Source organism: Lasioglossum baleicum, chromosome 11 (genome assembly GCF_051020765.1).
Source record: "Lasioglossum baleicum chromosome 11, iyLasBale1, whole genome shotgun sequence".
Classification (NCBI taxonomy): domain Eukaryota; kingdom Metazoa; phylum Arthropoda; class Insecta; order Hymenoptera; family Halictidae; genus Lasioglossum; species Lasioglossum baleicum.
Genome location: NC_134939.1, coordinates 9,738,583 through 9,997,416, shown reverse-complemented (window position 1 = coordinate 9,997,416; position 258,834 = coordinate 9,738,583). Strand labels below are relative to the sequence as shown.

Sequence of the window (258,834 nt, the reverse complement as noted above, 5' to 3'; positions counted from 1 at the left end):
AAGGTAGAGTCTAACAGGTCAATACGTGAAAAAAGCGTTCCAATTTCTTCGAATTGATGCATCCAAGCAATGCGGCAGCTCGAGGAATGCCACAAGCACCTGTCCCCGGAGGGTGGTCGTTCGAAATTGGCGAGAATGGAATCTCGAGCAGTTCCAGAAGTCACCATCCTTGCAGAGGGTGTCGATCGTTGGTGGAACGGTGCTTGCTCGCTTAATCGGGCGACCCAGCGCGACCGCGCGCCGTTCCAGCCCTGAAAACCCTTTCCACTCTTCCTGTCACGGTACAGGGAATGACTATCGGAAAGTGATATCGAGGATTTCCAGGGCTACACTTTGGTATTGCACGATTCCGTGGCACTTGCTTTGTTTCGTGCCAGCCGAAATCGAGGCTGTGCTGCACACACCTCCGGCTCGATTTTCTCTCTTGTCCGTGTGTATGTGTCTGTGTCCGGGGGCTGCCGGGACTGAGGAATGGGGCTCTGGCGAAGAGATCGGGACGAGGCCGACGACACACTGCCGCTCATCCGTAAGGGTAATAGAATTGCACGGCCGAGGAGTGCCAATATCCGGCGCGGGGCTTGTCGGCGGCGTTTAATTGCATTAGTATTTCATCGCGGAACTCGAACGGACCCGAGACTTTTCGGCTCGGCCCCTCCACACGTTGCTTACCTCCTCCTTTCGGGCCTGCGAATTTTCATCGGGGGAGACGTTTGATCATCCACCATGCTGACAGTGATTTATTAGACATGGAAGTACCAGATCATTGCAAATTTCACTTCCCATTTCATAATAAAAAACATTGGTTGCATTCCTCTATTCTGTAAAACAGTAAATCTGTAATAGATTCATGCTGAAAAAATTTTTTGATGCTCTTATAGACGATTCAATTTTTAATATTTTCCACCAGAAACGTATCCCCAGTTATTCACCTGTTATATCGTACACAAACATCCTAGAAATAAATGAACAATGGTCTTCGAAATTATAGGATTCTAGCTTTAAAACGTGTCCAAATTTGTTACTGTACTATTGTTTTTAACGAAGTTATCATAGTTCAAACATTGACGATTTTAAACGAATTTAAAGCAGTGGACATGTTAAAAATATTTAAGGATATCAATGTATTAGTTTCAGCTTGATAGGATAATTAAAAGAAGAACACAATTTTTAGTTGGCTCCTGTCATTCTTTATTTTGCATAAAGATCTGAAATCTAGTAATGATCTAACAGAACCGTGCTTCCGGAACAGCTATTGAAAAATGGTGGTCCATCTTGCGCGAACGTTTCGAAAGTTGTGGGACATCAGAAGAGATTCGAGGCAGAGTAGAAAGCATCGGCCGGGGAGGGTTACTGTCCGGAGAAAATGATGTGAGAGCTTATGGAATGGCGGTCTAGTCCGGCGAGATACCTATGTACAGTGTGCTTTCACCTAGCAACGAGAGATAATACGACAGGGTAGTAACAGCCAGAGGTTTATCTTTGCAGAACCATAAAACTAACCCGTTCTACACTTGACGATGGGAGCGCCGTGGATGCCAGTCTACAGCTCGTTCCAAAACTCGTTCAGAATTTCATCGCGTGATGGGGATTTTAATGTTCTACTCTGATTATACTATACTTTTACGTGGTCAGCGCGCATTCGAACTGGGGCGAGCACTATACTTTCAGATGAACTCACTTTGCACGTAAACACCAACATTGAACATTGATGATCGTGTTGCTCATATCCTTTTAATGCCATGCGTTATATCATTGTTAAATATTCGACTAATGTCTACGTTTCTTTTCAGAGCAGTACATTTAGTCTAAATGGCGATGGAAAGTTGTGAATGCAAAAACAGAATAAAGTTTCATGTTGAATATGTGGTTTTATTGGAATCATCCTTCTATATCCTGTCACCTGTGATGCACGAGATATGTTAATTATTGTCCCATTTTGTTTGTTTAATTCTGGGCGCTACCATTAACAATTTAGTTCGTGTGAAAGAGGATTATTATTGTTAATAATATCATGTAATTAATATCGTTAATCGTAAATGTTCATGTCCAAAAATATGGAGGTAAGCTGCATATCAATGCAGAAATTAATTTTAGCTTTTATAAACTGTAATAAAAGTGATACAAAACCTCGGATAAGTTTAGAACCTTCTATTTCCATCCTTATTTGCTCCTCAGGTGAGAATTGACTCTTTGTTTTGGATACAGTGAGTCCTCGACTTACGCGGTTAATTCGTTCCAACGCTATCCGCGTAAGTAGAATAGCTGCTTTGTACATTTGAAAGGAAAATTCAAATAAACCAATTATGTTCATGGAAAATTTATCACTCATAAATAGCTGACTGCCTACGCTGCACACAATCAGAATCGGTTTTCCGAGTCGCTTCAAAGAATCCGCGTAAGTCTTACTCTGTACTGTAAAATCATTTATTTAATGAAAATTACAATCGCATTAAATAACGTTTCGACTTACACCAAAGTACAATAGAGACGGAACACTCGTAGAAATGACCGATTTGCTTATTTTATTTCCAAGTGGATGAAGTCGGTATTAGATGTAGAAATGTTCTGTTTATTCTTGAACTCGACAGATTGGTCTGTAAAATTTGAGCTTGCATAAATATTGGTCTAGTCCGAGGCGTGTATTTGCGTTTGAATAGTTACCAGAGCAAACGATCGTCGGATCAACTTGTCGGCTACGATGTGAATAAAATGAGAATCGCTTTGAGGTGAATGCTGCGCGTTTCACGATTAGGGTTCCGCGTCTCAGTACTATGTGAAGATGATGTTGTGCGTCCTTGGACGAGTGAGCGTATCCTTTCGCGGGCAAGTTGATATTTCAGAGGCGTGTGTACACGGCGATCGTAAATTGTAAAATCTATCAAGACCAACGCGGTCGACATAACTCAGGGGGTTGCTATCCTGGTGGTATGAAGCATGGCGGCCAGACTCGGCATAAATACCCGGTAGCAGAACAGTGCAGGAGCAGAGAGCAAGCCCAGACCCGTTGTGGCGTGGCAACATCATCTATCTCGAATAATTTATTATCACGCGACTACCGCGTCCTCGAAATCCGGACAAGAACGCAACTATAGGAACTGCGAACAGGAAACGAGTGTCGTCCATCGAGATCCTATATACGGATCTCGAGATCCATGAACGAGATCTCCAAAACGGCCTCCCTTCTCCTGCTTGTTCAGCATGGCTACTTGGAACTGGACTATGTGGAATTAGTTAATTATTTTATTTATTTAAATTATTTGCTCAATTTTTCGGTCTGTTTGTTTCAGATTGTATTCACGAACAGCCTATATTTTATTTGTCATTTTTCTTTATTATTTTAAACGATGACATACTAACTCAATAAACTGGAAGTGATTTATCGATTCGTGATTTTATGAAGATGTTGATTTTGTAGGATAGTTTCTAACACCAGGAAATTTGAGGTACAAGAATTAGAAACTTTCAATTATTAGTTAAATAAAATTGATGTTTTTGAAAATGACGATAATTTTATATTTCATATTTGATGGACTGAGAATGTCTTTTTAGTAAATTTGTTCGATTAGATATTTCTCTGATATTTCTCTGGAGAGTTAAGAATGATTTATGTCGAGCCAACATATTCAACGATTCGAAAAATTAGCATCCCTCTCTGCGAACTACAAAATTGGGTATTAAATGGTGTTACGAGCTGAGCAAGACCAAAATTTAGTAGGATTATAACCTGCGAGGAAGATTGTGCAATGGCTGGTTACATAGGCAGCGAGCTTCCTAGACGTTCATTGAATGTAAATTAGTCGAAAAGGTTGTAGAGCTCTCCGTGCAGCTAATCAGGTAAAAAATGATGCACCGAAACTTATTTTAATAATTATAAACCTCATTAAAATAAAGCTTCCCCTTTGAACCATAAAAATATATTTATAAATTTATAATATAATCCTAAACAATTCCTCAGAACGTTTGTTAACAAATATTGTCTACTCTATTTCAAGTTGTAATAAACTTGCATATTAATTTCTGATTAATTTTATAATTATCATTAGTTAAAAAACAAGTAGTAATAAAAAATCTTGAAAATTGAATTTAGTAACAACTATTTTATTTGACTATGTAAATTGTTTTGTTGGTGAAGTGTTTATCTGTCAAATAGAAAAATTAAGAAATTAATTTTATTTTAATCTTATATTCTTGATATTGATGATTGTTCAAACTTCGTTACTATGCAGATGAAATTATACCTAATGCTTAAAAAACGATTTTCATTCCTTAAAAACGTATATCTGGCTTGATGTAATGCTTTTGAGAATATTTTTCAGTCTTGAAAGCACTTTAAACTTTATTGATTCGATTTTAATGACTCGGTATCCAGAAGTCTGACCATTTACCATCCTATACCACTGCCCTTTAATACCGCATGGCATTGGAACAGGACCATCTAGGAAACTCGCAAAAGAGCACGGGACGCTGAAGTGCATCGTTACACGTTTATCGTAAAAGTTAGCTAAATGCCTTTCTCATTAAAACTTTGTTAATTTCGTTTAGCATCGGAGCACCGGGCAGCAGTTCCGAAAGAATGATCTACAACTTTGAACGGAAAAATTATTTAGCCCCCTCAAACCAAATACACACTAAAACTCTTCTTCTAAAATCCAAAAAGCTCAAAAACCCAAAAATCAAAAATCTACATTGACAATTTTCCATTTAAATAATTCTTTCACACATTGCATCGCGTGCTGACATCTAACGGAAGAATCCTGAACATCCACACCCATTCGAGGATCGAAGAATGTCTCGTCTGAAAAAATGACGATAGATGGCGCTAGCTGCCTCTCCCGGACTCAAAAGTCACATTTTTTTCCCTTTTTGGGAGCCATGCTTTTTCAGCGGGCGGGCACGTTCAAGTTTTCAAACTCGCCGCCATTCCCGCGTTTTTCTTTCTGATTTTTTTAAGACGATGGGAGTTCTTTAGATTTTTGAATGATTCTTTTTAGGTTTTATTTAAGCCATGAGAGGGAGGTTTTTGCTGTTTTTGGGATTCGGGTGGATGTCATGGATGTCAGTGGGGGTGAGTTCGAGTTACCCAGCAGTCATCGATTCGGGGAAAATGGCGTAGCCGGGGCTGGATCGAACGAATCCCCATACGGCATCGTTTCCCCATCTTGGTATGCGGTTCAGGTGTAGACGCGGCGGAGGGAGCAAACAAGGGGCAGTGCTATGTTGGCGGGCAGATTTTCAAAAAACTGGAGGGTCTGCGCGCGCTTCGCCTTCATTGATCGGAGGGTTGTGTCCGGTGGCCACCCTCTCCGCTCTCTGCGCCACGAACGAGAACTACCCTCGTCGTCGTCAGCCCGAAGAGGGACTCGTTCGCCCTCGACTTTCAGGGCGGAGCCCAGGAATCTCCGAGGACCTTCCGTTCGGCAAAAAAATTTCGAAAAATCGGCTTCGAAAAAAACACAAAAAACCGGAAAAATGAAAAAAACAGAAAAATCCAGGAAATTTTAAAAAATTCCGCCGCTCCCGGGCCGCGCAACTTTTTCCAGACAGCGTTTGCCAGAGGGAATTCCAACATGCGAGGATTAAGGAGCATAATTTTTTAATCAGGAAATTGTATTTATTCATCAACTATCCAACAACATCTGTTATACACAGTGCATACCATTTTTATTCGAAGACAGGTTCGAATCGCGCATGCCTGAAAAATCGGAGAGAAAAATTTCAAACCTGGAATGATCTGCGCAAGAGTTTGCCGCCTTTTGTGTCGAGCACACGGGCGTTTAGATGGTGGTGAAGTTTCGTATTTGATTTTTCTGTGTATTTCGTTCGTTTCTAATCAGGATTCTAAGGGAAATCTACGGTTCATAACGTAAGCACGTAGTTGTTGAAATGGAATTACAGCGAGCCCCGCAGGGTCCGGGTTAGGTCCGTCGTTCTCGGGGGTTCCCGGTCGCTGGTTGGTGGAAAATCGGCCGGCGAGTTTCTCATTACAGTTTCGAGGGGATTTCGAAAAGGCCCCCTTCTCTCTCCCGCCTTCTAGTAACGGACCGGTATACCGCAGCATTTTTCAGTCTACGGGACCAAAACCCTGGCAGGTTCTCTGGGCTGGCTCTCGAGGGGGGACTGGGGGAGAGGGAGAGGATCGGTGGGTAGGATGGATACACCAAGGATCAGTTAAGAGGGAGCGGGAGGGTGCCGGGTAGACGAACGGCACGATGAAAGGAAGAGGAGGAAACGATCGGAGCAGCGGGAGGAACGAGAGGAATATCATCCGTGTTTGAGACAAAGTCCGGCTAGGGTACGAGAAAGGGAAAGAGGGAATATACCAATGTGGGGGAAAGGGAAAGAGGGAGGAAAATCTGCGGGTGGAAGCGAGACGGGGCGAGTTTAACCTAACCTCAAAATTCCAGCATCAATTCTGGAGCCCCTCTAGTGTCCCACCCAGCCGGTGCAATTAGGAACTACCCCTTCTATCCTATTCTGGCTCTATCCTCACTTCCCTTCGACCTCCCACCGTGGAGAGCGGCCGGGACCACGTGATCCGGCAACTACACTCTTGTTTTTAGGGTGGCGGCCTGGGTGTCGGTGGTGGCGGGCGAGGGAGCAAACCGAGGTGGAGGAGGAGGTTGGAAGAGGTGGAGGAGGTTGGAGGTTGGAGGTGGAGGAAGGGGACGAGTTGCCGGGTAGGAATACCATGTCCGCGTCGCCATGGCTACCGTGGGGGGTGGTTTATACTTGAAGGGTTACCCCCGAGGTACAGTCTCTGCAAAATCGTGAAAACTACCAGGGCCGTGTTACATCGCCAGCCGGAAAAACTGCCGGCTGCGGTCGACGTACTTTTGGCCATGCTTTCACCCAGGGGCTTTCCCTTTCGCGACCTCCACTGTTTACATCGCTTAAACGTCTAAGACAATTAATGACCGGGTTTTTGGGGGTTTCCCCTGGTTTTTCGAGGCTCTTCTCTTTACCCGCCCGCCGGACCTTCTCTCTTGCTACCCTGCCTTTGTCGTCTGAGATCCCGCGTTGCGCTAATATCTACTTGAATTCATTGCAATTTTGCGTCTGGCGAAAATCGTATTTTCAGTTTCTTCACTGCACTGGGATCGAATACTTCGACGAGCGCTACACACGTTTCTGATAGACCTACAAAAGTGCTCATCAAACGTTTGTTGTCATTTGCGTCTTGTAAAAACCACGATTCTCAATTTCTTCACTGTGTTAGGATTGAGTACTTGGGTCGTCTCGAGGCACATTTGAGTTGGATACACAGGAATGCCCGTTGTACCTCGGCTTTAATTGTATTTATCTTTAATTCGCGAGTCGCAGACGTCTTCAACCCCTATTTCGCTGGACTGCTGTTCGATAAGAAAGTCTTATTATTCTTAACCCTTGGAAATTCATTCGAATTTCGATTCTAATTTTCTTGCTTCCAGATATAGGTGTATTATTTTTTTAGAAAAATGTTCGACTTAATTTTTAGTGAGAATCATTGTTACTATTTCGTTCAGCTGAATCAGCTCTTGAGATTTCCCAAGTGAAGCCTGCTTGAGGTACGCCAGAGGATTTCGTAATGGACAGTTTTATTTCTTCGGTGCATGTTTTTGGCGGGGCACGATTCCGGGATGATAGTTATGAAAACGATTATGTTTATTACCGAGGAAAGTACTAAAAACGAACGATATTGTTCAGAGTGACGACATTTGGGGATCGCCGGTGTCGTTTGGTTCGCGCAATTTTCCAACTGCAACGTGGACTGCACATACACCGAGCACCGCTCGAGATAAGAAGCAGAGGTAGCATCTACCGTGATTAAGCTGACAATGGAGCGTTCACTTTTTCGCTTCATTACTTTTTTGCTGTAATAACCTCGGACAGTTCGATATTATTAAGCGGTAAACAAAACATTTAGACTTTTTGCTTTGTAAATATTTTTCGAAGAATTTCTCGTATTCATTACCAGACTGCGGATTTTATGCATTTATGACAAAAATGGGTAAGCACAATTTAAAGCAGTGGACACATTAAAAAGATTTAAAGACGTCAGCGTATTCGTTTCAGCTTAATCAAATAATTAAAAGAAGAAAGAACTTTTTATTTCGCTCCTGTGTCTTGCAATCAATGCGAACATTTTTTATTTTGCTATTCATCACCGTTCGAAAATTGTGAATTTTGTTGTATCACACTCTATCCCTAATTTAATGACGAGACGACACGCCCTGAGATAACAAGTCGTTCAAGCAGGTTAGTTTCGTGGCCCGAAAATTTCAATTTCCCATTCCCTCGCCTTCAAAAAGGATTATCGATCCAGAGTCACGGTGAAGTGACATCAACGATTCATGCTCCCTTTTAGAAAGGTATTTTCATTAATCCTACCCATTCATAGTCACCCACAGTTATAAATGTCTACATCCGAAATTTTCAATCTTCTGGCACCTAACACAAAGGAAATTCTTTTCTCGAGAAAACGTGCACACTTGCGTGTCACTTTGTCCAGTCCGATCGGTTTTCGCCTAACTTTTGGATAGTGTTTTTTCTGTGTCCGCCGCCGATTACGCTCAGGTTACCTGCTTAACTGAATTATCGATCCAGGCAGCAGGTCCTGCGACTCTTCCGCCTCGTTCGTCGCGCTTTATCCCGTGCCGGACATCAAATTTCATCGTTCGAGCCGATCGATCCCGGACGGAACGGTTCCGCTCGATCGAAACGTCGACGATCGCCGAACAATTTTTCCGCTCGATCCGCCTTCGTCGACGAAGGGTGGATGACGGAAAATCCATCGATGGGTACGAAGGAGGGGCAGTAATAGGCCGGAATCACAGCCAATAATTCAAGCCCGTCTCCCGAGCTCTATCGCAAAATTCTAAACCGCCCCGCGGTCGGCGTATCGTTTACGCGTAGCAGGTGCGCCAAATGGAAATCTATCGATGTTCTACTTGTTCTACCTGGCCGTTCCAGGGGTACATCGGGCTTCCAATTGGCGGGCGGTCCGCTGCAGAGTAGAAACGTATCCGGCTCTGGCCAAGAACACCTCGCGGTTTCAGATAATGCAGCCGTGCGGAGATCCAGCGTACCCTAAGCTCGTTACAGTTACACGGCCGGCGCTAAAGGCGGCGGGAGAGGAGGATGCGGACTTGTCAACACTCAACGGACCGAATTCGCTAACGTGCTGAACCTAGTCGGACGCCTCGAGCACAAGCCACAATCTAATCATGGCTCGCCGCATTCGCATCTCTCATTTTGCTGGACCTACAAAACATCCGGCGCCTTGTATCGGTTATTCCTTTTGAGTTTTATCGCGAAAACATCAGCCAAACATCATTCTCCGCAGTGAGAATCATTCCTTTGATCGGCGCTGATGCTACTCTTTATGATTTCTTTGAACCTGTCTCTTAAGGACCTCATCATAGCTGCTCGCTGTTATCTCCATACTTCCAAAAGTGGAGATCCGAGACATGTTCTTACTTTGACAGTGCTGATGCCGATTTCTTAGGATCTTCCGTTTTAAGAACTTCATCATAGCTATCTATCACGGAAATTGAATTCTCGAGGCCCGTTTTTGCAAAAAGGAATGCATAATCAATAGTCAACATAAATACCGTATCCTGTTCCGAGATCAAAGTCCCTTTTCGAACCGGTTAATTAAAAGGACAATTTGCGACGAGACGCATTTTAATTGAATCTGAAAAATTAAGCGAACTTCCGTTCACCGATGAACACCGTTGCCAGAGCGCGTCGCCTTTCAGGCAAGCGGGAATGATGCACCCTGGGCGTGCTGGCCGGCGAGGAGTCATCTACAGATGATCATCTGATTTGGCCGGTGTAGTATCTAGGCGGCGATCAGCCACCACTATAGCTACTAGATGAAGGCGGAGTCTACCCCCGTAGTAACATAGCATTAGGCAAGCTTTTCATTTTATTGATTTTTCGAAAAAGCGCGTGCGCGGCCGGAGCTGCCCTCCGCACTATCGCCTACGAGCTGCACCGTGGTCGTGAAAAGCACTCGCATCCCCTCTTTCGTACTCGAAGAGTCCTATCAGGTTGCGCAGCTCTCCCTTCTCCCTTCTGTTCCCGCGCTTGTCGTCCTCTACTGTTCCCGCCGCGCGTCTACGATTTTTGAATTCTCTCTGAGAAAAACTCGCCGGGAAAATTTTACCCCCCACCGCTCGTGTTTTTCCGTGACGCGGAGACGCAACAGTTTTTAGCTATCGGTAATCGTACGCACGAGTACAGCGTTTCTGCTATTTATTTTCTGGCGAAAAACAAACTCACCTACTGGTCTGCATCGATTGGACGTTTATTGAACGACAGGTCTGTAAAAATTGATACGTAACCTCGATCTTGGGGGTGTTTCATCTCTCGCGTGGCGGATGCTTTTGTGATATGGCTAGATTTATTCAAATCTTTACGAATCAGTTTCTTTTGTACCTACTTTTTCGACGTCAATATTGAACTTCTCATCAGATCTAATACAATTGGCTAGTAATTTGAACTTTCTACTACAGAATTGAAATTTAAACGTAATTTTTTTAGTAACAATAGTTTTTCATAGGTAACCATACGGGTTTACACAGAGTTCCTTTCCTACGATCTATTCTGTACAATGACAAGATTGAGCCTCAGACTTGGGGGTGTGTTTCAGTAGTACAATGAATTTCTCATTAGACCAGGGCAGTATTCCTTTCGTATAAGAACAGTCGTTTTTCTGTAGCTGTATACAATTTGTTTTCTGCTAAGCAAGAAATCTCTTTACCAGTTAGAAAGGTAAATGTTTCTCAGCCATTATGCGATAGTCAACCGCCCTGAAAATAAATTGCCTAAAAATAAGAAGTATTTACTGAGAAACTTGTACAATTGAATGATCCCATTCTTCAGTTTCAACGTTTAGCTTGATGTTCCCATATGAAACATTGAAAAAATAGAATATCAACAATAATATTGCTATGGAAGATCAGACTTTCATGTAAAAGAATTGGTACACGTTGGGTCAGCCTTGGGGATATCTCAGGCGATGATCTCCACATTAAGATCGGAACATGAAGACCTCTAACATATGCTTCAGCAGCATTGCTGTATCAGTGATCTGCTCGCACACTGTCTACATGTACAGAGGCACTAATTCGAAGTAGCGGCTCTGTCCGGGCGTATCGTCATCGAAAAAGTCGTGGGGCGTGCGGGTCGCCGCGTAGCCCAGATAAATATCGTATTAGCGAGATTAGGGTGGATAATATCGGGTAGGGGGTACAGTCAGTCAGGCGATTGGGGGCCTGTGTGTAGACGAAGATCCGTCCGCAGGTCGGCGGCAGGGAAAATGAAGGCTTAGCCGTCGGCAACAAACATTCATTATTACTCGACGCAAACCCTGTTCGTTCTCTTCCACCTCGTCATCCCACCCGGTCATTCTCTTCCTTGTTTTGTCTCTGTCGCTCCGAGGGCGTCATTGCGTATTGCTGGTTGCCCGGCCGGCGAGTCGGCGTGCTGCCATTGGTCGACGCGGGGCTGCCGTGTTTTCCGAAATCATCGGGTCTCGGGCGCGCCTACTCAGACAGGCGAAAACCGGGCACGCATAAGCGTACATACGTGTGCCCACCTACGATGAGTATGCATAAGGCGTTGTTCCACGGACATGGGGCCAACCAACACACGGGAAAACGCGCGGAGCAGAGAGAGCCCCGTTCTCTCGAATGCTTACACGCTCTCTCCCACGCGTACACACGGACACGCACAGAGACCGGCGCGCTTGGCCGTAGTTTGCCGTCGTCATCAATCATCGAATGCCACCGGCAGCGCTGACATTTCCCGCAAAAAGCACACGCACGCACGCAGCCACCGTACGCACATCGTGTTCACTCTCTGCGTCGCCACGGCCACCACCGGGAGGCTTTTCTCCGGGTCGCGCTCTCTCTGTCTCTCTCTCTCTCTCATTCTACCTCTTTCTCCTTCTCCCTCTTTCTCTCCGTGTGTCTCTTGCCCCCGGGAAAAGGGTTCGCGGCGTGTTTCCCTTGACGGGGTTCTGCGACCCTCTCCTCTCCCTTCCTCCGTCTTTCGTCTTCCGTCGCGTCGTCGACGACGTCACACCAGGAGACCTTCGGTCACGCACACATACCTAGATACGCGCACGGGTAACGACGTGCCGAGGAGCCGCGAGCGCTCATTCAGCATTTCGTCGCGATTTCCACGGGATATCCGCGAAATCACGAGACCTGGGGACGAAAGAACGGGAGCGGTTGCCGCGCCGCGTAAAAACGCAGAACTGAATCCGCGGCCAGGCCACGGGCACAGAGGGGTACGCCGTGGCAACGTATGATTGGCAACAATCGGCACTCTGATCGAACGTTTGTTTCAGAACACATATGCATTCGTCTCGCTCTCTTCGCCGTCCGCGCCAGCTCGTTCTCTCCCTGTCTGTTACCCTCTCTTTTTCTCCTTTCCTTTCCTCCATCCCTTTCTCTACCACCCCGTTCTCCCTTTCGCCGTATAGCCCCGTCTCTCTTCATCGTACCTCGGTCAGCAATCGTTCTCTCCTTTCCTACCCAACGAGCTCGTTTTCCGTTTCTCTTCCACTCTGGTCCTCCTTCTCGCTCGACCAGATCCTCTTTCCTCCTCTTTCCTCTGTTGTTCTTTGTCCAACCTACCGACCGGTCAGCCTCTCGCTACGTGCATCCCCGAGCTCTTCGTCTCTCTTTAATTTTCCTCTTTTATTCGTCGCCTCTCGTCTCGTCGATAATCCACCCTCTCTCTCCCTCTACTAGTACGCTACCACCCCCCGTGTAACGTTTTCTCGCTTCCTCCGGCGCATTCTCTTTCACCAATGTTTATATATCACGACAGGTTGGTATGCAGGGGCGTACATCATACCCGGCTAGGTGTGCGTATACACATGCACGGCCTCACGCGAGACCACATCGTTGCCGGATGCTTCTGTGTTCCCTGGCTGCGTGTCCTTCTCTAACTTGCCCTCCTGGGGCTGCACGCGAGGTATACACCGTGTGTACGTGTTGTATATCGGCGACTGTGTACGTGGGAAATGCGAAAAAATTGGCGGATGTATCGCCCGGAGCTGTCAGTGTGCAGAGGATCGGCCACGTGCATCACACCGTGTACCGTCGATGTATCAAACCCTGCGCACGCGTGTACAACGGCGGACTGGGTCAGTGGAGGATCTTCCCTCCTTTCTTCGTAGTTTCTTTTCGTATCGGTCAGCGTTAAAATATGGATGATCGATTTTTAGTGGACGCCTCCGAACGCTGCCCCTCTCTCTGACGCTGTTGCGTTGGTCATTGATGAAGCACGATCCGCCTCCGTACGCGCGTAACCACCGAGTCTTGGTGAAAGTGATCCACGGTTCCGACTTTCCTTTTATGTCTCCGCTTCTCTGAATGATTTGCTTCCTCCGACGGAATATCGTTCCCGGGCTTTTTTGCTGTACCCAGTTTGTTTTGCTCGTACACCCGGCCTTTTTAACCCCGCCTTGTATTTATAGCTTTCGTCGGACACCTTTCGCATCGGAGGAATAGGATTGTACTTATTAATATTAATGCCAACCTGAATATGCAAAATGAAATTATGGCGCACGAGAATAGATTATGTGTTCAAGTCCTCCGGTGCTTTATTAGGAGTCAATCTTTTATTATGCCGGCCGCTCGACGAAATGGTGAAAACAACTTGGCTGGGAAAAATGGTGCTTTTTTTGAGGTGGTGTGCGATGGAATTTTCTCTGGAGCTAAATTTTTAAACAACATTGTTCTCCCTCCATTTTTTAATAATTACCAATTATCAATTAACAATTATTTCTTTAACAAAATGGGGATTTAACTGGATCAAACGATATCGTAGAATCATATTTCATTACTCCACGATTAATTAAATTACCGAAGAATTGCCGTTCTTTGAAATCCCGCAACTTCGTGTAACAAACTCTTACAATTTTTACGTGAAATTCAATAAAACCGCGGGGAAAATGGCAGATTAACATTTGAGGGGTTATCGCAAAGCGAAGACTTCTCTTTATAAAGTCACACAAAAACGAATGTGGAAAAAAATTTTCAATTTCGCACAGTCGTTTGAATTTGTAAAATTTCAAAAAGCAGCTTCAGTTTCGTATCCTCCGTTTCCCCTTTCTTATAACTAAAAAAGGGATGATTCACGAATGATAGTACAATATTGAAATATTGTTCGTGGTTATGAAATATTGTAAATCATGTCAATTATTTTGTGCATCAATTTTGCAAATTTCACGGAAGTGCCAAATTTTTTAGAGTCTCTAAATTTTTTAAAATTTTTCAACAAAAATCGTTTTTCTCTTTTTCTGAATTATTTTTTCCGAGTGGAAATTTGATCGCCGCCGGTGGCGACCCTTGCGAAGTCGCAGTGAATTCGTTGCAGCCACCCTTAGGAAGCCCGGTAAGTCAGTTCTCTTCAATGGTGGAAACGGTCGGTAAGGATGTCGCTCCTGAGGGGCAGGACATCGTATTTTGGTATCGCCGGTCAGGGGATTTGCGGTCATCAGAAAACGAGATTTATCGCGGACACGAATTTATTGGAGTTTAAACGTTTAATTGTTCGATCGTAACTCGCCGCGGTCGGTTCCTCGGGCTCCGAGCTCCCATGTAATGCCGCAGAAATATCGGGTGTTGGCCGGAAACAAGGACGGCTAATATAACGTGGATAGGATCCTTTTTCCGTGACCGGGGACCCCTGGCGTAGGCACAAGCGCCGAGACAAACCGCACGTCGATTATAAAATCGTTCAACATCGTTCCCGCTGGCTGAATTTCCAGGGCAAACGGTTTTTATCCACGGGGTTACCGGAAACCGTAGAGTCAGCCACCGCGGGCCATCATCATCAAATTTCACTTCTCCCGCATTTTATGATTATGCGCCGCGGCCAGTGCATTAGCATCTTCCTCGATCGTTGAAACAGCGATTTCGACGACGGCCTCTCTTGTTTCGATCAAACCACGCCACAGCTCCAGCCCCGATTTTCCCTCTGCAGCAACTCGCGGCAAGGAAAAACGAGAAAATACCCCGGCTTTCAAATAGGGGAAGGAAGCGTATCGGCTGGAGGAAATAGATGTCCTGGCCTTATTGCCTCGATGTGACACCGTCGTCGAGGATCTGCCGCTCTTTTTTCTTTTTCTTTCGCGTTTTTCACGACACCATTCGCTGCTTTTCATTTCACAGTCCATTTTCCGATCAACAGATTTCTACGTATGCTTCCAAAATTGTTGGTGTGAAATACTTATACATATTGCGAAAGACACTTTTGTGTTCACAACCTGGTAATAATTTGCCTCCGCAGCGGACTTGTTAATGCAAAGGTAGATTTTCGTAGGAGTTGCTTTGCGAAAAAAATTGCATTTAATTTTCCGAGGCATTTCCTGACCTTTTAATATCGATCGATAGAGCACGGGCTCGTTCTCAATCGGTTCATTAAGAACTCGCCGCGCATTCTGCCCACTTTTCACGACTGTTCGCCGTTAACAGAGCCCCGAGGCGGAATTCTAAGCCTCGGCAACGGTAAAGTTCCAATGAGCTCTTCCCAGCGAAATGAGCACTCAGCCATCTCACTGTATGCCCCATAAAGTCGCACGGAAAATCATCTCTTAGGATGAAACGATGCGTGGGTAAAACGTAAAATGTTAGGACGTAAAATCGTCTCCCCTTTTTTTTCTACCCTCTCCCCTCCTCCCTCTCATTCTCTTTCTCTCTCGTACCACTCGCGGGACCAGCACCATCTCCGTGGGCACCAGCATTTCGGGTTGAATGAGGCACGCTGGGAAATCGTTCTTTTGGTACCCCCGGCCAGGAATACCACTAGGGACCTTCATGTTCTTCGGCCGCGGAAGGTCGTTGCCGTTCCGTGAGACCATTCAGAGGGTGCCGCGGCATTTTTTGTTTCTGCAAGTTTAATCATGAATAGGGATCGTTATACTTTTACCTTCTGCCGTATTATTCAACGAAATATTTAATGATTCTGACGAGGACGGAATTGGTGGGACGCCGGGCGCCGCCATTACCGCCATTTGCGACTTTACGACTTATTGTCGGAAAAGGAGAGAGTCAGGGAAAATCTAGAAAAATGCTTCTTGATGAATAAAAGGATCTTCAACTAAAATGCAAATTTTAAATAATATCTTCACATTTATTTCACAAAACAGTTCGCTGTACTTCGTAAAAATGGTAATTTTCCAGTTAGGAACGATTCCATCATTAAATAAAAAGTAGCATACTTAACATTCATAATTGCCGTTTCATTTCACCAATTGGAAGATGCGGTTTAGCTATTAATAATTAATAGGAAGTTAATCAGTAACGATATCTATTTATACATATGGATAATCATTGCGCCTAAATCTCTTCTACAAAACACAAATCGAAAGATATTATTTTAAATAGTGTCCGACAGATTCCACTAAAGTATATAATTAGACTAAATTTGATACAGACTCATTAACGGGACATATTAATCTATAATTGATGAGTCACTAGCATCATAGACGTGATTAAAATTGGACCATTAAATTTCGTCCGTAGTAGTGATAAAGAATTGTTGTATACATATATACAATGAACATATACATATACATATATGTATATAAACTGAAGCAAACTGGGATAAAGAGAGTGAACGAGGACCAGTAATTATTGAATCTATTTATAATCTATTTTATCGTATATTCGCAGCTGTAATAAATGCATATGATTTAACATGATTATGATATATAAAAAAAGAGTTCGAAAATCTTCTTTGAAATAATACTATACGCTGATGAAATTAAAAGAGCGAATTATAAATTTTGAAAAATTACGAAAGTAGGTAAATTAATGTTAACGTGTAAGAAAAAATCAGAATAAAGTTAGAATGAGATTAATCTTAGGGCAGCCCGGTTAAACGAGGTATTTGTCGGCGGAGACATCCTCTAATTTCGCATATGAGGAGAATTCGATTGACTCGATATCGGCGCGTAGCTGTTTGTACGCTCTCGCGCGCCACATCGGCCCGTCACTAATCGATTTTCCCGATGTAGTCGCGTGCAACACAGAATTGCACTTTTTAGATTGTGTGTCGCGCGTGGCCGCGAACGTTACCCTTTTTTTTCCTCTCGTCGATCGGTGGCAAACAAAAAAAGAAACAAGAGCGATAGGTGAGCGAGAGGGAAAGGTGGGGGGGAGAGAGAGAGAGTTGATGCCCATTGTAGACGGGCGCGATCAAGCACTTTCTGAAATTATTAAAAAACCGGTCTGTTTCGGGTAACACAATGCTTTGAACGGATCTAGCCACGACGCCGTTGCCGATCCTCGATATTTCAGCATCGGGAGGCCGGGGCATTGGAAGGACACAATCCTCTCGCCTGATTAAACAGCCACGCTAATTCGGCAAACTCATACATCCTGAAGCGAACGCACGGTAAACTGACATCGTGTAAACAGGACACCCGTTGAATCCTACGAAAATATTGATTGGCGGTAGAGTTCCGCAGATATGACTTCGATTCCTTTGTACGTGTGACAAATACACGTCTGGTCCCGCCTATTTAGGATCGTTCCCTAGATTAATCGAAAATGCACGCGGAGGCGAGAGCCGGCGAGCGAACGAGCGAACGCTCGGCTACACGGGCACACACTGGGATACCCTGATGGCCGATTGAAAATTTTCCCATCGATTCAGCATCGGCGAGAAAAAGCCGTCGAATCGGCCCCGCTTTAATCACCTGATGTACGCCTGAAATCGTAATATAAGATTAAATTAATGCGCGTCCGCACGCGAAAGCTTTTCATGCGGCTCTCTCTCTCTCTCTCCTCTCCTCTCTTCTCTTTTTACCGGACCGAGTGCATCATCTATGCGAGATTATTTTCGGATCGGTAATGGCTAGTTTCGAGCCCCGCCGGCGGTTTTTGCAAACGAATTTGCTCATCGGCGAGATAGAAATTCGTTGTATGGAAACAGGCGATTCGATCCTAATGAAAACAAGAGATCGATCATTTGCGGAACGGTCCGACACCAAACCGACCGTTTTATATGTTCGTAGCAATTCAATTGTAGGAGAAGCCCCATCCATTTTTTGGTGCTCGTGTCCTTTTTTCTTTAAGTGCTACATGGATTTTACTTGAAGGTGGGCAAGGTCATATCCTGAAGGTCACCTTCATTTTTATTCAAGAACGTGTTACATGGATTTTATTTGACATTGGCCTAGATGCATCGGTATCTAACTGTCGATTTTCATTTTTATTTAAGAATGTTCTGCATGGATTCATTAAAAAAATTTATTTGCATCGATTCTGGATCGATATTGCAGTCCATGTTGATTTCACAAATCTATTTTTATGTTTTTAAGATGATCTGTTAAAAATATGTCTGTCCTCCATGAATTCTCGTCTTCTTTATTCTGTCCACATATGTATGCATGCAAAGAACGTTTACAATGCAGCAGAAATGAAGAGTTTTATAAACGTAGAACCCTAGGAGGAATGCAGAACGTCCAAGCCGTGCCTTAAACTTAATGTTCTACTAATTAAGACTGTATTTATTTTCTGGCTTCCACGTATTCTTTTCCAGGATTCCTATTTCTGTGGTGTATCATTCTAGAAGAGTTCCTATCATGAACCTTATATTAGCATGAAAGAAAATTATATATAAATGAAGTCTGTAAAAATGAATTGAAAGTTTTGTAGTGTTTTTCGAGGGATGATCGCAGAAGGCAACTTACTAATGTTAGTAATCAGAATCGTTACTCAAGCTGATATAAACGTCATTTGGACTACAATTATCTGATGTATGGGCCATTCTGTGGTTTACAACGTCCGAGAACTATACGCTATTCCTATCCGTTGACAAAGCGGAACTTACACGTTCCATCTTCTGTCCTCCTGCGCGAGAATTCCATCTCCCCATCTGCGTCACTTACACGTCGCTTCACCCCTGATCCATGATTCCCTCATTCATGTGTGTACACATTAGCGCGGTGACGATCCGTTGTCCTGGTATGTTAAGATATTTGGCAACCGAACGACTACGAAGTTCCCCAACTGCAAATCCAGCTAATTGCACCAAAACGACGACATTAATCAACGCAAATCTCCGAAAGGTTAAAAACACAAATGCTCAAAATCCAATCAAAATGCTTCACGATCGAGAGATATCATCGGTTATTTTAAAAATCAAGGGTCAAAGGGCCCCCTTCGCGGTAAAAAAAGTAAAATTTAAAATTAAAGCAATTTAAATTAAAAATTTAAGAAAAAATAAATTATACGAAAATTAATTTGGTAACCCAAACAGTGTTAGCCCAAGGCCACAAAATTAATGGTCCTTTGCTGATTGTCACACCACGTGAAGGTACCATAATTTTTGCCACGCTCGCACGTCTGCCGCCATTACTAGACTTGTTTCCCATGTGCTTAAGTCTATACAAATATTTGCTAACGTTCGATTATTCGGTATATGGCCGTGTTTCATACAACGTCCGACGTAATTTCTATGAAAATATTATCACATCATCCTAACGTCAAAAGTTTAATAAAGCCGTTGTTCATATGGATTGCTTGGCGAGTCGAGTGCTGCTTTGTTTGATAGCGCGCACTTTAGTTTCGGCATAATTAAAATTTTGGAGACCGTTGCTTTAGCTGTGTTTCAATTTCATAATTTATGTGTAAGATTTCGCGTTCATTTATGCCATATGCAAATGGCAATATTAATAGACACCGGCTGAAACGAAACAATTGTGTACAATTTATTAAAAATTGAAGAATGTCCCATTCTGCCATTTTTTGTTGGGGAGAAATATTCTTTTCCTTAGTGAAGAGTAAGGAATCGACTCGCTTATTTCTAACAATTAATACTGAGTTAGTCCAATAGCATAACATATTTCGAGACCATTTCAATTTCTCGTATATTGTCCAAGAAAAATGTCCCTTCCCTAACTGAAGAATAAGAAATCGATTATCTCCGACTTTGATGGTCGATTGTAGCTAACTACATTTTTAATGTAATAGTTGAGGAATAATTAAGAGTAAATTTTATATAAATTAAAAAATTAAAATAATTTAAGTGTTTCTTGCGAATGTTCTTAGAAAAACACGGTCTCGGCAGCGGAGTTCTGACGCGGTCCGTCCGCGATCATTCCGCCGTGCAAACATTTCCAAAAAGGACCGTTCTCAAGTATTGACTGGAGCCGGGCAGGCCGAACAAGCTTTGACGTTTTCGTCAGGCCGGCCGGGTGCAAAGTAAAACTTGCTCGTCCCACTTCGAAAGTCCTCACGTACTGACGTTTCGACTTTCTCTCTTTTTCCCCGTCTGTTCGCCGCTTTCCGCATACAGGTTTCAGCAAACTGCAAACTGTCGGGACATTCTGCGGGAAAAGCTCCGGCGCGCTCTCGCACTCGCGCTCTCGCTCGCTGCCGAGTGTGTTCATGGCGGACGTTCTTCAGCTTTGACTTTGCATGGGAATGTTTTTCATTTCCGTATAACGTAGAAGAACGCGGGAACGTACCGCGCATACGTAAAACTTCGCCCGCAATGTGAACAGTCGTAACGGTTCTGTTATGTAAAATAGCCGTGGCCCTGGTGTAGCCGGTAATCACACCCACAACCCACCCCCTTTCAAGACTCGTGCGCGTTCGCCAAATTAAAAATTGCAATTTCCTATTCGTTACCGGTCCCGGCGAAATGCGCGCATTTATTAGCAAAGAAAAGGAAAAACGAACATGTTCACCGGCTGAACGAAATAAAAACAAAATGGAAACTCGACACGAGAGGAACACACGAACAGTGAAAGAGGAATTCGGAAGGTCGACGGTTTCGCTCGATTTCAAAGTGTACCCATGCGGCCCACGTACTCCGTGACCTACAAGTGCCAGGTTCTCGATGTATCAATGGACAAAACAGAGCGTCTCGCATCGCTCATCCCTCACACCCTTCACCCCCGCATCTCCCACGCTGCCAACACGGCTGAATCCTCTCCCTCGAACCTGTGGATGCGTGCGCCAGCTGAAAGGTCGGCCCGGCGCTGTTCCAGCGGGGAAAAAAATTCCATTGTGACACGCCGAAACATCTCACAAATTCCGCCTTGTTGCGGGGGAGGGGAGCGACCGCCATCTTTCCTTCCATGATGTCGAACCGTAGGGGTGGCTGGTAGAAGGGGAGGAAATGAGGAGGAACACCTGATACTCGTGAAGAGGGTGAAACGGACTCCAGGAATAGACGAGAGCACGAATTACAAAACTACGAGAAAGTAGGATGTGAAAGAGGGTGGCTAAAAATGGGACATTGACGATTAGATTGAGGATATTTATGCGAAGTAAAAATCGTTAGCACTGATTACGAGAGGCGCGAGTCCACAGAGGTGGGAACAAACATAACAGCCGACCGGGTGGCTAGAAAATTGTAGATTGTTGATAAGTAGGCAATGGGGTAGAAACGGAAATACAAGCACACAAATAGCAGCAGAAATGGAGGAACGCAGGATACGAAAGGGGGTAGCTAGAAAAGAAACATCGGTAATGAATAAAAGAAGGAGTGGTACGGAACAGCCTCCGATGTAGAAGAACGAACACACGACACTTAAAAGGAAAGGTGAGTAACAGAAGAAGAGTGCAGAATACGAGAGAGGTTGTCTACAAACGAAATATCAATAATACATACAAAGAGAGTGGTAACAAGCCCCTGGTATAAAAGTACCAGGAAGTCCCTGAGAAGAAAAGGTAAACAGAAGTAACATAAAGAATGCAGAATTCCAAAAGGTAGACCATTGGCGATAAGCAAAAAAGGGAGAGTAAGAAAAAGAAGTGTTCCGTACAAAAGGAGCAACACAAGTCATCGAAAAGGAAAGGAGGTAAGTACAGGCCGAGGCTGAACGAGAGTGAAAAACTTAGGAGATCAAAAGACAATCAGCTCGGTGGGTGGGGGTCAAAGGAGGAGTACAATGACGGAGAGTACTCGAGAGAGAAAGAGAGAGAGAGAGAGAGAGAGAGGGGGAAAGAGAGAGAGGCTTCACGGGAGGCTTAGGGGAGGAAGCGGATCGAGCGAGAGGGACGGCGAATTAGGGGTTGTCTCCCCTGGAGAGCAGTGGCGGTTTCCTCCGAATTCGGTCGGAGCAGGATCGAGTCGGTTTTCCCTAGCGCGCGTATATTCGTGATGCGTAACCTAGCATAATACCGACGCGCTGGCTCTCTCTGTCGGGTTTGGGAGCGGCAGCGTCGGCTGTGTCGGCGGCAGCGTCGGTGTCAGCAGGCGACGGGGGTGCGGCAGGCGTCGTCGTCGACGGGCTACGTTGGCCCAGGCCTGTGTCTCTCATTGATTACGCGAGAAAGAGGGAAAATTCCGGCCGTTGTGTGCCTAGAAAGGTGGCGTAGGCGTGGCAACGCGTCGGCGTCACGGCGCCTTATTCGTTGAAAACTTCGCGCAAAAGCACCGCCCAAAGCTCGCGCGGACGCCGTGTCCTCGGCACGTGTGCGTGGCCCCAGCTGGGCTTTTCGAGGGCCTCCGTCTATTGTACGTACGGGCTCGCACGCGTATACGTATTGGAGGAAAGAAGAACAGAGGGAGGACGGATAGCCAGCCACCCCAACAACACCCTCCTCTGCGTCGCGCGACCCTTCTTCCACCCCTAAACCGTCGAGGCTCTCTCGTCGCCGACGCCGACGGCGCCATCATTCCCCGCCAATTTTTTTTCAGATTTTGGCTCCCTCTGCGCGGCCGGCCCTCGAAACTTTCTCGCTTACACCCCTCGTCTTTCTACCCTTTCTCTACCCCCGTCGTTTCTCTCTCCTCTGTATTCTCTCCTGTCCTCCTCTTCTCTGCTCCTCTCCTCGCGTCTGGTCCGCTTTCTCGCTTCCACCCCTCGTCTTTCTACCCCCTCTCTCTCCCTCTCCACCCCCGGTGTTTTCTCTCTTCTCTTCTCCTCCTCTTCTCTTGTTCGCTTCTCTTCTCTTCTCTTCTCTTCTGCTCCTCTCCACGCGTCTGGTCCGCGCGTTCTCCGTTCAGGTTCGCTACCTCCTGAAGAATGGAACGGCCAGGGAGGGATCCGTCGGGGTTGGAGCAGGACGGGGGATAAGCGGAGGGTGCAATAAAGAGGGAAGAACTCTCGAACGACACGATAAACGACGAGAGGAGCCTCCGTGTCGAGACGCGGGGTCGATTTCCGTTGGTGGGAGAGAATTTTTTTCGGTGGGGACGCAAAGAGGGGGGCGGGAGGTTGTTGGGAAAAGCGCGCGCGGCACTGCGGGGGATGCCATCGCGTCGTCTCTGCCTTTGCCCGGGGTTTTTCTTTTTGCCACTCTGCAATTGACGACTCTATTACTTCTGCAAAAGAGAGCGGCGCGTCGAGAGGAACGAAGAGAGAGGACGAATACGAGGAAGGGGAGGATTGGAGAGATAAAGCGGCTTCGTCTTGCTGGTAACTGAGGACAGGGGTGAATGCCGAGGATGGAGGGAAATATTTTTCTTTGTTGTAAACGAGAGTCGTAACGCAGAGACGATTACTGTTGGCTTTCCAAGTGTTTCTCTTGCTGGCGCTTTTAAATACGATTGATAAGCTTTGGACGTTTAATAATATTTCGCACGCACGCTCGCGAGCTCGACCGTCCAACAGCGATATTATTTCTGGCTTGCTCAAGTTCTGGTACCGATATTTTCTACAATCACGTTTGTCGTTCATTTTATTTCAACTGGATTGTTCGACCGGTTTCTTCGGACGTTATCAACATAATTTCACAGGGATCTTATTCTACATTTTTATTCACATGAGAAGTTCCACAATGTGATGGAATAAAATTAATTGTGATTGTTTAATATTATTCTCGTTTTAGATCTAGTTCATTAAAATCGTTAATAATTGTTTATGTTTTTAGGGTTTTTATAGCTGCGTGAAACCATTTCTTCACCAAACTTTAAATCAATTTTTACTAGTTTATTAAACAAACCAAATTTTATTAGGATCTACGAGATACGAAAAGGTACAAAAATCATTGTTATCTGCGTGACCATGATGGGCATTGGTGGGGCACTCAACACGTTACGGACGCTTAAACAAATACTATAACAATGAAAATAAATATACGAAGTATTGATATAGTATTATTTATATCTTCTACATGACGCCAAGCTAGGGTAAAAAGTGAAATTTCAGCGTATATCAGTAAATTTTTTTAAAAATCTGTATCCAACCTACATGGTTTTATATGGGTTGAAATGAGTCCAGGTTGATGAACGACTCTTATTAACACAAACGTCCCAAGTTATTTATTTCAGAATTGAAATAATGGAAATAATGAAATCCCTCATGGGGAATGATTGAAGAAAAACAATAGCAAAAAGTATATGCAAGCTTAACCTTGTAGTTTTATACATACATGCCAATACATGCCAATCACTTTTGATACGCGGTAGGGTTAGAGTTAATCGGCAATTTCTGGAAAATGGAAATTCGGAGCAGAACAACGTTTCGCATGGAGCGCGTCACACCAGTGACCTAACGGGCGCGGATCGTCTTGGCGGGATCGAGTTATCGGTGGCACGCACGTGCTCGAATTCCATAGAACGCGTGCGCGTATTGACACGCGGGTATCGAACACACTGACACTGTCCATCACCGGGGCAAGGTACCAATACTCGTGAGCGACCGGAGGCGGTGGTGCTCGATCGCACGACCACGTGCCCGAGAGAACATTCACGGACGACGAGCATGCCGCGCGGGGGTGGATGGACGGGGGTTAATAAGTGGTCGTGGTCGCCGTGCGTGGTCCGTTCGTGCCCGGAGCGTTGAAAAATTAGGCTCCTTACAAAAAGCACGACGAAAAGGGGGATTTTCCAGGGGCTCTCCGGGCCGGAACGAGAGACACAACCATTGTACCGGTATATGTATACGTCGGAGTGGCGGAGGTCGGTGTGCAGGGGGGTGTGGTTCGAGGGGGGTAGTGGCAAACGAAATGAAAAAGTTACGGGGACGAGGCGGGAAATCGAGCAACGTAAATACGAAGCACGTTGCTATGCGCCGTAAGCATCCCGCCCAGGCGGCCTTTTTACAAAGGGTGCCCCGAAAGTACGGTACGTGTTAGCCAAGCGGAGTAGAAAGGAACGAATGAATAAATTAGCCTCCGTCCGTGTGACAACGGTCAGCGAAGAAGCGGAGGGAGAGAGCGAAGGGTCGCAAACCCGTGTGGGCTCTCTGCTCCCTGGCCTGACGGCGTGTGGCAGCGCCATTTTGGAGAACCGGGCCTCCCCACGAGGGAAAAACGACCAGGCCAGTGAAAGGTTTTTCTGGCCGTGTGTCGCATTTTACGTAGGTCACCCGTGTTTTTAATCGTTTTACATATCTTCGTTGGAATTATTGCGTGCGAGCGCCACCTCCGTCCCGCTCCCTCTGTCCCCAGGCCTCTTTAATTTCCGGAGCGGAGCAACCGCCGCGCCGACGGAACCGGAAGGCCACCCTGAATCTTGAGATTAATTTGAAAACCGGCCGAGATTAATTATAGATTCGGCGCAGAATGCGTGCGACGATAGCATGCTTTAAAACCGGCCAGCCGCGCCGCGGCCAAACGTACCAATTTGCATCTTTTTTACAAAATCTTCTGCTGTTGTCTGATCTTATCGAGTCTCTATAATTTTACTTTGTGACCTTCTGATGGCCTTTAACCCTCGATCTTCGGATGATCTTTACGTTACGTTATAAATTTGGTCTTATTTCTGGTCTCTGGTTTTTCTTGCTGGATAATTGTCTAACATCTGTGTCAGACATCTCGATCGATACATCTCGGGGATGATGAACGATGAGCGAGTCCGTCGAGGATCCCGGAATTCAAATAAGCGACTCGTTTGGAGCGTGAACGAATATATCCGTAATCTTCGCGTACCCGCAGACTGTTAAATATTACTGATTTGATCGGCAGTAATGGCTCATCGCGAATTCGAAATGGTAAATAGCAATAATTAAATCGGAAGTCGAGCGAATTCTGCACGTTGCGCCGATGAATTCGACATAATCGCCGACAGATTAACCAATAGCGTGGCTAATCACTGCCGGACACGACGAGCTCGCGTTAGTTGCGTTTTAGTAATAAATCGTGTCCCTCGCCGGCGGCCATTGATTATATGGCCCCCCCCGCTATTCTAAGGAACTTTGCATTCCTAGAAAATGGTGCACGCGAGATCGATCGATTATTCGATACTCTGCGGCTGCGTCGCGTCGCGATACGCGCGTATCGCAACTGTTTACGCGCGTTTCGAATAATCGATGAGTTTTGCACGTTGCGAATTACGAGACACTTTTCTCTGGTTACTCTTTTTTTTCAATCTGTTTGACTATTTTGTAAATATTGGTCAATATCTTGAAATTAATATGGTATAAACAAAAACAGAAGGTACGTATACAATTTTGATGTGACTCGCTGATACATTCTTTGGAAATCGCATAAAGTCGCGGCAAAGTTTGAAAAAACTGATGCAAGCGACAAGCATCGACAGCGTCGCAGAAAGTCATTACTATTTATAATACGTTCCGTAATTAACATAATCGATCCCTCATCGAACGCCATTAAATAATTGCGCAGAACGTGGCCACGGTTTGATTAATGCGAGCGCGCGGGCGTCGACGGACAATTTTGATTACGCGAGTGAGGCAATCGACACGGTCGATTATTGGTGTTCCGGGTCTTAAGTCGTTCATAAATCCGTTTTTTATCGGTGAACACCGGAGAGCCACCGAATCAGTGCCGGTAATTGCTCGCACACGGGGGATGGAACTACAGCAATACATGGGAGAGGACTACGAGAGGGGGAGGAAGAAGAAGGCTTTGTTTAATATCCAATTTCCGAGACGTCAATCCCTTAACAAATTACCGGTCATCTCTAGTGTGTTCCAGCGGAGCTCATCTCATTTCCCGTTTTCTCCGCACACAATCGTAAGGAAGCGCGTGTGTGCGGCAATTGCGTGCACGCATCACGAAATATGGCTGTGCAAAAGCGCGTGCAAATAAAATTGGTCAGACTTTGATATTTTCTCTCTAGCGGACCAATCCGATTACGGAGCACGCGATGCATTCAAATGTTAGTGCCTAAGAAGGATAAACTGTTTTATCGTGTTTGGACGTGCGGTTTCGGAGTTTTTTCTTGACAAAAGATTGATGAGCTGCGTGCACGGTTTAAAAGAAGAAATACGTTCGAAAATCAAAGACACCCTGTAAAAATTGAAATAAAAATGGTGACTGCAAAGCTGCATTAACAGGAAATTATTCAATAAATACACATTTGTTTGGTTATACAGGGTCATAAGTCGAAATAGGTTAGTGACAGTTGTCTGCATTTGCCAGCCACAACTACATCGAATTAAGTACAGAATAAGAAAGGTTGCATAATTTTAATTTTTATAGCCAGCGAGAGAAATCGTTTGGACGTGCTACTTGTAGCCAATAAATTTTAATAAGTTCTCAAACGGCACAATAAATTCGCCCATCATTTTCCTTTGATATTTCGCGTCCACTTTTTCTGATACACCGTATTTCAGCGATTTCATTAATTTTTATTGGAAGTACGTTTTCCGGCATCGAATAGTATTTCTCCGTGGCGGTCTCCACAAAGGACAAACCGGCTCGGCGAATATCTGACAAATATTCCGTGACACGCGTATAATGGCGATGGCTGGCGGCCCGGGGACACGTCAGACATTCGCGCTCGCGAAACTTTAGCGAGGCGCGCGGCTCGGCGCGTCGTTTCGAGTTTCGCTTGTAATCACGACCGGTGACCGGTATATTTTTCGTTCGTTATTTTCATTTGCATCGCGCACGGCCGGGAGAGAGGTCATTATGTGTCACGCCGAAGGCTGAATTACGCGCGCCGGCCCTTCGTCGCAATTAGAAACGGAAAATCGGCACGGGCCAATTTTGTCAGGTGGCCGCCGCGTGCCCGGAATACGTCGATACGATCGAATCGGGATTTTTTGTTGGTCGCGAACTTGACGAGGCCCTCTGCCAGCCTTTTCCCCTCTAGCCCCCGCAAATGCCCTCCCTTCCCGGAAAATCGAAAGTCCGGGCGTTCCAGCGCGTCGCGCGATCGTCGCCAAAATGCTCGGACACCCTTTTCTACAAAAAGAATCCATTAAAATTAAATTATGTCTCATCCCTGATTTTCAGAAAAATTTTTCAATCGCAGTTTTTCAACCGTTTGGATTATTTTTTGATAAGAGGGTAAAGGTGAGTTGAGGTTCATCGATAATATTATTGAAAAATTAATATACTTTAACAATCATGTTCGCGTGTGGACCGTTCGTAAAATTATCCAGACTGCGGATTTTGATGCAAAATAAAAATTGTATGCTTTAATTTCAGGATACTTAGATTTAATAAGGTGAAAATAGAGATAAAAAGTAGTTGCTTCTGAATCTGTTTAATGTGGGGCTACCATGAGGAGCCTAGGACTTCTCTTTGCGATTAAAGGGCGGTCAGCTGTTTCATAGTGGTCGAGATCGCGGATTTCGAGCACTGTGCGTGGATTGACTTTCCGTTTGGCGAGCAGGTCGCCTGGATGGAAATTGCTTACCTAATGGAGGCCCGGGCTCTGCCTTTATGGACTCCCTTCGACCCCAATGAAAATGATTTAATGAATCATTAATGCAAAATCGATATTATAATAACCGTGCGTGATGGATGCTTCACGTTTAATAGAATTTCTTTCCACATAATTATCCGGTTGGTCGTATCGACCGTTCGCCACCGTTTTCCTTTGAACTTCTACTTGAGCGGGCCCGCGTTTTTCCGGGGCTCGCGATAATCAGCAGCTTTGTAACTAAAACCATCGTCCCCCTTCCCCTCCCAACCCCCTCTCTCTTACTCCACTCCTCTCAGCCCCTCTCTTTGTGTTTTTGAAAAACGCGCGATTCCCTTCAGCCGGTTGATCGCCTGGAACGCCCGTTGTAAAAGGTGTCCGAAGATAATTTAGAGCTCGTCTATATTAGAGACGCACTCGCGAAATAACACTGTAAAAAGATCATGTTAGAACGTTTGTAGCCTCGGCTATCCCACGTTCCTCTATGTATACCGAGTCCATGCTTCTCTTTCCAATAAATTAATTACCCTCTTTATTCGAAATAAAAATTGTTTCAATCTATTGCAATTAATTCTTCTACTGTTTGAAATTTCAGTGACGACTACTGGAGCTTAGAACTTCGAATAAAAATGGGCTCTGGTAATATCGCAGGGGAAACGTGTTTAGCACGTGACATCATACGCGACACGACCATTGTGTTACTCGTTAACTTCGTGGAATTTCTTTATTTGATCGGCGCACTTTCATTTTATCGGCAAATGAAGAATGTTAATGAACGCTTCAGTAGGGATTCGTGGAAAGGGTTCCTATTGGAATTTGGTGACAGCACTCTTGGCCGAAGTATTCTTTCTTGTTTCCTCGTAATAATTACCCGCGTTTTAAATAATCAGTCGTGAAAATAAGTTGAAAGCTTAGTCGAGTAAATTTTAGTTAATCATCGGAGTACTTTCGGTGAAGAATAATAAGCTTTGTTCATTGCTTTAAGAGAGTCTTTGTTTCAGGCTCGAACTCTTTGAATGTAAATTCCACTCTACCTTGGTCCACCAATCGCTCTTCATTGAGAAAGTTGTCTAAACTTCTAAACGAATGGTAATCTGTGTAAGGCGAGACAGCAAGACTGCTGGCTTGATTGTAGTAGCTACCTTTCAGCACTGTTCTCGATAAGTTGTCGGACAATTTGCTATTAGAGTCAAGGGTAGACTCTTCGTTAATTCAGTAGATGTAGATTGTTGTATTTTGTTCATAGATTCACAAAGAATTTTCATTAAGACAAATCCACAGCATTTCAGAATTTTTTAACAGCCTTCTAAAGACAAAAAATAAATAATTGGTAGCTATTTTATGACTAATAAAACCTTTTTGAGAGTATTACTTGAAGGAAGAAAATTAAACTCCTTTTAGATATAAATAGCCATTAAAACGTCTATTTGGTAGGTCGCGGTAACCAAAGTGTTAAGTTCGCGTCACCGCGTCAATAAAATTTCATTATGTAAATTCTCAAGTGTAAATTAATTTAACACTGCCCATTTCTAAATAACTCAATGGAGTTTCCACTCCTAGCCGGAAGTCAAGTTTAACCCAACATTATATACAAAATATCAGTGCAACGATTACCTGAATAATGCAGAAGGGCTAAGTGAACTTCATAATGTAAAAAGTCTGAACGCTACCCCAGAGGCAAAGAAATTGAATAAAATATTCACAGCGTTTAGAGGCGTTTTTCATTTCCAGCCAAATATAATTCATTTGAAACTTTCGGCCGAAAGTATACAAAACATGTAAAAGAACCAACAGAGAATTATTCGTGCAGATTTAAAAATGAATTTCTACGCTAATGTATTCGATGTACCAAAGATTTGTAAAATCAAATGTACGATGAGCTTCGAAGTTTGATGACATCTTCATGAAGTACATTAACATATCTCCGTACTGTATAGTGTTCCTACAAAAATGTGGGTGTAGCGGGGTTGAATAGATGATCGGGGTTGAAGGAGAGGTAAAAGGAGAAGAGGCTCGGCTAATCAATCGAATATGGCCGATAAATCGAGTAAGCGTAATCCCTCCGCAAAAATAAACTATAGCCGATTGCCGGGTTTGGTTGACACGGCTGGCGCGATGCAAACTCCACACCTGTGCGCCGGCAAACACACCTATACACACCTGTACGCGAGGGGGAGGGTTGGTGTTTCTCGCAACCCTGCTCGCAAAAGCTTCCTCCACCCAGCGTTTCCTCGGTCCGTCCATCTCTCCGTCGTTCTCCGCCGCCCTTCGCCGTCCACCCCCCCTCGCAAAACAAATTCGCGGCCATTTTTCTGTTCCGTGGGCCGCATATATATTCCGCGCGCCTCTATCCCGCGGAGGCGCGTGTTCCGCGCCGCGGAAAAGGCGCAGCGGTCGGTTGGCTTGAACCAGTCCTGGTCTGGTTTTCTGGAAAGGCCGTCGCAGGGTGTGTGGGTGGTTGTCGGAGAGGACCCGGTAGAGGGTACAGGGCTAGGAAACAGGCGGGTACACGGGGGTAGGGCGACCGGTAGCACGGGTTCGTTGGATGTAGCACAGCTCTCTCTCTCTCTCTCTCTTGCCGGGTCCAGGGTTCGTCCTGGTCATTTTTTTTCCTCGAGTTTAGCAAGGGAAATGACCTACGATATATTTCTAAGGGGTTTTTGCTCGCTGGTAAGCGGGTGAGACGCCGTTATCCACCCACTCAAGAGCCACCCGCTCCCTACAGGGGTTACCGAACAATTTGCATTTCTCAACCATTAATCTAAGCCTTCGTACAGCTCTTTTTGCGCTGGGCGCCGCTAGTTTTACTGTGGGACGCTCTCTGGCTACTTCTTTGAGCCTGAAGGGGTGCGTTTTGAGACGTTTTTTGGGGCACTGTCGCGTTGTTGTCTGACTGCTAGAGTATGACATTATTAAATGAAACATATTTTCTTGATTTAAAGATGGGTTAAAATATTATCGTAAAAATTCCAAAACAATCGATGGTTGATAACGCAGTAATATTTTTTTATTGAAAACGTTCTTACAGATATTTCGTCGACTGTAAGAGGCACGGAATACCAGCCGCGCACACGGTCGATTAAACGATGATCTCGATCTCCCGGCCGGATAAAACTCGCGGCTATGATACCGCGGGTAATGAGAGCAATTTAAATTCCGCGGCGATCTGTTTGACACGTTTTATTTGTTGCGCCGCCGTAACCGGGCCCCGGATTATTCGCGGATCCGCGACGCGCGAGTGTTTATGCTTGTACCAATTTATTTTGGGATTTAATTAATGCCGTTCCGGTATTTCCTTGGCGGACGGGTGACGTTGAATTTCAATGATTTCGAAATCGATTTCTCGCCGGACGCCGCAGCCGCCCTCAACTCTTGGCTGATGTTTGCCCATGAACGTTCGCTGATGATTTGGTTTCTCGCGTGCACGATTTTCGGTGTTTTCTAACCGTTTCGAACCGTTTTATGTCGCATTAAAGTGTTTATGAATCAAACAGGGTAATATTATGTGGATAAATAAATGCGGGTTGACGCGCATGTATTTGGTTTTTAACGGGACGTTTATTAACGTTACGGAGTACATTTGTCAATTCCGTGGGATTGAATTGTTCATCTATCGCAGTAGACTGTTGTGTAGGGTGTACAGTGATTGTTTGTTTTATTAATCGTTTCTCAATTACAACTGGGTTTTATTAGGTGTAATAGGTGTTCGCTAAATCATACGTTCAATGAGTTCTTAAGTGTACAATTACATACATTACGTTGATGAAACAGTTCATAGCAGGCCTGCATTTGTTCATAACTCAATGTATAATCTTTAAGTTTCAAATGAAAGAAATGAACAGTTGTTCGTTATTCAATTTTCAAGATTGAAGTTGTCGATGTAAAATTGGTGTATATAATATGTAGCTTTTGGACCATGAATTTTATTGATATTTTTCAATGCAACTTCCACTAATCACAGGCCTGCTTTACAATACAAATACAAGTCTCAAGAATTCACAAGTTCGGAAAAATAACCGATTCATCGTCTCTTCGCCTAAACCCTGTACACTTTTATTTTTCAACGCGGTGACTTCCGACAAAATTGGTAAACAGACCGAAAAACGCTTCTCGTATTTACTGTACAAGCATCGGATCTCTTAATATTTGTAACAACAATGGTGGAAATTAATACTCTGAAATCCCTGGGAAGCGTGGAATTTTGCCGCGGCCAGGTTCGGAGCCGATGAAAAGAGAAATTATCATAATTGAATAATTTAATACGAATTACTACGATCGCTCGGATCCTATAAATCGCGTGGAAATCCGTGTCTGGGGCAACGCCGGGGTCGCAGAGAGAGAGACAGAGAGAGCGCGCTTTGGCGGTGCTGCGACCGATTTTCCCGGCGTCAACCTGTGGCATTCTTTTACAGGACCCGTCGACACAAATTCATTCCTCTCGATAGTTCGGTTGTTGCATCAATCGCATCGGCAACACGCGGTGTACACGCGCAACCCGCCCGTTCGCTCGTTTTCTTTCTTTTATGGTTGTACACGCGGCGCGCATGCACACCAGAGCGAAACGCGCCGCCGGCACACGTTTTCGTCCAATCAACAAAATCCGTGGCGGCTCCCCCCGTCCACCAGCCCCGGCGTTTCCGCATAATAATGAAAAAGTCGCTACAGTATTTTCCGGTTAATAGGCTTCTTAATCCAAGGTTATAATCGAGAAAATATTCCCTGACCTCTCGCCGACGATGCGGTCTTCCCGCGATCTACGCGATTCCTCTTTTACGGGCCACGGCTTCTGCTCCCGGCAATTAAGTGGTCGGATATTCTACACGTTCGCCAGCCTAAATTCTGCTCTTTATGGTCGCCCAGTCTTTCTGCGGGAAACACTAATGTTATTTAGTACGGTTTCTAGGTTTTTCCTTGTTGCGACTTTCTTCGTGGACTGCGGATGTTCATGCACTCTTTTATTCCCATTTAGGGAGAAATGTGACTAACTTGGTGTCATAGTAATTTGTTTTACTATTTCAAATGTATTCGAGTTTTTTATAGAGGAAGTAAAGTTTTATTCAAAATTAATTTTTGGAAATTGAACAGTGCATGAACGTCTGCAATTCCCCCGTTTACAGTCGGTGATTCTCGCACGGCGGATTTTTTCGAAAAATAATTATCACCTTTTTTGACAGGCCCAACAGCTTGAGAACAGTCTCAACAAATTTTGAGTATTTTCTATTCCTTCTACTCATTGTTTATATGAACTCGTAAAATCCGCAGTCTGATTACATTTATAAAATTTAGACATGTTTGCTTACTCTGATTCTTTTATAATTAAATGTTAAGCTAAAACATTAATTTCTACTTTGTGTACAAGTTTCTCAAGACCAGTTCGTGTTAAACTGCATACATTTTATCAGTTCCTATCGGCTATGAAATACTTCGATAATATTAGAATGATACAAATATATTGAATTTGAAGAGTAAGATGTCAAGACATTCTGCCTCCGAACCGGAAATGGCGGTCTTACAGGAGCGATCCGCGGCGCGGAGTCCCGCGCGAATAATTCGCAAACATTTGACTAGGCAGGTCTCAATTAATCAAGGATCAGATTAAAGGATTGGCCTTGAGCGATTAAACGGACGGGCGCGGTCGGCAGGGTTCTACTACGGTGGCCACGTGAAAATTACATTTCCGCTTAATAGACCGAAGCAGTAGTATTTTGTAATTAAAGCGTTCCTTAATCCCGGACTAACTGCTAAATATTTCCGCATTTCCAGGACGCGCTGGTGTCGGAGAAAGAGACCCGTGTTCTCAGCCCGGCTAACAATACGCTCTCGGTTCAACGCTCAGAGAACTGCTCGGCGAAAGTTCTTCGCGCGTCTCGCACACGCTCCGCTACTTTGGTGCTAAATCTTCGTCGGATTTTCTCTCTTTACGGTCGCGCTCTTCCTCGTGAGGGGTGAGTCGAGGCTCCGGTTAAAAAACCGAGTCAACCAGGAAGAAGGTTGCAGCCGGGGGGGAGGGGGGTAGGTTGAAGGGGGTATGAAAGAGGCTTGGAGAGGTATGGGAATAATGCGGTGGCGGAAGCTGAAAAGGGAGAGAGACCCGGGGCCCCGAAGAAGTGGAGCGAAATGGGAGGGTCACAGCGCGGAGGAAATGAAGAAAAAAGCTGGAGGAGTGAGCGAGGTACACTTATTTTCATTCCGGCCACCTCAGTCGGAAAAGAGTCCTACGGGAGGACCGGGCAGCCTCATTTGTTACCCTTAATGTCCAGCAGCCTGGTCCTCTGGCGCGCCCCTACCCCTTCGGATCTTACCGGCCACCATATACGTGTGCCAGGCTCGTAACCGCCACGCTCCTCTTCAGGAATAATTCACGAATTACGGGGAATTCTATCGGGACGATGGCCCGACCGTGATTTATGGTGCGAAAGTCATAATGGAGAACGTATCGCTTCCTTCGCCGGCCGACCGGTCAGCCTGGACAGTGGAAATTATCACGACCATTCCTTTTCCTTCACCCTTCTCCGTTTCTTTCTCTCCTCTTTTTTTTCTCGTTTCTTTCTGTCTTTTTCTTTTTCATCGGACACCTCCCACCACTTCAGCGGTTCTTACGGCAGACTATTATCGGCAATTCCGCTCGCTTCCGTGAGCGATGGCTGACGGAAGAGGGTCGGTTGATCTATGGAGAACGGCATCGCGTTCCTTTTGTCCTCGATTTCCGCCATTTCCTTTACCTCCGACGTTTCCTCGTTATTCCACGGACTCGTTTCGTTTATGGTATCAAGCACCGGCCAGATTGTTGATGTTTTAGTCCCCCGGTTAATCGAATCTTATTGGAACAGGAAGACCGGGAGAAATATTGAATCTGTTTTGTCCCGCTTTATGTCCACGTTGTTGAGATGTTTCATTAGCATCTACTTTCATATTGCCGTTCGGTGATAATGTTATTCGTCTTTTCTGATTTCTCGTCTTCTATGGTTCGTATTGGGCTGTTTATAATTTTTCATTAATTTGTTAATTTTATTAATTTGAGATGTCAATTTTCTGCCTAAAAAGAGTCGGTTTTATACAGATTTCAACTGACAAGTGAATTTTGTGCCATAAAAGCTCTGTCTTATTTTAATTTTTGTTAATTCGGATTTCAACTGAGGGATAAATTTTTTCCCATAAAAAGTCTGTCTTGTTTGAATTTTTATTAATTCGTGTTTCAACGGAGAATTATTGTTTCGAAAGAATCTGTTTTGTATTTTTTTTTGTATTTTAACCCAGAAACAAATTCTCTGGTTCAGTCAATTGTAATTCAGGCAAATGGGGTTGTCCTAAAATATACGACAATAATTTTGGAACAAATGGTCAAAGCGATTAAATTACCCGCACACCGACCGTAGATTGTCAGTGTAGTGTTTCCCTGTAAACCTCCGCCGCCATTTTTACGCCTGAGTCACCCTCCGGAACTCCCATTGGCTCCCTTCCACTTTCACTTTCTTAGGAATCAATGAAACGATGTCGAAAACAAGAAGGGTCGGCTGATTAAAATGAGGAATTTCTACTTAATTCATTTGACAGTCCCATGAAATACCATTTTTATTCAGATTGCAATCTCTGATACGAATCATCTAATAAATTGTATAAGTATCATCCAGCGATTAGTACCGTTTCAAATCCAATTCTGCCGTATGCAAATGCGACATTAGATAATCCAAACTATTTCTGCCCATCAAAAATAGTACAATTACGCACGGGAAATTCTATAATAATTTTCAGCTTCTCTTCAGAACATTTAGCAAATTCCTCTTCTAAACTTCCCCATTGACTCTTCCCAATGAATTTTTCCGGGAATAATTTTTGTACGTACGGGAAAACCGTAATGAAAAAGTAAAATCGTCGAAAATTCATTATGGAAGCGCGGCACGCGGGCTGCAAATAATTCGGACACGATAAAACGCCGGGGATCCCCGCTGGCGTAGCGGGACTCAGGCTGATCCTCCAGTCGCCATTCTTGTTCTAAATTCACCCTCGAAATCTCTCATTGGCTCCCTTCGGCATTGGGAGATTGAGGTTGCTCTCTCGGGGGGCCGAAGACTCTAACACGATCAATACGTTCTTGTTCGCGGGGGCCTCCTCTTTCCTGTGGCACCACTTTCTCCCTTGGATTCGCGTCCCCTCTTGTCTCCCCGAAAGTGCCGATATTTTTCAAACTGTTCGAATAGGAGCTCCTCTGGAAGGAAGTTGCCGGAGTAATTAACGATTACCAATCAGCAGCTTCCACTCGGCCAGGCTCAAGGACGGGAGGGTCCGTACACCTCGTTTCTATCGTGGAAAAACGAGGAGAAAGAGGTGAGCAAAGCGAGAAAGAGAAAGAGTGGACGGCGTATGGTCGTTCGCTAATATGAATACCCTGTCAGTAGCAGCGTCTCCTCACCAAGAACGTACCGTTTGTTAATATGCCCGCTTCGGGGGAATATTTACGAGGGTGAAAAAAATATCGCCGACCGTTCACTCTCGCCAAGTCCCTCTTCCTTGTCCCGCCATCTCCAGTTTCATTAAGGGTTGGCCCATCCGCCACCAAGACGAAAATTCATTTTTCTCCCCTTCGTCCCCGCTGCTGGTCCTACAATCTCTCCTTCCGAATCCTCCGCACGGAAGGAAGCCCTTCATTATTGATCCTTTTCTGTTCTTCGGCTCGCTGAATCTGTAAGGGCACCTGCAAAAAGAGAAATAATCTGTCATAATTTTATTCTTGTTCTCATTTTATAAAGAAATTGAATATTTATATTCGAAGTACCTGTGGAAAAAAATGTAGCAACGATTGTTTAATAATTCTGCTGTTTAATGTTTCTTGAGTGTGATGTTCTCCTATCACCTTTTATTATTATTCACCTTGTACATGTTTCCTAAGACATTCTATATTTATTTCGTACATCTGCTTTGCTATTATTTATTTAATTGTCAGTTATATTTGCATTCATATTTTTCTTGTCTTCTTGTTGATCAATATTGTTTTTAATGTTCTCATTATATTCTTGATTTCTCTTAAAATAAAATATGAAATGTTGTTTATTTTAATCTAATTTTTTTCACTCTATAATTAATAAAAATTATTAATACCTTGCTGGTGTCTTGCAGGACCAATATCTTGCAGCCTCAGAATTTCAATTGAAAAATTAATTACCTCTTCTTTCAATACAATAATATTCCCTTTTCTTATCATTAATTTGGCGTTAAATAATTTCTATAAATGATCTAGAGAAATTGACTAATATTTCATAATGATGTACATAACATCAATTTTTAATGCCTTCTTGTTTCGATAATATGTTCAACATTATTTTCCATACGGTGAAGTGAATATAAATGTGATCTTGAAATATATGTATGTATGTTTACATATGTATAACCACATGAATGTGCGAGTATAGCGAAGCATAAAATGGCGACTTAAATGTCAGTGGTACAAAAAGTAATCAATATGTCTGCCCCGCCACTTCAGAATAGTCCGCACAACATGCTGTACCAGCGATGTTTACATGAGGGTTACGCATTAAAATTTCAAATTTTCCTTTTCGGGGCCGTAGTACAAAAGCATTCAAATTACACCTCTGTTTGTATTAATTTCAATTACCTTAAATGGTGCGACCTGTTAGCATGTCATTGTAATCGGCATTAATTTTTACAAAGAAATTACATCCCGCGGATCCTCGTCGCTCGTGTTTTTTCACGTAACTCTGTGGACGATGCGCTGCTAATCAACGGATTAATATTTAAAAACACAATTATCAATACTTTTCTCTGCACACGGTAATAATAAATGTTGAGTGCGGCCAGTTCGTTAACAAACATACGCGAAATTACGGTTTTGTTAAACGAATTAGTTCTACATGTTTAAAATAATGCATGGTGTTCGCCTGAAACACTCGAATGCGGTTAAAAAACATACATGTTCAAACATTTTATACGATGAATAAAAGAATTGTGTTAACACATTTCTTACTGACATCTCAGTAGTGATTAAATAACCGTTTGAAATCTGTTTAAAATCTGGTGAATGAACGAGCAGGGCCAGAAGAGGAAGCAAACAATTTTCCATGTTGAATTTCACGTTTATCTGTTGAAAGGGTGAACGGTAGAATCTTCGGTAATCAAGATTCCGCAAGTGTATTGGCTGGCAGGACAAATACATTCCCTGCTGATAATGCCCGGGGTCGGTATTTTACGATGGATATTAAGATTCTAATCGTTTTTAAAGTCTGCCAGGCCGGGTGACCTTTCCGCCATGTTTTGTTCTTCCCATTTCCTACACATAAATTACAGGTATTTCCCCAGAGCGGTGCCGGGTGAGTCCCTTCGATTTACCCCATAAAAAAGGCCGCATTGTCGAAGCTTCGTTTTCCCGAAAGCCGCTGGGCGTTCCTTTTTTTTCATGTAAATTTTACTGCGCAGCGGAAGGAGGCCTAATTTTTTTCGCAAGGGCGGTTCCCGCCGCCATTTTGCGCGGCTGGAAGGGTCGGCCCGCGCGCGGGGTAGCCCCTGAATTTACTCTAATTACTTTCCCGGGATATTACGGCTCTGCAAAAATGTTATTGATAACAACGGCTTGTCGAGCCTGAATTATACTTCACTGGTTTCTCTCCTCTCCTCTCCTCTCCTCCTCCTCCTCCTCCTCTCACCCTCGTCACCTGCTCGACCTGCTGCCCTTGGATTATCCTTAAATCAGTTATTATTTCTGATTTTACAGACATTAGATAAATTACAGGGCTTGCCATGGCAACGCCTAACGAGCCTCAGCAATTTTGTTCGATTCAAAAATACTGCCCCACCATACAAGTTTGATTGCGATGTATATCATTTTCGCGCAGCTTCGAATCTGCATGAACATTATCCCTCGCTCGCTCGCTCGAACGTTAGATAATTATTAAACACGTTTATTCGGAACGTCGACGAATAGAGCAACAGAGCGAGAGCGCGCCTCACAGAAATTTCAATTTCAATTTCGATTCTTTGTAATGCGTCTAATCAATGTCTGTTAACAGCTCATTGATTTGAATAATTAACAACAAGTGATGCACTCGTGTTTCGTATTTACGAATAATTTGATTGCCAAACGCGAAATTAAAACCTGGATCCCGCGGTAATTGGCGATTAAGAGAAATTAATTGTGGTCAGAGAGTGTTAAGAAGCTGAGCTTTAGAAAACTATGAGTAAGTATGAATTTTTCCTGCGGATTTATCTAGGTTTTGTGAGTCGGCAATGTTTAAACTTCACACACAATATTAAGTTGTCTATTGAGAATTTATCATCATTATTTTTTTACTGTGAATTGCTGTCTTGACGAACAAAATTTTCATTTCTGAACGATCACAGAGTACTATTAGAATTTGTGAACTAATGAAAGATATTTATATTTTTTATGTTTTTTATTCCCATGCAATGAACTAAATAAAGCATTAAGCAGGCCGGTGGAAAAACGCGTTCCGTCGGATCGCCATTGCTGTCAACATTTTTACGTGTCTCTGTAGATATATGGATTAAAACAATTTCATACAATTTTCTCGTTCGAACAATGTCATCAAATACACTTCCATCAGATTCTAACATTAGAGATCTAAAAATTTTTTTTGTACATTTTCCATAAGTATAACTCAAAGACTACAAGAAGCTATATTATTTTTATACTTCATTATCGCTCTAGTAACAATAATAAAACTCACTTGGACTTTTCGTGCTAAAATTTAGGAAAGGAAGATATTTCGATATAATTTCTCTAATTAGTTTCCAGTCAAGATTAAAAATTATCAAAGAGGCAAAATGTACAGGGACGATTCAGAGAATTTCAGATAAGCCGGTAAATAATTTTTTTTTGGTAATTATCAATCATATAAATGTGACGAGTATGTGTCCTGCTTTTCATTATTTCGTGTAAGTGTTCTAGTTTCGTTATCTCGGTGTTCGCGTTTCAATCGCGCTTCGTAAATTCATCGCGAAATTCGAAAGTCGAAAAAAGCATGGGGGAAAAAACGGAAAAAGAAGATTGAGAGAAAAAAGGTTCACAGAGATATTTTACCGACAGATTAATACTCCATCCCGGAGATTGTGTGTCGCACTCATCCCTTCGAAGTTATAGCGGGCACGATCCATTGACTGTTCGACCGGCTGCACGAATTCAAGGTCCCCGGTTATGATTTCATAGATCTACTAGAAATTGCTAGGGACTAGTTACATCTTCATTAGGCCATTGATTGGTTGGTACATTAATATCGTCGCGCGTATCCCGGCTCGTGTAAATTTGGTCTTGTCGTCTAGGGCTACGTTTTGCCAATCGATTCTAGCAAATTTCGCGTGTTTTAGAATACTGCTGCACTATGCAATACCTGTAGAGAAATCGTTCTGCTTCGAACCCGAGCTATCGTCACTCGTATAGCCTAATGGTCAAACATTCTGTTAGATATCCAAAAACTGTCTTTTATTTTTTGTGGTTCATTTCCCTCTTTCTTGCTTCGGCGAATTTTAATCACAATTTGTAGATGTTCCAATGAGTGGCCGTAGATAATATTTTTCTGAGCTGGATAGTGGATAATTGTGCAGAATTTATTAAAATTTGTAGAATTTAATAGACATCCAGTGTTTTTAATAAAATCAAAATTCTCTTGGCCCAAACTTGAACGAATTGTTAACATCTCCATGATGAATTTTCGATTTTCCAATAAGTGGCTGTAGATAAAAGTTTTCTGACCTAGATAGTGGATAATGTTGCAGAATTTATTAATGTTTATATAATTTAGCAGATATTCAGAGTTTTTAACAAAATAAAAATTTTCTTGGACCCAATTTGAACGAATTGTTAACATCTCCATGATGAATTTTCGATTTTCCAATAAGTGGCTGTAGATAAAAGTTTTCTGACCTAGATAGTGGATAATTTTGCAGAATTTATTAATGTTTGTATAATTTAGCAGATATCCAGAGTTTTTAATAAAATAAAAATTTTCTTGGACCCAATTTGAACGAATTGTTAACATCTCAATTTTGGATTTTCCCATGAGTGGCTGTAGATAAAATTTTTCTGACCTAGATAGTGGATAATTTTGCAGAATTTATTAATGTTTGTATAATTTAGCAGACATCCAGAGTTTTTAAAAAAATAAAAATTTTCTTGGACCCAATTTGAACGAATTGTTAACATCTCCATGATCAATTTTCGATTTTCCAATGAGTGGCTGTACATAAAATTTTTCTGACCTAAGTAGTGGATAATTGTGCACAATTTATTAAAATTTGTAGAATTTAATAGACATCCAGTGTTTTTATTAATAAAATCAAAATTCTCTTGGCGCCAATTTGAACGAATTGTTAACATCTCCATGATCAATTTTCGATTTTCCAATGAGTGGCTGTACATAAAATTTTTCTGACCTAAGTAGTGGATAATTGTGCACAATTTATTAAAATTTGTAGAATTTAATAGACATCCAAAGTTTTTAACAAAATCAAAATACTCTTCGCCCTAATTTGAATGAATTGTTAAGATCTCCATGTTCAATTTTGGATTTTCCAATGAGTGGCTGTACATAAAATTTTCTGACCTAAATAGTGGAAAAATTTTCAAAATTTATTATTGTTTGTATAATTTAGCAGACATCCAGACATCCTTCGACAACTGCAAAATTTTCTTGGTCCCAATTTAAATGAATCTGTAACATCTCTCAAGGAATTTCACATAATTTATAAATTAATGAAGTTTAGAACTAAGGAGACAATTATTCGCAAATATTTTTATCCCAAGACTTCTCACATTTAGTTCGGATACCAGTGGCTCTGTATTATACATACTGACATAATTTGGCCAATTTGTCAATTGATAAATAACAGAAGATGAGTGGCATAGATTGATCGGACGGAAGAAAATTTTTTCAAAATATTTGGTTCGATCATTTAACGCGGAAGAGACGTAGCAAGTAATCAATTTGAATAGGAATCGTAAATTTAGAGTCGACACAATTACGTGCTTAAACACCGAATGGCTAAATGAGAGATATTAGATTTTGTAATACTTTGTTATTAAAAATTGATAATTTGGAAAAATTACACTATTAGACTATGAAAAGCTGAACGTTCTAGAGATTTTAAAATGAATTCGAATGTTCAACACGAAAGGAATAATCTAAGGATTTAATTCAGGGACTCATTACGAAGAGCTCAAAATATTATTAATTACGTGCAACTTTGAACATTTCTGTTCGCGAACTGCGGTATATAATTGGAGACGTCCTATAGAAGTTTCTTGGAGTCTCCGAACAGGAAATAAAAAATTGTGCCGCTCTGGGAAATGTTTGTTTCGCGGAATGAACGTGTTAAGAGTAGTTTTGGATTACGCACAGAGGAATTCATTATTTTTTACTTGACAGTGCTTCATTAATATTTTCCCGTTGTAACCAGTAATTAATATTTTCCTTTACATAAATTCGATTTTGTGTTTCATTTAATCAATACTGCAAATTAAGAAACAGTATGCGAACAAGTAACAAAGATCCATCATTAACATTATCCATTGTTGCGTTTTTAGTAAGAGCTGAATGAAGTCCAGAACAGAAATAATTGGTGCAACCCCAAAGGTGGTGGTTCCTCTCGAAAAAAGTATATTGGAAATGTATGATGAAAACTTTTTTGGAGTTTACCTGCTTTCAGAAATATTACTTCGAAATTTTCGAGGAACAACGGATAGTGATGCAATCAAATAAAATTTAGTTGAAACATTTTTTTTAAATGTCATAGATTCGTGTGTCCAGCTTTGAAAACATTATATGTATTATACATGGCTGGCAGAAAGAAATGAAGATACGTTTTAAAAATATTTTACAGTAAGATTTTGCAAATGTTCTTGCATTGAGAAGTTTGTATTATTTTGGTGAGAATATTTAATTTCGGAATTTAGATAGTTTAAAATAGTTATAGGTATATCATTTTCCCATAGTTTTTTTTCGTGCGAAATGATTGAATATGCGTTACAATATAAGCGAGCAAAGAAACGAGAGAAATCGGCTTGTTGGTTGTAACTTTAATACTCGGCACGTATCGAATAAACGCCCGAGTCTGCGGATAGCTCGGAAATAACTCGAAAATAGCAATCGTTAGTAAAAGGAAATTATTCATCGAGCATATTTCCACGAACGCAAAATGTGCGAATAACAAGACCGTTAAAAGAAATCGATATTATCTTGCGTTTGTTTTGCTCTTCCGGTAATTACTTTATCAACAATATTTATCATCCGTTCCTCAACATTTCCTCTGCAATTATTGTAAAGAACAAACAGGAAACAATTTATTCAAAGACATTGAAACACTGTACATAAAGTTAATAAAACTGTCTTTCAAATAAATTTATTTTCTATTGTTAATGAAATTATTTTTTAAATCAATTTATTTTCTATTCTTAATAAAATCACCTTTCGAATAAATTTATTTTCTGTTGTTAATAAAATAGTGTTTAAAATAAATTAATTTTCTGATGAATTATTTAATAAATTTTCTATGTCGTGTGGCAAAGGTTCCGAAAACAATTTTCTTGCGAGCGGACGCAGGTACGAATGGCGGATTAACATTGTAACTGTTTTCTCGTCTTTTTCCCCTTTTTTAATTCGGTCAATGTACCATGGAATTCGAGGACACAAAGCGTCTGACACCAAAAGATCCAAAAAAGTTTCCGATCGATTGAACCCGTGTGTCGAACACGTGTCACGTATGTAACGGGTTGAGTTAATCCGTGCCATTGTTCGTAACCAGAGTTCTCCAATCATACAGCGTTGTGTCCGCGGGTAACGCTGCACCGTGAAAGAATCGCTCCGAAAATACAGGTAATCTTCATTTTTTTCAGACGATCTAAATCACAAAAATTAGTTCCATTAATTTTGCAAATTTTACCATAAATTCTAAAATACCTCCTTGTTCACTAAAAATAGTCTCAAACCTTAAGTAGACCATTGAAATTTAACTCAAATTAATTATTCAATTTTGCTGTTTCATTTATGTCGGTCTGGACTATGGTTGTCTTATTTCACTATGACCCTCTTAAGTCTCTTCCTTAGTCTGTGTTCACTGTGGAATAATTTAGTCAAATATTTGTCAATTTTCGTTGTTTGCAGATCATCTATATCTCGAAAATTAGTTTCATTAATTTTGCATCATAACAAATCTTGCCCCAAATTGTCAAATACCTTTGTGTATACCAAAAATGTCTTCAAACATAATTCAAATTTACTATCCAATTTTTCACTGTGTTTCAATTATTATCCAATTTTTCACTTAATGATTAAAAATTATTTATAACGTCTTTTTTATAACGTTTATAACGTTTATAAAGTAATTTTGAACTTTCAGCACATAAGGTGAACATTCTTTTTTTCTGAGAGTACCTAAAAGTATCTTTATTATGTTGTATTAAATGATACATGCCTCTTATGTTTCCTTCATATATGTCTACATAAAAAATAATAAGTATTATAATTAACATAAGTCGTGAAAAGAAATTGTTCAGGATTCCTGACACACTAAAGGAAAGTGAAATTAGCATACGCCTCCGCACCGAGCCCCACAAGGATTGTAAAAATGCCGTAAATCAGGTTTTCCATCTCAAGGTCAAATAGTGGTAATTCTGCTCTTAGGAATGATGGATAGCGTAAGTCAATTTTCGGGAAAAATCTGCAGAACCGCGTTTCCCCAGCGTCCCGTTAATCGATCGTCGTCCAATATTTCGAAAGTGATCAGACTGAATACGGTGTTAATTGAAAAAAGGGAAGAAAAGGGAGCATAATAATCGGTTTATACTCGAGGAGGCTATGCATTGTTCCTCGAGAGTATTCATTGCCGGAAGTACCGGAACCGTTTAAACTGCATCGTCGCATAATACACATTATCCGTCCCGCTGTAATCATACGATCGGCTGGTTATCTGAGTCAGGGTTGTCATGAACATCGGTTCTTTGTTCCCTGGAGATTCCCATTCCTCGAGGAGAAATAGGCGATCGCGTTCGTTTGCGAAGCGAAGCGGGTCGTCGTCGGTGGGAACGGTTGTCGATCTTGAAACAAGGAGCACGCTTTCTCGTTATCGTCCAATTATTCGGGACAATGCGCGGCAAGAATTCAATTTACTGTTTTATTCATTCACCTCCATCCCCTCCGGTCCCATAATGCTCTGGCCTTGCGCGATTTTCGGGAACCAAGCTGCGTACATATTTGATTCGCGAACTCCTCGCGAAATATTATATTTTCTTAGCCCAAATAAATTCAAACCAGTAAATTTGTATATTTCTGCCAAAAACTGCAATTTCTGAACCTTTCCGATATTGGCACATATTCGTACATTTAATTTGGTTTTTATAAAATTTTTATCGTCACACACATGGATGGTACCATTTTTCAACACGGTTACAATTATTTTCAATTCTTTTTTGTATTGATATCTATTTAAATTTTTTAGAGTATAAGTAGGTAATTATGGAGGCATTAAAATGATCTAATTTTTTTTCATAAAGATTTCTTTTGATTGTATTTTTTCCTACCGTGCCATTTCGGATATGGTGTCAGTTACCAAATTTTGACAGACTTTCCTAGGCATATTTTATTGTTGGCGATTAAACGGATTGAGAATTAAATGGATTATGATTTTTTTATATTTGCATCGCGAATTGCTAATTTAGTCTACTTTCGCGAGAAGTTCGTAAGACTTTATTCACTGTGAGTACCCAGCTTGGTCCATGCTGTACAACAGCAATCGCAAATAAATATTCATGATGAGATGTTTTATTCCTGAAACATTAAATTTTGAAAAGTTTTATGCAGATTTTAAACGCGCGGTTGCTCGGAAATAAAAAGATTCTATAAAAGTTTCCCAGGCTTTCGAGACTACGGAAACGTTCTCACGCATTAACATCCTTTTCTTAGACCCGGATGGTGAAAATTTTCACAGCATTTAGGAGTTAACTCCGCAGTATTTGTATTACGTATTTTATTGAAGTATATGCTTGGTTAACCGCGAAACATGTTAAGAACTCGGTGTAACCTTCGTACCACTGCTGTACTTGAAATTACAGAATAAACCTTAGACAGGGATCCTGGAGGCGAACGTATACTTTTCAAGTATACCTCAATGAGTGCAATCTTGTACTTTTTAAGGGATATCACAAGCCTATTGCTTTTAGAGCTAAGTATGCCGGGTGGTAAAAATAATGAACCATTCACAGACCAAATCGATTAACCACCATTCCAGCTTTTGAAATTTTCGAGCCCCAAAGCACTTGATTATTGCTTAACATTTTATATTTATGACAAGGGTTTCTAGAACGTTTAAAAATTAATATATTCTATTTCGTCAATTTCTATAGTTTTTATTTTGTGGAGTTAATCGATTCGACAAATGTGCAGCTCAGATACCGCCACTTGGTATCAACTGGAAAAATGATTAAACTGCGGATTTCATGCATTTATGACAAAAACGAAGTGTAATTTAAAACAGTAAGAACATTTAAAGAATCTGAAGATACTACCATATTATTTTTAAGCTATTAAACATAGAAAGTTTTATTTTGCTTAGATCCGCAGTCTACAAATTCCAAGTCACAAAAATGCGAGACAGTGTGGTATAAGCAAATGCTTATTATTCTGTGATCTCACGAATATTATAATTCATAAAAATTCCAAAGTTGAGTTTATACACTCGGCTAAATGTCTGAATGTTTGAATAAAAATCGCTTCCAGTGGAACTTCATAATCAAACAGAATTTTGCCCGAAAAACACTGCCCCATTTCCAACTGGGTCACCCATGCGCCCAGAACAAAGTATTAAAAATGATTGGCCATGTGCAACCAAGAGGTAGCAGGCCTTACACACGTTACGATAAAGCTTTCGGTTAGCTTCTTTCGAAGGATTTCTCTGGGGCCCGCAGCGGATCGGCTGTGGACCGTCAATAACGCGGTTTGGGAACGCTGGGATCGGTTCTCGGGCGGTAAAAAGGCTGCCTGGCCATTAGTGTAAAATAGAAACGGTCGCAGGCCGTTGTAAAACCCGAAAAATTCCGGTGAAGGGAGATCGCGGTGGCCGGTTAATCCTTGAGGAAGCCGGTTTGCGGGGCGCGTAGCGTTGTTCTCCGGGAGGATTCGTTGTGGCACGGGGGTCTGGAACGGTAGAGGCTGTGCTGCGGCGCATAATAAGCATTATCCCTGCCGTTATAATCGCGCGATCGGCCGCTTATCCAGGCCAGGGCTATCTGGCACGGCTTGGCGGCCCTTTGTTTGCGGAGACTTGCTTTTTCCAAGTGAAACAGGGAAACATTGGTGGCCGTTTCGGCGGCGTAGAGAGGCGAGAAGGGGGATCTAGAGAGAGAGTGAGAGAATGAGAGAAAACGCGGGGGACACATCGGTCGAAAGGGATCGAGAGAGGACAGAGAGAGAGAGAGAGGGGGGGAGCTCTTGCCGAAGGGAGAGAAAGAATTCGAGGGCGAGGTACATCATCGTCCACCCTTTTCCCTGTCGGTCTCTCTTTATTCCTCACGTGTCGCCTCTCTTTCTGTTCCCGCGCAACCCCCCTTCGGAGAAACGAAAACGACGACGAATGCTAAACGATCCCTCAACCTCAGGCCAACCCTCGGCAATCCTCTTGTCCTCGTGTTTCTCCGCGTTGTACGGCCTCGCCTGATAGGGTGGCCCACGGGGTGCTCTCTCTCCGCGTTGATGCGAACCTCGCAGAAGATGGCTGCCCTCCATTGTCCCGCCCGTTTCGGTTAGGCACTTTGAAATATTATACCGGGCCGTATCGCAGCCCTTGCTTGCTAGCCACTCTCGCAATCGCCACCAGCAGTGGAATCTACCGACGTAGGCCTGGCCAACAATGAACGGTATCGCAGCCAGTCGCCGAAAACGACAAGAACGCATCGGCGACCATTCGCGGTGACCGTGAACCTATCTCTCTTCTATTTCTTCTTCTTCTTCTTCGCCTTCGATAGCTTTCTCCCTCTCCCCTTTCTCTCTCGCTTCTACTCCGTCGTCCCCTTTGTCACTGAATTTTGTTTCCAGATAATTTTTAATTAATTTCCCAAGCGCACCACCGGCTCGTCCGCTTCCCGACAATGTCTCCGCCTCTTCCTGACTTCTTTCTCTCTTTTGCCACCCTTTTTCGGCGTCCGCGCCGGGTCCTTTTGCCCGTAACGACCCTTTCCTCCACCCACGCAACCCACCCACATCGTCCACCTGTCTTCGTGACGGTCCGTAAAGTTCATCAGAACAGAAATGGCTCCTTCCGCGGCTTGATAGGATCCCCTTTGCCCGTGCGGATGGAGGCTCCTGCCGTTGATGGCCACGAATTGTACTTTGATGATGACGAAATGCGATCAGCCAGGCAGAATGCCTCGACCGACGCCCCCTCGGACAAGGTCTCTCTCCCTTCTTGGTTACCAAGCCTCCGCCTCCTCCTTCTCCTCTCCCGTTGTCCAGAATTTCTGATTAACTTTCGCCAGGGTCCCGATGTGGGCGTTCAATTACGTGGCTACGGGGAGGGAGACCCTAAGAAACTGATTGTACCCGGAATCTAAAATGGCACTGGCCGCCACACCGTGTTTAGAAAACCCTCGTGACTGCGTGTCTGTGTCCAGGGAAATTGAATTTCGCAGGACATACATACAACCGCGCTTCTATTTTCATTTTCTCGAGGATCGTTTGATTCGTAAACGTGTTATAATAATGCGAGTTAGCCTCCCGAGCTCGGTGGCTGACTATGGCTGTCACTTTCTACTTTGGTTCTCGTCGAGAGTCGTTTCTTCGGTCTGTGTTCTGATATGAAATTATTCAGTGAAACAAACTTCTTCATAGTACGATGTACCTTTCCAGATGTGTTAACATTGTACACATTGGAACCCTATTAATGGCGTTTTTAATTAGTGTACTTTGTCTGAAACAAGCTTGATCATTTTCTTCTAAATATCTATTCCGAGGGAAAATATTTGCTCATGCCACTCCGGATAAATTATTGTTCCATGAACAAAATCATTGTGATTATTGAAAAACTTATTTAAAAATCCGTGTATTATTTATATTTAATTTCTATAGAATTATATCTGTGTCTCCTGTGATAATTATGGTTGTCGTACGAGGAACAAAAAACTTTTATCCAAATAATTATCTGTAAATATGTAAAAATTATTGTTATTGTATCTTTTGTTGTAAATAAAATATGCCCGAATGAATCGTCTATAGCAATGAATTTCTTTGCTTGACTGATAATGAGGACAAGATACCGTATTTATCCCCAGAATTTAGGTTAACATGTTGACTACCATGTCCAAAAAATTAAATAGTATACTGGTATATTCGAATAGATGAAATTCTATTAGAATTTCCTTTCTTGACTGAGAACACTGAATTTAGGTTAACATATGAAATGCCACTTCCAATAAATTAATCTATGTATATTAAATTGAATTAGAATTTGAAGGATGTTGAGAAATTGGAAAAGTAACCAATATGATAAATATTATCTCTCGAGAGGGTTTCGGTTTCACTAATCAAATTACTTTATGGAAAATCTTTATTCAGTCAAGAATCTCCTTTGTGCAAAAAAGATGTTTTATTTGTTGGCTAATAGTCGATCGAACACTTTTGAAATTTTGTGTAACTAATGCGCCGCCAGCACGGTCGATACATTAATCGGCAAAGGTGAGCGAGGATCGCAAACACGTGCGTTTCCGTTCGCTGCAGGGTGAAATTTCATTAAGCCTGCCCGTAGGTGAGTTGATTGGTTAAAATGAAATACCGAGAAAAAGTTTGCGAGCCAACTTCTCCAAATACGAGTGTTAATAATTTTTACTCCGATAGCGATCGCACCGCATCGGTACCACGTCCAGTTTTTACCTCTGATCGCGATTCCCGTTCCTGCTGCGTTACATTGTTAACACCATCGGTATCCGAACTTTCTCGCTATCTTGGATTTAAATGATCAGCCTCGTTTCTTCTTCTACGATCGGAAATGAAGCGTAATCTTCCCTTTTTCCGTTTGATTCAAACTCGAGATGTGCGAATGTATCTTACGATTTTCTCAATCAAGTCCAATTCGAATAATTTTCTGTTCATATGCTTCTTTGATAAATGTTTGAAGGAATTTGAAATGCATGGGATTTTCATTTTTCTTTCGTTTGATTCAAACTCGAGATGTGCGAATGTATCTTACGATTTTCTCAATCGAGTCCAATTCGAATACTTTTCTGTTCATATGCTTCTTTGATAAATGTTTGAAGGAATTTGAAATGCATGGGATTGTCATTTTTTTTCGTTTGATTCAAACTCGAGATGTGCGAATGTATCTTACGATTTTCTCAATCGAGTCCAATTCGAATAATTTTCTGTTCATATGCTTCTTTGATAAATGTTTGAAGGAATTTGAAATGCATGGGATTTTCATTTTTTTTCGTTTGATTCAAACTCGAGATGTACGAATGTATCTTACGATTTTCTCAATCGAGTCCAATTCGAATACTTTTCTGTTCATATGCTTCTTTGATAAATGTTTGAAGGAATTTGAAATGCATGGGATTTTCATTTTTTTTTTTTTTGATCCAGCCGAATAATTTGTATATTTGCAAATACATGTTTCTCTAACAAAATTTGTTAAAAAATTTCGAAATGCATGGGATTTTTCATTTATCATTTGTGAAGTGTGCAAATATGTCTTACAATTTTCTTAACCAAGTCTGGAACGCAATATTTTTAATTTCGTATACATATAAGTTTCTTCGAGGAAAGATTAATTTCAATCCAGAATAATTCAAATGTTTGTATGTGTTTCTTTAACAAAAGGTTAAGGAACTCTGAAAGGGATGGGAGTATATGCATTTTTTTTCATTTCGATTACCGATGGTCAAAGAGGAACTTATAATTTCGATGCTTATATAACGGGTCGCGACGAAAATAAACAGAGGGAGATCGTTTAAATACCGCCACATCGTACGGGCACGTTCGAATGGCAATCGGTTATTTGCAAAGAAGAAATATTAGCTGCTATTCGGTAGTAATTGAACGTAGGTTAATGTACCACATACTTTATTGGTAATACGTTCATTAATATTTCCGCCAGGAGCATTGCACCTGGCCTCGTCGCAGAAATTTTGCATAATTTTTTCATTGATTCAATAATAAATTGTTCTTGTGTTAAATTCGTTTAATAAACACGATATCGGCACATTGTCGATGTTCTTCCGTTCCTGTTAGCAATTAACCTTTGGTATTATATTTAGTAATGAATTTTTTCGTATCTTGACATTTGAATAGCGAATGAGCTTACAATTTTGCTTAAACAAATCTTCGAAATATTATTTTGTAATTCATTTTTATCGGAATGGAGTCATTTCGCAGTGGCTGTTACAAAATTCCAGAAATTGTAATATTTTCATGTTTACTAAATTATTTCTTTGTATCTATAGTTAGTCTGTATCTTTCTGAAAAATGCATAATTTGGAAAAATGAGCGAAAAATATGTCTTTGCATATACGTTCAGAATTAATGATTAAAATTGGCCATTGAATGTTAGTAATTTTAATGTCAATTTCGTTCTACTATCGATCTTTAAAAAATTCATAATTTCAAGGGAATTATCGAAAATAATTTACATTTGCATTAAATTATTCAGATCGTGTATTTAAATTTCGGACTGTTCGAACTGTATGTATAAAATTATGCCAATAATTTTGATCAGAATGCGTACAGATACAAAAAATTTTGAAGTCAATTTCGTTGTGGATATTCGAAAAATGTAAATTTTTAATTAAGAATGAATTATTGAAATCACGAAATCAAATGTCTGATTATTTGGACCGTGTGTTTAAAATTACGATAACAAGTTTTGTTGAGAGACATATGTACAGATTTAAATGTTTACTGTGAAAGAATATTCGACGACACAGATTCGCAGCGTGAGAGCATAATCAAATTACGCCCCGCAATGGTCAAGAAAATAAACAACCGGTTCCTTTATGTGATTTTAAAGAAATATGGAAATTGGAAATCGATTGATACCGGGGCATCGTCTCCTCTAGGTGACAATATGCCGTCGATCGATCCATTTCCGGTTTCACTCTCACTTGCTATCAAACAGTCGGTACATACGCTGCACCAGTCGCTTTATGTAGTTAATCTATGTATATACACAAGCGAATGTACATGAATATGCAATCCTGTGGTCGTGTAGCGATATTCTCCAGAAATTGTAAGCGAACTAAGGAGACGAGCCGAGGAAACACACGTGCGCGCGTAGGGAATCGCGTTAAAACGCGTTCGCCCGAAAAAAAGTTTATCCTTTATTTTTTGCCCGATTTTTCCAAACGGAACGTTCTCCCTCTATTTTTTTTTTAATTCGATAACTTTCACTTACGCGAACGAAAAAAATGTACGCGAACAAAATTTTTTGATATCGTTTCGCTATTGATTTATATGCCTCCACCATTTTGTCGCCGGAGTAAAGGTTATACTGGGTGCCCGACGAATTCCCTGCTTGCTGAGAATACAGTCGCTAGTGGAACGGAGAAAAAAAATTAATTCTTATCTTTATTATAATTTATATCGATACCGATGGCAGAATTTGTTTATCGTTAAGCCAGTGTCGGGAACTTCAATAAATATTCTGCAGATTTAAAAATTCTTTTAAAATGTTATTAACACTAGACTGCGGATCTTTACCGGAAAATAGAAATGGTTTGTATAATTTTTAAACAACAGAAGCCAAATAAAATTTTGATGCACTGTTAACAGGTTTAATCAGTTAACAGTAATTTCACAATATTTGTAAATTCTTCCAAATAATAAATAATAAAAATGAAGTCCACAGTCTACCTCTCCAGATAATATTCAATAATACATAAACGAACAAATATATTGTGTGTGTAATATTGTCACCACAGATTTCGTTGTTCATGAACGTTAAGGAACACAACTATGTTGTTTTTGTGTTTTAAAAATATTGCCATGATTTTTTGCTCTGACCAATTGATTTTTTAGCGCACACCAGTCAAACAGATACAAATAATTTCACGTTCGCCGCAGTGTTTGTGAAAACCTGGTAGCCAATAAGGGCTTTGATTTTTCCGTGCTTTTTACGTGCTTTTTTCTTCGGTGTTTTTTTTCGATAGAAATCAATTCAAATCGTGGCTCGATTTTAAAGTACACAGTGTATATTCCGCGGTATTGTTACACGCATTACTTGTAATTGGTCAGATTTCTAAATTATCGGGGACCAGCGTGGAAAAATATATAGAAGAGCAACTTTTTATAGATAAACCGATTGCCGACCATAACGCATTCGTATCCATTCGATGGGTCGCGCAGTCGATACGTCATTTCGATTAATATAAGTTTGCATCAACGACCCGTTGTGCCAATATATTCTTCGCCGCACAATATTTACGCGAGAAAAAACTGACCTAAGTAATGTGCTCGCCGATGTTCATTACGTGCGATTCTCTCTATTTCTGCAATCTGTTTCGTTTCAATCGCAAAAAAAAAATTCGGGAACGAGTTCGCGAATCGTCCATTACAGATTTTTCATCATCAAAATTATGCTTCGCCTTTCCTATTATTTAGTCAGATATAATAGTATTTTTGTCCAAGCAGTACATTACATAAATGATGTTCAATTAGAAACAAATTTGATAATTAGAACCGAATATAATTCTAACAATTTTGAGTCTCTACAAATGCATAACTTTCTAGTAGGATGAGTATTTTGCGGTCTATTTCTTAAATGTTAAAATGTAATAATTGTATATAGAAGAAATTAAATAAAATTAATAAAATTAATATAGAAGTACAAGCTAAGTTTTAAATTCAACAGATTCTATTCGAACTTTGAATATTATAATTGTGTATCTATCGTAAATGAATAAGTGGATTAATCCTATTTTATAACTAGTAATAATAATAAATTCATTAAAAAGAAAATGGTTACGTGACTATTTACGAAGATGTACCCAATATCTGAAATTTTGTTTCCGGTTTCGATCGGATAGCCAGTCTGCTAGATAAAACTATATTCGCGTTGTGAAAATCGAATAGTGGTGGTCCGGGTAAATTATTATATTTGTTAGAATGAGGTCGATGTTCTCTTCGGCTTACTTCGAATAAATTTTTCGGAATTTTGAATCGACTGGCCGGATAGTCGGTGACACGTGCGTGCGCGGCCACGTAAATTAATCAAACGGTAGAAAAATTGGAAGAGGAAGCTATTGACAGCCGACGCGGTATAAAAAATAAATGAAATTCAATACTCAAGCCAGCGGTGGACGGTTAATAAGCAAAATCTGACAGTTGGAACAACGGACACACTTAATTACCGTCTTCTATTATGGTCACAACTCTATCAGCGAAACTTGCACTTCTGATTCACGTAAATCATTACATGTATAGTCCCCTAATTTGTTTACTATTATAAAATTTAATCATCCGCAAAATATGAACATTTTCTGCATTTATGACAAAAAGGTGTAGGTAAAATTTAGAATAACATAAGGAATGTATCAATACTTTGTTTTTAGCTCACTAAATTATTCAGTACAGAAATAAATTTGTATTTCCTCCTGTCTTACGTAATTGATGCAGGTCATTTTTATTTTCCATGGAAATCCATTGTCATTATATGTATTTAATTTAAATTAGATGTAAAAAAACCTCCAGCTGTCTGTACCGAAAAATTAGTAGATCATAATGAAGGTAAACGTATTAACCAATATACCATATTTCCGTTGCAAACCAACGAATTTGGAATGTGTAACAGATTGAAGTTATTGGCAAAGTGTCTTAGATCAACGCAAATTTAGACGATGAAAGCGGAAGTTCTGCATGATTCATGTAGCGGAATGGTTTGTTCGATGTCAGACATAATTTGTCGCTTGAATCTTTTCGCTAGTAAATTGAATTACAGCTTCTTTAATGGTGTCATGCATGTTTACACAAATAACTTTATTTGCCACCGTTCAAAAACTGAATCTGATTGTACCAGACACCTCATGAAGATATTGGGTTTGTGACAACGGTGATTTCATTACGCTTGAAATTATTTTGCAGTTCTACTTTTTCTTCTAATAATATCGACGTCCAATAACGTTTACTCTTCATTTTGCCAATAAGAAGAAATGGTTTGTTTAACTATGGGACATTGTAAATTTCGTAGCAAAATCATCGAGTAAAGAAATATTGATATTATTTTCTGATTATTTCATCATGTTGCGGAAGTAAATTGTTATCAAATTTATAAAATTTTTGCATTTTCAGATTTACAACGAAAGAAGAATAATGCAGGACCAATAAAATGTCGGATTATTTCCAATCACCTAATTTTTGGCTCTTTCATTTCAAACTTCAGGGGAAACAGTTCGTAGTCACACGTTCCAGCATAAAATTCGCATATCCGGCCAGCCAAAAATGTAATGAACACTGACGACGAACCGAAAATTCGCGACTGCAATTTTCATGTTGATCAAGATCGGGATTAAAGTCGAATTAAAATTCAGTGTAGGTATATTAGCGATTTAACACGAATCGCGCGACACACGGGAGCACATTGTTCGTAACGATTACTGTACTGTAGAAGATTTCCGTGGAACGAGCCCGCCATTTTGTCCGATTTTTCGTGGAATTACTATGATTAAAAGAACGTCTGTTTCTATAAGTTCATTTCTCTAGTTAATATCTGCTCGAGAAGAGAACGTTTAAGTTCGTTAGCGAAAATTATGCTAGCTACTGTCAGACGAAAGTCAGCGATGAATTTCGATAACGTTTCGTGTGAAACATGTCCTTTTTCGCGAACGTGTTCTGAAGAAACGAGCTGAAAGTTCTACGCGTTGGAGACGTTAAAATTTTTGGGGAATTTGCAAATTTTTACTCGAGACTGAATTCTCGGAATAAAGTAATTACGTGCATCGCAATATTCTTCCTTTTTTTATAACAAATAATCGAGTTTTTGGTGTTATATCGAGCTGAGTGTTCGCAGTTTTTTGCCGACGGCTCGCAAAAATATTGACGGACGAAAATGCTCTTGCAGTTTTCTTTTCGATATATAGCAAATTGGTGATCATGTAATTCCTCGAAGAAAAATGGTTCGAGTATTTTACACATTTCGAAAGTTGTTGAAAATGTTGAAACTACTTTCACGCTGTTGGGAATCAGTCTCGGTTTTCGAATTTCGAATGGCATTTTCCATCGGGGAATGCCAATGCGAAACATTGGGTTATTAAACGCGTTGGAAATGCGCGCTTATCGCGTATTCATTTGCAAATTTTTAAGGTCACGGTTAATGTTTAAATTTGGAGCGCGCCGCTCGCTTTTACTTTCTGCGAATTAACCCATAATTTTCCATCGGTTTTGCTTCGAAAAATGTTAATAATTCGAACGGTACGCTCGCGATTAAAATTCATTTGCTTAACGAATTAAATAATCGTCGATAATAATATCTCATAAATTATAACGAACCGGCGACGACTGAATTTATTTGTTCCACCGTATTTATCCCAGCTGCAAAAATCGATTGCCAGATATGGATACGTCGATTTATTGTTGTTTCGCGGTTTCTTTTCGTAGAAATTATCAGAACAACGCGCTCACAAAATGGTGGCGTAAGTAGAAAGCGTACGGACTCCATTTTTACGCCGTCCGACGGCAAGCGTCGCCTCCATTACGCGACCGACGCCATCTCTGCACACGTTTTTGCTTTTTTCTTCACCAAATAACCATTTTTACTAACTTGAACACTCACAACCATTTCTCGACCACTTTCTGCACGTTAAATACGTATGATTTAATCGTTTTTGCCAGAATTTTTCACTAAAAATACACAAAAACACTTTCCGTAATTTCACTTTTTTTCCTGAAAAAATTTTGGAAATTTGAAGAAGAATTTTTAAAAATGATTAGTATTGGGAATGATATTTGTATAACGTATTTGAATAGATTCTTTTGACGATGGTTTTTTAAAGATTTTTATGGGGTTTAAGTGACTTTGTTTAATGATTTTGGAATTTTCGGATGTGGAGAATTTGAAAATGTGTAATGGAACTGGGTAATCGTGCTTTTGAAGTCGTAAAGGAGTTTAGATTGTCGTAGCTGCTGTAAAAATCCGGTGATTTCAACCGACGGCAAGCAGATGGACTGCGCGCGTTTCCTTATTTTTTCTATATCTTGTAACTATTTCAAAATTTTTCAATTTTGATGATCACCTCTTCTTTGTTACAGTTCTCTTTAGCACCAACGTCAGTAAACAATTGTAGAAATAATTTTGATATTAACATATTAATTAATTTCTTCAACCACCCCAGATGTTACACACTTTTTCGAAATAGTCAACACAAAAATTTGCTGTTCTGTTTCAAAACACAATAATCACATTGTTCTTTGTTTATCTACTTTCCAAATTGTTAAATTTCAAGAGAAGCAGTCCAACGAAATTATTCTTTGCCTCAAATACTACATTCTCAAACTTTTGTTGATTCTTGCTATTTATTTTCAAATTTTCCAACCTTATTTATGTTTCATTAAAAGAACCTTCGAAGCTGAGTGTATAAAATTACAAAATGTGAAACCACAATGCAACTAAATGCACAATATCATGAGAAGAATGCAAAGGCGACACGTAACTTCACTTTCTTTTATTTTGGATATGTACTAGAACACTTTTTACACAATAACCACAAATTTTCGAGATCCTAAGCAAAAAGTATGATGTTGTATGCTGTATAGGAGGACGTGAAGCAAAAATATTATGACATACGGAATACCAAAACTGTGCATGAAGCTGCAGGAGATTTACGCAGTGAAAGATGGCGTAGGAATTTGAAATGAATAGCTAAGTTAAAATAACAAAAAATAAGGAAACGTATGAACAGTCAACAGAATATTAAACGACGTTAGCGGTGTCACAGGAATTTTTAAAAGTTCACTTTATGATTTTTCCACGTTCTGTTTCTACATGTAACTGCAGAATATAAATTGTTTGTAATTTCACAGCGTCAGTTCCTTACGGAACAATCATTTTTGAGGAATGTTTCGAAATTATCATTGTAAAATTTTAATTGTCGCTATTTATTTTTATTCACATCGCGAACTGTAGTCAAATTGAATTTCATGCATGCAACGTGTAGCTTTTGTACTGACTTAAATCCACTATAACTACGACATCTAAAGCATAGAAGGAACAAATTTAGGAATTCAGAAGATTCAGGAAGTCTCGAAAAATACGAAGAACGTCGATGCAAGATGAAACATTTTTTCGGACTGTTTAAATTTTTAATGTGTCTCAAAAGTTTGTACTAATGAAAATAGTGAAAAATATGAATTTTTTATTGATTACTTGTTAGAAGAGAGGAAACTTTATATTTTTCTTTTTGAATTATCGAATTTTGTAGCGAAGATATTCTATTGACCATTATGTGAAATTTATTATTCGAGTGTAAGAGCGTTTTAAAGAATCATTGAAAGAGTGATTTATAAATTTTATATTGTACGCCATGTTAGTATTCGAACAAATACTGCATTATAAGTAATATGTATACATAATGAGCACTATTAATAATTTTTAAAATCAGCGTATTATATTTCTTGAGCTACTATTCTCATGGATAAAAATTATAGAACTTAAAAGTTTTTAATTTTTGTCAATAAACAAGCAGAATTCAGAGCTCATTTTTAGATATTCCAAATTTTTGAATCTATTTTCCATGGAAGAATAATTTCAAAATGTGTGGAAGCTGTTCGACAGTGTCCGTTCCTTAAGTGTGATTGAATCAATTTTCCAGATGAAAAGTAAAACAAATTACATTATTCTTGCCACTTAATTTTGTTTCTTAATTTTTATGAGTGACAGCAAAATTTAGAGCACAATTTTCCAGCTGTTCAAAGTGTTGCGTTTCGGATGAAAAAGGGGATGGTATCGAAACAATCGAAGTCCGTTCGTTTCGCTTGAAAATTGTTGTGAGCGTATATTGAAATGCTAACGTTAATCAATGGAGAACGCGGTATCGAGGAAAAGAGAACGACACCTGAGGCGATCGGTCGCGACCGTATCTTCGGTGGATTTCACAGTGCGCGGATATCAGAAATTGAAAGTGATCCGGCGGCGTTTCAGTTTCATCGCGCAATGGGCAGCCGAAAGAAAACAAAAGTGCCCCGGCCGTCGAGCTCTGTTTTCCGCATTTTCGTTCCAATTGAACAGAATTAATCGACGCTGTTTTACATGCAATTTGAATTATACGTAATAACCGTGCTGATACAGTTTATAATCGTTTTCACTGAGCCCGCCAACGGAACCGACACCGTTTTAAATCCCGCTGACCGACAAATTTTCGTTGTTCCGTCGATTTTCGGGAGAAAATTATGCGAGCCTAGCCGTTATTTCGCCGCGGCGCGGCGTTCCGTTTAAACAGGTCACTCAATTTAAATCGTTGCGATATAATAGCGTGTATCCCGTCGTAATTATACCCTTTTTCCTCCACACCAAGAAATTCAGACAGTACAAAGTAAACGTATTATTTTTTTTGTGTCAAATACACCGCGCATTTTTCAGACCGCGGCGTTCGATTTTTCTGTTCAATTTACCTGTCGATCGAGTTCCATAATCAAAATGTGAAAAACACGCATTTGAATGGATGTATACATTCCTTGTCAGTGTGTGCGAGTGCGTGTGTGTGTGTTTCGCGGCAAGTAAATTTTAATCTTTGTGCACCGTTGCGAATTAATTCAGATCAAATTGGCGTCCAATTTTTTCGTAATACATTAACAATCGGTAACAGTTTTTTACTTCGCTTGTTTCCGGCACGTTAATTACCGTAGAAGTAATGAAAAATTTTTCCACCGACACGCACACGTCCGAAATAGAATTTTTATTCTGCCGCGTGACAAAAGATTTTAATATTCAAAAATTAACAGACTTATGCCGATCGAGAATTTCTTCCACCGAATATCAGATGAAGTACTCACTATGCGTATGATTTATCGAACGGAAATTTTGATGGTCGATGTCTGTATCGTCGCGTGTATCCCCGAGCTGCGCCGCCCGATTCACTAATTATATTATACAAAATTTCGTTCCAAATAAAATATCGCCGAACTCCAATCTCGTTTAATTATGCTTCGCAGGAATAACATTCAAGTCGCGCTCGAAAACTTTCTCTCATCCTCGACCGTTAAAAGCCACCGGGAAATGCGCCGCGGGAAACTCAATCGTCGAATAGGCTTCGATCCATAAACATTTTTGTGCTGATATTATACAGAAACTCATTTTTGTTGTCCGGTAAAAAATTTATTTTTCCTGATTTTCCGAAGGACGTCCAAAATTTTTAAGTGAAAATTGAACCAGCATTTAGATTGGACCTAATTTATGAAAATAAAGATGTTCTAGATTCAATCCGTTTAGAAAATTTGGACGACCAGTGAACATTCGGCCAATAGAATAATCCTCGCTTTGAAAAATAATTTCCGATCAAGTCGGCATCTATGACACCCCGGGAAACGTCGAGGAGCCGTTCCAATTAATTTTGCAAATTGAATAAGTTAATAATGAACAGTGATTTCTGTGGAACTGGAAAGCCTTTCCAAAAAAAAATTCGCAAAATCTTCGGTTCGCCGAGATGGCTCGATGTTTTCAATCTGCCGGTTATAAAGACCGGGAATCGACGAACGGCAAACAAATATCGCGAGGAATGACGGTGAATATTTTCCAAGCGCGTAGGCGATTCTCGTAAAGATCCGAAATAAAATTTTCGTGCGCCGCCGTTTCCGCGCCGGCCACCGCAAACGCTATCGAAACGAACTTCATGACGATTTCATTGGCCGATAACCGCAATTGATTCGATGTTCGACCGCAGCCACCGTGATTCGATAAGGTATCGGCCGTAATGGCGGAAGATAAAGTTCCTTCAGGTTGGTTGTTGCAAAGTGTTTCACCTAACCGGGGAACCCCCGTTACCATGAGATTCATTGTTGCCCGTTGCAAGCCCACTCGCGGCTCGCGGACCGCGCTCGCGCGTACACACGCAAATAACTCGATTTGTTTCGTTCGTACACCACCGTTCGACGCTTTTCCCTCGATTTTTCGCTGTTCGGCTCGTACCATCGACCATACAGTTCAAAATATTTCATTAATATCCCGATTGAAGAATTAATTCCTATCGTATGATCGTCCGTTTTTCGCTTCTCCTTTTGTCGCTTGTTTTTTTCCCCCATTCACCGTTAGCCCTTCGCATACCGTGCCCGACAATCACAACGATGCTGTCTGCGTTTACCTGTTACATTTTTAGTCATGCGTGTGTAAGTATCCTTGCTTTCCGATTTTTCGTGAAATTTTTAACGGTGAACGTTTATACATGTCTTATGACAAGATTTTGTCAGCAGCGAAATTTCCAGAGGGAGGATTGAACACATGAATTTTTCAGACTCTAAAATACCAGACAAATATTTTCCTGAATTTTTAGCCATTTCAAAACAAGTTTTGAAGTCCATTAGATTTTTCACAGGGGTCCCCCAATATTTATTAATGAAGATGTATTATATGTACACAAATGCTTGAAGCTATTATAATTTTGAATGCATGAATTTCATATAGTCCAGAACACCAGATAGAAAGTTTCGTGAATTTTTAGCAACTTCTGAACAATTTTCCAGGTTCACTGAATTGTTTATAGGAGCTTCGATATCTATTAACGGAAATGTACAGATGATAGATGTTTGATGAAAATGTATCAATAATTTCGTACGCATTGGCATGTAAATTGGAGGACTAAGTCTGGTATGCTGGTAGGTTAAAAAGCGTTACATAAACGATCGTGTAACGGGGAATTCTCTCAGCTAACAACACCCATCAATGTCGACGGCGATGGTAGATATTTATTGAATAAAATAGCAAACTGACGTATTCAACCCCTGAACACGTCTACGGCAGATGAACGGCAGAATTAACTTTCCAGATACTGTAGGGAAATGTTTTTTAATTTATCGAGACCGTTCCTGCCCGTTAGCTGCCACAAGTTCTACCCGAAAAATGAAATACTTTTCTAATAGAATTAATTCTTCGCCTATCCGAAAATTTCATATCTCCTTTCCGCGGTTCGAATTCAACTCCTCCAATTACGGGTTTCGAGAACAAACTTTTTGCTCAAATTTATTCTGATTTACTTTTCCCAGAGTTTACCATTTTGCTCCAAGCGGACTTTGGATGCTGGTATTATATCATTAATTTTATAAGATTTCTGTATACAAGTTCTCTATAAAATAGTTTGCGATATTCATAATGAACTAAAATATTATATACTATTTCAGTCTCTTCTTATTTTTAACAGTAGAACTATCGAGCACTAAATGCGACTGATATATAAATGACTAGTGAACTGTGGATTTTATCTATTCTTGAGAAAAATGGCTGAGTGTAATTTTAAACAGTACACAGATTAAGAGACTTCAAGAATATTTGAAACAACTTAATAATACTATTAGAGAGGAAGATGTACTTTTATTTGGTTCTTATGTTTTGAGATTAATACAACTTTATTACAAAAAGATTTATTCAGATTTCGTACGACTTTTATTATAGGTGATATATGATCAAAGTGGAAACATTTTTCGAATTTTAACCATTGTAACCCGAAGTAGTTCTACTGTTAACATTAAACTAGTTAACTACATTATAGAATATTAATAATTTTAATAAAATTTCGTTTCCCACCCCAATTACCCCCCAAAAAATTACATTTGGCACAGAAATGGTAAAAATCAGTTTCAGAAAATTTCAGAAAATAATTCTCAAGTGACGTTCCAAATGTTGATGAAATTTCACATTTTCGAAGCACTGTGCACCACTCGTTACGTTTTGCTTTGACACTTTACTGTGGCCATTTTCGGTATTTTGTCGTGTTACTGTATGTACTTTCTAGTAATTTCGCGAGCTGAGATAAACTGCGAAGGGCCCACCGCCGAGATCGGTGGCCCATCTGAACTGACGATGCGATATCGTGGGTCCTATGTACTATGGGACCGAGACAAGGTTCTGCACGGCCAGCCAATGGGGGCTCTCGGCGGGAACGAGTTCGAGGCTTCGTGGGGGACCACGAGGGCCATTATTCCAATAAGCACATGCTACCTGCACCTTCAGCAGGACATGATATTATTATGCGTAGTCTCGTGAAATGGGACCTTAGCTCGCGACCCCCAGACCTTACAGCTCCTTTCAAGGAATGGGGTTACCTCGGGTCTGAGCTAGGGACGTTTTGTGGGAAATGTCGCGAAGAGGCCATTCAACGCTGTTACACAGGTTCTGCGAATAAATAATAGCACATCCTGTCTAGACAGATTTTTGAAAGAGTTTATTCCGAGCGAAATTGCCAAGTCCGAGCTCATTGTCATTGTAATTATGCAGCCAGAGAACGCATTGAAATAATGATGAACGCCTTTCCCAGAGAGATGGAATAGAATTCTCAGTTCGAGTTTCTACACATTTTTTGAAAGTTCTTTCCGTATGTTTAAATTATGTTTGTTGTAAAGATTGTTTCTTTTAGTCTGTAACGTACGCTTTGGAAGAACATTAGACGAACCGGTACAATTGATTGTTGGAACTGCGGGGAGAGCCTTAACAAATAGCAATTAACACGCTGATTTTGTTTAAGTTTTTTAAAGGGAAGCAAATGTGAATACGTTGGCCCCGTGAAAAGCGCAGGAGTTTTCAGTCCCGGAAATATTTCCTCAAAAGCGCGCCGTTATTTTTTCGCTAGCCGGCCCTTCGAAGCAGAAACAACACCATTCAATTTTTTAACGTTGATTCCGCATTCCAATGTAAACGAGCTTCTCTTCCTTTCGAAATTCTATTATTAATTTTCTCGATCGCATAAAGCACGATTGATTTGGTTAGTTCAATACAGAGCAGGAACATTTTTGGTTCATTCGTCGGCTGCTCGGTTCTGTGAATTTTCGTGCGCTTTCTTTTGTTACGCCGAGCGACCGTTTGAAAATTTGTTCAAAGTTTCTACTTTGTGATCTGTTTAAAAAAAAAGGCAGGTGTCCATTTACGAGCGTTGGATAAACGTTTCACCCTTGATGACGCGATTGGTAACGATTTAGTCAGGTTGAGGGCTGAATTGAACACCCATTTGTGCTTTTACGAGCAAATATCTAAAAATCCAAATTGATTATTCGTAGACATTCTCAGTCATTTAAAACAGTGAACCTGATAGATTAAAATACATAAAAATGATCATCTGGCAAGTAGCGGTGTGTGTTCAGTGTTAAAAAGCGCCATCTCGACATGCTTGAAAACGAAACAATTTCGCCTCGATAAGATAGAATATATGAAACAGTAATTTGACGAGTAGAGGAAGGCTTCTATTAAGAAGAGTCAGCCGGACGAGCTCTCGGAGCCGAAACAATTACGTCGCCGGTGTTTACACGATCCTTTCGCCGTCAGGAAAATGAGCGTAGCGCGTTTGTAAAATTCGTCGGGGCTACTTCTGTCGTATTCTGTACACAGAATTCGCGTCGCAGAAAGAGAGAGATGGGGAGAGAACGAGAGAAAGATAGAAGAGCGAGGTCGCGGCGTTCCATAATCAAATGGCGCCGGTCCCGCGACGCATTCCCTCCTGATGCAATCCGCTCAGGCAGAGCCCCGCGGCCGTGGTGCATCCCTGCCTCGCGCCGAGGCGGACCTTAAATATTTCCGTGCGTACGCCGAGCCGAGCCGAGCCGCGCGGCCTGCAATGGTGCACGGGGGTTGCATAGGAGGTGCAGGGGCTTGGGGTGAACGGGCGGAGGGCACACGGCGAAAGAAAACAAAAATAAGTAATTGCACGCACGTATTACCGCGGAAAGCCCTTCGTTGGCGCACGTACCGGGCGCACATGAAAGACAGAACGACGAAAAAAAAGAGAAATACGCGAAACGAAAGGGAAGAAAAAAAATATAGGGGCGCGAGACACGGGAGAGAGGGCGCAGCCAGGGCGCATCGGGGGCGGAACAGAGAAACAGTTTAAAAGGGAAAATGAGACGGAGCAAGGAAAACGGGAGGAACGTAGGGAAATCAAGAGGAGAGGACAGGAAAGAGAAGGCTGGCTCGCTCGCGCGCGTTCCAAGGTATTTTTCGAAACGCAACACGGGCACAAAATTGCAGGGAACGAGGCCGAGTGTGCTCGCCTCTCTCTCTCTTCTCGCCTCGCCTCTCACTTCGCGATTCTTTTCTATCCCAGGTGCTTCCATTCCTTTTTTCAGCACTACGCAACGACCAGCCCCGGAGAAAAGTGTCGCGAAAAGGGGAGCGAGAGGAAAGAAGAATCGCGCGGCCCGTGTTGTCTGGCCGATGTACCAAAGCCTCGCTCTCTTCCTTCCTCCCTTTCTTTCTCTTTCTGTCTGCGAATTGCACACCAGCACCGGCCACACAGATTTCGAAATGTTTGCCGGCCGTGCAATGCAAATATTAATAAAACGTAATATCTTCCGAATGCGTGGCCTCCCCGTGCGATAGACAGAGAGACGCTGCTCGTATACCTTTTCTCATTTGCCGGGGAGAAAATGCCTATCGACGGGACGTCTCGATGACTTTCGAACCATCCCCCTTCTCCATGCCGATGTTGTCTCTGCAGGGATGTGTGACATTCAATTTTTAGCTGTTTCTTTTTGTTGTAGCGAAGAACGATCGTTTGATGCCCTGACGAAATGACCAAATATAAACTTCTGAAACTTCTACTACAGTTAGATAGTGTTTTGAAGAATACACACAAAAAAATTTTCGAGTTGAAATCAACGCGCGCGGCAGCGCGCGAACCAAGTTCCCCTCCCGCTCCCTCTAACTGCCGAGTAGTATATCTCGAACCAGAGTTAAACGCTTTTTAGGCATATTGGCACCCCCACTGCCGCTCTCCCCGGTAACCGAGGTCAACCAAAATTTGTATGTGAGCTAGATATAATATCAACTAACCCTCATGTAAGAAGCAACTTTCTACCTAGCCTGGAACCTGAGATATAAATACGCCAAAATGCATAATTCTTGGAATATACATATATGTACATGTATGTATAGGAGGATGATGAGGAGGAGGATCATGTTAATTCTAACCCACTTCCAGAGAAGCTAGAAACTTGAAAATTTGGAATCAGGTGTCTTTCATATCAAAACCAACAAGAAAAATCGAAAATGCAGAAAAAAATTTTTTTTTTCGAAAAACCCGAAAAAAGATTTTTTTTTTTTTTAAATCAAAAGACCACATACGTCATGTGGTTGGACATACCCTATATGCTATACATTTTTCTCATGCAAGTCAAAATACTAGTGCCAGCGAAGACGCCAAGTTCCCTAGGTTGTAAAGTTTGAATTAGGTAAGTACAACACAATCATTGGCCTCTGGGAATTGGTCCTTCCCGATATCACAGCCCTTATAGGCAAGAGGAACTTGATCCATCCATCATATCACAACTTTGATAGGCGAGAGGAACTTGGTCCATCCATCATATCACAACTTTGATAGGCGAGAGGAACTTGGTCCATCCTTCATATCACTGAAGTGGATGTGCCGGGGAACTTGGTCAACCTTTACACGAAGTGTTTTGGTTTGGATATTCATTTTTAATAAGATACAACAATTTCATTTTAGGTATCTTATATGGTACTTCATTTGCTAAAGATAATTTGAAAACTTTAACTATATTTATGTCTGATCAGCCCCGAATTAAAGAAACGCTGTTATTTAACGTAATAACGGTTTTAGTGGATATCTGCACCGGAGAGTTTAGGCCGATCTATTTAATAGTAATGCGATTGAATGGGAATGGCCGGGCCCGTGTTGTAAAACAATTGGACACGCACGTTGAATTACATATGTATTTATTATACCGAAGATAATCAATATTATCAAGTTGTAACGTACGAAATATCTGCCTCCCTGTATTAAATGTAAAGCGAATTCGCTTTTACATTTGGTTGAAACAACATCGTTAATTCGCTCGAATGCAATTTGAACGCGGGCGTTTCCTTGTTTTCGACTTCGTTCCGTTCTTCTGGATTATGGCGAATTGTATTTCTGTTAAGTTCCTCTTGAACATTATTCTCGGACATGAACATTTCTGTGTTTGGATAATGTGGAATATTTCTTTTTGGCAATGTGAAACACTCGGTTGGAGTTGCGATGGAAAAAATTATTCATAACATGAACTTCTTGTAATTTTTTGGTTACCAGAAATGTTTTGTATGTTGATTGAAGGCGTAAGCAATTGTTTATAGATATTCTATGAATTTATCTTGTCATATTTATGTTATGTGTGGACTGCATATTTTAAAATTGCAAGAAGCAAGGGTCGAATAAAAATTTACTTCTTGTCCAGACGATTTCAATAAGCCTAAAATAAAGTATTATATAAAAACTCTAAAAATAACTCTAAAATAAAATATAAAACCGTAATATGATATAAAATATAAAAACTCTAATATATTGTACATTTCTTGTTTAAGAAGTCCTAAATAGAGTCCTACAGTGGTCGCAGTCAATGCAGCAAGTACCAGAAAAGATAAATTCCAATTAGCCTGCACAGTGTACCAAAAATAAAAATTTTAATAAAGTCCACTGACGCGCATCGTTTGCGGAGAGCCCGCTGAAGCATTCATTGAAGGAGCTCAACTCTCGTGTACTTCTTTTAGTCGTGGACAAACCTCTCAACTAGAGAATGCGCATAACCGTCTGGTTTATCAGAAAGCGCGAGGATTGATAAAAAAGTCACACTTTGAAGACGGTGCTACGATATTTCGAGTGACGACGGGAGACACGATCTGTCGCGACACAATTCCTCGAGACAACGGGAGCGTTTCCATTCCGAAATGAAATCCGGCGGCTGACGTCTCTTTATTAGTCCCCTGTTTTGCAACGAGTCAAACAAATTATTCAGCGGCGAGTGCTCTAGCCGGCGTGCAGTCGAAAATAGTGGTAACACGTCGTGTAACGACCGTATAAATTCCGCAGAATTGCCCGATGCTCGTTCGTTATGTGTGCCAACAGAGGCGCGAGAAGGAAACCGCGTCCACCGGCTCCGATTCGAGCGAAAAAGAGAAAGGAAGATAGCGAGATAGAACCGAGGGAGAGAGAAAGAGAGAGAGGGAGAGAGAGAGTGGTCAGAGGGTCCGGCCGTAGGGAAAATGAAAAGTTGAAGAAAAACCGTGGCGGTATTTACTGGAGCTGCCGGTGGAAAAACTTTTCAGACGGTGGCTTTTGAATGGTCGTCGATCGTTCGACGTACTCCACTGGTCCGTTTCACGATGCTTGGATTTACTGGACATACGCAAGCTCGTGCCCTCTCGCTCTGGTCCTCGATTCTCCCCGGTTTACCGTCTCTCCTTCTCTCTATCTATCCTCGTCACCTCCTTTGCCCCCGCTCGTTCCGGTCACCTTTTTATCCTTATATCGGCGAATTCGTCGTAAATTTATCGAGCGCCATTTCCAGCCGAGCCCTGGCTGAAACGAAAGTGTAACCGTGCAATAAAACTTTGTTTTTCCGCCGCGGTGAAGTTTGAACGCGTAAGCCCCGCGTTTAAATTAAGACGCGGCGAACGGGGGCCACCGGTAAATTGCGACCGGAAGCAATTAACCGGCGCAACCTGATTACCGGTGCGTCGCGTCAGAAATAGCGGTTCGAACTTATGCCCGCGATTTTCTATACCAAGCGCGCTCTGCCATGCTCGGCCCTCTGAAAGGATTGAAAAGCGATTGAAATTTTGCGGAAAAATCGACTGAGCATTGGGGGGGGGGGAATGTATTCAGTATATTGTGCCACGTTTTATCATTATTTTATGCAATTATAGATTTGTCAAGATTTCCGTCGGGGTGGAATATAAAATTCAAGGGTTGAATTTGGTGGTGTGATGTATTTTGTGGGGCGCAGTTAGTTTCTAAACACACGTTTCATTAGACTCGAAACAAACGGTGTCACGTGACCGGGGTGGTACTCCAGAGCTGTGCACGCATCGTGTCGCAATGACACGCAATCGGCTTGCTTCCCTCGTATTTTCCTCTGTCGATCACTTTATCACACTTTATGCAAAGCACCCCGGAAATCGGACATGCACTCGAGCGTCTGCCAAAGAAAGAGCCACGGGGGAATTGAAGGGTGGGGGGGAGGGTGACGTTGGAGAGGACGTTTTGAAACGAGACACGATCCTGAAGTTTGAACACTGTTTCAAAAAACGAGATTCGACGATCGGGCCCGACCGGCGCTGCACGGGTTCCTTTCACGCGTATCAGATTGCATCGTGCGAAATGGTTTTTTTTGGGCCGGGCTTTATGCGAGCGTCCGATCCGGGCGCACGGAAGTTTGTACACGCTGACGTCTAATTACCACGATTCTCGAATCACGATACGGCCGCGTACTAATTAGCAATTACCCGTCACATCGTAGTTTCTGAGCCGCGGAGGGAGAGAGAGTGAGAGAGCGGTGCCCGGCCCCGTTGGTTACAGCCCGCGAAACGTTGGTGGGGGGAAGAGGATTTCACCGGTGTGTAGGTCCGGGATGTGGAAAAAAAAACGAAGAAAGGAAGAGGCCCATCGATCCGGCGGCGTTCGTCTCGTTAACCTGATTTAGGGAAATCATGCGTCGGTTCAGACCGATTCAGCGTCCCGCGCGCGCGTTGAAACGTTTTGTTTGGCCCAGGCGCTAACCGACGAAACAATTTCATTCTTCGGTTAAGCCGCACGCGAAAACATCAGCTGATAGTGAGAGCACCGGGTAGATTCAACCGGCTTTCAAGTTTTCCAATTACACACGGATTCCGCGAGCGGACCGCGCACGGGATGCCTGGGAAATTGAGAGTATAAGGCCGACGTTTTTCACCGGGTCCGTGACATAACCGGCCGTGAGAGCGAAGATCGATTCCGGACGTGTCAAAAGGTGGAATTGCTGGTCGGCGAATAGCTTGATCGCTTGTGCTATTGGTAGCTATTCATGGAACATGTGGGACCAGGCTTTAGGGTACATTATGGTGCATAGTATTGGTTTGGAAAGGTTTTGTTTCATAGTCTGTTACTGATTGAGGGAGGAACCTGTTTTTCTTTGTGAACAGTAGCGATTTTTTGGAATTTATAATGGAAATATGTAAGTAGGTAATTTGAGTTTCAAAGTACGTCTGAAGCCCTTCAAGATGGCGGACACATTCGCCCTCGCAGTCATTCGCAGCTTAAAATAATTTATTTCCTTATGGTCCTCCTCTTGAAAGATTAACGCTATTATAAAAATAATCGACAGTATCTATTACAACCATCTGGTTATTTCAAGCATAAATTTCTTTCATTATGATATAATAACTGCTTAATCTAATTTTAATCAATGCCCAATTGAACATCATAAATGTGCGCGAGAACACGATAAAGGTTGGATTAAAAGCATGCCGAATTGCATTAATTTATTCATTAGAAATAGAGCGGCGGGAATTAAACATTAAATCATCGTATGAATATAATCAATAAAACGCTATTTATGAAAGAACTGTTTGCTTTCTGCAGTTTTATGTACGCTCGGCTTAAATGCTCACATGTTTTCTAACAAATCGAACTTTGTTCGTAGACTTTTTTTAATTCGATGAGGTTTAGCTATATTTAGACTGCGGATTTGATGCATTTATGACAAAAGTGGGTAAGTTGCAGTTTATGAACATTATTAAAGAATGAAAGAAATTATTACATGGCCCTTGTTTGTTGCAGTTGATGCAAAGAATTTTTATTTTGCATAAAGTTCCGCAGTCTAGTTATATTAAACTACAAATTATATTAAGATTATCTGGGCTAATAATTTAATCTGTGCACGAGTTAATAAAATTCGTAAACTCGTCCAGTTTTTCATTAAGGTTCTGACTATCGTCTAACGTCAGTTAGACATCAATTAGTGACATCATTAGATCGGTGCAGGTCGGGTAGAAAATTTATGTTTTGCATAAAGATCCTGAGTCTGTTAACAAAATTCTATTTAACGTCAGTTTGTAGGTTCGACGTTTTCCGTCGACGGCGTAAATTTCCATAAACATCCGCAGTTCAATAATTATCAGCGATCCGTGGGGTCTGGTTTTCCATTAAGCGGGCCGGGGGTTGGGCTAACGCCTAATATCAATGTGATTAGCGGCAGCCTTAGATCGGTCCACGCCGGTTGCACTTGGTAGGCGTGTGCAGTATGCACGGTTGCACTCGGGTCGCATCCGGCGACGAAACGAAAGTGTCGACAAGAGAAGGCGGCGACGATGAGGTGGGCACCCGGCGTTTGAGCTTTCGATCGGCCGGCAGGGTGAGATAATGCGATTAACGCCATGCAAAATTGGACCTCTTTGAGCAACGTGTCGTTCGGTCGACGATGCAACGCAGTTACCGCGGAAAAGGGCGCTGCTCCGTGCAATAACCTGCACCTACCGGCCCACGTGTGCACGTGTAACCGTTCGCCGCTAGCGTGCACGTCTCTCTCTCTCTCATCTCTCTCCGTGTGTATCGAGCGTCTCTGGCTAGAGCCTCACCGCTCAAAGTGTGCAGATTTTTCGGGGAATTCGCAACGAGCAAATTTACCTTTACCGCTCGCTCGCTCGCGCGCGCGCGAACCGTCGAACCTGATTTGCTGTTTCCGTCTGGCCGACGATTAGAGGAACGTTCACTACTACCTATCATTTCGAAGGATTTATTTGGCCGCCGCCGTGCAACGCCGAGACGAGGGATTATCGGTGCTGTTCGACTTTCATCGGCCTTTGACGATCGTTCAACCTAAGAATTCCACACGAATTCCCTGTCATTAGCCAGCCAACTTTTGACATGAACTGGCTAACAGAATTGTTCGGTGTGCTTTTTTGTTAATGCTTGTTAATACTTTACTTACCGGCACTCTTGCAAATCGATGATCAACGGTTGAGAATTTACAAATCTTCATATGCATGTATTACACAATTATGCTCGGAACATTTTAGTTTTGCGTACGTAATAAAAACGCATGTGTGCATTACCATCTAGATTCGTCCAAATGTTTCTTTTAAGCTCGAAGTAACAGAGAGAAACCAGCACAATATTTTCCATTGGTTAAAGTATCATTTAAAGTGACGTGTGTTAAAAGATGAAATACTTCCATTTTGCACGATCTTCATGGTCGCCGTATCCATATATCATCCTTTCCCCCTTTCATTTATTTAGAACGAGCTTGATAATAAATTCTGTTTCACATAAGTCAACCTTTAATCTTCTTTTAATTTTCTCATAATTTATGTATCGTTTAAAACTGTTGTGATTTTTTAAACGAAAACAATGCTAATGGAGTAGGTGTGTACGTGAGCTATGACACAATTTGTAAGTGACTATTCGTTTCATTTCCCTCGCATTGTGTTCACTTAATTCTAAATGCTGTTCTGAGGGTTGCTTTTTAGTTTAAGATTTTAAAACAGATTTTAAACAAACTGTATGAGCGAAGGATAGATTTCTGCGTACGCAAATACAAAGATCAAGAGCAGGAGATTTTGCAGGCGGTGTGCATGCAGCGGTTGAATATCCAGCACAGATCAGTGCCGAATTCTGAGGATTTCGTGATATCCGAGCGTCCTAACGATATTGACCTATTCAGCAAGGAAAACGAGACCGGGGAATTGACATTCCCCGACATCGCCGAATTTCAATACTTAGCCTGAAGGGGTGCCAATTACCGCAGAATAAACGTTTCCGCACAAACAGTACCACTAATCAGTGGTCAAAACACGAAGTCGAAGAACCGAGGCAAATATTAGATAATGGCTACGTTAATTTTCAACGGTGGCTGTCAGTTACGACGCGTACCTTCACCATCGTTCCTGTAAAAAGGAGAACTCCGGCTCGGTATTTACTTCTACGTCTATCTGCATAATAATGATATTTACTCGTGCTACAGCAAACGTTGATTCCGAATGATCATGTGCTGCCAGTTGCAAGTCTTCTGCCAACTTGGTACCGGAGTCAACGCTACTCCCCAATTTCGTTTCCTTTCTGCGTTACTCTGTTCTCTTCCCTGCAATTAATCATATTTTGTGGAGTCAAGGAAAATTCAGGAAGCATTCGGTAAATATTTTTAATTTCTTGTTTATATTTGAAGAAAAACGGTTAAGTTAAACGGTGTTAAAACAGTGATAATATCTCTTCCCAGACTTCACTCTCCAACCAATCCCACAAAAAAAGTTATGGATACTAATCGCCCCTGAGTAACAAGATTTACAAATCCCCACCGAGAAGCATATCCTCCAGTAATCTCTTAAATCGTATCGGAAACTCGTGCGATAATCGTTGACCGTGAGAGAGGAACTATTGGCAAGCAAACACGCAGGCCGACGAAGCGACGTGACGCGACGCGACGCTGCAAACAAACGAAAAGAAAAGAAAAGAGAAAGCTTCGGGAAAATAGAACTAAAAAGAGGAGCTCCCGTAGAAAATGAAACGATATCGGCAACAAGAAACTGTCGGCGTCGAAGGAACGATAAAACAGCGAAAAAGGAGTGTCCTCGACGATACCAAGGTAGGAACAAGGGTGACAAAAAGCGAGAAGAAAGGATGCTCATTCAGCTCGGACAGGTTTTCCTATATCGGTGTCAATCCAATCAATGGTTTATTAACCGATGCGCGAACGACGGCAACTACCGGGACCCGACGAAGACAGCAAAGCAAAAGAAGAGGAAGAAAGAAAGAGAGAGAGAGAGAGAAAGAGGTGGATGGTTGTATCGGAGAGAGGATCGCAGAGAATCGACAGACGAACGGAGGACCAGATGGAGGGGTCCCCAGCTAGTCGGTTCGCGGTTTGTTTGGACGGAGAACCTTAACACGTGGTCCCGTGGTACACATGCATCCTGTGTATGCTCTGTCAGGGTGTGAGGAGAGAGAGGAAACTAAAAGAGAGACAGAGGAGAGAGGGCCAGCGAAGTGACCGAGGCAGAGATGGAGGATAGGTGGGGTTGGTCAGGGGTGGTTGAAAAAGAATAACGCGTCGGAAGGAGACGCAGGCGAACAAGAGAGACAAAGGTGAAGAGCAGGGGGTAGCACACCCTCTCTCTATGGCAAACGTTGCATTGTTTCTGTATTCCGAGCGACGAAGGCGGACGAGCTGATAGAGGAACGAAGAGAGAGAGGGCCAGGAAAAAAGAAAGGAGGGCTCTATCGGTTATTGGAAATCTGTATTTTTGTAGGACATAGCTCTCTTCCGCGTTAACCCTCGACCGTCTACTCGGCCGGGCAAATCGCAGCAATGGGTCAACCCCGATCGTCGTCTCCATCGGACAATTCAGAGACGCGGTTAATGGCGACTGATGCTTTCAATCTACGTCTATCCCCCCGGTGCTCGAATGCAACAGGGATTCAGAATCCAGCCAGATTCCAATCTAACGTACAATGCCCGCGTATTAAGGGCTCCGTTCGGCTGGCCGACGCCGCGCCGCGAGCCCCGCGTTTATGCGAAATTACGCCCAGTATCGGATCCTACGTTTTGGTTTTTCCCAGCCCGTTCCTTCTCCCGCGAGGCTCACTCGCATTCGTTGCTTGGTTTCGATCGGACATTGTTTATTCGAAATTTTCATCGTGCCTCGGCCATCGGCGATGTGTAATTTTGATGGTCGATTGGGCAGTGTTGGTTCTTTTTTATTTCATGGTGGACGTGGCATCTTGGTTGTTTTGAGAATTTGTTGACTTTGTTGCGTCGGTTCTGTAGGCATTTATCGGCTACAGCTAATTTTTATATTTAATTCGTGCATATTAAACCCGGTGCTGTATTCTAGCCGAATTTATCGAATATCGCTAATTTTTGTATATAATTATTACACTTCCGTTGTTCTCTGGCTTTTAATAAGTTAATTTAGATTGCACGTTTTAAATTACATATTTCCATAAAATAGTATCAGTGATGTAATACATAAATTATTTGCTTCTCGTAGAACATCTAACTTAAATTAACAATTATACCATATAAAAATGGCTGGATTTCTGCTTACGATTAAAACGAAATCATTTCGAAAATTGCTGTTCTGACAATACCATTTTGCACAGATGCCAAATATTCTGCCATCGAACTTTAAATAATGTCCGGCTGCCCCGGCACCCTTTTTCGCGTTCCACTGGCAAAATGAGATTATTCTTCCAGCTGGTTGGTCACCAGCAGCGTCTAATACCATCAGGCCGAGGCTCAGTTTTGTCAGCAAGCGCGGTGTACACGCAATTCCTCTACACTGGCAATTTCACAGGTGCACGGGCTTCGAAATGGGCCACGGCACGTTATCATAGGGGATACACAGAAGCCAACAGGACGTACGGCCATGCGTAATATCGGTCATTGACAGCGATAGTGTTCCGCAATGTTCCGGAGAATGTGCGTTCACGGTCACGTTACATACCGGGTGGCGCTGGTTGCCATTCGCTAATGAAGACTGGTCGCGCAATTGGTCGAATTAAACGAGAAATTGACTTCACGGAGCCTCGGACTAGTCCCTCTGACTATTTCGCTAGGAAATCCTCCGCCTGTATCACTGTAGACTGTCAATTCCAAAAGTACTAACCCTGTTTACAAATTAATTGGCACACGCATTAAATTAAATTCGGTGTGACTAAACATATATTTTTAATCATCCGTGTACATATAATAATGAACTTTCGTATGGATTTCTGGGATGATGACGTTGCTGGTATAATTTGCTGTTACACAATATTTACAAAATTTTAGTTCAGTGTATAAAATGGTGTAAGCTCCACATGACGCATTCGAAACGTCTTTGCAAAATAAAAGGGGTAGTTGATGAGATTTCTGTAATTACGTAAAAAATTGCTTGTATGATCGTTTTTGTGAAACACATATTTCTGAGGTATTAAAATGTTCTGCGAAAATTAGGCTCACATTAAAAATAAATCGCATATTGATTAAGCCCTTGCCAATAATTTTGTTTTCACAATTTTGTTCTCAGTCGTCGTTTCTAGTATAATTTCAGGGATTGCAATGTACACACAGCCAATCTGCATAATCATGTACGTCCAGTGGCTAGACAAACAATGATCTAAACAGCACATACAAGGTGTCCCACGTGAAAAGAAACAATTTATACTATATTCTCAGATACTATACACACAACGTCCCATTTGAACACCACCAATATTTGCAGACATATTAATTAATGATTCACGTGTGTATTGAGTATACATTAAGCAACTAGAACCGAGTGAATTAAAGCAACATTACATACTAGAAGCCATCAGGATTTCTACTATTGTAATAATTCTGATTCAAGTGTGTGAAGGCGATAGGAAATAAGTTGGCGATATGCTCGGGCCAGCCTCGATCCCATTGATTTAGAGTATCAACGTTCATTCAGAGCTGCTTGGCCATATAATCATGGAATTGCATACCAACCGGTACCATCCACCCAGTATACAGTTCAGTTTCATGTACGTGGCTGTTAACGTGGGACATGTATGTACAATAGCATTGGACCACCGATCGGGGGTGGTAAAGGGATAGAGGGACACGAAGGGGGTCAACGCGCGTTAATTGGTCCAGTGTCAAGGTCAAACCTCTCTGGCGTGTCATCGCATTATCATCGATTATTGGACATATCTCGTGGTCAGTTTGAGATTCACAGAGCTGACAAATCAATGACAATGGAATGATAAGACGTACGTTTCGGTTCCGCGATGATGGTACGTGGATTTCGGTTCCGTGATTCCAGTCGAACTGCCCGCGCATTCCAATTTGAACTTTCGGAAATCTTCGTCCCACTCTGTACAATCTTCCCTCGAGTTATTCGAAAAATTTCACGGAAACTGCCCCAGTAAGAATATATTTTCTTTATATCTTAGAATCTTATACATTATTAGAAATTAATTTATGTGAAGGATTTATAGAAAGTAACGCAAGTAGTATTGTTGTTAGTATAGTCAAATGTGAAAGGTAGAAAAACTATTATATATAAAACAACAATTGTTAGTTCATGATGGAGAGTTAAAAATAATCAAATGTCCGAAACAACATTTTCAACCGAGTACATTTCCAATGACTGAACTGTCTGCAACAGAAGCTCGAAAGTGGAAATAATAATTTCAGATGAAGGTGCATTATGCTAATTAAAAAAACTTCGTTACATTATTAATGAAATTACTAATAACTTCTGGTCTATTTTAATCAATTAGGAAATCAATGCGTTGGAATAACGCGAATCTAAAAGAAGAAATTCCCTTTATCAGAATAAATATTCGTTTAGCGAGAAGCACGGGTTTACGCGGTGTATCGGAAGCATGATTATTTGTCCACGTGCACGATACATCAGAGCCACGTGGGCGATCACATCTTCATCGCGACAAAGGTCGCGGATTACGCGGGCGAGTATCGGAGAGATAGAAAAAACGACGAAAAGGAAGAAAACTACACCGACGCGGCGGACGCGGCAATAAATCGGTCAGTCCAGCCATTCGACTGTGGGCGTTTCTTTTTGCTTCTATTCGATTTTTTCCGCGGTCAGCTGTTGCATCGATCGAAAAACGAATGAAACACCGCCGCCGCCGCGTTCCACCTGTCTACGGATGTACCGTGCACACATCGATGAAGCGACGACTGTTTATATTTCCGTACCATGTACACTGACTCTTTGTACAGATTTAATCCCGAATGAACATTTCGAGTGATCGTCCAAAAATCTTTTCTCTCGTATTACGTATGTATTTATTATTTTGTCCGGTCGAATAGGTTTTTCTGCGGAAATGAGATCGTAATGCAGGTTTTTAAACTTATCAGTTAGCAGATTATTTTTAATATTTCCGATATGGTATCTTCGCGAGTATTTACGAATGGGCTGTGACATTAAAAAGCAATATTTAAAATATTATAAATTGCTGAGTTTGTTAAGGGAAGAGTCTGTAAGAGTCGTTGGCCTAACCCTTTTGATACCTTGCTTTCTTGCTAGTTTTTCATCCTGTCTTTTGTTAGAAAATCGATAAACCTGTTTATTAGGGAGCTAATCTGTTCAGGTTCAGAGCTTCTGAACATGTTTGCAGTTCTAAAAGACTGTGTAGGCTCTTCTCAACCTCACGCTATTAAATGCTACGCGACTTCTAGTTTAAATCGATACCTTACAACACGTTATGCAAATTTTTATGGTTGTAGATGTTTTGCAAAAAATGTTTCGTTTAGGTACTTCGGAGACTTACTAAAGAGAACCGATAAGACTAAATGTATCTATTTTCTGCATTATTATTTGAATAGAAAGAATAGTAAATTTTCGTTAATGTTCATAATATATAACAATTACCTAAATAATCACTCCTTATTAGAAAGTTGGTGTCAGAAGTGAATTCCATTGGTTATTATTAAATTGCGGATTTTAATGCGAACGCGAGCCTGTTGAACGCACCGAATTGCCAACCTCAATGAAAGCTCGATAAATTTCTCATTTTATTTATAGATAAAATCTTCAATGAAGAGTATATGTTACCGATTCCAATTACCGCGGAAGAGACTCGAATAATTTTAATGTGCATAAATACCCGCAGTCTATTAATTATTGTACTGTGCGTCTCATCGAATTGTTCCATTGCGTGCGTAATCGACAGCACTGTTGTCCCGTGCCCGACACTGATTCGTCACGCATTACGACAAATGGACTTCACCGTGTCCCGCGGACAGCTAAAATGCGAACAGTTCAGAGCATTGTCCACGATTCGTTGTTAAGAAATTCTGTTGAAGAAATCTGCTTCTCCGTAATACCCAATTTCTCTAATCCTAAATCTGTTTCGCTAAAATTTGTTATCCATACAGTCGTTTTCATTTTCATCTGCCTCACACAAATTAACACTTTGATAATGAGTAATTTATTTAGCGGAATAAAAACTGAAAGGTTAATACTGAAAGTACTCTTCCAACCTTCTTTCGAAGGCATTGAGCCAAATATTTCCGTTTCCCATTTCTTGGAGACGCGGTACTCAAAATGTTAAAAGAATTTTGAATTTTGAATTAACATACAGTCCGCAGGAAACACTCCATGCCTAAGCTACCGAGTAAGATAATCCGTTCCCATGAAGCACGGCCGCAAAGATCCAGTTCAAGGAACGAACATGACTGTTCTGGAGAGCACAATGGAAAAGAATGCAGGTAAGGTCGGAGGGTCGAGTGTCAGGGCCAGGCACCGTCCGAAAACGAAAGTAAATGACGCGGTCAGATACGGCTGGTAAACGGACAATAACCAATCATGTGCAATTAACCTCTGACACTATGACACCTAAATACTACGAGATACCTACATAGCGGTTATGTTCCCATTATGTGGCCGTATCGACATGTGTTTCGTGCCGTGGCACGCCGGCGTACGGCACGCTGTGTGCCACGGTGGACCGGGTCGCGCCACGCTCCGCCGTAACCGGCGCACGGTCGCGCATTGTCTGATACCGTTCACGGGATCCGACGCATAGACAGGCCTGCATATGTACACCAGACATATTGATACACAGTACGATGCACACCGATTACATAATAGGCCTATGTCGCGCGCGCGGATCGGCCCTCGCATCGCCTAGCCGAGCTGTGCAGCCAACCTGCCGGACCCGACGTCCCTCGATCTCATGCAGTTTACTTGATCGAGATAACTCAGTTTAACATGCACAATTTCTGCGACCGTTCTTGATGGATCCGAGTCCTGGACCTACAAGTTCTTCTACGGGATATTGAGCTTAGGGTCTTTCTAACAGTGCTGACGAGAACCCCTTCGCTGTCTTCTTATTGTCAGTGGTCTCTCCTCCCTGGAATTGCCAGGGGATGCAGGATCACTCGTGTGCAACCATCGGTGTAACTTTTAGGGTAAGGTTGCTCAATTCGTACCCCTTAAGAAAAAACCGTATGAAACTTAGGATTTATCAAATAAATAGAAATTGTTATTCATAAAAGTGTTATTCAAAACTTGTGTTAATATTGTTGTTATTTATTATAACGAAATTAGAAAATCTATATGCTTTAACGTAAAATAAATTAAATCTTTAAAAACTTACATCGGTACGACTAAAGGAACCGGTTTCCTAAGTCGTACCACCTATAGCCTAAGTCGTACCTAAGAATTCAATTAAGCAACAATATTAATTAAAACGTATTTTTCATTAATCTGTTTACATGACACATAGGTATTCAGTTAGTTTTTAATGCCAATTCCTTTTTATTAATTACTGCGTTTCTTTTATTTGTCGCATTTTTTTATGTTTCCTTTATTCTGCGTCGACGTTATTTCGACTGACGAGGTAGTACGACTTAGGAATCTCATATGGGTACGACTTAAGACACGGTACAAGTTAAATTTAAAAAGTAAACATAACCTAACTGAATAAAATGAATACGATTTCGTTTCGACCAAACGATTATGTAAATTTTACTGAATTTATATTTAATAAGGAACATAATTTTATCGATAATTTACTTGCAAGATTAACTACCAAACGTATGTAGAAAATTATAAGAAAATTGAAATAAACTTATTTGATGACAGGGTTTATAATGAGGCTGGTTTATGGCAGACAATAATACGTAAAGCAGCTTGGTTGACTCATTGTCAGATGTATGTATTTGGTTGCCGTTGTATGTGCTGTTGTCGCCGTAGTTCGTTCAAGTGGTACGACTTAAGCACTGGTACGACTTGAGGAACCTTACTCTACCTAGTCAGTTGCACAATTGGTGGCACACCAACCTTAACCGTGTCCAGGGGTGTAAATGGACTCTATATATTTTTGAAATTTTTGTAAAATTTTATTGATTTTTAAAAGACAAGTATACGATACTTAAAAATGTTAAATATATCACAGATAGCACTTCTAGAAAATCTTTGGAAATTTTCCATTTGTCAACTTTCTATTTCTAGTTTTATCAGCCTGGGGTGCATTTCCACCCCATATACAGAGAGAAGGTTAAATCAGAATCATTTTTCTGGGAATGGAACAACCGATTTCAGTCTCTCTGCCAAGCTAGAACGATTAGTTTACTTTACGATGACGTGTAATGAAAATTTTTGAAAAATTGCTTTTCACAAATTTTTCATTTGGACTTGTAAACAAAATTGAAAAATGTTTTGTGAATTCTCGTACAAGTTATGTATACATTTTTGAAGTATACTCCCATAATTTGTTGAACAATCATACCCACTATTTTGAGCGTGTATTTTCTACCTACTATTTTCTGTGCTATCATAATTATTGTATGATTTTGTGAAAATTTCAAGCTTGAATTAAATGAATCGAAATTTGATTTGAATAAGGTGGTGCTTACTACTCCGAGTTTGCGGAGCTACGAAAAATATACATGTCAGCTGCTTATTAACAGTTGGCGAGTGAATATTGATTTTGTAATTAAAAATGCTTGTTTTTCCGCGGTAATCGAAAAGGGAATATTTTTAAAATGTGTATTTGTTTCCTTGTTATAATATTAAGGTGATAAATATTCAAATTTCAAACCTCCGAGTTATTAACCGTGGATGGAGGGGGCGAGCAAATAAAAAGAACGTAGGTTCAGGATAAATATGGAAGTGTAACTCGTACCGGGGTGAGCGTGATTGAAACAAATACATTTGGAAAATAGAAAATATATCCTTGATTGTACTACGCGGTTACGGACAGTCGTTTTCATCGTGCCATTTTCCCCGTCGCGTTTCCGTCTATGTTTTCCAATATCGAGCGCACCGACATTTTATTTCTCGTTACATAATTACTGAAACATTACGCTACCCGTTGTAGAATTCTTTCGTAAATTCTACTGCTCTCGTATTTCATTTGAAGTTACTGCAATTATTACGTTCCAAAGTACGACTGCGAAAACTGGCTACTTCTGAAAATTATCCGAATAATGTTTCCGTAAGGAAATGAAAATCGTAATTATTTGTGTCCAATGTGTTGTAGACATTGAAGTATTTATTATATATAATAATGGTAATGAATGTACAAGTCCCGTGATATTTCTCGCATTTTTATTCCTATTAAAGTGTGATTATCTTTATAAATTTTAGTTTGATAAAGAAAAGTATACAAAAATTATTTTTAAAGAGAATTCTGTTTTATATTTATACTCTAATTTTTTGGAAATGCTTTGGAGGCTGTAGAGGAAAAGGTCAATGTGGGATACCAGAAAATTGATCAGACAGAAGAGGGGCACCAAATACCTGTATAGGGTCAAAGGTGAGACCCTTAGGTCGAGACCTCGGACCCCTTGTGCAATCCAAGAGCAACCTGTTGGCCCTCTATGTTTGACGACCCGTTCCGGACCAGTTTCAGTTGTCCTGTTAATCTTTTGAAAAGGGCTGTACCGATCGCAGCAACACAAAGTCTTGCAACAACCGGTTCTTCGCTGGGGGTCTCCATGAACATCATCTTTTGGGGATCTGTTTGCACGTTCCTCGAATTATCGTGATTCGCAGGATCAGCTGGACCCGTAGCTTTATTCATTAGGTTAATATTCTCACGAAAGGGTGATAGCTTCATGTAAACTCTTTCGATTGTCTGGACCATCCTGAGAGAGGGTTCCGTGGATGATCACAAAACGAAAAGGTACATGAATGCTCCTCTACCGATTTAATGAGTTTTGCTGATCTTCCTGGTCTTAGCATAGGAAATTATGCGGTCCAGTTTACGGTACCAGAAGATAAATGAATTGTCGTTTTATGCAACGGTTGTATGGCGACAGAGGCATGCAGAGATCGAGATCTGCGAGCATAGGTGTCCCGTGAGAATTTTCGTGATATATTTCTGCGACTGTCCCCGTTATATTGTTTGATGTTGCTCTCCCTGTACTTCGAACTATTGATCACAATCGAGTTAGTTATGTCTGCGACGATGCCGAATTGGCGAGGGTAATGTGCGCCTCATTGGCTAATGCCATCAAATTTACCCACATAATTGTCACCATGTGCTAATATTCAACTAATTTGAGACTTTTGGGTACTTTTTTTATCGAAAGCTGTAGGACTTAGGGAATACCATGTAATTTTTTTATTTAAAAATATTTGCAAATTACGAAGTTGTAATTTTTTACATGAACCAGTACCTCCGAGGGCAATGGTTATCACCTTTTTGACCAATGATCCGGAAGATTAATCATAACTTTGTAATTAACAAACATTTTTGGATAAAAAATTGTAAACTAGTCCCTAAAATACATCTTTTTCAACAACAAATATTTTGTTAGTTCCGGAGAAAAAAAATTCCCAATGCATTTTGCTAAATATAAAGAGAGAATCGAAATTTTAAGTACGTCACTCATTTATAAAATTCACTGTTGCATCTGTTTAATCGACGGAGCTCGTTAATTGAACGAAATAACGTCCTTCGAATTACCTTCAAAATTGTACCGAATCGGGAGATCGTGTTCAATAGCGTTTCATTATTCCTCTAACGATCTGAGAACGGAGTTTTTAATATCCATTAATAACGTATCGAACACATTTAATAGTTGGTCATTTCGCGCGCCGGCAAAGGACGTAACCGTCGTCGGCTGAAAATTTGTTAATTACTGCGTCACAGAGAGGGGCGTAAGTATTTTCAACAAAATTCATTCCAGCCCGTTTTCCGGCACGACCTGCAAGGACTGATATGAGGGAGGAACTTTGTGCAAGTTAAATGCATGGCACAGTGAACCGCAAATAGTTCGAGGCGCTGGACATGAAAAGTTCTCACAGACGTATCATGAGACGTTCTAGGAACGGAGCTTGATAACGTCGTTGCATGTTTAAACGCGGGACCAACTATGACGGACCTCCTCAAGAACTTTTATTAAGCGTCACTGTCCACAAGGAAGTACAAAAGGGATGCATTGTTCCGTAAATACCGCGAAAAATTCATAAATGGAGGTAGCTCTGCCAGCGATACAAATGTACAAACTAAAATTTAAACAAAACAATCTTCCATTATCATTAACTTTTTGCTGGCAGACACCAGGTAGCTTGCGGCCCAGAGTGGTTTTCTACAAGTAAATTTATTTGCAATATTCGTAGAATTAAACACAAATCAAATGAAATTATTATAAGTACAAATAACATGAATAACATTTAAAGTACTTGTCAAGAAATCTGTCCTGTTCTTGTCTATCATGTAAAGTCGGTTTTATAATGTACACATATAAGAGAAAATTTTTTGTGGGTCAGAAGTGACCCAGCATCCGTCTTGTAGAAGGAATAAGCACAATTAGTACCTATAAATCCAAATAAAATATGAAAATAGTATTTAAATAATTCAGTACATATTGAAGTTCTTTTATCTTTCACATTGTAAGAAAAGTGTTCACGTCTAATAAAAATTGTTGGGTAAATTTTCACAAGTAAGAAGGGTGTCGGAGATTAATTGCAGATGAAGATTTTTCTACAGAGGAAGGAAGAAAGGCATCAGCTTAAATTGAGAGAGTAAAGAATATGTAAACGGTCGTGGAAAGAACTGCGTATTATGTTACGACTTACGTGCAGAAGGTAACTTACGAATGCGTTCAGTTTTATTTACTTTTTTCGCGGTCACACGTTCCCCTCCGTGTGAATATCTTAATTACACCTCCTGCGAGATTTCCTTCGCACGCTTAAGCTCTTAAAAGTCTCTTAAATATTTCCAAAACGTGGCAGAACATACCTACACACAGCTGAAATTTTTTCTATCACTTCCTTTTGCTTTTTGCTGATAAACTTCTTGCAATATTTGAATAGATTATATTTTGTACACACCAATAGAATTGAAAATATGTTAAAAATGATATAATTGTATTGGTTGCACAATTTTTAATATATTAGATGGTTGCACGAGTTCGTGCCCGATTTGAAAATAAAAAAATTCAATGGTTAAACTTAAAAGAACACAGCTTTATTAATCAATTATATAGTAACCATTCTTTCCTAATTGTAGAAAACTACATATGACTATATAATTAATTAATAAAGCTGTATTCTTTAAAGTTTAACCATTGAATTTTATTCTCAAATCGGATACGAACTTATGCAATCATCTGATACATTGCATGATACACAATTTGGATCTAATGTTTTACATATTTTCAATTGACTAATGCAACGTCTTCACGCATCTAAAAAATATGAATAAATTTCAAAAGATTGCTTACACCATTTATCATTTCGGTTTTGTTACAGATTATCAGGAATGTAGAACAGGATTCATTATTTTAAATAATTCCAATCATTCGACCATCATTTTAACTAAACAATTCAGTAAATATAAAAGAGAAACAGCACAGTTTCCTGTTTAAGAGCGTCTTCAGCGACACCACTTCCCCAAGCGGAGGACTCGCCAAGTTCTGCAGAGTCTCTTGCAGGACCCTGCAAGCCGTTCTGCAGCGAGCTAGGCCGAAGCAAGGGGTCGAGCTGTAGCTTTGCTGGGGGTCCAACAATGGACGGCTGCTGCACCATGAAAGGCGTCTCGCCTAACCGCCATGCTTAGCCTCCCTTTCCACCTCGATCTCATTCCGGTTCTTCGATAGCTCTATGCAAATCGCCTGGAGGCCACAGGATAGAGATCTACGAGCGAAGACCACTGTTCGATCAGTTGAAAATCGGTCGTGACCAGAGCCACTTGGCTCCCGTGATCATCGTGTATAGATCACCATGAGCTGAACGCGGAATCTACGATCTCGAACCCAAAAGTCTACGTCCACGGGGACAGAGAGAAATGGCGGGAAAAATCGGGGTGTGCGTGGGCGCAGGATCGATGAAGAGTACAAAATGGCGACGCCTGGAAGAAGATAGAGAACACGAGCGGGGGTGGGAGAGAACGTCGGCGTCGGGTTGTTGCGGATGGGGATGAAAGGGGCGAAACGAAGGGTGCAGAGGGTCGAGGAAAAGGCGGAGAGAAAGGTGAGTATCGGAGATAAAAAAGAAGGAAGCAAGGGAAAAAATTGAAGCCACCGTTCGTTCGGAATCGAACCGTGCTCTGCTCTCTCTCTGGGTCAAGGATGTCGAGAGTGAAAATCAAAGGGTTGCCGTGCCGCGCGCGCCCACGGTATCCCAGTATATCCGTAGCGGTCACGTTTCTTTCTTTTTTACCACCTCCCCACCCCAACCCTTTCTTTGTCCGCGAAATGAAATATCGTGTGTAATACATCCTCCGCCAGCTATCGCGTTGTAATCGCTCAATTTATCGATACTGACAGACCGAGCCACTCCGATTGCCGTTGAAACAAGCCCCGCGCCGCGTGCAAACGATGCACAAAGCGTGGCTCTTTTTAGCCCCGGGCGACGTTTTTCTCGAAAAATACTGTTATGTTGTGTCCAGGAAGTTTACCGTGCTCGTTCCAATTACCGTCGCTAGGCAAATTCTTTGAAGGCCGTTTAGTATTAATATTTTTCGGAGGACGTTTATGGAGGACGCTTGAATTTGTTAAAATTATCGAAGTTACAAAATTCTGTGTCTCTTTTAAGGATAAACCGTTTATTTGAAAACTTCCGGTTGGGAATTTTTAAACGAGGTTAATTTTGTTTCATGATTTATTTAGTTGTTCTGAAGGTCTTTAGAAAGAAGAGAAATACGGTTTGCTTATTAGTGAATGGAAAATTGTTGCTTTTCTCAAAATGTGGTGCTGCGAATTATCATAGTGATTGTATTTAAGAGAAGATTGATAATTCTAAATCGCCAATATACTTGTTCGAGTCATAATTTAAAGGCCATCATTCCTGATTTATAATAAACATAATTCTACCACTAACAAATGTGAAATTACGTGTGCCCATTTCGATTAAATCTAGACAAATTCAACTCGATTATTTCAAAATTTTATAAAAGTTTCAATTATCCCTTACTGTGTGTTAGAAACGACGAAACAAAGAATAAAAATTGTTCATCCCAATGGCAAAATTATAAAATAAATATCGGCAATCCAATGAATTTCTGAAATCTGGTTAAAATGTAAGGCTTCATGAAAATTCGGATGTACATTGAAAAATTATATTTCCAACGTTCTAAATTATAAAAATAATTTGATACAACCATTTGGAATACAGAGTTCGTTATATAAAATTTAAAATACTGCCAAATTATGGATTCCTTTGTGCACTTCGCGAACTTTCGACAATGATAGAAAAATATGTTTCGAGCAGCCTTTGAAAATTAAATTATTTTTCCAATGAAACTAAAAATTCATCAAATTTAGTTTTTATCCGTAAATTTTAAGTATGCGTTTCCTTCAATGAATTTCGCATTTCTCATTGACAAATTTCGTTATAGTAGCATTATTAGACTGAAAACGATTGAGATTAACAATTTAGAATCTCACGATCTATTACCAAATTTGTTAGTTGCGTACTCTGTTAAAAACTCTATTATGTTCTCTTTCATTTATCAAAGCTGTTAACAGAAAAATTACATTCTTATTTAACTTCTGCTTCTTAATTTGAAATTGATCAGAAACTTCGAAAAATTGTATTTTGCATATATTTCTATTCTTAGACTGTAAAAGATAGGTATTAACAATTTAGAATCTCACGTTCTACTATCAAATTTGTTAATTGCGTACTCTGTTAAAACCCTGTTACGTTCTCTTTCATTTATCAAAGCTATTACCAGAAAAATCACATTCTTATTTGACTTCTGTTTCTTAATTTGAAATTGATCAGATTGCATATATTTCTATTTCTTTCAATATTGGTAACTAGTGGTACAATCGAAAAGGGGGTGATTCTATAAAAAGAAAAAGAAGTTGAAATAGTTATACATAAAATTGGGGTAGAAATAGTGTTAACACACTAAAAATAAAAATGCAGGGGCTCTGTCCAGCCGCTAGAATACAAAGATATTTGACTAACCTATAAAAATATGAAAAAGCGTGACCGTCCAAATCGCAAGAAAATACTTCAGGGGCAACCCGCGCGATTTTCGAGTCGTTAACGGATTATTCCGGCGTGTCCGTTCCTTTTTTTCCTGGGAAAGGCAGCAATTCTGCCGGCAAGTTTCCTTGGTTCGGCCGGATATCGGCCCACCTTGTGTCCCGACGTGAGATTCATTAACTTACACGGTCTCGGGCGAGGTGAAGCGAGGCGAGGCGAGGCGAGACTCGGATTCGGGCTTGGGCTCGGGCTCGGGTTCGGGCGAGGCCAGGCAACCCGTTCAGCCCGCTCGAACTCCACGGAAAAGTGTAATCGACAAAGTTTATCGAATGGCAGGAGGGTACGAAAAGGGTCGTGGACGAGGGACGAGTACGTGCCGGCGATTTTCCCTCGTTTCTCTGGAGAGTACCTACGGCCGGCCGTGGTTGGCTGCTGCTGCTCGTTTCTACGACAGCTCGTAAAATAGGAATGGTACGCCCACGAGACTAGGCGAGAGAACCATAGACACCGAAGGCTCCGGTTAATTAGACGCCCCGAATCGATACTACCGGGGTGAGAAAGAGAGAGAGAGGGAGAGGGAGAGAGAGAACCAGAGAGATATTTATTAAAAGGCGACGACGCCTCGACTGTCCCCGATGTTAAGAACGACGATTACGGGATACAGCTGAGCCTGTCATGGCAACCGGAGCTCGTTGTCTGCCGAGTTCGGAATATATTGCGCGCGAATACACGTTACACACCAGCTAAGGGGGTAATGGGACGAGAGATTTTTTTAACGAACCAGCGAGAAATTTTGTTTTACAGCTGACCGATCATTAAATTCATTACCGATCTTCAAGCGCTCTACGAAAATATAGTCGGCGCGGCCGGAAATGTTCGACGCTGTCCGATAGCTATGCCCGCCATAAATCGTTCCGTCGTGAAATATTCTATCATTTTATTGACGCTTGCGTTGAGGACCATTTCTGTAGATTTATTTAGCAATTTTCAAATATCTTCTTCAAGGTACTTTTTGTGCATTAGCCTCTCTGTCGTTTAACGAAGTCCACAAACAGTTTCTAATCAACAGCAGATTTCTAATCTAACTGTAAGACAGACAGCAACGTCACCGCCTACAGAAAATGTATTCCAAATCGCAGAGTTTGTATAATTTGTACATTGTCATCCCCTGTTAAGGTCTCGTTCTTAGGATTCTGCGGCGAAGTGATTGAACCGGCTTTATATCGGCCGGGTAATTAAATGTCGTAATCGAGCCGGGGCCCGCGGAGACGTGTTCGATGATTTTAATTAAAATTATTTAGAGGCGCCTCGCGCGGGACGATAATTAATTAAGAGTAAGGACACGCCGGTAATTAAAATCCTGCGAAGAAGAGGTCGATCTCGACGGCGAGCGTAGGGTCGTGGCGAAGGAAGATGGAAAACCGACGGTGGAAGGGTGAAACAAAGAGGATCGGCGGAAGGCTATTTTTCGTGAACCGGGCAGGAGGCGGCAGACTTGCTTGTTCGACGATCTGAACGGTGTACGTCCTCGTTTTCCTAGGAGGCATTAATTCAATATCTAATTAACTCGGTCCTCGAGACTCGCGGCGAGCGAGTCTCCCGGGCGTGCTGCATGCTTCTGTTTTACGAGTTGTCACGAGACGTCGCCGGCCCCGTTATCTACGCCCAGAAATATCCTCGCGCTCTCGCGGGGGAAAACCCTGGGAAAACAATCTCAGGGAAAGTATAAATAAGATAGGCGGCGTAATTGACCGACGACGACCACGACCGGCTCTCAATAAAGATATTAAAAAGTGGTGGGACGGACGTCGCGCGACGTCGTGAAATTGTTTCTCTGCCCGTTGGACGTAATTGAATTTCAGATTGTCCGAGGAACGATCGTCTTCAGCCTCTCTCCGACACTTCTACCCCAAACTGACGATGTTAAAATCGTCGTAAAACGCGCGCGGAAATATGGTCTATCGTAAACTGTACTCGTCAGGATATATGAAATTCCGCAGACCACGGACTCGGTCTTTCCTCTGGAGGATATTGCCAGATGTGGAACCGAAGACTCTTTTATGTCCACCACTAGTTAAATGCTGCTGTTACCGCAATTTGATTCATCCTCGACTGTCTTTCAGCGTCATAACAATTATGCTGCCAGATTAAACATGTCACTGGACATACATATTTTTGTGATTTCTTTCGGAGTGATAACAATAGCGTCGCCGAATAAAAAGTTTCTGCTAAATTTTCGTAGTTCAAAATTCTTTAATGTCTATTTCGCTCCAGCTTGTTACAATTCAGGTATTGATAATGTTTAGTATTGATTACTTCGATGGCGGAAGAAACACATGTCGTATCCTTTATTAAAGAACGCAAGAAGAGGAAAAAGAAAAAATATTGCCTTCTAATATCTGAAAGCACTATCAGAAGCTCGTAAAATCGTTTAAATATCGGCAGATTAATATGGCCGCGTTAAAAAGCGAAGCAGTTCACCGAAAGAATCCGTAGCTCGATAATAACTTCCGTAGACCATGCGCGGGGGCAGTAATCATCGTAGCCACCGTCTAACTTCATCCCTCATTGAAAATTACGGCCACGTTGTTCCCAGTTAGTACGCATATTTTGTTAATTCAACTAAAAACCCCTGATCTCATTAACCCGTCCCACGTTCCGCGGGCGCAGTTACCTTCAGAACAGTTCCGGCTTATACATACGCACACACACGTGCATACGTATACATGCACGTACGTACGTATATACATTTTTTTCCTCTTTTAATACCGAGTACCAATTAGGACAACGGCGGAGTAAGTTCCTGGTGCCTCTCTTGAGCCGCCATAAAGCTGGATAGTTGGCGGGCGCAGGGGTAGGAGACACGACCCCTTTCTCTCGACTCCAGATGGGGGCTTCTCCCCAGGGTGGCGGTGGTGTTGGTTGAGCCAAAATGGTGGCTCCGTAACGGGGTGACCTCGGTGCCAGGGTACTTCGTAATGGCGAAGTTTACTTTGCCATTTGTATCGAGGAGAATGGAGGGGGACGGGCGCGGTTGCTGAAGAAAGAAGGAACGAACGACCGAAAAGGGGTGAAATGGGGTGAAAGGAGGTCCAGCGGGTGGATGAAGGAGAAGAGGATCACCTCGAAGAAGAACAGAGACAGAGACATCAAGGACGAAGGGGGAAGGAAGGGTGGAACGTTAGGAGACGGGTGGCGCCGGTTGAAGGAAGGAGGAACGACTGTCGGACGAAAAGGGGTGAGATAGGAAATTCGGTGGGTGGACGAAGGAGGAAAAAGGAGACAGAGACATGACGGACAAAGGGGGAAGGGAGGGTGCAAGACGAGGGTGAATCCTTGGGCTTCGGGAAGGAAGGGGTTGGAGCGAACCATAATAATTCACGATACATAAAGCCGAAGTGCCCTGGCACTGTAGGAAAGTTTCGGGGCAGTACACCGCCGATAAATTAGCTTACACTTTTTACATAATGCAACCAGCGCCGGGGAGGAGCGCCTTTTTTCGTTGGCAGGAGGAATAGTCCGAGCTAGTGACAAGGGTTGTCCGGTGAAGAAAGAAGGAGAGCAACTGTCAGACGAAAAGGGGTGAAAAGAGATAGATAGAGAGATAGAGACATAGAGAAGTGAAGGATGAAGGAGGCAGGAAGGGTGCAAGACGAGGGCGATCGTGGGCGAATCCTTGGGCTCCTGGGAAGGATGAGGTGGGAGCGAACCATAATAATTCACGATACATAAAGCCGAAGTGGCCCGGCCCCGTAGGAAAGTTTCGGGGCAGTGCACCGGGCGTCCAGCGCCGATAAATTAGCTTACACTTTTTACATAATGCGAGCAGCACCGAGGAGGAGCAGCGACTCTTTTCGCCGGGAAGAGGAATAGTCGGAGAGCTAGTCGCGAGGGTCGTGCCTCCTGCCGGTCGTCCCCGTGCACAGAGGTGTACCTAACTACCTCAAACTCGTCTGCCTCCTCGGGTCAAATTAATTCCGGTATTAAAATTTGGCTTGCAAATATTCCCCGACCCACGACCACGTGCGTGTACTGCCAGGGCCGACACACGCACGGCCGAGCGTGTGCACTCTTCGCCGTTCGACAGCGTGTGCATTCATCTATGTTCCGGTTTTTCCTGGTCACGCACACGACCGACTCCCATACGGACGACCTCGGCCACACGTATACCCGTGTACGCACGTAATTTACATCTGTTATTATGGAAGAGGCCTCGGTTCCCGGCCTGCCAGAGAGAGACAGAGAGAGAGAAAGAGAGGGTGCGCGAGAGAGTCGATGCGCGTTCACTGTCCTGTAGAAAGTGGTGAAAATCGCCCCCGGGTTCTGGAATTTCATTCGACAATGAACGGACCGCTCTTACTCCTTCTTTCTCGCCCCTTTTGCGGATAATTTCCTCTATACGGCGGTTTTGACGGTTCGAACACTCTTCGATTGATCATCGAGGCGTCAGCTTGAGACTCTGATTGATTTCGTCTTCCTTTTCGAGCTTGAGTGTCTTCGCGGTGTTGAGAATTGATTGGTGGCATTGTTAAGATGTTTTTCAGCTCATAGCTATTAACGTAAATTAATACGGTTTAAATTAAGGCACAAGGTAGTATTAGATAGAAACACTTTTCTGCATTACATATTTCATAAAGTACTCTAATAGATTTAATACTGAACACGCTAATGCCGCCAGTGTTCGCACAAACCACTTTCATTCGACGACTAGTCCAGAAATCGCGCAGGTCCGCATAATCGCAAGCAGCCGACACCAGTTGTCAAGGATATAAGCGAGCAAATTTTCCTGAAAATTTTCATATTCATGTATTCATTGTTTATTGGCGGCTGTTGGGAGAGGGGCGGTCGGCGAGTGCTGGTACGTAAGAACAACAAGGCGGGTCCGCGAAGGATCGAGCAACGTGTTGCGAACACGCACGAGCGGTGATTGCTTGATCGTGCGAAACGGTCGACGGGTGCGATTGCAGTTTATGTGCGAGTTTACACCCCTCCCCTCACACCCCTTCGAACGTCCAATCCACACCGGTCTTCCGCTTTGTGTACTTTGCTTTGGAAGGGTGGAAATTGGGACCGGGTGTCTTATTTCGGTGAACGGTGATCGATTGATTCGCTGGAAATTGTTATACACCCGCCCGTTACCGAGCGCGCAAAGCCACCGGAGCCAGGTTTTCATTAATCGTTTCCCAGTCGGCGGTTTTTGCCTCTCCATCGCGGTGGATATGGCGAATCTGCAGTCAATTTTAGGCGTAATCGCCCGACACTCTTTCCATTTGTTTATTATCGGCGAATCGAGCTCGAACCAGAGACATCCGCGAATCCCGAAACTCGTTCCATTTTGGTGAGTTATTCGATTCTAACGATCACCCTTAACACTTCCGCTATGGGGAGTCGATTAAGCAATTTTGATCACAGGAGCGAATGCGGAAAACGATCAACCCTTAAGTGGACCTTCAAAATGTACTTCAAAAATGCAATGATTCACTTTTACACTACATTTAGCAATATACAGAATACCTGTTAACAACGAAAACAAATGTATTTCAATGTTCTAAATTATTTGAATGAATTTTGTTTCGTGCCGCAGTAAGATTAAATTTTTCCCCATTTTATGAATAAAAGCCGAATGAAACTTTCAGTGCTTACACCAGAAACGTCGCATACAACTTGTTAAATCGTATTTTGCAGTGCGATTTTTTCTCCACATTACAGTACCAAATATTAACTCACTGGATGCATATCTTCCTTAGCAAATCATTAATTCCAAATCGAATTCGATCGAAACCCCCTACATTTCGAACCATAAATTAACAATTGACAATTAGCGATCGGAATTAAAAAATATTTCGCAATTCCATATAGCGTATGGAATCGTCCGGAGAATTTATTCGAAAAGTGCCTTTTGTTCGATTCGCCGATGACGTCGGCGGGGCTGATTATTCGGCGCGAATTTGATTAGGCGATTGCGATCAATGGTGATAAAAACGTCCATCCGGGGATTGGAATGATTCGAAAAAAATATGTCGCGCATAGATCCCGCGTTGCTTTGTCATACATTTTAATACAGGAATTTCCGTGGCGCTTAATGTAAGCCCTCCCCCTGGTTTTAAAGCGAGCGTGATCTGCGGATTCTTTCATCGGTCAGGTATTTATTATTTTTGCGCCGTGCAAAACCGGTCCCGCTTTTTCTGTTTCCGTGGTTGAAAATGCCCGTCCGTTTTGAAATCCTTTCCGGAATTCGTCGTCGTTCTCCTGGCTCGGACCATGCATCAAGCATCCGCGTGTGTGTCCCGCGCGTGCCTCTATCTCGGGGCTGTGCCCGCCTTTTTGTTCGGTTGTTCTTATATTCTCGTCCCGGTTTCCCTGTACAATTCTCTACCGGCCTCCCTCTCCCCCCAACTCCTCCGTTTGGATGTCTGCTTCTCCTCCTCCTACGGTTCTTATCATCTTTACTTAATACTTGTTTCCCGTGCGGACAGGTTTCCAATGGCGACCATTCCTGAAGTCGTCGCCGTCGCCGTTTCCCCGACACCGACCCGCTAAAACGCGACAGCACTTTGTTTCGAGAGGGGAGAACTACGAGAAATTCTGAGATCCATTATATTTCCAAGTCCTTTGACTCTTTGCCTGTGATAAGCGCGTCAGTCTCCGGCTTCGGGGTCCTTTCACCGGAAATTTCTTTCAGAGGCCACTTAGCGCATGAAACGATTACCCTCTCGAGTTTTTACGATTCAATTCCCGCGACGTTATCGTGCCTTTTATATCACGAATTTTTCTGGATGGCCTCTTCATTGTCCCAACTAACCAACCCGGCGGATTTCGATAATATCCACCCATCCACCGCGAATAGACCGCCACGCTACCTCTGATCTATTTCGCACGCCGCATTTCGCTATTAATTATCGCATTGGCCGTTTTTGCGATTATTGCGAGCTCGCCATTCTTCCCGAAAATTCGGTCTTCATTATGGTAATCAAAGCACCGGGCTATATTTTTGTTGGACATATAAAATATATAATTTTTCAACATTCTTTGATGTGTCGTGTCTTTGAATAGAATGTCAGCCATCGAAGAATGTATACAAATGATTTTAAATATATTTCCATAATTATTGTATTTGAACGACACTTACATAAGACACAATTATTCAATTTTTAAAAGAGAATTTTCCAAAATTTATGCTGGTCATTATAATCTGAGAAAATGTTGATTGCATTGATGAAATTGGTTTATTTTGCATAAGCATCTGCAGTCTAGTTACAACTAATGTCTCATAATTAAAATACGACTACATTTGACTAAATATGTCTAGTATTGATTAATTTTTCAGTTTTCTTTTTGAAGCGTCATCGTTGAAAAATGGCAGCATAGCCCACATTTAGCATATTGTACACATCATTTTCGAGATTCTGAGCGCATAAATTGTCCAAGCCCGCATGCTGTCGTGTCATAAAATTTGTGCTCCGCAGTTGCACAATACTGGAAATCTTTCTGGCCACACTTAATCGTTAGACAAATCGCGCGGCTGCTGGGACAAATGCAAAGGGCCGTTTATAAGCGTCGACTTACGGATTCCAGGGAACGGACGCCCACCCACGCATACGCAAAATACATGGTTACGGTTACACGTACACATCCGCACAGACGTGGGACCCACAAACGCGGGATTTCCTCTTGGCCATTTTTAACGAACTTTTTCCGAAACTTCAATCTATATAACTCATTCTCGCGCAGACGGCACATTCATTTTTCCACGGTAGTTGAGCTTTTACATCGTCTGCATCTCTTCACCGCCCACTGGCCACCCTGCATAAGTAATTTTCTACCCTGCATAGGTAATTTTCATGACGACCTCGTAGTTGTCGGCATTGTTCAAGCTAATGTCTAGCATCTGAATAAACGTGTTTATCCCTCGGGGGAATTGCAGGAAATACACGGTTACAGCGCAGCTCGGGACTAGAAACGTCACTTTCCTGTTTTATCTATTGATAAAAGGCGCCGTCGACCGATGTAATGTATTCTATTTTCACCGGAAGTTAACTGACCGTAAGCTGATTAGATTTTGTTCGTAATTGTGTCCATCGCGATGACACATCGTGGAATTCTTCTTCGGACAAATTAATGTTTGAATGCATTGCGATGGTGCATCGGATGCGAGAAAATTTGTTGTTGGATACAATACTTTGGATTTTGGAAAGCAAGAAGAATTTTATATAGATCAATTCAATCATTTTTTGAACGAATGTTAAACGACTCCAATTTCTGTTTCATTACACAACTAGCGAGAAGTATATTTATTCGCACACTGCGATGTTACAAATCCGAAAATTTGTAATGTTGTTGAAATGGAGTCAAATTACAGTTCTGTTTAACCAGGTAATAGGCTATTACAGGATATTAATTATAAAATAATGTATTACAAATTCAGCTCGTGGTGAGTGTTTATTCATTAAAAAACCTATTTTGATATTTAATGGAGCGTCATAGTCCGAAAATATAAAAATTTGATAATTAAGTTTAACAATTCTTAGAACACCGAGTCTACCTCAAAATAAGATAGTATGTATATTACAAATTAAGAAAATCTTTGATTTTACTACAATCATTCTCTGATTAAATTTATATTATTCGATAACGAAAGACGATTGATAAGCAAGAGCTGGTAGAAACATTTCCAAATATCTTTCTTACCCCAACTTATACAAATGTATGTATGTATACAACTTCATGTCATACAAAATCGCAAGTTTACACAATCGTCTTCAAATGAACAACCCCTGCATCGTCTCTCCAACTGAACAAGGCTGAAGCAAAGAAACAAATGTCTACTCAGGTCTACTCGCAATCATTTCATAACGTACAAAATCGCAGATGTGCTCATTCGTCTCCAAACATACGGTATTAACAAACCTCACAGCCCCTCCCCAGCAGAATAAGGCTCGACAGTATACAAAACTTGATGCAGTACAAAGCCGAAGCTTGCACAAACACAGCGAGACAAGTTACTTTGCGGTTTATCGCGGTCTCGTTGGAAGGTAGTCGCACCTTTCCGAGACAGTAGCTCCGCGCCACAAAGGGTAGCCTTGGTGGCGTTTGCGAGTGCAGTCGGTTAGTCGCGGTTATATTTGTATTTGCTCGTGGTCGAGCGATCAGAACCGGCCGGCGCGGCGCGGCTCGGATGCGGGGCACAAAAACGATTCTCCTACCCCTCTAGCTAGCTCTGTATCTCAATTCTTTCCGATCGGTCGAGCTCGCGCCTCCGGAATAAAGTCGAAGGGACGATTGCCCACGGTCCGTCGAAGTCGATCAAAAGGAGAGGGGAAGAAAAAGTCCGTGTGCACCCTCTCACGCGTGTGGCACAGGGAAACGAGTTTAGCCCGGGCAGACGAGGCCTCTTCCAATTGATCCGGGTTGTGATCAAAACTCCGGCATACCGAATTTGATCTGCTGAAAGCTTCTTGTAATTGGACGTAATGCCCTCGCGTTCCCCGCCACCGGCCGCGTCGCGCGTTTGGAAGGAGATCTTGCCGGAGAAAACCGGGAAAGGGGGTGGACGAGGGTGGAAAACCGAGCCGTAGAAAAGCGCCCGAAGGAAAGGGGTTGAAAATAGACGTGCAAGGGGTTGTGGGGCGGGGGTGGTCGTCGGGGGACGATGAGAAAATAAGAGAGCGAGGGCCGGGACGAGCCGTCCGAGACGGCTGTTGCGAATTCGATTGTCCTCCGACCGGGAACCCTCTCTCCTCCTGGCCTTGGAATATCCACCGGACCCTATTTTCCAGTCTGAAGCAACCCTCGCGGGCACCGCTGGTCTCCCGAGAAGGATCCCCCCTCTCTCACCCTTTTTCTGCCTCCTTCCCTAGCCGAAATGCGCGCGAAACCTCTCCAAATAAAGTCCCCGTTCTATAGAAGGGGGGATGGCGTCAATTTTTCGCTCGTTGCACCTGCGGCTGTGGAGCCGACCTACCATCATCGATCAGGGAAGCCGATCGCCGATCAGAAATGCTTAAGGGTGATGCTCCGTTATGCATAGCTCGTGTAAAGGAGATAGGTGACAAACGTGTCCCGAACGCCACCGCCGCCGCCGTGCGCGTTCTCTGCCACGTCGGGGTGGAGGGACAATTCGTGACATGGATCTCCCGATATCCGAATGGAATGAATGGCATGGAATTTTGGCTACGCCAAGCAGTGGGTCACTGCAGATCAGCCGTTTGTTGGTAAATATGTGGGAGGAACGCCTTCGCAGTCATGGATCATCGGATCCATGTAATTTGCTTTGCCCCGCCGATTTCGAACATGTTTTATTCTACGTTGAGCACCCGGCGAGTGGTATGAATAACAGTGCTCGGAGGGTTTTGATATACAGTCGGGCGAAAAAGTCGACATACACTCTAGTAATTGAGTGATTCTTTTAAAAGTGGATCGGAGCTTCTTCAAGAACTTAGAGGATTAGTTTAGTACATGATGTGTGAAAGGACTAGTGCCTACTACTTGTTTCTATAATTTTCCAGCAAATTGTAATCATTGAAATGAAAATTGTAAGTTATTTAACTCATTTAAACAAGTTATTCCAAAGTGTGTACAAACATTTTTTTGACTGACTGTAAATTTCAACATTTTTGGCACAAGATTCTTTCGTTCAGAGGAAAGTATTCATAACTGTCAATTATTTTGGTCGGATTGTTTCCACTTCGTAGTGTTAGGTAATTGATTGTAATATTACCCACCTGAATTCATTCGCGAACAGGTTGAAGCAATTGTTACTCCCACATTACATTGATGTGATAAATGTCTGTTCATCTCGACATTTTTGTTTCATAACACTTTACTTATTGAGAGCCTGTATTAATAGGATTTTCGATGACTGTACTTATTGACTTTTATGAAAAACAAGCCAAAAATATTATTTATTTAAATAATAATTTCAATGGAAATTGGTAGATTATATTACAGAGAGTGCTTTTTTGGTGTACGATTCAAATAGTCATTGCTGTAGAGTGTAGAGGAAGTTGTTAAGAAATTCTTAGCTGTGTCTCGTAGATTTCTGAAAAGTATTAAATAATCGTCTTTAATAATTGTAAATGAATGAAAATGTTACAGAATTTAAATATGTTCGATCTTATTATTTTTATAAGGTAACACGTACCAGCTACTTTTAACATTTGGTAGGTTTCCTGTATTTGTATCTGATCAGAAAGCTCAAAATGCTCATCGTGCTGCTTAAAATGAAATTAAATTGAAAATAGAAGTCTAAGTGTTCATGGTTCATAGAAATATTTTAATGAAGGCTACTTCAAAGCGTCATCAGTACGAAAGGGTTGATATTGATGTGATCTTTAATTGAATGGTGTGCATGGAGCTCGCAGTGAAAAAATCATATCGAATTAAATAATGTTTCAGCGTGTGTGCAGTGAATAAAAAGTTACAGCGGTGATTGCAAAAGGCGTTGTTTAATATTGATTCTATGTACCATTGGACGTAATATCACGTTTTGTTACGTTTTCGTATGATTGTAATTTTTATGTACGCCGGTTTGTATGCACATTTCTCGTTGTGGAACCTCATTTTTGTCAATAAAGGGTGATTTTACAATAAGAGTAAATATTCCGTCAGTTTTATGATGCGTAAAAATTTTGTGTTTGTGCTTAAGTTGTCCTCGTTAATTCATTGCGATTGATATATCGAAAATTGAATAAATATACTTGGTCCGTTAATAATGGACACGCGAAAAAGATTTACAAAGTTATTTGGAAACTAAATTAAACCACTATTAGGTTAAGAAACGTTTAGGTGTTTATTTAAAGGTGGTTGTAAATTTTTTGATTTTTCATCGGCAAAAACCGTGGTAACTAACGAAAAATTTGCCTCTGATTGACACAGCTGATAGAGCTTATCGAATCGCCTTACTTTTCATACAAGTTTTATCGATAGAAATGGTATCAGGAAAAAGTGACGTGAAGTGTAAAATATTTCATGATGAAGCAAAAAGGCGGCCGTGCCTGGTCGAGTTTTTAAATTCGATTGAATCAATTTTACATATGTTTCCTTCCCGCAAAAAATATAGTTATATTTGATCCGGGCAACAATAAATCCGAGTACAAATAATTCAATTGTATTTTTAAATCGATATTGGAAAGAAATATCTTCTGATATCTGCAGCATTTCCCTCCTCTCTTTTTTTTGTTCTAATTTCGAATTGAACCACTTTTTCTATGGTTTGTAAACAAAATTACATATTTAATTAAATTCAACTCATTAAGATAATTACTAACTAGAAGAAACGATCTTCTGTTTAGCCTCTGCAAAATGGCTCTTTTTGCATAGTCCTCCATCCTCAAAGAGGAGTTGTTTCGCCATATTCCTAGCTCAAGAAGTTAATCTCAAATTGTATATCTAAACGTTCACATGCAAATAAAGTGCAACTGTAGCATACAATTAATCGTCAAACAAATAGAATTACCAGTACACATTACTGGTCCAAGAGAAAGAATTTTTTCGATGTGAAATATAAAAAGAATGGAGAGAAAATCAGGGCATTAGAATTCAATATCAAGATTACGGTGGAGACTGTCAATAAAATCGCTGATCGAAGCGGAGGGCCGTCGACACCCGGGGGGAGGGGGCAGGGCCGTGAAAAATGGCACGCCATACTCGGTGTGCAACACGGCGAGAGACACGAAAAGCAAAAACACGCCACGTGTTGCATTCGAAATAAATAGCCAGCCGCGTAATAATGTAAACAGTATAACAATCATCGGCATTACGTAATTATATCGGGCAGTGCGGTATTACCGATAAAGCGGCAATACCGTAATTTGTCGGGTGTCAAAGTTTTCGAGGAAAATATCGAAAAATTTCCACGCGCCGTGCGCGTGTATATCGGGGCTCTCTCGCAGCCGCGTCGCTTCTGCGGTTCGCTGGATATTATCAGATGGAGTATTGCCAACAGGTGATTCCGAAAATAACAATAATTTAATTTCCCGAATGTATGGGTCACGAGGACTTTCGATTTCACATTAATTAAGTATCGCGTGTATGGATTACGCTCCACAGGTCCGTTTGTATATCGCGTTACGATATTATAAATCGTCGTAGGCTTCGAATTACACGGTTCGTCACCGAGACCGAATCAAAGAAAGATTTACGCGAACGTCGCCTCTATTCTGCTCGTCCGTAGTACCGATCCCTGTTCGAGAGAGAGAGAGAGTCTTCGTTATTGATTTAGAAACCCGAAACTAGTCGGTCGGGATTGTTCAATTTCCCAAAAATCGGCAACCGGCACAGTGAAGCGATTAAGGAACGTAACTGAACATGCCAATTACCTTTATCTGTAATTTCGTGGAAAAATTGTTTCGGATAAAGCTGCGCCACTTTAAGTGAACACTATGATTTCTGGCGAGTAGACTGCGGGCCTTTATGCGCAGTAAAAATTGTCCAAGTCAATCGTAAAGAATTGAAGTTAAATGAAAATCTCGAAAATAAAATATCCTTAAATTCTTCTGCTTTTCCAGCTCTATATTTCACCCATTCAGTTTTGTCACGAGTGCATAAAATCTGTAGTCTATGAACTACAAGGTTACCCGTAGGTATATTTTTTTTCAACTTTCATGTTGTCCAAGAAAATCGAGGTCCGGTTGTGTTGCGAGTATTCATCGCCGCGGCGTAAATGTCTGTGGTAGTTCAAGAATACATAAAGCGTGAATGGCGTCGAATTTGATGGTAGAAGAGCGAAACGGTAACGATCGTAATTTCGAATGATTGCGAGGGATTAGAATCCGCCTAATCGGGTCGGGGAAAAAAGCGCGGGGCTCTGTTTAACCCTCCATCTGACCGGGATCCGGGCTCGAGAAGACAATCACCCCTGGGAAAGCCCGAGAGACTCGTAGGACAGCCGGAGATCTCCCAAACACGAATGTATTTTTAAAGTAAAACGTTAGTGCCTAATGTTCGTCCACATTTTGCGCTTAATACAAGATCGTAGGGGGAATCAAGGGAATAAGAGCGGCTGAGAGAAGCTTCGTGCGTGTATGTGTGCCACACGGGTGTAGGGTGCTGACGGTGGTCCGCGGAAGGGTGGAGAAAACACGGCCTGGATCGGGAGAGAGAAAGAGAGGGAGGCAGAGAAACGGCCGGGAAAGAGTAAGAGGCGAGAGAGAGAATGTATGATGAGAGGATGGAAGGTTTGCGGGGTCGGTGGCAGAAATCCCCTTCGCAGCTATCTCGTGGTAGGGCTGTTTTTCGCGGCTCGCAAAATGGCCGCCACCCCCACCAGCAGCAGCTTCAGCGCCGGCTCGAGGGTGTAGAGCGCTCGAATTTTCTCCATCCTGTTCTCTTTCTATCCGGTCCGTTCGTTTCCCGTTCGTTCGTCATTCGTTAGTACACCCCTTCTCTGTCGACCAGCCTCTTTCAACCCTCTCCTGCCGGTCCCCCTGGCCGCAACATTCCCCTCTACTTTCTGCTTTCCACCACCATTCTTGCGAGCCTCCCCACCTCCGACAGGACTCGGTCAGCGCCACTGGCGGGAGCCAGAACTACCCTCGTTTCGACCCTCTCTTTCTCACCCCGTGAGCACCCTCTTTCCGTCATTCGCGGAGGACCTGCTCCCTCTACTCTGCCTGGCTACCCCTCTTTTTCCGTCTCCTTTTTTCGCCGGCTCCGTTTTACCACCCCCTCATCCCCACCGCTTTCTACAACGAGCTACGAGCTCCTACTTCTCCACCCACTATCGTCTCCGTTTCTCTCTCTTTTTGCCCCTCGATTCCCACCACTTCGACGATCACCCGTTTCACCCTTCCTACCCCTCGCACCTATGCGCCTCTACACGCATGTACACGGACGTGTACGTGTGTGCACGGCCGTGTGTGTCCGGCGAGGTCGCGCAGGAATATTGTTACGTAGAACGCGAATGAAATTTATAACTAATTACGGGAAAAGTTTAGATGACCGTCGGGCCGTTCGCCGGCCGGAAAGGGAGTGATCCGATGGGTGGCTCTGGAATATACACGGAAGCTAGCCCAGGCTGGGGGTTGGAGACGGCAAGGGAGTCTCTCGGTCAGACAGTTGGGATTTGTGCCGGTATAGAAACCAAATTACATTAATTAGGGTATTAAGCGTCCTCGGTTCTGCTGCGGGAAAAAAAGACCGGGCCACGGAGGGCTGCGGGATCTCGATGAACGCGGCTTAAGACGGATTCCACGGTGCTGCCCGCGATGCTGAATTTAAAAGCGCGTGCCTTGGTTCTGCTAATTAGCCCCTGCCTTGTTGCACGGAGTAATGAACGACTGTCGCAGATCGACTATTGATCGAAACACTTAGTGGACAGTATTCCAAATTTCTGGAAATAAAGTGTCCCTGTTTATGATCTGTCTAGACCGGTCAAATTAGGGATTACTAGGGCAACTGTTCCAGTAGTCTGCCATTTAAGTTCACAGCAGTTAGTCATCTTAAGATGTATTGTTATCAACGCATTATTTATTAAATCGTGTATACGAGGACATGAAGCCATGACAGTGAGCAATGTCTTTTTCAGTATCGATTGTCAAAATTTTCGTGGGTGCGTTTCGCCATTCTAAAAAATTCTATTCATCTCCCGATAAATTAATTCTTAATCGAGCGGAAAAATTGTATTCCCTGCATTGCTGAGGTAAAATACAACAATTATTGTCTCTGAATCAAAGGCCCCAGCGTTAAATCGTTGAATTTCACTTTGATATTTTTAAAGAGTGATTAGAAATTAGAAAAATTATCGTTAGGTTCTCTGTATTTTTGGTCTGAGGCCTCCGATTTGCCACTCCCAGCTGCATATTACCTCAGCAACCGCCTCCTGTCAGATTTTTCGCGAAACGCTTCGATGCGGAGCACGATTTCATGATTCAATCATGAAAGTCATGGCGCACCAGGCGTCCACCCACGCGCCCACCCCGCCCGGTAAAAATTATTTGGAACGTTTTCGAACGCTCTCGGCCGCTGTACGGTTTCCAGAATTTCCAATTTGTTTAACACGCATATTACTTGTATTCCATTGTTCCGGCCGTTCATAGAGCGATCTCCTCCCTTTCATGGCCGCGCCCTGCAAACGACCTGGAACACCGCGCCCGATTAGAACACCAGATACACCTTAACCCTTCACACAGGGATATATTATATTTAAAAATTACTCCTGGTCAAATTAGTAGATATGATACGCTTTCATAATTGTATTATTTACTTTTTACTTAGTCAAATTAATCTAATCCTACAGGTATTACATCGGTACCATGGTTAAAATCCTGTTTCCCAGAAATGAAATTATTTCTAATTATTTTCAATTATTTGTACCAACAGGTTACACTCCTGACATTATGCGGTGTCGTCTTCGTAAGATCGTCCCCGAAATGTTAATGAGAATTCGCCGAGCATAAATTGCTGTAAGAAAATCGCCGCCTGCTATAAATTCGCCACCCCCCGCGATTGCTCGATTCGCGAAAGATCGTTGTTAGCCCCCTTCAATCGGGCATTTGCTCTTTCGGACGCAACCTGTCACCCGAACCCAGACCTAACCCAACTATGATACAGAATTCGACGAGTGTTTTTTTTTGTTCTTCGGCCGCGGTTTTGATTCCCGGAAACTTTAAATGTATTCGCAGAATTTCGCGTTGTCCGGCTACATTTCCACGCCCCCCTGCGCTGAATTATTCAATAAATAAAAATATTTTATTTTATCGTTCGAACAATATAGTTTCAAAACAAACAAAAATCTATGGTGTGTAGTCTCGTTTTCAACCGGCTTGATTTACTGTTCGCGATAGCCAACCATCACGGTATAATAATTACTGAGTAATATTTAGGTAGTTAGAACGCCGAGAATAATTATCTCGGCCTCCATCTCGGGGCTGTTCTTTCGAACGGCTATAATTACTATCAATCAAGATCACCTTTCTTCCTGATTTAATTTGTGTTGCATCTTGACTACTGCAGTTTTATGGCCTCGTAGAAATTAAGTGAACGAGGGATATTTTAGATCTTTGTTTGAAAAATTGGCGTTGAACAAGCTTACATTATATTTGAGTTATCGTTTATTAAAATAACAATCGTGATTGTTTAATTGATTAATAGACTGCGGGTTTTATGCATTTATGACAGACATGAGTAGAACAATTACAAAACGGTGGAAATATTTGATGAATTTAAAAATGCTGTTGCATTATTTCCAAAAATTCATTAAAACTATTAATAAAAGAAATAAACGTCCTTGTAATTAAATAAAGGTACCTTGTAATTAATTCAGGGAATGTTTATTTTGCATCGAAGTCCCCAGTCTGGTAACTAGTCAATTGTTACAAAATTTCTTGTGTTATCCCGTTCGTTCAAGTGGCTGATGCAACCATAAATAATTGATCGAAAAAAATTTGCTATCTGTGTATTTGAACTTCAGGAGAGGTAACAAAATAAAATCAAGTTTTGGTGTAAAAGCAAACAGATGGAGAATTTGTGGGAAGCTTCGAGTCTCCGCGCCAATCAGTTTACAAAATCGTTCGTGCTCCCTGCGAAGCGGATCACCGGTTCATCAGCCGATCGACCCTTTGTCTAACGGGAAACGCGAAAAATTCTAAAGCGATTTTGCGACGGTGGCCGGCGAGTGTTTTGCGCGCGAAACCGCAGGCGTGGATAATCGGCGTGACCCGGCCAATTCGGTATTCCAAAATTTTTCAATTTACGGGGGCGAGCTGACGGTGGTGTGTCTCTCTTGCTTTCTGCCCTACCCCCCTCGCCTCACCTGGCCACGACCTCGGCGACTTCCTGTCCGCGTTTAATTACGGATATCCCGGCGGACGTCCGACTGGACATCCGGGGGCCGAGAATCAGAGCTCCGGGTCCCACCTTCGAAGTCTACGGGGGCCGAAAATTGTGGGAGAAAATGCTCTGCACCGTTTCGTTTCGTTCCGCGTCAGCCCGGCCGGAAACGCACGCGTTCTGCGCGCGGTCTGCGCTAACGAGATTCGCGAATGCAATTTAGCGCAGCTAAGTGCGGGCCGCGCGACGAATTACGAATGCTCGCGTGAACCGGTCGCGAAACGTTCGCGAGCGCGGCGCGATGGAAAGAGTAATTCAATGAAGAACGTCCTGCGACGACTTTCCGCGATGCTCGGGCGTCGTCGTCGTCGTCGCGAAAAAATCGATAGGCGTCGCGCGAACCTACCGGTGCGTTTTCGAAATCGCGCGAAAACGGGGCTATTCATTTCTTGAAGCTGGCCGGACTTACGGCACCAATCAGGATGCGAAATTTTTGACAGCCTCTGGAGACTTGTCCCTCCCCCATGGGAATCACGTAGGATGCAAATTCTCATTTTCATAAATTATTTTGTAGCCAACAGCGTGTGGATGAAATTAATATTGTTGATCGCAAAAATAGTGAAAGTTGATGTTAATCGTCTCCTGTTTAAAAATAGTCCTTGTACAAAAATGGTTCGAAATCTATTCTTATTATAGTCTTTGTCTTAATAACTTTTACACAGAAGTGATTTCAATTTTTAATGAAAACTTTAATATTAATTAAACCTTTGAAAGATCACTACATATATTGGCGACATCAGATATCCGGCTTCTGCAGTTGCGTATAAATAATTGAATCATTATGTTCAGCAAGTCCGCATCCGACTAACAAATTGTTTAATATTTGTACTGCTTCAGAAATGAACGACAGGTCAAAATGAATTGTTGGATTAGGAAGAACTCAAAATCTCAAGTGGTCAATGCAGAGAAAAAAAAATGGTAGAAACTGTCATGGCTCCGTGTATCCACGGTGGCTGGCCGGCCTGGTTATGCAATCCGTTAGATGCATCCTCGCGTGCATTTGCTCGCTGCAGCGGCGAGCGATCGAACTTTCACCGTGGAAAGTTCGACGTGCTCCCGCCAAACCGATCAGTCAGTGTACCGTAACGTGTTTTCTCCTGACGCATCGCACGTGCCAATAAATGGGAACAGAGCAATACTTCCAGCCAGCGTTTTAAATCTCTCTAAATTTCGAGCGAGGAGGATGGAAAGATAGCCACTTGCGCACCCGGTTCCGCTCACTTATTCGCAAATAACCGTAACGGATGACCGATTCGTTTTCCGACCGAAAGAGCAACGAAAACGAACCCGAGCAAGTTTTCTAATTATTTCACGTTTGAACCTGTTAATGCTACGGGCCCCTGTCCCTCGATTTTCGTAAATTCGGAGAGCACGGTGCACATTTATAATGCAACGAGTCCTGAGGTTTCTCAGGACCACAATAAAATTATTACAATTGAAGTTTCGCCTATTTTTATAATTATAAAATTCGAAGCTTTCTCGCAAAGCAATGTTTTGAGTCTAATTTTATTTTTAGCTAAAATGTGACCCACTCGTTTTGTTGTGTAAATCCTATTATAAGGCCTTATTAAATGACTGTATGCAAAAAAAAGTTCGATGATTTCAAAAATCTGTTAAATTATGAACTATTGGGTTGGCAAATAAGTTCGTTCGGTTTTTTACATTGGAATAAATCACAAAAACCGAACGAACTTAGTTGCCAACCCAATATATCGGCGCCACGTTTCAACAATTCGCAAAGAAATTCTGAACAATTTAATTTAAATTTAAATTTTAATTTTTAATTTTTTAATTGTGGATTTGACTATCAGAAAATGGCTGGTGAGTAGACTGTTAAACAGTCGCGCTCGCAGTCAGAAATTTCCAGACGATTCTGTAATTACACAGAACTGACGGGGCGCGCTTATTTGCTTTATAATTTTTGCCGCGTCCGGCCGGTTCGGGAATTAAAGATGCACGTCTGTCAGGTAACCTATAACTTCCGCAGGAAATTGATCGATCCGTATAGCCGTGCTATAACGCAGTTCTCCGTGACGCATCGCACGTGCCAATAAATCTGCGCATAGCGAGATACCTCCTGGAACACCCTATAAATTTCTCTGATCCTTGCTCGATGAGAGGTGGGCGCGGGTTGCAGCACTGTCCTGCGACGGATTCACCTGTCTCCCCTGCTCCCCCCTCCCTTTCTCTCTATTAATGCATTAAAATATATCGCGATCTTTCCCGGGCTGATAAAAACCAAGTAATCGCCCTGTCGAACGGCGCCGCAGGGGTGTTTTTTAATTGTTGCTGCCTTGCGCAAGAGGAACGCCGATTTCCCATTAAAATCCCGTCACCGGGAAGCAATTAACCACGTCAGGACATTTAATAGAAGCCTCGGGAATCTACGGCGACATCGCAAAACAGGTGCCACTTCGGTCTTACGTCGATCTAAAGCGAATCCGTCGTTCTGCGAATTTTTCAACCCTCTCGATACGACAGCTTTGCTCGCGAGCGCGCTACCAATTTCAACGCGGACGTACTTAAATTGCATCACTGCATAAAACAAAAGAAATATAGAACACGACGAACCGAGGTTACTATTATTTGTTTCATTTCCGATTAATCTTAGACGAGTGAGTGGGAATAACGACGAATGAATTTATATAGATTGAATGAATATTTCATGAGCACATTGCGGAAAAAATGTTTGAAACAATCTGAAACGAAAACGCCGAGTGACCATAGTACTCAGCCGTGCACGGCGAGCATCATGTCGGCTGACCATGGTGACCGGTCGTATTGAAAAGGTTAAAAAGCCTCGATCGACAAACTTTTGTCCCATAATTCTGGTTTTCCCGCCAAAAACCAGTCGCAGCTCTAATCCTCGCTGCGACTCATTAAGCCGTGCCTGCAAAGAGATATCCGGGCAGCGGTGGCGGCGCGAAGTACGCCGGGGCGTTTCACGTTCGCAATTCCAGCAATTTTGGGGCCCCTGCCCCCTCCCGCCCTTATTACACGATTTTTCCAGCCCCTGAAAAATTATCCTGCCTGCACGCCACCGTTCCCCGTAGCCCCGTTCCTCTGAACGTTCGCTGGGGCGATTCTTTTTTGTTGCCCCGGAAGACCGATCGCGTCTCCTTCTTCGGCTAATTTTTATTTTCCCACAAGCGGCGTTTTAAAAATTACCTTGCTCTCCCACCCTCGGGCTCTTTCTCCCTTTCTTCTCCCTCTACGTGACAGAACGGAGGGGAAAACCAGCCGAAAGAAAAAGTAGAAGGGATGATGTTCCGGTCGCAGGGGTGGAGTTGATCATCCCCACCGTTGCGACAACCGGCGCCCCCGAAAAAAAGAAGCGAGACGATAGAGAAGGGGTTGTGTGCAGGATCGACGGAAAAGATCCGGGGGAGATGGAGGAGAGACAGAGGAGGAGGAAACGATCCTGCAGAGAGAGAGGAGAGAGAGAGAGAGGATCCTCTCCCTCCCTCGACGACGACGGAGCCCCTGAAGGTATATATGTGTAGAGTTTTATTCCCTTCCACCCTCCCCCTCCTTCGAGTTACCCTTTCCTCGTTTTTTCCCGTTGTTCCCTCCGCTACTAGAAGAACGTGATGTATTGCTCGGCGTGTTCCCCGTCGTCGTGTTTGGATTCGTTTTTCCCGCCAAATTCCCTGCCTACAAGCTGCTGCCACCTCTGTGTTTGAAATTCAGCCTTGTGTATCTCTGTGTGTCGGGGGGCTTTTTTTACTCCCGTCGGTCACCTACAACGTCGCCACAGTTCACGGTCGTACGGCTTTCTTAGCTTGATTAATTATTACGTTGAGGCGGGTTGGCCACCGGGATCCTGGGGGTCCATCTTTCTCTCCTCTTTCTTCTTGTTTTTCCGTTCGCTCTTTCCCACTCTCACTCTTTCTCTTTCTCTTTCTCTCTCTCTTTTGCTAGCTGGCTTTTTTCGCAGAGACCACCGCCCGTCAGGGTGGAGGTTCACCCCTTATTTGCTCCGGCCCTGTCCCTCGGTCTCGTCGCGGTCGAAGCGCGCTCGATAGAACATTACGCGGAATTATGAAAAGGCATCCGGCCGTGAACGATTGCCTGAATAAAATGACGCCGCTCCGAGGACGATTTGAAGATAAATTGAGCAAGCCCGGAAACCTTTCGATTATCGCCGGCTATCTGCCCGGGGAGCCACGAAAATTATCGTCAAGGCTTTTCAATGCATATGATCGCCAGTCTTCGTTGGGACTTTCGGCTCCATCATTTTTCAGAGCTATCTTCCATCAGCATTCCCTGTACCTTCGACGAGCGATTAAACAATTTAGAGGAGGGTTGCATTTAGCATCTAGTTTTACTCGCCATATATCTTGAGGAAGAAAGATATTTACGGTGGTATTATTGGTACTGTGTTAGTTGTCTAGCTTAGCTGACTTAGCTGAACCATCATGGAAAAGTATTTCGAGCCTCATTTAGCTGTATTTCTTAAACAAGAAAAATACTTGCAGTGTTATCAGTGGTGCTCACAACACCGCTGAACACATTGGCTCACGAATTAATTAAGAATTGTAAATTTGATCCAAGCTAGATGCTGCTCTTAAAAATATCGATAGACTTTATTCTTCGGGTATACATCGAAGAATGTTCTCGAGATCCAAGCCGAAAACAAAATCCAAGTTCGCCGGACGAGTAATTTGAATGATGCGGTAATTAAAAAGGGTCCGAAGGAAGACTGTCGGCCGTGACGGCCAGATAAGTCACGCAGGAGTGTCTAGAACGAAATTATTCTATGAATGCTGATCGCTACGTTACGCGTATTATGCAAACGCGTGGGCTGAAAGTGACAATTTTTACGTTTCGGGAGCGGCGAGCTGCTCGTCAGCCATGCTCAAACGAGAAATTTCCATTAGCGACAAGAAGTCTGAACCCTTTTCATCTATTTACTACACGGAATGCAGAGGACAACGATCCTTCCTACTGCTGGCTCATTTTTCAGGATGACCAAAAGTTACGGTGCATCCTCGATCGACGAAAGTAGATCAGTAAATAAAAATTGGAATCAATTGTAATAACTAGATTGTCCGAGATGGTGGTCAGATACACATTTAATTATTTCTTGAATAAATTTAACTCGAAAATAGTGTATTGTTATTCTTCAATTATTTTAATTTTTCTTCTGTTTCAAACCACGCCAACCCATTTTTATTATAAACGCAAAAAATCTGCGGTCTAATAATAAGTGTATCAGAATTTGTTCAAACGTTTTTAAACCTCAAAACAATAAGAAATCAGGCCAGCGAATGCAGTACACGTTACGCAGACTACATTAGCGTTTAACAAAGCTAGTTCTGTTAACAAGGGAGCTATGCAGACGCAAAAATCTCCTCCAAAATCCTTCAGCTTCCCCATTATTACTAAATTTTGTTTAGCCAGAGCAGCCGCATGATAAGCCCCGCGATCAAATCCGGAAAGTGTATCCCGAAAGCATCATCGGGCAGCATTCGCGAAAAGCACAATGGCCCGGCGTTCATTAGTCCGGGCAAATTCAGAAACACGAAACAATACCGCTATCATGTAAACGTCTAGGGGCGTGCGGCGGTTCCAGGGCGCCCCGTTCCTTCCTCGAAGAAAAATATTCCGTGGAATGTCGGGGGCAAGGGTGAACGTAGTCGGCTCAGATATCGGGGGTGGATGCGTGTGAGTGAGAAAGAGAGAAAGCAACAGAGGGAGAGAGAAAGATAGAGAGGGAGAGAGAGGGAGAGAGAGAGAGAAAGATAGGAAACAGGGGTTGGAGGGATGAAAGAGGAACGACAGTCGAAAAGGTGCCCCACCCCAGGGCAACGGTCCAATCCGGCGTCGGCGTACTTTTTGCCCACCTTTCCACCACCACCGGCTTGATAGCCACCACCATCGGCAGCGACATCGTCAGCACCGCCGCCCTCGCGACCCGCGCGCACTTCAGCGTGTATTTTTCCCCTCTGAGGTCGCACAAGTGTAGCTTTCCGTGCTGGCACCCCCGTGCCCCTTTGTCCCCCCGTCAACCCCCGCGCGTCTCATCATCCTCAGCAACGTAGGGGTATCAGAAAAGAGGTGGTAAAGAGGGGCAGCGTTAGGGGTGTGCGCAGTACGCAACTTTTCCGCGAACGATGGCGCTGAGTTTGGGATCAATTTCGAAATAACCTGCCTTAGACTTTCAAGGCTCCCTCGGATCGATTCGAAACCCCGTGCGGTGTGTCCGCCGTGGCGGCAAACCCCCTTCAAGCTTTGTCGCCCTTTCTCTTATCCGTACACCCCCTTCAGCCCCTCAAGACGGTCCCGATTTTTTTCTCTTAACCTCGACACAGCCTCCGGGAATTTTGTTACGAGGCTCGGCCCTCCGCGTGTTTTGCTACCTTTCTCTGCCGCCGGTCTCCCCACCTCTATGGCTACCCCCGTGGCTCTTCGGTCGCGGCGTGGACGCTGATCGATATACAGATGAGAAGGATTCGATGTATGGACGGACATGTATGAATGATAGTGTCACGCGGTCGGGGGTGTCACATGGTCTTGGCTTTAAACTGTGTCAGGGTATATCGGAGACGAAGAGTAATCCGTTTCTAATCGATAGCGCGTATCATAGACCGGGCCACGTTTCATCCGCCTCGATCCGTGTCTTAAGTAGCTGTCCCGGTACTAATCACGAGCACCTTTAATCTGACGACCGATCACCGATAGAACGATTAACCGGACCAGATGTTCTATATTTTTCAATGGCTCCAACATACCCATAGTTCATGTTAAACAAGATTAATTACTGAAGAGCTAAGTATAACAGTTAAATGAAGGAAGACATGCTGCGTTTAGCTCTTCAAGGACGACGCCCATTTATCGCGTTCTCTCTGAACAATCGACATCATTAGACGACTCAGTTGTGTCTTGAAATTCTGAAAAGCAAACAATAATGCATAGAAGGTGCCTAATGCTCAATAATTTGATCTTGTACAATCAATTTTTTCAAACTGTCATCACAGGATAATAAAAACTGGTTTAACATTGTATGTGATATTGCGCGTTCTTCCGCGAAGGGTTAGGTCGGGTCGAATTTTCGAATCGCAGATTTTTCCGGGCAAAAAGAAGACGGCGCGGCGGCGCTGGGAAAACAAAAGATGTCCGGCGAGAGACGACGTATCCGAGTATTTTTCAAATATAAACACCGCTCGGTTCATCCTTTGATAATGGAACAATAACATATAAGTAATCGATTGTAGGATAAATAGCCGCGGGCGAGACTGGTTTTTCTGTCGGCTATCATTTCCCCGCGAAATTCCGTTTCATACCTAATTGAAGGTCTCCGGCGCGCGTCTCTACGGCGCGTTATAATTCTAATCGGAGCGTCCGCGAAATTTCGCCGGTACGAATTTTTTCCGATTGTCTCGACTGCTGTTCGCAGTTTTGTTGTAATATTTATCTTTATGGCGGCTCGTAAATAAAAGATGTAGTCCGGGCGATCAAAAGCGGGGAAAGGACAGCACCGGGCGCCCCTCTCCCCCTCTTCCCCCGTTTAAAAGTTAACGCTAAATATTCAATATCCGTGTAATACGAGCGCACGCGTTAAACACGCAATAACAATAATTAATTCTTTATTTCGGCGAATTATGTTTCGCATTCATGAAAATTTCACGCGTAAATCGTTACACAGGGCCAACGCCGTGTCGTGGCTGTAACGTGTAAACGCGTTGATACGCCCCGCGCTCTCGGCCAAAGCTCCTGTGTATTTTACGATGAAAATTCGTTCCCGCTTCCCTTGTCCGATTCTAATCGCGAAATACATCTGGCATTCATTATGAAGTCCGCCCGTTCCATAACGAGACAAAGCAAATACGCGTATTACGCCAGACCGATGTACAATTCCGTCGCCGTCTACTAGCCCAGACGAGAAGTACGGATCTATTTGTTTAAAGTGTGCTTCCTATTTAAATAACAGGTCGATGTAACGCTCCGTCCGACGTGTCAGCTGGACACGATGTTGTGTCAACAACCAATCGTGTCGCCATCAATCCGTCTTCAACTGTTTTGTCTGGCATCCCTTCAATGTACACAGCGAGCCACCTAAACTTTTCTACAATTTTATTACCCCTAAGAAGGCAAAAGATTATAAGAAATTGTGTAATTCATGCAGGAACATTAGCCTACTCCGAAGGTCATTTCAAGGTTATGTTATTCTCTTCCAGCATTTTTTTGTTGGTCTTTTTAAATAGTAAAGCAATCAACCCATCGGCTTAGGACAAATTATTATTCGCAAAAAGGCCAAAAATTGGAGGAAATACTAATCTGAAGGTCATCTGAAGGGTATAACATCGTCTCAAAACATTTTTTCCTGGTTCTTTATCCATTGTAAAATAATCATTCTTGATAATCAGACTCCTGGCTAATATTCCTAATAAATAGACAAAAAATGAGAAGAAATCGTTGTAATTCATGTGGGGAAATTATCCGAGCGCGAGACCGTAACACGAAATTTGCGTGTAAAATCCGCAGACGGTTGTGAATCGGGGGGTCCTTTTATCAAAGACGAGGACACGGGGAACTCGGGATTCGTAGGATTCGTACTTTGCCTCCATTTACATCGGTTTCTTGATGCCTCGAGCGAGTTGCTGCCGTAGCACAGCGGCGGCGGCTGTACCGTGGCCGCCGCCACTGGCAGACCACCCTTTTTCCACCCTTCCTCTGTATCCCGGCCCTCCCTTTTGCTACTTTTCTCTCTCCTCTCGCCTACCTAACTCTTCCTCTATCACGGTGCTCTCTGCGTGCTCTCGCGAAAATCCTCGCGATAAATTATGCCGTGCGGGTGGGAAATAAATGACCCACCCCCATCGACCCTTCTCTTGCTCTCTCGTCCACCCCCTTTCCGTCCCGAACTTCAATCCCCAGCGTGCACGGACCCGCCGAACACCCTCTCTACCCTCTCCGCCTGCCTCCCTTCGCTTCGCCCACCTCTTTCGCTCTTCCTCTTCCACTTCTTCCGAGCCACCCAGGCCACCCTCTGCCTCCGCTCTCTTTCTGGTCCTCTCCTGTTCTCTGTTCCGTTCTGTTCTGTCCTGTTCCGTATATACTCGTTCCATGCCGTTCCGTTCCACCTCCTCTTTTGCCCACTGCCAGAACTCCCTCTGCCACCCCCTGCGGTCCAACGACCAGGCGACGCTGCTGCGAGGAAAGCCGGCTTTAAAATTATAATGGCACGCGCAATTTTGATAACCGTCGCCCGAACCACCACTACCACCGACGCTACCACCACCACTACCCTGCCAATGACACTGCCGTGAATACTCGACTTGCCTTGCCTCCTCGCCCAATGCCGCCCACCACACCTGCGAAACTTAAACCTACGAGACCATCCACACGATCTCGCCAACCTTCGTCTTTCCCTTCGGGGACCCTTTGATATTTCTGCGCACCGAGATCGACCCGGCTTCCTTTGCTACCCCTGTTTGGACTAGGCGACAGGATCGACCTTCCCGAATCCTATATCCTGTTCTCCTTCTCTTTTGGCGATTCTGCTTGGTAAATTTGGGTGGGTCCTCTGCTGTCCATCTTTCCTCCCGACTATTTTACTTGGCGAATTTGGGAGAGTCGTCCTCTTCCTGATGATGGTCGATGAATTTAGGAGGATCTCGTTCGCTGTTTCGGTTTTCTCTTGATGATTCTGCTAGGTGAATTTGGGGATCATCCTATGTTCTCTGTTCCACTTGCTGGCTTTTAGTCGGTGAATGAGAGAGAACCGAGTGCGAATGGTATTGAAAGTATTTGGTACTTGCCGAGTGAAATAAATGAGGCTTGTTAAGCGTAATTTTCGATTAAGCGTTCCGCAGAATGCGCGGGATATCGAATAAATTGGGTAATTTTTGGAGAATTCACCGGATATTGTGATTAATGCGCGTGTAACTTGTTGAACGATGCTTAATTGTCGTGTGTTGTGTCGTTAATTGGAGCACTCTTCGAGTATTTATTGTCTGTTCGATGTAAGGCTTCAGGGATTGAATTGTCGAAGCGATTTTATTTATGTTTGGCTCTGATTTATCGAATATAGTAACTCAAAATTGTTACAGTGATCTGGTTAAAAATTTTGATTTCTTATTTATGTTAAATATAGATATTTAAATATAATAATCTTGATTTCTTAAGTTACAGTGTAATTGTTACGCTGAATTTTAAGTAAACCGAGTCTCAGAATTAAATAATAGGAAACGGATTTGCGTACATTGGCCAATCTTTACACTCGTCGAACATGTTCTCGATCATAATGAAGTCTGAACTGGCGATGCATTCATTTCACCGGTACGATTAATATTAATTACATCATAATTATCATTATAATTATTACAATTACAGCGTTTAGTTAATCATTATTCAAATATAGATAATTTATTACTAAACTGGCACTTCATTAATTATTAGAAACATTGTCATATTTTGCTTCAGTTAATTCTTCTATAATATAGAGAGCGTTAATGAAATCTTCTGAAATCTAGCTTTAGATGAGCTTTGAATAACGGATTAGAGTGAACCCCCACGTCGGAATCAATAATGTTTTAATGAAAATTAAAAACTGGAATAACCCTTTCATTTATTAAAAATTCACATTTATTCTTTTGTAAGCAGATTCGAATTTTAAATGGCCTAGTAACTTTTGGACCCAAGTCCTTTGTAAATGACTCTACCAAGATCAAAATCTCTAAGACGGAACCCAAGCTCAACATAAATTTGCTCCTTTGTATAATTTCTGAATACAAGTGTAGAAGGATTTTCGTGCTCTCCGAGTAAATAATATTCCCAATTGAATTTTCGGTCGCGGGGCCCGTAACTATTGTATATGCATGAACATCCGCGACTTCTCGCGTCGACCGCTTGAACACGCAACGACGCCATTCTGGATTCTCTTTCAGCGGGTATCCAAAATGTCTGTAAAAACGTTCCGCGAACGACCCGCATGATTTTTCACCGTGAAAACTGTTGGTCCGGGGGCCATTATGAAAATGTCCACCGAAATATTTCAGAAGCTCGTATGGCGGGAGGTCGAGGACGCTTCTTCTTAATAGGACACCGAGCTGCGGTGCCTGTTAAGAGGGCAGCCCCATGTACAAAACGCTGGAAAATTTAACAATTTTCATGAATTTTTTTCAAAATTTTTTCGCCTTTCGTTACGCGGAAAAATTTTTTTTACTTTTAATTACTTATTACTTGGTAGTATTTCGCTTACAATAAATACATATTTAAAAATTGTAGGAAAGCATTTATAAAGTTCTACATTAATCAAAATATTTTTTTAAAAAATCGATTTTTGACCCTTCCACACGAGAATGCCCCCTTAAAGCGATATCGCGTCTACGACGTATGAACGCGCCCCCTTGCATCCTGTCGGCGTACGAGGCGTTCAACCCCGTTCCCGAGCAGAGCCAAACAATGACGCGACGTCGGCCGCGGGAATGGCTCCGCTTTTGTAGCCGGAAATTGTTTAAGCTTTTGTTATTTTGCGGCTTCTAAATCTCGGACGTCAGCCAGCGCCCCAGGAGTTGATGTTCACACAGGGACAACTCCTGCAGGACACGAAACGTTAGCTTGCTGCGCGCATTTCGCTTTGAAACGCGAGAAACCGGAATCGAGGCTCCTTTGCGGGGTCGTTCACCCTCTCAAGCATCGGCGTAATTTGCGATCGACAACATTGTCCGATTGAGAGAGTCTCTACTTTCATTCTTCCATACTTACGTCTTCAACATGATCACGAGCAAAAATTTACTCTTGTCTCGTACGTTAAATAATAACAATTTATGCATTCAAAATAATACGTTGTACAAAAATGTTAAACAGTTTGAACATTATCTATACGTTTTGGTTGTTCATACGAATTATCGATGTTCTAAAAAATACCCTCATTTTTCAATGAACGTATGCATGAGTTTGACAAACCAAAAAATAATTCCAGCGCGTACAAGGCCGAAAAAACGCGTGGAAGAAATTTGCATAGGGTCGTCGATATTCGTGTTTAACGTCTTCCTTGATAAATGTTAACAGGCGGGAACGTGGCGGCTCCGATTATCGGAGGCCGAAGGTGGGGGCGGTGGTGGGGGGTTACACGTAAGAGTGGCGATAACCGGCAATAATCTCGTTTTGTTCGATACTTACTTATTCATGCAAATATTTATTATTCAACGTAAGCGTTTTAATTGCATTATCACGGTAACGAGTAGGTGCCTCGCGCGCGTTCATTAAGTATGAAAAAAAAGGTATATATGGCGGTGAATCGAGTGCCCGGCGAATTTTCAAAGGAAATATTGATCGCTCGCGCTCGCGCATCTTCGCTCCTCGCGATTTATTTGCACACGCGACGCACTCCAGAGACTTTAGCCCCAGAAAAATAGGGAATTTGATCTCGCATAAGAGACGCCCGTTTCTCTCCTCTCTGTCTCTCTTTCTCTCTCCTCTCGTTCCTCTGTCGCAGACGCGCGCGCGCGTACGCTCGCGAGTAATTTCATTATCCCTGCGAATTTCGAAAACAGATTTGTCCTTTGTAGAGGCGGGTAATAAATTCCGCGAACGAGACGGTGCACGGTAGAAAGCGAATCGTTTCGACGCGCTACAAACAAGAAACAAATTACGCGTTTAATCGTCGGGATCGGGGGAGAGGTAGAAAAAATTTGTAATCGTCCGACGTCCATCGATCTCCATGCAAAACGAACGAGACCGCTAATAAGGATTTCCTCGTGTCTTCCTGCGGAGAATTAACCCTTGTGCATTGTTAGGGAAATTGGGACATTTATATTTCCGGAATTCAATTGCATCACGTTCAGTGACGCTCATTGACAGTTGAGTCTGCGAAATATTCATTCCTCAACTGGTTGTACAATGAATACAATGTATAAAAGTTGTCGATGTTCAATTAATTTATAATCCGGGTGTTTCACGATATTCAATCATGTTGCACTTTATAGTTTGCATATTTTAATGTCTCAAATGTAACTAATCTATTATTGTCTAGGAACACAAAAATCAATAATAATTGAAAAAATGTATAATCAGGTACAATTGAATTTTATTATTCTCGAACATTTGGCATCGCGAGTGGATTTCATTTAGAAATGGTCCAGCGACTTCCGGGCCACCCCGTACATGACACGTATATTTTTTCTTCTGTGAAATTGTTAAGGATTAAGAAATCCTAATCAGATAAAGTTTATTCACTAGCGGTTTCCTAGCTTTCAGGAGTCGGTGAACTAAAAATTCTGGTAACCTTTAACACTGTACACGCCTTCGTACGAGCGCAGCATACATGGCGAGCATGCTTTAAAGCGGACCTGTGCATTTTTCCAAAACGTTCACGAAAATTTCCGTAAAACTCCTGCGTTCATCAACGAATAAAAATCGAGACTTTCCAAAAATGGTATACCAAGAAAATAACGGAGCCGAAGAAAATTCTGCAGGGAGAACACCCCTTAAAACGGATCTGAGCATTTTCCAAAGCAGCGGTCCTCACCCTCAATTTCCATAAAAATCCTCCATTGATTACAGATCGAAAGTTTAAAAAATGGTTGACTATTGCAGGATAGTATCCAGAATCGAATAGGGAATAAGCAGAGCTGGGTGTTGGGTTTGCAGGGTTGGTAGCATCGTGTAAGGTCGCCGCCGTCTAATACAATATCAGGCGTAATTTCTTTTTTCATTAGTAACTAGCGAACTGTTTAACGTTCCCCGGTAGATATTTATAAAGCGGCTGTCGCCACCCCCCGCCGACCCTTGGTTCAAGGGGGCAAGAGAGGAGACAGAGAGGACGTCGTCGACGACGACGGCGACGACGACGACGAGAGGTTGAAGAGGAGGAGGCGGAGGAGAAACGGTGGCCGGTGGCGGCGGTGCGCGCGGACTTTTGGGGTGGTCGGTGCCCACCTATCGACCCTCTCGGCTCTCCTGGCTCCTGCCTCCTCTCTTTCCCAGCCGAGGCTTTTCTCTCTCTCGGCCGTTTTCTCTCCTCTCTCTCTCTCGGTCTCCTCTCGCCTAGCCGGCAGAGAGCTACCGACCTTCGTGCGCGCACATGAGAAAAAAAACCACGCAGCCGGAGGGTGGAAGCGAGACCGAGAGACACACACGTAGAGGGTGGTGGCCGGAAAGGATGGCACGCGGTAGGACGAGCGAGGGGGGTGAAACCGGGTGATGCCAGGGGTGGTGCGAGGGGGTCGGGGGGGTTGAAACGGGGGTGGACGCCGGAGAGGGTGGTCGGCGAAGGGGCGGAAGGGGGTAAACGAGAGGCCAAGCACGGCCGAGAGAGCGCAAAAGCTCACGAACGCACACGAGCTTTTGCTGGTGGGCTAGCTTCCTCGCTCGCGTAGCTACCTTGCTAGCCGACTCGCTCTCACTCTCTGGGCCGTGAACGCGTCCGCACACACGCACACCATCGCCGATCCTAATTTTAGCAGGCATTCGGCGCAGCTGTGCCACCCACATGTATCGCGCGGGCTCGAAACTCCGAAATTTCGTGCAAATAGCACGGGAAGGAAGCCGTCCCTGATTAAACTGGTTATTTCCTAGGTAAAAAAGAATGTCGGCCGGGACGAAATTTACAGGAAATCGGGTTATTAGTCTCCGGACGGCGCGCCAAGGCCGAGAGGCTATCGGCCGATCGACTACTACCGATTTCCTTCGACCTTCTCTATCCTCTCCGGCTACAACCGACTTCCCTGTCCCACCGGATTATTTTAATTAGCAACGAGTCACGCCACGCCTCTCGTAGTTTATGCTAGAATCAACCGTGTTCATTTCGGCGGACGCTTTCCAGTTTTGTCGAGAGCCTAAACTGGTTCTCGGTCCATTCTTTCTCGCGAATTTTTTTCCTCATCTTTCACGTCGATAATGCCATCGCGCGGTTGTTCTCTTCCGGGCTTTGGAGATGCGAAACGATCGCGTAGATAGATCCCGTTCACGTTCAATTCAATTAGTCGGTCCTGACAGATTTGCATACGAAATTAGAAACCGGTTGATACGTTGATCACTGCCGATGATAACGCGATTCTAACGGGAGGCGTGCTGGAATTGTCATTAATTCGATTACCCGCGTCCAACCTGATTATTTATGTTTCGTCAGGATTCTTCCGTGACAACGGAACACATCCGCATGTATTTCATCTACCCCGCACCTCTCCCGATTCTGTATCACCCCCCCCTACCCACTTCCTGCCCACAACCGTTTTTGTTATTCATTCATGACCGCCCCTTTGATGCGGAACGGATCAATCAGAATGATATAATTCTGCGTATACATCAATTAGCAATAATTGTAATTATCACTAATGTTTGTAGGTGGCCGGTACATGCCGCGCGTATCTGCTGATAGACGTATTTTTGGGAATTATGTGTACACGTTACTGGTTACATCCGGCATCGATGGAAATGTTCGTTTCATGACTGGCCAGCCTACGTGTCATTCGATCGTTCCGATTCATCGAGGAATATTTCTATGAACGCAGAAACATAATCTTCTGTCGGTTGGGAATTGTTGTGGGCAGCTAACGCCACCAAATAGACAAGTTGTTATTTCCAACGTCAGTTGCTGTTACTGTAGTTCTTGTAATCTCTGATGAAAGAAGAAATCAGTTTATGTAATGTCGAGAATTGGAATTCCATTCGATTATGAAATACAGAATAAGTTAGATCTTTATGCTAAATAAAAATTATCTACAAGCATAAAATCCACACTCTAATAATTAAATGTTAATAGGGATGAGTTACGAAAATAAATAGTCAAATAATTATTAGTATGCATTTAAATATTACAATTCGCATCAGTTACTACAAGGTCTGCAAATCAATTTTTAATAAGGCGTTAAAAATGGGAAATATTTGTCAATTCAATGTATGACGAAAATATAAATTTCTTGATCCATTACCCTCGAAGAATTCGAACGAATCGTTGATTTAAAAATATTTCTCGTATCAATAAATTCACAGCGCTTGTACTTTATATTGATACGGAAGATACAAATTCAGAATTCACTTTTCATTGCGGTTTCGATCCTGGTATATTTATATCTAGATTTTTGTTAATTACAATGCCTCATAGTGACAAAAATTATATTAATAGCAGTAAAACGGAAGAATTTCACTTCAACCTTTCATTGAAAATGGACAAACATAAATTATGGAACATGGATAAATCTGAAATAAATATTATCTAGAGCTTACAAAAGAAAAAATCTTTTTATTTTAAATTTCGTTGTGTAAGAAGTCCAGTAAATTAGTTAATAATATAAAATGAATGATGCACGATTACAAGTATACATGCAAAAGATTTTATCAGATTTTAGATAAAATAAATATAATTCCTTGAATTCTTTCTTGTATAAAATGTATAAAATCCGCATCTCGTTGCAGTCACTCCTGTTCGAAATTCGGTTATTTATTACGTCCAGAGATGAACAAGTAAATAGTACAGGAAAGATCTTAATTTCATGTCCAGCCAGAAATAGGTACCCCAGCGTTACTTCTATGTATCGCTACACCATTTTCCAGCGTTCCAGCGACACTCGTCTCGCTGTTGTACGTTTCAATTGTTTGCCTTTTAAATACTTTAACGCGCCACGTGGCACGCTCCATTTGCGGAAACGCGACGGCTATTGGAAATTGGGGCGCGGGTATTAATCAACCCCACCGCGAGTGTTAAGGTGGGAAAGCCCTTTCACCGGAACACATTCGGCTCAACGGTGTCGTTTAGATATCTGTGTGCATTAAAACCAGCATCTAATGAAACCCGGAGACACAGGCATTTTTAATTATGATATAAAGAAGATTAATTTATTATAAGTGGACTGTTGATTTTCGATCAAAGTAAATATTTCGAATAAAATAGAAATTTTTCCATTCTTTAATTACTTCAAAAATGTGAGATCCATGGACATTCTTCAATTTCTTGAATTGTTCTACTCTTTCCGATTGCACTTGCTGATTTTGTCATAAACGTATATAATAGACTCAAATGATGCGTAGACATAAATAATTATCACAAACGTAAGATAAGAAGGCTCTCAAGTAAAATCGAAATTAAGAAATGAACCAGCGATTGGTTCGATCGTTAACCCCTTGCACTACAACATGGAGTCAGACTTGCGACGGGATCCGAGTGTTATTACCTTCTCTTAAGCCAAAATAAAATTCTATTTTGTGTCGTTGCCTATATATGTATATCCATCAGGTATACAATAAATATAAACTTCCTTCTTCTAAAAGAAATTCTGAACGACAAAGAATTTATTCACTGCAACCGTCGAATAAATCGTAGTGCAAGGGGTTAACGACCACGTTCCACAGACGCACTGAGCCCGGTAGTCGCAGATACGTATCGCTTATACTATGGCCAACGAGTCGAGTCGGTCAAGGTAAACAAACGCACGTAGTAGCCGCTCGACTGCGAAAAAGTTGAAGTCTGAGATGGTTAGCAAAGGAGTTAGTTCTCCGATGATTAGAAAAGGAGCTACACTGGGCTGGTTGGTGCTACACAGACTCGTCTCGTTGGGTCGGATGTGGATGCTACGACGTCTCCGAAGGAACCGACCAGGTCCAGTTCCGGATCGGTTGTGTCCTGCGGAAGGATTCTCGCGTGGCAGTCGGTCAGGGCAGCGATCAGGAGTGCGCGGGCTGATAAAAAAGGGGACAGCGTCGATGGGAAACGAAAGAGCGATATCTGCCGGCCGATCGGTCGCCGGTACTGGCGGCGGCGTAGGCGGCATAGAAAAGGGGTGTCGATGCCGGGAGGAGAGGGACAGCCCGATGATACAGAGGGATGAGAGTGTGCAGTTTACCTATAACCCATAAATCGACCCCACTTTTCTATTAAGAGACGCACGATTGACTTGCGTTGTTCAGTTTCCTTCCCCCGATACCATCGGTGCGCCGGTTTCTCCCGTTCTTTTTTCCCCGTTGCCAACTTCTCCTACCATGGCGCGGCGGATAGAGCTACCCAACGCCTGCGCTCCCTCAACCGGTCGAGCCTTCCTTCTCTTCGCCTTTTTCCCTCCTCCGTTCCCTGATCCAAGAGACCCCCACCACCAGACCTCCACTATCCTGCGCAAAGCTTCGTTCGATCCCTACCAACCTGTTCACCGATTTTTACCTTTTTTCCCAACTCGTCCTTCCTGCCGGAGGATACTCCCCTCTCGCGAGAACTATCTCGCTTTCTCTTTCTCTCTCTTTCGGGGAGAAGAGAACCCGAAAAACACGGCCAGCCCGCGTATCGACATCGAATACTTGGCCATCTGTTTTCGAGGAGTCGAACGTACGAAACGACGCCGTCCCCATTGACTTCGATGCGACCGATCGCAGCTGATCGATCGATCAGTTACCCCGCCAACGGTTCACAGAACCCGCCATACACCCCTTCCGAAAACCGCTGCGAAAACGCGAGTCGTGAACCTCGGGGATACACACGCGGACCGGACCCGCGAAACACCGCCGCGCCGCAACGCGGATTCCGCCGCGTAATTTATGCCGCGCGCGTCCGCCGAACTTTTAAGAGCCCCGGATTAAACAATTTCGGGGAATTTAGCGGAGGCTTCATTAGGCGGGACCCGCCATCGCGCTGCAATTATTCGAAACACACCGAGGTACGCTTAATCGCCGCATCGCGGATCCCGGAGCCCTTCAGAAGCTTCCGGCTCGCGTTTTTCTCGACGCTCACCGCTTTGGAATTCTCGAAAGGAAGATTCTGGACCTCCGTTTTTCTGTCGTTTTTGAACGAATTCATTTGGGCTCGAATGATCGTGAGCGTGACGGTGTATTGGCTGGGAGTCCAGTATTTTCTAATACGTTTGCAAATTAGCGCAATTAATTGCTTGTGGATTAAGAGGGAGGCTAAAATAATTTTCATTTCCAGGTATTCTCGAAGTTACGGTGCAAACGACTAGATGAGAATTGTAGTTTGAAAATGAGTTCAAAGATGGGTGCAATGTCTTTTTTTTTATGCTTCATTTTTGAGAAAATTCATTTGAAAAATTTGACAAATATGTGAACGCTAGAACCACAGCAAATTGCACCAAAACCATTAGAAAGCACGAAACGATTAGTTAATAACCATGAGAAATTTTGTAAAGAGCTTCTCTATTCCAGCACGTATCATAATAAAAATTGTATAGATTCGTAATATATTCAATCTTGCGATTATTAGAAATCAATGTGTATCAAAGTGCTGTTTAGTTCCCAGTAGTTCAGGTGTATTAATAGGAGTCCGTTGGTGCGTCTGACCATGGCCTACAGATTCTACTTACAGTGAATACTAGGGCACACGAGCCTGGTGGATCTTGAAACTCATTTTTCTCAGAAACGGAGCGTTAAACGAAGAAATCTTATTCTCTTTTATTTGCTTGTTTCTGCATGTAGAATCACCAGCCTGCTGCTTGCGCCATGACTTTTGCAACACTCTGAGTTGTACCAGTGTTGAACAATATTTGGTAAAACAAGCATGAACAAAAATTACAGAAAGATCTTTTACGTAAATATTTTTGTGGAGCGGGTAAGGATTAAGGGAAAATTAATGACGTAAGGGGTGCGGCGAGGGGTTTGTGATGTCGGATCATTGGAAGTAACGCGATCCCGTCATTTTTAGATTCTGTCGCGCCTACAAAACGCCGGATTAACCCGGACTGTATAATTTCTTGACATTTTGGGAGCGCGTACCGCGATTTGTTCGTGTATTGAACGTACTAATGGAAATTCCGTGATAATTACGCTGCTGTGGCATAATTATTGAGGCTCACAAACCGGCCCTTTAAATTTCGTTAAATTTTACACGCGCCCGTGCGTGTTACAGGTTACAGGGTCCAAGAGCTGGTGACAGAGGGGTGTCAGGGGGTCCAACAGGAGGGAAAAGGGGGTGGACGGGGGTCGGCGGCTGGCTGGGGGACAGAGGAGTTCATGGCTGTTCATACGTGCGTAATACGGGGGAGTTATGAACGTTTGTACGGAGTAGAGCAAATCGGACCGCTCTTGATAAATCTCGTTAATTTCACTCGTCGCTGATAAACATAATTAAACCACGATCTTCACCATCGCCAGGCATCGATGGGTGCCACTCGCCTCATTGCTGATGCTGCCCGGTTATTCGCGGCGCAATTTTGTTTTTATAAAGGAGCCCGTGATCGGTCGACAGATTTCGCGGTTATGGCTGACACACTGACGCAGCCTTTTTTTTAGCTCCCTTTGGTACCGCCGAAAACATTCTACACAACCCCTCCGGTGCCAGCAGAGGGGAAAATCGATCTTCATTTTTATTTTGGCAACATTCTCTATGTTTGCTGCTACTGCTTCGTTCAGGGTAATCAAGGTCGATCAAGGTCATACATTTTTTTCCCCACGGTCTATTATGTATTAGTATATAGCATAATTGATTAAAATAATGTGCTACGAAACATTATATAAGAATAAGTGTTTGTCGTCAAATAATTTTCTAAATCGGTGCAAACTATAAATAATTTTCATACCGTCCACGTAGAAGTATTACAGACTCGCGATGTGTAAATATGTCGCATTAAAAAACTAATTAACCTTCGAAATATCTTCATGTAATACACGGCCCGTAGACCGGCGTGTTTCGATCAGGAAATGATCAAGGCGGCGCCGAGCGAAGTAGACAAATTAAAATTAACAATTTACATTGCTCCCAGTCATGGACTCGCGGCCGCACGACACAATACCGTATTCCATGCGCATTAAATTATTGTTTTGCACGGTAGGTTTATATTCTGATTACCTTATAATTACGAGACATTTCGCGAAATGACTATGCAACGGATTTGCATTTATCAGCTGGAATGTACCGCGGCCGGCTTTCGTTTTTCCCGTTTTTTCGTGAACGTCCTCCTGGAAGAATGTTAATTACCCGGAAGATTTGTAAGATGTACATGTTTTTACAGAACCGCGACCACTTTATATTTATTTATTCGCCACGGGTCCGTAATTTAACAACGAGACGCGCGCACGAATTTTTAATCAGAATCAATTCAACTTATGTACGTGCCAAATTTTAACAAATTTTTTTCTTGAAAATAAGAAGATAGAAAATGGTTCGATTCTGTAGCAATTGGAATCGATTCAAGGTGTGCTTTTGTAATTATCAAAATTTTAAATGATTTGTTTGTTGAAACCCAATAGGAAGTCGTTTGATTTTGTAATACCGATTGTTTCAAGTTCGCCGCATTTCGAATTTCAATATCTAGATATTAATGAAACTTGCGGTACAGAAAATGGAGGTTCTGATATAGGCACGCTCGCGGAATAAAATCCATGCGGCTGGCGAACGTTACTCGAAACAGCTTTATGACGAAATACGCAGACAAATTTCAACTGACGGTGTATCGCGGCGCCGTGTCGATGGCTGTTCACGATATTCCCACGAATTTAATGTTAATCATTCGCTCATTTACATGCGTACCAGAAACGCATGACGATGAAGAACGAACTACTTAATTTCATTATCGTTACATTTCGTTGGAACTGCGTTAAATCTTTCCCGATCGTTCGTCCGCCGCGTTTCCAATGAAAAATTCATGGTTAATGTCAATCGTTCGATCGACCAATTCATTCTCGTTCGTCCGATGCATTCCTTAAACATCCGTGCTCTCCGTGATTTCAATTTTAAAACAAATGAATGAAATATAATTGTTTCGATTCACGCGAGCCGACTAATGCAAATATGGTGCACAATAATATTATATATATATTATAATAATATTACATAATTTATAAAACATAATAATATTGAAGGCTGTTACATTTGTCTCAAGCCAGGCTGAAATTAATTGCCTGCGGTTAATTCTTAAACGATCGGCATCCAATAAGATTAAGGGAGGGTGACCGTTTCCAATTATTTCTTTCCGGTCCCGGAATTTTTGCGGTAGCCTCGTCCTCCGCGTGTTGCCGTAGCAGAAATATGAAATAATGTCGAGAATATTATCAGCCATCATGGCGCGTCGAGTACGGATTATGCCCGAAAATCTAATCCACAGGTACCGACGCTTAAATCCTGTAAATCTATCGTTTATAACATCGATGAACTTCACTAATCGGTCAGTATAATCAGTTGTTAAATCGAGTCCGCACTAACCCCTCGCTCTGACTGTTATTTTATATCTGGACGGGTTCATCGATTTTAATAGCAATTCGTATTCACTACTGCAGTCGCGGTTTACGGAATTACTTTGCATCGATGTGGGGAAAAGCGTTCACCCCGCTAAACTCGAAGCGCTAAATCTACAGTTCGCCTAAAATCACCTACTCTGTCCTCCTAGCAATCCTACATCAATAATTCCAGAGACGTACGAACATCCCCTAAAATTCTGAGTGAAGCATCTAAGACTACGGCAAGTAGTGCAGTGCGTTCACCCCCCTAAATTTGATACGCTAAATCAGCCTAGTTCGCCTAAAGCGCGATCGCATACCCTATCCTCCTACCAGTCCTACATCGATATTTCTACAGACCCTCCAGCAATCTCTAAAATTCTGAGACCTCTGCTCTTGAACGTCACGGTGCGATCGATCGTTCCGGTCGATTTGTCGGCGCGATTCTTCGCAGGCGTGGAGCGAGTCGGTCCATAAATCGATCGGAAACATCAATAGCATTCAGCGCGACTCATTAACCGTGGAGACCAATCGATTTCTGAACCAAGTCCGTATAAACACTCGATCAAAGACGTACGTACACATTACACGAGCCAAGTACAATGCACACAGACAGCTGGCGTCGTAGCCACGAGCTTGTTTGAGGGACCTCTTAAAACGTACCCCCGCGCAGCGTCCCTCTCTCTCTCTCTCTCTCTCTCTCTCTCTCGCCCTCATCATGGAGTGAAGGAAGAAGTGGCAGCGGGGGTGGCCGGCGCGCCTCATCGTTATCGTGGTCCGCTCTCTTTCAAAGGGAAAGAGAGACGCTAGCGGGAGAGGTCGCGAGATGGATAGCGAAGAGGTAGTTACCGGGAGAGTAGGGGAAGTGGCAGAAAAAACAGAAAAAAGGTCCCGGGAGATGGTGGAGGGGGTGACGGCGGTGGACGAGACAGACGAGGCGCGTGCTACCAAAATTAGGGTAGCTCGGTTCGCGTGACGGAGACGGAAAAACTGCGGGTAGGGGGGAGGGGGTGTCGGCGGGGGGAAGGGCGCCGCCCCCGCGAGGAATTTCGGTATCGCGGCCATTGCAGCGGGAGGGCGTGGCCGCGCAGACGCTGCGAAAGAAAAATCGTCGCTCGTGGCCAGGAAAAGCAGCGCGCGCCGTGCCGGGGAAACGCAGGACGCGTTGCGCGAGACAAAAAGAAGCCAGCGAGAGAGCGCAGCGCTCGTTGGGCGCGGGGGTGATCGCCGGCTAAGAGGGCAGGAAGAGGAAGGCGAATGCGCACGAGCGGCCAAAGAGGGCGCCCTTTCGCTCTGCTGGAGCGCGCACTTCTGTCCGCCGGAAATCCTTCTTTCTCTCTCGTTCGCGGCCGTGTCAGCCCTTCCGTCTCTTTCTCTTCTCTTTTCCTCTGCCACCCCCGCATCCGACGAGACCACGGTTTTCTTTCCCACCGCCGCCGCCGCGCCGAGCCGAGCCGCGTCGACCGGTCCGCACTCGAGAACATCGGAGTAGCACTTGCTGGCTTGCTCTATGTCCACCGGGGGCCTCTCTTTCGTTTCTCTCTCTTTCTCTCTGCAGCGTCACGGTTGCCGAACCGTCGTTGTCCCCCTACCTGCTCACCTACCCCTCAAGGCCCCCAGACTCGGTTGAACCCCTCTATGCGCCGACTAGTAGATTCGACTCTCTGTCTGTTCTGCGTTAGGAACGAAGGAAAAGGGGGCAGGGAAGGAAGGAAGGAAGGAGAGGATGAACAGAGCGCGGGATTTGCGGCCCGAGGGGTTTCGGGGGTTGGGGGGCTACGGGGGTGTGTGATGGTGTCGGCGGGGTGGACGACGCGGCCAAGGGGTGGTCCGGGGGGGGGTAGCAACGCGCGTAGAGAAGTACAGAGTGAGCATCAAAATTATTTTCCAGCGGGCACCACCGTCGGTGCGGTACCACCCCGAAATTTCAGCCCTTTAATTTCAGATGGTATGATAATTCGCGGCGATATTTCACACGAGTCTGGAACCTGGCTCAACGTGGATTTTATTGCGGCCAGCCAGCAGAGGCGGGGCCACGACGAAAATTTCCACGGAATTACGGAAAGGGTTCCTACGAGAAGGGACGGTTTACGAAGTTGTTAATTAATCTAGGCACCTAGATGCCACCCCGCCCCGCCCTGCTCCGCTCCGCTCCGGTCGCTACGACTTGGCCGATATGCCCCTGCAAGATGAAATTGTCTGTCTGGTGCAGGGTTCACCGATCCTGGAATTCATTCGTGGATTTAGCTGTAGGGTTTTTCGCACGATGAATTGTAAGGATTTGTTTCGCTGTAATCAGGGGGAGGGGGGTGGAGATTTTTCTTCGTGACGGCACTGGTCGAGGGAGGCCGGTGTCGTTATTTTGCGTGGGAAAATCTGCCGTACTCACATCGTTGACGGCTTCCGTTTCTTTTTTATAGGTTGGTCGCAGCCTCGCTGACGGGTGTTCGAAGGCCACGGGTGACCGGTTTTGATTCCCTGAAACCGTGGACACGAGTTACTACGATGGAAAATGGTAATGTGCGAGAAGCGCGTTCAAGGTTTCAATCACTTTCTGATTAACGCAAGCCCTTATATAGTCTATTATCTAATATAATAATCATCATTTTAACTGGCTTTGAAAGTTACCTTCTAAACATGCACTTATCTATAGATACAGTTAATAGGTAGATTTCTAATTTATAATTTGATTGTACATGTTTGCGGATTTATGACATTTCTCAATTTTGAATATGCAAGAAAATGTGTGCCACTGATAACATTTGGATAATTTGCATATATCTCCATTCAAGATGCTAGAGCTTGAAGAACTCTGAAGAGCCCTGAAGAATGTCTTCACCCTTAAGAACTGACAAAAAGCCACACAAGAAAACCAACGAGGATTCCGCCGACCTTCCACCCACTGAACCCTTAAAGTTTACTAAAAATTGGATGGTGCAGGTTAACTAACCCCTCAATAATCGAATTGGCTCGATCCCGAGTCGCATGTCGGCGGCCTCAGCGCCGTCAATCCAGCAAGCGAAACCATCGTCAAACCGGACGAAGTCTCTGGCCATGGTCCCACCCGTTCGCAGCATTCTCCACGGGTGTCCCCAGCCCTAAACAATTTTCCCCAAAATTCCGTGGGCATATTCCCGGCACTTCCTAATGCCTAATCCTGACCGGTGTATATGTATATGTAGACGGCCGGTAAATGGGCTAAATGTCCCGGCGTGTTTCCGCGTCCGCGCGGCTGTCTCGAGAGTTCGTCGTCGCAGATAGGCGGCAAGGGGTGGCAACGGAGCATCCAGAACTTTATCCTCGACGGTGCAAAGCGGCGCAATTTCGTTTCGCCGTGGGAAGGGTGGCCCGTGAGGTGGTGGTGGTGGTGCTGCTGGATGCTGGTGGTGGAGAGTCTCCTAGCTGAAGAGCGAGAGAGAGAGAGATTGGTAGAGGAGGAAAAGAGAGCCAGAGGGTGGAGAAGTAGGAGGAGGGCAGGAAGGTTGAACGAGCCAGGTAGAAGAATAAGAGGAAGCGAGGGGGAGTGGAGATTGTCGGGGAGAGGCGGCAATTTTTTAAAATTAAGGCTGTTAAACCTAATCTCCAGGTGTGCAGGCGCACGCGCGTAGAAGTCGTAAAAACTCTATACCGGTGGCGCAGGCCCCTTCTTCTCTCTGTCTCATTTCGACTCTTTCCCTCGTTTCCCGACCACCCTCTCTCCCCATATCGTTCAGAGGCTGCCTTCGCAGGGACGCCGGCTGCGCCGCCCTCGGCGTCCCTGGTCGGTGGTTAAATTGCCGCACGAAACGTTCTTAATGTCCAACGGCAGTGTGCCTCCCTCTCTTTTCGCCGTATCAACTCGATGTCTCTCTTCCTCCATCCCCTTTTTTCCCTCATCCCTTCATCGTTTCTTTACCTCTTGCGTTCTCCACCGCTCCCTTCCCCCCGTCCCACCACCGTCACTCTCTCTCTCTCTCTCTCTCTATCGCTCTCTCAGCCCTCATCGCCGCGTTTCGCTCCCGGCACTGGCCATTCTTGTCTGTCTTTTTTCCATTCCTTCCTTCATTTTCTATTTATTTTTCTCTATCGTCCTCTTCCGTCGCTGTCCCCTTTGTCCCGTCCTTTTCGTCGCCTATCTATCCATCTCCTCGTATCGCGGCGTGTTTTCGAAGGGTCGTGTCTCTCTTTTGTTCTCCGCGGGGCTCTCTCGCGGCTCAAACGACCGACGCTGGTCGTCGCGACGCCGATGCCGCCGACGAACACGCGCGTTCAAATGCGCGGATGCGTCGAATGCCGGATTACGAGCGGTACCGCGGCCGCGATAAACGCGCGAATTATGTTTAATATCGCCCCGGTTATCTGCCCGCGCCAACACGCAAGGCGGCCATAGTCGCCTCGGGATCGTTCCTACCCGCTTTTTCCCCAGCAAACGACCAACCGACTGCCATCCTGATCCCCGTCTTCCGGGAACGGCCAGACTACTCCGAGGAATGCAAATGTCCGCAGTCGTTGACTTAATGGTCGCCCGATACGACGCGCAGCGTAATGTCGCGGATAATGTATCGCGATTTAACGCCGGACACCGACTCGCCATAACCGCCACCTCTGCACGGCATTCTGCGAAACCCCAACCATCTTCCCCGAAGATCTTCCACCCTGCGTTCTTCCTGCGAATTCCCTCCTTTTCCGTGGATTTTGGGACAATTGTTTCCGCTGCGAATTTCGTTTAATGAAAATAAAGCGGTAATGAGACGCTGAGTTTTTGTGTAGGTAGACTGCGGATTTTTATGCATTATGGCATTTATAAATTTTAAAAGATTTATTTCTTAGAATTTATTGGTCATCCTGGTTTTTGTACGCGAATTAATTATAAGTCTTATAATACTTGTAATAATTATAATGCTCAAATCACCCTAATAATGAATACTCACACATTAGAATGTGTATTATAATGTAAGTGAAGAAAGCGTAGGATCGAATGAATTATTTTGTTGCAGCAACGAGTGATGCAAAAAATGAAGATAATGTGCCTTTAGTGGTTGCTTTTCAATTTAATCGTGTATCGTGTGTGGAACTTTTGAAAATGGTATTTTAGGCAAAGAGACTTTATTCCGTAAATATAGATAGTAAAAACGATGCTGGTGTCGGGATTGGTTCTTTGAAGGCTTTGTAGCATGCGTGTTTTCTAACACCGGAAGTTTATTTATTGCTCCTTCCAATGCTGTCGCGACCAATTTATCGTTCTCTGAATAATCAAAGAGTGTTGTTAGACCATGGATACTTGTGCAGGCTATTTTAGACAGTTATCGAAATATTTCAACAAAAATTGACCATCATCATTCCGTTTTTGTATAGAATACAATTTACGATATAATATATCATTTAATGATCTGTTCGAAATACGATGCTCTGCAAGTTTCCACTTCGGTAATTTGTATAATGCCTTTCCGGAGGCAATATATTCTGATTATAAATTTAATTTACTAGTAGTGCAGAATATTTAAGAACACTTAGAGCCGCGTGAAAGTTGCACGACCTCGCGAAGTTCCGTGTGTTACGACCAATCCGAAAATGAGAATTGCTCGAAGTCATGTATGTACCTTATAATTGTGAAATTGGGTGGAAATAATACCGTCTGATATAGCGCGCGCGTCCGATGCGACATGTGACAAAATGAATCAGCCTTTCTGCAATATTACAGCAGCATGCGCGCGTAAACTTTTCTGCTTTACTAATCCGAGCGTACGTGAGTAGTGTGCGCACAATCACATTGGCAATATATTTAAAAATATCTGCGTCTGTACATAATTTCATGTGCTGCATGGAGAAAACTGATGTGAAATAAAGGCTTTATTCAATATTAAATTATCGTTGTCATTCATTTGCTTTCTATGCTCTGTTATCCGACTTCCAGGCATCGACGAGACAATGACGTTAAAAAGTTGCCACTTTCGTTTTGCTATAATTGCAAAGTATTTCAGGATGGTTTTTTACAGTAGTATTAAATTTTAGATGAGACTTTAGAAATTTGTTTTTAGCCGACCGATACAGTGACGCGCATGTGCAAACGGGGCCGACTGTCGCGCTAGTTCATTGAGTGTAGCATCATTCATGTGGCGGCCCTACTCTTGACCTTTTTCCGTTTCCAACCAACTCCTGCTTCGGATTCACACTAGCCATTTTTTCGTTGCGCGAAAAAAATTTCAAAAACACTGACAATATGTCAGAGAGAGACAGAGAGAAATCAATGGTGAAACGCGAAAGATCACATTCGTGAAACGATAGAAAATATCATCGAGGAATGATTCTAAAAATTCCTTAAAAATTTACTGGGCTACAAAATCCAAACGTTTTCGAAAGAAACATCACATATGCAATTATCTTGCGATGCATCGGCGAAGAACGTGTACTCAGAACATTTTTCTGGGTTCATGAGAGACCCAGGGTACCACTCGAGAGTAAAAATTCAAGAACAAAAACCGTGATTATTTTTGCAGCAACCTAATACATCGGTAAATGGCGGCACGCTGCGAAATTGCTGTTCGTCCCCGATCGTTCGCCGATATCGTTCTGCGATCGTTCATCTCCGAAAGAACCGATCCAGGCAGAAGCGCCTGCAGTCTTATTACTTTAATGCACCGCTGATGGCATTCTGAAGCGGCGGTTGTTACAGCAATTATCAGTCGATTAGCAGGCGTAGTGGCGTAACAGTGTTCCGGGTCTCGTCGCGCGCAAACGTATTCGATGCTTCTCCTGGTGCGCGGAGCGGATCAGTGTGAGGGAATAGCGAAAACCGCGAATACCCGGGAAGCTCGAGTTGTTTCCGGTCGAGGCACGGTCGTGGTAATGCGAGTAGCGATTTTCAAAATGGTGGAGAACAGAGAAACGAGCGTTTCGGAAATGATAAATAGGAACATTCGTTGCATCCCGACGCGAGCCCAACCATCCCGACAAACGTCGTCCCTTTACACTGCGGATCGCATTGTTATTTTATGTTAACATTTTCGTAACGACGCTTAAGGGGCCCATACTAGCCGCGATTTATCGCCTCACGAGTTATTACGACGAATCGTTTGATCGAAGCCACTTCACAAAACGTACTGATTGCGATTCTCGATTTTTACCGTTCTACGTCTTTACGATCTCGTTGATGTTATGGTAGACTGTTTAACGTGATTTTTGCAATCATGCTTTCTTAGTCTTTATATAGGCATACGGATACCTAAGTATCTGTATAATTCCTTTAATAATTTTTTATGTTCGCTGGAAAATATTATATTATAATATTTCCAATCGAAAGGTTAAACATCATAAAAGGGTCTTCGTTTTATTAAAAATATTATGTTATGATCAGTGTTGGGCAAATTTTATTTTAAATAATAAATAAACGTGTGATTTTAATTGCAAATAATAACTAAACTTTTTATTTAAATAAAAGTAATTTAAATAATTCCAAAAGTGATCTATTTATTATTTATTATTTGCAAATAAAAGATTATTTATTATTTGGATTGATGTGGAAGTCAAATTGGTCGTCTCTTATTTCTTGTATTTTGTATACATATACAATGAACACGTGCGCGTTTTTGTCTGCTATAGCAACCTTTTCAGGTATACCACCAGTGGTAAAAAGTACAATTTAATTTATTATTTGTCGATACAAATAATAATTGAAATTGTATTTGTAAATAACAATTAACATTATTATTTTAAATAATACATTTAGACTTGCTCAAATAATAAATAATTATGTTTGCTTTTTATTTGAATATCCAAATAACAAATAACTTGTTATTTAAATTTTTATTTAAATAAATTTATTTATTGCCCAACACTGTGTGGTTACGATTTTAAATAACAATGTGAATGGTATTCATTCAACACGGGTACTCGATCTTCACGATATTGTGGCTGCATATAAAAAATGGAGCAACCTTGAAATCTTTCGAATTCCCTCCACCGTGAAAATTATTATTGTCTCCTTGGGATTGCAAAATTGCTGTAAATAAATTCCCGGCGTACCATTACAAATAACGGAGATATCCTAGGTGGTCTGAGTTATTGGGTCACCCTGTATATCAATATACACAACTTGCAATGCAACAGATTTTACGACAGCGCTGCGCTGTTGTCTAACAGGGTCGTGTCGTTTGACAGCCTCATACAAATTACGATGATCGTTCAAACAAATGCATCAAACGAAGTTGCACAACACTCCAGACTATAAATCGCGAAATATATATCGATTATCTTCTTGCTTTTCTTTCTTCGAATAACAAGGGACTCGTCCATTATGCGAGTTTTAGTTCGTATCCCAGGGAAAATCGCGGGAGTCGCAACCCTTCATTAAGAGTTAATTACATTGTAATACATGCGTGGATTCGCTTCGAAAAATATCTGTAAGTGACTTTGGTTTTGCTTATTTTTGTATTCTGGTTTGTGTTTTGCGGATGAATGATCGCGATAAAAATATTGTAAATTTTATATAGTTCGGAGGACTGACTTCCGGTGGTTGCAGTCGAGCTGCAAGGAGTGTAGAACATAATGTACAGCCGTAAGATAAATAGTAGAAGGCTTTTGAACAAACGTGGAATCAGAATACATTAGCATCCACTTGCGGTACCCCGATCTGCCAAAGAGATTTTCTCAGTGGCCGAGAAAATATTTCCGTTCGCCATTAAATTAATACATATAAATGGAAACCAAAGTAAATAACTCGTGTCTGTGATTTTAAAAGAAACAAAATCAATAATTAATCCACAAACGGATCCGATCAATTTACAGGATCTTTTTTTAAATAATTTTGATCTGTACAGTTTTTATTCGGATTATTGCCATCAATTTATTTTAATCTTCAGTTACAATGACAGTTCTTTATATTTTTAACCTGTACCTTTGGATTGGGTTATTACCATCGATCCCATTTATTTTAGTCCTTAGTTGCAAGACCATTTCTTTCATATCTTTAGCGTGCACATTTTTTATTTCGGTTATTGCCATCAATCTCATTTATTTTAGCCTATATGCAAGACCATTTCGTTCATATTTTTGATACATTCTATTTGGATCATAACATTTATAATCTGTCGTTGCACGAGCATTTCTCCTATATGTGTAACCTGTACATTTTTTTATCTGGATTACTGCCACCTCATTAATATTATCGGAGATTCCAGTAATATTTCGACGAGAGATTTTGATCGAACAGAAAAAGAAACACTATTATCGTTTAATTGGTTGTTATTTTTTGCAGCTTGTAATGAGTAGATCGTATTCAGATCGACGTAGAGTTATAGAAATTATTGGAAAAATGGAAATTTGCCATGATTTCATGTATCAGCGATTTACTTCCGTCTTGCCGGCAATGGCGAATACGTCGGAGGTATTAACTGGTAATATGATGGGGTTGGAAATATCAATTCAAGGGAGTCGATTACGCTTAGACTTCGAATACGGATAAATTTATGGGCCGGCCCGATAATTTCAAGATTATCCATTGATCTCAATGTAGAAATCTCCATTACATTCCGTTCCTCTCTGATCGGTACTTTCCAATCGATATACGCTCCACACGCTTCTACAGCGATGGGCTTAACCCTCGCAGAGCGAACGTTCTCGCTGGAAGCGGGTCAAAATGACCCACATGTTTGCACATATGTACAAGCTTGATTGTGCTATTATACAGAATTATTTTAAAACATTTTCTTAAATAATATACATTGACAATATTCAATATTCACTTATTTTTAATAGAATTTGAAACTATTTAAATGTTGTTGGAGTAAATGTTGGTGTATAATAAATCTATCTTATAGGAAATTATTCATGATGAAGAAGATGTTCTAATTAATTTTACAGTCTTCAAAATGGAGGAAAAATATCTATATCTAAAAGCAACATGTAAGATGATGTGCATAATGATGAGATTTTATGTGATTATATTTTTCATATCGGATGGAAGGGGTGAAAGCATCTGACGATATTTATTAAATCATTTTCATGGAACTCCGATGTCCGAGTATTTTTTGATTTTTATTGTACGTGGAGAAGAGTCGCAGCATTATGGAAAGTCGGATTTTTGTCTGTTATCAATATTATTTATTCCACGGTTGGAATTCCCGTTGAAGCACGGTGCTCGGGAAGCTCGCAGCCGTTTCTAATGCTCGAGAAACGTCGCTGAAAGAGTAATACAAATAGAGGTCGCAGTTTTCAGCACGCACGGTCCCTTTGAGGGAGAAGTTGCAGCAGGGAATGACGGAATTATGCGACAGGAAACTGTAGACGCCGATGCGAGCGCAATGGGGGAAAAAGAAAAATATCGTTACGCGGCAGGAGGCCGGGGCTGCAACTCGAATCCCAAGTAAATGCATTTGCAATTGAATACATTCGCCTCGAATTACGTAAATGAGCCAGAATTCGCGTACTTTTTCTGCCGCGCATTGACGTCATAATTGACGGCCGTTCGGTGTGCGCGTCGCGTGTCTCGCAATTGATCGTTTAGCTTTAAGAAGACTTTTTTTCCACGTTCCGCGAAACACGACACACGCACGCGTAGACCAGACACCAGTATCTGGTTTCGATACCAGTCGATAATTAACTCACTGGTGGAGCTGACCCATTGTTAATTAAGTACACTCGTCGATCTGGGACGCCTTAAGAATGTAAAGTGCATCAGTGAGCTTTGTAAAAGACAATTTATAGACATACATGAGGTTGGATTATATAAAATTCTTCACTGATGCACCCGGTGAAGATTGTTAAAAATTATGTTTATATTATTATTAAAATTATGTTTACTAATGCATCTGGTAACATTTGTTAAATATTGTCCTTATGAACGTATTTTATCGACCTCTTTGCGAAGGTAGAATAATTGACTGGTTTTGAAAGTTAAATGGGAAGTGCGCCGACGAGCATTGATAAAAGTATCATTAACGAGTCACAGATGGGTTTATTAAAAAATTGTGTGTTGTTAATGCGTCCGGTAATTTTTGTCAAGTATTTTGTCCTTATGAACACGTTTTATCGATCTCTTTGTAAAGGTAGAATAATTGCGTGGTTTTGAAAGGTAAATGAGAAAAGGCAGCAATTTGTTTGCTTATGACAGTTTTTAAAACTGTAATTACAACGGAAGGTGCCCAGTGCAAATAACTAAAGGTAAATAATACTAACGATGCTTTTCCGTTTACTTTTTCTCTTGGCGTTGCGATATCTATAGAACGGTAGACGGTCGATCTACAAATTTGATCAGGTTACAGGATTATAATGGAATTTCTATGTGCTGTCTTCGTGCGAGCGTGTGCGAGCGGTAGATTAAATCGGCATCAGATTTCAGGCGTTTAATTACGAAAGAAATATTTGCCAAGAACACGTGGTGCCAGCAAAATGGAAAAGTTAAAGAGAATAAATAATATGCAGCCCGGTGCGAATCAAGCAGATAATTGACGCGTGATCTGTCCGTTTGCAACTTTCCGAACGACAGTTTAAAAGCATTTCGCTGCAAGATAAAATAATATGCGCGACAAGAATGCTTTTTCAGGGCGGGTCTGGTGGTGGGGGGAGAAAGAAAGGTTAATCGAATCTACTGTAGAACGTCAGGCGTCAACTGAAAAATGCTGCAGACAACAGACATTCTAAGAATAAAGAATAAAGGGCCGAAGGCTGTTTCATTACTATGACGTACAGAACTTCAGGTGCCAATCAAGATATAATAATAAAAGTCGCGGTACAAGGGAAGTGCATTTCACGCCAGTTATGAAATTATTTAACGAGCCAGACTTAAAATATTTATGCCAGATAAAGCGTCGGTCTCAAGTCATACGGCAAAATCAAATTTTTAATATATTCTCATATTGTCTGATTAGTGGAGGATAGAATATACTGATGCTTCATACATATATTAACCCTTTCCACTTGACCGTCCCTCTAAGGAGACGTCGTAAATCTACGTAGTTAGCAATTTGGAATTTGGTTAACATGGAAATATTATCGACAATTGTAGTACCTATTCTCAAAGGACCTTACAGGGCCGTCAGGAATTCGCAAGAGAACCCAAAAGATCCCAAGCTGGGATTCTGGGGTTGATCGCAAGAATTTCTTTCTTGGCCATATCCACCCCCACGATCAAAGAATTGACGAAAAGAATCGAAGAATCTCAGATTTTTCGAGGGAAGATTTTAGGTTGAGGATCATGTCCCTGCCAGTATTGAAGTCTCCCGGGCTAAGGTCCACAGGGGTGGTTTCGCGTGTGCGAGCGGAGCGCCGCGCGGCGGCCGCGATTTCGGTGGTGATTTCTTCTCCGGCCGGCAAAGTAGGCCGCATTGTCGGCTCCGCGACGCCGGGAGGGTGCCAGTTACCGACGCCGTGGTACGGACGCGGCCATCTTGGAAAAGGGAAAGCGACGCGGCGACGTACGAAAAACAAAATGAAGGCGCTTGCGCCGCCGCTTCGGTATTGAGCGAGATCCCCGACGCCTTTTTGCATTTTCACCCTTTACTCCGCTCCCGGACTAGCCGTGGCTGCCCACCCTCTCCTAGCCGTGGCTGTGCGCCCGTTCCCACCCCCGCACACCCCCTCGACACAACCCCCTGCCAACCCCCTAGACATCCCACTTCGCCAGCAGCCTCGCTCGTTCTCGTGCTCATCGACCTTTCTCCACCATGACCAGCTCCTCTTTCTCTTTCTCCTCTGCCACCTCTTCCCAGCGACTCCGCCGGTTTCTAACCACCCCCGCAGCCAACGACGCGCCCGCCACGTTCAACCCCTCTCCATGGCCGTTCGCTTTTTTGCATTTTAACACGTTTTTAAATGGATGGAAAAATAAATAGCGCTCCTTGATTCGATTACGACCCCCAGGTAGTCGGTGCCGTGGCGATTTCTCGCAAGCCAACATCGTCCGGCACTGATTGCCTCCATACTTTCCCCGGCAACTGCCTTTTTCTTTTCTTTCCCCACCCCCACGGCCCTCTTCAGTCCCTATTTCTCATCCTTCGATCATCCACCCTGAGGATTGTTCAACGATGTGGGGATTCTTATAGGAGATAAACGATTCCTGGAGAGAGCGATCGGGGGATGATTTTTCGACGACGCCGAGACGGGAACGGTGCACACGGTTAAGTGGCGCCCTCTTTTCGTAAGGGATGCTGGAAGTATCGAGCGCAGGGGACAATCTAATCGCAGGAACCCCTTCGAGTAATTGAATAACGCGTTAGAAGAGGTTTGATGCCGGAGATTAATGTCCCCGCGGACGATTAACGGATTTCACGAAAGAATTGTCAGTGTTTGTTGGAATCCGGTGCACGCCGAGCTGGAGGATCGGAATTTCGTTATTAGATGCCGCGGGAAGGCGAGGCTTCTACTTAAAATGTCTGCGTTTTGAGTGGAAGCTGTACTTACGGTTCATTTATTGTTTAAAGAGTGGAGGGGTGGTTTCGATGTGATGCAGGAGAGGGATGATTTTATAGGAAGAATTACGTTGGGGGAATATAGTATAATTGATCCGTCTGTAAATAAAAGAAAACCTGATCAGTCGATTATTTTAATCAGAGCTGCCGAACAAATTAAATTAACGTCCGGATGTAGTATATTATTGTAACAGTTGATTTAGAGATCGTTGTTAATTAAACATTTCTAGTTTATTGTTCGTTAGAACTGTACATCTCCGCACTGTGTAACTTCCCATTTAAATAATATTGCGGGTGTTTGCATTGGTACAATTATGTACATTAATGCGCGCAGAAACTAATTGAATTTCTTTGTTCCTGCCCGTATATGCGTTTCTAAACTACATCTGCTGTAATGCACCTACTGCATTAAAATACAAAATTTACGCGACGACAACAAATATAAATGGCGCATTCACTGAGGAATTCTTGTATACATCTATATAATAAAATGAAATGTTTAAAATTGACTAAAATTTATCAGATCAGGTATATCTTCTGGTTTCATTGTTTACCATGTCCCACCCAATTTTGTAACCCTAGTACAATATTGAAACGATTGTGATTAATTTCTGAGTTAGCAATTTGAAGAAATGTATCCTAAAATATGAGAATGGAAGAGATTGGACGCTTCGCAGTAGCCAGAAGAATTTCCACCCTGAAGATTAACATCCCTATACATAATAATGCTTGACGCATACTCATTGCATCACGATGACGATCCGCAGAAGTATTTCTCGGGTAGAAGAAGCCCTGCGGTCTTTTTACCGCATTGCAACAAACTTGAGAGCCTCGAGGTGACTCGTTGAAACTTTAAGAAGCACTCGTCGAGGACAGTCACGTCCCCCGAGGAGAAGAAAAAGAATAAAAAAGAGGAAGAAGACGCAGGAGAGCGAGGGACTGGCATAAGGCAGCAACCGGGTAATATGTGCTTTATAATGCGCGGACGTGGGGCAAAAGAATAAAAAGCGGAGAAATGTTTTCGCAAGCCGCACAGTATCCGGGGTGTGGGCTACGAGTCAGCGGTCTCTCTTAATAATCTCACATTCTTAAGCACGTCGACTTAATTTACATTTCAACCGCTTTGCAGAAAAAAATTTCCGTCGTTTCCAGAGACTCGTATGTGTGGTGTCCACCCCCTAGAAACGTAGCCAGCGACGACCTTCACTTCGAGTGTCCCATTCTCTCCTTTCATTCTCCCACCGGAGAATGAGTTTTTATTCTTCGTGACACCGGATAATGCCGGCCGCTGCTTGGACCTTGGAATGCAAATCGCCGATCGGCTGACTGACCGATTCTTAGCACCGAGAAAAAGACCGGGTTTTATCCGGCGAAGGTGTCCGCTATTATTGGCGATCAAGTAGCCAATTAGCTTCGGAATTGGATTACCGGATCAGCGCGGACAATGGACTACCCTTCCTGCCTCGATCCCGGAGAGTAGTGCGTTCTTCATGGTCTGCCAGAGATTTCTGCCTTACTTTTCATCCATCTGTTACTCCACATTTTTCTTAGCATTTTAAACTAATACATCAACATTCTTAAAGCTTCCTATTTGTGGGGCTAGCTAATTCTACGATTTTCTCACACATATTAAAAGGGGTAGTTCCTTTATCACGTTCTAGTAGAGATTGATATGTTACTTTAATACATTTTGTTTCTCTCTTAAATATCTTGTAAAATTAAATTGTATGTACCTTACGAACGACTGGATATAAATTGCAGTTTTAAGAGTACCCATGGGAGTTTAAAGTAATTCGAGTGAAATTACGAAAACACTGTCAAATTTTTAGCCTGACGGTAGTTGTGGGTGTCGTTTTGAAAAATTGGTAAAATTGTAGGTTAATCCTGTAAGACAGTTTCAGGACGGTACTTCTTAATACTTTTTCACGAACCGCTGCGCCCTCCTCGAGTGCGCATTTATTAAGGGTTGTTACCCCTTCCAGCCGCGATCCATACACGATCATTCGCTCGCATCTGCGTGTGTGCAGCTTTTCCCCACCAGGTTTCGAGCAACCCCACTCCGGTTCCTTTCCTAGCCCTTTCATAGAAAATCGTGGTGGGGTGGCGCGATTAGATGCATAGGGGAGCTTAGATGAAAGTCTAGATAAAATACAGGGTGCGTCAGCTCCGTGGACGTTGGCTCGAGCCGGCGCGGCGCGGCGTACACGCACGGATGTGAACCGACCGACTTGGCTCCTTGCTTCGGAGGATACGCAGGGCTACACCCTTTATCCGCGAATCCCTTATACATGCTTTGCTGATACTCGTTGCATTGCTGATACACAGCTAATTTTTACAGACTTTATATAACGAACAATCTAATTCCTTATACCTTATTTTAGTCCCTGGGTGCATTGTGCAATTAATCCTACATGAAAATGATTGAATTCTGTCTATTTAATAATAAGAATTGTTTATCTCGTAAAGGAACAGGATAAATGGAATAAACATTTTTATTTGATCTTAAATTTATTAACACTGACGCCAATTTTTTAATTTACAATTATTGAGATTGTGAAGATGCATTTATACCTGTATTTATTGAACAAACGTTCTTGCACAGTCAGGGAACGTGCAATATTGTGTATTTCTATATCATATCGTTTGTATCGAGCGTTCGACTTGAATAACACTTTAATCCTTTAAAAACTTGGGCTGGCTTAAAAACTGCTTCAAAAACGAAACAAATTTCAGCTGCAGTTTTCGGGCGCATTATTTGTACTCGTATAAGTGTGCTTATACATTTGATTTCCCGAAAGAAATGATCAATTATATATATTTTCCATCTCTATCTACTCTTCTCGTGATAATACCTTCATTCTTCAATTTATAATTTGTTTTGCAACAAGAAAACAAGTTTAGTCTAGACATCAGTCTCAACTCACTAAAATCATTAAGTCTTCATGATTGTCCCAGCTAGTGAATCCGCAAACAAATAATTTAGCTCCTGTTTTGTTGCAATCAACCAAGAAAATGATCTTGACTTTGTAGCACATTATCAAGCAATACTCTCTCACCTACTGCAACCCCAATTGATTCAACCAAAACATACCACAGCCATCATTAACTACCCAAACGTCACCAAAACCTGTTCCGCAATCCCTAAACACCTTTCTCGGAGAATCCCTCCCCGGAGCTCCGTTCATTAAACAGATTACCCTATCTCATCAGCAGAACTCGCCCTATCACCTTACAGTTTCCGTAACTGGTTGGCTCTGGTTACGCGAAGAGCGGTTCCCAAATCGATGTTAATGCAGACGGTGCAGCAGGAGTAGCAGTAGCAGTAGCAGCAAGAGTAGCCGTAGCAGCAGCAGTAGCAGTACCCGGGAAGATCGAGTGCATAGGCCCGCGGCAGAGCAAAATTTCCGGAAAAGGGAGATCCCGTTTCGCCGGGTGCCTGGGTGCACATCCCGGTCGGCGGAGGCTCGCGCTCCTACGTTGCATCGTGCATTATTTAATGGACGGTTTTTCGCTTTGTTCGGTCGACTCATTAACCACGGGGGCTCCCGATTGTACTTTGCGCCGGTTCTCCGGTGCAACAGAGAACCGGCGCTCGTTGTACCGGGGGGATACAGTCGCGTCGTTGCATAATGAACAGGACGCCGCCACCCTCTTGCGCTCCTGGTTCCACACCCCCGCCACCCCCTTGTCTCCCCGTAGGCGCCGCTCGCCGGTCACCCCCTGTGCACCTCCCTCCCCCTCCCCACGTGTAACCACGTCCATCCCCCTCATCAACCTATTATTTCTCCGTATTACGTTACGTCGCGTTGCGTTACGTGCGCGCCAAGCCGCGCCGCTGTTCGAGCCTCTCGTCGGAATAGCAAAAATGATGATACGCGCGCGGCCGTGGCTACGAAAAAAGGCCGCGGCGTGTTCAGGAAACGTGAAAAACCAGGACCGAGATACCGTGGACTCAGTCTCTCTTTTTCTCTGTCTTCTGTTACCGGTGAGAGAGCAGAGAGAGAGAGAGACAGGTACGCGGACAGGTGACCGAAGAGCAACGCTTCGTCAGCCTCGAACTGTGACGCGTCTTTGTCCGGCCGTCGACAATTTACGTCGACCGAGCGTCGTCTCATCAGCCTGGAACGCGGCCCTTTTGAATCTTTTGCTCGCGACACCCACGCCGAAATAATTACAATTAAACTTAGCCGCGAGCGCGGGATTCCGAGCGCCGACCGTGGAGCTTGCTGATTTGTTGCTGGCACTAAGAAAGGCGGACTTGAACATTTAGGGTTCGTTGGGGATGATTTTATATTGTTGAGTAGTTGATTCTCGATTTTGTTGTAAATGCATAAAATCCGCAGTCTAATAATGAAGATCTGAAACTACATCTAACAAAATATAAACCATCACCAGCAGAAGCATAATTTCCAGAAGAAGAAGAGGATTTATTATTCTTCCGGAGCAAAGTTCGAGCATATTTTTCATCGAGCCACGCACCAGCGGGCAACGTTGTTTTCCTAGTTAGTTAGGGTGGTTGTCGTCTAAAAAGGTTACATCAGGCGGTCGGCGGTCGGTGTACTCGTTGCAGGGCTCGAGAAACGATGAGAAAACATTAGGGGAAGAAGGAGCGCATGGAAAATAATTACGTCGAAACTTTCTTCATTCTCGTGTCTGGGCTGCGTCAACGAAAATTTCCGCGGTGCCTGCCGCGCGCGCCGTTCGTCTCTAATTTTTCTCTGTTTTCAGATATTACGCGCGGAACTCTTTAATTGCGAGATAAAGCGGCGCGAGAGAACAGAGACAGAGAGAGGGTGATTCTCTCGCCAAACCTTCTTCAACCCCCGCAGTGGTGGCGGCGGCTGCCTCTTTTTTCACCCCTTTCTTGTGTGCACACCATACACGCATACAGGGTGTTTACCTCCCATTTTTCTTTCATTTCTTCTGAATGTCGGTCAGACGTTCGTGAATTAATGAATAAGGACACGTGAGGACAATTATTACTAGACTGCGGATCTTTGTGCATTTATGAAGAAATTGGTTGGGTGAAGCATAAAACAGTACATTTTCATGTCATTCCTGCTTTCCACAATCAGTCTATTAGTTCTATTAAAAAATTTTTTTGTGCCACTTAAGAAAAAAGTGCGTGACCTCGATCTCCTGTTGAGAAAATTATATTTTCACCATTTTTATATGTGCAACTTGTTGAATATCAAGAACTGATGATATATCGTTTCAAGCATTTTTTTCACACATTGCAATAAATGATTGAAAAATCGATGGTCGTTACGCTGGACACCCTGTATAATAAACCTGCAGACTATAATAGTATTTCTTGATTGGAGCGCTTCGTAGCATTCGTCTTCTAATAATCACGAGCCCGCGGAAAATGCGGAAACGGAGTGAGGGTTCCTTTAATCAGTTTTTGAAAGTTTCGCGAACCGCGCGGTTCGGACCCGCCCGATGACCCGACGGGTCGCTGGACCCGATTATGTAATCGCGAGCAACACGAAATCGGATTTTTACGATGCCGGAGACGCGCGAGCGCCGGGACGCGAACGGATTGATGGAACGCGGACCCGCTGTATGGGAAATTTATACGTTCGTCGCCAGCTGACGTGGATGAAAAAAAAGAGAGAAAGAGAGGACCGCTCTCCGGCCGGTTTAAAAGTGAAACGATGGAAGCGTGCACACGCGCTCGTGGACGCGAGCGAGCGAGCAGAGCGCGCGAGAGCGGACGCGAGAGAGCAACGTTCACGCCGTAAACGTCACCGCAGGAACGGGGCTTGTAGCTCGCGTTGTAAATAATTAGCGCGAACGTAAGTGTTTCCGGATTCGACGTGAACGAGGTTTAATCGCTGTCGTGATCATGATGGGGGACCAATTGTCGATTAATTTGATGCACTCCGGGGCCGGAATTTATGGTCGCCGGAGTGATCGCCCGGGTATGAACTTCGATACAGTTCCGGTTTTTTGAGCTACCGCGAAGCTTCGGCTGGATTGTGAATTTTTTCACGCGTGCCTGACTCTTAATTTTGCGCTCGCGTGCCTCGTAACGAGTAGACTGCACATCTTTGCGCTAAACAAATATTTTTTTGACTGTAAGGAACTGGAGCCAAACAGAAATTTCTTTCTTTAATAGTTTAGTGTGTCCGTGATTGGATAACTTTCGCGGGATTATTAGTTAGAAGTAAATTTCGCAGCATCTTCTTTGTCCAACGCAGTGATCCAGAACCTTATTAACAGATTCCAAATAGATAAAGAGTTAATGATGGAGTAAATGTATGGCTGTAATTAGACTAATGCGCAGTTTCATTAATTGTGAACAGTTTGGACTTTGTCGAATGCTGCTTATCATTAGACTGATCTTTATGCAAATTTTGGTTTTTGTAGAATAGTGTAAAAGGACAACCATTTGACAGGGGTGTAATTTCATCATTTTGGATTTAATTAGTAAGTGTCAAAAGTAAAAATAGGAGGAGAATTTATTCCTCCAATTATTGAATAGATTTCATTCTAGTCTGATGGCTGATAACATACGATTATCCATATTAAATCAGCTAACATGATTAACACAATCAATGTTTATTTTGAATAAAGATCCATTCACAGAATAAGGTACCATTCGACACGCTTAAAGAATTCTGTGTGTATCCCCGAGAACATGGTGACAGCACACGGGTGCTATCTTTCTATCCAAGATTGTAATCGGGTCCAGCGAGGCGTCGGGTCAGCAGGCGGATCCGAGCGGGTCCGAGCGGAAGTTTCGATAAAAACCGATTAAAGGAACGCTTACTCGGTTTCCGACGAGGCGAGGGTGCGAGTGGATCGGCGAGGAGGGGTTTTTCCGCGAGAAATTTGGTAATGAGGACAATCAGCTTCGAAGAGACTTTTCGGCGCACTTGTGGCCGCGGAGGGGCGTGGCGGGGGCAGGTGTCTGTGCAGAAACTATGCAAAAAGTTTTCAGCGACGAGCCGGAAACCGCACCGCTCCGATCTCTCTCAACCTTCCCCCGTCCCCCGCAGAATCCGCTCGCGCGACCTTTTCGGGCGTTGTTCCGGTCGAATTTGGAAAGAGGACTGTACGATGAAAATGGAACGCAACTTTACAACATAGACAGACACGTACCCGGCGTGACAGGGTGGTGCCCTCTGCGGGCTAAAATTAGAGGGTGCTGTCCGAACTTCTCCGCTACACGTTTGCATTTCCTATGCACTATTTCCCACGTGTAGGTGCGTACAGTCCGCCGGAAAACCTTTCTCTCTCTCTCTCTCTCTCGAATTTTGTCAGTTTATCGAAGCGCGGAGAGCGCGAGGGAGAGCGAGAGAGATCGACCAATTTTCGCGGGCACGATACAAGAAGAACAACGAGCAAAAAGAAGCGGCCGGAAAAATGAATGAAATCCACGAGTGAAATTGCTTTCGTTTTTTTATCGTTGTGTGTGCGTGTGTGTCCGTTGCTTTTTTTCCCTCTCGCCACAACCTGCCCGCGTGTCGGTTATGTCACCCCCGCCGAACCGCACCCCCCAAAATCACCCCCGTTGCCCCGTAGCCTCTCTTTGTTACGCATCCATAATATTTTATGGAATCGATTTGTTAACACGTGTCCGAGCGACGCGAGCGTGCCGCGTGTTTTTTTTTTTGCACGACTGATTTACAGGATCCTCGGCGAACGATAACGACGCGGCCCGTGTAAGCAATCGTCGAACGTAGATCATTGGGGTAGGTCCGGTCCAGTTGATCGAACGAACCGGTCATTTAAATTAGGAAAAATCTCGAAGCTCGACGTAGCTCGGTGAAAAAAAAGTCTATCGGTGGTTTTCGGTATTGGAGTTTCCTGTTGCTTCCTGTTGCTTCCTCGCGGCATTCTTTTCGCGCAACAATTCGCGAGACTTTTCCGCCGAAGGGTTGAGTTTCGTCGCGGACTGTACGCGCACGTACACATGTACCCTCTCCAGAGGCATTAGACGCAGTGTATCGGCGGCCGTGCTCGTGCGCGAGTATTAGACACCATGCCCACAGCTCATTTGCCAACTCCGGCAAATTTACCAAATTTAAATGCAAAATCGGCCGGTGCTCCGTCGGTCCGTGGAAGCACGAGCTGCCCGGGGCCGGGGAAGACAGAGAGCAAATGAAAGTGGGAAAGGGAGCGACTGGCCGAATGAACGGCCGCGATAGGGGGTGGAAAGAGGACGGAGATGGAATATAGATAGATAGAGGAACGATAGCGTCGTCGGTGCGACGGAGAACGACGGACAGAGAGACCTGGACGAAGCTGGACGGGACGAACCGCTCGCCGCGCTCGCCGAAAGAGAAAGAGGAACGAACGATGTAGTAGGAAACTCAAATGGTCGCAACAGTGCAGTATAGTAGTCGGCCGGTTGTCAGGCACAGCATGCGATTGGTTCACCGACCGTGTGCTGCCTCTCTCTTCGACGCTCGTTCCTACGACGAAATTCTGTCCTTATTTTCCAACGTTTCTAGTATTTCGACGGCTCGTGCTATCGGGTTCTATTCCTCGACGAGGTCATCTTCTAGAATCCAGGATTGAAGCATGCTTCACGATTGTTCCAGGGATAACATTTTTCGCTGTGTCTTCAAGATTCACATAATTGAATTATCGATGCGTTATTTTTATTTCTTGATTCTTTCTGAGATCATCTTCTAGTATAGGGTTCAAGTATGGATGATGTATGTATGTATGTGTGTGTATTAGAGGCAACCCTATATACGTATAACTAAATTCATAAAAACAGAGAATCATAAATAACAGAAGAATTGTAAAATTACGATCGCCAATGAATTATATAATAATAAAAATAATTAAACCGACTTCGAAACGCGCTAAAAAAATGCACTGAAAAGTATGAAATAATTTCTAATATTGAAAATAATTTCTAATATTGAAAAATATTGAAAAATACAAAATTGAAAATTTTCCAAATGACAGATGTCGCTGATTATGATCGCATTGGAATATGGTGGACTTGGAAATCAGTAGATGGGAAAAGAAGAAAGAATACATTAATATGTGAAAGCATGTAGAAGAATTGAAGGATTTTCGTAATTTCCAGTGTCGAAAATTTTCAACTTTGCGCCGCCTCCGAAAAGATTGTATTGTATTTAAGTTCGTGTGTAATAACATAAATTAAATGGAAATTATTTCATACTTTTTTGTGCGTTTCGAAATTGGTTTAATTCCTTTTTGTAAAATTTTTTTATTTCACACTTTTTAGTGTAACGAACTGATTTTGTAGAACACCATAGTGTGGTTTTTCGGTCTTATGGGTTATTTGCAATAAAAATTTCGTCTTGATTGGTCGGAGTAATCGGTGAACATACATAGAAAAAAGCGAAAAAAAGCACATATCGAATTGAGTAACCTCCTCCTTTTTCGAAGTTGGTTAAAAAGGAGGTAGATCGAAACGAACGCCTCGACAAGAAACACGTCACCAACGATTGGTTATCCGTGCGTCCTTACTGATTTTTACAAATAAATACGGCTTTTCCTTACATCTAGGATCCAGGATTGAAGCATGCTTCAGGATTATATGGAGCGTTTATTATGAGGGTTAGTTAAACTATTATCCCTTGCTACTTCAGGAGACCATCACCCTTGTGATCCAGGATTCAAGATTGAAGGAAGACACATTTCTATTCTTCCTTGGATCATCTTCCTCTTGCCATCCAAGGTGCCATTAAAGGATCTTCTAAGATTGTTTGCAGGAAAATAGTTTTCTTCTTGTCTTTGGGAATGAGAAAATTGAAACATCGACGCTAGTTGGACTTCTGACATATTTTTCTTCCCCAATCATGTTCCTCTTGTTCTACAATACATATTCAGGATTAAACGATGCTTTGAGATTATTTGCAGGAAAAAATTTTCGTTTCTGTTTTCGGGATCGAGAATGTTCATGTATTGATGTCAGGTGCTTTTAAAGGTATTTTGTTATCGGCTAGACAAAGTGGTTCGGATATAGGGGCAAGCAATTTAGAGTCGATATATTAGGGGACATTTTTTGTTCTGGTATTCTTGATGTCCGGTTTCCCGAACTGACATGTTATTTGATGCTGTAATAAAAGTTAACTGTTTGGAATAACATCGGAGGAAATGTGTTATACCACTTTTATTTCTCGCAACGCTGACTCGAGCTGTATATTTCATGGTGGTGTTCAAATAGTGAATTTTATTTGTGAAACTATCAGTCGGTGGAGAGGAGAGATTTACGAATTCATGTTTACATAGTCAATAATGAAGATACTGTACAGGCTCTGGGTATATTTATCCGTACATTGGACTTTGTGTATGTGATTTGAACTTTCATAGAAAATGTCCCTAAAATAACTTTAATCTTAGACTCTTTCCAAGTGTCTTTGCTGAAATCTGAAAAAATTTCCAATGCTCAGTTTGAAGTCACAAGCAAAGACACATGATTTTGTAAGCGATTCTACAACCAAGAAGAGGAATATTTGTAATGTTTTATAACTGTAGTACAAGTTGTTCTGTTAAACAATTATCGTTTAACGTGTTATGATACATCAGAAATATTATTGTAAGGATGCACCCATGACCATCCAGGATCCAAAGGTGAGATAAACGTTGACAAAGAGGAGAGCAAGGACAGGTTCACCTAATTCAGGACAGAATCGACGTTAGAGCAAGCAATCACATCCGGAATCGTCAATCACTGTCTCAGCATGACGTTTGGCCTTCCGCTTGGTGGCCGCGCGCCGGATCGAAGTGTTGCCAATTATTATTTGCAGTATACTTCGCGCCGTTTTGTTGTTCATCGGCAGCGGCGTTTATTATTCATCGTTTATCATATTGCGGCAGCCGTTCCACACAGTTACAGCGGAACGGGGTTCCGTGCACGCTGCAGTGACGCGTGACGTTACAGCTTTACATCGACGTTACACTGCTAAACGGAAAAGAGACATGGGGTGTCGCTGCTCTCTCTCTCCTCTCTCTCTCTCTCTCTCTCTCTCTGGCGTCGTCCGGTTTCCGTTTGTGTGCGTCCAAATGCAAAATGGACACGACACGCCGCAAAGAGAGGTTTATCGCGAGGCTTTTGGATTTTTTTATGGGAGGCCCGTCCTGCTAGACGATAGTTTCAACTTTCTCCGACGTCCGCCACGCGTTACAATTCCCCCTACTCTATCATACTGCTTTTTGTATTTCCCCTTTTTCGCAGTTGCGGGAGAACACTATGGGGCCGCTCGCGCGACGAATTGAGGGCGAGAAGAAGAGCAGCAAGTTGTCAATTACTTTTTATTCTTTGTAGATCTTTGTGTCGAAAAGTAGCATGATTAATGATTGTAATGTAAATCAACAAAAGAAGTAACCATTGTTGAATAGGGAATGTCGAGTCTGGTTTAAAAAAATGTGGGATTATAAATTATGCAGAAATTTCCGAGAAGCATCTAAAATCTAAGGGTTCAAGAACATCTTAATAACATAAATGAACATAATCATTTGTATTAACATCTAAAACAATCCATCTCCTTCCAAAATGCTTTCCAAGGAGCAGATTCAAATTCCTTTTGATGGAGGTTTTTACTGCAGTCGCAACGTGTGCAGCAACAATGAACTTTCGATCGGTAGTTCCGCTGTTACATATTTACAACTGGCATCGGATTCTTCCATTTTTCCTTTATTTGGTTATACGCAATGGAAGCAATAAATCGTGCGCGGCGTGATTCGGACGGATCCTGAGAGAGCAATAAAGAGGAGGAAGGGTCGTATGTGCATCGAGCCTTCGTCGCATCGATTTTTCCGCGGCCGAATGATATTACGAGTTATTACACGTTTGAAGGGCTTATCGATGAAAGAGGTTTATCGAAATGTAAAAATATTAGCGTGGGGCCGCGCGCGTGTACGCAATGATTACGCGTGTCTATTTGCGCGCGGGATATCCGCGGGAATAAAGCGCTCGTTACATTTGGTTAATACAAATCGTTAATCCACGATTGGCCTGGCCTCTCGCGTCCGTTCCCATTAAAACAGAAAAATCTAAATATTTCAGTTCGCGTCTTTGCGGACATAACCAGCGCGCCAAAGGTTATTGTTAGTTGAATATTTGGCTCCGAGTGTCGACGGCTGTTTAAGCCTCGCCCACGCGAAATGCCGTTAATTATAAATTAATTTTGCTTTTTATCCTCCTCTTATCGGCGGTTGAACGGCACGTGCGCGCGCGCGCGCGCGTGATCGAGCGAGTGGCGCACATACACGATTTTCCAGAGGGGAAGAATTTGTTTTTGCGTGTGACTCGGCCGCGGCATATTTGCGAATCGTGTTAATTATTCAAGACACTTACCTGTTGAATTGATATATTTCACCGTCACAATATTCGCGGCCGGCTCCCGAAAATTACAATGGGCGAATTACCTTTTTAATTAATCGGGAAATAAAACATAAATTGGCCGCAGCGTTGCCGATTAAATTAATACGCAACCACGTCGATGAACAGCTGTTTAATCAATTACGAAGACCTCCATTCAGAATCGATATGGTACGTCAAAATATTATCCCGTTTTCCCGACTGTTATTATAAACAACAGGTTCGTTATTATTGCGCCGGCGAATGAACTATCAAAAGGAGAACACTTTTAACGCGGAAACGGCGAACCCCGTGGGCTCTTGCGAACATTCTCACAGAAAAAAGAAAACAATACGTATCCGAGCCGACACGGCGCGGCGTAGCGCAACAATAAAAACGGTAAAAAGTCTTGAACGGATAAAGTTTGGTATTAATAGGGGAAATCCGGAATGCGTCCAGCACAGAAAATATATATCCGTTCTCCTTCTTGCCCTTTCGTTCCGATGGCGTAATTTTAAATCCCCGCGAAATTTATAGAACTGTCTGCCCCCACCAACCCGTCCGAACCCCCTATTCCCCCTACTACCTCTCGCAGAAAAGATAAGACTAATGATCATGAAGACCATAAAATACTCGGTCCACAGAAATTCCATTTTTATCGACTTCCCATGAGTTCCTTCAGCTGCACACCACCCTGCTAATCGCACAAATCGAAAATAATAATGACCACCGAGTCGTAAGGAAGACATACTGTACTGAAACAAATCTAATTTTATGGTGCAGTTTATCGTTCATTATCACTGGAAGCACCGGAGAAAAAATTTGTAGAATTCAAATCTACCACGTTCTTTGACTATTAGTTCTTAAATTATAATATTCAATACTTTTCACGCAAACATTTCCGAAAAGTTGCTTTCCAATCAATTATGACTAAATTCAATGCATTTCTGTATATGGTGATTTGTTTTAGAATGATCAAAGTTGTACATTTCAGTATTTCTCTTTCCGAGTTCGTTTTTATCGGACGGGCTTCAAAATCACGGACGTTTGGAGGGCTCCCAGGCAACTTTTCTTCGTCATTTTCCTTGACACAATTTCTGGGAGTCCGGCGAGTGGAATTTCGCGAAACGTTTAAAAACAGCCCGGTACCACATTCGCAGAACAAAGTAATTTAACATGAATTAACATAAATCACACGAGTTTCACGCGGTTATTCACTTGCACGTACGCTGCCCCGCCGTTGCAGCAGCCCCTGTTACCATCTCCGAGGCTGCCTACCCTCGCCCCGATCCCAGCCGCGGACTGATTACAACATCCTGCCAAAAGTTTGTAATTTTCAAACTTTTCATTCCGCGAGACGCGTAAGACACGCCCCTAAAATTACGAGATTTTCATCTGTTTTCCATTTTCAGCTTTAGCGCGCGATACACTTATCCTCCATTTTAATCTCGTATTTCTCGTACTTTTCCAACGGCTGCGGAAGTTCAACAATGCCGTTTCATTTCGAATTGACTCCGACAAATTTGACAATGCCGAAGTAAGACAAATGCCGAGTTTCTTTTCGAACGGATTACACTGAAAATATATTCTTGAAAAATAATTTTAATCGAATTTAGAATATTTCCATCTCCTCGTTGGACCAGAAATTTGTATTATCGAGAAATATAGGTCTTGGAAATTTAAAACTCTTTCAAATGCATGAAAGAATTTCACGTTTTACTGATGTTTCGATTCCGCTGTAATTGAATTTAACGGGAACTTGATTAAAATTAACATTTTCATACAAAATATCCATTTCATTCTCACCCCGGACAAATAGTATAATTGATTGGTACTTCGTTCGAGTGTTGGGTTTTCCATCGGCGAAAGAAACCGATGTCCAAATAATTCTTTTATTAGTTAAGGTGGCCCTTAAAATGGCGCTATTCAAACGAGTAGATAGATGAAAATACTTTTAAAATATCGATGCACTATTTTCAGTTTGCAATCGATATAGAGAAAATTTGTATGCGTAATAAAAACATTCTGAGTTGGCTCTGAGGACCCCAATTAAATGGCAATATTTTTTCTGTTAATCATTTGAATGAGTCAGAGATAATGTAATAGCATTCTTGAATTCTTGTACTGTTTTTCTGATTTTATATTATTATAAGCATTTATTTTTGTCACAGATGTATAAAGTCTGTTTGCCTAAAATTTGTTGCGAATGCTTCAGCTATAATTTTAGAAATTATATATTATTTGTTGTGTGCGGACTGGTTTGAAAATGGCAACAAGTTCGACTCTCTTAAGCGAGAGCAATTGGCCGATGTTTTACATGACAGGTCGCGCGAGTCCAGAAGTAAAACCAGAAAAGTCGGCAGCGTACCTACGGCTGCTGCGTAAAGTTAAAAAATGAAATCCATCAGACCATTTCGTCGGACACTGCATTTTCGAAACATTGCTTTCCCGTGCGGCGCTATCGGTGAGCGTGCAGTTCGAGCATCGCGATTTATTTCTATTAATACGGGACGGGCCCGGCCACGCGCTGCCAACGACGCGCAAAAGACATAAAAAAACATCTTAATATTTTTCAAATATCCGTGACGTTTTATGGCGCTCACTCGAGTTTCGCTTTTTCACGCAAACGTTTGCCGAAACTGGCCTGTACAACAATTATTCGTGTTATGCACTCGATGCGTCGAATGTGTTGCGATAGAGCGGAGGGAAAAATAAAAAAAAAACACGCACACAGACAGATTCACGCGCGTGCATACAGTTGCATACACCGACCGGGAGAAAGAGGAAAAAGGATGAAAAAATAGCCCAAGTCACGTGTCCCGCGCATCTTGTTCAAACGGTTACAATTCGCAATAAGCGGTGTCCCGCGCAGAATGGATACAAATGGATTTCCCCTGATGGAAATGAAGCAATACCATTTACAAATAACAGAGACATGCGCGCGCACGATTCTTCCTTGTAATCGGCGGTTCATTCGATTTGCTCGGCGAACATCCGATAATCATATGCGCTCTAATGAAGCGGGGAACGATCGAACCCCCGTGAATTTGCATTTACATCGGGTAACGTTGTAATCGGTTTCTCTCCAAGTAATTCTCTTAAACTCGTCTTATTTACGTTTGTAATTGCAGGAAAAGTGGAATTGTAATTTTTAATAAGGAAGCGAAATAATTAATTTTTATTTTCAAAACTGTCCGATAGCATTAGAAATTAACGCTCGTTGCTCTGTCGTTGGGTCTATTCGTATTATAATTCATTTATAAGTGAATACAACCATTTGACAATTGCACGTATAATTACATTTTGAAGATAAGTACGCAAAGCAAAGTTTGATTGAAGCCGAAAAGTGGGCTTGCTTTAATCATTTTATTGAGCCGAAAATAATATGCATTCTTGAATTTCTTTAATCTTCCAGCTGTTCGAAAATTCGCTTTCTCAAATGATAAAATTCACAGTGTAATTATATCGAGGATAAGTAGCAGGTTCTGTCAAAAATTGTTCTCCGCGCGGAGAGAACCCGTCGACAGTATCTATCCACGAACTAAAAGGTCGTGACGTTCGATCAGGGTAGAAGTAACGAGGAAAGATCGATGCCCCGTTCAAAATTCCGTCACAACAACCGGCGAGCACCGTTGCGATTTACCATTAAAAAAATGCCGTTGAAGCGACACGCCGCCACTTTGGTGTGTATCAAATATACAACGTGACAATGCATATCCATACGGGGGAGGAACGGCGAACAGAAAAATAACAGAAAGGAAGCAAAAAAACGCGATGGGGAGGTAGAGAGAGCGAGAGAGGAGAGGAGAACGCGCACAGCTTTCTCGTAGCGCGTCCCGTGAGAGACAGAACTGATCGGCGTACGTGACCAGCCGCGCAAATAAAAGTGATACACCGGGCCTTATCCGGGAATAATAAAAAGAAACGACTGCGGGCTGCTATAGTTATTGTATAGCAATAGGTCAGCCCCGCCGCAAATGGTTAATAAACCTCGAAGAGAGCCGGGATCGGCCATAAGACACACATGGGGGGTGGTTAAGGTTAGCGTTAATGATGCCCGCATGGCCGCGCGATTCTAGGGGTTGCAGAATAAATGGCGGACGATCCCGCCATCGTTACATCGCTAATACCTATTCTTTTATCCCTGTTTACCTTGGAGGTGTCACTGTCGAGTATCGATATCTTATTGATACTTAACGATTCATCGATGATATCGTTGAAATATCGTTAAGACAAATTTAAAAAAGCTTATTTTAACTCATTAGGACCCAGGTAGCATTCATATGTATTCCTTCTTATACAGTATGATAAGTAATAAATAATTGTACATGTTAGAATTGTCTTATTTCATTGCTTGGGACTTAATGGATTAAATTAGTTATTAGTTTGAAACTTTTATGTTGCATGAAAGTCAGCAGTCTAGACGAAATGAACTCATTTCCAGTACAATATCCACATATTATTTTCAACTCGCGAAAATTATTAAAGAAAAAGAGTCACAGTCTAGACCAGTGGTTCTTAACCTTTTTGAAGTCAGGGAACACTTTGTGACTATATGAAAAATTTGCGGAACACCAAAATTAATGATCCACAAAACAAACTATAATTAAATATATTTGATATATATATTTAATATATTTAATATATTTCGCGGAACACACGCACACCCGTTAAGAACCAGTGGTCTAGACATTACAAATTTATTTCTAGTATAATTAATTTACTGGAAACTCTTTTCCAGTTAGCTATTTGTGACGCGATGCACGGTTAAACGTAAATAATTACATGGAGACGTATTTATAAAATTGATTTACTCCCCAAAAGTAATTATAATGTTATTTACATTGTAATCTAGCTCCTCAATTCATAATATGAGCAACGTTCATATTGACTATTAAGAGCTCCAATACACGCAGCAGAGAAATTTCTCCTCCTACTAAATAATTTTTTCGGTTATTACCATCGGAACATTTTCATACATCATTAGCTAATAATACTCACGCGATGTAGGTTAATACATCCAATTAATATTATAAATAGTTATCAAATATCAGAATCAAGTTGGAAGCAAGAATAAAATCGAAAACGTACGAACCAAAAATTATTGTATTTAAAATTTTTATTCAATTAATTGCCAAAGTTAATTCTATTGTAATACCGCGATAAAAGTGTAATACCGAAAGCTTCGAAGTCAAAATCTGATCTCTCGGCAAAGTCAAAACTCCGTTCCTCGACCAATATTAGTTCCCGGAGCCAGATTCATCTCCCAAGGGCTCGATTTCCAGTTCTCACTCCTAGAATTTGCAATTCAAATCTCTCAAGGACATTCTCGGCCACGTCGGGATCCGGAGATCTCGAAGACGACGACAATTCCAGTGAGGCGATGTGCTAGCTATAGTAACTGGACCAGGGAACGGTTTTTCGCAAAACGAGTTTCAGCTGAATGGACCACCAGGACGGTTACACGCGCCGCGAGTCGGGAAGAAACTCGTTTCTCCGGAAAATAGACGCTGGACCATGGGAGGGATTCTGCGATTCAACGGATCGCAATGTGATGCGAGCGGAAGCTCCCCTTGTCCAGGAGATCACGACGATCAAGTTTTTTTTTTGCGGAGTGGACGAACCGGTGCAGACCCCACCTGGACCAAAGAGACCCCCAGCCGTCATTCAGGTTTCCATTTGGTCAAGAAGTTCCCTTTCATATTCAGATTCAGCCGGGTTTTACGCGATCGCAATAATCGCCTTTGCTGGCTTGCTAGGCTTTCAGTTTTGCGCTCGGTTTGTGACGCGCATCAACGCGATTCTCTCGACTCGCCCAAAGAGATCAGACGTGCCGCGAGACATTTTTCCGACAGAGTATAAAGGAGCTGGCCTCTTTGAGGCCTACGCTCTACAAAGAGTCTGCACAGCTCACACGATGTGCAAGAAGTGATTAGTACCGGTGATGTTTCGGATTTCGTGGCTTCTAGAATGCAGCTCGCGAGGCAGACTGATAGTGCGCTGATGTAAGTTGGACTGATTGTTGCACCGTGGACAGGTGCTCTCGTTGCAATACCGATCCTGTTGCAGTTTTTCATGTGTACTTTTCATTTTCTTGATACGTCTGTTGATGCTTGATATGTTTCTTTCGCGCGTTCGTTATCAGGGTCTTTTTCTATAACAGTTTTTATAGTTGGAAGCAGACAGTGGATTTTTGTGCAAAATAAATATTTCCTGGGTTAGTTGCAGACATTTATTCCTTTTTTGTTCCTAAACTTCGTTTAGTAATACAATTCAGTGGGATAAATATATAAGTTCGTATTGTTCGTGTAGGATTCAGTGGCTATTGTTCAGCAAATTCGAACTAGTGCGGTGAAAAGAATTAGAAAATGGAATTTCGATAAAGAATATTACTCAATTAGATACGTTCCCCTATTTCTAGTATTGATTCAATTCCCTTGACTCGGTAAAGTTTATTCGAACGGAACATCCTATGGCCGGCCGCCAATTTTCAGGCTAGATTCGCCGGTTTTCTATCAATTTTTATCCACTTTTAAGTAAATCAAAAGTGTGCTTTACTTCAACGCATTCGTTCACGTATTGTTATTTCAACACTCTCTAATCATACAGATAATAATCCTAGTATCTAGTAAATTAATTCGACACAGATAAATATTCCATTTTCACGGGTTTTTCTGATTTTCGAGTACATGTGTGCCACAGCTCATTACTTCCGGCGATATTAATGTCATATTTATATTAATAGCCTTGCGCATCAGCATATCAATATCTCTGGGAATTTCGGGAAAAATCCGGCAATCCCGGTCGCAGGCGAATCCACGGGGCGGGCTATTCAAAGTTTTCCTTTCGATTGGCCTCTAATGCCCTCGAGTGCAACATTCTATTAATTTTTCATCGACTAATATCCGACGGACACGCGAGAAACCATCAGCGGCGCCGTGATCCAGTCCAAATTTAAAACAAGCCGGTCTGTTCGGGGGTTTATCGAATTCTTCGATCTCTCCTCTTTTTATTTCGTCACCCCCATGAAGCAGCCCCGCGTTCTTTTTTCTCCTCTTTCTCCACCCGCGCGCGCTCGCTCGTCGAGATCGCTTTAAAGCCGCTTTCACTGGCATTCTTGCAGCTTGCTCTCTCGCTCCGTGAACCTCGGCGGCGTTCCTTTTTTCGTATCGACCGATCCTTTTCCTTCTTTTTTCGTCCCGGCGAATCGCTCGGAATCACCCCGACGTAACGGAATTAACTCGCGATTTACCGATTTATTAGCAGCCCGGCTACTCCCCCGCGTTCCACCCCCCGGACGCTTCATACGTGTACACGTAATTTCATCTATACCGACGGAGCCTCTTTCCTTCCTACGGACGTCATCCGTCTCTTCCATTCGCGTCAGCATTCGGCGAAACGAGCGCCGATTTATCTGAAAAACCAGCGCGTCCCCGGAAAAAAACTGGCCACCGACTCCTGGGGGTCAGGGTTAATCGCGAGCTCCATGGATCTGCGAGGATTTCGCGACCAGACGAGATGCTGCGGTTGAAAGGCTCAATCCCTGTAGAAAACAATGTAAGTGACAAAAATCAAATTTTTCACGAGGATCAAAAAACTTTCACGACTTTGAATTATTGAGAGGAGTGAAAATCTATTTTCTCTCTTAGTATGTTCATCGGGTTGGAAATAATGTGATAGTATTTTTAGTTTTACGGTCTCAAAATACCCGGTTAAATCATAAATTGTGTTTCGGAAATTACTGTATTTGATCTCCTGCACATTAAATTGCTATAATTTAATTAAATAAACTATTAAGGGATGAAATTAATTTTATGACGAACAGAATTTTTATTTCCTTCAATTTCTGCTCGGTTCATCAGACAATTCCGATTTCACACAATATTTCTAATTACTGCCGCAGCACTCGACGATCAGAAAAAGCTATAAATCGGATCTAAACCGAACATATTTGCAACAGGAAGCGCATCAGTAGCAGCAAAGCGGCCGGTTCGGATATCAGAGAGCGTGCCCAGCAAACGTTCGTGGATTCGAGCCCGGTTGTCACCGCAGTATTTACATTCCCGGTCGGCAACCTGTCGGTCGCGAAAGTATGCGGATACACAGAGTGGAGAGAAAGAGAGAGAGGGCGAGTGGGAGAGAGAGAGAGAGAACGCGAGTGAGAGGGCCAACGTATTCTTTCGTCGCGTGACACAACGGCCTTGACCGAATGATACTGAAAAGAGGCTAAACTTGAAAGCCTGCCGCGCCCGGCGAGCAAATGAACAAGTTACAGGGTATCCCCGGCATTCTTGGAAGCCGAACTAAAGCCCGTTGTTCCAGCGGCGCTTTAATGCGAATTGCAACTAAACTAAACCGCGTTTTATCCGCCGCCGTTTCCCCGCCGGTCGACCACCGTTCTCCGCACCCACCCCCGCGCACTGTCCCCGAGTAGATCCGCGTGTATCGTCCTCCAACCCTCGACACCCGGGCTCTCCCGCGGGAGAGCGGTTAAAACAAATGAGCGGGCAGCACCAGCCTTAAATTAGCGCCGGTAGGGGTGGTTTTCATTTCCACCCTTAAATTAGGACTAAGCCTCGTGCTTCCAAGTTTCACGGTTTTGATCGGATGAGTTACCACCGTTAAGAGTTACGCCGCCCTCCGACACCGTCTGACTTCTTCCGCCTGATGGCTATCGAACACCCAATCCCAGCAGACCTCACAAGGGAGCGTACTCAAAAGTATTCGACACGTATCCCTTTTTATAGGCCATCGTTCACATTGATATTGATTTGATTAGGCAGTATTGATTATGATGATTGGAATACCATCATACTAGTACCTGTACTATCTCCTTCAACAACGACATCGAACATTTAATATTGTAAAAGATTAAGTTATCCAGATACAAACTGTCTAAATTAGTTGCGATGTTCGGAGATACGGTTTAAAGGACGTTTCCGAAAAGCTCGTTCTCGAGGAGGCGAGCCTCTAATCCCGGGGTCCATTTTAAAGATGATTGCTCGCGACGCAAGCCCCCGAAACTTTTTCAATGAATCAAACGCGCGCGGTGCGCCGAGCGACTTCGGCGGTCGGTGGCCGTTCATCAGCGATCTAATTGGCCCAGCTGTCTCCGTTTTCCGGCGGGCAGCGCTCGTGCCGCAATGTTTTCCGTGGAGAAAAGTTATCCGGACGTCGGCCGGGACCAATCAGCCGGGGACGTTCAACTCGGTTCGAAGGGGGATCGGGTCCGGGTGTCGGAGTAAAACAGCGTGAAAGGCGGATTAGGTTGTCTCCGGGCAGGACGGAGAAGGACGGTGAGCGCGAAATCAGTCGCGGAATCGCGCTTAATCCAATAGCGGTCCTTAATAATCGAATAAAGCCCCCGGGGTCCTGAGAATCGCATCTAAGCAGACGACGGCGGCGGGGGTGGGTGGATGGAGGTCGACCAGCGAGGGGGTGGTTCGGGGGCGAGAGAAGGTGACGGTGTGGCATAGGAAATCCAGTTCACCCCCCGCACCCACCCCCGCCCGGAAAACCATTTCCCGGAACTCACTTGGTGTACGTCGCGCGGCTCGGTCGCGGCCATGTTGCCAGAATTGCCACCACCTACCCCCTTTCTCCCTCTTAATATCCCACCGCCTAGTCATCTAGTCCTGCCGGGTCCGCTATGTAAATGTGAACCAACCGACCCTCCCTTTTCGTCGAGCCCCATATACCTCGCCCCCCTTCGACTCACCGGTTCTCGTCACCACCCCCCGCGAACTACCCCCAACTAGCAGCCCCTAAATCTAAGTCCGACCGGAGCGGTACAGTCCCGGGAAAAAGGGAGCGACGCCACCTAAGGAGCCAGCTGTGTGCAGCCATCGCGCTTAGAATCCCGGCCAACTCGCATGGACGAATATTCTGGGGCTGCCACAGCGATTCGAATGCGTTCTCGCTTTGAGAGAATTCTATCTGACTACCAACTCTAACGTTTTGTTCATCAATTCAATTGAAACGCGAGGCTTTTGCTCGGGGAAAAAGCGCGGAAGATTAATGGTAGCTGAGAAGACAATAGAGCAAACCGGTTTCAGAAAGTAAACAAGATCTAGACAGTGAAACAAATATACAGAAATAAGTTCAGACGTTCATGCTAAAATATTGTACTGGATTGTAATTTATGTATGGGAAGTCTGTACGCTTTTAACGTCGATGTGTTAGTGGTATAAAATGAGAAGACTTATATATTATTAGTATAGAGTTGATACGGATTCTGAGTGTACCGGATAAGGTTATTTAGGATGGCGGACGTAATTATAGTTGTTTTATTTGGAGAATCCTAATCGATGGTAGGAGAAAATGGATGTCATGCGGCCAGCAGTTGTAATTTCTAGTAATAATATGAAATAGACCAACTGTGTTTCGTTTCCCAACGGAATTTCCTAGTCTAATAATACTGAGAAGGATTACGCACGAAGCGTTAATAGCAACCCAGGTATTTGGGTTTGTAATATATCAGTCCGAAGATGGTTGTTTGGGAATGCAGCTGTGTACATCAACTGATCTATTATTATTAACAACAGTATTCGACATAGTTTTATTATAGGCAGACAGAAAGCGATGAATTTAAATTATTTGCGGTAAATATAAATACAATAAATATAGAATATAACTCAATTTTTAGTGATTGTTGAATTAACATATTCACCTGTACATTGTTTAACAAGAAATACAATTATGTAGATGAAGGTAGTGTCTCTTCATAACAAAATCTGTTTCCCTATTACTGAACGAGAAGTGGAAAAGGACGTTCATGGTCAGACGACTAGTCCGAAAAATAGATTTCTATCGAACGCTTTGCTTTCCAATATTATTCGGAGATAATATTATAATACAGTCATCTTCAGTATTTCAAACGTATTTTACTATCACCCTTCTATTTATAATATCGAAAAATAAATATTTTTCATTCCGTAGCTCCATTAATGCGATCATACACTGTATATATGCTTCTTTTAATCATTATCTATTTTCTCAAAAGAAGATGGCTACACCTCTACCCCCATGCAGCAAGTCTGAAGCGCCAACAGTGGGGTGAGCAGCTAACGCTTCAGCCATCTTCTTCTAAAAATCGGCCCACAGTTTCATCCCAATAAAATCAAAAAATCTCTTACTAGCCTGGAACAAATTTTAACTACAAAATTTGCGCATCGACCAGACAGAAACGTCCACCCCAAAGCCAAAAGCGTCCCCAAAATCCGCAGGTTTACGGGTAAGAAGCCACCCAGCCGAATTTCTACCTCGCAAGCAATAATCCGGCCGATTCGTTGGTAAATGTCTCGGTCGGAGTGCCCTCTTCTGGTAATTTCACGAAGGGTTGACTCATTACGGGCAAAGAAGTAACAGGAATTCCCAGATTGCTGCGGAGCCGGGCTCTCTCGACCCTGGTGCCCCTAGGGCAACGTCGTCGTCGTCATCGTCGCCGCCCGGGCCGTGCAACGGTGGTGTTCCACACACGGGTGTGTTTCCGCACACGTTCGCATGTGGAAGGGTGCCATTACCCCACACGGCCGGCAAGTTCTAAGCGCGCTAAATAATGGCCGCTAGAAATTCAACGTCGAGGGGGAGGGGGGTAGTAGTAGGGGGTCGAAATGCCCGTATGGCTCTGCGAGTATTCCAACCACGCGGCGCTGTGTTCGCCTGTCCGTGTGTTCTAACATACGCCCCGCTTCCATCCCCGTAAAACATACTTAACCGCCACGGACTCCGAGGAGCGTGTATGAGCTTCCGGCTGGCCGTGTGTGTGCGCGCGTGTGTTTGGTTGTATGGGGAGCGCGTAGGGAGTGAGTATTAATTTAGGCACGTAGTCCTTTACCAGCCGAGCTAAGAAAAATGCCTGTACATTGGGGAGAGCCGGCCCGTTAGAATTTAATCTCACGTCATAGGAGGGCTGCTCCTGCTCATCGGACCATGTCTGTGTGCGCACGTGTGGGCGGTTACACACTCACGGGACAACGTCTACTGCTATGGTAGCCCGGCGACTACCGGAAAGCCGAGAACAACTGGAGGAAAGGGCCAGCTAAGAAAAATGCGCGACAGAGAGAGAGAGAGAGGGAGAGAGGGAGACACACAGAGAGAGAGAGAGAGAGAGAGAGAGAGAGCAGACTCTGGAAACGACGTTGGGGGATGAAAGAGGGTTCAACCCCCAAAGTAGCCGGGGTCGCTCCGGGAATCGCTGATATCTCGTTCGGTGTAACTCTTGGCTGAGCGGGCTTGCGAGATGGAGGAGAATTAAGATGAATTCGTGCTGATTGCTGATAAGCTAACAGCGGATCATTATGCAAAATAAGAATTGTCTGTGTTTACTCTATACTGTATAACATCTCAAGACCATCACCGCATCGCCTGTCGATGCAGAAGAAACCCCCAGCTATAATACCATTCCATAATTATCGCGGATGGTTGTTCTCTGCGTGAAAAAACAATCGGGGCCGCAGACAGATCAACCTCGCTAGGTAAACGGTGTCGGGGGTCGAAAGAATTGTCGAAGAAAAACCTCTAAACCCGTCTCCGTGTCCCGGTAGCGGATAGCAGCACGCTTTGCCAGTTGGCCGCAGTAAACAAAAAGAGGAATCAGAAGGTAGAGCGCAAACAGAGAGTCGAGGCAAGTAAGCGCTTGCTCGCTCGCTCGCTCGGTTCAGCTGAACGCGTGCGGGGAATGAAATGCGGGGGCGTCAGCGGAAGGAGACGGCAAGTAAAAAAGAAACAGCGGTGTGGTGTCCGGAAGAAAAGGGAAAAAATTCCACGAAGGGGCTGGCATCGAGAAAGTTACGGCGGTCGGGCATTGTCGGTGTGGTCTTCGGGCGTTACACAAACACAATGAGCGAGAAACAGAGAGAAAGAGAGGTAGGGAGTGAGAGAGGGAGAGAGAGAGTGCAGGCCGGGTTGAGCGTGGGTTTAAGCGACTTGCGTGTTGGTTAGCTGCTTGTGAATCCGGGAGGTCTGTCTAGTAGGAGAGAAAAGGGGGACGTACGAAAGGGTGGCCGTGTGCGATGTGGAAGAGGAAGACTATACCGAAGGAGAGTACGATGTGTACGGAGGGGGTGAACTGTGGGGGGTTGAAGCAGCAGCGGGAGAGGGTGGCTGCGAGCGTGGCTGGCGTGGTAGCGAGTGGTCGGGGGTTGTCCCTTGCTAAGCCAGCGTTAAGGGTGGCTTGGAGTATGTACGTAGAGCTTACAGAAAGGTAGGAGGGACAGTGAGAGAGACCCCCGTGGAAAGAGAGATGGAAGGAGATAGGAAGAGCGAGAGAGTGACAATGCCGGGACTGCCTGGTTGTGTGCGGCATCGCGTTTGTAAGCGTTTGGCGGAGTAAGAGGAAGGCAGACAGCGCCGGATAGAGACTAGAAATGGAACGCTAGGCGGCGGCGGTCAGGGGGCGATGAAGGAGGATGAGGAGCGGGAGGGAAATTGAGGAGGTATAGTGGAACAGGGAGAGGAGAGGAAGTGACAGGGCGCGGAAAGAGAGGGACGGCCGCGGCATAGGTACCATCGTAGGAAGAGAAGACGGAGGCGGTGAATATGGAGAACGAAGAGGAGAGCGGGTAAGCAGAGTCTCTATGTTGGCAGTCTTACAGATCAATAAAGCTAACCACCCTCACCCTCTCTCTTTCCTAGGTCCACCCTCTTCGAATCACCCACCTGACCACCTTCCGCCATCTCCGTCTCATCCGCTGGACCCGTCTCCTACCCGCCTACCCCGGAGCCACCTCAAGAACAAACCCCAATATGTCTGACAACAATGCCCGCCCGAAGGATTAGATGCTTCCGCCGACGCACGTATAAACACGCACACGTGTCTCTGCGTGTCCGCCTGCGTACAGTGCGTCCTGCGTGTTCCCGGGGAGAGAGAGTACACCTCGCCGGTTATACAAAAAGAAACTGGATTCAATCAGTTTCCTTGCGAACATATCAGATCAAATTTGGTCCTTGTGTATCAGTCTGTCAATTATCAACGGAGTCAGGAGATTTTAACAATTTATAAGTCGTTAATATAGCGATTCCAACAATTCCGCAATGCATTGAGTAGTTCTTGGAAATCATTTTCTTCAAATCGAGATGCTGGCGAAACGATCAAACGCGCATGAAGATGGATACGCGGACCCTGTCCGGGCTGCCACTCGTTCCTCGTCGTTTCTTTTCTTCGACACTTGTATCCGACCGGCGATCCGAATCTGCCGGCTATTAAATTCTCCGAAAGGGAATGAATATTCATGGTCCCGATCTCTCTCTTTCTCCCGCTTTCTCGTTCTCTCTATCTATCTATCGGTCCGGCTCCGGCATCGAGCTTTTGCTTTCATCGCGATTAATTGACACTGATTCCTTGACGGCCCGTTTGCCGCGCCGCGCGGTCGTTCTACACGACGGGAAATTAGATTTAAATCGATCTCTGCGACGTAACCTCGTTGCGGTAATTTTTTATCCGGCCACGCCAACCGGGAACCCCCGAGTCTGCGGGGCCGGCGGATTCGCGTAATTATCTCGCGTGATTCCGATCGGTTCGATGGTCGAAATTTTGTTGATTCTGGGAATTGGTCGCGGGCGCCGATCCCCCAGGTGCTGATTTTTTACCGAGCCGGAATTACACGCGATCCCGTGTCTTCTGCGTCACCTGGAAACAAACTGCTTCGTCGGGGTAATTTCAATCTCGAAAATAATCATCCGTACGGGCAATATTTATTCCCAACATTTGTATCGTGCAATCATTAGAAAAAATGAACGAAGAATTACGGAAGTAGAGGCCTCCAGCTTTATAATGAGTCCAAGTTTATTGTTGCACGATTTTCTTATATGAAACTATAACAGTTTAAATGTCAACTATTCTGAATATACAAAATCGACTATTTTTTGGAGCCACTGTATGCAAAATATAATTATAAAAACAATATTCCCTGGTTATGTTTTCTTTGATCATAACAGACCTCTTTTTATTATCGGTCTGCGTATGCTAATGAAAATTAGCATTTACCCACGCGAATTTCAAGAAAATATAATTTAAATAATTGTGTTTAATGTAACAGTAACTTCGATGCATAATAGGTCGCTTAAAATTGCAGGAGACTAGTTCGATTAAAACAAGCACACCTTAATATTAATTTCGATGCGTAAAATTTTTACGTCAAACTGCAAGAAATAAGCTCAAACGTTTCCCCGTTTCACAAAATCTTTTATCGACAACAAAAGATCCGCAGTCTTCGTGTTCGTGGCAAAACGAGCCCGACTTCTTCCCGGCTACAACAAAAACAGACCATATTTGGTTTCCCGAGGAAAAAAAAGGGTAAACGGACAGCGCGGTGTGCACGATTGTACAAATTACATCGAGCGTCCCGAAGAACGCGGTCGACGAGCGCATTCAAACAGGTGCACGGTATTTTTCCCGCACGAAAAACTCCGGGGCCACGTGGTCGCTGAAAAAAGAACGGGAAGAAACACGTAAGCATCTGAACTGCAATTAACGTTGATCCGGTGGGTTCCTTTAGTTTCCATCCGTCATGCGATAAAGCGCGGCCCGTCTTTCTCTCTGGAACCTTCGTCGGCGAAAAAACGATCCGCCGTAAGACAGTGTCGGAAAAAGAAGAAAATAAAACGGACTAATTCCATCTTTCCTCGACCGCTGCTCTCGGGGTAGAGCAGAGAAAAAAAACTTGTGTGTTTACCCGCAGAAGGGGTTGAAGAGAGAGAGAAAGGGTGTAATTGTTCGTAGAATTTTTTCCTCGGCACGCGTATCCTCCGAAATTTCCTCCAGGCCTTTCTCTCATCTTCTAGACCCAGGTAGCTGCACGTGGAGAGACTGAGGGAAGAGCGAGAGTCTGGGCGAGAGCTAAAGGGAGAGCGAGTGAGAGAGAACGGGGGTGGACGCTCGTGTAATCTTCCCTTGGCTGCGAGGGAAACGTGAGAGAGGGTGGTAGCCAAAGTTCAGGGACTGAGCGTCGGACGTGCACGCACACACTGTCATCGGAACGACCCCTTTCAGAATATTTTCTCGGTTCTTTCTTGCGGACCCTCACCCTAAGCAGGACAACGTAGGGGGTAGCTTGAGGTCCTGGTAAGACCCCCCACCAGCGATGCTCCTTATTGATCGTCCTCCGGCCCATCTACCGAAAGGGGGCATACACCATGCTGGTGCATGCTTTCTCCTTCTCCTTTATCCTCGCTTAGGTCCACCCTCTCGCCTTTGTAGCCCACCTACCAAAAACCACCTTTACTCTCTCTCCTTCTCTCTCCGTCTCCCTCTTCAGCGCAGTTTTCTCTCTCTGTCTCTCTCTCTTTCTCTCTCGGCTTCTCCGCGGACCACGTCTCTCCCTCTTCGTGTTAGCCGACCGATCGTCTTTCTCCCACCCACTCGAAACCATCTCTAACCGTCCCCGTTCCTCCCGCTTGTGTTGCTCAATGGTAACCATCAGAGTACAAAGGCTCAACGTGATCCCCAAGCGTCTAGGCACCGGCCACCACCACTACCACCACCACCACCAGACCGGTAACGGATAGTCTGGAAGTATAGTTGGTCTACTGGAAGAGGCTACCGGCGACGTCAATTTACTGGCAATTTCGTTCCCGGGGAAAATTGATTGCGGTCTACAGAAATTCATAATTAGCTCGACGTACCTGGCTGACATCCTGGATGGGAGTGCCTCCCGCTATCCGTGCGGGGTCTTTAAGTATGATTAAACGTCAGGATGGATGACGTCGGATTTGAACGTGAATGAAACCGAGCCCGAGTTGTGTAACGGGATATTGCGTAAATTGTACGCCTATCCTGCCCGCAGAGTAGATCTGAATGAGATTAATTTAAGACCCATTCTTTCGAACGGGAAAATAGAATGTCGTTTTATCCTGTCTTGGATCAATCAATCTCGTAGCGTGCCTCTCATCAGCACATCGTGTGTTAACAGTCGTGTATAATGTTGTTCAATGTAGACTGATAGAATAAATGTTGGCAGAATGCACGATGAATAAATATTATTTGTGTGTGGAACTTCGGTTATTTATAAGTTCAATTAACCGTGTACTTGATTTCAGCTATTCAGTTGTTTGTACGAAAACAAATATTTTTTGTCGACTTTTTTAACATCATTTTCTGAAAGATTTATTCTAGTAATGATTATGTGCAGTCAAAAGTTTGGATTCCTGACAGATAAAGATATTTTAATAATTTGCACGAAGATACGAAGACAATGTTGTGTGATAATTTCTTGCACTGTCAAGAAGAGTGATTGTCGCGTCAAGATTTTTATGTTCCGTTGCGAAAACGTTCTCAAGGTTGAGTCGACGGAGTGAATGGAGACGAAGACAGTGTAAGTGTTTTTATAAAGCACGGGGAAAAAGGGCGGCAAAGTCGAACAGGTGCTGAGCACGTGGTCGATCGATGGTCGACCAGCATGGGTTGCCTCCTTTTTTTTCCAGGCGGCGCGGCGCTTGTTCCGAAGAACCGCACAGAGCCGTTTTTCATTCATATTTCCACGGTCGTGACCCGTTCATCGAAGGCTATAACGCCACGCTGTGGAATCGATTTTGAATGGCGTACCAGACGCGCCCTTCTCCGCCTCTTTTCCCGGCTGTGGATGTTCCCCTAGGTCGGGGTTACATTTATATACGGTCGTTCCACGTTTTTTTTCGCCTCTTCATATTTTATAATCCATCGACTCGGTCAGACAATAAAAATAATGCGACACCACGAGCTGTCGCCGTTTGCATTGTTAAAATCGACCCTGGCACCGAAGTTAACGTAAACATTAACGTTACGCTTCAAGGAATCACACAGAAACCACTATGTTTCTTGAGTGCGATAACAATTCGTAAAATTTACTCGAAATTCAATTTCTAAAATAATTCTATTCAAATCTGCCGCGTGTTGTGGAAATGTTACTGTATTGATAAAAATGATAATAAATCCACGAACCTCGACCCAAACAAAGTACATAATATACACATCGTGAAACGTCTAGAAAATTAATTTGTTTGTCCCATCTTCTACAATTGACTTTGAGCACACCGAATATATTTTCTGGGGAACCAGCACGAACGTCCAACAGAAAACAGATACTTTTAGTTCTCGTGGTATTTTCATTTCTGAATACATTTCTGCATAAATTGCTCCCACGGCAGTCGGAGATGGCGGACGACTGTTGGTCAGATGCATTCACCGCCTTCCTTTTCTTCTCGCGACAACATTTTACGTAGACTCGGGGAACAATAAAAATTGCACGACGACTCCGCGATACCATTCCGCGGTGAAGTATGACGCAGGAATGTAGCTCGATAAAATTGTCTTGAACGAGGGGGACATTAAACGGCTCGTTGTAATGAAAATTTTCAGTCGCGACCCTCCCTTATCACCGGATGCTAGGTCATCTCAGGGGGTTGAACGGGGGTTGAATTACGGATCGACTTGTTGTGGGCACAAAGGATATTCCACTTCCATCTATCTCGAAGGATTCCACTTGCCTGGAACATAGAAACGTTCTACAGTGTTGAAATGGTGCTGTTAGAAAACGATCGTAAATATAAATCATATGAAAATTGTACAGAAATGATTATCCTCTTTCCACTCACATTCACACTCGTTTATCTGTTGCTGTTTTTAAATATTGTTTAATAAAATAACAATTTTAATGGTTATCTTGAAATTTTTATAATGATTCAACCTCTATTTGTATAAAATTAAATGCCATTTTTGTAAATCTGTCTATACACTTCTACATTAATATGTGCAATTGTGAGACGTGATTGGACTGCAGAGCTTCGTAAAAATTTCGTAAATTCAGCGACTCAATTCTGTAGACTCAGTGTACGACTACCACCGGCATCAGTTAACTTCGTAAAAATCGGAAAACGATCAAAGACCGTGGGAAGCAGTTAGGGTCAGCCCGCGGTTTCAGGGTTCGGTAATTAAATCGGCTTGCAAAATCGGCGAATTGCTCTTTCGCGGGATGTCAGGCGCACGTCCTTCACAGAAAGGCGAAGCTTCCGGTCACTCAGACTGGCAATTTATGAGGGGCAATTTAGGGGATCACCGTGTCCACGCAACGATGCCGGGCCACGCTCTATCGGAGATACCCGATCAGCGCAACAGCTGATGGCTCACCGCTATCTATCGACCCATCGACCGGTATCGATATTGTAATAGTTTGCTAATAGTCGCACGATTGTTCGACCATTGACGCGATCTATAAGCGTGGCGGTTCTCTCCGTCAGAGAAACGGAGAAGGGGACGCGACGCGCGAATAGAGTGCTGTACGGCTAAAAGAGAAAAGGGGCCAATAAGCGGAGAGAACCGATTGGCCGGCCGCGAAAATTTAAACGTGCTACGGCATGCGGTAAATTCAATTATTCTTGGCTTTGGATTCACACTTTTTGCTTAGTCACGGTGTGTCCGGCTTCCGCCACTGGCGTGCGCCCGGTTTTCCAGAGAATTTAAAGTCGTGACACCAAAACTCTCTATTTTCTCCTTTACAATTGTCTCGAGTCAATGACAATAACATTTTTTAACGTTATTACTTCTCAAAATATTTATTGTTATTTTACCTATCCGCATACACTCAGTAAAATAAGTCTCCGTACACCATTTAACACAGAATATCTTTTTTATAATTGTACCAAACGATCTGATTATTTGTAAGCAATTAGAAGCATTGGTTTACTAGATGATGTGGAAAAAAGATTTTCCAAAAATTACAATTGATCAGGTTACATGCAAAAATAAGAAAAGCATTTTTCAAAACTTTTTTATTTGGGTCTCTAATGAAAATTTAAAATATATGTTTTGTAGATCTATGTTAGTTATACACATGCTGAAAATTTCATCGAAATTTTATATTTTTATTAAGGGCACAAATAAAAAAGATTTAAAAAGTGCCTTTTTTATTTTTGCATGCAAGTAAATTGTAATTTTTAAAAAATATTTTTTACACATCATTCAGTAAACCAATGCTTCTAATTGCTTACGAAACATCAGGTCATTTGGTATAATTATAAAAATTATTTATAATTATTCCATTCAGTTCAATCCAATTGGATATTTGGATCCAATGGATTATTCCATTCAGTTGTATTATTTCAATTCGTGTGTCGCGTAAATTTATAAATTATTATATAAATGATTATTTACCTACTTTATATTCTGCTAATTTTAGTACCTCCCTTCTTGCAACTCTTGTCTGGTTTAAACCGTCACATTCTACTTACCACTTCAAGAAATGTGTTCTTCCCGTAAAATGGCAGGGATATGAATCTCTGAATGAGATTCCGTAAGAAGCCGTGCTTAACTAAGGAAAGTCGTTTACTAATTAGAAAATGAGGATCAGCTTACCCTTCAAGCAGGTTCTCTCCCGAAGGAGTAACCACATTCCTTCGACTTAATTCCGAGAGGCATTGGAAGCTCGTTTAATGCCTTAATTTTCCTGCTCGACTTTCCCCCTATAAGACGGAGGCAAATGAGAAAATCCACGTTCTGTAACGCTAATGTTCCATATCCCCTCGCGATGCACCGTAGGAACATTAATTTTCTACACATCGAACGCTCGTCTGCGCGCATTTAAACATTTTATAATTACGCGTGGTACTCATAGTTTTTAATATTAAATAGTTGTTCGCTAACAAGCACTTTATTGTTCGATCTGGATACCGTCGGGGGTCCCGCACGAAAAGTAGTTAACTTTCAATTAACACACACGCGGGTTAATATAACGTACACGGCCGTATTACACGGAAAATTTTCTACGAACAGTATTTGTACATTAAAAAGCGACGCGTCCACGGAAGTTCCAATACATCGAAAGACGCCCTTTGTAACAAAAATTTCTCCTCCCTGCTGCTGCTACTGCTCTATAGCATACTCTGGGAACTGTAGCAAGCAACACGTCGCACCATAATTTACGTTCTCGTGCCAGCCATGTCCGAGTGTTGTTGCAATAATTAATGAAACTCACTTGTTGCGAGAATCTTTTAACGTTTCATGAATCGCAGTGGCTTCGGAAAACATTTCATTGTGTGTCGCAAGCGTTGTTAAATTTTCCAGACCGCTCTCGTTGGCGCCAGCGAGCGAACAATTGGCAAGCATCGAAAAATCCTCAACATTAATCACTTAACAGAATCGGAAACTTCGTTTGTTCCCACGGTTTAGGATGCACTTTTGCTCGCTAGAGCAGATTTTTATCAGTCTTGTAATTCAATACTTGGTTCTAGAATTTTATCAGCTATTATGCATCAAATCATGGAATACTGTTATGAAGTAAAATTCCATCTCCTTCATGAGCGATCACATAAAAATCAAATAAGATTTCAATTAACCATTTTTCCAAAATTATCTTGCAACCTGTATATTGCCTACAGTTGAAATTAAAAATATTTATTTTACTTTTGTCAATCCCACAGCTGTCTAAATATTTTTAGGAATTGTTCGAATCGCGTACCTGTCTGTATTAAATTAATATACGTATGTGTCTGTATCATTGACGGACTACAAATTTGCAAATTCCTGTTTCAACCAATTTCTTAAAAAAATCAATTGCAAAATTTATACCGAATAGACAGACAGATAAGAAAGCAAGCTAATAAAAACGTAATAAAATCGGAATAAGGACATATACTTTTTCAATTGATTGCGAGAGCACATGCTAAAAGTAAAATAAATAATTAACATGTGCTATTGTAAAATATTTCTAGTATTTCTCGAAAGTGCAGACGCGATGAAACACAAAGATCAACCTGTGAAATGATCCAATATCGTTTGTCCGTGTAAGTGGTTCGTTTGTGGGTGTATTTGTCAACAGCAATTTTTCGGGCGAGGTAGAATGGCGAGTTTCCGCGGCAGTTTTCCGCGAAAATGCGTGTCGACAGGACGCCACAGGTCGTCCGCGAGAAACGGCGGACGACTTTCTGTTTTGACGCAGAGAATTAAGCGCGGCGCCCAATCTTGGGCGGATCCCGAGGTCTTTGTAAACGCGTGTAAACACTTTTTACCGTCGCCATTAGCGATGGCTAGCCGGTCATCGTGGACTTTGGCCGTGGAACACGGAGGATCGCGTGTCCTCAAACAATCTACCCCTTTTTCTTTATTTCTTTCCGGCTGCCCCCTAATTATGTTTGCTCTCCTGAGTGCTCCTGCGCTTTTTTCTTCTAATTAGTCACTCGGTTAATCATACTGCTCGCGCGCGTACGACAAACGCGCGCGTTCTCTCTCTCTCTCTTTCTCTTTTTCCTCTTTTCTCGTCCAGCACGCGCTCCCAATTCGGAAATGGAAGAATTCGCGAACGTTCCGGACAGTTTTGCGCCTAAGACAAAGGTGCCTTCCGGTTCGTGATCACGTTCATCAAGATTAATGCTGTGGACATTCTATCCGACATTTTTTCGAAATTCTACGGCCGAGGAAACGCTTTCATGGCTAGTGAAAGAGTTTCCACGTTCGAGGCTTAGAACAAAAGTGTTTCGCTTCGTCGTGGACACGGAATGATCTGTATTTCTTGCAAAAATTCAGAATGAATGGGTTGGACCAGTTGTGTGGAATAGTGTCTGTATTGTCGTATTTGAACTTGATTATTCGATGTATGTTGAAGTGTTCTGTATTAATGTATGATATCTTATCGTTGGGCGCGTGGTCTGTTGGAACTGTGGTAGAACTGCAGATTGCACTTGAACTACACACAACAAGTAATCTAATCTACAATATAATTGGTGCTTGTGTTTTCTGTGAAAAACATAAAAATATCTCGTTAGTATATAGATACACATTAGTTTTTTTAATCTTACAATTAGTCTGTTATCGCCTTGTACGAGTGTTTAATCAAATCCTCGAGAAACATTATTTAATCGAATCTCATCTTATACAAAGAATCTACTAACCATTGATGTTCCTGTTCTTGGCCGTCAACAATTTTTAATATGAATATGAAGCTCTATTTGCTTTTTCTAGATTCATTGCACAAAGGAGAAATTTCTGAATTGGTCACTTCATTCGTTACTGACTGTGCATTGTATATCCGTATTGAAGTGGTGAGCATTGACTTAAATATTCAATTGATCATACTTTGATTAGTAAAAATTATCTTGAAAGAATGTTGCGAGCATTGTCATACAGAACTGATCTATTTATTTCAGTGAAAATGATTAGGTTTCAGATAATCTGTTATCACGACGATTTTACGTAAAAGAGTAAAATTTATCAAGAGATTAATTCTTAGGGATTAAATGTCTTTGGTTAAAACGAATCGATACTTCATATACATTCATTTTCCTCAACGTTGACAGCTAAATCGACAATCACAAAAATCCCACATAACCAAAGTGATTCAACTAAAAAATGAAAATCTATATCTGAAAAATCGTAATGGAATTCACTCAAACGATCGAAACAGGGGGACAACAAAATAAAATTTGATTTCGGTTAAGGGAATGCATAACAGAGAAAAGCAGTTCCCGACTGAAATCTTTTCCACAAGAGATAAAAAGGACAAGGACCCCCCAAAAACGTTCGAATTCGGTCCTCGACCACCGATAATTACCACTTAACGCGACCCCGATTGTTACTTTTTCTGTTCCACCCCATCTTTCCGGTCACTTCTTTTCCTTTCCGCTCCTGTTCCTCGGGCAAACCAATTATCATTAAAGAAGATCCCTTTGCGCTTCCTCCTTTTTTCCCTCCATCACTTCCGCCGGCTCTCGCCAGAGGAAACTAATTACTACTGCAAAGAAACTCCCCTTTTTCTCGGGACTCGGGCTCCACGTCTCTCGTTCCATCTCTGTCTCCCAGCTTTCTTCCAACGTAGTTCTCGCGGTGTTGAACTAATTGATACTTTCCGAGTCATCTTGGACCAGTTTTAGGGTAGACGACGCGGTTTCCAGTATTAGCCAAACCAAAGATAAATTCTTCCTCTTGAGACTCAGCTCCGCATTTTTCTTCTCATTTCTGTCTTTCTAGCTTCCCTCAATGTGTTCCTAAGGGGTTTGAACTAATTGATACATTTCGAGCTGTTTTTAGCTAGTTTAGGGGTGCGTGGGATTTTTGGAGCAAACAGGATTAAAAATAAATTTTTACTCCTTGTATCCGGCACTTTTCAAGGAATTCTTTCTGATAGTCCTTACTATTAAGGTTTTACGTATCAGAGAGATTCTGATCCCTAATTAAGATAGTTGATTACAATATTCACCCAAGCTGCAATGCTTCTGAAACACTGATAAATCACTTGCGAAAAGACACAGTAAAACGTAACCTAGACCTTACCCACATTTAGCTCCTGATGGACATAGACTCGCACCCGAAAATCTCGGAAAGTAAGAATTGTACGACGACCGTGACATTCGTAAATCTGTGATTCTACCCGAGTCATCTTCGGCTAGCGTCGACACGGACGAGGTTTTCGGTCGAAGCAGGATTAAAAATAAATAGTCGCGGGCCGAGCAGGCTGGTTGGCGCGAGGAGAATGACCGCGATGAAGTACGGCGACATTGAAACAGCAACAACAACGGGGGTCCATTTGTGAAGAGCCGCGCGCGGGCCACGGTCGTTGCCCGACATGGTTTCGATTGTTGCTTTACTCTTCTCCTCCTCATCCTCTCTCCTCGCCGCCGCTGTTTCCGCGCTCTTTTTCCCCTGGCCGCTCCCGGCGCCGTTACGACACAAGAGAAAACAGCTGTTACTTCGCCGCCCCCGCAGCGCGCCGACCCCCAGAGCACGCCCGCGCAAACACGCCGCTCGAATTCACTCTTTTTTCCGTGGCGGGACTTCGACCTCCATTTACGGCTAGACCTCGATACGCGAATTTATTAGCCGAGCTCGATAGAACCCGCGCTGCCACGCCAATCAGCAACACGCTACTCCGCGAAATTAAGGGATGAATTACGTGCGTACCTAAATAATCGTTTTTTCACCATTTTTAGAAGGAAAACAAAACCATAGATTTACTTCTATAGACTAACACACGAATGAGTAACATTTGAAGAATATTTAGTAATTTTTTACAGATAAATATCTATTAATATCTAAATATTTCGCAAATCATTCGATCACTGCCACTCCGCCGCCAACCAAAAAGGCGTTTCCGTCCAAGAACAACCCAAACACCAGCATGCCAAAAGGACCCAGAAAACAAAGACCCAGAGGGATGAATCACGGGAATCAAAGGGTGCCGGGAACACAGAGCTAGTTGTCGGCAAGCAGGAAGGGCGTCGAAGATTCGATTTACCCCGGTTAGACGAGAACGCCTCCGCCATGTCCTGGCGATAGTGGACGAAAATCGTCAGTCTAGTAAAACTGTTTCCCAAAGAAATTAAAGAGTGTACTAGCCGACCAAAACGAGCAGAACAGAGCGGAAGAGTGCGAAAGAGACGAGGGTGTCCGTAAACAAACGACCGACCACCCAACCCTCCAGCCTCCACCCAGTAAGAGTGGGCGTCATCCTCAAGAAGACAACCTGCGGAGCAAAAAGTCTCAAAGCGTGAATCTCCATATTTCCAGTTTGTTTTCCAGGGTGTGTGTACGCGCGCGCGTTGCTCCTGATCACGTAGACAAGATCAGGCGAGTCTAGTTTCGCGTTCACGCTCTCGCCCCCTCGGGCGCTAGACAGGCGGCAGAGGGTCAGGTCGGAGGAGAGAGCAAAGGAACGGAAGGAGAAAGAGAAGGAAAGGGATCGGGAACGAACCTGGGCTGACGGAGTGAAAGAGATAGCTGATATTCCTAGCAGAGCGGAGCAGAGCAGAGCAGAGCGGAGCTAGTTGGGGCGCAGAGGGGGACGCTTGATAATTCCTGGGGCAAGGAAGCGAGGGTCAGTGGGGCGACAGGGGGTGCGTTAAGCCACACCCGCAAAAACAGCCCCCTGCAGCTCCGGCAGCGACCGAGCGCATCGACCGACCAGTTTCCCCACCATCAGCACCGCACACAACGCGAGCGACAAGTTCGACTCGGTTTGCAAAAGCTTCTCGAGGATACCAGCTCTCTAGCCCACCTTCTCCCCGTGCCTCAACCACCCCCGACATCATCCCCCCTGGTTCCCCTTACTTTCGACCGCCGCCGCTTCTATTCCCAGTTCGGGATCCTCTTTTACGGGGTTATATGTGCATCGTTAGGTGGTCCGAGATACTGCACACTGACACCCCACCCCCTTTTTCTTCTCCCGCTTCCACCTCCTTCCTTCCTTCCTCCCCCTCGCCATCGTCCTCCTCATCCTCCTCCTCCCCTCGCCGACCCAACGTTTACCCTTTAAGGTTCATTTGCACCTGTACGCACACGTACGCTCGGCTGCTAGATCTGAAAGCTCCAACGGCGAGAGGATTCACTGGTAAGATATCGGGGCGACTGATGAAAGCGGGATTCGCAGCTAGCGGTGGGAGCTGGGGGTTGGTGTAGACTGTGGTATTGGTCGCAAATATTAACCAGCCTTGCACTGCAAGTTGTTTACCGGCTATTACGTCTACGCATGAAATTGAATTTTTGTTGGTTTTATTGTGCACTGTCGATCTCTTCTAGTGCTATACACGTTACCATTGTACGTTGATTATACAATAATTTTAAATATTCGAATTGCCAGAACGTTAATACGTTAGCTGCATTGAATGGAAAAATTTAGAACGTGACTGGAATAAATAATTGCTATCTTCTGGTCATTTGATTGTGATTGATATACATCTTTTTTAAAAAGAATGCCTTCGTCACGCTGGCGTATGCAGTGTTACAACGCACGTATAAATCGTTATTGGAGATAGGTACAGTATTCTTAAGGTAAACATATGTTGTTTTATCTATGAGCAAATAAATCAAGATAAAACTCAAGATCAATTACCTCGTTTACGATCAAAAAGTGATTGATATTGTACTTAAGTGAAGATGTACAGTGTTAAGATTAGTACACGTGTACCCGCAGGAGCACACTCTTCAGAAAATAAACATACATAAGCATAATAATCTAAGTAAACGAAGAATGTTCGTGTGCATATATTACCTTTCACTGCCGAGTTCAAACAATTGATATTAAATTTATATCGTGCATAGTATCTCGTTAAATATTATATTTCACAATTTATTGGAAATTTTCGTACGCAATGAGTGCATGAAAATCCTCATTCTTACATAAAATGTTAACAATTCTTATTATACCGTAGCTCTCAAGCCTAAAAGACTTAAAAAAAGACGTAAATTTCCATTTATTTAATATTCCCATAAATGAACTCATAAAAGACGAGTTTACAAATTCTTGCTCGCAAATATTGGTTAGATAAATCGGTAGAAATACGTGAAATAAGGAAATAGCAATTTACGAAAGTTGCGTAGATTGTGTTATCGACTAATTCTTCAAATGGAATTCTGACGATACCTCTCGGACATGGAACGAGTTTCCATTCTCTAAAGGATTCTAATGTACTGGCTTATAATCACACAGGGATGAAAATCGCCCCACCCCGTCGGTCTATGTCTCCCTCCTTCGTATTCTCTCCTATCTGTCGATCTCCCCACTCCTAAATCTCCTTCTTCGAACCCTCAGATGCCACCCCCAACATCGCTACCTCCACTAACGACACGGCTGGCTCCATAACTACCACCAACCCCTTCGACTTCACCCTCCTACGCGATGCGCCGCGCACACTCTTGCGCAGCCTGGTCAAGAAACCAGCGAAAAACGCGGCTTTTTGCCCGCGAAAACTTTTCGAATTTCGCGACGAGTTCACCGCGCATACGCGGACACCGCGAAACTTTTCTGGCCGTGTGTGTTCGGGCATCGTCGCGCGAAAGAATCCCCGACGACGTTCGTGTGTGTGTGTGTGTGTGTTTCACTCCCTCGAACAAATAGATCGGAGAAGTGACGCAACAAAATTTATAACGAAATTATTTAGATTAATTTGATTCAGTTAATTGTAGTTATAATCGAATGTATTAGAGATACAGCCACGTTAACTGATGTGTAAAGTATTATACAACGCGAGAATAACATACACGATTGTGAAAGGTCACTTGAATTATGCAAGAATCAAGCTCAGTGTAATCCCTCGCATTTTAAAGAAAACATGAATCATATTATACGAGTTGCGAAACAGCGGAACTATTTTATTTAGCGATCTATGCTTACAAACAAGTTAATTTATTATAGTCGCTCGATATTATACTACATCAACTATGTTTAGCTTCTTCCGCGCTGTGCGGTTACGTAACTATACGCTATTATAGTGTATAACATCTGTGGTGTATTAAGTAAAAATAATTTGCAAGCTATTATTACTTCATAATCTTTATAATTACGTGGTTATAATGGTAAGAAACTCTATATAAAAGTTTAATAACCCTTTCCAATCATACTTGCTAACAAAAATCAAGCTTATTCAACAGTTTCTATTTCTATAATCTATATATCGCTGCTGAAGGAAGTATAATGACACAACTGCAAAAATTGAAATTTTACAGGACAAGCGAAAGAAAAATAATTCCAATTCGTCTTAATAGAATGACCTATAGAGTTATTCTGCCGGAGGGGAAGGTAAATAAGCATGCGGGTTATAACGACGGATCTTCCCTCCCGTGGCGAATTTTGTAAGTACAATTATGTCGATTTACAAACATCTAGTAAATGCATTTTTGAGCCCGCCAACACAATACATAAAGTCAATTTCACAAAATTTTACAGCTGCGTCATTATACTTCCGGAGCAGCGATATAATGTCACGAGAAGACGTTGCCACATGAAAATGTCATGTTAAGCAATCGCCAATATTAAAATATCACCCTTCGATCCTTAAATCCCCTTAATAGTGCTCTTCGTCTTTGTAGTGGTTGACATTCAACATTAAACGCATACCTGAGCAGTAATGTCACGGGTGGGGTAAACACGTCCGAAAGGGCGGGTCCATAGGCGCAGCCGTAAGAGTAGTATGGCAGGGCTTTAATTAAGGCAAGCAGAGGAAAGAAAAATCCTGAGGGAATTTATAGAGGTCGACGGAGACAGGGGTAAGAGGCCAAGGGGAATGGAGGATACTGGTTGAGATGGGGCTCGGTCCTAAACTCGAAGATTGACACCCGTCGTAATTTATACTTTCGAAACGGCTCTCGCCCTCGTAGAGGACCGAATGCGAGGAGGATTCTCCTGCGTTAATTCCTTTAAGCGATTAACCCTCGCACACCCTCAAAAATGGTTGCATGAAATATAAAAGATCCAGGGGAAAAACTTTCTTATTTCCCCGGGAAAAAAGATTATTATAAGTTTAATCATTATAGAATATACAAAAATAATGATTTAATTGTTGGTAGTAGGATTAGATTCTCATTCGATTTCCAAGATAAGTTTTTCTGAGATAAGTTTCGATGAATTTCAAATACTTTAGTATTATTAGCTCGACTTCGAGATCGGTAGATACAAGCGCATATTTCATAATATTATCAGAGCACTTGAAACCAGCCGGATTTATCGGCAACTGAATGACATTATAAATCGTGGCATAATATTGAATGAAGAGCTCTTGTTTTGATTCGTTAGCGTGTTAATATCAACCGCGCAATATACGGGAAAAACAATCGTACACTTCAACGGAAGGAAACATGACCGTGAAATCGTCCAAAAAGTGATCACGGAACAGAAACGTCCTTTACAATAAGAATGTGCATATTTTTCAAGAAAAAACAATTTTCTCAATTTTCTATCAATGTTATGGCGAAGGGGAGCGCAAGGGTTCGATTAAAGTATTCCACTCGGTTTTCCGGAACGTATCGAGTGGCGTCTCGCTAACGATGACTTCCGGCCACGAAATACAGCGTGGTCGTCTTTTTACTGGAGTTAAACTCCCAGGAGCATTTTCCTCGGGGTAGCTCTATTAGTGCGCCGAATAATGATGAGTTTAAACATGGCGTCGTCGTGTACGGATACACAGGTTCTCGCTCTACCCAGCCGAAGGTAGTTCGCTCGGATTAACTTGGTCCGTTGACGAGATGATTAAACGTTGATTAAACGCAGACTAAATTGCAGTCAAAAATATCGATCCCCCGCCTTGACTCCGCCACCATATCCCTCGGCAACTCTTCGAGCTACGCGTCTATACTCCGGTAACTCTCTCTCTCTCTGTCTCTCTCCTCTTTCCATCTCTCTCATCATCGGTCTCTCTGCCTCTCTATTCCTCTCATGCGCATTTTATCCATCCCTCCACCTTTCCAGCGGGTCACCTTTCAAACTCCCGGTAATCACGGTTATCTTACTCCATCCTAATGGAATTACAGCACCGCTTTGATATCGTCGCGTTTCGTGGTGCATAATTACAAGATTGCTTAATGAGTGCGACAGAAATGTGAATTGTTCGCCGGATACATTATCTCATTTAGTACATTTTACACCATAGATTGTAATTTTATCGTACCGGAGAGAGGCCGATGATCGTACGCGATTCGACAAGAATTCACCCTGTCGACGCGCGACGGTTCAATGAACTATTTACTGGCCCAGCGAAAGTGACCCTTTCCGAGTGTTTTTTTATAATTACTGAAATCATAAAGACCTTATTATGATAGTATTTAAAAAGAGTTGCGAGCAGTGAGACATAGCTTGATTCGATTGTTAATGTGTTATAGTTTACTGCAAAGATTATTTCCGTGGGTTTTAGGGACTTTATCAAATCCATTCCTCAACAATCCATTTAGGTCAAGTCACAAAATTCTTTAATTTGACATTACACTAGATGAAAGGAGGTCCTGTCGACGCCGAGTTTGGGGGAATGAATTTTTTAAAAAGTCACAGCTAGAAAATAATTTATAATTTTCAACACCTATTTAATATAAGCCAAATGTAATAATATTGTACTTCCTATATAAACCACTTAGTTTAAAGCAATAACAAATAAATGAATAAGTCACAGCTATTTCAACTCAAATATAATTTCTGACCTAATGTGTTATCCTCTATTTTATTTATAGAAGAAGGGACAGTGTACGAATCAAAAATTCGCTTCTTCATAAATTAAATTAAATAACAGTCTTAAAAATGTCTGCAAATTTTTGTCCAAATTATTCCACTAGTACATACCGGGTACCAATTTTAAGAACATTACTTCTATAAATCCAGCAGTCTTACAAATTGCCAACTGAAACATTGAGGGAAAATTCCTGTAGAGCTAATAGTTGGACCATTTTCGAAAAATAATTTATTTATTTGACCAAAAATACTATCGCCTAATAATCGGCAGCACAACGAAGAGGAAATCGACACAGGCCGTTAATACGTTCCGCGCGATCGAGCAATTTTTCCACAGCGGCCCCGCGTCAGCTGGGGCGCGTACAATTAGCAGCTCATTAACGATAAGCGGGACGTCGCGGTAGCAAGAGCTCTCATTGATTTCGTGATTTGCGATTCCACACAGAGACAGGTGCACGTACCTGTGAATCGAGGCTGGATACCTAGCAGGTCTCGTCACAAGCGATCGCTTCTGTGCTGAGAGAGGGTGGATCGGCGACTTTTAATCAACTCGATTATTGTTGGAAGGGATTGGAGCCGACACGACGGCTTTCTACACGCGTTAACGTTTTTTTCACCAGCTGGATATATCTGCGACTGGTCCCGTTCCTTCTGGATCCTCCATATCAGCCCCGTTTCACCCTGTTGCGCTGCGTTCCATAGGATCGATACGTGTTTCTGGTCGCGCGGGTAGAAAAGAGGCGGCTTTCTCGATCGACCTTAATTGCTTCGCTCGCGGTCAGCCGGCTTCTCGTTTTTCATTGTGCAAGCGTAAACCGGGGATTCTTCGCGCCGCGTCTAACGAAATAATCCCGACGCTCTCCTCTGGGAACACGAGAGAGCCGCGTTTCATTCGCGGAACCCATTGAGATATGCCCCGGCTGATTAATCGCCCGGAATCATCCCCCACCGGTGGATTTCTTCCTGGATTCTGATGTTACGGATTACGAGTCTTCATCGAACTTGCAGCCACTCACGAACAGGAATAGTAAAGGATTATATCGTCCGGATCGTTTTTCGATCAGGCTATCCCGGACACGCGATCGATCTTCTTCTTGATCTTTGTCGCGTTGTGAATTATTTAACAGCCTTGCATGGCTCGATTATGTTCGCGTCCATGTTTTTTATTTGTTGCCAATTACTTCAAAGCAGGAAAAGAATTTATACATGTAAAATAATATTTATTTTCAATTAATGTGAATCGCATGATATTAATATTTGTTAAATTTAATTGTAAAGGAGAGAGATCAACAAATACTCGAGTTTAATTAGTAATGCGAATGCGCCGATATTCTGCTACTATGTTGTATTTGTTTATTTCGGAATATAAAATATTGAAGTTCCGTAACGTATAATGTACAAAGATTTGCAGATTCTTCGTGTATCATTAACGTTAAAACGATTTAACTATGTTTGTACACGCAATCTTGTATTTAATGTACCGATTGTAGCTACTGAATAAAAATTGTTCACTTTAATATTATTTGTTTCATAATTACTTGTAGGCTACATTACATAATTGTATGTTTGGCAATGGGTGTAATTTTTATTCCATATAGAAACTATTGAACTTAGCAAAATACAGTCTGATAAATATTTACAAATTCCTTTTAGTGATGGTACAACCGATACAATTCGTGGAAAATTTAACAGAGCATCCAACGCCACTAAAAGCCATAAAAAAATGATTAAAAATATTGGATTGTTCGTTGTGCCTGCACTCAGTATCAAAAATATCCGCACGAACTTCGGTAGCTTATAAATCAGCTTATAAATAGAATCAAGGAGAGTGACGCAGTCGTGGTTCAAAAATGTTCCTCCTCAAACATAAATAACATTCACCCCGCTGTTCAGGAATTTTCCACGAGACAATCCTGCACAAACCAAAACTATTTATACCTCTGAAAAATGATTTTACCTACCAGCTAAGCACAGAACGAAGCGAGAAACTAGTAACTCATAACAAAAATGGATAAGTGAAATATCTATTGCATTATTTCTGACATATCTAAATTTTTAAAAGAAGTACATATTCATGGAACTTTTATTCCTTGCAATTATTTTCGAAAAATTTTATTTCTGTCACAGAACAGACCAAAAATTCTGAAAATAAAATCCCGTCTTTCGAGAATTGCCACTTTAGGTTATATCTTTGTCCGCTGGCAGAAAAGTGGGACTGACTCGTGTAAATTTAGCCGAGCAGATTTCAGTGAAATTTCACGAAGCAGATTTTAGTGAAATTTAAACGACCAACATTTATTGTACAGATCAGCTGATCACAGAACCGAACAAAAAATCGAAAAATGAAAACCCGTCTTTCTAGAATTGCCACTTTAGGGGATCTTGGTGCGTGCATTCATCGGGTTTCAACTATCCCGTCGAGTGTATACGAATTTCTCAGCTTGTCACAGGACGACCGGAGGGAAAAAAAGGATGGGTAAAACAACGGGCGTTGGAAAAGAATGGCCTGATATCAGCGTGCCAATATACCGATCATGCTTAGGAGGCAAATACGCGACGGAGCCTCGCCGGGGATCACAATACAGGTCCGGCGGACGTTGTACGTACTCCCACGCCAGCGTACACTCTCACAAGCTCGCAAAGAAGTGGACAGCCTGGCCCTGACACTCAGAAGCACCATCAGTTATACAGAGACCCCCACGACTGGACCAGCACACCGTCACCTACGGTGACACCAACACCAACAGGAGCGGCAGCATCGTCAACTATCATCGCGAACCGTAACACATGGCGACGCGACCGTACGAGGGCCACCGTTGGACGGGGATGGTTTTTTAAATCTAGCCATCAAGGATCCATCCTGGCCTGGCTGAATGCCCGCACGGCACACATCGGAAATGATCTAACGCGGCCGCGCGCGTATTTGTCAGTCGCCCATTATCCTCGTCCAAATTCAATTACCGGTGCCGCGACCGTTGATTGTATTTTTCCCGATCACCTGTACACCCGGCCTCACGCCTTAGGTTCCTGCCTTTAATTACACCTGCGTCTCTGCTGACTTCGTCCACGATATTCTATTTTATCTCGTTGCTATTTTTCAGATGACTTCTGCAATTCTCGTTTGAATGCCAAATACTTGTCACTAGATTCCGGATTTTATTCATTTATATTATAACAAAAATGAGTAGCTCAAATGCAAAAGACATTTAAAGAATTTAAAAACACTGCTGTGCTAGTTTATCATGGTTATTCTTCAATAATTAAGTTGTACGAATAAGTTATTACTGAACTGTGTATGAACACGCCAGCAGTCGTCGATACAAGAGGGGTTACTAAATTTGGATGAAAAATCATTAACTTTTGGGAGGGAAGATTGCCAACTAGTTGGTCCGCTAATGGTCGAATAACCTGCGGACGCAACAGGGTTTTTATTTCCCGTCTTTTAATGATGTATCGCGTGCTATAGCATAACAATTTATACGGATGCACATAATTTTAAAGAACAATGCGTCACGTTATTACGAATATCTTTTAATCGAATCAAGCTGATATGTATTCTGTGACATATTTACTCAAAATTATTCACGATATGTATACGTAGAAACAACCTCCTGCTCTTGAAAATGATTATTTTCAGAAATTGAGAAGTATGGTCTAGCTTCGTAATTAACACAACTAACAAATATTTTGAAACATTTTTCCGCGTTGTATACGTTTTTATTCTTGAAGATAATTATTTTGAAAAATCGAAAGGTATGAGTAAACACACCAAATAAATGTATTGATAGAAAAATTTCAATGTTATCCAAAAAGGGCATTTTATCAAAAAATGAATTTCAACAATTAACGTTAAAATAGAGAATATTTGATGTGATTGTAATTACCATGTGAAAAATATTGCAGTTGCAAGTCAACGAAGGAATTGGGACCACGTGGAATGGGGACGACTAAAAAGTCTGGTGATCGAAGTGACTGCAACCCGTTTTCTGCAATGTTAAGCCGGGGAACTAACGCGATCGCATATGTGTGCACGTTGCAACGAGTACGAACGAAGACGAACAAACGCGAGCGAACGTGATTCATCCCTTGTCGATACATCAAAGGAGACTATTCGTTCGCGTTTGTTCGTGTCCGTATGACGTAGAGCAATCGAATGTTCGTGCGTTCAGGCCTAGACGAATCGAAGCTTGGAATGCACTCGTTCGTACTTATTTGTTGGGTGTCGCATCATTTTATTATACAACTGGAGCGCAGTAAAAACATTCCATCTGTGGGAGGACACAAATCAAATTGAAGGTAGAAAAGAATTGAACAATTAATGGAAGTACAAGAATTAATTTGTCAAGCTGAAATATCAGCCAAATAATTGTGGACACATTGAACAGTATCGAGTAACGAATAAAACGACAACGAATTAGCTCGAATCATTTGTTATTCAAGAATAATGAATAAATTAATTATTATATTATAATTAATCGCTAGAATAATGAATGAATTAATTACACGATGCTCCTGGAAAACGAGTAATTCGGAATTAATTGTCATCTAAAATTTCGGAATATAATACATAGAAAATAAATCTTTTTTAAATTTCCGAAATCCTCGCGAAGATGATGAATTCATAATGTGGTCAATCTTTCTGCAAACCCTCTCTTTAAATATTCTCTTGTTTGTATTACCGTATGGTGTGTGATTAAAAAAGAATTTTCCACGAACTCTTGTTCAGGGACCGATGAATTTCCGGGAAGAAAGAGAACGTTATTGAAAATATCGAAATCACGGTGTTATAAATATCGAAAATAAAAATCCGCGGACGCGGACCGAGCGAGCGTATCAATGAAGAACGCCCGGAGCAGGAAATTGAAAAAGTAATTATTCAAGAACGCCCGCGAAAAATGAATTCCCGTTCATTATGCGCCTTATCAATGCTAACGTCGATTTGCTTCCTTTCCCCGGTATCGGGAGTGTCGAGTTCATTTTTGAGGAGCGCATCAGTGGTAGTGTGTATACATATAGTATACATATGTATATCGGATACGGTTTGTCCATCGAGTAAGCGCGATTGAAGAGTGAAAGTAGCATCATCTGGCACGCTGCTGCAACGCGATTCTTTTTAATTAAATGCAAAGTGTATGGAAAACGAACAACGAAGAGATATAATCACGGGACGGGAGCCATGTAACGCAATCCAGTAAATTTGTCGGCTTCCTGTTATTCTCGTTGAAATTCAATTACCGATACCGTTGGGGGAGAGAAAGGGGTGGACAGGGTTCGGTTCAGTGTTCTACATTTTTGTCGCAGCCTGTACAACGCGAAACGAAGTTGTTTTGGGGCGGTGTTTATTCCAATTTTATTCACGCCCGGCACAGTTCTCGTTCTTCGAGCTTCACTGCCGACCGCGAAATTGCATTCCTCCTTTCGCCGGATCCATTATAGTTTTCTATGAGAGCCGAATTATTTCAGCCGACCATATATACTTCGACTTTTGGGACGGGATTAAGTGGCACTCGATGATCAGCAATTTTATGGTCAGCTTCATTGTCCGAAAAAATCTGCCATCTATCATTTTTAAATCATCTAGATCGTCTAATAATAGATCAAGAGCTGCAGTAATTCGTGGATAGCGACCTGCCACTTGGTAATCAGTAATTTTATAACTAGACTGCGGATCTTTATGCAAAATAAAAATTCTCTTCGTCAATTGTAAGAAACCAGGAGTCCAATAAAATAGTCATTCTTTCTTTAATTGAATTTTTCCATCAAGATAAATACTTTTAATCCTTATATAAATCATTTATTTGTAGATGCTTTTCTCCTTTTTTTGTATTTCACCTATTTTTTCCCTTACTCATGTGTTTTATTAAACACGCCAGAAAAACGATGCCTCATAACAAATTCCGAACATAATCTCGTAACCAGACGTCGAGTTGTATCCTTTCGCACAGCACGATTTCCTTCGCTATCGCGGACGGCAGAGGTCACCGGCGTGATCGGCGAAAACAAAAATTCTTTTTTTCAGGTTAATCGAGAGCCGATCAACCGCACGGTGAATTCTCGAAAGCCCGTATTGTTTATCTCCCGATTGGTAGACGCGATTGAAATCTTTCTCTCGCGCCCCTTTTGTTCCCGGTCTCTTTTCATTCAGGATGTTCGTCCACAACCTGTAACCGCCTCTTTAAAGCGCAAATTCAGTCCCCACTGAAATCTGAGATGACGTGACTTTGATGCAATTAAGCTCGACTCCGATATCGTTCCGAGCCGGATTGGATCTATCAATTGGAAGATCAAGATAAACACGATTTCCTTTTGTTGCCTGTTTTACTGTGATAGATAGAGCGCGGCCATTGTCGTGTTTCTCATTTAAACTCTCTGCGCATTGAATCAATTTTTCCTTTTCAACCGTGATTGAAAAAGAAGGAGTGGCAATTGTAATCGATTCGAGGTTCACTGAGATTTTCAATCCCTAAATCGGAAGTTCACTGAAAATTACATTTAGCGGGTTTTATGCATTTGTGACCAAAATGCGAAAGTTAAATGTAGAATAATACACTTTTATTTTATTCCTCCCTCTCAAGGCTGATCATTTATATCGTAGATGTCCAGTCTTATACTTATGCTACTACTTATATGATTTAATTCTGTAGATATAATATTCGATGATTGTTTAAAAGATCGTTTTCGTTTCTAGCAATACACACGGCTGTATTATGGAACAATAATCATTGAATGTAACAGATAATATAATTAATTGAAGTAATGCTTCAAAGGAGTTTCATACCACAAAGGGTTAAATAGATAATGAGTTTATAATACTTTAGAAGATCAATATTAACTGGTCAGCAGTCAGCCTTTCTGGAAAGAAATTGTTAAAGCATGAGCGATATTTATACTAACCCGTATACATTAGAATCTCAATTTTTTGTCGAGCTATTCCCCACTTCCAATATAAAACTTTACAAAAATTTATAAAACTGTGTATTGATAATAACAACGCTTATTTATATTTCGAACAGAATGTACTGAACACGTATGTTATTAATTACCCTTAATCCGAAATAAAATTCTTATTTGTTGTCATTAATATGTAGGAGAATGTATAGTTACCTTAGGTTTCCATTTAAGAATTCGTCGGTCTAGTGCCGAAATCATACATTTATTTCAACTGCCCTAACAGTTGAAGCGTGTAGATTGTTTTCAGCAGACAGTGGAGCGGAACGTCTTTCGGATAATCGAGGTTCCAGGGTGTAACGCCGGTACCGCGAAATTACTGGCTCGACGCCCTTCATTTATTTCCCTGTCTCCTCGGCAGCAGCGGCGCACCGATCCACCTTCTTTTTGCGTACGCAATGCTTTTTCTTCCCTCTCGGTCAGCCCGACGTAGGGTTGCGTGCCAAAAAAGGAAACCCGACGAAGGGGGTTGGCTGCCGGCGGGGGCCGCGAGTAGAAGCGTCCGACTGAAAAACGACGCGCCGAGCCACGATGACTTTCGGAATCATTTTTCAAAATGTCTGCCTCTGTCTCGAGGGGAGGTGGGTGGAGGGTCGACACCGACGAACCAAGGGGGTGGGAGGGGGGTGGGTGTTCAACCCCCGTAGCGAAGGGTGGCAAGATGGCGGCGCACGGTAAATCGATGGAGGCTAGTCACTGCAGGCGCCCTCGCTTTCACAATCCCCAAACTCATCCCCCTGTATGCCGCCGCCACCGCCAACACCGCCGACCCCCTCACACCCCCTTCACAACCCCCTCATTTTCGAGCTTCACGCAAGCGCCCGCACCCTGGACGACGTGTCTTCGCTCGCCTAAGAATCATTTTCGAACCGATGACCTACACCCTGCACGAGACGAAACGTCGCGCGACGTCTGCGATTTTTCATCTCTTTCTTTCTTCCTTCGAATTGGAAAAAAATCGATTTTTTCCGAGGGTGCAACGCTCGGCACGACGAATTCGTAATTTTTAATATTTGCTGTATATTTTTAGAGATTTACAACCACATGTATGGTATTTAAGGGTTGGAAGATATAACGTCTCGAGTATCATCCTCCCACACCACACCCCTAATTTGAACAGCTATTTTTGATTTTCATAGAATCTTCTTCTAGTTGTTGAAAAAATCAAGACAAAGGTTACGTTCAATTTTTGGAACAGTTGCAGCTATTGAGAAACTCATGAATATCAGTGGACCATCGACGATTTTATTGTGCTATTCTTGACGATCGTCGTTTTATAACAGTGAAAGTGTAGAAGCTCAATATAAAACTGCATTTTCAATTGTGCTGTTGGTGTGCATGATTCGATTACGTTCTTCACGGTTTGTAGGTAAATTCAGCCTTGCGTGAAGACTGAATTATTAATGTTTGACCCAAGGCGATGCGACGGATCGTTTCGCGAATAAATTGAAACGAGTGCATCTGTTCTCGCGAGGAGTGCAACATCTTCTAGCTAATTGCTGGATTTTAGAATTAACGTGAAACCACAATGTTGCTTCGATGTGAGTCCAGACCTAGTCACCGAAGAATATCTTCATTTAGATCCAGTATTTCTCTAGCAATTCTTCTTAGTAGCACATTGAGCACATATCATTAACTAAAAATTACTTAAAGAGAATTGGAAGTACTCAGTTTGCTGAGAAGATACTCCACGATTTTTACGAAAATTTATATAGAAGCTTCATCTTATGCAAGTAAACTGTACACATGGTTGGTTGATTTTAGAGAAAGTGGAAAATGTGCTCTAAATTAGTGATGAATAATTCAAATCGGAATGAGGAAAAGGAGCATCGAGAAGGTAACGAGAGAATTCTCAATAGACTGTGTACGAAGATCCCTACGTGTATAGGCAAATTTTAGAGGATGATAATTGCACAGAATTTTGTTTTATATTTTCTTTTATATTCATAGCTAAAGTATTAACAACAACGCTGTATTAAACTCTTTCAAATTTTGTACGAACTGTCTTCATCATTGTCTTTATACAGATCTCACACACATTATCCACAATCTTACAATGAAAGTTTTGTAATATTTCATGAAATAGATATTTGAAAAATCTATCAGCGCCATTTATGATACCTTCGAATCATGAAATAAAATATGACGCCAACTTTTCTTCTCCGTCGTTTAAAATTGCGAATTAGCATAAACAGTAACAATGCAGCCACGAACGAAGAATTCGCACATGATAAGTTTTGATAAGTAATTAGTAATCGCGGGTACGGTTTCGCGATTCCGATACTTCCACGGTATATCGCCTTCCTCCGACTGTTAAGGTCATATAGTCGATGAACCGTGCCCAATTTAAATATGGAGCGTATCGGAAAGAGGACAAGGGAGCAGAGAAAGAAACCCCACGTGGAAGGCAATGAGGGGGCAACGTGAAAAATAAAACCGTTCAAAGGAGTCGGTGGAACTCCGTTTTTGCCCGGGCGTAACCGGCGCAAACCTGTTTGATTCTGTCTGAGAAACGAACGGTTGCCGAGAGGGTGAGAACTTGCGACGGCCACGGAAAAAAGCATACGGGATCACCGGAATTAGCCCGGCACAACAGGTTTCCGTCTCTTAAACCTTTAACTCCGAGATTTTTCCTTTTGGTCGTTTATTGCGGACCTTGAAGGGGATTACGCGTACCCGCCGCGTAACGGAGTTAAAATAATTGAATTAAAGTCTCCTTATCATATAAAAACGCGTTAAATAAACCGCCGGCAATATCTCCGACAACAGAAACCCTGTTAAACCCTTCTTTCTCTTTACCGGGAATCTTTAACTTTTATTGTTCGACGTTTAACCGGCCGCTGGAAGGGTTAATTACAGCGTGTTGGTTAACTAACCCTTGGCACGCGTACGGTCTTTACAGGTTTATAATTGGTGACAATTGTCCATTTGAATACTATGATGTATTTATTGTTTGCAACATTTTTAAGAATAACTTCTTTCGTATTACCGCCTGGGTGACTAATAAATATAATACAAATTGTTTAAATTTCCTTTAACGCACATTTTCTGTGTTACAAATCCCTGAAAATTATGTTGCACATTCACGCATGCATATTTACATTATTTGTATTAACTTTCACCTCCGGAAAACACAATTTATTGTTACACGGTATGAACAAAATTGCATTGACCCTGCATTTACGATATTATCGTGTATATAATCGATAATTATTTAAGTAAAACTCTCATTACAATCCATAAAACTTCTTTAGATATTGTTGCGAAACATTTAACACTGATATTACTACAAAACATTTTGATATTATATAGTTTCCCTTTCATATAAATAAGCAACTTTCCCTGATAAACTTCTCACTATCATATTGACAACATTAATGTAACGTTTTAATCTATTATCTCCATGTTCGGTGCAAGCAAGGTCAAGTACTCATTAAGATAGTGTCATTCAGATGTCATGCATTTCACAATATGAACAAACCTGAAGCTAAGGAATTTTTTTAAAGAGGTTAATGGAGCTTATGGTATGTATAAGTTGAAGAATTCTTTTTCCAATGAAAACCGTTTCCAAAACCCTTTCGTAATGTATACATTGATATGTTAACACTAGAATTACCACGCCGGTCAAAATGCTGGATTTTAGATTTTTTCTTTTACAATTCGTGATGTCAAAAATATTTTCTTGAGGTTTAAGTATATTTCTTTATTCAAGTACATAAAAGTTACACCGTACGCGATCCCTTTCAGGTGAACAGAGACTATGTATGATAAGGGACACACGTGACCACGGCGTGACAATGAATACACTTGAAATACTGACACAGAGTGAAACAATATCCTACGACGGGACGCCCCAAACAGGAATGCACCTGATGCCGTTTCAAAAAAATACCGGTTCTGGCTTCAAAGTCTTTTGCTGGGTTGTGTGGATCGCATAAAGAACGAAAACCTGCAGAGCCACTTCTCCTGGAATGTGTTTATCAATGTTGCTAGCGGACCCATGACTAAGAGTGTCAGTGAAATGCAGCGCTGCACTTGTTCGCTCTTTTAACTCGTTACGAAATAATTGTCATTCAAACAGTTCACAGGAAGTTTGCGTGTACCATTTGTGCATGCAATTTATGAATTTATGGATGATGCGGGGAAGCAAAACGCGATGACCACACTGCGGATCTTTATGCATTTATGGTATTCACATATTTTTTGAAATGCGAGCGAACGTGTATATTAACAGACACTAATGAGATTTTTATTGTTTAAAGAATTTTCTAAGTTGAATTTGTTCGTCATTCTTTTTTTTTATAAGGCACAATATTGAAATGATTGATTTTTAAGGATCGATTAATTTCTGGTAATTGTATGTTGATTAAATTATGCAGGACTCGTTGTGTACTCATAAAAAGGTTTTTGTCGGGTTTGTAACACCTGTGCTGAGAGAGGGGTCCCAAACTACTCTACTGGAATACCTTTACCTGAGACAACCTCACGTCGAGTGTCCCAAACGGGAATACACTTGTCCTTACCACAAGAAATTCCTGTTACTTCTGTTCACCTGGTTATGTTCACCTGAAAATTGTTTGTAATTGATTCTGCAAGTAGAACCGGCTATCAATGAATGCAGCCAAATGACACCCACTTTGTATAGATGATGTATAAGAATGATATGGTTCATGAACTTGTATACTGTGAATGGAGCAAAAAAGGAAAGTTGTTTTTGAACTTGTTATCTGTCTGTGAAGAACATGTGCTTTTGTGTGAGTGGATATTTGAATGGTTGAAGGAGGGATGTACCGTCAAAGTCAGTGAGTACCCGAAGTTGAACTAGTACAACCATGGCATCCATGTTAGGCGGTCTTGTAAAAGAAAGTGAAAAAATGTTGGGTTAGTACATGAACATTTTTAAAGTAATTATTAAATAGAATGAAATGCATTTTATACATCTTAAATTCATGTATTATTTGGAAATAAGTTTGAAGGAGTAAATATTGTGGTAACCAGACAAGTTTTGTTAAATTCGTATTTTTTCGAGATTTTAAGACCATTAATGTTCTTTTTAAATAAAATTATTTGTTTAATAAATTCTATATTTTATTGCAATTTATTTCATTCACTTTGGTACGTTATGGTAGATGAGGAGTGGGTCTTAAGTTTTAATATTTGTTGATTATTTGTATCACATAATTTATGTTAATATTTATTATAGCTTAAAAAAGGACATATTCCATATACACCATATTCCTCTTCTGATCTAATTTTTATTTGGATAAATGTGATTCAATTGATATTTCAATGAATAGCCTATAAAATTTTCATTAACTTTTAACATACATAGTCTCGAAAAATGTATAATCATTCACTACAAAAGAAAAAAACGATTACACTGTTGTCACGTGAAATGATCCAATATTTTGCAGGTCTCGGAGAAATAGTCTGGGATAAGATTAAAGATGAGCTTGAACTTCTTGCACCCGAAGATAAATTGGAGAGCAATCCGATAAACCAAGAAACGCCGACTGAAACTTTGGCAGAGACCCAACTCGACTTGTCAGACCGCGTCTTATTCTACCTTTATACACGAGATAATCCAGTTGAAGGACAACCATTGTATATTGGTGATGTAGATTTATTGAAGCAGAGCAACTTCGATTTTAGCAAACCAACAAAAATTGTTACCCATGGATGGATAAACACAGTGCTTAATGGGGCGGTCAGTTTGATTCGTGACGGTAAGTGTCTCTCGCAAACAATTAATTTTATTTAACAAACTATATACTATTATAGAATCTCAAGTTGCTAAAATATTTTTATTCTTGAACATGTTAGACTTTTGTTATAAAAATAATTCTGTAACGATTGAAATTCCACTTTCTTTTCTTTTTCTCTAGCCTACTTGAAAAATGGCGATTACAACGTCGTTGGAATCGACTGGGGCAAAATTGCATTCAAGCCATACTTATGGGCCAGTAGCCGTGTTCCAATGGTCAGCAAATTCGTCTCCAGCTTTATAAATTTCCTTCAGATCCAAGGATTGGATTTATCAACACTGACGATTGTTGGTCATTCGCTTGGTGGTCACGTAGCCGGTTTGGCAGCTCGGTTTACCGAAGGCAATGTAGAGCATGTTGTCGGTAAGTCCAACTGCTCTTTTTAATCAACTATACAGGGTGTCCCAAAATTCCTTCAACAGCCGGAAATGGGAGGTTCCTGAGATCATTTAAAGCAACATTTTCCTTTGCAAAAATGTTATCCGCGGCTTTGTTTAGGAGTTATTAACGAAAAACACGGACCAATCAGAGCGCGACTTAGACACGAGTTGGCACAGTCGGCCAATAGACAGTTGGCGCGCCGGACTGTGCTAACTCGCGTCTAAATCGCGCTCTGATTGGTCCGCGTTTTTCGTTAATAACTCCTAAACAAAGCCGCGGATAACATTTTTGCAAAGGAAAATGTCGCTTGAAATGGTCTCAGGAACCTCTCATTTCCGGCTGTTGAAGGAATTTTGTCTCGGTCTAATATTTCCTCTTAGATTACGATGCCTAACGATTTCAATTTTATACAGCTTTGGACCCCGCTCTTCCGAATTTCGAAAATGCCGGCCCAGGCGAGCGAGTAGCCCGTGGTGACGCAAGATACCTGGAAGTGATTCACACGGACGCGGGTGTTTTTGGTTACGTGGACCCGATCGGAGACATTGACTTTTATCCAAATGGTGGTTCATTGCAACCTGGTTGCATGACCAACACTTGCTCTCACCTGCGTGCGTACAAATATTTCGCAGAGTCCATCAACAGCACTCCAGGCTTCGTCGCGGTGAAATGTAACAGCTATGCCAACTTCCTCGAAGGTAAATGCAGATCGAATACCAAGGCCATCTTGGGAGGTTCGAAACCGAACTATGAAGCCAAGGGAACCTACTTCTTGGGTGCGAACAGACTCCCCCCCTATGCTCAGGGTGAACGTTATTAAATAAAACTATGAGTCGTTTGATCTTTTATGTATCTTGAAACCGGCTGTAATACATGTAATTGAGAACATTGAAAATAAATTCGACAAATACTGCAATCATTGTATGTGTGTGTACGTTGCTCGAAATTGTAACTAGCCCCCGCTGCTGAAATAGTTAAAAACATCTCCAGTCGGGCAACCTGACGTCGCGTGACAAAAACACTTGACATCATCACACGAAATTTCTGACGCAGAATTCTCCGTAAAATTTGCATAACCACTTTCGGTAGTAGTATCGACTAGTATCGTCGACTAGTACCAATTTCCCATAATTTTTCAAACATTTGCTGTTCTAGACACTTGACGGTCATTTATAATCATTTGTACCCTGACTGTATCTTTTGATAAAAAATATTTGTCACTTTCAACAATATTAATAAAACAGAGATTAAATAGCTTATTCATTCTTCATTGTTTACAAAAATACGATCTAGTATTGTTGCATACTTATGTTATTGTTTATCTTCAGCAATTTTTTTGACAGGATGTTTTAACAACCTGGTTAAAGACAGATCAAAACAAAATTTTATTACTACAAATAATGTTAGTGACGCTCGTCGTTGATGACGTAGGTGGACAGGTAGCTTTGCGACAAGGCGCCTGCGTGAATGTTGACGTCTGTCGTCGACCTTTTGCTTCTGCTTTATATGTTGTCCTTTACTTTCTCGTGATCGAACTCCATTACACCTTTCCTTCTTACCACTTCTGCAGTCACTTCCTTCCTTTTACTTCCCTCTCTCTCTTCCTGTTTACATATCAGGTAAAAACAGGTCCTCGTTTCTCTATATTTTATCCTTTCCTCTCGTTCCTTTCATTCAGCTACGTTTTCTTGTCTCTTGAATCCTGGGAACTATATAAAGGAGTTCCAAATATCAGAACGCAGGTCTACATTTGAACCAAACATGAAGGCGTACGCTGTGCTTAGCTTGCTGCTTGTTTGCAACGTTCGCGGTAAGTTTCGCTATTTCTGTACGAATACATTGCATCCTTTGTGAGACGATAAATTTTTTAATTTTATTTTACCCTTCAGTTTATAATTGAAGAAAGTCATATTCAGGCAGTCACGTTTCAATTTCTGAAATTGTTATTTATCAAATTTAAATAATACGGATTATTAACATTAGTTTCCATGTTTCACATTGATCGGAATTATTGAAATTATTTCTCACATTCACAAGATTTGATTTATTTTTCATTTAACTGAGAAATATCTTCAGTGTATAAGATAAGTGACTACACTTTCAGGATATAAGACTGTCGAGTCTTTGGAAAGTCCTCAAATTATTGCCGAAAATCCAAATGCGATTGTCCATGGAGAAAAAAATAAACTTGATCCCGAAGATGAGTTGGTGTTTGATCCAACACACGAGGAAACGCCAAAAGAGAGCCTGTCGGAGACACAGAAAGATTTGGCGAACCGAGTCTACTTCTACCTTTTCACGAAAGATAATCCGAATGATGGACAACGATTGTATCTCGATGACGTAGCTACATTACAGAACAGCAACTTTAATTTTAGCAAACCAACGAAAATCGTTACCCATGGATTTCTAAACACTGTGTATAACAGTGCAGTCGATTTGCTTCGCGATGGTAAGAATCGTTTATAAACCATGAACTTTACTGCTCAAATATTCAACTTTACTTTTATTATCAACCTTTTCTACATCTCCAAAATTGATGACAAGCACCTCTAATGACTGTAAACCTATTTTCTTTTGCTTCCGCGCAGCTTACTTAGAGCATGGTGATTACAACATTGTCGGGATAGACTGGGGTAAAATAGCTTTCGAGCCATACATATGGGCCAGCGAACGTGTCCTGATGGTGAGCAGATTCAGCGCCGATTTCATCAATTTCCTTCACAAGCAAGGATTAGATTTATCAACAGTAACGATTGCCGGTCACTCTCTTGGCGCTCACGTAGCTGGCTTGTCAGCACGTTATGCCGAAGGCAATGTTGACCTCGTTGTGGGTAAGCCATGCGTACCGATGTTGCAATATTTACAATGAGGAATATTGAGACAATGCAAAGTTACGTTACTTAAAGATTTCAATTTTTACAGCTTTAGATCCTGCTTTCCCAAACTTTGCACTATCCAAGCCAGGCGAAAGGGTTGCTCGCGGGGATGCAGATTACGTGCAAGTGATCCACACGAATGCAGGTGTCCTAGGCTACGAAAGAGCGATCGGGGACGTCGATTTCTATCCCAATAACGGTAATTCACAAGCTGGTTGCCGCAGTAACACCTGTTCTCACCTGCGTTCCTTCCGGTATTTCGCGGAATCCATCAACAGCGACAAATTTGTGGCGGTGGCATGCGAGAACTATTCCAAGTTCAAAAAGGGAGCATGCAAATCGAATGCTAAGGTCGCCATGGGAGGTGTGAAGCCAGACTACAATGTAATGGGAACGTACTTTTTGGACACAAATAAAAAATACCCTTACGCGCAGGGGGATGTCGCATAACCAATTGTTTAATCTTTGACGAATTTTGGAAGTGTATGTTTATATACCTTTCTTTATGAAACCTTATAATCTGTATAGTACTGTTGCATTGTGATGTGTATACGTTTATTAGAATATGCCAATTGTTGCAATACATGTATCTGAGAAGGATAATAATAAACTGTAGAGTATAAATCTGTCTACAATCATTATTATTATAAGTATCAATGCAGAGGAAAAGAAAAAGCAAAAGTTTCTTCTCTCCTTCTTTCATTCCCTGTGCCCACTTCGAGCTTGTGTACAATTCCTACGCCCACTCTAAATGTTAGTTTATTCTCATGTCTCCAATGACTTGCTTTTTTCATTTTGTTCTGCAGTCTAATTCTGGTAACGCTCCTCCATGTTTCCTTGCTATATTTATCATCTCCTCTTGCTCTTTCCATCGTAACACGTTCTCTCGTTTCTAGAGTTCTGAAACCTATATAAAGGACTCGCAAAATTCCGAGTCAAACATGAGTTCGTACGCTCTGCTCGGTTTACTGCTGATCCACAGCATCAGCGGTGAGTTTTTTCGGCTTTTATAAGAGTTTTATCCAATAATTATTAACAATGTAATCAAAAAAATTGGTAGAATAAAAATATTGTAATTATCACTAATAGTTTCCTTGCTTTAATCTCCTTGGATAACAAGATTCTTTATGCTTCCAGAGAAACATGTTTTCTCGCTTCTCTACATGCTTCTCTCGCATTATGAGAAGCATGCCAAAATTGCATTGTCTCCCGCAATTTTTAGTCCGTTATAGGACATGAAACAATGCCACGATTTATAGGTCTGGGATTACGTGGAGCGGACTTGGATGCGCTGCTAGAGAATGAAAAAGATCATCTCGATCCCGGAAACAAGTTGATGAGTCATCAAATACAAGAAGGAACGCCCAACGAAACCTTGGAGGAAACGGAGCACGATTTGCTGAACCGGGTCCACTTCAATCTCTATACAAAAGCTAATCCGACTGACGGACAGCGATTGAACGTTGACGACATTGACGCGTTGCAGAAGAGCAACTTTAATTTCAGCAAACCGACGATATTTATCACTCATGGATGGCTGAACACTGTGTATAATGATCCGGTCACTTTGATTCGCGATGGTAAGAATCTTCTGTAAACTATCAACTTTATCTAGCAAATAAATAATCGAAGACTGCTTAGTAAGCCTCCAAGACCTATCATAAGCAACATGGTTTATTAAATTATGAATGATTAAAATCCTACATTTTTTTACAGCTTACTTGCAACACGGCGACTACAACGTCATAGGGATAGACTGGACCAAAATATCATTCAAGCCATACATATGGGCCAGTGACCGTGTTTTGCTGGTGAGCAAATATAGCTCCTCCTTCGTCAATTTTCTTAAAAAGCAAGGATTGAATCTCTCACGTGTAACCATAATCGGCCACTGCCTTGGCGGCCATGTAGCCGGACTAACGGCTCGCCATGCTGATGGCCAGGTAGACTATGTCGTCGGTGAGTTTTTCAAATTAATCTTAAATCAACTATTTTTACTGAGAAACTATTTTTTCTGAGATTTACCCTACCCAAAAAATTCAATAATCGATTTTCACAGCTTTGGATCCTGCTCTTCCAAATTTCGCACTCTCTGAGCCAGGCGAAAGGGTTGCTCAAGGAGATGCGAAATATGTGCAAGTGATTCACACGAATACAGGTGTTTTGGGTTACGAAAGAGCGATCGGGGACATTGACTTCTATCCTAATGGCGGTGCAATACAACCTGGTTGCACCTCTAACACCTGTTCTCACCTGCGAGCCTACAAATATTTCGCGGAGTCTATCAACAGCAAATCAGGCTTTGAGGCAGTGCGATGTGACGTCTACTCTAAATTTAGCAGGGGCGCATGCAATTCGAATGCTAAGACTGCCTTAGGCGGTGCGATTCCGAACTATGAAGCCAAGGGAGTGTACTTCTTGACCTCGAAGGGAGAGTCTCCTTTTGCGAAGGGTGCAGTTTCAGTTGAATTATAAATCATTTGATAGTCGATGTTTATTAGATGCATAAAGTGGAGTGGGGTAAGTGCGTAAACAGGGCAAATGCATTAACTGGTTATTTTTATTATAATATGAACGACATTTCATACATTTATTAATGTATTAATAAGTTAGTATGAACTAGTCGACATAGATGTCGCCCAAGAATAAAGGTGTTTTCCTACAAGGTTTCCACACGTCCTACAGTGTTTCCTACAAGGTGTAATCCTACATAATACTAATTCACCAGTAATAACTGTGGCAAGAGTTTGATACTAAGAGCGTTAAGTTTTTACATACCAGACTGAAAATACATCAGTTTAAAGTCCAACTTTATAAAAACTAGTGCGCTCTTACGCTACTTCGCCTTATATAATTATGTTGACGAATATTATTATAGTATAAAAAATTATATTACTATAATATTATTTACTGTATTATTAAAAATAAGAGCCTGATTTCTCGTAAATATCAGAGAAGATAATACGATACACGGATGTAGACGGGAGATAAAAATTTCCAAATCTTTCTATTTTCCTGGTATTCGATTATCAGCCGAGATTTTTCACACATTTTCTTCCGCTGAATCGCCCATGACTTCCGGGAAGGTTAACGCCAATTCGAAAGCGAAGATACACCGTGAAATATGAAGTAATGTATCCCAACGCAATAAAATTGTTTATCGATCAACCGCCTGTTCAATTTCCGACCGGTCGTCCTGCCGGAAAACAATTAATGTTGTTTTCTCTCCTAAACTGTCTATCACCAGCAGCTGGTTTTTCAATTGATCGACTCGCAGATAACTCGGCCACCAGTAATCTAAACCCCCTGCTCGTTATGATCACTTGCACGGAATTACTTTTCGCGAACGATACTCTAACTGCTTGTCTCACACCCTTCGATAATTCTGCGGCAACAGATATTTGCGTTATTCCTCGGGAAATATTCGAGCAATTGTAAGTGTACGAAATTTGATCAATATCATTTTCCGATGCATTTCCAATTTTTATTTCTACCCTTCCTTCTCCTTTTTTATAGTTTATATAACATTGTTTACGGTTTCTTTTAGGATTATATTTATTTGGTACAGTTCAAAAATAATTTTAATTACTGGACTGTAGATCTTTATGTACATACAATTTATAACATATTTCATAGTAGCCTTATTAAGTGTAGAACAATAACGACATACTGGTAAACAACTGGCGATTGCAGAGTGAATGTCGCATTGTCAGTATCGTAAATCAGAATAACGGTTGCTCGAAAGATAAATGACAATTTATAACACTGAATATGCGTGTTATGATATTTCTACAGAGAGTCTTATCATACCAGTTTTTGCGTTTTAATGCGATGTTGCAAAGTGTAACTAGTGTGCGAATTTTACGCATTTTTGGCAAAAGTGGATTAATGAATTAAGAATAGGAACAAATTTCTATTTTAAATCTGTTTATCTTCCATAAAAATCATATTCATTGGCATGAAGACTGCCACATATTTTTTTCTGAAATCGGCACACATTAAAAATCAAATGGAAAGTCTGGAATGTAATGAGGTTTCCATATGCACGGTATTGACAAAATAAATGCTGTGTGTTGCAAGATCTTGATGATGTAGCAAGTTACTCCATGATGTCTGCTGCGAAGACACAGCGCCCAAAAGAAGGAGTACGTTTCTGTTCATCCGGCGATCACTGGGACGAACGATCCCCTTCGAACCCACTCGAATGCCGGTCATCGGAAAACGTATCCACCGCGGCAGACATTTTACAGAATTTCACCATATTTGCGTTGCACTCGTGCGTATTGCCAAGTGAAAATTGCCCGTTGGGAAATTGTCGCCAACGGAGGAGCGTAGAAACCGTGGCCTAAAGGACTCCGGTGTTACTAATTGTTGTCAGCCGGCTGCCACGTGTGGATCCAGGTGCTCAGGATTAAAATTTCAAATCGCCGAACAAGGAAAATGAAAAATATAATCCCAACACGATCCCTGGGTCGACAAATCCTTGATTCACATAATTTATTTCTTAGAAAAATAACCCTGCCATTCATTTCTCCAAAGAAATTACTTTCTAATGAAATTTATCTTACGATCCTATTTTCATATTTTTTGTATAATATACAATAGTTAAACTTTTTATTTTTTAAAGGTTGCACGTAAACGGAATGAATATAATAGGCGTATGTGAATAACTATGTATTTATTATTCACACTCCAGGTATTCTTGTAGAAATAACATTGCGAAATCGTTGGAGGTAAAAATCTTTTATCACATTTGTTTTCCCCCCTGTAGAGAACACCTTCGCTATTGACAACAATGTTGATCATTATTGATATCGTGGTATCTATTTTTTTATTTTGGAAACAACACAATTGAAAGCTGCTGAGATATTTAGCCAATTAATTCGCTGGATCAATCTTCGTTTAATCCTATTTGATCTGTTTGCAACGCACGACATAACTACGTAAACTTTATCTTATCATACCACGACATGTCGATCATTTCGATTGATACCTTTATAAATGAATCACGAGTCGGTACCACCAGTAAAGCTCGGTGAAACATGATGGGGTACGCTCTGGTTAGCTTGCTGCTTGTCTGCGGAGCCTACGGTGAATTTTTAACGCATTTTTACAAAAAATATGATATTTTGCATACTCTCCTTTTCATGTTTATCTGTTTCTAATCATCATTTTAAATTTCCATGTAAAATGATTATTTTTAAATTCGTTGCAAACTCAAAAAATTTCTTATAAATATGAAACATATTATATCGAAATAGTATTTTTGGGATCAAAATGGAAAATAAATATTCTTTAGAATGGAAAAATTTTCAGAATTATTCTAAAATTATTCTATGTTGTACAGCTGCATTCCCAAGAGACGTCGAAAATGAGGTGGTCCATACCAACGTCCAAGCGCCTGAGATACGTGATCTAATGAACGTAGAGACCTATGACGAATCCGAGGAACAAACGAGGAAGGATTTGCACAACCGAGTATTCTTCTATCTTTACACAAAAGCGAATCCGACTAACCATCAACAATTACATCTGAACGACCTAAACTCATTGAGGAGGAGCAACTTCAATGCGAAGAGGCCAACAAAATTTATTACACACGGATGGATCAACTCTGCATACAGTGATGCGTTTCGGTTGATTCGTGATGGTATGCATCCTTCATAAACTGTTAGCTTCTTCTGGCAAAATGATTGGAAAAAGAGATTCTCTTGTTCTTTGGTCACTTCTGAAAAGACTCTGAAGAGTTTATTGCAATGTCAGTTCCACTTTCTAATGAGAAGCTTGCTTTGCTCTGTTGCAGCTTACCTGAAGCAAGGTGACTTCAACATCATCGCGATTGATTGGAGCAGCATATCAGTTAGACCATACATATGGGCCACTAAACGCGTTGTAATGGTGGGCCAATACAGTGCCAGCATGATCGATTTTCTTCGGTCGCAAGGAATGGATTTATCGCAAGTAACTGTCGTCGGTCACTCTCTTGGTGGTCATGTCGCTGGACTGGCAGCCCATTATGCCAAGGGTCAAGTTTCGAACGTTGTCGGTAAGTTATGCATATTTATGTCGCATCAACCATTCCTCCTACTTGACTCCGAAGAGGCAAGGATTACATAATCAACAATTTTGTCTGCTTAGACAAGCAGGTTTAGTCGATTAAAATTTTTTTTTTATTTTCCCAACAGTATAATAAATGAAACGTTATTGGACTGTGTAATTTTGAAAACTAGAAAAGATCTCTTGAAAATGAATTCCTCTGCGATCTAATTTTATGTCTATATAAAGAAGATACATTTAATATTCAGTTGAACAATGATCACCTAATTATCGCTTCTAAAAGGCTGACATAGATAATGGCAAAATTAATCTCGTCGCCTACTGAAAAATTTAATGTTGATTTCTAATTTATAACTGCCTTTTGATTCAATCACAGGAAGCATTTATTTCACGGGTGATTACTGATTCTCCGCTTACCAGAGAGAATGAACGATCAATGTTGATATCTAATCACATAATAACCGTAAAGATAAAAACTATTTGACTCTGATTTTGTCTTGTTGTTCTTATGAGAAATTTTTCATCGAATTGTATTGACAAAAATTGGGAGGACTTTTAGAACTAAATATATTTATAAAATTTTCTACTTATTTTGTGGAGTTAATCGATTTGGCCAATGAGAGACATTGCGATTAGTTCTTGTGTTAAGAAATGCATCTTTGCAGCTTTGGATCCTGCTCTTCCCGAGTTCCACTCAGCGAACAAAGGTTCCAGGGTTTCTCGCGACGATGCAGCATTTGTGCAAGTGATCCACTCAAACGGTGCAATTCTTGGTTTCGAAAAAGCAATCGGACATGTCGACTTTTATCCAAATGGCGGCGCCATACAAGCTGGCTGCATCACGAACACCTGCTCGCACTTGCGATCGTACGAGTATTTCTCGGAGTCTATCAACAGCAAGAATGGCTTTTGGGCGGCGAAATGTGACAGCTTCCTTAACTTCCGCAAGGGTGCATGCAATGGTAACAATAAAGGTCTGATGGGAGGTCTGAATCAGGATCGTAACCTCAGAGGAACATACTTCTTGCACACGAACAGCAAAGCTCCGTTCGCACGTGGAAGAATATAAGCTGTCAATCACTTCGATGGATCGTGAAACACATAAGCATAATCTCCTGTTGAACTGTTTCTGCGATAGGTGAGAGGTAGAAGAGTTTTACATACCTGATGTTAATAATCGTGTGCTTGTATGAGTGTGATTCGTGACTGGATTTTGTATGTGTGGCTACTGCATAGTAGAATTTTACGTGTAGGAAAATTATCTGAAAATTATTTGTAGAATAGTGTCTGCTAGTGCCTTTTTTATTTTCGTAAAAATAAAATTTTTTCATCCTGTTATGTGGTATAATAATTGTAAATTAAAAGTAATAAAAATTCTATAGTATAACAAATATCATATATTGTATTATACAATACAATAAGGAATTTATACATGTCATATAAAAGCAATATATTGACATACATGTGTTTGTAGTTTGTGTCTTATTAAATTTAATACGAATTTCTATTTCGAAATTTTGTAAATACCCACCGAATTTCTATTCTATCTGTGTAAGCAACAAATAAACACGATGCTCTGTGTAACCACAATTAGTTCTCCTCTCAGAATATTATTGAATAAAACGTTCCAGCCCATTTAATCGAGTATTATATTAAAAAGACGTTTAACGCCCTTTATGTTTGATAGCCAATCAAATCTACACATAATCTTACGCAAAATACCAATAATTATTAGTGGTTAAAATTAGTAGATGATTTCTCAAGGCTGCAGCTTATCATTGTCCCTTTGGTGTAGAGGGCTTATGATGGGCAACAGTGATTACTTAAGCAGACGGGGTTAAGTCTGTAATCTCCGAAAAATGTTCGGTGAATCAACGCCGGTGTAAAGACATTCCAGTCGGTGAGAGAAACACGTGGACACAGGGTAACGCCGGGTACGATTAACGTGGAGGTAACGGACACGTTTCCTCTGGTCACCCTTCGAGGTATATTTAATAACCACTCCTCGTTTTTATACCCTTGCGGAAACTCGTTTTGTGACCACCTCTGACCGTGAGAAACCAGGTCGACGGGAGTTGAAAAAGCTAACTCTTCGGTGGATGCGCGCGCGTTACCTTGTACAGGGTGTCTTGAACGTTATCGTGTCCTGAGAGACACTCTTCAATTATCAACATTCGCAAAAAGCCACATCAAAATATTTTTAATATGTTTTACTTTATTGCTTACAGGTTATAGATTTTGGGTTAGATTTTGCCCCTCATCAGCAAGTGACACTGCGGTCAATGACCCAGTTAGGTCCACGCACGGGTACGGGTGTCAGTGAGACTGGATTACGAAGTCGAGGGGTGGCGACACGTGTTAGCGTTGACGAATAGGATCTACCGATTTCCTTATTATTGATTGTATCCGTGTGCCACTTTTCCAATTTCCAGTATCACAAAACTGTTCCGTGCGTTGTTCAATGCATTTTTTATTCATTCCGCAGTATCTCTACATCTGTTATACAAACACGAAAAGGTAACTAAATTTTTTCTGCTTTTTATTCATCCAGTTTTGTCGTAAATAGACTGTTGACCCGATAAATAGAATCTCAACAGTTAAATAAAAATTGAATTTTTCTCTTAACGATTATGATACCTTGAAACTAATACGACAGTGATCTTAAATTCTTCTGATGTTTGTACTATTTTGGGTTTACTTATTTCCATTTACTAAGTTTGATTATAAATGCATTAAAGTCCGACATTTTTCATAGAATATTCTAATAAGATGTCTCCCTATCATTCCACTTATACACTTTTTCTTATACAACAAGAAAATTTTACTGTGCAGAAAGTTGGAACTGTACTCGATCATTCGCGAAAACGTCGATCGTCTTCGTCCAGTGACGCGGTAACTGTCTGTTCCCCGGGATCGATCGATTACTACCTTCGTCCCGTTGACCCCCAATTAGTCACGAAATTACCTGAATCGCTAACCGGTCAGCACTCGTTTCGAAATTTTCCACTTTGTTGATCGGCGCGGGCATGTGTGCTCGCTTGTCGTGCGCCCGCGCGCACGCGAGAGAGAGAAAGAGAGAGAGAGAGAGAGAGAGAGAGAGAGAGAGAGACGCGCGTTTCACTGAATTTACGCGTGCATCGCATAAAATAATTGCTAAATGAATCGCGTTCTTGTTTTCCCCCCTCCGGTGTACTTATTAAGCAAACCGTTTCGATTAACATGGTGATTAATTACCAAGGTCACCGATTGATGACGATACGCCGTCATATTTACAATGCGGCCCGCGTTCCAGCCCGGAAAATAACCCGAGACTTCAAACGAACATTGAAAACAATTTCTGCCTCGCGTCCGCCGTAATATCGCCGATAATGTAACATTATGTTCCCGCCGGAAGCGCCGTATAAGTAATTAATACGTAATCGAATGAATTAAAATTAGAATGTATTGGTATTAATTGTTCCCGCTTTGTCTGGGTTCATTTCGCGATGAGCCGGCCACGAAACTTTTGTCCTCGCACCTTTTATTTTCGCCATTCACTTTCGAGTGCGTTACTTTCCCTTCAATTCTTCGCGTGATTGTTGAATCTGACAAAATGACTAAATGTTGCTGGTTTGATGAATTATTGTTTTTGATCCGTTCCAAACAAAACATTGGAGGATAATTTCTGTACCTGCTCAAGTGATTCTGATTTTTCTCAGAAATCACAACCGACACAAAATTCTGAGGAAATTCCTCGAGCACGTGCGACAGCCAGGTGTGCATGAATAAATTCAGCTGTTAAGGTGATCGAAAGAAATCGCATTACGAATAATTGGCGATCGGCGCGGCAAAAGGGCATAATTTCAGATCGTAAATATGTAACACGAGCCAGCCCGGCCAGCCACTTACGTTTAATTGGTTCTTACGGCGGCCATCTTAATTGACTGTCTGACTATTATCGGATCGAGTTACTGTGCACTTATGGTCTCATTCGCGTGAGTCAACTGTCATCGAAGGAATAAAGGCGATACCGTCTGATATAAACGGATTTATCTACTTGACAAATAAGCCGATTCGTCAAAGTCAAGGAAACTGTTAATCCCTAAGTCAGTAATTATATTACCGTACGATTGCGCTTCTTCCGTATTTGAAAGCTCCCGTGAGGTCGATTTGATGGAAAGGGGTTTCTTTCGAGATTAACTGAAGTCGTGCCGTTTAGATTGACACAAACGGGACGATTTATAACATAATTACCAACCGTGAATCTTTTAACGACGCGATACGGGTATAGAATATTTTACTGCTTTAATCTTATCATTATCGCTGGATGTAGTGCGGTCATTGACAACAGCTAATGAACGTATTAAATGCGTAATTAAATCGGAATGAGTCGAAACGGTATAAAAACGAATTGAAATGCGACAAAGTGTGTTGAACATATTTCCTAATTTATCGTAGTGTTTCAAACACTACTCTCATTGTTGTTTTGCACAGACATTATTTGCAAATATTACAGTGGTAGATTGTGTTGTTTCGTGTTTTATTATTGTCCAAATTTCTTGTATTAATAATTATTCCGTGTTAAGACAACAGTACTACTCTCCTAAAGCAAAATGTGGAACAGTTTCATTCATTCATGTTTCGTGGAAGAACAAACATTGGGGCGAGTGTACACACTAAAAATTAATAAAACTGCTTAGGATCCGGCGCAGCTTGAAATTTGGATGGACAACTATTTAACTGCAGAAAATCCGATGGATTACGAGAGACCATTAAGGCTAATTTTGAGTAACTTGATTAATTCTAAAGCGTCCAAAACTTTCGCGCCGTCGATGTAATTTCGGATAACTCCGTGTAATGAAATTCTCAAATGTTTGATCTATTTCGGATATCCCATATTTTCCTTCCGCGCTGTAAAAGTGATCGTTATATTCTCGAATCCTTAGTAACCTATATTAAAAATGGAACAGAAAGAAAGAAAACAAATTCCCAAGGGTAACAATTCTTTCTACAAAAATTTTCTAGGCACGGGATATGTTTCGAAAACGAGATGCATAACAAATCAAATTTTTTCACTAACGTCAGATAATGTCTCAGTAATTCCATAATTCGAGCATTCGTCAGGTCGTAATTTCGCCATGGCGTCGGTGTGGTAGCAAATTTTCGAAAAGTGGTCAAGTCAGACCGGGGATGGCGCTGGCCATCGGACAGATCGTCAATAAACCCTGAAGGAGAGCCATTAATCATCGGCTATCTCGGAGTCGAGGTTGCTCGTGCAAATATCGCGGAGATGGCCGAACATTCGCAAGTTCTCGCGGCCACTTCGTCGAGACGTCGCCCCGTGGAAGAACTCGATGACAAATAAAAAGGGTGCGGGGGGAGGGTGGGGTGGATAGAAATGGGTAGAGGGGTGGCCGCGGTACAATGTCCTTAATTCAAATATTGACCGTCCATTTATCAAGCGGCGCGGCTTCGATCCGCGCTAATTAGCTTTTCCTCCTCGATCCCGGATTCCGTTTCCGAGCTAGTGGGCTGGTCGATGCCTCCAGTGTGACGCTCCTTTATTTATCAGGCCTTTGATCTTGCCGCATTCACGCGGCAATAAGCAGTAGGCTTTGTCTCGCGAGTATATTTGATATCGAGGGAGAGGTTGATCGCGGGCGGAAGGGGCTGGTAACGCGTGAAAAATAATAATAAACGAAGCCAGCCCGCGCGCGTCGCGCTGACATCGCCCATTCAGCACCGCTATTAATTAGCGTTCATCGATAGATTTTAATTAGGACGCGAAAGAATTCCCGGCCTCCGCTCTGCGCGATCGATATCTTACCGGGATTGGAATCTTCGAGTCGGCTGATCTGCGAAGGTGTTCGAACGTGTCGTGAAACACCTGGTTCATTGACATTGTTATCTTATCAAGGAAACACTCCAGCGATGCCGATTTTGATAGCAAAGATATACAGTAGTTTCACACGTCCACTCTTTATCTTGAACGCGCTATTAGATCAGATTCAAGGTGGACGTTATCTGAGACTAATCGGTTGATTACGGTTTTGTTTTTTCATTGTACCTTATTAATAAATAATTAAATGCCGAGTTTTGTACACTTTTATACAGTCATTCATGCCAGTGCAGTAAAATTTCTTAAATGATACTTTTAATTAAACGAGACGTGGGGGTCGCATGAAATAAATATAGAAATGAGTTCACAAAAGATTTGCAAATCTTTCTACATTAATGTAAACACTCGTAATGTAAGCACTCGTCTTCCTTCAGAGATTGCGACGCTAAATCGCCAATCCATCATTTACATATTTACCGCGACCAACTACAACGAGATTCTATCGAGAAAGGAAAACGTAACGCGTAAGATATACTGATCAAAATCACGTTGATTATGAGACTAATGAAACGTGAAAGGTATTGTACACGTGTACATACAGTGACGATTTCAAATACATTTATCGATTTTTTGAGCAAGCAGATGCGAAGTGTATGCAAAATATCAGTGAAGTACTAATCGTGGAATGTTTAACAAATTTGCAACCGGCACACCTTGGATTTTATGTATCTATACCGTGTGCAAATATGGAGAATACAATACAGTACAAAAATTGTGAAACGTGGTATAAATAGACTTATCTAAATCTAACTTTTATATATTCCCCTTTTGTTTGATTGTTTTACGGCGCTTCTTCAACTGCTATGGTTATTAAGCGATTTTGTAGATTCCTCTGATTGCGACTTTGTCGACTAAATTTGTATTTTTCTACGTAACAGGTTACGTTTATGTTACAGTTATTTCAGACGTTATACCTGATTGACCCAGCCCATGTATAATCTGGTGAGTCTAAAAACCTAATCGAATCCGAATTCGCTTTGAAACCGATGGGAGCGGTCTCGCAAGAGTGTGGGTAACGATCATGTTTCCCATGGACTCGGGCGGAGCCTTGAACGAGCCACGATCGGCGTTACAGTAAACCAATAAACGTCAACCGGCCGGCTACAATTCGGATGAACCGCAAGATCGATTATGCGTCTCGCAGACGCGCTTAACAAATATGGCCGACTACGAACCTTCATGGTCGACTGTAGGTCCGCCAGCTCGGTTTCGCACATGTCGGCCGGTGTATTCGCGCACACGCACACAGAATCGCGAACACACGTAGAGACAGCACACACGAACGACAGGCCGGTGTCCTCTCCCGATGACGCTGCTGATCGGCGACGTAACCGGCCCCACGAAGACGATGGGGGACCAAGGACATGAGCAATCCGGCTGAAAGTCACGGTCCAACCTCGATCGACGCTGTAGGAGTTGATGCGGCTACGACTGACTGGTGATGCAACATAAATTAAACTGCATAGCTAGCCTGCACACCCCAATCAGCTCCGTGTCCCATGGTCATCGTGCAGTATTATCGGACAACAGTGTTTGCGTGCATGTGCGTGGGTGGGATCCAGCAAGGCACGCGTATACAGTTTTCTCTCTCTCTCTCTTTTTATCCCTCTCTCGGTCCCACTGCTCCCTGTCTCCTCGTTTCTCTCTCGGCTTGTCTCGCTCTCGCGGACACTGGTTTGGTGCATGTGCAAAAATTGCCATTGCGCGAGGGTTACCATCCACAGCCCATGCCGATACAGCCGGGGCTGGCCCCGCAGTTCACCAAAAATACCACCCACTCTCCTCTTTCGCGATTACGCGTCATCCCTACGTACGCCCTCGGCTACCGTCGCTGCCGCTATCACGGCATCCATCGTTCACCTGATAGCGCGACGCTCTGCTCTGCTGTACTATGCTCTGCTCTTTTTGCACCACCCTACCAACGGCACCCTCTCTCATCTAGCCGTTACGCCGATCGCGGTTTTTGAATTATGCGATTTTTCACGGCAGCTGACCGGTCGACGTGCCATCGCTGGAGGAGCTAAGCTGGGGAACGAGTTGAGGAGCTTAGGCGGATTTGAGGCGTTGATAACCTTGCGATCGACACTAGTTTTGATGGACATATCTTGTGGTAGTCAAATCTTCTGTAGATGGATGTGATTCAAAGATTTCGAGGTGATCACTGTTTTTTTTATGCAGCACTGTACGTTTTTATTGAGTTAAGCGTGTGGCCTATCCCAAAACGAATACATTGATCTATAACACTTTCGTCTTCCAAGGTCATTCAAGGTCAATTAGTCCTGTTGAAAATTTAGCTCAGTTAGACAAAAGCACGTTTATCTAGAGAAGATTTGTGACACATTTGTAACACTATGTGTAAGAGTATGTATAAGAAATATGTACAAATTATTGAAGCGTGATGTTTCGTTCGAGACTTATAATTTGCTCAAGACACGAACCGATAAACCAAGCTCGGTCCCCGGTGAAGTCTGTCCACACGTAATGCCAGTGTACGGTATTGAATATACCTTTTATCGCGCAGCTGACCGCAGCATTTAGAACGGAACAGTCGGGGACAGAGAGCGGTGGGCCTAATAAATCCTGTCGGGTTGTGTGAAAGAAAATCAGGCCGCGGTGTGGCCCCCGTCCCCCGCAGGCAATATTTTCTAAATATCACGCGGATTCCCAGCAATCACGGCCGGCAGATTGGAAACACGACGGCGGCGGGGGATCACGCGGGTGGCGAATTTCGACGCGAGAGACCGCGGCGTCGTTCGAGAATTCGGAAACGGGGTGAAGTGGAAAGCAGCGGGCAGAAGTGGCGCGCAGGAATTTCAATTTTCGCGGTCCGCCGCGTAGAAGCTGATGAAAAAGTCGCAGCCGCGGACTCGGGCTCTATCGCAATAGAATATTATCGGGATCGCAGGTCGAGTCCTCCACCCGAACCGGTCTGGCCGACAAATATTTCTCGATATCGGGCTCGACGAGGACTGATATCGAGCTGATCGAGACGGGGAGACCGTGAGCATCGGGGACATCGGGCTTCGGTTCGACATGGGGCCGAAGTGGCCGCGGAGGATGCACGAAATTGCATTTAATATTGTTCACCGGGTGAGGCAAACCAACGAATCAGCGGCGGATGGGGGTCAAAACTCGAATCAAGCAACCTGACCGAGTGGAAAAGAGACGGGACACCTGGAGAAGGCTCTCGCAGGAGAAAGAAATGCTGGCAATAAGAGAAGAATGAGACAGCTAGAGTGATAAAGAGAATGAGAGAAAGAGAGAGAGAGAGAGAGCGCGCGGACAGTTCCCTTTTAATTGAAAACTCAAGTGCCCTCGCGATCTTAATTAAGGGTTGGAAATTTTCAGCTCGATCGATTGGATAAACGAGAAAGACTGGACCCTATCGGTTGCTCCGCACTCGACCAATGGTCACTTGCGCAGCATGCACTTTACACGGCTATTTTTTCGTCTCTCTTCCTTCTCTCTCGCTCTCTTCTCTCTTCATTCCCCCAGTCTTTTTCGCTCTCTCCCTTTTTGTCGCCAGCAATTTTCATCCAAGATGATATCGAGCATGAGAACGAGGAATCCTCGAGATCTTCTAGCTCGGAGGACCTGGATGCCCGTTGTCCCCCCGTTTGAATGATCGATATTAGACTCGCCGGGCTCTGCTCCTCGTCCGGCGTTAATTTCGCTCGTTGCCAACCGGCGCGCGGCCTGCTGCAATCATACCAATGCTCTTCGTGACTAATTTGCCCGTAACACGACTCTGCCGACCTGAGTATCAGTAACGCTCGTCGGAAAATTTCGGCGTTCATTACGTTGACAGGCTCTTTGTCACAGTGTTTAGATAATGAACGGATCATTGTATTGTATTGTAACGGGTTTTCAATATCAACGTGAAACGCGTCGGCAGCTTGTCCATTATGCGGATAGCGACGCGGAAAATCGCCGATGGTTATCGCTAATGTTTTCTGCGATTTTTGTCCATGTCGACTGCTATCCGCGTGACCACTCCGAGAATGATAACAATATGCTGATTGTATGCTTCTCAAACATCCAGAACCCATTCTAGTCTCGTAACAAACGTAATCATTCCTTTTTATGAGTACTCGTAACAAACACACGTTCCTTTTTATGAGTACTCTGTATAAACAGGGGTTAGCATCCCTAAACGATCTACAGCAAATATAATTTGCTGAGATATGTTTCAAGAAAGTGACGTCTCTAAAAATTCCCCATCCCTAATCGATCTTCTCAAACTTAATCCATTGTCGTCTGCTTGAAAAAAGCAAAGTCTACTAATTGGTCATCAATTTCGTTGATAAGCAATCACTAAAAGCGTTCATCTCGACCACCCCTTAGATAAAAACGACACGCTCTCAAACGGAATTACGCGAAATAGAGCGGGATAAACGGAAGAAAAACGGTCAGGTATAAAAAATTCAGGTAACGTAGTTCACGGATATTTTGTATTTTTGTCTGGGGCACAGTATCAACGATCGTGACATTCCATTTCAGAATGTATCGTTGCAAACACAGCGCACGAGAGTCAATGAACGCCTAGAGGCCTGCAACCCATCGAACAAACAGTCACGAAAGGAGACAGCCCGCGGGAGTGTCCGAAAAAATCTTCGATAAAAAATAGTCTCTCCTGCGAACCCGAATTTTTCACGTTTTTTTTTTCTACCGGATACTTTCGAATTTTTCGATTTTTTCTCGGGTTTTTCCGTGTTTTTTCGGTGTGTGTGAGTAAGGTTTTTGCTCGCAGACCAGAGAGCAGAACCGGTGAATCGAGCCGGGTAGGCAGCCAGAACGCCCGGCGTTTCTTCGCGCTATCGATTTTGTTAGGGATCCCTGTTACCGACGTTTCCGACTTCTGAATTTTTTATGCGCAGACCACGTGCGCAAAGGCGATTGCTTCTGCTATTGGACGAGAGATGGCACCAGCGACCTGCTTAAATAGCGGTCAAAGTGTTGTCCGTTAAACACGCGGGAATAGCCGGCACGCGGCAAATCTTTTGCCCGGTTCTACGAACCCCTAGACACCCCTACGCCATTTTCCTTCTATTTCTGCAGTATTCCGCGAATAGTTATTTTTTCATTTTTTCTACTGATCTCTCCCGAATTAATCATTTTAACAACGTGTCGTTCGTCACTTTTGTAGCTCCGTTGGAAATATCGAGGTAATAGGTATGTTCTGGACGTCTTATACCATTTTAGACTGACTTATTTTGATTATTCAAGTTAGTGGTGTTACAATTCCGTTTTTAGGTAATTTATTACAATTATTCTACGATTCATTAACATATTATTTGTACTTCTTGTAGAATAATTGCGAAAGTCAGACGAACAGATGCGTTCCAAACGTTTTAGGATAACTTATAATGTCTATTAAATCTATTAACAATGACATTTTCGTCATACTAAATTCAGCAGGATTATTATTGATTTAAGACATTTTTTAAGACTCAAGTTCAATAGTTGAGAGAAAATTGTGCCTCTTAGAAAATCCATAAAAAATAAATATATTTGAAAGAACGTCTTAAAAGTCTATTAGTGCTATTCTTAGGGACGTGGTTTAGCTAGGAAAATCTACCGTAGTTTTTATATTAACAAAACAGTGTGTCGCAGAGAGAGAGAGAGATAGAGAGGGGAGAGAGAGAGGAGAGGGAGATGTGTGAGAAGTTCTAAATAAATATTACCATTACAATCACAACAGCGAAGAGGAAACATTTAATACCAAAAGTGATAAATTATGGGACAGAAACACGGCGGAACACGTTTATTTGATTCAAATTTAAATTACAATTTATTTATGGAACACCGAATGTAATCCAATTGTTGTAATGCGTGATAATTGAATCGATCGAAGTAGTCATTAACTTCTACTTCATAATTGAAACGCGTGATTAAGTGAAAATTTGTTATCGGCCAACGAATAAAATAATGCCAGGAATTACATATATCGAATAAGGCTTCTTATTCGATCTACGAATTATCTCGTTGGCATGAAATGATCCTCTTTAACTACAATTTTGATTATAAAACGAACTGAAATCGAAGCTTGAAACACAAAAACATTTCCCCATTGGTTATTCAACGTTCAATAATTTGTTATAAAACGAATCTCGACTATCAATGCGTACCTGTATCTTTTGGATACCACTTTTAATCTCAACTTCAATTAAAAATCAAATATGTTTCCGATCGTTCCGGTAATAATTAATGGGCATCCTCGAGCCCCATAAAATATAATATCGTAGAGTGGCTTTATTGTTCAGGTAAAATTACTGTCATTTTTAGAGTCTGCTCTTTCCGTGAACCGAGGCTGGCGCGCCTGATGCAAGATAACCGTGCACGCAGCCAAGTAAAACTGTCGTGTCTGTTTACGATCTTCACCAGCTGCAATGGCATGTTCAGAAAAGATACATCCGCCTCTGTACGTTTTTTTCAGTGCAGCGGTAATGCGACCAAGATTGAAACTGCAACGCTATTCTTTTCGATCCCATCGACGATTCTTGGACAGGGGATGAATATTTTAGCTCGGCCGCAACAACTTTAATCACGAATCGCGTGCAAAGACACGACTGACCTGCGCTATTGCTTATTATGATGTAAGTAATCGCTTTTCACTAGATTTTAGATCATCGTCGACGGCTGTTCCAATCAATTCAATTTATCTAACCCCCTTGAATTGTTGTAAAACCAGAAAAATTATAATTAACACCGTGACTTTCAATTGCAATTTTTACTGCTACAGTACATAAATTAATTTAACATCAACAGTTTATACGATGCACACGAGTTTGGTATTGGATTTTTTCCAGACTTGAATGTTAATTGTAGTCTAATTTAATGATTAGCAGAGACAGACAAAATTTTAGATGGATTAGCCATAATATGAATTAACACTCAGCTTAGACATTTAATCTACTGAAACAGAAGGAAGGGGATTAATTCGCGAAAGAAAATGGAAATGTGTACAAATATGTAGTTATGTACTCCTGCCAGCGATAAAGGCCAAAGTGGTGGCGTTTGTACACAAGAAAATAATTATACGCGACATTTGTGCCGACAAAGCGACGTCACAATTTTTTTAAAAACTTATCAAGCCACGTGAACATTTTTCTGTTCGTTTTACGCTCTTCTTTGAACGCGTTCAGCGAAATTATTTTATCTTAGCTCTAAATTATTTCTGGTAATCACGCAGACGCGGGTCGGCGAAGGTGGAATTTAAAACACGATTAATGACTTCATCAATAACCGTGGCGAGCCCGAAGCGTACGCCGGAAGGTTCTTTCCGAGAAAACTGAACTTCTCCCGGGACAGCTCGTTAATTTTCCAAAAAGGCTCACTTTCGTTGGGCGAGCGTCACGGCGCGGCGCGGCGGCGGCGGCGGCGGCCGTTGTCCAGCTCGCATTAAGTATACAGGACGCATCTGGACACAAAACCCTAGTATTTACTCGTGACCATTTATAATCGGCCACTCTTGCCATGGCTACTTAGCAGATATTTTACCGAAGATGGCGGATCCGCAGGCAGGAGGGAGAACAGGTTCAAAAGTTCACGTGAAAAACAGCGTCAGGAAATTGCCAGGAAATGGACGGTGCGGACGGCCACTTTCAACGACAATAATAGCCTAAACAGTTGGAAAGAAGAGCTCTTAAAAGGCCACCTCATCGAGACCGGACTTACGAAATGCTCGCGCCTATTCGCGGACCAGTGTACATCCTGTCCTCGAGGAAATTGAAGTTTTCGTTCACGTCGAAACCACGCTAAGTGCCATCAATTTCCGCTTTAAACGTTTTCCCAACCGAAATATTCGACTGTAAACTGCAAACGTTAAGTCCAAAAGAATGGTGGCTCGATTTACAAATAATTTTAAAGCCACTTAATTTTTAATGCCGATTCAAAAATCCTTGCCCAAGATGCTCTAGGATAGCACCTCACCCATTTTCATTGTACAAGATTAGAGATTTAAATTCTGTTAATAAAGCACACCCAAATTGCACGTTTCCTATGCATAAACGAGAAACTATACTCGAGATTCTCTTCGAAAAGTGCTTTGCACTTACGATTTTTTATGCCCCGACACCCCATTTACAGCAAACAGTAAAACCGAGATTACACGGAGAAGTGTGCGGCTTGTCTGCGATTTTACATCGCTGTTTCTGGCAGGTTGTTTCGATATAAACTCGATCTCTTTTATCGCAGATAAAGATTATTACCTGTTGGACCATTACAACAAATTAACCTCAGGCTGTAACTTTAACATTCGACGCTCGTCCTTTCACATTTTATTCTTGCTCGCCTGCGTGATCTGCAAAATTCTGGTGTCCCTGAAGAAATTCTAAAGAATGAGTAAAACAAATTTTTTATTCACTTGAACGACATCGTATCAAAGCTAACATTCAATTAAGAAGGAAAAGTGTTCCTGCAACCCCCTGCTTAATTTAATCCTCGATGTGCTAACATACAAATGACATAGCAATTAGATTAATTCTTCATTCCCACTTTCCTTAATAAGGTGGAAAAGAAGGAAAACACCTGCAAGAACCGTGATCTCAAGGAAACCTCGCACTCCACGTACGAAGAACAAATTCTTCCCGGTAAAAAGTGAGTGGCCGTCTTCCGCACACAAGGAAACTCTATTAAATATACTCGGGCTCCTTAACGAGCTCAAGGGTAATTTCTCACATTACATTTTTCTCCGGCGGTAATTAGAAGAATTAAGAAAAACGGTTCCTCGAGCGAAGTGTGCGCGAGGCGAGGAAAGAACGAAGGGTTGGGGGTGGCAGCGCGCAAAGGTAATTCTCGACACGTGTAATATTTAAAACACCTCAAAGGCGATGCAACGACAATGGGAGCCGTGAAACGTTCTTCTGTCGGGGAACTTTATCCTCATCCCGAACCCTCGGGTCCGTGTACACCTTGGCCAAGGCTCTCTCTCCGGGTGCACTTTTCTGCCGTCGCGTCGGTGATCCGTAAATACACCATCGTCGCGGAAAAGACGGTCGCTTTCTCTTTTCTTAACACCCCCATCTCTGTCGCAAAACGAAAGATTTATGCACGGAGACCGTAACCGCAAGAGACTGCAAGAATAAAGCCGCGGCCGTGCTCTCGATCCCAGCTTTTTACAGTCGAGAAATCCTCTTATGCAACAGATAAAACCTGCCCGCACCGCTTTTTACCACTTCTTTCTCCTACACCCCCTCGGTTTTTATCTTCCCTTTTTATATCCTTGGGTTAACACCTTTATTCGTTTCAGTCAGTCGAGCCACGCCGGTTCAAGCTTTTGCCATACTGTAAACAATAAATTGAATCCCAAGACGATTATTCAATGCGATTATTCTGCGATTTTACAATCTGCAGAGTTCGTTGATTTCAAGCTATCTAATTTGGAGTAAGTTGGCCTAAATCATGCACTACCCTAAACGTCTACCCTTGAAAATGTGTGGTTGATAAGTTTATTATTCGAGAAATTGGCTGAACAGTAGCGTTCGTAATATTACCTGTCTTTTATATTCAACAGTAGAGAACACGGAACAATAAAAGCCGGTTTGGCATAATACGTAACTTTATGCTTCCAACAACGAGCCAGAGAAAACAATAATTGAAATTAAATATATTGATAAATTTGTTACATATCATTTTTATTATATGTAGATACGCCGGTACAAAGGAAAAATGTTCGCACAAAGGATATTTAATTTCGTAAAATTTGCAAATGCTTGTTTTTTATTGGAAAGTGACTTTTGTCGGTTCTTGCGTCGTCCACGTTTTGTTGGTAGAACTGCGGTGAACTGTCACCGGCGGCAATTGTGCCGGATTAAAGCCAGACGCGAATGATGATTAATAAATTATCGAATTTATTCACCAAGTGTTATTTACATTTAACGATTGATTTCCATACTTTTAATCGTTACCGATGATATGGAATCCGTGCAATTTACTCTTCATGCCTGATGGGTCTCTCGGTGTACCCGAGGAAAATTATTGTTTATTATCAGTCGCCCGGTTGTCGTTCCCTCTTTTTTCATTCGCCTACTGCGGTAATCAATTAACCGGCTCGGTTTAATCACGTGTCCGCGTTATTAATTTATTATTCCAGCTGATATTAATAATATTTCAGTCCGACGAGAATATTAAACAACGATATTCGGATTCACGGGAATTACCGTAAAAGATTTAACATTGCTTTATCTTTATCGAACATCGACTATCTGTTTTTCCTTCACGTGTCTATGATACGTCAGCAATTAACAATAGATTATACGCTATTATAAAATTCTGCATTTTGTCATGTATTTCGTCGCCGAGTGCTATACACGTAGACGGTCATTAAACAGCACTACGTAGCCAAATGTTTCCGATATGTAGAGAACTGGTTTTATTGTGTTTACCGTGCAAATTTAAAACGGATAAAACAGCTGTAAATATCTATAAATGTTATTTGTATCAATCCATCCACTTAAGTAAATACACTGATGTTTTCATATACCACCGCTCGGACATTCTATTAAAATCGTAATTTTAACACGGTACGTGATACTAATTAAAAGAAATTTTTATTAAATTGGTTTAATTAAGGTCGCATCTCTGATTGTTCCTTCGTCATTATGTGTTGGTGTGTTAATCTACAGTGGCCAATGCTTAATCATGTGAGGATAGCTTGGTTTCTTCGATTTTCGATATTTCATTGATCGTTTTCAAATATGTTTGTTCTGATTTCTGCGATCTTTTGGGGTATTCAAAGAAGTAGTATATACATGGATCCCCTCCCACACTGGAATTCGCGAGAACGATGAAGTGGATGAAGTCGCCAAAGAAGCGACAACAAAGAAATACTTAAGGAAATATCTCCATAAGAAAAACAAAAGAAACTTATTTATATTAATTCATTCATGTCATGTTTCACAGAAATTCTAATAAACGCAATTATTTGTTCAAATCTAAGAAGTACAACACACATTACAAACCTCTGCTGCCATTCCCACCCGGTCGCAGTCCATGTGAAGAGCGATCAACCGGAAGAGCAGTTTCTCAGCAATCATTCCGGAACGACCGGTAGCCGCCGGAAGAATCGATCCGACAGCGATGTCTGAGACATAAAGCTTCAGACAGTGCTGTTCGCGAGGAAAATCCATCGCGAGTATATCTGAGAGCTCGGTCAGGACCACTTCCAAATAAACGAGGGAACAACTACCAGGAAGTTTATTCCTCGGCCTGGCCCGGCCCGGCACGTTTTTCGTGTTTCTCTTTTATGGTTGACGCGATGCGATGTACGTACTTGGGAGCGCAACTTGTCAGGACCGGGAAGAAAGGTAAAAAGAGAGCGGGAGAGCGTGTCGGCAGCTTTCGCCCAACAGGAGGGAAGCTTTACGAGGTTCTTTCTGCCGCTTCGTCGTTTCATTTTACGGGTCGTCGCCTTCTTCTTGCGACGTAGATTTGATTCAACGTGAACAGCCCATCCGGAGGCTCGCTATCGAGCCGCGGGCAATTTTCGTGACTGTCCTTTTACGTTTCAAACCCCCTCCTACCCCCTCTTTTCCACCACCCCACTCTCACTCTTTCTCTCTTGTGCGCTATAATCGAACTCTTATTATCGATGTCAGGGACTGCGCGCGGAATTATCTTGCAATTTCCTTTACGTTTTGTCCCGTCCCGTCGATTAACCGACCCGCTTTGCGCTCCGCTCGTCTCATTTGTTTACCTCATCGACGTTATTTGTATCTGATTATACCCGCTCGTACACAAAATGTCCCTCCCCGCGCTTCGTTCAGCTCAAACACCTTCATTGTTTCGAGCAATATGCGATAACATTGTTTGCCGAAAGTGTTTGGCTTCGTGAAAAACGTAATGCTGGTAATACCGTTTCTGTGCGTGAAATGTTAACGCGGATTTACAAAATGTATCACGTTTTTTGTTAGATCGACACGCCGGTGGTCTTGATGTCTTGACGTGTTTGCACGTGCCGGATCTATTCTGCTTTCGGTAGAGAAATTAAAAAAGAATTTTTTTTACGGAAATATAATGCTGCTGAATATGAGTTACTAATGGTCTGTGTGCGATTGGACTATTCTACTCAAAGTGTCAGTAAGAGACGCTTTAAGAATTGTGTTGGTAACACCAAAAATTCGCACGCCATGGGAATAACGATATTTTTTATTACTGTTTTTTAGGTAATATATGAACATTATTAAAAAAAATAATAATGACTTCCTATCGTTAATAAAATTAACATTTTTCCTGCATTTCTTTCAATCTCATATATTCCGTGATTTAATTCTGATTTATACCCAAAATGTTCACTGAAACAATTCGAAAAAGCTGATTATTGGAAGTGAATACATCTACCCTGATTTTGTAATAACCAGAAAAATGGTAATTAAGATGTATATCATTGCTTGAATAGTACAACACGAAAACGTTCTGTTAACAAAGAAGGAGACAGTGGCGCGGGCACATGTGCCACGGTAATTCGCTCTATCATCGGAATTGCGTGGGACCGTAAAACACCGTCTAGCCGTCCTAGCAACATAGTTTTAGTTAATTCGCGGGAGAAGATGCGTCTCTCGAGCGGCGATCGTCTCCACTTTGCCACTCGAGGGTTGGATGCATCGTGTGCCCCTCGCTCGAATGGTCAGCTGGACCCTCGTACACGTAAATCACGGCGTTGCCGCAGATCCAATTATCAAATTGTCCGCCACTTCAGTCGAGTCAAGAGAACCGGCCTGGAGTGTCGAAGAAAGAGAGGGACAACCCGGGGAATTCGAAGCAGAGAACGAGAGGTGTCCGGCGATACTGCTTCAATAGGGACTCGGGGGCGAAAAGCTGGAAAATCAAGGCGAAGGCGAGGCCAACAAAGCCGGCATCAAAACAGAAACAATGGCCGAAACGTTACAGAAAATTAGACACACGCGACATCATTAAATTGCCCATTCTAGAAAACATGTCATCACTAGACTGCGGAACTTTATGCAAAATAAAAATTGTTTGCATCAACTGCAACAAACAAAAGCCAAGTAACAATTTCTTTCCGTCTTTAATAATATTCTTCGGCTGCAACTAACACATTGATGTTCTTAAATATTTTTCATTTGTTCACTGTTTTAAGTTGCAACTACCCATTTTTGTCATAAATGCATAAAATCCGCAGTCTAGTCATCACAATTTCAGAAAATCATCGTGCATGACCCTGGTTAAAAAACAACTTCGCCCTTTTTTTGCCAAAACGTTAAATTAAGCATCGTTCATCTAATTTACGGTTAAAAGACAACTTTACTAAACGTATTTTATTAATTTAGTACACCTTTTTTCAAATTTAGAACCTATCGTAATCGTACTTAAAAAAAATAATTTGCAAATTAGTCTGGACAATTGTGAATTTTAGCAAACAGCTGCCAAACACAATTCATCACCACGAAAAGAAATTGAATGTACATGAACAGTCCAGAACGATGCGAGAAGCATGTATGACACATTAAATATTGAACCAAGTATTTATATGGAGTTTAATTAGGATTGTGAAGCGGTGTTCTTTTACTAGAGAATGGTATTCAGCCAACGGTGAAGGAATGAGACAATGAAATTCTTGGGTGACGATTCGCGTCTTTGGTGTCAATGAGTGTGTTAGTACGTACAATTTCGAAGCAGCTCGAAGTAGAGACGTTTGGAGGAGACGATGGAGGAGCTAAGTGCCGTAGGATCGCTAACTAAAAGAGCAATATATCCTGCCGGGCAAAACCGCTAAAGACAGCTCGACGTCGCTGGGGAAAATTTATCACTTAAGTGACTGGAAAGCACGCGAACCCTAGGGAGTATTTCGCAGTCAGATAAGGTGATCGGTCGATAAGGAGAGCCGTGAAGGTATTCACGGTAAACACTTGAGACGTTCGATAACAACGTTCGGAAGGCAACAAGACGATCTTCTCCACTCGACGCGGAGGGAGTGATTGTCCGTGCTTTTATTTTTCAAGAGTTCGCAGCTGACGTATATAATCGTGATTAGGGTCCTTGTTATATCACATCGGATTCCTTGAAATTGCTCCTATCTTCCGTAAATAAGTGTCTTCATCAATAATCCGAGTTGTAATGGGGAGATAGCGTGAGATTTTTATGTTGGTGGTATCAATAGATCCCAATAGGCACTAGATGTTCCATTAAAATGTTCCGAATGTTAATGTCAAATCTATAAAAATAGCAAGATTGAATTTATTTAACCCCATGTATACAGCGTTCTCTCTCCTTTTTTTAAATGCAAGTGTACCCATAATCATTTCCACGACACGCGAAACATTTCCTTAGGGCCAAGGTGGCGCGTGTCCCGGAAAATGCTGGTTAGCCAGGAAATGCAAACCGGATGTGCGTGCAGAAAGGCGCGCAGCACCCTCGACATGCAATGTTAATGCAGACATCGTCTTAGAACCTCAATTAATTTGGTTACGGTACACGCAATATTAGCACTTAATCATCATCAGCAACAAGTCTCTGGGGGAGAATTAATTGAAACTAATGTTTAGGCTGCGCATCGTTATGCAAAATATAAATTTTATGTGCAGCCGACTGAAGTCATACTAATTCCCTCTTTAATACATTTTAACAGGTTGTAAATAGTATGTCAATGTTCTTAAATTACTTTAATTTTTCCACTGTGTTAAATTGTATTCACTCGTTTTTGTCATCAGTACTAATGTTTAAAACGTCCTGCTGGATGCTTCACTATGCAGATAATTTTGTATAACTTTCACACTCTGGTAGAAATGATTTTATGTGCCACGAATGCACAACAACGTTCATTTCGTTGAAATTTCATTTTAATATCGACATCTCTCGGCTCTCGCTTTACACACACATTGTTTATTTATGTAATCCGCTCTTAATAAAACATAATTATAAAATCATCTGGGGAAACAATTGCTTGTTAAACGATCGTTTTGTAACAAGCATATTTGCGGTAGAGAATATGATACACACGAGCGAGTCGGAATCGAGTTCTCGATAATTAATAGTTTTTCGATGCTAAGCACACATGCGATATTATTCTCGGAAAAGGTATCATTCTGTCGCTTTAACGTTTCTTCGAAACCGACCCTGAGATTGATAGTCATCACCTCGATCGGACCAGCCGACGATATACATCAATAAGCCTCTCTTAGATTCAATGTACGTGCATAACGCGTGTGCAACGAGTGCACTCTGCTCGTCTCGAGATAACCTCGAGCTTCCAGTAACCGTATCGCACTGTTTCATGCGCGAAATATAAACGAAAAAGTCGTCGAGAATTGGGAATCTCCATTTTCCTCGTCACGGTAACAGGAATCCATAATGTTATCGATAAATATCGATAATGCGTTCCCTGAAGCCTCACGTTGACAAAAAAGTCATTTAACTTCAACTAATTTTCTATATTTTCTATGAAATTTCAAATTTATTATACTAAATTTTTATTTTTACAAGAGAAGAGGAGTAGCAAAAAAAAATTGATTGGGATAATAAAAATGGGAGGAGTAAACAATCATAGAAAACAAAATTGTGAAACTATTAAAGAATAGAAAATAGTATTGCCAGTAGCTTTGAGAACAAATACTTTGTTAGTGGTAAATCAGTTCGTTATTAATTGGAAAATGTATCGCACTCGAGAGAGAGAAAATTGATCTATTTGTCGTGATTAATAACGCTCCGAACAGACAGGCCATCGATGAAGTAAATAATCATATTTTATTTCGCTTATTATTAATACCATTATCCACACTTAAAGCGGCGCATTCAAAAAGTCGGAACATGCATAATTAGTAATCGATATCTTATCGATAATCATTAGTAATATTTTAAAGCGAATCAAGTTCCGCATGCAGCGAAATAATTGGAACGACCATTTAATTATCGCGATAATAAAATGACTCATCGTTCATTTGTTTGGTGATTATCAAAACCGCGCTCGATAAATGTTTTAACTGTCTTCATTGTATTAAATTGCAGGCAATGATGCACTTGATCGGCTGTGTTTATCAGTCAGAGGGAAATATTATTCGCGGTCAACGAAGCCCCGGTTACACACATTTTATAATAACAAATACACATTTACGTTCTCGCATGTAATTATCAGTTGAAGCAGCTCATTGAAGCGGCGCGCAGAAAATTGTGGTCCGCGGTTTATTTTTGGGGGCACCGCGCGTATCCCCGACACTTGAAGATAAAACATAGTTTGATATTTGCATATCCCTGGACAACGCAAATATATGCCCTGATCAAATTTTGCTAATATAAATGATATCGATTCCCCCGGATGATTTCATAAAGCCTTTAGAACCGCATTGGTCCCGGTCCCGGCCAGGTAAATTACGTTAGTTTAAATCGTCCAACAATTTGTTTGTTCATTAGTTTTATTTTCAGTTTACCTCTCCCCGGTTCTCTTTTAAATCCCTTCAGCAACCTGCCGTTTAATTTTATGAAAATCCTATCTGATCTTCCGATATCATGCCGCCCGTTTTCAATGAAAAATTCAATTGTTGCTTCAACATACGAATTAACCACCGATCGTTCCTCCTCGATTTCGGATTAACACAGAACACCGTTTTTTGATTGGTTCAGCGATTTCTTTCGTCGTTTAGGCTAAATTACGATCTGTCAGAATATTTTTATACGGTCAGGGATGTAGTTAACAGATACAAGAGAGTCTGTATGACATGTTAATTAAGTTGAATACGTATTTTTCTGAATTGAAATTGGTGTTTTAGAAAAACAGTACCTACTACTGAATAGGAATTACTAACGTGTCTGTGCATGGCTTGCCTATTCTACTTCAAAAACCCAGAAACATGTGAATACAAGGAAATTAATTGACAATATTTCTAGAGTATTCAATTGGAAAATTTCTTGAAAAAAATGAACAATGTTATCACTAAACTGCGGATTTTTATGCAATTATGGCTTTTGAATTTTCAAAAAATGCTAGGATATAAAATATGACAGAGTTCAGTACGATTTTAATTTATTTCAGATCTAAAAAGGATACTACCACGGAAAATAAGATTCTATTTTATTCCACTTTGTTAAAATTTGTCTAAAAAAATTGAAAATTGCATAAATATCCGCAGTTTAGTTATTACATTTATGAGGTAGGATTTAAATGCTAAAATATCATAAAATAATAATAAAACATTTTATTAAATGTCTAAAAATTTTAAAGAATGTCATACTCTTTTAACAAGTGAACTGTAGAACAGCACTTTTCGATATCGATTAGCAATTTTCGACCATGTATGAGACTTTTGCCGGTTCTACGTTCTTCTTGTCATTAACATTAGTACATTTCGGAATTATGGTACTTCCTCGAATTATTGGGGATTATGTGTGCAAGTAATTACGATAGTGGCGCTCGCGATACGCGTTAAAGGAGCCCGCTTTCGAAAATGGGCACTACACGATCCTGGAATCCGATTCAATTTCACAGTTTGTCGACGAAAATAACGATAATCAAGAACGATCGTTAATAATCACTATATTGTGGATTCATGACCCATTGCGGATTATTATACGCGCTTCTCAACGCGTGCGCGACTCGAAAACTTATTCGCGTAAATTTGTGCAACTGATTCTAGATAATTGCAAATGGGTGCGTATACTTTCAGCGAGGTATGCCATGGCTGTTCCGAATAAAATTATCGTTCTCCCGCGAATCATGATCACGCTGTTTCGGAATTTCGTTCACAGATTTGTTGCGTTTGCTTTCGCGAATTTGGTAATACTTTTTGGATTCGCAAACGCAGTATTTTAAAACATATATTATTTTTTAGCACGGATGTTATAGAAACTAAAATTCTTTAATGACACACACACGTGAATCTTTCTTTTTAATTTACGTGCAAATAAAAATATAAGTAGAAAATGAATGAAACATTGTACATCCAACATTAATTAAAAACATGTTCAATGAATCGTTCTTTTGGCTTTAAAGCTTTTAATGAGTCTTGAATAAAAAATGAACACTGCCACAAGCCACGCAGGTTTGTAAATTTTGTAATTATTATCGCATTCGTTATATAAGGTATAAACATATTTTTCACAATCTGAATCTATGCCGAGCTGCAAAAACAACTACTCCTATTATCTGAGGAGAGATTAGTATGATCTCGAGATACGGATCGACGGGGGGTTTAAATTTTTCTAAATTTCTGCAAAACATGTTTACGTAATTTGATTGCACAGTTGTTACAGGTAATGTTTACTCGCGCGGTGGGTCTTGATACACTACATATTATCAGTTTCCATCGTAAAAGTGATGCATTTTTGTTACTTCGCTAATTGGTAGATATAGCAAAATTTTATCTTGCATGCGATCGCCGCTCCTATAAATATTGATCTTCTTGATGGATCGAATCAGAAATCTTCAAGCTCTATCCAAGTGAACACAAGGTAAGCAATAATATTAAGAACCATTTATGAAATAGTTTAGTAATTAGTCATGCTAATTACGAAAGTGATTAACACAACTGTTCTTTCCTTAGAAACTACTAACACAACCATAATGAAGAAATTTTTCGCAATTCTCTGCGTCACCCTTCTGGTCATTTCTCTCGTTGAGAGTTGCAAACCACCTGGCTTGATTGTAAGTATTTTTATTAATAATTAATCGAACCGAAAAAAGATTCATGAAATATTTTTGTCTTGTAAAAATTTTTAATTGAACTACCATCAATTTTGATTCCTCTACGATAATTTTGATAAAAGCAGTAGCAAATTAAAAGTATTACCGCAAAGATCACAATTCATACTGATTTGGGTGGGAAAATAATTAACAAGAATTATAAAGTAGTATTTGATAGAACTTTCACTTTTCCCGAATTGAATTTTGAAAATTTGTCGGTCGCATCTGCGTCCTCGCAAATCTGATATTTTGTAGTCGCCTATCACTCACTGTATCTATTAATTACAATAAACACTGATGGTACGATATCGATCGTTTTCCATTGATTTTGTTATCTCGCAACTGCCTACCCTTATCAAATTACCGAGGCCAGCAAATAGTATCGAGCCATTGTCAGTATCTATGAACAATAACAAAAGTGGAAACAATAAGCAACGGACAGACATACATATGAATTGAGCGACTCACCAGCATCGTGTAAACATATTTTAATCATGTAAACTCCTAAAAAATGCCACCGTTAATTCAATAATATACAAAGTTGAACAATTCGATTATTTTTCTAGTCACTCTTTCTTTGAAGCGTTTTACAATTTTTTCAAAAGAAAATAACAGAAGTATGAAATTTTAGATTTTGAACACGATACTGTGCAATTCATAAAAAAGGTCATATTCTATAATATTTTATATTCTATATAATTGTATATAATTCTATAAATATTATTGTGACCGTATAACTTTAAATGCAACATTTTCTAAATTTCTCTTTGCGGCTACATTTATTATATTTCTTACTTTATACTAGTGGTTAGTAAATACATTGACAGTTGTATATTAATGTACCTGAATTTTCACAGTGCTCTGACGACAAAGATTGCTGTGCCCCGTTAATATGCAACCCATGGGCTGGACGATGCACCAAGCAATTGACTCCTAAAACAACAACAACAACAACAGCCAAACCGAATGATCCGACCGAAGCCCCTGCTGGCGACCAGAATTGAACAAATAATTGATCAACACACATGGATTGCACTTCGTAGGCCTGCGAATAGTTTTTAGATCTTGTTTATCATTATACAACATTATACACAATACTAGCAAAGCATTTATAGTACACCATTGAATAAATAATTGAATGAAAAAGTATATTTCACATTGCACTTTTATTTCCTTTCTGTCATTAAATAGTACTTACTGTCAATAAAGACAATTAAGAAAATAGGGAACAATTTGATACAAATAGGATAAATTCTTCTTGTAATATTATTAGACATTATTATTAGTAGGAAAATTGTAAATTGTTTTATGGATAATGAAAAGTAAGATTATGAAGTTGAAATATGCCAGAGATATGATTATTCGTAAATTATACATACTATCATAGTAATAAAAAGCATTGGCAAATTTGCATCAGATATGAGGGCAAATGTACCGAAATCTCTATTTGGAAATCGGCTCTATTTGGATTTCTGAGTGATCTCTGAATATCCTCCGGATTATCTCGAAGAGATTTCATTCACATCCAGTGATCGTTGACTTTCACATACCTATAGATCGCTACCAATCATATCGTCGATCGTCCATTTTTTATTAATATCATTGTTTCAATGTGTTTCTGTTAGTCAGACTCTTTATTCTTACCAATCAGACGCTTATCAACTATGCAAACGTGATGTGCAAATTTTGTGCGTGTGTGTGTTTACTAGCTTAACACTTGTACCAACAACACTACAACTGTATAAATACCTGAGGGAAATCATGTTCGATCAGTTCATAGTAAGTGGATAAGAAGAGTATACCTGTTAATCTTCTGGTGAGTGATACATTGTGAAAGTGATGGTGAATCATTTTTAACAATCACAACTGCATTTTGCTAGACAACTGCAACTATACGAAAGAATTTCTAAACTTAAGAATTATTGAAAATATTTTAGAATAATACGAAATCAATAACTTTAGTCTAAAATATTTTCATTTACACTTGTCCGAGAAAATAAAAATTATTTACTATTTTCTAGTCAAGTCTCCAGGTCAAGTATCTAGGAAATAAGGCAAACATTTTATTGTAACAAGATTTGAATAAAACATTCGGAATTTGATTTTAGAATTTTATCCGAGAGGAAATAGTGTATGCAATAGGCGTTGTCGTCCATCATTTTTCTTCGCAGTACAGTCAAACAAAGGACGCAACAGAACAATGAAAGCTCTAATTCTTTTTGTTGCGATTGTTCTAATCAACATATTTATCATCGTTGAATCATCAGTAAACAACGAAGACGTTTCGCCAAATGAATTACTCGCCGCTTCGAAATCCCAATGCAAGAAAATGTTTCAGAAAGTGAGTGTACTATTTTAATAATTATTTTACTTTATATTTTACCTGTGTTATTTATCATTTTTGTGTTCGTGCAGTGTTCAACAGACAACGATTGCTGCAGCGTCTTGATATGTTCGCGTATCCTTTCCCTTTATCGCTGCGGATGGTACTAAAAAGAAATGGAATTATGATTTTATAAAGATATTAGCGCAGTATGAGATTTTATACATTTATAACAGATACGATTGTGTGAAAGAATAGTGTACGAACAATGTAAGAATACTGTGATTATATTTTAACTATATTAAAAGAAACATATCGACTTTTTATTTCCTGGAACTCCTGGAAAAAAACATTAAAATTTATGAGTTACTTATTGTTATAAATAAGCATTTTAGAAAATCATGAGTTTATTCTCGTCGATAATATTGATTAAATTATTATTGTATGTCCTGCAAGAGTAGAAATCAAATAAAAAGTTATTCTCTTTTTTAAAATTTTGAATAGATTGAAAAAAATATATTGACATTCTTAAATCCTATTAATTATTATCATAAATGCATAAAATCCGCAGTCCATTTATTACAGACTAATTTTACTGAAGTTACTAATAATATAATATCTATTAAATTAATTACGGATAAATATTTTTATCTTCCACACGTTTTAAACAAATTTACCATCGTTAATCACCGAAGTAGAAAAGTTGAAGTTTGAAATTCCGTAACTCTAAAGAGTGATGACGTACGTTTTTCCCGTCATAATCGAAGCCGATGCGTAATTGCTGCCATGAAAATTTGTCATCCGCTGATCGAATCGAATTGCATTAATTTATTGATAATTGCGCCGACTACTTCTCTAAAGAGCGTGCATACACGCGTACCGTGTTATGAGATTAAAACATGTACAATATTTTATGAATTGAAATTTATATAAAATAAATAGCCACATTAACGAGCAGGAAAGTGAAAGAGCGCTCGCAGAAAACCATATTTTCCAATAAAATACAATATTAATTAGTAATTACTATTTGAATGGATAAATATTGCTCGACACCTTTACACAGCAACCGAAGAGTACTTTCATTAAACATAAGCTTCATTTATCGCGAGCTAATCTGTGGAAAATCGATTTAATTACGGAAAAATATTTAAACTGAACACTGTTCTGTATTCTTATGTATTTCAAATATAATCACGCGTCAAACGACAATTTAATTTTCAACTAAAATAAAGGTGAAATGTACCATTTTAGCAGACAATTAAATGATCATTCAATTGATTAAAAATACAAAATCGATCTTTTCAAATAAAATACCAATACATTAAACAACTACTCATTGAACTTTGTATTGAAAGGAAAAATGTAGTGCTACGATTTGGTGGTACAGGAAGAATTGTTGTTTAATGAATTTGCCGCTTGCTTGTCTATATTAAAATTCGTAAACTAAAAAAGAAACTGAAGCTGTTGGGTCGAATTTTGAAAAAGTAATTCGTTTTTTTAATGTGTACGAATACTTTGTACACCGACTGTATATGTATACACATCAATGCTGATTAGTGCACAGGTATAAATGCAGGAAATCCTCTTTTTCGATGACTTGGGTTTCGATTGTTCGTCTGCTTGCTGATGTAAGTTCTTACAAAGTTTCCATCACTTCAAAGACAATTTATAGGCTTTACCAGCTTTAATAACCACCTTCCAATAATATTTGTAGTCTTGAAGTTACTTACTACGATAAAACTTCTGTTGCTGTGTGTGATCATAACGATCCACTCTCCATATTAATTCCAATGCCAACGCACAACAAACATGCTCTCCATGGCTGGGCTATGTAAGTATGCTGATAAGATGCTTAAAATATTATAAACTTTTGATTTGATGGATTTATGGCAAAAATGAGCAATTTAAAGCTGTACAAAAATTGTTGTCTTTGTTATTGAGTTACGTGTCATATTTTACATGTAAAAATTATTCTAGTGCAGATCGTATGACGACTGCTGTCGACATCTCACTTGTTCGACGTACACAGCAAAATGTGTGCCTAAAATTGGAGTTATTATACCAGGAGAGGATACAAGACCAATCGGAGTTGGACCTTATCCTCTAGGCATTCCAGTGGAGCAAATATGTACATTACAATTACTTTTAAATTTTAATTGTAATACTATTCTGATAATAATTGCATCCGTAACATTTACACATCGAATGTAACAATTCTTAAGAGCAATAAATGCATTCGTGCTGATCAAGGAAATTACATTCTTCATGATTCTATTCCAATCTGAATGGCTTCTTTATGTGTCTGTAAAAAAGTAGATTAAGATGCACATGAACACAATAATTCAACAACATGGTTGATTTTTAATTGCTGTGAAGAATATATCAGTTAAAGTCATGTAATACTTACTTTGCAGACCAATGGTCAGAGAAAAGGGTGTGCATGTTAACAAATCTCGCACAAACAAAAATGAGTAAAGAATATTGTCGCATAAAATTATGTAATTTTGTAATTGTAACGTTACACATCGCGAACATCGAAATTCATTCAAATAATCACGCACGATATTGTAAATGTCGAATGGCTTCGAGCAGCGAGCACTTCTTCGGCGAAGTCTTAATATCGAACAGTAATTCGTCGGATCGATTGCTGCTTGGCGCAGCAATGGAATCGCATTAACGGGGAAAAATTTCGCGCGGTGTTTACAAAATAGTTGGGTTATCAAACGACGATTTAATTTTTAACTAAACTAAAGATGAAATGTACCATTTAGCATACAATTAAATGGTCATTCAATTGATTGAAAATACAAAATCGATCTTTTCCATTAAAAAACCAATACATTAAACAACTACTCATTTAACTTTGTAATGTAATGAAGAATTCGGTGCTACGATTTGGTGGTTCAAGAAGAATTGTTAAATTGTTTAATGAATTTGCCGTTTGCTTGTCTATTTTATAATTCGCAAAGTATGAGGTAAGAACTATTATGTACGGTCACTAGTAAAGATTGAACTGTACTTATATACATATATCTATGCTGCAGCGGAACTCTGCGATAAGGTGTGCATACGGGTGATTGCAATCCTGATCAGTACACAGGTATAAATACGGGAAATCCCCATTTTCAGGTCAGTCTTGACTTGGATGTCGATTGTTAGTCTACTTGCTGATGTAAGGTCTTACAAAGTTTCCATCACTTCAAAAACGATTTATAGTCTTTACCAGCTTTAATAACCATCTTTTAATCATATAATATTTGCAATCTTGAAGTTACTTACTACCATGAAACTTCTGTTGCTGTGTATGATCATAACGATCACTCTCCATATTAATTCCAATGCCAACGCACAACCAGCATGCTCTCCATGGCTGGGCTATGTAAGTATGCTGATAAGATCCTTAAAATATTATAAACTTCTGATTTGATGGATTCATGACAAAAATGAGCAATTTAAAGCTGTACAAAAATTGTCGTCTTTCTTATTGAGTTACATGTTATATTTGACGTGTAAAAATTATTCTAGTGCAGATTGACTGACGAGTGCTGTCGAAATTTAATCTGTTCGACGTACATAGCAAAATGTGTGCGAAAAGAAGGAATTATTATACCAGGAGCAGATAAAAGACCAATAGGAGATGGACCTTATCCTGCAGGCTATCCAAAAGATTGAGCATTTACATCAATTACTTTTAAATTTTAATTCTAATACTATTCTGATAATGATTGTATCCGTAACATTTGCACATCGAATGTAACAATTCTTAAGAGCAATAAATGCATTCGTGCTGATCAAGGAAATTACATTCTTCAAGGTCCTATTCCACTTTGAATAGCTTCTTTATGCGTGTATAAAAAGGTAGATTAAGATGCACATGAACACAATAATTTAACAACATGGTTGATTTTAAATTGCTGTGAGGAATAGATCATTTAAAACCATTTAATACTTGCTTTATAGAGCATATCAATGATCAGAGGAATGGGTGTGCACGTTAACAAATCTCGCACAAACAAAAATGCGTAAAGAATATTGTCGCATAAAATTATGTAATTTTGTAATTGTAACGTTACACATCGCGAACATCGAAATTCATTCAAATAATCACGCACGATATTGTAAATGTCGAATGGCTTCGAGCACCGAGCACTTTTTCGGCGAAGTCTTAATATCGAACAGTAATTCGTCGGATCGATTGCTGCTTGGCGCAGCAATGGAATCGCATTAACGGGGAAAAATTGTGCGCGGGGGTTACAAAATAGTTGGGTTGTTTCATTGTCGAAAACATCGTCGGCATGAGGAAGCGATCGACCGTATAGTTCGATGGCACAGTCAAACTCATCGATGTAAAACCGGAAAAAGGAAGAAAAAAAAGCAAAAAGCACCGGACCCGCGCTTCCACTTGCCTGCCGTCTACGGATACAGGAGCAATATTACCGGATGATTCGGTTTTCTTCTCCGTTGTTTCCTATTAAATGAATTAAAGAACAAGAGGGGGCTTTGTCGGGCAGATCAATGGGAACGTATAAAGCCAGAGCTATACGCAGTCAATGAAATATCGGCGCTACGGAAAAGCAAAAAGTGGCCGCTGCCTGACATTTTCATACCGAAACGCACGGGAGGAAAAGAATGTTCGCGGTGGATGCCTCTTTTGAATTGTTGCACAGTTTACAGTATAATTGGTACGAATTATAATTGACGAGGAGTAGCAGTGGGTGGTCGAGGAGGTGAAGAGGGCGGCAGCAGGAGGAGAGGAGAGGAGCGGAGAGAGAGAGAGGGAGAGCGAGAGGGAACGAGAGAGAGAAAGAGAGAGAGAGAGAGAGTAGGTTTCGACTTTTCCCAGTATTCGCCCCGGTGATACGCGTCCCGAAGGCATTATTCTGCAAAATTAAACGCCAGACCCAGAACATACTGTAGCTACTGTAATTTAATAGAGCGAGCGCTTTTTTGGCTGAAAAAAGCAAACCTGCATATCGCCAATAAAATTGTAAAATTATATTCGAACGTTAATATGCACGGCGCTGAAATGAAGTCCGAGCCGTACAGCCCCCCATGAGTGTAAAATAGAAAAATCTAACGCCGGTTAATGGAATATTTTACTTTATCGATCTATACCTCTTTCTCTCTCGCAACTGTATTATTGGTAATTGTAGTATTACATTCCCCGAACCGTATTGCAGATTTATGCTTCACCCAGGTATTCCAGTTAAAAACACAGCGAGACTGGCACGCTTTTGCCCTTTCCATGACTTCAACTATTAGTGACCTTTAACACTAAACCTACCGAGCACTAAAAGCGATTAAAATGTTTTAGCATACAAAAATGACAAGGCTCTATTTATTTAGATTTAAAAAGAGAAATTTAGATAAAGAAATTTATCGAATCAATTTCGTTTGATCGGCAGTGATAGGTTTAGTGTTGAGAAGAACGAGCCTGTGCTTTGGCCCCATACGTGTTCTTAAGCATTTGCTGAAGGCCTCAATTTTGTGCTTCATTGCGTGCACCTAAAGCATAAACAATGTTAGACAAGATTTGTGTGCTTTATGTTAAGACTTTTAAGCACTTTTAATACCTTTGCTAATAAAATTTTGCTGAATGTGAATGGTACAATAATAAAATTCCGAATTCTGTGAATGTCGATAAGGTTACAGTTGGTATTCTAAGAACGTTGACGGTTGTTTTTTCATGTGTGACGTGTTTTGTAAGTAGAAATTGCAAGGTTGCTTTATTATCACGAAAAGAATACTAATCAGTTTGTCATAACCCAATCTCGTATATGACTGTCCGTTTAAAAGAAATAGATAAAAAGTATGGTAGAATGTTCAGAATATGTTTCGAAGAACGTAGTACGTATCTAGTAATTCCAGACTACAAGGAAAGTTGCATTCGACACGATATTTTTCCGATCCGAGTGTCAGATGTTACGACTCTTTCATTTTATCATGTCGCTCTTATAGTTTTGCCGTAATTGCGTTTTCTCTAAACAATGCCTATAACAGTATCCATTAAACTTCTTTTAATTTTCCCGTGGATCTATTCCAGTTCCTGCCCATTAGCTGAATTCTATATTTTTAGCATAACTGTTACCGTTATCTCGCCATATGATAATTAGAAGCCCTATTTTGTTTTAATGTCTAAGAATGCCTAAGTAGTGCTTGTAAAAGATGATCGCTTGGAATACTAATGCGACTGCCTTGACTTTTTAAATCAAGGAACAATAAATACAGTTTTTAAAAAAATTGTTATCACAGCTAGTGCGATAATAACACATAAATTGAGTATCTGAGTGAGTAAATTGATAATTAGTTCGCGAGTTACATGGAGTAATCTAAAACTATTAAAATGTTACAAGAAAATATAAATAAACCAAAGACTAGAACACAATTGATAGAATAAACTTCCTAATTTTGTCTTGACAAATTTTGGTGAGTGAAGTTAGTCACACGTACATGTAGAAGTCATTTCGAGCATAGTCTTTCGCGATAACAATGCAAATACAAAAAAAATTAAGGAAAATGACTATACTTATTTGTTGAATCATTGTTTTAAAAAAAGAGACTCAATCAGGAACAACATACCTTGTCTTTTAGTCGCAATGGTTTCTGAGTCACGTGTCGGAGAAGTGTAACAGATCTTACTCTTACCTTCTGCGCACTACCAGCCGTGAGCATATACATGTACACACCGCCTAAAGGTTTCAGCATGATGCGACGTTGTAGTATAAAAGCGTAGAATATGGTACATCGACGAGTCAGTTAAGGTCGAACTCTTGGGACTAGCACTGTTAAGAAAGAGCTCCGTGTTGCTTTGTTCGTTGCTTCTGGTGAGTACGATTCATGCGCAGTTCTCAGATTCTCAGCAGCATTTTTATATCCATCGTAAAAAATTACAGAACCAGAATAATTAATTCCTCAAGTTCACATTGTAAACACAAAATTAATTGTATACATAAATTTAATCAATTTGTTTCATTCAGTGCTTGTCACATTGACGATTTTAATGCAAATTGACATTTTTATTCTCAGACACCAAATTGTATTAAAATAGAACTTTTTTCATCTAGCAGAAGCTCAAATTTCCTATTGCGTGTACAAAATTTGAGAATTGTAGTTTTTGAATTTGAATAGAATGCTGTGAATATTAATTATTTTTATTTCGCCGGTGCAAAAAATGAAAAAGTTTCATTCGTTTGCCGAGATAAAATTATTGGTAAATAAATTGAACGTTTAACGGTGTCCTGCAAAACCAATGCTCGGGAATGTGCTCTGTATCAGGAAACTGTTTAGTTAAAATCACTTTCTAAATATCTACTAACGCGATCACTCTGGCATACGATGAACTTTGAACTGACACTCGTCACACTTTGTCGTTTACTTAAGCGTAATCAGTAACGTATACTACATTCAACCAAAGTATTATTCTACACGAGGATGAATATGCAATCTTTGTTTTAAATTATCTTTCAGAAGCAATTGCTATGCTTTGACAATAAATCATTTTTTATTCTTACAAATACAGGATTCAGATATTCTATAAATATAAAAATTGAACAAACATTGCGTTATACAATGAACTGAAATATTAAATCTGTACTTGGCTTTATTAACATTTTGCTACACGACATTTGCTATAATTACTAATTACATGAAAATAAAGTATCATATATTCAATATGATTGTGCAGAGGATGTAAACAAAACGAACATATTTTGACAGTAAAGGTCATTGAATTCGGTCAATAACGGGTTCAAGGAAAAAGATTAAGTCAGCTGATAAGCACCTTAGCATCGAGTAAGACATTTTGATGTTTTCCTCAAACACACTCCTAAGATAGACACACTTCTCAGCAATCAATGTACAATTTGATTGATCACACTGTTTGTATATCAATGAATCACTGAATATAAATGAATCTGAGGATTATAAATGGCACTTAGAATTATAAATAGCTTCCGGCGAATCTTAGTACTCGACAACAATTTTACGAAATATTTATAGGCATTCGACGAAACGCTAAAATATTTAGTAAGTACTTGACAGTCGTTTCACAAGCCGGATTGTTGATACGTGTACATGTAGTATTCGGCCGTGTAATACAAGAACGAGTCGGGTCAGTAGTTAATGACTCATTCACAGATACCAGTGTATACTGCGTGCTCATACAAACCTCCAGTGTGTTCGTCAGGTTGCGTAATGAGCTGGAATTTCATGAATTCGCTGATGACCTTTGTAAATCCACGCCGTTATGGCGCCAAGATCAGACATAATTGTATTAAGAACCTTTTCTTCTTCTTCATCTTCGTCGCACACTCTCTCCAAATTATACGTCATCAAAGTTGGTTGCCTTCAGTTGTCGCACGTGAAAAGCGAGTCGACTTGTTAACTTGAATTAAATCACGTCCTCGAATAATTCTCTGTTCAATAGTTCTATTTAAAAATTCGGACATTTAATATTTTTGTGACCATTAGACTGTGCACAAAAGTCTGACAGAAATGTATTTCTCCTTCTATTAACATTATTTCATGCTAATATTTTTATCAATTCAAAACTCAATTGCAACTACTGTACACTGCATAAGGTACAAATTAATCTAACGAATATTCCGTTACGCATAAAATACAGCATGACTCACGCTTGATTAACATGCAAACTGCAAGGTTATAAGAAAATTGAAACGATCTCCAACTTTGTTTCCAGTGTGCATATTCATATCAAAATGAGCAAGCTTATGTTGTACATCTTCGTCGCCATGCTGACAATGAATGTCGTTATGGGAGCTTCCACCTCGTGTGGCCGCCATGGAGATTCCGTGAGTAGGAAATTATATATCTAATTATTATTATTATTACAACAAAGCAATTGGTCAATGTTGTGAACATCTCGAAGTGACAGATAAACGATAAGAGAAACCGAGAAGCGAAGTGATATCTCTCTGTAAACTGTAGTTTCCCGCGTTGACTGGCTCAAAATAGAATTTTGTAGCAGTTGTAACAATATGCGAGCGTTCCCCGGCACCGTTTGGCCAGCCTGATAAATACTAATGCGAACGTGTATTTCTTCATTTCAGTGCGTCAGCGACTCCAACTGCTGTGCAGGCATAAAGTGTCACAGGTATGCGCATAGGTGTCAAGTCCAGATCACGTCCGAGGAGCTGATGGCCCAGCGTGAGAAGATCTTAGGTCGGAAGGGCAAGGATTATTGATCCGAGAGCCAATACTGAGCATAAACTATTCAACATCGAATTAAATTCAAAGAGACACGAACAAGCTCTCTATCAATCCATGAGCACCGGCGGTCCGAAATAATTAACAGCTTAATCTGGTTATCAATGTTAGAAAATGATCTGATATTAGCTCTGCGAGATTGTTTAAATATTCATTGTAATACGTATTATCTTCGATATTTCTGAGCCAGATAGGTGATACCTGGTTGCAAACAATATTTTTTATCGCTATGAGATTGAATACAATTTCAGAAATTAAAGAATTTTCAGATAAAGATTGTGGTTTATTTTTCCTGTATTTTACCTTTTTATCCCGTTTAGTAGTCCATGATATACTATGTATACAGTATATATTTCATGGTGGTTTGATAATTTGTACATGAGTTTTAAATTCAGAGTTCGTCTTTGATGCTAGATATTTTTGGCAAACGTAGTGGCGGAGGTTTGATTTTATATTCGTGTATTAATGTTAGTCGTTCATAGAGGTATGGCCAATTTAATGATGATGTTTCGGATTAGAAATATAATATTATAATATTAAATCTAAATGGCAAACACGAACCTGGTCTCACTGCTAATATTATTCTGTTTGTTTATTAGCTAGTATCGTAATATAGAAATACATCAATTTCGCTAACTCGCATGTATATCCGTTCGGTCAAAACATTCGGTATAATACTAAAATTGAATATACCACGAATTCTATACACTAAAGCGAAATTCTCCGCAGTTTAATGCATCGAACATGCTCAATTTCTATTAACGCGGAAACCTGTCATAATTTCTACATTTCGGAATTTCGTTCGTGTTTTCTAGAATTTACTAGCGTCCATCAGGCTTTGTAAACAATCGTAGAATTTTTCTTTTCTGAAACGGAACCCTCCGATAACAATTTTTGTTACTTATTGTAGATGTGTAGAAATATATTGTAGAGAAGCAGAAATAGTCAGAAATAAATTACTTTCTTCTGTACATAAAGATTTTTCCACCTAAATGCAAATAATAATATTTTTACACATTGTTCTTTATCATTTTCTTCTCGCAGGTTTTAACGTTGAGTTTTTAGTCGACCATGCAAACAATTCATGACAATACACGTATTAGTATCCACGTTTCATTTTCAATCCACTAGGTATTTCTGTCCGTTAGAAAAACAATTTCTGGAGAAAAATTATGTGAACATCCGTATTAAAAGTTAAGAAAATAGATAGCTTTTCCAGGAACGAAGTCAGCCTAGCTCGACAGTGTATTCGGAATTCCCGTTCGGGTGGAAGAGGTCGCGATTATTAAGTCCACGATTATGGTTATCACTCCGAGATTACGCCGTTTTATTTCTCCGGGTCGAACGCATCGTGCGATAATGACGCAGTGAAGCTTTCGTCGTTGCAGCTCGCGTCGTCGTCGACACAACGAGAGGTGCGTGCAATGAAAGCAACGGCGGCGGCTACTGGGAAAAGAAACATTTTCGAAAAATTATAGCTGATCGACCATGTAATTGCGCTCACTGGGAAATTAAGCGGCGTTCAATTGCGTTCCGTGCAATATTGCCCGATCGCGTGTACCCCGCTCGCAATTCGAATTCGCTATCGCCTTTAAATTCGCTATCTTGTCCAGCGTTACGGTCGTCCGTTAAAACGTGATCCTTGGCTCGATAGAAAGAGTCCACCCACAGCTCGCAGTAAAAATCCACCGTGTTAAATAAAGCTGGGGATGAGAAACAGTCCGCTTTTAATCGCTTCGACTTATCTTTCGATAAACTCGTTCCCCGATCGCCCGCATCTGGCTTAATCGATGCGAGTCGTGGAGACAGTTGCTTTTCTCGAAATTCTCTTCCAAACAATTGTATCTAAAATTATCCATTTTTTCGTACTTCTAATTCCCGAAAAATTTCTTTTTATTCACTACCTCACAACTGCTGAATAATAAGTCTACAAAAATAATTTTTCATAAAATTCTACGAAGGCTATCATCATTTATCTGGTAAATAATTTTATGAATTACGTTCGAATAAAAAATTAAGAAAGTGGACAAAAGGGTATTACATTTCAAAAGGCTTTGGAATCGTTTATAATTCGCGAACGAATCGCAGAAGTTTTGCCAGCGCAAAAAAAGGCTTGCAGACCAAGAAGCACAGAGGTCCTCTTCTACAGAAACATTACCCTATCGACCGTTAAGAGCCTACCTAATTTCGAAAAGTAGGTAGACTTTGATTCAAAGACTGAAAGCTTCTTGTGTTCGTTATACGATATTTCCGCCGCGTTTCAATCTCATTAACTTCAGCTTAAAGTTAAGCGCCTCGACTCTTTTACACCGTGTCGTCTTTGTTCTTTCTGACCATCGTACGGTTTTCAGACAAAGTTCTTTTCGCCGGAAAGGACACGTCTAATGTTCGAAAAAAGAGCTACGCAACTGAAAGACGGTGTACTTAAATACGAAACGCTAATGGACAAAGATAAAACGGCGCTTTTCACGTTAAACGAAATTTCAACCCTTTCACTGTCCATTAAGAACCGACCTGTCCAGCTTTTCAGGAACCGAATTGCTTCCTACTGAGATCAGCAAATAGCAGAAACACTTAGACATTCATTAATTAATTTCCAAAATCTGAGTTTCAATATTTCTTATATTTTCTTTGTTTTTCTTCTTTGACACCTGTTTTATTGTCGGCTACAATCCATTTTCTATAATTGCAATTTATATTTCATTATTTTTAAATGATTAGATCTTATATAAGAAATAATGATATTACTTTGAAGTAGTAAAATGACAATCGCCATGTCTGTTAAATATGTTTTTTAAACAGACTTTTTCGTCAGATGTAATGAAATAATTCAGTTCTGATTTACTGCACATTTGGCATGTCATTGTGCAGCCTTGAATTGATAAGTTTTACTAATACGATGGTCAAACAGTCGAGCCAGATTAAGATTCGATCGAATATGACATCGTGTTTTATCAACTTTCTTCCGGGATGATCCCTTAATTTTAATTTTCCCGAATCTCCAATCGCGTAACGTTGATAAGGTGGAAAAAGTCCTATCTGAGGGATCGAAGGTAAAGGCATCACCGTGCAAATATTTGCTCGATATACATTATCATGCTTCAGCTTAATTGCCATATGTTGTACTCTCATACGTTATGGAACACCTTCTGTCTTACAGTTAGATACGACGCACGCTCGCGCACGTGAAACGCTCCAGTTTCGAATAACACTCTGTCACCCTGTTAATTCTAAGCTCCGTTCAATTATACTTTCTTAACGATCCTCCTTTGTTCTTGAAATGAAATTTATGCGCTTCGTTTACACCTCGGTTTAAACCCTGATTGAAATTTTACAGCGACTCGTATCGAACATTGATTTAGTTGCCAATCACTGGCAAATATTTTTGTATCGCGATTCTGACGAACTGGGAAATTATGCAAAGTAATTTAAGGGCCATAAGAAAAATAAAATAAAATGATTTCATACAAATGTTCAATGTAAATTTAAATTCTCATTCTGCAATTTAATCAAGTGAGTTTAAGAATGAGACTAATTTCTCAGTCAATTATTGTCTTATGGAGAATGTGAAGGTGTTATTCAAATACCACGAACAATTTTTATGATGTTTCTGGCGTATTCGCATTATTAAAAATGGATGAACATACGTAATAGATTTTCACAATTTTGGAACAACTTGCACTCGTTTTTAGAGTTTCAATAACTTTCGTTTCGAAACGAGATGATTTAATTAGACATACTCATAATAATTAAGACAACTTTTGGTATTCTTTATTTGGAAAAAATAGAGGGTGGCCCAAAAGTCAGTCAGCCAAAATTAGAATCCAATAATAACCTAAAATTTGTCTCTGCAGGCTATAAGGATGCTGATCAGGAATAATCACACGCGGTCGCTAATCCATCTTGTCCACATTCAATGGCAGCGATAGGAGGCTACAGGCTACAAGTGAGATTTGGGTCGTGAAGGTCCCAATATATCAAAACATTAGAAATTATCAGGAATAATCAGAGGGTCGGTAATCCATGTAGAGCTAGGTAGACAGGGTGCTATAGTGGTTGGTCCCGGTAGGTGAGCGAATGGGCGCGAAAGCTGGCAGCCGAAATCGTGGCTGGTGTCGTGGCGTGGTGCAGGTCGTGGCAAAGAACAGATATAACGTTCAGGCGGTGGGCAGGAACAGAGGAAACGGTGCTGGAGACAAACGGTAAGCCGAGGAAAGCACTCGACGCGGAGTCGAGTGTCCCTTTTCGTGGTTCCTTTCAAGTTCTCTTCCGGGAGCCAAGCCGGGAGTCCTCCACTGCTTTTAAGCTCGTTCTCTCGTTCGACCGAGGAGCGAGAAGCTGGTGGCAAGCAGCAGCTCGGATGCCAAGAGACAGGTTTTCGGCACAATGCCTTTAGGAGCCGGTTACCAGATGCATCGGAAACAGGGCCGTTCCACACCGAGCCCCGGGGGTCGACGACGCGTTCTGTCGTTCTAGAGGGTACAGAGAGGGTAGAGAGGTCTTCTCTCTCTCTCTCTCTCTCTCTCTCTCTCTCTCTCTCTCTCTCTCTCTCTCTCTCTCTCTCTCTCTCTCTCTCTGGAAAAACGAGTCGAAAGGACTTAAGTCCGCCACCCAGCCTCCGAGGAGAACCGCGAACAAGCGGCAACCGAGAAGGAGGCACGAGATAATGCGGCTAGGCACGCCGTAAACATTCGCGTGGGCACAATATGAAAACATTATCGGAGGTAAGCCGGTAGGCACACAGCAATGTGCTGAGCTTAGAGCTCGGGAGAGGCTGCGCGCTGCAACGGCCACCTCTCAGTCCGCCACCGGTGCACTGCCACGTCAGGATGTCAGGATTTCAGGCAGGTACTCGTTCAGGCCGGATTCACGTGGTCGAAAACCACTCCCCGGGCAGGGTGGAAGGACAAGGGCCGACAAGAAGGAGGAATATGCGGAATTTTCGGCGCGAGCACCAAGCCGACACGCTGCGCCGCACCGAGACCGTAACCGCTGAATCCGTTGATGAAACTGACGCCGAGTTTTTGCGAAATTGTTCCTTAACTCGACGGTAAGGCCGCGGGAAATTCGGGGATTATCGAGACCGCCGCGGAATTGAAACGACGCAAGTCCACGGCACGGTAACTGCAATCTGGAAACGCGATTTTAGGGGATCGGTGACGAAGAGGATCATTGTCTAGTGACGGGGTTGGCTCTTCTGCCAATACTCGATGTTTTCTGGGACGTTCTAGACTGTCTCGTTCAGTATTAGATGGGCCACAATATGTAGTTCTGCGTTCTTCCTCTTCTCCCATAATCCAACATTATCTGGGAGGTTCAGTCACAATGTACGTCATAGTTTCAACATGTCTCTTTTATTTTCCTCCTAGTTCATGGATGGTATTATTTACAGGAGTGTATATTAAAATAAGGTTAGAATGTTATTTAAAATTGGTACTTGTTGATCTCCGTCTTGGAAATGGTTTTGGTACATATTCGCGGTTCTACTCGGAGCATTTCATTAAAATAGTACCTATTTTAATGCAGTTACAGCGCTTTAGCGAAATTCTTGTTTAATCTCGAATCCGGTACGACCCCAACACGAAGGAATTTATTATGCTTCAGAGCGTGTCCTGGTATTTGTACATATGTACACACATCAGCGTATGGAGAAATGTTTTCAGCGTGTAACAAAAAAAAACAGTCGCGAAATCGCGCAAATTTCTGTGTATTAAGCTAGAATAAAATGTTGTGGTCAGTCTTTACATTTTTCGACCAAGGATTAATTTTCATTTTTGTTTCCGATGGATGAAATCCTGAAACTCAATGTAATCTTTCTATTGTGCCTTCATCTACCAGTTATCTCATTTTCAGTTTTTCTAACTTCGTATTACGTTAAAATAAATAATTTTTTTAGGATCGTAGAAGTATTAATATTCCCGGCCAATACAATGCTTAATAATATTTCCATTAGGTGCACTGGAGAGCATGTCAGAGATCTGGATCTTCAGTGTCATTTATCATTGAAGTTTGCTATTATCAGCCACGTTCAATTTGAGAACTTATCTCAACGTTTCGTTAGCATCACTGGCTTCGACAAGAGGTAGAGTGGCACAGTGATACCGCTGTGTGTAGCGTGGTGATTCACTATTAAAATGCACGCTGCTCATGTTCCGGATCAATAGCCACGAACCAGAGATTTTAATTGGTCAGCTGAGCAGATTGAGTTCAGGTAGTCCACTGAACCCCTGTTAATACTTTTAGGGTGGTTCATCTTCAATATTCCCATGCATTTTCTGAGGGAACATTGAGAACACTTCATTAGCTCCATTTCAATCTACATCACCGATTACGTCTTCGTCTACATCTCCATCTTAGTACCATCTAAGTAACACTACAGACCTTGTAGAATATGATTCATACATTAATTCATCACTTGCCTTTGCTGCACCTTCATGATGCAAGGTTCTAATCATCCTTCATTCTTCAAGATTGTAGTCGAGACCCTTTCCACAGTAATTCTCCAAAAATCAACTCTTCCAATTCCACCTCATCAATATACTTTTCACAAACTTCCGTAAATTTAATTGCAACAATTTCTCAGGATGTCCCAGTTAGGAGTCAACCTATTCGCTGCAATAAAAACGAAAGGCACCAGGAAGCACACGTAGGCCTCGAGACTGTATCGATAGGGTTGGTGATAGGGGATCGAAAGCGACTACGGCCGAGCAACACAAATACCAAGCTACTTAGAGAAGAGGGAAATGAGACTAGCCATTTGGGGCAAACTACCCCTGAGTTGGCTCACGCGACTGATCTTATCGCTCGCCAAGTCGAGTCCCGTTCAGGGTACGTGTTACGTACACGCACACCCTCGCACCAACATTGTATGTACATGTTTGTATGAGTATAAGAGAACTATCTCTGTCCGGGAATTGATTTCTTGCATTCGTTATTTCCCTGAGACCTAGCCCGGTGTCAGCGGGCCCCCGATCGCGACAATTAACCCTGCGCTAGAATATTAACTGAGATTCTATCTCCGTGTCGTGCAAAAACTATTTGGAATCCAGGCTACGAATCGCGTGCATGTCTTCCACCGAGAACCTAATACTTCGTGCCATTTTCTGCGTCGTCGAAGATTTTTATGACCTGCAGAAGTGGCAGGAGGTTGTAGATTATTCTTTTGTATTAATTAATCTGCACAGTACAGCGGGTTCTGGCTGTCCCATAGATGTCTACGGCGGGGTCCACAGGGAGCCGTACTACTTTGCCTTGTACAAACATTTCAAATTAGGTTTCCATCATTGGGATAACCTGTTTAAGGTAATTTGTTTTCCTCAAAGAGTATTTGTGTCAACGAGGGCACTCCTAACCACAACTAGGGAGATTTATGTGCTGGCCTTCTGGAACCAGACCAGCTCACATTTGACGATTGAAAGAAGGTCTCTTTTGTATCCTTCAGTCTCGATAAACCAAGCCCTAAAAATTGCATATTTCAATCCTTAAATTTAATCATTTATTGAAATGGCAGAAAAATCAACTTTAATAATTTATAACTGGAAAAATATTTGAGATATCAAAAAAATCCTTCGCTACATTCCAAATAATACCTCCTAGTTTTAGAATTTAAACAATTGATCATTTCGGACGTTTTAATTTTTATCAACAATGGCAGCCATTAATCGATGTACCGATAAAAGGCCGTTTAAAAAACTGCGAATGACACCACCATTCTTTGACATTTTATTTTGAAATTTTTGTAATTTTTCGCTTCTTAATTATCGTTAATAAAAATTCCCGAAAACAGCAAATTTTCAGCCAAGGCGGTTTGCTCCCGTAAGTATGCAGCAGGCGAAGACACGTGTTGATTGGCTACGTAAGAGATTCTCGTTATGCCTGGTGGAATTTGCTCCCCCTCGTGTCCACAGTTGTCCCGTCACCATCTGTCATAGTACAAGATTTCGATTCAAACCTGTCTGTGGACCGGAATTCCTCCGGAGCTTGCTGCGTGACGCATTCTCGCATAGCAAGCCCACCGCACTTCCATGGGATCTTACGGATTACACAGGGCCTCGGTCTCTCTTCGGAGTAACTCAAATCGAACTTAACAGTCGGTTAAGTCTGAGGTTGGTACGGGCCGTTTAGCTAGCCTATTTAGTCCGAAGGACATGAACTCTGAACTGTAAGCCAGCCCCGGCAACCCGGACGGCCATCAGAGGCGTCCGAGGTCATAGAAACTTGCCAGTCTTATCTCGATTTGCATGAATTCATAGTTTGCGGCTTAGCTCCTTAGACGCAAGGACATCGGAAGACCTCCGTACCACAGACTTACTCTTTCTTCAGGATTAGCCGTGTCGCTACTAAATTTAATGACCGTGTGCACTTACAACTCCTGATACAATAGCAATTTTTTAGTTAGGGTGTCTTGTGTTCCTTTTGATGATTGAGCAATTTTTAGTAAAGACGTTTTTGATGAATTTTAGAGAGAATTCATTATGAAACCTTCGCTATCTACCATTTACACTACTGTGCAAAAGAAAGAAACACCCAGCTATATTTAATAGAAAAGGTAAAAAATCAAATAAGAACACAGTAAGTTTTGAGAATGGATACCGCTGTTTAATGGAATAGTCCGGAGACTATATGTGTGATTGCGGATTATCTAATACTTGAAATGCAATAAATCAATCATTGTACAATACAATTTCTACATAAAGATATTGTTTTTTTTTTTGCACAGTAGTGTATATCTTTTTACAGTACGTTCAATAATGAAAATTGTTCATATACTAGAACAATAAAACAGTTCCTAAAAAGGTGAATATATGAATGAGTATCCATAAGAATTCTTATTTCTTAGGATTCTTGGGACTAGATCTTGTAAAAATGACATTCGTAGAACAAAATGGTACTTATTGCATACCTGACTATTTTCTCTGATGATTCATTGAATTCGTATAAATGTCTGGTGTCTACAGTATCAAGATTAGCAAAGTTGGTGTGCAGAGTGGTGTTGGCCGAACTTAGAGCGGGAAGGACAGACGTCACCGCATGATCCCATTAGCCCGAAAGTATTGCAATCGTCGAAGTAAACGGCACGAAGGAAACTAGACCAACGGCAATTTACGCAGTCGATCGGGATGATAGAGGAGTAACGACTTTTACTCCATGGCGAAAGCAGTCCAATAATGGATGTTCCCAGAGTGAATCTCCTTGAACGAGGCCAATCGGTGGCCATTTTACGCGAAACACGGCATTAGGGCTTGGCACTGATGGACGTGCACGCGACTTTCAAAGTTTTTCGCGGGAATGGCCAGTCCTATACGGAAGGCGCGTTACATTATTTATCTTATTTATCGGAGTTTGCGCCATTTTCTGATCTGATTCCGCGATAGCGGTCACGTACGGCCCGTGGCGACGGAGACAACACACAAGGTGGCGTGCTAGAAAATTATTATATGCCTTACTTTGCCGTCTGTCTGCCGAGTGAATATTTTATTAATTCCATAAAGAGCGCACCGTTGGCCGTTGTCGATCCGCGAATGCACCTCCTCGCCGTTCTAAACTTATGCAAAACCTCCCCTACGCAAAATTATCCTTCGCTCGACCATAAATGTCCTACAAATTGGCGAGCCTTTCATTTAGAATACAAAGCCAGATTTTACAATCAACTGAAGTATTGCATATTGTTTTACGGTTTTGTCCCATCATGTATCATATCATTTTTTATTTTTTTATTATTGAAGCACTTTAGACCCTTAAATGGGTCCATTTACAATTTGGTGTTACAGTGTTACAAGGTGAGATATGATTTTAATAGATAACTTACAATCTTTGAAATAAGAATGGATATAAATGCATCATGTACCATTTATAAGATAAATAAAAATATTTTGTATCTTTTATACAACAGGCCTTGTATAGAATGTTTGAGAAAGGTTAGTTTCCTCTGCCTACGTTTTTACTAAAAATTCAGTTGTGTACTTCGAATTTTGGTTTATTTATAAAATGTATAAAATACCGTCTACGAATTCGTACCACAGCATCAGAAGCAAAGATATTGAATATTGGTTTATTTCATAAAAAATTACGTATTTCAAAAATAAATATGGTAATATACATATATCACTGTGGACTAATACCGTCATTACACAAGCTCATCCCGACATTAATTATCCTTCATATTCCATAAAATATCATGTATGTTAATAGCAAGCAGGAACGAAGAACGGTACACTTCCATTTCGTTTACACATCATTAAACGTTTTAATATACATTGAATCTCCCAAATAATTAACAACCGAACAGAAAATATTTATAATAAAAACATACATATCTAATGCTAACAATTACCACTTCCCTGACGTTTTTATACAGTCCAATCTCGATATTTATGCCACGTGTGTTTTCAGCCAATGTTGTGTAAGGTTGGATCCACTGCAATTTATAAACCACAACAGAGTTCAAAAAATATTTTGCACATTTTAAACTTCGTTTAACTACCATCTTATGAAATCTATCAATTTACTGATCACAACCACGATTAGAATACACTTCTCACTGCTACGAGTGTTTCATCAGTAACTGAATGAGTAAACGATAGTCATTAAACTATGGAATAACTCTATTTGCAACTAGAAACTATGAAATCACTTTTTCTGAGACCCGAGTGCCAACAGATTGGCAAAACAACCTCTACTGAGCAGTCTGAGAAGTCGATGTCCACAGAAAAATGGAACGTGTACGCAGACTTTCCCAGTTCATAACGAAGTCGTTAAATCTCGCATAATCGTTTCACTCGGTGCTGCAGAGAACAATCAATCGTCCCGGGAAGGAAGATCGAGCAAAAGTTCATGGCGGCGATCCTGGCCGCTAATCCCCGGCGCGCAACAATTTATAACAACAACAAAACGTTCCGATAATGAAGAGTCTCCTATATTACTTGTCCGGGCGTAACGGCGCCAGATAAAAATTCGCATTCTTCCCTAGGCGGCGGCGGTCGGCGATCGTTGAAACGGAGCCGAACGATTTTATCGTGGGTGAATTATTCCGCGTTTCCAGGAGAATCTCCCCGGGCTGGCCTGAGCCCCGGCACGCGTCTCTTCGTCGATCTTCTACCCTGATCTGCACAGTGAAGGGGAGTGGAAGGGAACACTGACATTTTTTAATGAATGCAAAAGTTTGCATTTTCATGCGGAGGGGGGCCACGGACGGTCTGAGGATACGCGATAATCATTAGACATAGATTCGCAAAAGGGGTGACTGTCCGTTCTCTCCCCCGATCCGTTCGCTCCCTCTCCACCAGGCACCTGGCTCTGCCTGCTAGCACCGTACTTATCCACCGAAATTCAGGGTCCCTCCGACGTCACCCCACCCTCATTCTGCAGGATGCAGTTCCGCTCGCAAACTCAAACTGCAGCCGTGAGGGATGCACAGGGTGGCGAGGTGGTGCAGTCGGTTGCCATGGCAACCCATCGTCACTGGACACTCTCATCCCACGTTTCCACCTACGTTCAACCCCCCTGTGCACGGTGATCCAGCGGCCGGACAACATCGTCCCATGCCGAGCCAAAAACACTGGTCTCTTATTACGCGGCTAAGCCCGTGAATTGTCTTCCCTCCGAACCCCCGGTTTCGGCGTACGCCTTTCAAACAATCCCAGCTCGAAACCCGCCGAAAACCCAATTTCCGATTCCTGCGAACGTTCCTTTAAGACTTAAGACGCCACCTTCTGTCTAGCCGGAATAGCTGGAAGAAGAAGACTATTCTCTGATCTTTCGGGAGTCTAATGCGGAATATTTTGAGGTTATATACGTTGAGTTTCATTTGAGTTGAATTTTTAGAAAAATGGATGATGTACATTTTTTATTAGATATTGTTTGGATCAGAGGGTGGAGGTAACCCCTCATTTTTAGTTCTTGGGAGCTGTGTCATGATCTAACTGAATTCTAATGTGGAATATTCTGAGGTTATGTTTTACGATAGAAACTAATTTTTAGAGAAATGAATGGTGAGTGTTTTTTGGTTGAAAGCTGTTGGTTTTTGGGAAAATAGAGGTCGAAAACGACCCTTGTTTTTAGTTCTTGGGAGAAATAATGCTTGTCGAATTCTAAAAATAATCTGAATTCTTGCTACGTTTGCAATTGATGCAATTTCATAATAACAGTGATGAAGAACATGCTTAAACATACAAATACAGTTTACCAACTATGATTTTTGCAGCAGTAGATATTGGCATATTATTCCAGTAATAACAGAAATGTTGTCATGATCTGATTTGTTTAAGGGAAATATATTTGTTTGACAATATAATATAATATAGAAGTGTATACGATGCAGCAGTGCAAACAGATCCGGAAACATGCATATCATTAACAACCACTAAGGACAGTTAGTGTAATATGAAACCGTTATGAATACAATCAGGACCAAATTAATTTCCCGGATAGAAAATTTGTTCCTATTGTTGTATTGATTATTCGTACCTCTCTAAACACGTAATGCAATTACTATTGCTATTTGTGAACTATTATTAAACAAAAAGATACATTGTGTCTATAATAATAGTACACGCGCAAGTTTAGCTTTCACGCAAGAAGTACCTGTTTAACAAAATCCATGCAAACCATATTTACAAATACAAATGCAATCCAATATCTAATTAATAAACAGTGCTACATTCGAAATAGCAACTTTAGTCATTTATTTTACTTCGACATTTTTATTAATGCTGAAAAATAGAATTTTTGGTCGTTCATATGTTTTAAGTAGACAAAAGCCTTGACTATTAAGAATATTCCAATTATAAAATAACGAAATTGAAATTTCAAGCACATCTAATTAATTATCGTATTTCTTGTGGTATAGAAAATGAAGAATAGTATTTGGGGTTGTCTACTTTTCGTGATTACACAAAACCTCTAGCAATTAAAAATACTCCAATTATACAATGACGGGGTTGGAATTTCAAAACTAATCAAACAAATTATTCACCTTTGCTTGGTAAATGAAACGGCAACTCACCACAGGTTTCGCCTAAGCGTGACGTCTTAATATCAAGTATCCGCCGACGAACCGGATGACAACCACACCCTACCTTTGTCACGCGAGAGGCGACTTTTCAAATCCACCTCAAGCTGACATAATTAATGAAACACAGGGAGTGGAAAGTGTAAGCATTTTAACGACCCAAGTCTCTGGAACTTCTAGATCATTTCATCACGTTCAACAATGTACTATTGGATTGGAACGATAGTTCGTAGCGTTTGTAAATTAAAATTGAAAGCTAAAATTCAGATATTTATTCATAAATTTATTCAATAACATATTTTCCATTCTGTTCTATTACTTTTTGTCATCCCCGAGGTAACTTCTCGTGTTATTGAATAAACATATGAATAAATACCTTAATTTTATCTTCGAATCTTAATTTGAAAACGCTACGGACTTTCTTTCCAACCCAATATTTATACAGGACTCTACCATGTACAAAAACATTAAAAACCCTTTCAAATATATTATCAAATTCTATATAAAGACAAGATAAAATTATTTTTAAAAATATCCCGACGGATTTCAGGATATGCAAGGTGATTATTTTTTATAGTTCTCAATTGATTGCTCGAAAGCTGATTAGTTCATCCCTTAGAAAAATACACGTATTAACCCTTTACATTCGAAAGATATCTCGAAGTATCAATTTCATTGGAATACGATTGTGAGTGAAATATGCTTGGATATTCTGTACAATTTTATTTCATTTCATTTAACCGTTATATGCATTTACGCTTTAGAAATTCTGATGAAACGTTTACATTTAACCAACGGGTTGTTTAAATAGTTTTCGAATCGCTATTTGAAATAAAAGTGGCAATATAAAATAAAAATAACGTAATTCGGGCCGCGGTATTGATCACTACATTAATTTGATATTATCACAGGTTGATTCTCATGAGACTATATTTTCAATTAATTTCCATTCTTTCGACAAGAAATCGAAAAGGTGAAATTATTTTTTAAAACCCGTCTCTTTTTAATGTTCACTTCTTTTTCCGAACATCATTTTCTGAAAAATGAATAAGAAATTTTCAGAAAAATAATGAGAAAGAATCAACGAAAATGAAAATAAAAATAAATGAGATTAAGACATTTAACTCTCAATTAATATAAAAAATGTTCAGTCTAGCCATCACCAATTTCTACAATCCTCTCTCAACATTTCAGAAGCTGGTGAATCGTTTTTGGTACAAACTGCGTGGCTCCTTCTTCAGAGAAGAAGACCTTGCAGAAAAAATGTTCTTTTGTCTTTTCCTAAAAGGAAAGAGTAATATTCCTATCAAGTAATTGTCCTACTGCAAGGAGTTTAGGAAAGTTAATCGCTAGAGCCCTAGCTCAATTTCTTTTAAACCGAAATAAAATTTTGTTGTTATCGATATATGGCTATTGGGAAATGCACAGGCACATAATAAACACAAATTTTCCTTTTCTTGCATAAAAACGACGAACGTTAAGGAAGTATTAATCACTGTAACTGTGAAATAAATCGTAGAAGGGGTTAAGAACGTCTTCAGTCGTATCACGCGCAAATTGTCCGCGCCGGAAGCGGCCGGAGCATCCGCGCGGCGCGCCGAGCGCATTCATATCTCGGCGCGTTGGCGCGGGCCAATAAGGAAAAATTGAAAGAGGGTTGATCGTATTGAAAACGGCCGGATGTGAAGTGGCCGAATTGCGTGTCTATTCAATAAACGTGTAACTCGGTGAATCGTAATCCTTTGTCAGTCAACGAGCACAGCGGCCTTCACCCGCATCCCATTCGCGGAAAGTTTGCACGGGCATAACAGCCGTGTGCGAAATCGTGGGGGTAGGTTGGTCGCGCGGGGGTGGAGGAGGATGCGGGGGGACGGGGAGGTTTGGCGCGTCGACGGCCTCCGATCGGAAGCATCGGAAGCACAAAATCCACGAATATTTCGTAGGAAGAGGTGACGAGCAACAGGCGTCTCGGTCGAAGGGCACGTGCGCTCGGGCTGCCTCAGAATCTTCGGTATTTGATCGGTATCGACGGGCACAATACGTGCGTGTGTCCGTGTACACACGGCGCTGGGGGTGGCCGTGAAACCGTGGACGTGTGTTCCCGAACGAGAATGTGTGTCTCGCCTCTACAAGCCTAACAGGGTCACTGTGCCAGCAGGACACACTTTAGGGGTGTTCCACTGCACCCCCTCGCACCCCCACGATAATACGGATACGCAATGGGAAACGGTTGATCATATCGTCAAGTCCGATCGATCAATCCCGTTTCGACTACTTCGCACGGTTTACTACCCATAAACGCACACGCCAGTGGTGATCCTCGCGGCTGCTGCTAGATCATCCCCCTCGAGGAAAGAATAAACTGATATTGGTTTTTTCGTTCGATTCGTAGCGGTTTGGTTTTATTTGGTTTGCATCGGATGATTGTGAGAGCTTGCGTACAATTTTCAGAGACCCCGAAATCGTTTTCGAACGGAAACTGTGTGCTGTTCTTTAATTAAAATTAGTCTATTGAGACTGCAGATGCGCTATGAAGACTTTTGATGACGAAACTTATTGTTCATTGGCAGAATATGTTCATTTAGATAAAAATTATATTTCTTTCATAATAGTATGATCTTACAAAATGGAAGAAAATTTTTTGTCTAACCTGATAAGTAGAGGTGCGTATACATCCACCATATTGACCTGATGAAAATCAAGTGCGCTCAATCAGCCAATTACAAGAGGAATCTTGATCGATCGATAGACGATCGATGCGAAGTTCACTTCATTTGTCGAAACCAATCGACAGAACGCGTGTATGTGTATGTGACGCTCGATTACTCGACCGTACACGGTCATGTGCGTGTGCACGTGCACGTAACATTGCATACACACTTGTACATATAATATATACACCTACACACGTCATACCCCGCGCGTCACATCCC

The 258,834-nt window shown here is 41.7% G+C and overlaps 7 protein-coding genes and 3 long non-coding RNA genes across 12 annotated transcripts; 9 read left to right on the top strand and 1 right to left on the bottom strand.

The window, feature by feature from the left end:
* Positions 1-30,942: 30,942 nt before the first annotated feature.
* On the bottom strand, positions 30,943-214,673 carry LOC143213237 (uncharacterized). 3 transcript variants are annotated; one of them, XM_076432889.1, is made up of 6 exons: positions 213,889-214,673; positions 130,628-130,716; positions 73,405-73,532; positions 37,621-39,216; positions 37,298-37,544; positions 37,079-37,216 (listed from the first exon to the last, which is right to left on the bottom strand). In XM_076432889.1, exons 1-3 carry the CDS (start codon positions 213,928-213,930, stop codon positions 73,487-73,489), a joined length of 177 nt encoding a protein of 58 aa, XP_076289004.1. In that variant the 5' UTR covers positions 213,931-214,673; the 3' UTR covers positions 37,079-37,216; positions 37,298-37,544; positions 37,621-39,216; positions 73,405-73,486. The 3 variants fall into 3 exon arrangements, 2 of the variants coding, with proteins under 2 accessions (XP_076289002.1, XP_076289004.1); XR_013009920.1 differs by lacking the exon at positions 213,889-214,673 and having other exon boundaries at positions 37,621-73,338; positions 130,628-133,037; XM_076432887.1 differs by lacking the exons at positions 37,298-37,544; positions 37,621-39,216; positions 73,405-73,532 and adding an exon at positions 30,943-36,822 and having other exon boundaries at positions 36,946-37,216; positions 213,889-214,199.
* LOC143213238 (uncharacterized) lies at positions 86,054-134,448 on the top strand. Its single transcript, XR_013009921.1, has 3 exons — positions 86,054-86,349; positions 130,659-130,753; positions 131,031-134,448. It is a non-coding gene; the product is annotated as an uncharacterized LOC143213238 (long non-coding RNA).
* Positions 196,482-198,815, top strand: LOC143213236 (pancreatic triacylglycerol lipase-like). The gene is made up of 4 exons (XM_076432886.1): positions 196,482-196,634; positions 197,168-197,479; positions 197,639-197,881; positions 198,313-198,815. Exons 1-4 carry the CDS (start codon positions 196,586-196,588, stop codon positions 198,717-198,719), a joined length of 1,011 nt encoding a protein of 336 aa, XP_076289001.1. The 5' UTR covers positions 196,482-196,585; the 3' UTR covers positions 198,720-198,815.
* Positions 199,566-201,402, top strand: LOC143213234 (phospholipase A1-like). Its single transcript, XM_076432884.1, has 4 exons — positions 199,566-199,709; positions 200,004-200,351; positions 200,491-200,733; positions 200,825-201,402. Exons 1-4 carry the CDS (start codon positions 199,661-199,663, stop codon positions 201,226-201,228), a joined length of 1,044 nt encoding a protein of 347 aa, XP_076288999.1. The 5' UTR covers positions 199,566-199,660; the 3' UTR covers positions 201,229-201,402.
* On the top strand, positions 201,617-203,961 carry LOC143213235 (pancreatic triacylglycerol lipase-like). The gene is made up of 4 exons (XM_076432885.1): positions 201,617-201,768; positions 202,038-202,358; positions 202,495-202,737; positions 202,838-203,961. Exons 1-4 carry the CDS (start codon positions 201,720-201,722, stop codon positions 203,251-203,253), a joined length of 1,029 nt encoding a protein of 342 aa, XP_076289000.1. The 5' UTR covers positions 201,617-201,719; the 3' UTR covers positions 203,254-203,961.
* On the top strand, positions 205,824-208,405 carry LOC143213634 (pancreatic triacylglycerol lipase-like). The gene is made up of 4 exons (XM_076433687.1): positions 205,824-205,869; positions 206,126-206,428; positions 206,582-206,824; positions 207,501-208,405. The coding sequence occupies exons 1-4, from the start codon at positions 205,824-205,826 to the stop codon at positions 207,902-207,904; spliced, it is 996 nt and encodes a 331-aa protein (XP_076289802.1). The 3' UTR covers positions 207,905-208,405.
* A 16,387-nt stretch (positions 214,674-231,060) lies between the features above and the next one.
* LOC143213332 (uncharacterized) lies at positions 231,061-232,493 on the top strand. The gene is made up of 3 exons (XM_076433082.1): positions 231,061-231,112; positions 231,205-231,305; positions 232,202-232,493. Exons 2-3 carry the CDS (start codon positions 231,225-231,227, stop codon positions 232,346-232,348), a joined length of 228 nt encoding a protein of 75 aa, XP_076289197.1. The 5' UTR covers positions 231,061-231,112; positions 231,205-231,224; the 3' UTR covers positions 232,349-232,493.
* A 628-nt stretch (positions 232,494-233,121) lies between these two features.
* LOC143213334 (uncharacterized) lies at positions 233,122-233,969 on the top strand. Its single transcript, XR_013009950.1, has 3 exons — positions 233,122-233,160; positions 233,453-233,685; positions 233,760-233,969. It is a non-coding gene; the product is annotated as an uncharacterized LOC143213334 (long non-coding RNA).
* A 2,839-nt stretch (positions 233,970-236,808) lies between these two features.
* LOC143213333 (uncharacterized) lies at positions 236,809-237,467 on the top strand. Its single transcript, XR_013009949.1, has 2 exons — positions 236,809-237,046; positions 237,193-237,467. It is a non-coding gene; the product is annotated as an uncharacterized LOC143213333 (long non-coding RNA).
* A 2,871-nt stretch (positions 237,468-240,338) lies between these two features.
* LOC143213330 (omega-conotoxin-like protein 1) lies at positions 240,339-243,166 on the top strand. Its single transcript, XM_076433081.1, has 3 exons — positions 240,339-240,491; positions 242,366-242,477; positions 242,736-243,166. The coding sequence occupies exons 2-3, from the start codon at positions 242,385-242,387 to the stop codon at positions 242,868-242,870; spliced, it is 228 nt and encodes a 75-aa protein (XP_076289196.1). The 5' UTR covers positions 240,339-240,491; positions 242,366-242,384; the 3' UTR covers positions 242,871-243,166.
* Positions 243,167-258,834: the final 15,668 nt, after the last annotated feature.

Excerpts from the sequence above, each read along its gene's own strand:
- LOC143213236 (XM_076432886.1), top strand. The coding sequence starts at position 196,586 with ATGGCATCCATGTTAGGCGGTCTTGTAAAAGAAAGTGAAAAAATGTTG. Across the intron at positions 196,635-197,167 it reads AGAAAGTGAAAAAATGTTGG|GTCTCGGAGAAATAGTCTGG; the intron begins GTTAGTACATGA and ends AATATTTTGCAG. Across the intron at positions 197,480-197,638 it reads GGTCAGTTTGATTCGTGACG|CCTACTTGAAAAATGGCGAT; the intron begins GTAAGTGTCTCT and ends CTTTTTCTCTAG.
- LOC143213234 (XM_076432884.1), top strand. The coding sequence starts at position 199,661 with ATGAAGGCGTACGCTGTGCTTAGCTTGCTGCTTGTTTGCAACGTTCGC. Across the intron at positions 199,710-200,003 it reads GCTTGTTTGCAACGTTCGCG|GATATAAGACTGTCGAGTCT; the intron begins GTAAGTTTCGCT and ends CTACACTTTCAG. Across the intron at positions 200,352-200,490 it reads AGTCGATTTGCTTCGCGATG|CTTACTTAGAGCATGGTGAT; the intron begins GTAAGAATCGTT and ends GCTTCCGCGCAG.
- LOC143213235 (XM_076432885.1), top strand. The coding sequence starts at position 201,720 with ATGAGTTCGTACGCTCTGCTCGGTTTACTGCTGATCCACAGCATCAGC. Across the intron at positions 201,769-202,037 it reads GCTGATCCACAGCATCAGCG|GTCTGGGATTACGTGGAGCG; the intron begins GTGAGTTTTTTC and ends CACGATTTATAG. Across the intron at positions 202,738-202,837 it reads CCAGGTAGACTATGTCGTCG|CTTTGGATCCTGCTCTTCCA; the intron begins GTGAGTTTTTCA and ends CGATTTTCACAG.
- LOC143213634 (XM_076433687.1), top strand. The coding sequence starts at position 205,824 with ATGGGGTACGCTCTGGTTAGCTTGCTGCTTGTCTGCGGAGCCTACG. Across the intron at positions 205,870-206,125 it reads GCTTGTCTGCGGAGCCTACG|CTGCATTCCCAAGAGACGTC; the intron begins GTGAATTTTTAA and ends TATGTTGTACAG. Across the intron at positions 206,429-206,581 it reads GTTTCGGTTGATTCGTGATG|CTTACCTGAAGCAAGGTGAC; the intron begins GTATGCATCCTT and ends GCTCTGTTGCAG.
- LOC143213237 (XM_076432887.1), bottom strand. The coding sequence starts at position 213,930 with ATGTGCGAAACCGAGCTGGCGGACCTACAGTCGACCATGAAG. Across the intron at positions 130,717-213,888 it reads ACCTACAGTCGACCATGAAG|GGAATCAAAACCGGTCACCC; the intron begins GTTCGTAGTCGG and ends CCACGGTTTCAG. Across the intron at positions 37,217-130,627 it reads AAACGGAAGCCGTCAACGAT|GTGCCCTTACAGATTCAGCG; the intron begins GTGAGTACGGCA and ends CTCTTTTTGCAG.
- LOC143213332 (XM_076433082.1), top strand. The coding sequence starts at position 231,225 with ATGAAGAAATTTTTCGCAATTCTCTGCGTCACCCTTCTGGTCATTTCT. Across the intron at positions 231,306-232,201 it reads GCAAACCACCTGGCTTGATT|TGCTCTGACGACAAAGATTG; the intron begins GTAAGTATTTTT and ends GAATTTTCACAG.
- LOC143213330 (XM_076433081.1), top strand. The coding sequence starts at position 242,385 with ATGAGCAAGCTTATGTTGTACATCTTCGTCGCCATGCTGACAATGAAT. Across the intron at positions 242,478-242,735 it reads GTGGCCGCCATGGAGATTCC|TGCGTCAGCGACTCCAACTG; the intron begins GTGAGTAGGAAA and ends TCTTCATTTCAG.